This window comes from Cervus elaphus, chromosome 13 (assembly GCF_910594005.1).
Source record: "Cervus elaphus chromosome 13, mCerEla1.1, whole genome shotgun sequence".
Taxonomy (NCBI): domain Eukaryota; kingdom Metazoa; phylum Chordata; class Mammalia; order Artiodactyla; family Cervidae; genus Cervus; species Cervus elaphus.
In genome coordinates this window covers 32,371,359-32,659,716 of record NC_057827.1, presented here as the reverse complement: position 1 = coordinate 32,659,716, position 288,358 = coordinate 32,371,359, and the positions used below count along the sequence as shown (strand labels likewise).

Below are 288,358 nucleotides of genomic sequence, written 5' to 3'. Positions count from 1 at the left end.
GTTTTGAAACAATACAAAAAGGAAAAAGAATATATGATCCTTACACCTTTGTGGAAATAATTTTTTTTTGGAGGAAGTAGAAAGATGCCTTTAATCCTCAAGCTGGCAGAGTAGAGAACACAGTAGGCTCGTGCCTCAGGAACTGTGCCCCTGCCATGGGGAATCAAGGAAATCATATAGTTGGGGCTCAGTCAGAGGCTGGAGATAAAGAGCAAAGGCGTAAGGATCCTGTATTCTTTATTTCTGCATTGTTTCAAAACAATCAATAGGCTGGCTTCAAGTAGCCTGGTAACTTGGGTCTGGCATTCTGTCCCAGTAGTTAGGTCCATTGTCTTTTGTGGACTGCACTACAGCTTTCTTTCCTTAATTCAAAAAGAAGGAAAAACAAACTACAAGGGGTGTTTACAGAGAAAGTGCTGTAAAGTTAAGCATCAGGATGTCACTAGCATAAAATTAAAAGATAATAGATGCAGAGTGCAGCTCATGCAGAAGTAGAGGGTGATAGGTGCGGGATATTCCTGGAGAAGAGCAAGGCAACCCACCCCAGTGTTCTTGCCTGGCAAATCCCATGCATAGAGGAGCCTGGCAGGCCAGTCCATGGGGTTGTAAAGTTGGACATGGCTGAGTGACTAAACAACAACAACCTAAATTCCAATGACATTTTTCACAGAAACAGAACAATCTTAAGATGGGTGAGGAACCACAAAGGACCCAGAATAGCCAAAGCAAACCTGAAAAAGGAGAACAAACTGGAAGCCTCTCACTTCCGGACTTCACATTACATTACAAAGCTACCATCAAGAAGTGTGGACTTGGCACAAAAACAGGCACACAGACCAGAGGCCCAGGATAGAGAACCCAGAAAAGTTCTAAGGGCATGTACTCTTGTTAATTCACAAGAATTAAGGAGTCAAGGACATACACCAGGGAAAGGAAAGTCCCCTCAATAAACGGTGCTGGAAAAGCTGGGCACCACATGCGGAAGAGCAGCACTGTACTTTGTCCACACCACACACACAAAACTGGCTATACAGTGAGTTCTCCACACCAAGTCCTTCCTCACCTGGTCCTCTGAAGACAGACACTCCTCAGCAGTCAACCACACACAGACACCTTTTCCCCACTTTTCCTCACGTTTCGTCACCTTTTTCTTCAGCAGGACCACCTATCAGCAGGTCCTGAGGAGACCAGGCTCCTGTCTGAGTGAACAGGACCCCACAATGTCCCAAAGCTGAAGCCCTGGTGGGTCCTGAGGGGACCCGGCTCCCATTAGCATGGACTTGATCACCCCCACCCTCGAGTTCCAGAAACCAAAGCCAGGGCAGGTTCTCAGGAGATGGGGCTCCCATCAGCATACTGGGAACCAAGTCCTCAGGCAGAACGCTCATCCCCAGAGTAGCTCAAGGAGGCGGGCTCACGTTCCCTGCCAGCCAATGGGAAAGCACAGACCAAGCCGCCCTCACCTTCAGCGGAGGCCCTGCCCTCTGAGGGCAGTTCTGCTGCCTCCATGAAACTGGGGAAAATCAAACTGAAACAGAACCAAACAGCCCATGACTTTTCCAAAATTGTTACAGAACAATAAACTGGAAACCATATGAAATGAAATGACTATAAACACAAACTTTAAAATACAAAACTATCAAAATTACTGAAAAACAAAGAAGAAAATCTTCATGACCTTGGCGTTGGTCTGCAGATCATGAGCTTTGAGGTTTGCCCACAAAACGCAAGTGCATAAAAGAAAAAAATATTGTGGACTTTATAAAATTAAATATTTCTACTCTGAAAGACCTGATTCATAAGGTCAAAAAACAAACCACGAACTGGGAGAAAAATATTTGTAAACTACATACCTAATAAAGCATCTGGACTCAAAACAGATAAAGATCGCTAAAACAACCCCATAAAAAATTGGGTAAGGATCCGAACAGACACCTGCCCATAAAAGATATATTGATAGTAAATATAAGAATTAGATTTTAAAAACATACTATTAAGGAATAACAAGTTAAAATCATGAGATATCACACCTTTTAGGACTGTTAAAGTCCATATATATAACAATATGAACTGCTGGAGGATGAGGAAAAAGAAGTCTCCCTCACTGCTGCTGGTATGTACACACAGCCACTTTATAACACATTTGGGCAGTGTTTTCTAAAGCTAAACAATGGAATCCAACAATCATGCTTTCAGTATTGATTCAATTGCTTTGAAAATTTATCGCAAATTCAAACGAGGATGGAATTATGCACAGCAGCATTATTCATAAAAGCTAAAATCTTGAAAAAAACCAGGATATCCTTCAACAGATGAATGCATATGCAAAGTAGGGTATATCCATGTCAAGGTGAGTAGAATATGCCACCCCAAAATATGCCTCTCTGGCATAAGGATTATTCAGTCTAATGAAAAAAAAAAAAAAAAACAGGAATCTCAGAAAACTAAGAAGAGATTGCCCTTTTGTGAAGGACATTTACGAAAGAGAAATCTCCATATTTAAGGGCTTACCCTCTTTGCACCAGAAATAGAAGGATAATTAAAACTCAAGGAACTTATCAATGGAGAGGTCCTGACTTAAATCTGCAACAATCATATGCTTCTTTACTGTGTTTTGCATGATAACCTGTCATAATGGGCTTCCCCCCTTCCCCAAGGGCTTTCTTTTATTTTTATCTGAAATGGTATTTGAGGTGATGGCTTTGGACATTTCAGGAAGTGACTCAGGTTTCCTAGATAGCTCCCTTATACACATGACATATGCAAGTTATTAAACTTCTGTTTTTCTCCTGGTGGTGTCTCAAACTCTGCCACAGTGCTTTTATAAAGAAATGGGAAAATGAAGCTGGGCTCCTGAAGGCCACTCCTTCTGGTCTAAGCTGCTTCCATCAATGTCGCAGTGAAAAGAAAAAAAGAGGAATGATTTTCTTTTCTTTCCTGAGAATAAAGAAGATAAAGAGAACATTGAGCAGGCCGGATCCCTCCTAGATTTTACTTCACTGTTCCTAATCTGTAGTCTGTAAATAAATTTGCTTTTCTGTCCCCTAACTCTGCATGAGCTACATCCTCCACCTATTATCCTTTAACTCCATGCTACTTACATCCTGGTGCTTACCTTTACAGGAGACCACCCCTTGTAGTTTTCTTTCTTTTTGCATTTCAGAAAGAAGGCAACAGTGCAATAAATCAGAGACTACCTGACCTAATTACCGGGCTATCTGATACCAGCTCTGACTTTTGTGGGTTTCTATTGTTGTTGTTTTATAATTTTATTTATTTATTATCTATTTTTGGCTGTGCTGGGTCTTCATGCTGCGTGGACTTTTCTCAAGTTGAGGAGGGCGGGGGCTTCTCCTCATTGCAGTGTGAGGGCTTCTCATTCAACTATTGAGCCCTTGCTCTAGAGCCTGGAAGCCACGACTGCTGAGTCCATGTGCTGCAAATACAGAAGCCCGCATGCCCTGAAGCATGTGCTCCACAGCAAGAGAAGCCACAACAGTAAGAAATCCTCGAAACAAAATGAAAAGTAGCCCCCACTCACTGCAATTAGAGAAAACCCATGCACAGCAACAAAGACGCAGTGCAACCGTTGTAGCCACGCGTTCTGGGAAACAAACTCACTCAGAAGGACAATGCAGATAATGGAGTGCAGTTTATTAACACCGGCGGGCCCAAGGCAGAGTATCCTCTTAGCCAAGGACCCCAACCAGTTTTTGGGAAAACCTTATAACCCTAAGTGTACTTGTTCAAACCCACCTCCCCAAATTCCTCGAAACTAGTCTAGACAAGGTAAAAGAGAGATTTGATCAAAGTTAACCCATGATTCATGTGTCACAAGACTAGATAAACAGTGGATATTTATCAATAGGCCTGTAGTCATATCCCGATAAACATAATGGAATCTACCACTTTGTTCTGTTACAGAGATAATTAGCATATTCTTTTAGGCAATGGAGAGTCCAAGTACAAGTCCTGAGGCTCTTTTATCCGGGGGTCTGGTTTTCCATTGGTATGCCATTTCTATAGACACCGGGCACAAAGTTCAGAGTCCACTGGGAGGGTGACCATGCGTGTAGCCTAATGTTCACAGCCTGGCCTAACACGGAGTCCAGCTGTCTGCTTCCTCCTTCACAACCAAAAATATAAATAAAATAAACAAATAAAATCAACATTTAAAAAAATTAAAGTAAAGTAGATAAACAACAAGAACTACTCTATAGCACAGGGACCTACACTTAATATTTTGTAATAACTTGAAAGGGGAAAGATTATGAAGAAGAACAGATATCTATACCTATATCAAGACCAGATCAGCTGGAATGTAACCCATGCTGATGGTGACTTGGTTCTGACTCTCAAGACTGCAATCAACTGAAGCTTGGACTCTGCCCTCTGCAGAGGCCCTGCATGGACATGCCTGTAAAGTGAAAATCTTAGTCACTCTCATGTCTGAATCTTTGCGACTCCATGGCCCACCAGGCTCCTTTGTCCATGGGATTCTCCAAGCAAGAATACTGGAGTGGATAGCCATGCCCTCCTCCAAGGGATCTTCCTGACCCAGGGATCAAACCCCGGTCTCCTGCATTGCAGGCAGATTCTTTACCGTCTGAGCCACAATGGAAGCCTTAACATGCCTGTTCCCATAGATTAAAACTTCCCTAATTTTCCCATTTGCTCTGGGAAGCTCCCTGGTATTCTCCATACTTCTGCAAGTAATAAACCTTTCCTTCTCATGAGCTTTGGCTGGGTTGTATCTTCTGGCTCAACACCACCCAGAGGCAAACCCACTTTTCTTGTAACATCTTTCCATCCAGATTTCCAACCAGCACTTGTGGCCCTGTTAGGGGAAGTGCACTGACTAAAACCGCCCATCCTGACCAGGCACCATACTAACTATTTGCATGAGTTGTTTTAGGACAGGAGATCCTGGCAAGGAACACAGAACTAATAGGCCACTACCAACCAGAAGAGTTCAAGAAAGGTCAAAAGGAGACACCACATGTCTGACCACCTCCCAGAATCCTTCTCACTGGCATCCATCTTGGCTGAACAAGGTGTGCACCACCAGGAAGGACTCTAAGTCAGGATGATTGGCTAAAGACAACACAGAAACTAATCCCATCATCATAAAACTGAGACTGCAAGCCACGTGGCAGAGCTGTTCTCTGGGGTTCCATTACCCTATTGCTCTCCATTCAGGTGCCACTTCCCAATAAAACCTCGTTTTGTCAGCACATGTCAGCACAATTAATTTCTGACTGTTAGACAAGAGCCCAGTTTCAAGCCCTAGAAGTGGTCCCCCTACCTGCAACAGCCCCACTTGATAATTTCTAGTCAGTCATCTTGCTTCCAATACATGGAAATCATGTTATTTTTCTGTGAGCAAAGATATGTAAGGGCCAGAAACAGTGTCCCTATTTTATCTTCTGAAGCCAGTAGGTCTCAAGCAAACTCACCTCTGTAGATCCAATTCAATGCCTTGTTCTATAGTAAACACTGGCAGGGCTTTGGGGTTTTATTTATATCTCATTTCTGAAGCCTTTTAATACCTACATTAAACATACAGATTACTAATCAGTGCCACTTCTACTTTGAGGTTAAAAATCCTCCAAATTTTTTGTAATATACTTACCATTCCATTCGTTGTGTTTAAATCTTTGACCAAATGCTGTTTTTCTCCTGTTTCATCAGAATTTAGTTAATTACACAGTTGCCTGAATAAAGCAGTACTCATCACATACAGTTCTTGCCAAAACTGGATTTTATAAGGCAGGGCACAGGTGGGCCAGGAGAAAGTTCAGGAGCACGACTACCATCTGCTGGAGCCAAGATTCTAATTCAGGGCACTGGACGAAAACATCCACCCTGAGGATGCACCACCCACTTGAAGTGCAAGATTAAAACACATTGCCTGATGTTCATCGCAGCACTGTTTATAATAGCCAGGACATGGAAGCAACCTAGATGCCCATCAGCAGACGAATGGATAAGGAAGCTGTGGTACATATACACTATGGAATATTACTCAGCCATTAAAAAGAATTCATTTGAATCAGTTCTAATGAGATGGATGAAACTGGAGCCCATTATACAGAGTGAAGTAAGCCAGAAAGATAAAGACCAATACAGTATACTAACACATATATATGGAATTTTAAAAGATGGTAACGATAACCCTATATGCAAAACAGAAAAAGAGACACAGATGTACAGAACAGAATTTTAGACTCTATGGGAGAAGGCGAGGGTGGGATGTTCAGAGAGAACAGCATTGAAACAAGTATACTATCAAGGGTGAAACAGATCACCAGCCCAGGTTAGATGCAGGAGACGGGTGCTCGGGGCTGGTGCACTGGGAAGACCCAGAGGGATGGGATGGAGAGGGAGGCGGGAGGGGGGATCGGGATGGGGAACACATGTAAATCCATGGCTGATTCATGTCAAGGTATAGCAAAAACCACTACAATACTGTAAAGTAATCAGCCTCCAACGAATAAAAATAAATGGGAAAAAAAATAAAATAAAACGCATTGCCTGAAAACAAGCTATGAAACCTGCCAAGATGCGCCTGCACGCTGAAGGTCTCGGGAGACAAGGGCGAGACCCAGAGCAGCCAATCCCCTACCGGTGGGGCGGGACCTTCTGTGCGCTCCGCACCCTCCCAGCTCCTATTGGCTGGACTGCTTCGGTCACATCGCCGATTGGTGGCTTGTGCCTGACGCGGCTGTACAAGCCAGCAGCTCACCCTTCGCTTTGCCTCAGCCGGGGAGGACTGAACCCTGCCTATCGGCCAGCTCTCGCCAGACCGGGGTGGGCAGCGCCGGAGGAAAGCGGGGAGACTGACAGGAACGCGCCCTGTGAAACCCTCGTAAACACTTAGCCTGACGTCTTCAAATTCCAGGCTGAAGGCCCCAAATCCCATCAGCTTTGAGGAGCCCAGGTCCTAACCTGAAGGGAGCTCGCATTTCATCTGCTTCAGTGACAAGTTCCTTCACCCACAGAAACAAGAACTGCCCTAGTGCTGAGATCCCTAAATACCTGAAGTAACCCCAATTTCCCTCAGCCTGAGGCACCCTTAAAATAGCACCCACAGAGAGACCAAATTTCCCTAACCTCAGAGACCATGAATACCTCAGCCTGGGAACTCTTAATCCCTTCATCCTCAAGACCCCAACTGTCCTGTAGGAGGGAAACCTAAAGCTCCTTAATGAGAAACCCCCGATTTCCTCAGCCTCAGAGATCCCAAGTTCTCTCAACCTGCACATTCTACATCAGCCAAAAGACCCCCCAATCCCCTTTGAGGAACCCCAGTTACCCCAACCCTGTGACCCTGATCTCCAGTCAAGCAATTTGTCCCTTAGACATAGAAGACACATTATGCTCAGATTTTCCCAGAGTCCCCAGGCAAAGAGTCACCAAAACCCTTCTTGGAAAAATATTCCCTCTCCTGCACTGAACAGAGCCCTGATTTCAGCCTGATGCCAGTCCAGCAGTTAGGGGCTTCCAGGTCTCCTCAGGACTCCCTCCGTCACCCACAGACACGTCTCTCCTGGTGCCTTTCCTCAGAGAGGCCAAGTTGTAGGGGAATCAAAGAAACCAAATCCAGCTCACTTTAAGCAGGTCTCTCACAGCCTGTCAGAATTCATCGATCCCACCAAGACCCCCGACTCTGACTTTCCCCACAGCTTCCTTCCCTGAACACTCCATCCAAGGAAGACAGGCCTGGCTCTGGACAGTGGTCTGGGCTATCTCAGCATCTTCTTGCACTGGCACCCAGGGCCATGAACCCCTACAGATCCCCAGAGGAGAGCACTGAGGGAGATGCTGGGAGAACAGAGTGGAAGCCCATGGTGAGAGGTGAGGTGGCAAAGCCAGGCTCTAAGCCAGGTCTATAGGAAGGAGGCAGAGCTGGTCCCTTAAGGACTGCAGACTGCTTGCCCGCACTGCTGAGTGAACTTCTCTGAATATACACAGGATGGGAGTGCCTGGCCCTGTCTGGAACAGGTGGGGTGGAGTGGGGCATTGCCTCTATGCATTGTTCTTCCTTCTTAGAGCAAAAATTTTGCTTCTTTCTGGGTCTCAGAGCCCCTCGACCAGCATTCATGCTTCACTGCAGGCAGGTCATCAAACCCCAGGTAGATGACATTGAGGAGTCTGATGAAAAATGGACACCAAGGCAGCAAGGTGAGGGGCCAGGAGGATTTAGAGGTGTCTTTCTGAAACCAACCTGGGTTTATGTCTTAGCTGTATCTCAGGCATTAGCAAAGAAAACATAATTTTCAGAAAACTAGCAAGATGCCGAACAGTATATTATACAGGAAGAGACTATCCATATGAAGTTTTTAAATATGTAAAATAACTAGCCTCCCCTTCTCTGCCATCTTATGTGCAGTTGACTCTGCTCCTTACCATGTCTTCTCACAAGACTTTCAGGATCAAGTGATACCTGACCAAGAAACAAAAGCACAATCATCCCATCCCCTAATGGATTCTAATGAAAACTGGTAATAAAACCAGATACAACTCTAAGACACTGCAGAAAAACAAAGCTATAGGTCTATAAGGAGCCACACATGAAGTGGCACACATATTTGTGCTGTCAAGGTCACTTGCATCTTACCATATCACTCTGAAAACATCATTAATGCATCCATTTGTTTCACTGAAAAAATGATTTCTCTTTGTGTCAGTGTTTCTGCACTGGTGCTTTGGCTCAGTAATAAATGAGACCTTTTCTTGAAACAAATTTTATATATATAGACATATGTGTATATACTTATTTAGACATTAAAAATGGAAAATATTTAAAAATCTAAATGTGAATAAGAAGTACCAAATTCAGTACCAGAGGAGTAAGGGCTGGCAGGTGGCTTCACTGTGTGTTGGTTAGGTTTTTTTTTTTTTTATCTTATTTTTGAATTCTGAAATAGAAATTAAAAGACCTGAAGTGGTTGTGGCAGAGTATTGACGTAAGTCTGAATGAAGGTGGATGTGTATAGGTTTTCTTGCCAATTGTGAATAATGCTGCAATGACCATAGATGTGCATATATTTTATTTAAGATCTCGTTTTCAATTTTTTATAAATATATACTCAGGTGTTGGATTGCTAGATTATATAGCAGTTCTGTTTCTAATATTCAGAGGAAACTCCATACTGTTTTCTATAAAGGTTGCAACATTTTGCATTTCCAACAATAGTGTGTTAGTGTGTAAATTTCTCCATATCCTTACCAAACTTGCTATTTTTTTTTTCATACTGGCCATCATAAACTGTATGAGGTAATCTCCATTGTACTTTTATTCTGTATTTCCCTATTGATTAGTAATATTGAGCATATTTTCATATGTTTTTTGGCCATTTGCAAATCTTCTTTGGAGAAATGTCTATTTAATTCCTTCTCCCACTGTGTTAGTCAGCTCAGGCTGCCATAACAAAACAGACCACGTGGCTTAAACTGCAGCAATTTGTTTTCTTAAATTCTGGAGCATGAAAGTTTGATCTCAGGGTGCCATCATGGTTAATCAAGTTCTCTTCCTGGCTCATAGGCAGCCTTGATATAGGTATGTGCTTATTAACCCCTTATCAGATATATATTTTACAAATATTTTCTGCCATCCTTTTCACTCTGTTCATCGTCCCCTTTGCTGCACAGAAGTTTTAAGTTAAATGAGGTCCATTTGTCTAATTTTACTGTTATTAATACATGTGCACTTAGTATCATATTTAAGAAATCATTACTGATTAAATTCATGACGTTTCACTCTTGTTTTCTTCTAAGAGTCTTATCAAGTCTTACACTTTTGAGTTGATTTTTCTACATGATGTAAGAGCTTCATTATTTGCATGTGGATATTTTGTTTCCCAGCGCCATTCATTACAGGGATTAAGCTTTCCCCATTGTCTTCACACCCTTGATGAAGATCATTAGATCATGTATCCAAGAGTTTATTTACTTCCAGCTGTCTCTTCCATTCCATTGATAGATAAGTCTGTCTTTATGCCAGTGGGCTTCCCCAGTGGCTCAGCAGGTAAAGAATCCACCTTCAATGCAGGAGACACAGATTCCATCTGTGAGCTAGGAAGATCTTCTGGAGAAGGAAATGGCAACCCACTCCAGTATTCCTGCCTGAAAAATACCATGGACAAAGAAGCCTGGTGGGCTACAGTCCAAAGGGTCACAAAGAGTTGGACATGACTGAACAACTTAGCACACACTTTATGCCACTGCTACACTCTTTTGATTACTGAACCTTTGTAATATGCTCTGAAATCAGCAGCCTCCAGCTTTGCTGTTCTTTCTAAGATTGTTTTGGTTATCTGGGGGTCCTCTGAGATTCCATATTAACTGTAGGATGGATTTATCTATATCTGAAAAAAAAAATCCATTGGGATTTTTATAGGAATTGTATTGAATCTTTAAATTTCTTTGGGTAGTATGAACAGCTTAATAATAACATTAAGTCTCCAAATCCATAAACATGGGATGCCTTTCTATTTAGTTGTGTCAGATTTCTTTCAGCAACACTTTGTAGTTTTCAGTAAGTCATCTCCTTAAGTTTGCCCCTAATTATTTCATCTTTTTGATGCCATTATAAAGAAGATTGTTGAGACCTCCCTGGTGGTCCAGTGGTTAAAACTCCACACTCCCAATGCAGAGCACCTGGGTTCAATCCCTGGTCACGGAATTAGATCCCACATGCCACAACTAAAGACCCCACATGTCACAATGAAGACCTGGCACAAATAAATAAATAAAAATAAATTTAAAAAAAAAATTTAAACTTAGCTCTTGACTATAGCTTTAAAAAAATTAAATAGGACTGTTTGCTTATTTTCCATTTGGAATGGTCAATGAACAATGAATTTTCCATTCAAATATGCATGGAAAGATATTTGAATGTTGACTTTGTACCCTGCAACTTTCTGTGCAAGTGTTTTGTGGAATTTTAAACTTTCCTACACATAAAGTCATGTCCTCTGTGAACAGATGTAATTTTCTTTCTTTCTTTCCAAATTGGAAGCATTTTGTTTCCTTTTCTAATCTAATGCCCTGGCTAGGATTGCTAATATTATGTTGAATATTGTTGAGCATGGGCATCCTTGCCTTTTTTATTGATCTTAGAAGTTTTCAGCTTTTCACTGATGAATGTAGACTCTTCATATATGACTTTTATTATATTGTGGTCACTTCCTTCTATTCCTACTTTGTTGAGTATTTTTGTCATGAAAGGCTAGTAAATTTATTAGATACTTTATGAACATCAGATGAAGCACAGATGAAGTTTTGTCTTTTTTAACTTTAAGAAAATTATGTGATGCGCCTAGTGGAAGCATAGTAGTGAAAGGTTGTTTCTGAATCACACGAAGACCCCGGGGTTCTTGGCCTCCGGAGGAGAAGAATTCAATCTGGGGCCAGAGACAAGGCTGGATCACTCAGAGCTTTTGTGCAATAAAGTTTTATTAAAGTATAAAGGAGATAGAGAAAGCTTCTGACATAGACATCAGAAGGTGGTAGAAAGAGTACCCCCTTGCTAGCCTTAGCACTGGAATTATATACTCTGAAATTAGTTATTACAGTGAATCAAAAGAATGTCTAGAGGTTGTAAAGACCTCACCAGACCTACTCCCATGATTTACATTTTGAGATAACAGAATTAGCCAGAAGGTTTTTTCCAGAGACTGTCCTCAAGCATTATTGTTATATTATTGATACATTATTGTTATATAATCCTAAGGAATGTAGAGGGAAAAAAGTTTGTCCTTTCTTCCTCCTTGAGAATTCCAAACCCCTCTCTCCATGGGGACCCCTAGACTTCTTATCAACCTGCCTAGGAACCAACTGTCTCAGTAGTTGATGGTGCAGAAATCACTTACTATCCTCCTTTGGTAATCCTTGTCCTTGTCACTCTCTGGCTCAGAATTCTGTGTTCTTAATTAGAATGCCCAGAATTTGGAAACATTTACCAACCAAAACACTGATTCTCATCATTTTTTAAGGTAAACCTTCTTGGATGACCTTCAGAGTGAAGCACAGTAAACACCAGAAGGTGAGTATTTCCCAAATCCTGTTGACAAGAAAATCTTCCTCATGGATCCAATCACAGGTAAGAATAGGAGAATACACAGAAATCCTAGAGACTGCTGCCTCCCTGTGCTGTGTCTTTTGCACAATGTCTGATATCATCACCATTTTTATAGTTAGTAAGAATAGCAACAATAATTGGCTGTCCACTGTTACATTATTTTCACAGTATTTCAAACTTTAAGCATTTTACTTGAATAAACTTACTTAAACCTTAAAACAATCCTACAGTACTTATTGGTAGATACTATAACTATCACCATTTATACATCAAGAAACTGTGGTAAAGAAATGTTTTGACTATATGCCTGAGATCACAGTATCACTGGTAGTGCATGCAATCTAATCCAAAGCACCTTCTCTAAACCCCTTACCAGCTGCTTAAAACATCCATAACTCTATAAAGTTTACACTGTCTTATTCATACATCTTTATATCATTCATTTGAGGGATGGTTTCAACCTCAGTTCTTTTGTGCTGTGCTAAAGTGAGGGATATACTAAGATATCCAACTAAGGGAAGCTTACAGATACATTGTGAAATTTATAGAGCAAATGGTCCAAGATGAAGGAGACAGGATCCCCAAACTCAGAGCCTCCTACTTCAGTAAGAAAGAGGAATCAACTCCCAACTCTGACAAGTCTCGGATTTTATGACCGAAAAACAACATATAAGAAAATAACTGAAGGATTTCACACAGGTAGAAGTAGAAACATCACCTGGAACTGATTTCAAATGCTCATTCTTGTAGAAGGACGTAACAACTCCTTCCTCTGAGCTCTGATTAGGCAACTCTTATACATGAAATTGTCAGGGGAGTTAAGTCTCCTCGGTTCCATCTCATCTCAACAAAAATTTGAAGTGACAGACATAAAAGCCCTCGGCGTGTCACAGCTCTCAGACAGACCATGTTATAGCTCTCAGGTCTCGAACAGACCGTGTTATGACTCTTGGACACATCAGCGTTATAGCTCTGTGTTACAGCTCAAGTTTTATTTAGAAAATAACAGGAAAATACATCCTTGAGGCGTGAGGCCATGCCAACCCAAAAACGCGAAGAGGAGAGAGAATGAGCGCGCGAGGGAGAGAGGGACCCCCGGCCCTTTGGCTCCTCTTTTTATATGTTGTTTCCTCCCCCTGGGCCTACCCTATGTAAATTGGGCTAGCCAGGAGTGCTGTTTGTTCTACCCAAGGTCCTCACTCTCGTCCTTGGACCTTCCTTTGTTCTGTTTTTGCAGGCTTTTCCCTTCCTTGTCTTTTAACCACCACCATTCTGGACTCCTTTTTCCTATTCTAACTACCTAACATTACCCCCTCAAGAGATGGGAGGCCCAATTCTTTGGGAATAGGGGCGTCGAGGTCTTTCTGGCTACTTCCTGCTGAACTGGGACGGCGAGGGGTATTGGGCCTCCCCCTCTTGCTAGTCTCAGCCCTCAGAGTCCTTATAGCGGTGTCCATCTAAGGGTGAGTGATATTTTCCATGGTCGGCTGTGGTTTTGTATCTTTGTTGAACTGGCACTGCATGTTGTAGCTTGTTGACCTGGGCAGAGACAGAACAGGTTAGACAATTGATAATACACGGACAATCATAAGCAGCATCAATATGGCATAACAAGGACTAGTAGGGGCATTAGCCAATTCCAAATTCACATTGCCAGGATGGCTCAAGTCCCTCCTTGTTCAGGGATCAGAAGATCTATCTCCTGTCTGTTTTGGAGTACAACCCCTGGCAAGCTGTGTTGGCTCTTTAGAGCTATCCTGAGAAATCTTATCCCCAGAAACTAGATTTTGGGGTGTTCATTAGAATGGCACTCATTTATAGTTCTGAATAGGTGTCTGAGATCTCCCAGGGGCTCACAGGTGTATTGAGTGTCCTCTTCTGTTTTCTTCCACAGCTTGACTCGTGAGTAGTGAATCCAGGAGTCATGTCCTGGTACCCTGGCTGCTGTGGGGGTAGAAAGTATTACTGGGTAGGGGCCCATCCATGTGGCTGGAGTTGAGCCTTTGGGGACCCATTTTTCCAGACTTTAATTAGGACGTGAATCCCTGGAGCATATAGTGGTGAATCCTTAGAATCTTTTGGAGTTCACACCCCACGAGCGTATATCCTGTTGGAATTGCCCAATGGCCATGGTATAAGACTGGAGGGTCTGAGCCTCTGGATCTAGAAAGAGGTCATTGACATAAACAAAAGGTCTCCCATATAGCATCTCATAAGGACTAAGACCAACCTGTTCCTTAATGGTAATACGGGTGTGGAGGAGAGCTATTGGTAAATTGCTTCCATCCCAGGGAGGTCTCCTGGGTTATCTTTTTTATCACTGATTTTAAGAATTGGTTGGCTCTTTCTACTTTTCCTGAAGACTGAGGCCTCCAGGCACAATGGAGATAATAAGTAATGCTCAATGCTTTAGAGACCCCTTGGGTGACCTTAGAAGTAAATGATGTCCCATTGTCACTTTGTAATGACCTGGGCAGATCAAATCATGGAATGATTTCATGGAGCAGTTTTTTTTTTCTTTTTACCACCTCTTCAGCCTTCTCAGTATGGGTAGGAAAGCCTTCAATCCATCCTGTGAATGCATCTATCATAACTAATAGTATTTATACCCTTGAGAAACTGGCATCTGGGTGAAGTCCATCTGCCAGTCCTCTCCTGGGTAGGCCCCATGTTGTCAGATGGGCTGGGCCAGCTGTGGTCTTCAAGCTCCTTGGGGGTTGTTTAATTGACAAGTGAGATAAGAGGAGACCACTTGCCTTATAGTTGTTTGGAAGTCTGTTCCTCTGAAGGACCTTTCTAGTAATCTTTGGAGGGCCTTTTCCCTTAAATGAGTGGTGGCATGTAAGAGTTAACCAACTTCCATTGGAGGTTTCCAGGCAGAAATAGAGTCTCTCCTTTTGGAACCAACCCCATATGACCTTCTTGAAAGCCCTCACTCTTAGCTTTAAGAGTCTCACCTTCAGTATATGAAGGAGTTTCTGGCAATTTAGTCTGTGGCACTAAGGTGGCAACCCATATTAGGTCATTGTTCTGTAATGCTGCTCTCTTCGCTGCCTGATCAACTGCTTGGTTTCCTCGTGCCACTTCTGTGCTCCCTTTTTGGTGTCCTTTAAAGTGGGAGACTGAAACCTCAGTGGGCAGATGGACTGCCTCCAAGAGTCTAAGAATTTGATCACCATATTTGATTGGGAACCCTCGGGTGGGTCAAATGGCCCCTTTCTTTCCAAACAGCAGCATGTGCATGTAGCACCAGAAAGGCATACGTGGAGTCAGTGTAAATGGCTACTCTTTTTCCTTTTCCCAGTTCTAAAGCTCAAGTCAGGGCTATGAGCTCAGTTGATTGGGCTGAAGTACCTGGTGGCAGAGGCTTAGCCTCTATGGTCTCAAAACTGGAGACTTCTGCATATCCGACTCTTCTTTTTCCATCCAAGACAAAGCTGCTTCCATAAGTTAACCAGATTTCCTCAGGATTGGTCAGAGGATCTTCCAACAATCCCTCTTGGGGTTTTGTCCAGTGGTCCAAGGTTTCTAGGCAAAAGTGAACGTGGAGAGAGCCCTCGGGGGTAGGCAGGAGGGTGGCTGGGTTAAGAACCTCACAAGGGGATATAGTGAGACCTGGATTTTCCATTAGCACTACTTGGTATCTGAGGATTCTTTGATCAGACATCCATAATGGCCTCTCCTATTTAGGAGTTGTTTCACTTGGTGGCTGGTAAAAATAGTTTGCCCCCAAAAGAGAGTTTTAAAGCATCTTCTATCAGGATTGCAATAGCTACAAGATTTTGCAGGCAGGGGGGCCAGCCTCGAGCAGTTGGGTCGAGCCTCTTGGATAAGTAAGCTACAGGCTGGAGCTCAGATCCCAACCTTCGAGTTAATACTCCCAAGGATATTCCCTTTCATGGACATAAAGTTGGAATGCTTTTTCTGGGTCTGGCAACCTCAAGGCAGGTGCCTGAGTTAAGGCTTCTTTTAATGTAGCCTCTGCCTTCTTTTGAGGAGTTCCCCACATCAGTGGGATTGAATCATCCTGTCCCTTTAAACTGGGCAATTAGACCATAGTTGGGAATCCAGATTCTACAATACCCAGTTAGCCCCAGGAAAGATTGCAATTGTTTTCGAGTTGTGGGGGAGGGCAACTGGAGGATTCCTTGTACCCGATCAGATGACAGCCTCCTGGACCCCTGTGTAATCTGAACTCCCAGGTAAGCAACTTTTGTCTTGACCATCTGTGCCTTAGCACGGGAGATTTTATATCCTCTGCCAAAAAGTTTAAAACCTGAATTGCATGTTGTTGGGCATTTTTCTCATCTGGAGAGCAGATTAGTAGATCATTTACGTGTTGTAATATTTTCCCATTAGGTCCCAGGTCCAGATCTAGGAGACCCTGGCTAGGGGCCTGTCCAAACAGGTGGGAGCTATCTCTGAACCCCTGAGGTAATACTGTCCAAGTCATCTGTTGGTGTTTTTTCTCCTGGGGTCTCTCAAAGGCAAAAAGATATTGGGCTTCTTTAGCCAGTGGTATGCATTAAAAAAAAAAAAATGCATCTTTGAGATCCAAGACTGTAAACAACTTGGCACTGGGTGGGATTTCTCCCAAGATTACACAGATTGGATACTGTGGGATGGAGGGGGACTATAGCTTAATTTATGATTCGGAGATATTGAACCATTCGCCAGGTTCCACCTTTCTTCTTTACTGAGAGGACTGGGGTGTTACATGGCAGATTGGTGGGTACCAATTACCCACAAGCAAGGAATTTATTTATTAAAGACTGTAGTCCCTCCTGAGCCTCTCTTCTGAGGGAATATTGTTTCTGGTTGGGAAACCGAGTGAGATCTCGGAGGACAATGATAACCGGTTCAGCTTGGTGGGCTCATCCAGGAGTCCCCTCGTCCCACACCTGGGGGTTAATTTTGTCCTCTCATAGTTTTTGGTCCCTCTCTATTGGAGAGGGTGTAATGGGTTCTTCAGTAGTAACCAGAAGCTGTAGGGCTCTAGAGGCTGAAAAGCTTCCCATCACAAGGGTGGTCCCCAGTTTAGTGAGTATCTCTCTTCCCAATAAGGGAGTAGTGCACTCAGGGACCACCAGAAACTGGTGGGAAAATATTTGTCCATCCCAGCAACAACGAAGTGCTCAGGTGACTCTCTTAGTAGTTGTTTTTCCTGTAGCACTCAAAATGGTACAGGTTTTGGAGGAGAAGGCTCTGGAGTAGGAGATCAAGAGAGAGTAGGTAGCCCCTGTGTCAACCAAGAAATTCTCGGACCTACCTGCCACATCCAGTTGCACCCTTGGCTCTAGCCCTGTGATGGTTATCTATGACAGGTGGGCTGGCTGCAGTGGGCCGCTTCAGTCCTGTTGAACATCATGAGGGAAGGCTTGGCACTTGACCTTGAGGCTCTTGGGTCCCAAGGGCAGAGTGCCGCCCAATGTCCCAGTTGATGGCATTTGTAGCAAGCCATTTTAGGAGACTTGTACAGGTTTGGACACTCTTTGGCCCAATGCCCCGCCTGTCTACAGATTAGGCATTTGCCTCATGCCTTGTCCTTTAAGGACTCAGGGTTTGCCACAGGGCTTCCCTGGAGGGCAGCCAGCATCTGGGCATGCCTTGCCTCTTTCCTTCTCTCCCTCTCCTGGGCCTTGGCCTCCTTCTCCTGTTCTCTGTTATAAAAGGTATTGCTGGCTGTCTGGACCATCTCATCTAAAGAGGAAGCAGGGTCCTGCTGCTGTAGCTGTTGTAATTTTATTCTGATATCTGATGGCACACTGGGACAGGAACATGTCCTTTAAAAATCACCTGTCCCTCCTAAGAGTCTAAGTCCAGATTGGTAAACTTTTGGAGGGCCTCTTTTAGTCTTTCCAGAAAGGCAACAGGGTTTCGTTGGGCTCCTGACTTATTGCTGAGACTGGGCACAGTCCCACAAGTAATAGGCTTCCTTCTATTTCCATGGGTGGACTTCCTTAGGGGTGAGTCTTTCTGAAGCTTATCTTACCCAGAACTGTTGCAACCTGACAGCCAGGCGTCCCTGGGTCAGGGTGCAGATCCCCAGGCAGGCTCAGGCATGACAGTCTCCTGGAGATTGAATCCCCAGGCAGGTCAAGGCAGGTTGGCCTCCCAAGAATTGGGTCCCTGGGCAGATCAAGGTGTGACGACCTCCTGGGACCCCTGGACTGGCGGACCCCAAGCAGGTTGAGGCATGACAATCTTTCGAGGACCAGATCCCTAGGCAGGTCGACCTCCTGGGACCCCCGGACTGAAGTTGGGCGTCCCCAAGGTCTCCAGCATGACCAGTGCTGGGTAGAATTAAGGGGTTGTAATTTTAACTCATTTTGTTCAGATGGGAATAGGTATCATGATGTAAAGCAATCCAAGCCTATGCCCTGAGACTGGGAAACAGTGAAACAGTCATAAGCCTTATCCTCTTACTACTCTAATGGATTTAAGTCATTGATTTCTTCCCTTAGTCCTTTAAGTCATTGATTTCTTCCCTTAGTCCTCCATAAGAGCAGGTTAGGGTGTCTCCCCTTGTAAGCATTGTTGTCATAGACCCACTTTACTAAAAGAAGTAATGACAAAGGAGTGGGTTATCTGGCCTTATTAGGGGGCATTAAGGTGTTTTAATAATAGATTAGGTGGAGCAACAAGGGGGCAGGGTTGCCTACAAGGGGGCAGGATCTTGATTGTAGGAGTTAGTAATTGGCTTAAGAACAAATTTGTTAAGAGGCAACATACCAGATGTTCCATAAAAGTGGAGTAGAGATTTGATCCAGTGGTATGTTTATAACTTTAGGAGAAGGGTGGTAAGGGTTTGGGCCCAAACAGCCTGCAAGGCTAACTCCCAAAGTGGCAAACATTATCCCTGGAAACCCAATTGCCTTTGAAGGGATGCCAACTGATGAACTTCTAGCAGGCATTGTGTGTCTGTCTCCCACCCCAGCAGGTTCACTGAGAGATGCTGATGTTGCACATGTTGTAGGAAACATGGAAGATGAAGTGCTGAATATCTAGAAGGATTGGATACTATACAGTATTTCCCTCCCAAGAGTTAGCTATTTTCTAGTTTTCCCTCCAGAAGATTGTAGAGGCACACTGTGGGCCTGGATGGGCCTCAGGAAAAAAGCATGAAACAGGAGGGAAGGGGGCAGGACACAACCTTTGAAAGAATGACATAGCACAAGAGCATAACATAAACTGGTTAAAATCAATTGGGTCCAAGATGACAAGTAAAATTCAAGTAAACCTTAATCCCCAATCTGTAAGCTAAATGACACATCCAGAGTTGGCAGGACAGCTCCAAGGCACTGTCAAAAGACAGAGGAGTGGGTGGTTCCCCAATGGCTGGGATGATCCTCCCACTCATTAGCATATTAATTCACTCAGCTGGCAAAACCTAGCCAGGCCTCATTCGTGTCCAGAGCCCTCTGCAATAGCCCACACCCTGCAGTGTGCTTCTCTCTGGATCCTAACAAATCCACCTCTTACCTATCACTGTGTCTCTCACTGAATTTTTGCAATGAGACATCAGAGCCTGAGCTTCATTAGGTCCTGAAGTCAGGCATCCTGGGTTTTCGCTGGGTTCTGAGTCCCGGGAGAGAGAGCTAAAGGACAAGAGGAAAAAGCAGTGGGGAAAATGTGTCAAGGAATCCCCTTCATAGCCTGCCGGAAAATCTGCTAAATAGCTGACCTGTGCTCCCAGCTTTCATTGGCCTGATCCTTGGCACAAAGAAGATTAAGGACAGAAGAACCCCCACCGGCTTGGGTAATAGCTACTGGGGCTCAGCAGGTAGTGCCTTTGGGACATACCGAAGAGTAGCCTCTCCAGAGTCCCTCAACTGCACCCACTGCCACCCACCTGTTTCCAGGGGGTTGAGACTGTAAAGGAATTAAGATTTTGTTAGGCATGTGTCCCTCCAGCCATAGGAGCGAGGACCTCCTACCTTAACTGGAAGTCTTCTGGAATCTGAGACTGAGTCGCGTGAGCTTTCTGCTGAGTTCGTTTTTCCCTGTCCCAGTTTCCAGCACGATGGGTCTCTTGTCACTTCCCCTGTGCTGGGTTTTCTTCGCATTCTGCTTCTACCTCAGGAGCTTTCACCAAGTTGGGCTCCTGCTGTGCTTGGCCTCCTCCTTGAAGGGGACTGCACTCAGGTTGTTTCAGCCAGATTAAACCCAAGTCACGGCACCATAAATGTCAGGGGAGTGTAAGAGATTACCAAGGAGACTTGGTTCTGTCTCATCTCAACAAAAATTTGAAGCGATGGACGTTAAGGCTTCGGCACGTCACAGCTCTCAGACAGACCATGTTATACGTCTCGGGTCTCGAACAGACCGTGTTATAGTTCTTGGACACATCAGCGTTATAGCTATATGTTACAGCTCAGTTTTATTTAGAAAATAAGAGGAAAATACATCCTCGAAGCGTGAGGGCATACCAACCCAAAGACCGAAGAAAAGAGAAAGAGAGAGAGAGAACGAGCGCTTGGGGGAGAGAGAGACCCCCAGCCCTTTGGCTCCTCTTTTTACATGTTGATTCCTCCCCCTAGGCCTACCCCATGTAAATTGGGCTAGCCAGGAGTATTGGTCCTCACTCCAGTCCTTGGACCTTCGTTTGTTCTGTTTTCACGGGCTTTTCCCTTCCGTGTCTTTTAGTCACCGCCATTCTGGACTCCTTTTTCCTATTCTAACTACCTAACAGAATCATTTGTTTAGCCTGCCCCTGTGTCGTGAGCTTTGAGAGCCTAGCCCATATCTGTTAATTCTTAGAAGCTCAGTCCCAGCTAAAAGCCCCTGAGGGCCCCCTGAATGTTTTCTGAATGAGTGACTCCACATTTAAACATTCATCTAGTAGGAAGAAGGTCAAGGAATGCTGGGAATGCTGAAGATAGTATCTGTGAGCACGACTTCAAATACAGACAGCTGAGGGGGTAAACTGATAGTAGGGATGGACTCTCACATTCATACTGTATTAAATAGCTCACAGTGAAGACGGAATTCATAGGGCCTGGACTCCATCTGAGGCCAAATGCTGGTCGGGGTCCTTGGCTAAGAGGAGACTCTGCCTTGGGCGCCAGTGTAATAAACTGCACTCCATTATCTGCATTGTCCTTCTGAGTGAGTTTGTTTCCCAGAAAGTGTGGCTATAACAACAGAACATTTTGTTGAATGTTATTAAATTTCATGTCCACTATAACATTTAAGAATTAGCATGTATACCAATTTATGGATCAGCAAACTCAGGAAAACCAGCTAGTTGTACAACCTTATTCAAGAAGAATTGATGGGACCAGCTACTTTAATTCCAAACATTGTCTCTAGAACATGGCAATCTGCAAGTTTCAGCTTATTTTCTTTGTCTATATATGTTTCTGCCAGTCGTCTTTTGTCTTCCCAATCTCACTGCTTTGTCACCTCATTTTCCAGATGTGTTTTTTTCCCCTCAGTAATTTTCCACACTTCCTCATTCATCAAAGGGCACTATTTAATAGAAATCCCACCCCCTACCCTGGTTTTCTCTGAGCCCTTACCCTCTTCTTTCCTGACCTTGTTGATTCTCCAGCTATTCTCCCTGCCTTGCTCTTTTATGGAGAAAGTTGAAGGGAAAGAACCTTAAGATATGAGTTCTAGTTTTGATTCACTACCCACTTAGGTCCTTTATTTACACTCCAGTGTTCAGACCCCCTCTCCGCTCCTCCACCGCCTGCAACACTGGATATTTCCAAGAATTGTCAAAGTATTAACTAAAATCATGCTTGGGAAAACACTTCATAAAGTCCTAAAGAACTAAAGAAATGTGTGTTCTTTTTTACCATGTGACTCTCACACAGAAGGGAATGTCCAGGGCACTAGTAAGAAACGAATCTAGACTAGAAGGAATTGCCAGGAGCAGCAAAATTGCTGAAGACAAGTGGCCCCAAGCAGGCCCGGATACCAGTGCCCCCTCCCAGAGAAGCAAGTACCTCTGAACAGCACCCCAGACAAAAAGTGGGTAAGAGGAAATAATTTGGGTACTTCACTTCCTCTAATTCCTCTGGAAAGGCTAATAACTATGGCCCAGGTATGCAGGGTAGACTTTTGGTAGGTGTGGGTTTAAGCTGGACTGATCTGAGACCTGAAGTTAGCACTGTGGCCTTTGGAAAGGAAAATCTTACAAATTTTCTGAGGTTCTGATTGCTCATCTGTAAAGTGAAGATAAGCAATCTTCTTATTGCTTTCAAACACACTGTAAAGTGTTTGAAAGCATCAAACACACTGTAAACTGTTTGAAAGCATTAAATTAAGTATAAAAGTGTTGACACATTGAAGTTGTTTAATAAGTCCAGCTGTGATAATAGGGCTATGTTTTATTAGTGTTTATGCCCAGGCTTCTGCACAATGCCTTATCTGTAATGTGCCCTCAACATATATTTTCTGAGTAGATGTGTCGTGAACTATTTTCTAAATAAGAAGGTTGGGAAATTAAACCTACTAACAGGAAGTACAGGATGCTAACATTAAACTGGGCATCTTTAGTCAGTGTGTAGCGTCAGTCTCTCTGAACCAATAGTTAAAGGGAGAAAAAACAAAGTATAGAGAAGTGACTTTCCTGGTGGTTAAGTGGTTTAAGACTCCGTGCTTCCACTGCAGTATGCTGGGTTCCGTTCCGGGTCAGGGAACTAAGATCCCACATGCCATGCAGTGCGGCCAATAAATAAATAATATAACATTAACGAATAAAAATACATAAATAAAATTTTTTTAAAATAAATGTAAAAAAATTTTTAACAAAGTATATAGATCGACAGGTGGGTGATACCACAGTTTCTGATCAAACAGGATCTAACTCTCCAGACCCCACTAGCCTTGCTCAGCTTCTCTTCTCCAACTCAGAACTCAGAAGAAAGGAGACTGAAGTGAAGATGTACAGCCTACGAGAAAGAGCAAGCCATGTGTACCAAGAGGTCAGCGAGCTCCAGGATGACGACTACCTCTGTGAGTGACCCCATGGGCCCATTCGAAAGGAGACTGAAGTGAAGATGTACAGCCTATGAAAAAGAGCGAGCCATGTGTACCAAGAGGTCAGCGAGCCCCAGGACGACAACTACCTCTGTGAGTGACCCCATGGGCCCATTCACGGAGAAGGGGTTATGAGGCCTTGGCACAATAATATAACCTCACCATTTGGTCCCCTAATCATCCCTTTGCTCTATGATTTGGGGTACAGGATCAAGGCCAAATGCCGTGAGCACCCCGCTTCATTCTGAAGTTCTTTATGGCCAGCAACATCACTGTACCTCCCCTTATCCCCGTTGCTCTCGCCTCCAGATTGTGAGAAGTGTCAGAACTTCATTGACAGCTGTGCTGTTCATGGGCTCCCAACTTTCATAAATGACTCAGCAGTGGAAAAAGTGCATGCCAATCACTCAGCCCTCAGTCTTCCCTCTGGGTTAAGTATCAGACCATCAGGCATCCCCGAGGCTGGGCTTGGAGTGTGGAACGAGGTGTCTGATCTGCCGCTGGGTCTGCACTTTGGCTCTACAAAGGCTAGATCACAGATGATGAAGAGACTGCCAACAGTGGATACTCCTGGCTGGTGAGAACACCCCTCTTCCCCTGTCCTCTGACCCCCAATCACTTGTGCATGTGGCGGGGGACCTCACGTCTACATGTGAGGACGTGGATGAGGATAACATGGTCAGCCCTGTATACTCTGTGCACTGTGCATGAACACGGGACTTCTATCTAAAGACCAGAGAAGAGGTGGAAGCACAGTGGTACAGGCACACAGAAGTGGCTCCTCCCGTGTGGAGTCCTTGCCCTGAGTGCATCAACAGACTCAGACATGGAGGTGATGATTAAGGAGCTTACCACGTGGTCACGACTGGCAATTGAATTCATGCAGGCTGAAGAGCACTGATGATAGCAGAGGGAAATAACTCTTCTATTACCTCCCACCAAAAAAGAAAAAGAGAAGTTTATAACCCTTTTTTTGGCACTCAGATCACCAAAGGGAAAAACTGCTTTGAGTATGTGGACGGAAAGGACATATCTTGGGCCAACTGGATGAGATGAGTGCAGTGAGTCTGCAAGTTATAAAGGTTGCTCCTCTCAAGCCCACACCCCTTTCCTTCTCAACCAGCCTCCTTCAATAGATTTCACATCTTTCCTCTTTTTCTATCATACTATGTTCATTTCAAAAGACAATAGAATGAAAGAAGTAAAAATGTAGTATATGCCCTCAAAATATAAGTCTCTATGCTCAACAAAACTGGGGTACTTGAAAACAACTTGAGGAGTGTAGGTTCACCAGGGACACTTTAACTCACCTAACTGACCCTTACCAACCACTTTCTGTGTTCCAGTTTAGACAGTAGAATTCATTACTGAAGCAGATCACACAACCCGTGTCCTTTTGGAGGACGTACTTCAGATAGAAATTAACCAACTGGTTTTAGGAATATGTAACCTTAATTTTTCTACTTTTGAAGAATTGTAACAGGATAACCTAACATGAGGGACCTTGAGCCCATGAGGGCAGCAACCTCCCCAGGCTAAGCTCCAGTGAGAAGTGGGCCCTGAGGCCTGGGAAGGAGTGGGGGACAGGACCTTTCTCTGAGGGCCTTTCATCAGAGGAGGCAGAAAGTGAATATTACTGTTCTGTGTCTTGAGCTAAGTCAGAGCACTCTCCAAGTTTCCATGGGAAGGGGTCAGCAAGTGAATGGGACCCCTGGATACAAGTGGGGAGACTGGAGAAAGGCCTTGGACGAGAATTCAGGTTGGGGTGAGCGCTAAGGAGTGCATGCTAGCCTAGAAGTACCAAGTTCTGTGGAATGAGAACTTTGAGTTTAGAGGAGCTAGACGTCACCAGTCTTATGGTCAGTCCAGGTGGAGACAAATGTGGAACTGGGCTCTGGAAAATGGCTAATTAGGTAAGGAGAGAAAAGCGTTCCAGCCAGGAAGAGGACTGGAAATAGGATCTGGAAATAGGAATTCACATGGTGTGGTCAAAAGTGTGAACAAAAAGTCCCCAGGAGGGGTGGTGCAGGCTGTGGTGGCCTCAGAGACTGAAGGCTAGGAGCTGGGATTGGGTCTGACAGGTGGAGGGGACTCATCATTTGTGGTTTCCTTCCCTTTCCCGGCCTCAACCCCACTTATGTGAACTGTGCCCGGGACGACAAGGAGCAGAACCTGGTAGCCCTCCTGAATCACAGGCAGATCTTCTACTGAACCTGCCAGGTGGTCAGGCTGGGCTGCAAGCTGCTGGTCTGTTATGGGGACAAGTACAGCTAGGAGCTTGGCATCAAGTGTGGCAGCAGATGGAAGAATGAGCTCACTGCCAGCAGAGGTGAGCGCTACTGCTCTTCAAGCACCCCACCCCATCCTAGGGAGCTTCCCTGGTCTGGCTCTGAAGCACAGTACAATCCAGTGTAAAGTCAGTCAAGTCTCAATTAAAATGCCTCAAAAATTGATTTGTACCATGTGACTTTTAGGAAAAAATTATATTAAAAATTTTTGTTCTAATTTTTAATATTTTATGCAAAAAATATATGACATCACCTTCTGCTGAAAGGCTTAGAGGCCAAAAGCAAATTTTCTAGCACCTACCAGCTCTCTCACCTTTAGCTATTTCTTCCTCATTTCCTCCACATTTCTAAATGACATGTGTACACTGATTTGCAGTCAGTCACTGTTTCAGTTCATTGTCATGTAAGTTTCTACTCTGTACCAGACTGGGCTCCATGCCCTGAAATAGAACCACCTTCTGGGGTAACATGTGCTTAATACCAGACAGGGGCTGGTGCTATGAGGAAAACCAGTCCAGGAAAAGGGCCTTGGATCAGTGTGAACAGAGGGTGGGGTGTGGTGGAGGATGGTGGGGCAGGGTCTCTCCAGAGGTAACACTTGTGGGAAAGGATTCAAGGCAGGGGAGCAGCCAGTGCCATAGCCCCAGGGCTGGGAAGAGAAGCCATGCCAGTGGTTGTAGGCGGAAGCACAGAGGGAGATGAAGGATGGATGGACGGACCATGGGAGCCTCAGGGCCCATGTCCATGTGCAGGCACCTGGAATCTCCCAGGGTGACACGGAACAACCGTGCAGCTTTCAGCTCCAAGTGGCATGTTCTCTGTTCCAAGACGATGCTTCGGTTCATTTTTGGGAAGAGACAGCAGTGGCGAATCCCTTCAGAGGTCATTTCATCGCCAGATGAGAGGGGACAGTGGGCTGGTTAAAGATGCATGCGAGTCAGGGTGTGAAGAATGGCAACCCATTCCAGTACTCTTGCCTGGAAAATCCTAGGCGCGGTGGAGCCTGGTAGGCTGCAGTCCATGGGGTCGCTAAAAGTCGGACACGACTGAGAGTCTTCACTTTCACTTTTCACTTCCATGCATTGGAGAAGGAAATGGCAACCCACTCCAGCGTTCTTGCCTGGAGAATCCCAGGGACGGCGGAGCCTGGTGGGCTGCCGTCTATGGGGTCACAGAGAGTCAGAGACAACTGAAGTGAGTTAGCAGCAGCAGGGTGTGAAGAGTCTGGATAGAGATGTATTTTTAAACAGGACTTCCTAGTGCATTTTAAATGGACTAGACTGAATGAAATAAATGACGTATGAATACTCGTGAGGCTTGAGAAAGAACACATCTTCATTTTATGATTTATGGGAAACAGAGAGAAGTAATTCATGAACCAATGGGGGCAGCAGGAACCAGAGACCTCTAGTCCATAGGACCTTGGCCACTCGGTCTCATCCAGTCTGAATCCCACTTTGGGCAGAGACCCAGACACAAAGGCTGCTCTTTGAATGAGGACCCTCAAATTCAGCTTTACTTGCACATACTAGAGCATCACCCCCTGTGCTGCCTGCCATATTCAGAGAGTTCTAGGCTGGGCACCCCTAACTTAATAGACCTTTTCCCCTCACAGGGAGCCGCTCAGGATGATTCCACCTAAGTCATCAAGAGTCTTATCTCTCAGTAGGATAAAATACCTGTGACCACGGTGACATGAATTTTCAGATACTTATACGCAAGGAAAGGTCCCTGCAGGTCCACCTCTATCAGGAGAGACACTGCCTCTGATGCTACTGGAAGGTCCCTAGTCTGGGCAATATGTAGAAAAGGTCCTTGACACAGGCTTCCTGGATGTCTGTAGAAGATGCAGAGAATAAGAATGGAGTGGGAAAGTGGACTGGAAGGGCACACTTGGTGGTTGACAGATCTTGCAATGTCAGCACTAAGATGGTTAGTGGGGCAGGCCTTACCATGACAAACCAGCTACCTGACCAAAAGTTTCCTCTTTCAGCAGAACCAAAGCCCAAAATCCACCCATCTGCCTCCTGCTCCCTGGCCTTCTCCAGTCAGAAATTCCTCAGCCAACATGTCTAATGCAATCATCTCTCTCAGATCATCCTAAGAACACCTACAAGAGACCGCCTCCAACCAAAGGATACCTGCCCAGGCAATTAAAATCAACAGCAGCAAAATTCTGATCCACACAGCTGAAGTGACAAATCTGAGGATTGCGAAGTCAAGGAAATGAACCTTTACTGAAAAGCATAAGGCTTAGAAAGGTATCAAGGGCCTCTTGCTACTCACCCAAATGACAAATGTGGGATTCCTGAGTATGTGAGAGAATGATGGAAAAGCCAAGCACAGGCCAGAAGGTGAATACAGAGGACACAGGCAAATTATGCATAGGGGCAGGAGTCTTAAAGTTATGAGTTAAGCATGCAGAGTGTGGGCAAGACTCCAAGGAGAGATCAAGTCTCATCACACCAGAACACACAGAGGAGAAGCCCTATGCTTGCAGGGAGTGTGGGCAAGCTTCACTGTGAAGTCAAATCTAAGTAGACAACAAAGGGAACACACAGGGGAGAAGCCCTATGTTTGCAGGGAGTGTGGGCGAAGCTTCATTGTGAAGTCAAATCGAAGTAGACACCAGAATGCACACACAGGGGAGAAGCCCTATGTTTGCAGGGAGTGTGGGCGAAGCTTCATTGTGAAGTCAAATCTAAGTAGACAACAGAGGGCACACACAGGGGTGAAGCCCTATGTTTGCAGGGAGTGTGGGCGAAGGTTCAGTGTGAAGTCAAATCTAAGTAGAAACAAGAGGGTACACACAGGGGAACAACCATATTTTAGCAGGGAGTGTGGGCGAAGCTTCCTTGTGAAGTCAAATCTAAGTAGACAACAGGGGGCACATTCACGGGAGAAGCTGTATGTTTTCAGGGAGTCTGGGCAAAGCTTCAGTGTGAAGTCAAAACTAAGTAGACAACAGAATGCACACACAGGGGAGAAGCCCTATGTTTGCAGGGACTATGGGCGAAGCTTCAGTGTGAAGTCAAATCTAAGTAGACAACAGATGGCACACAGGGGAGAAGCCCTATGATTGCAGGGAATGTGGGAGAAGCTTCAGTGTGAAGTCATATCTAAGTAGACAACAGAGGGCACACACAGGGGAGAAGCCCTATATTTGCGGGAATGTGAGCGAAGCTTCAGTGTGAAGTCAAATCTAAGTAGACACAAGAGGGCACACACAGGGGAGAAGCCCTGTGTTTGCCGGGAGTGATGGCAAAGCTTCAGTGTGAAGTCAAATCAAAGGAGACAACAGAGGGCACACACAGGGGAGAAGCCCTATGTTTGCAGGGAGTGTGGGCGAAGTTTCAGTGTGAAGTGAAATTGAATTTGACACTAGAGGGCACAACAGGGGAGAAGCCCTATGTTGCAGTACTGTGCGCGAAGCTTCACTGTGAACTCAAATCGAATCAGACCCCAGAAGGCACAGAGGGGAGATACCCTATGATTGCAGGAGTGTGTGCGAAGCTTCAGTGTGAAGTCACAACTAAGTAGACAACAGAGGGCACACACAGGGGAGAAGCCCTATGTTTTCAGGGAGTGTGGGCGAAGCGTCAGTGTGAAGTCAAATCTAAGTAGACATCAGAGGGCACAGACAGGGGAGAAGCTCTATGTTTGCAGGCAGTGTCGTAGATGCTTCAGTGTGAAGTCAAATCGAATGAGACACCAGATGGCACACAGGGGAGAAAACCTATCTTTGCAGGCAGTGTGGGTGAAGCTTCAGTGTGAAGTCAAATCTAAGTAGACACCAGAGGGCACACACAGGGGAGAAGGCCTATGTTTGCAGGGAGTGTGGGCGAAGATTCACTGTGAAGTCAAATGGAATTCGACAATAGAAGGCACACAGGGGAGAAGGACTATGTTTGCAGGGAGTGTGGGCGAAGCTTCATTGTGAAGTCAAATCGAAGTAGACACCAGAATGCACACACAGGGGAGAAGCCCTATGTTTGCAGGGAGTGTGGGCGAATTTCAGTGTGAAGTCAAATCTAAGTAGACACCAGAGGGCACACACAGGTGAGAAACCCTATGTTTGCAGGGAGTGTGGGCGAAGCTTCATTGTGAAGTCAAATCTAAGTAGACAACAGAGGGCACACACAGGGGTGAAGCCCTATGTTTGCAGGGAGTGTGGGCGAAGGTTCAGTGTGAAGTCAAATCTAAGTAGAAACAAGAGGGTACACACAGGGGAACAACCGTATTTTAGCAGGGAGTGTGGGCGAAGCTTCCTTGTGAAGTTAAATCTAAGTAGACAACAGGGGGCACATTCACGGGAGAAGCTGTATGTTTTCAGGGAGTCTGGGCGAAGCTTCAGTGTGAAGTCAAAACTAAGTAGACAACAGAGGGCACACACAGGGGAGAAGCCCTATGTTTGCAGGGACTATGGGCGAAGCTTCAGTGTGAAGTCAAATCTAAGTAGACAACAGATGGCACACAGGGGAGAAGCCCTATGACTGCAGGGAATGTGGGAGAAGCTTCAGTGTGAAGTCATATCTAAGTAGACAACAGAGGGCACACACAGGGGAGAAGCCCTATATTTGCGGGAATGTGAGCGAAGCTTCAGTGTGAAGTCGAATCTAAGTAGACACAAGAGGGCACACACAGGGGAGAAGCCCTAATTTTCAGGGACTGTGGGCCAAGCTTCAGTGTGAAGTCAAATCTAGTGGACACCAGAGGGCACACACAGGGGCTGGGGTCTATGTTTGCAGGGAGTGTGGGCGAAGCTTCTGTGTGAAGTCAAAGAGACACAGACACCAGAGGGCACACACAGGGGAGAAGCCCTATGTTTGCAGGGAGTGTGGGCAAAGCTTCCTTGTGAAGTCAAATCTGAGTAGACAACAGGGGGCACATTCACGGGAGAAGCTGTATGTTTTCAGGGAGTCTGGGTGAAGCTTCAGTGTGAAGTCAAAACTAAGTAGACAACAGAGGGCACACACAGGGGAGAAGCCCTATGATTGCAGGGACTGTGGGTAAAGCTTCAGTGTGAAGTCAAATCTAAGTAGACAACAGATGGCACACAGGGGAGAAGCCCTATGATTGCAGGGAATGTGGGCGAAGCTTCAATGTGAAGTCATATCTAAGTAGACAACAGAGGGCACACACAGGGGAGAAGCCCTATATTTGCGGGAATGTGAGCGAAGCTTCAGTGTGAAGTCGAATCTAAGTAGACACAAGAGGGCACACACAGGGGAGAAGCCCTGTGTTTGCCGGGAGTGATGGTGAAGCTTCAGTGTGAAGTCAAATCAAAGGAGACAACAGAGGGCACACACAGGGGAGAAGCCCTATGTTTGCAGGGAGTGTGGGCGAAGCTTCAGTGTGAAGTTAAATTGAATTTGACACTAGAGGGCACAACAGGGGAGAAGCCCTATGTTGCAGTACTGTGCGCGAAGCTTCACTGTGAAGTCAAATCGAATCAGACCCCAGATGGCACACAGGGGAGATACTCTATGATTGCAGGAGTGTGTGCGAAGCTTCAGTGTGAAGTCACAACTAAGGAGACAACAGAGGGCACACACAGGGGAGAAGCCCTATGTTTTCAGGGAGTGTGGGCGAAGCGTCAGTGTGAAGTCAAATCTAAGTAGACATCAGAGGGCACACGCAGGGGAGAAGCCCTATGTTTGCAGGCAGTGTCGTAGATGCATCAGTGTGAAGTCAAATCGAATGAGACACCAGATGGCACACAGGGGGGAAAACCTATCTTTGCAGGCAGTGTGGGTGAAGCTTCAGTGTGAAGTCAAATCTAGGTAGACACCAGAGGGCACACACAGGGTAGAAACCCTAGGCTTGCACGGAATGTGGGCAATGCTTCAGTGTGAAGTCAAAGCTAAGTAGACAATAGTGGGCAAACACAGGGGAGAAGGACTATGTTTGCAGGGAGTGTGGGCGAAGTTTCATTGTGAAGTCATATCTAAGTAAACACCAGAGGGCACACAGAGGGGAGAAGCCCTATGTTTACAGGGAGTGTGGGCGAAGCTTCAGTCTGAAGTCAAATCTAAGTAGACACAAGAGGGCACACACAGGGGAGAACCCCTATGTTTGCAAGGACTGTGGGCGAAGCTTCAGTGAAGTCAAATCTAAGTAGACACCAGAGGGCACACACAGGGGAGAAGGCCTATATTTGCAGGGATGTGGGCGAAGCTTCAGTGTGAAGTCAAATCGAATTCGACACTAGAAGGCACACAGGGGAGAATCACTTTGTTTGCAAGGAGTGTGGGCAAAGCCTCAGTGTGAAGTCAAATCTAAGTAGACAGCAGAGGGCACACACAGGGGAGAATCCCTATGTTTGCAGGGAATGTGGGCAAAGCTTCAGTGTGAAGTCAAATCTAATTCGACACTAAAAGGCACACAGGGGAGAATCACTTTGTTTGCAAGGAGTGTGGGCGAAGCTTCAGTGTGAAGTCAAATCTAAGTAGACACCAGAGGGCACACACAGGGGAGAACGCCTATGTTTGCAGGGAGTGTGGGCGAAGCCTCAGTGTGAAGTCAAATATAGGTAGACAACAGATGGCACACACAGGGGAGAAACCCTAGGCTTGCACGGAATGTGGGCAATGCTTCAGTGTGAAGTCAAAGCTAAGTGGACAACAGAGGGCACACACAGGGGAGAAGCAATAAGGTTGCAGCGAGTGTGGGCGAAGTTTCAGAGTGAAGTCAAATCTAAGTAGATACCAGACAGCACACACAGGGGAGAAGGCGCATGTTTGCAGGGAGTGTGGGCGAAGCTTCAGTCTGAAGTCAAATCTAAGTAGACACAAGAGGGCACACACAGGGGTGAAGCCCTATGTTTGCATGGAGTGTGCGTGAAGCTTCAGTCTGAAGTCAAATCTAAGTAGACACTAGAGGGCACACACAGGGGTGAAGCCCTATGTTTGCAAGGAGTGTGGGTTAAGCTTCAGTGTGAAGTCAGATCTAAGTAGACACAAGAGGGCACACACAGGGGTGAAGCCCTATGTTTGCACGGAGTGTTGGATAAGCTTCAGTGTGAAGTCAAATCTAAGTAGACAACAGACGGCACACACAGGGGAGAAGGCCTATGTTTGCAGGGAGTGTGGGCGAAGCTTCAGTGTGAAGTCAAAGAGACTCCGACACCAGAGGGCACACACAGGGGAGAAGCCCTATGTTTTCAGGGACTGTGGGCCAAGCTTCAGTGTGAAGTCAAATCTAGTGGACACCTGAGGGCACACACAGGGGCTAGGGCCTATGTTTGCAGGGAGTGTGGGCGAAGCTTCAGTGTGAAGTCAAAGAGACACAGACACCAGAGGGCACACACAGGGGAGAAGCCCTATGTTTGCAGGGAGTGTGGGCGAAGCTTCACAGTGAAGTCAAAACGAATCCGACACTAGAAGGCACACAGGGGACAAGGCCTATGTTTGCAGGGATGTGGGCGAAGGTTCAGTCTGAAGTCAAATCTAAGTAAACACCAGAGGGCACACAGACGGGAGAAGCCCTATGTTTACAGGGAGAGTGGGCGAAGCTTCAGTCTGAAGTCAAATCTAAGTAGACACAAGAGGGCACACACAGGGGTGAAGCCCTATGTTTGCAGGGAGTGTGGGTGAAGCTTCAGTGTGAAGTCAAATCTAAGTACACACAAGAGGGCACACACAGGGGTGAAGCCCTATGTTTGCAGGGAGTGTGGGAGAAGCTTCAGTGTGAAGCAAATCTAAGTAGACACAAGAGTTCACACACAGGGGTGAAGCCCTATGTTTGCAGGGAGTGTGGGATAAGCTTCAGTGTGAAGTCAAATCTAAATAGACAACAGAGGGCACACACAGGGGAGAAGCCCTATGTTTGCAAGGACTGTGGGCGAAGCTTCAGTGAAGTCAAATCTAAGTAGACACCAGAGGGCACACACAGGGGAGAAGGCCTATAATTGCAGGGAGTGTGTGCGAAGCTTCACTGTGAAGTCAAAGAGACTCAGACACCAGAGGGCACACACAGGGGAGAAGCCCTATGTTTGCAGGGAGTGTGGGCGAAGCTTCAGTGTGAAGTTAAATCTAAGTAGACAACAGAGGGCACACACAGGGGTGAAGCCCTATGTTTGCAGGGAGTGTGGGCGAAGCTTCAGTGTGCAGGCAAATCGAATTAGATACTAGAGGGCACACACAGGGGAGAAGCCCTATATTTGCAGGGAGTCAGAGAGAAGCTTCTGTGTGAAGTCAAATCTAAGTCGACACCAGAGGGCACACACAGGGGAGAAGCCCAATGTTTGTAGGGTTTCCGTGCGAAGCTTCACTGTGAAGTCAAATCTAAGTAGACACCAGAGGGCACACACAGGGGTGAAGCCCTATGTTTGCACGGAGTGTGGGCACAGCTTCAGTGTGAAGTCAAATCTAAGTAGACACCAGAGGGCACACACAGGGGAGAAGCGCTATGTTTGCAGGGAGTGTGGGCGAAGCTTCAGTGTGAAGTCAAATCGAATTCGACACTAGAAGGCACACAGGGGAGAATCACTATGTCTGCAAGGAGTGTGGGCAAAGCCTCAGTGTGAAGTCAAATCTAAGTAGACAACAGAGGGCACACACAGGGGAGAAGCCCTATGTTTGCAGGGAATGTGGGCGAAGCTTCACTGTGAATCAAATCTAAGTAGACATAGGAGGGCACACACAGGGGAGAAGCCCTATGTTTGCAGGGAATGTGGGCGAAGCTTCACTGTGGAGTCAAATCTACGTAGACACCAGACGGCACACACAGGGGAGAGGCGCATGTTTGCAGGGAGTGTGGGCGAAGCTTCAGTCTGAAGTCAAATCTAAGTAGACTCCAGAGGGCACACACAGGGGAGAAGGCCTATGTTTGCAGGGAGTGTGGGCGAAGCCTCAGTGTGAAGTCAAATCTAGGTAGACAACAGATGGCACACACAGGGTAGAAACCCTAGGCTTGCACGGAATGTGGGCAATGCTTCAGTGTGAAGTCAAAGCTAAGTAGACAACAGAGGGCACACACTGGGGAGAAGCCCTATGTTTGCAGGGACTGTGGGCGAAGCTTCAGTGAAGTCAAATCTAAGTAGACACCAGAGGGCTCACACTGGGGAGAAGTCCTATATTCGCAGGGAGTATGGGCGAAGCTTCACTGTGAAGTCAAAGAGACTCAGACACCAGAGGGCATACACAGGGGAGAAGCCCTATGTTTACAGGGAGTGTGGGCGAAGCTTCAGTGTGAAGTGAAATCTAAGGAGACAACAGAGGGCACACACAGGGGTGAAGCCCTATGTTTGCAGGGAGTGTGGGCGAAGCTTCAGTGTGCGGGCAAATCGAATTAGATACTAGAGGGCACACACAGTGGAGAAGCCCTATATTTGCAGGGAGTCAGAGAGAAGCTTCTGTCTGAAGTTAAATCTAAGTCGACACCAGAGGGCACACATAGGGGAGAAGCCCAATGTTTGTAGGGTTTCTGGGCAAAGCTTCACTGTGAAGTCAAATCTAGTAGACACCACAGGGCACACACAGGGGCGAAGCCCTATGTTTGCAGGCAGTGTGGGCACAGCTTCACTGTGAAGTCAAATCTAAGTAGACACCAGAGGACACACACAGGGGAGAAGCCCTATGTTTGCAGGGAGTGTGGGCGAAGCCTCAGTGTAAATTCAAATCGAATCAGACACCAGAGGGCACACACAGGGGAGAAGCCCTATGTTTGCAGGGAGTGTGTGCAAAGCTTCATTGTGAAGTCAAATCTAAGTAGACACCAGAGGGCACACACAGGGAGGAAGCCCTATGTTTGCAGAGAGTGTGGGCGAAGTTTCAGTGTGAAGTCAAATCTAAGTAGAGACTAGAGGGCACACACTGCGGAGTAGCCGTATGGTTGCAGGGAGTGTGTGCAAAGGTTCATTGTTAAGTGAAATCTAAGTAGACAACAGAGGGCACACACAGGCGTGAAGCCCTATGTTTGCAGGGAGTGTGGGCTAAGCTTCAGTGTGAAGTCAAATCTAAGTAAACACCAGAGGGCACACACAGGGGAGAAGCCCTATGTTTTATAGGGAGTGTGGGCGAAGCTTCAGTCTGAAGTCAAATCTAAGTAGACACAATAGGGCACACACAGGGGTGAAGCCCTATGTTTGCACGGAGTGTGGGCAAAGTTTCATTGTGAAGTCAAATCTAAGTAAACACCAGAGGGCACACACAGGGGAGAGGCCCTATGTTTACAGGGAGTGCGGGCCAGGCTTCACTGTGAAGTCAAATCTAAGTAGACACAAGAGGGCACACACAGGGGAGAAGCCCTGTGTTTGCAGGGAATGTGGGCGAAGCTTTAGTGTGAAGTCAAATCTAAGTAGACACCAGACGGCACACACAGGGGAGAAGGCCTATGTTTGCAGGGAGAGTGGGAGAAGCTTCAGTGTGAAGTCAAACTAAGTAGACAACAGAGGGCACACACAGGGGAGAAGCCCTATGTTTACAGGGAGTGTGGGCGAAGCTTCTGTGTGAAGTGAAATCTAAGTAGAGAACAGATGGCACACACAGGGTAGAAGCCCTAGGCTTGCACGGAATGTCGGCAATGCTTCAGTGTGAAGTCAAAGCTAAGTCGACGACAGAGGGCACACACAGGGGGGAAGCAATAAGTTTGCAGGGAGTCTGGGCGAAGTTTCAGTGTGAAGTCAAATCTAAGTAGACACCTAGGGTACAGACTGGGGAGAAGCCCTATGTTGGCCGGGAGTGTGGGCGAAGGTTCATATTGAAGTCAAATCTAAGTAGACAACAGAGGGCAGACAGAGCGGAAAAGCCCTATTTTGCAGGGAGTCTGGGCGAAGGGTCAGTGTCGAGTCAAATCTACGTAGAAAACTGAGGGCGCACACAGGGGAGAAGCCCTACTTTTCAGGGACTGTGGGCCAAGCTTTAGTGTGAAGTCAAATCTAAATAGACAACAGAGGGCACACACAGGGGTGAAGCCCTAGGTTTGCAGGGAGTGTGGGCGAAGCTTCAGTGTGCAGGTAAATCGAATTAGATACTAGAGGCCACACACAGGGGAGAAGCCCTATATTTGCAGGGAGGGAGAGGGAAGCTTCTGTGTGAAGTCAAATCTAAGTCGACACCAGAGGGCACACACAGGGGGGAAGCCCTATGTTTGCAGGGGTTTTGGGCGAAGCTTCACTGTGAAGTCAAATCTAAGTAGACACCAGAGGGCACACACAGGGGCGAAGCCCTATGTTTGCAGGGAGTGTGGGCATTGCTTCAGTGTGAAGTCAAATCTAAGTAGACAACATAGGGCACACACATGGGAGAAGCCCTACGTTTGAAGGGAGTGTGGGCGAAGGTTCATTGTGAAGTCAAATCTAAATAGACACCAGAGGGCACACACAGGGGAGAAGGCCTATGTTTGCCAGGAGTGTGGGCGAAGCTTCATTGTGAAGTCAAATCGAATTCGACACTAGAAGGCACACAGGGGAGAAGCCCTATGTTTGCAGGGGGTGTGAGCGAACCTTCACTGTGAAGTCAAATCTAAGTAGACAACAGTGGGCACACACAAGGGAGAAGGACTATGTTTGCAGGGAGTGTGGGCGAAGTTTCATTGTGAAGTCAAATCTAAGTAAACACCAGAGGGCACACAAAGGGGAGAAGCCCTATGTTTGCAGGGAGTGTGGGCGAAGCTTCAGTCTGAAGTAAAATCTAAGTAGACAACAGAGGGCACACACAGTGGAGAAGCCCTGTTTGCAGGGAGTGTGGGCGAAGTTTCATTGTGAAGTCAAATCTAAGTAAACACAAGAGGGCACACACAGGGGAGAAGCCCTATGTTTGCTGGGAGTGTGGGCGAAGCCTCAGTGTGAAGTGAAACTAAGTAGACACAAGAGGGCACACACAGGGAAGAAGCCCTATGTTTGCGGGGAATGTGGGCGAAGCTTCAGTCTGAAGTCAAATCTAAGTAGACAACAGAGGGCACACACAGTGGAGAAGCCCTATGTTTGCGGGGAGTGTGGGCGAAGCTTCAGTGTGAAGTCAAATCTAAGTTAACAGAAGAATGCACACACAAGGGAGAAGCCCTATGTTTACAGCAAGTGTGGACGAAGCTTCAGTCTGAAGTCAAATCTAAGTAGACAACAGATGGCACACACGGGGTAGAAGCCCTGTGCTTGCATGGAATGTGGGCAATGATTCAGTATGAAGTCAAATCTAAGTAGACAACAGAGGGCACACACAGGGGAGAAGCAAGAAGTTTGCAGGGAGTGTGGGCGAAGTTTCAGTGTGAAGTCAAATCTAAGTAGGCACCAGAGGGCACACACAGGGGAGAAGCCCTATGTTTGCCGGGAGTGTGGACGAAGGTTCATTTTCAAGACAAATCTAAGTAGACAACAGAGGACAGGCAAAGGGGAGAAGCCCTATGTTTGCAGGGAGTGTGGGCCAAGCTTCAGTGTGAAGTCAAATCTAAGTACACACCAGAAGGCACACACAGGGGTGAAGCCCTATATTTGCAGGAAGTGTGGGCAAAGCTTCAGTGTGAAGTCAAACCTAAGTAGACACTAGAGGGCACACACAGGGGTGAAGCCCTATGTTTGCAGGGAGTGTGGGCGAAGCTTCAGTGTGAAGTCAAATAGACTCAGACACCAGAGCGCACACACAGGGGAGAAGCCCTATGTTTGCAGGGAGTGTGGGCGAAGCTTCAGTGTGAAGTGAAATCTAAGTAGACAACAGAGGGCACACACAGGGGAGAAGGCCTATGTTTGCAGGGAGTGTGGGCGAAGCTTCACTGTGAAGTGAAATCGAATTCGACACTAGAAGGCACACAGAGGAGAAGCCCTATGTTTGCAGGGAGTGTGGGCAAAGCCTCAGTGTGAAGTCAAATCTAAGTAGACAGCAGAGGGCACACACAGGGAAGAAGCCCTATGAGTGCAGCGAGCGTGGGGAAATCTTCAGTGTGAAGTCAAATCTACGTAGACACCAGAGAGCACACACAGGGGAGAAGCCCTATGTTTGGAGGGAGTGTGGAACAAGCCTCAGTGTGAAGTCAAATCGATTCAGACACCGGAGGGCACACAGAGGGGAGAAACCCTATGTTTGCAGGGAGTTTGGGCAAAGCTTCAGCGTGAAGTAAAATCTAAGTAGACACCAGAGGGCACGCACAGGGGAGAACCCCTATGTTTGCAGGGAGTGTGGGCGAAGCTTCAGTGTGAAGTCAAATCTAAGTAGACACAAGAGGACACACACAGGGGTGAAGCCCTATGTTTGCAGGAAGTGTGGGCGAAGCTTCAGTGTGAAGTGAAATGTAAGTAGACAACAGAGGGCACACACAGGCGTGAAGCCCTATGTTTGCAGGGAGTGTGGGCTAAGCTTCAGTGTGAAGTCAAATCTAAGTAGACAACAGAGGGCACACACAGGGGAGAAGCCTTATATGTGCAGGGAATATGGGCAAAGCTTTAGTGTGAACTCAAATCTAAGTAGATAACAGAGGGCACACACAGGGAAGAAGCCCTATGATTGCACGGAGTGTGGGCAAAGCTTCAGTGTGAAGTCAAATCTAAGTAGACACAAGAGGGCACACACAGAGTGAAGCTCTATGGTTGAAGGGAGTGTGGGTGAAGCTTCAGTGTGAAATCAAATCGAATACGACACTAGAGGGCTCACACAGGGGAGAGGCCCTATGTTTGCAGGGATAGTGGGCAAAGCTTCAGTGTGAAGTCAAATCGAATTCGACACTAGAGGGAACACACAGGGGACGAGCCCTATGTTTGCAGGGAGTGTGCGAAGCTTCAGTGTGAAGTCAAATCTAAGTAGACACCAGAGGGCACAAACAGGGGAAGAGCCCTATGTTTGCAGGGAGTGTGGGCGAAGCTTCAGTGTAAAGTCAAATAGACTCAGACACCAGAGGGCACACACAGGGGAAAAACACTATGTTTGCACGGATTCTGGGGAAGCTTCAGTGTGAAGTCAAATCTAAGTAGACAAGAGAGGGCACACACAGGGTAGAAGTCCTATGTTTACAGGGAGTGTGGGCGAGGCTCACTGTGAAGTCAAATCTAAGTAATACCAGAGGGCACGCAAAGGGGAGAAACCCTATGTTTACAGAAGTGTGGGCCAAGCTTCACTGTGAAGTCAAATCTAAATAGACAACAGAGGGGAGACACAGGGGAGAAGCCGTATGTTTGCCGGGAATGGGGGCGAAGCTTCAGTATGAAGTCAAATCTAAGTAGACACCAGAGGGCACACACAGGGGAGAAGGTCTATGTTTGAAGGGAGTGTGGGCAAAGCTTAAGTGTGAACTCAAATCGAATCAGACATCAGATGGCACAGAGGGGAGGAGCCCTACTTGCAGGGAGTGTGGGCGAAGCTTCAGTGTGAAGTCAAATCGAATGCGACACCAGAGGGCACACAGGGGAGAAGCCCTATGTTTGCAGGGATGTGGGCGAAAGTTCAGTGTGAAGTCAAATCGTAGTAGACACCAGAAGGCACACACAGGGGAGAAGCCCTATGTTTGCAGGGAGTGTTGGCGAACCTTCAGTGTGAAGTGAAATCTAAGCAGTACCAGAGGGCACACACAGGGGAGAAGCCCTATGTTTGCAGGGAGTGTGGGCGAAGGTTCAGTGTGAAGTCAAATCTAAGTAGACAACAGAGGGCACACACAGGGTACAACCCTGTGATTGCAGGGTGTGTGGGTGAAGCTTCAGTGTGAAGTCAAATCACATAGACAATAGAGGGCACACACAGGGGAGAAGCCCTATGTTTGCAAGGAGTGTGGGTGAAGCTTAAGTGTGAAGTCAAATCTAAGTAGACACCAGAGGGCACACACAGGGGAGAAACCCTGTTTACAGGGAGTGTGGGCCAAGCTTCACTGTGAAGTCAAATCTAAGTAGACAACGGAGGGCAATAGCAAGGGAGAAGCCGTATGTTTGCCGGGAGTGTGGGCGAAGCTTCAGGTGAAGTCAAATCTAAGTAGATAACAGAGGGCACACAGAGGGGAGAATCCGTATGTTTGCAGGGAGTGTGGGCAAAGTTTCAGTGTGAAGTACATCTAAGGAGACAACAGAGAGCACAGACAGGGAAGAAGCCCTATGATTGCATGGAGTGTGGGCAAAGCTTCAGTGTGAAGTCAAATCGAAGTAGACCCCAGAGGGCACACACAGGGGAGAAGCTCTATGTTTGCAGGGAGTTTGGGCGAAGCTTAAATCAAATCGAACACGACACTAGAGGGCACACACAGGGGAGAAGCCCTATGTTTGCAGGAGTGTGGACGATGCTTCAGTGTGAAGTCAAATCTAAGTAGACACCAGAGGGCACACACAGAGGAAAAGCCCTATGTTTGTACAGAGTGTTGGCGAAGTTTCATTGCGAAGTCAAATGTAAGCAGACAACAGAGGGCACACACAGGGGAGAAGCCCTATGTTTGCAGGTATGTGGGCGAAGCATCAGTGTGCAGTCAAATCGAATCAGACACCAGAGGCCACACACAGGGGAGAGGCCCTATGTTTGCATGGATCTGGGCGAAGCTTCATTGCGAAGCTTCAGTGTGAACTCAAATCGAATCATACACCAGATGGCACACATGGGAGAAGCCCTGTGATTGCACGGAATGTGGGCGAAGCTTAAGTGTGAAGTCAAATCTAAGTAGACAACAGAGGGCACACACAGGGGAGAAGCAATAAGTTTGCCGGGAGTGTGGGCGAAGTTTCAGTGTGAAGTCAAATCTAAGTAGACACCAGAAGGCACACACAGGCGAGAATCCCTATGAGTGCAGGGAGTGTGGGCAAAACTTCAGTGTGAAGTCAAATCTAAGTAGACAACAGATGGCAGACACGGGGTAGAAACCCTGTGCTTGCATGGAATGTGGGCAATGATTCACTGTGAAGTCAAATCTAAGTAGACAACAGAGGGCACACACAGGGGAGAAGCAAGAAGTTTGCAAGGAGTGTGAGCGAAGCTTCAGTGTGAAGTCAAATCTAAGTAGACACCAGAGGGCACACACAGGGGACAAGCCCTATGTTTGCAGGCAGTGTTGGCGAAGCTTCAGTGTGAAGTCAAATCTAAGTAGACACCAGAGGGCACACACAGGGGTGAAGCCCTATATTTGCAGGGAGTGTGGGCCAAGCTTCAGTGTGAAATCATATCTAAGTAGACAAGAGAGCGCACACACAGGGGAGAAGCGCTATGTTTGCAGGGAGTGTGGGCGAAGCTTCAGTGTCAAGTCAAATCTAAGTAGACACCAGAGGGCACACACAGGGGTGAAGCCCTATATTTGCAGGGAGTGTGGGCCAAGCTTCAGTGTGAAATCAAATCTAAGTAGACAACAGAGGGCACACACAGGGGAGAAGCGCTATGTTTGCAGGGAGTGTGGGTGAAGCTTCAGTGTCAAGTCAAATCTAAGTAGACACCAGAGGGCACACACAGGGGTGAAGCCATATGTTTGCCGGGAGTGTGGGCGAAGCTTCAGTGTGAAGTCAAATCTAAGTAGACACCAGAGGGCACACACAGGGGAGAAGCCCTATATTTGCAGGGAGTGTGGGCGAAGCTTCAGTGTGAAGTCAAATCTAAGTAGACACCAGAGGGCACACACAGGGGAGAAGCCCTATGTTTGCTGGGAGTGTGGGCAAAGGTTCATTTTGAAATCAAATCTAAGTAGACAACAGAGGGCAGACACAGGGGAGAATCCCTATGTTTGCCAGGAGTGTGGGCGAAGCTTCAGTGTGAAGTCAAATCTAAGTAGACAACAGAGGGCACACACAGGGGACAAGCCCTATGATTGCAGGGAGTGTGGGCGAAGCTTCAGTGTGAAGTCAAATCTAAGTAGACAAGAGAGGGCACACACAGGGGAGGAGCCCTATGTTTGCAGGGAGTGTGGGCGAAGCTTCAGTGTGAAGTCAAATCTAACTAAACAACAGAGGGCACACACAGGGGAGAAGGCCCATGTTTGTAGGGAGTGTGAGCGAAGCTTCAGTGTGAAGTCAAATCTAAGTAGACAACAGAGGGCAGACACAGGGGTGAAGCCCTATGTTTGCAGGCAGTGTGGGCGAAGCTTCAGTGTGAAGTCAAATCTAAGTAGACACCAGAGGGCACACACAGGGGAGAAGCCCTATATTTGCAGGGAGTGTGGGCCAAGCTTCAGTGTGAAGTCAAATCTAAGTAGACACCAGAGGGCACACACAGGGAGGAAGCCCTATTTTTGCAGGGAGTGTGGGCGAAGCTTCAGTGTGAACTCAAATCGAATCATACACCAGATGGCACACAGGGGAGAAGCCCTATGTTGCAGGGAGTGTCGGCGAAGCTTCAGTGTGAAGTCAAATCTAAGTAGACAACAGAGGGCACACAGAGGGAGAAGGCCTATGTTTGCAGAGAGTGTGGGCGAAGCTTCAGTGTGAAGTCAAATCTAAGTAGACACCAGAAGGCACAAAGATATAGAAGCCCTATGTTGCAGGGAGTGTGGGCGAAGCTTCAGTGTGAAGTCAAATCTAAGTAGACAACAGAGGGCACACAGAGGGAGAAGGCCTATGTTTGCAGAGAGTGTGGGTGAAGCTTCAGTGTGAAGTCAAATCTAAGTAGACACCAGAAGGCACAAAGATATAGAAGCCCTATGTTGCAGGGAGTGTGGGCGAAGCTTCAGTGTGAAGTCAAATCTAAGTAGACAACAGAGGGCACACAGAGGGAGAAGGCCTATGTTTGCAGAGAGTGTGGGCGAAGCTTCAGTGTGAAGTCAAATCTAAGTAGACACCAGAAGGCACAAAGATATAGAAGCCCTATGTTGCAGGGAGTGTGGGCGAAGCTTCAGTGTGAAGTCAAATCTAAGTAGACAACAGAGGGCACACAGCGGAGCAGCCCTATGTTTGCAGGGAGTGTGGGCGAAGCTTCAGTGTGAAGTCAAATCTAAGTAGACAACAGAGGGCACACAGCGGAGCAGCCCTATGTTTGCAGGGAGTGTGGGCGAAGCTTCAGTGTGAAGTCAAATCTAAGCAGACAACAGAGGGCACACACAGGGGAGAAGGCCTATGTTTGCAGAAGTGTGAGGAAGCTTCAGTGTGAAGTCAAATCTAAGTAGACACCAGAGGGCAAACACAGGGGAGAAGCCCTATGTTTGCAGGGAGTGTGGGCGAAGCTTCACTGTGAAGTCAAATCGTATTCGAAACTAGAGGGCACACACAGGGGAGAAGCCCTATGTTTGCAGGGAGTGTGGGCGAAGCCTCAATGTGAAGTCAAATCTAAGTAGACACCAGAGGGCACACACAGGGGAGAAGCCCTATGTTTGCAGGGAGTGTGGGCGAAGCTTCAGTGTGAAGTCAAATCTAAGTAGACAACAGAGGGCACACAGAGGGAGAAGGCCTATGTTTGCAGAGAGTGTGGGCGAAGCTTCAGTGTGAAGTCAAATCTAAGTAGACACCAGAAGGCACAAAGATATAGAAGCCCTATGTTGCAGGGAGTGTGGGCGAAGCTTCAGTGTGAAGTCAAATCTAAGTAGACAACAGAGGGCACACAGAGGGAGAAGGCCTATGTTTGCAGAGAGTGTGGGCGAAGCTTCAGTGTGAAGTCAAATCTAAGTAGACAACAGAGGGCACACACAGGGGAGAAGGCCTATGTTTGCAGAAGTGTGAGGAAGCTTCAGTGTGAAGTCAAATCTAAGTAGACACCAGAGGGCAAACACAGGGGAGAAGCCCTATGTTTGCAGGGAGTGTGGGCGAAGCTTCACTGTGAAGTCAAATCGTATTCGAAACTAGAGGGCACACACAGGGGAGAAGCCCTATGTTTGCAGGGAGTGTGGGCGAAGCCTCAATGTGAAGTCAAATCTAAGTAGACACCAGAGGGCACACACAGGGGAGAAGCCCTATGTTTGCAGGGAGTGTGGGCGAAGCTTCAGTGTGAAGTCAAATCTAAGTAGACAACAGAGGGCACACACAGTGGAGAAGCCTCATGTTTTAGGGATTGTGGGCGAAGCTTCAGTGTGAAATCAAATCTAAGTAGACAGCAGAGGGCACACACCGGGGAGAACCCCCATGTTTGCAGGGAGTGTGGGCTAAGCTTCAGTGTGAAATCAAATCGGATCAGACACCAGAGGGCACACACAGGGGAGAAACCCTATGATTGCAGGGAGTGTGCGTGAAGCTCCAGTGAGACGTCACATCTCATGAGACACCAAAAGACACACATGGGGAAGTCCTATGTTTGCAGGGAGATTGAGTAAGTCATTAACAATAAACCACATCTTATCCACAGAAGGTTTACTGTAGCCATCACATACTTCAACTCTGAGGGTGTCTGAGAGGAGGTCCATGACCCGTTACACTCCACAACACTGTGATGAGAGACTTCCCTGTTGGTCCAGTGGCTAAGACATCACGCTCCCAATGCAAAGACCCATGTTCACTACCTGATTAGGAACTAGATCCCACATGCTGCAATTAAGACCCAGTTCAGCCAAATAAATATATTTTCTTTTAAAGAAATGGTGTGAAAAGCACAGAGTTAATTGATTAAGTAGACCTTCCACTTTCATGACAGGAGAGGAGGTAGATAAACAGCAAAGGATTTCTTAAGTGTTCTGGAGATGTTCACGCCAATTCCCTTCATGGGTTTTTTGTACTCCTGTTTTAATAAATTTTGTCTCCAAACAAATCTGAAGCACAGACTACGTACCTCATTCCCCCCTTATTACTAACAGCAGTGGGGTCCAGTGGGAGCTGAACCACTCGGAAGGTGTAAGTCTGGAGTCAACTCAGTTAGGTCACTGCACAGTCAGTTCCTGGTTCCAGGGAGAGGAATCTAGGGTTTGAGACAGACTCACCACCTGGTCTCCTGGGAAATATGGTCTTTCCTCTTAATAGACCTCCACCCTCCTTTGGCCTCTCTGGTTGCCCCCTGGTTTAATCTGACTCCTGTAGCCTCAAAGGTGAAAGTCATGTTCACATGTGTGTATATGTGTGCATGCACGTGTGCCTGGCTAAGTCTGGGCATCTATTTCTCCCTCACTCTGTCTTTGCTGCTCCCTCAGGTCGTAACAACATCTAGACTCCAGATTCAACTACAGTGGGTCAGTTCTCAGCTCTGCTGTCACCAGCTGTGTGACCCAGGGCAAGGTGCTCAACCTCTCTGTGCCTCTAGTCTCATGTGTGATATAGAATGGGAGCACCAGCGTCTTCAGTTCAGTCGCTCAGTCATGTCCAACTCTTTGCAACCCCATGGACTGCAGCACACCAGGCTCCCCTGTACATCACCAACTCCCGGAGCTTGCTCAAACTCATATCCATTGAGTCAGTGATGCTATCCAATCATCTCACCCTGTTGTCCCCTTCTCCTCCTGCATCAGTCTTTCCCAGCACCAGGGTCTTTTCCAATGAGTCAGTTCTTCACATCAGGTGGCCAAAGTATTGGAGTTTCAGCTTCAGCTTCAGTCCTTCCAATGAATACTCAGGACTGATTTCCTTTAGGATGGACTGGTTTCATCTCCTTGCAGTCCAAGGGACTCTCAAGAGTCCTCTCCAACACCACAGTTCAAAAGCGTCAATTCTTTGGCACTCAGCCTTCTTTACAGTCCCAACTCTCTCATCCATACCTGACTACTGGAAAAACCACAGCTCTGATTAGATGGACCTTTGTTGGCAATGTCTCTGCTTTTTAATATGCTGTCTGGATTGGTCATGGCTTTTCTTCCAAGAAGCAAGTCTTTCAATTTCATGGCTGCGTTACCATCTGCAGTGACTTGGGAGCCCAAGAAAATAGTCTCTCACTGTTTCCATTATTTCCCCATCTATTTGCCATGAAGTGATGGGACCAGATGCCATGATCTTAGTTTTCTGAATGCTGAGTTACAAATCAGCTTTTTCACTCTCTTCTTTCACTTTCATCAAGAGGCTTTTCAATTCCTCTTCACTTTCTGCCATAAGGGTAGTGTCATCTGCATATCTGAGATTATTGATATTTCTCCTGGCAATCTTGATTCCAGCTTGTGCTTCATCCAGCTCGGCACTTCGCATGATGTATTCTGCACATATAGGGCTTCCCTAGTGGCTCAGCTGGTAAAGAATCTGCATGCAATGTGGGAGACCTGGGTTTAATCCCTGGGTTGGGACGATTCCCTGGAGAAGGGAACAGCTACCCACTCCAGTATTCTAGCCTGGAGAATCCTATGGACTATATACATAGTCCATGGGGTCGCAAATAGTTGGGACACAACTGAGCAGCTTTCACTTTCACTCTGCATAGAAGTTAAATAGGCAGGGTCACAATATACAGCCTTGACATACTCATTTCCCAATTTAGAACCAGACCGTTGTTCCATGTCTGGTTCTAACTGTTGCTTCTTGATTTGCATTCAGATTTCTCAGAAGGCAGGTATTCTCTGGTATTCTCATCTCTAAGAATTTCCCACAGTTTGTTGTGGTCCACACCGTCAAAGGTTTTGGCATAGTCAATAAAGCAGAAGTAGATGTTTTTCTGGAACTCTCTCGCTTTTTCGATGATCCAATGGATGTTGGCAATTTGATCTCTGGTTCCTCTGCCTTTTCTAAATCCAGTTTGAACATCTAGAAGTTCTCAGTACATGTACTGTTGAAGCCTCGCTTGGAGAATTTTGAGTATTACTTTGCAAGCATGTGAGATGAGTGCAACTTTGCAGTAGTTTGAACATTCTTTGGTATTGCCTTTCTTTGGGATTGGAATGAAAACTGACCTCTTCCAGTCCTGTGGCCACTGATGAGTTTTCCAAATTTGCTGGCATATTGGGTGCAGCACTTTCACAGCATCATCTTTTAGAACTTGAAATAGCTCAGCTGGAATTCCATCACCTCCACTAGTTTTGTTCCTAGTGATGCTTCCTAAGGCCCATTTGACTTCATATTCCAGGATGTCTGGCTCTGGATTAGTGATCACACCATTGTGATTATCTGGGTCATGAAGATCTTTTTTGCACAGTCCTTCTGTGTATTCTTGCCACCTCTTCTTAATATCTTCTGATTCTGTTAGGTCCATACCATTTCTGCCCTTTGTTGTGCCCATCATTGCATGAAATGTTCCCTTGGTATCTCTAATTTTCTTGAAGAGATCTCTAGTCTTGCCCATTCTACTGTTTTCCTCTATTTCTTTGCACTGATCACTTAGGAAGACTTTCTTATCTCTCCTTGCTATTCTTTGGAACTCTGCATTTAGATGGGTATATCTTTCTTCTTCTCCTTTGCCTTTAGCTTCTCTTCTTTTCTCAGCTATTTGTAAGGCGTTCTCAGACAACCATTTTGCCTTTTTGCATTTCTTTTTCTTGGGAATGGTCTTGATCACTGCCTCCTGTACAGTGTCATGAACCTCCATCTAACAGTTCTTCAGGAACTCTATCAGATCTAATCCCTTGAATCTATTTGTCACTTCCACTGTATAATCGTAAGGGATTGATTTAGGTCATACTTGAATGGTCTAGTGGTTTTCCCTATTTTCTTCAATTCAGGTCTGAATTTTGCAATAAGGAGTTCATGATCTGAGCCACAGTCAGTGTCTTGGTCTGATGCATAAGCACAGGTAGAATCTGGCAAAGGCTGGCTGAGAATGCAGGCCCCGCCTTTGCTGTTCTCTGTTACATCCTGCATGTCCTTCAGTGCCCGCTTCTTCCATATCTTCAGAGCTAGACATGGGAGAGGTCATCAGGCACTCAGCTGCCCTAACAAGGAGGTGTGAAGTCAGGAATGCTAAGGGAGGGTGCCCTCCTTTCCCCCCACTGCCATTCCTGCTGAGCTGGGCAGCCTCTGAGCCCCTCCACACAGGCAGGCAGTGCCAACTGTCACCCACCCTGCCAAGAACGGAGCCTGGAGTTGCCTGTGCAGGAACTGGATGAGCCGAGTGTCTCAGAACCTCCTTGACCACCCCCACCCCACCCTCTACACGGAGTGTCCTTGAAGCCCACACATCGGCTTCTCTAAACACATGAGCCTTGTACCTGAGTTCTCGTACTTCAGTCAACGCTGCTGCCACCTTGAAATTCTTAACTATGGAGTATTTCACCCTTACACTTACCTTTTAAGAGTAAAATCTTATGGCCCATGGGTATGCTATGAGCAGAGCAGATGTGCACAGCACAGGCCCCAAAGCCCCAGCAGTGGAAGTGAGTAGGATGCACGTGGGGAAGAAGTGGACACAAAGCCTCTTGCCTGGGTAATTGAGGGTGCTGACCCAACCAGAAAGCCATGCGTGCTTACACCCAGAACTGAGTTCCAATACAGGGAGCAGGCAACGGTGTTTGTAAAGAGTGGACCACACCCTCCCATCTGTGAACTAACTCTGCCCTGTCCTGATCCTTTCAGGATGCGTTCAGGAGGTTTAAGTCTGCCTAGTCGCCAGAAGACACCAAGGGGAGCATAGGCTGGGGGTGGGGGGGACCCTAGGACCAGGGGCAAGATCTCAGTCCCTTCCTTGTGCCAGGCTTGTGAAGCATCTCTACATGAACCTGTCAATAATAACCTCCCACTATTATTTTCTCATTTCTTTCATGCTTGCTTAAAGGAACACGTTTGTCTGTGGCTTCATTTCACTACAGGAAAGGAAGCAGCATAAACTCTCCATCTTCTGCGGCTTTCAGCAGGAGCCACAGGAAGGAGAGTTAGGGGTGGTGCATGCAGAGGGGCTTCAACTGAAATATGGTGGGAAGGGGGACTTCCCCTTCCCCAGAAACTTGCAGGGGCTTCTCACCTGCACCTCTCACCAGAGCTGGGCCTGGAATTTCCTGGAAGGCTGAGCAGTTCAAGGGTTCTCTCTCTCCTTTCCTCTCGCCACTTCTGGGCCAGCCCACAACATCCCCAAATCCCCCATCACCCACATCCCCACACGGGCCCTCTCTCACAGAAGTGGGATGACCTGCATGGTGGCAGCAATGGTGTGTGACCCCAGAGCTTGGGGGTCTCAATTCACCTCAAGCAAGGGGGCTTGGTGGTTTACACACCCTCCCAGCCCCAGGGGGCAGCCAGCAGCCACGAACCACGATCTGAAGAGGAGCCAGGGGGAGCGGGGTGGGGGCAAGGGGGCAGGGAATGGGGATGTGAGCTGTCTAAGGCCCCATCTTGTCCCCACAACACTGGCCCAGCCTCCACCTGACACCGTGACTGCCCTGCATGGGCGCACAGGACACCAACAGTCAAGGGGCAGGGTGGCCAGCTGCCTCCACTGCACACTCCACTCTTGACTGCAGCAGTCCTGCCTCCACCACATAATCCATTCTGACCACAGCGGTCCCGCAGCTGTACCAGCCCCACCTGCTTGCTGCTCTGCTTCGCTGCCATGGCTCAGGGACCCTAGCTGAGCAGGTGAGGGCGAAGCACCAGAGGGTAAGCCTGTCTTCAGCCACCAAGTCCATCCTGATTGCTGGGCCCATGAGCCCAGCCGATATCTGAAGCCAAACTGCCTTTGGGAGAATGACACCACAAATGCTCACCTCAAAGCTCAGACTCCTGAAAACTTACTAAACAGGCTGTTTTTAGTCCTTTTTTAAAGTAGGAGGTTGGCGGGTGGGGGGTGGGGTGGGCAATTTCCTTGGTGGTGCAGTGGTTAAGAATCCACCTGCCAACGAAGGAGACACAGGTTCAACCCCTAATCTGGGAAGATCCTACATGCCATGGAGCAACTAAGCCTGTGCACAACTACTGAAGCCCATGTGCCCTAGAGCCCATGCTCCGCAACAAGAAGCTACCACAATGAGAAGTTCAAGCACACATAGAGAGCAGCCCCCACTCGCCACAACTAGAGAAAAGCCCACACAGCAACAAAGACTCAGCCAAAAATAAGTAAATAAATCTTAAAAAAAAAAAAATTTAGGAGGTTGCAGTATTCCCTGGTGGTCCAGTGGCTAAGACTCTGATCTCCCAGTACCGGGGAGCCCAGGTTCAATCCCTGGTCAGAGAACTAGATCCTCTATGCTACAACTGAAGATCCTGCATGCCAGAACTAAGACCTGCTGCTGCTGCTGCTGCTAAGTCGCTTCAGTTGTGTCCGACCCTGTGCGATCCCATAGACAGCAGCCCACCAGGCTCCTCCATCCCTGGGATTCTCCAGGCAAGAATACTGGAGTGGGCTGCCATTTCCTTCTCCAGATCTAAGACCTAGTGCAGCCGATTAAATAAATACTGAAAAATAGGAGGCTGTTCTGTCACCAGAAGAAAACTCCTACAACATTTCGATAAACTTAAAGATCTTATTTTGCAACTTCTCATGGTTGATAGCAAAAATTTTCTCATAATATGCAGTTGGTCATAAAAAAAGAAACTTAGAAAATAAAGAAATTAAAAGCCACCCATAAATGTGTAGGAAATGCCAATTACTACAGCATACAGCCACCATACGCACATACATGCTTTTCTTCCACAAGAGCTTTGAGCCTCCACTCACCTTCCCAACAGCCTCTGTTCTGCTCACAAAGACTGCACTTTGGCCTCATGAACGAGAAGTTCCCACTCAACTCAGAAGGAGGTGGAGGAGCGGAGGCTGTGAGGTTGGTGGGAGGGGGGGGGGTTGCTGTCCAGCCTGCAGTGAGGAGAGAAGCACCAAGTGCCCCACTCCAGTCCAGTAACTTCAGGGGAACTCAGGGAAGATGCCTAAGAAAAAGCCTCTCAAACACCTTCCCTGCAGTTTCCGTGGTTACAACCTGTCTCATGTCTTGGGGTCGGGCTATGGGTTAACAAGCCTTCTCTTATTGGACATGAAAAGTGTTTCCACAGAGAATCTGTCACAATCTTGGCCTAGGTTGGTTCTCTTGTTGGACATGAAAAGTGTTTCCACAGAGAATCTGTTGGAATCTTGGCCTAGGTTGGTGCCAATTTAACTTGCAGTATATTCAGGGCTCAGGGCAGTTACTTCTCAAGCTTCCTGTGTTCAGGACTACGGCTCCTCCTCACCTCCACCCCTCCCATGGTCACAGAGACTTCTCTTCCAGAGGAAGATGTTTGGCAACATTAACCACAAAGACACACATACTAAAAAGAAAGGCCATGGCAGGCAGGGCTGGGTGTTTTCAGGGGACCAAAGGGACCCTGGACACTCCAAGCTGGAACCCTGTCCCACCTGCTTCTCCTTGCTGGGTGTGCAGTTTTCTACTTTTGGCTGCCTGCCAGTGAGGGGCTCTCAAGACACCTCAAGCTGGGGTGGACAATGGGCATGCTGGATGCCAGGGAACCCAAGATCCTGCAGTAGGTCAGTGCAGTGTGGACAAGGGCCGGCCTCACTGAATGGTTAGGCCCTGTCTGTTCAGGACACCCTCTCCAGACCCCAGGTGAAGGTGCTGCTGTCCCCAGTGCTCACCTGGGTTTCAGGAGGTAGACCTCCTGCCCAGAGAATGACAAAGGCCAGTTCCCCAAAGTCAGTGCAGGGTGAGCAGAGAGAGTGCTTGGGTGTCACAGGGTCCCTGTGAAGAGTAGTTTACTCCTGACTGGATCCTTCTTGGCTGGTTCTCTTTCTGTGTTATCTTCACATCAAATCTCACAAGAACAAGGCAATCCAGGTGTTCACAGCATTACTGGCCCAGGTGCTGATGACCCTCTTTACAGTGTGTTTATCATGGGCAGGGAGAAATGGTGGCTGGTATGACACTCCCCTGGACGAGAGAAGAGACCTCCCCTACGTTGTGTCCCCTGTGTGACTCCAGGAGGTACTGGCATGAGGGGCACCATTTCCTTTTCTAAATATTTCAGATAACCACTGAGTTCTTTTCAGTTTTTGGTTTCAGATCTTTTTGATATGATCCATTTTCAAAGTCTTTTTTGAATTTTTTACAACATTGCTTCTGTTTATGTTTTGTTTTTTTGACTGCAAGGCATGTGGGATTGTCATGGAGTCCAAGCTCACTCTGCTTGCTGCACAACAGGTCAATAAATCAGAGGCAAGGTGTTGAGGCAAGGAATATGACTTTACTTGGAGAGCTGGCAGACCAAGAAGTGTTAATTTCTTCCTTCTGTAGCCATCCACAGGTGGACAGGTCCTGAACAAAAGCAGAAGGGCAGGGTTCCCTGAGGCAGGCCATTATGTCTGGACAGTATCCTTTTAGTAAACAAATCAACAGGAAGCAAAGGTTAAAGTAAAAGATCCAACACGGAGTCAGGTTTATTCTTCCCTATAATAATTCCCCACTGTCAGTGTCCATTCCACAATCTTATGGATAAAGGGGTGATGAGCATTCTAACTGCTCCATCAGTTGCATCTTTTGGGCAATGTCTATCATCGGTGCCAGTGTTTTGAATGTTGAGATTTGTCTTTTATTGTTCTTTGGAAAGTGTCTACATGTGTAGACATAAAAATATTTACAATCTAAATGTTTAGAGTTATGTTTTATTCAGTGAGAATCTTTTAAGACTTCAGACCCAGGAAGCAGCATCTAAAGTTAATGAATTAAGCACTTTTGTATTTATGGAAAGATGCAAGAGTCATCTCATTGAAATCATTCCTTTTGATACACACCTCACCAACTGGGACCAGCATCCTGCCTTCTCCTTCCTGAGTTTCCTCAGGGTTCACCATGGAGAGTGACTGCAGTCTAGTGGCTGGTAGAGGGCAAGTATTCTCCTCCTTCCTGAGTTTCCTCAGAGCTCACCACGGGGAGTGGCTGCAGTCTGATAGCTGTTAGAGGGAAGGAGGGGGAACCTGAGTCTTGAGGGGGACTGTCTCGGCTGAGGGAACAAGCACATCCCATGGTTCCAGACAATCTTCCAATGTTCAGGTTCGGCATTCAGCTGCAGGATCTGGAGTCGCCAGCTCAATCAGGTCCATGCTCTGCGCTTAATTGCTATGTAGGCCTGACACCTACACTGCAGGAAGCCCTTTAAATGTGTGTCCTGTCCAGCAGACCCTCAGCCACATCCTCCAAGCCTGAACGAGGCCCAGCTTTGTTGAAGCCTTGTTTTGCTGAGAGGGTCTCACTGTGAAAAAGGTCCTTCTCCTGCTCTCCCACATCCCACACCTGAGTGGGGAGAAGGCAGGGGGTGGAGGCACAGAACCTCCAAGCAAGGAGGGCAGAAGTTCACCCATTGGCCCTTGTGTCCATCCTTGGGAGCATGGTATCATGTCACTTCCAGTGGCAAGGGACCCATGTCCCCAGCTCAAATACTTTCTCATGAGGATGTCAGCCATGAGCACTAGCACAGGAAACACTGAGTGACCTGCCTAGGCTGGAAGACTAGTTCCTGGAATATGAGACAAAGTTGGAAAATAACTTCTCACTGGGTTGGCGTTCTCCAGAGCTAGCTTGGGGGCAGCAAGAGTAGGATAAGGGGGCCCCCAGCTGGGGCAGCCACACAGTGCCTCTCAACAGTCTATGGAGACTATGTGGCCAGAGTGACCACAAGCCTGCATTTATCCAGCAGATGGCGTCTGAGAGATCTGTGACAGAGGAAGCCCATCATCAGATAATGGAGGGTTTTAAGGACACATGGCCACAAAACCAGGAAAAATATGAAGAGTCTGAGAAACTGAAGTATGGATATCAAAGAAAATCTTACTCCACTGAAGGTTCCCCTTGACATGAGCAGGGGCAGCTCCAGAACTGCAAAGGCTTTTGTGGTTTTAAGCAGTAGTGACACTGGTCCAAAGCCAGGTGGGGGCAGGGCTAGGAGTGGGGAAGGCAGCATCTCATAGCAAGGGGGCCCTTCTGTGATTGTGGGGCTACCACTATCTGCTATCCAGGGTCACCCACTGACTGGGGTCACCCACTGGTGGCCCCGCCCCATGCATCCCTCCTCCCCACAGCTGCTCCCATCCCATCTCTGCTCAGCGGCCAGCTGTCCTTTCATGCTCCCAACTCCTGCCCCTGAAAACAGGAATAAGACTGGCCACTCCGATTCCATGGCCAAACTCTCCCTCCCAGGGCACCATCCTGTTCACAGACTCAGGCCCCCAAGACACAGCTTCTCAGGAAGCTTCTTTTGGTGCCGTGTCCATATACCCACAGTCTCTGACTGACACCTGGGATTGAAAAGTACCAGGCGTTTCATAGGAAAGGAAGCCAGGAGAGGGTGTTCTCCTTCCCCTCAAGGCCTGCAACCAGCAGCCACTAATGCTGCCTCCTCTGCCCCCACACTGCTCAGTGGGCAGACGAGCTATGTTCTGATCACCTTCATGAGGCCAAGGCTGTCTCAGGCCCTGTCAGTGGACCAAACACAAGCGGCTTGGTTCTAACAACCAGGACACACGCCCCAACCCCTCCGCCCAGCCCCCACCAACCACTTTTCTCCCTCTGGTTCATGTGCTCAGCCTAGCTCTGCTCTGTGGCCACTGTCCAGGCAGGACTCCCCTGACAAGAGTGGGGAGAAGCAAGGACAGAAGGGGCCTGGGAGCAGTGCATGATGGGAAGGTGGGAGTGTGGAACGTTGCCCTCCCCTTCAGCATTAACAGTTTCCCAGTCCCTGAAGTTAATCACATCAAAGGGAAACCTGTTCCCCTATAGTGACAGTCACATCAAAGGATGCCCTAAAGATTTCTGGAAGAGTAAACAAACCATGTGGAAACTATGATAATACTGTGGTGAAGTATTTGAACTGGAACTTGCATCACTTTATGTTGTTTTATCATCTTCACTGTGAGTAAACTAAAAGAGGATACATTTAATCTTAGATTTTATATTAGCTTGCCTTGTCACACTGGCTGAGACTATCAACTCCCCTCCCCTTTGCCCACGCAGGAAACTCTGTGATGCAAGTCAGCGGCGGAAGCAAATGGCAATAATGAAGATGACAACATGGACAACTCGGCCATTGCTGACACCTTCAGCTAAGACCCCTCTATGCCATGTCACATCAGTTAGCACATGGATACCACCAGCATGCCACTGCCGACTGGACCCACAGCTCGGGGGTTAGCTGGGGACCACCCAGTGCTGCAATCAAATCTACATTTGTCCCAGCCGGCGAGGCACAGGACACACCAGCCAATCAGAACATGCACCAGCGATAAAGATGTAAACATAAGATGTGACACAGTAAAACCCCTAGAAGACAACACAGGCAAAACATTCTGTGACATAAATCATTCCACTGTTTTCTCAGGTCAGTCTCCCGAGGCAAGAGAAATAAAGCCAAAAATAAACAAAGGGGACCTAATCAAACTTATAAGCACAGCAGAGGAAATCACAAACGAGATGAAAAAAACAACCTACAGAACGGGAGAAAATATTTCCAAATGATGTGACCAACAAGGACTTAATTTCCAAAACATATAAACTGACCAAACAGCTCTCACAACACAAAAACAACCCAATCAGAAAAAGGGCAGAAGAACTAAGCACACACATCTGCAAACAAGAAATACAGATGGAAATAGACACATGAAGATGTTCACATCACTAATTATTAGAGCAATGCAAATCAAAACTACAACAAGGTTATCACCTCATACCTGTCAGAATGGCCATCACTATAAAGTCTAAAAATAGTAAATGCTGGAGACAGTGTGGAGACAAGTGGATTCCCACTGTTGGTGGGAATTTAAATTGGTGCAGCCACTATGGAGAACAGTATTGAAATTCCTCAGAAAACTAAAAACAGAATTGCCACATGATCCAGCAATCCCACTCCTGGGCATATACTTGGAGAAAACTGTAATTTGAAAAGATACACGTACCCCAGTGTTCACTGCAGCACTATTTATAATAGCCAACACACGGAAACAATCTAAATGTCCATCAAGAGATGAATGAATAAAGAGGGAGTACAGATATACAATGGAATACTACTTATCAATAAAAAAGGAAATCGCAGCAACATGTATATAACCAGATATTATCATACTAAGTAAGTCAGAAAGAGAAAGACAAATACCATATGATATCAATTACATATGGAATCTAAAATATGACACAAGTGAGCCTATCTATGAAACAGAAACGGACTCACAGACATAGAGAATAGACTGGTGGTAGCTGAGACAGAAGAGGTTGGTGGAGGGATGGAGTGGGAGGCTGGGGTTAGCAGGTGTACCTTTTATAAATAGAATGGATAAACAAGGTCCTACTGTATACCACAGAGAACTATATTCAGTATCCTATGATAAACCATGAAATAATATTTTTTAAAAATAATGTATATATGTGTATAACTGTATCACTGAGCTGTGCAGCAGAAATTAACACACTGTAAGCCAATTATACTTCAACTTAAAAAAATGCTGATTAAAAAAGAACAGATACTAGCCAATTACAACAGATACTCATTCCACGAGAACAGACTTCCCAACAGTTAGAACATGGACCAACCAGCCAGAAGAGGAGTCTACTGCAGACGGGGCCCCAGAGCTGCCCCCAGGTGGCGGAGCCCTGGGCACCATAAGCAGGAAGTGTTGCTGGAGGAAATGAGGACTGTACCCAAACAACTCTTCCTCCAGCTACAAAACGAAGTGGCTCTGTTTCCCCTGACCACATAACTGAAAAGACCCCAGGATGCCCTGGCTTGGTACTGGGACCAGGAATATACTAGTCAGATCCCAATATAGGGGAAGTCTATGAGGGCAGTTCCAGAGTGTGGTGGGCCAGGATAAGCAAGGAGGCGTGCAGCAGCTTTTCCCCTTCCTTGAAGATGGGACACAATAGCACCCAGGACTATTGGAGTGGAAGGGGAAGCCCTCAAGTTTGGTGCCTCTGCCCTCTGGCTGATGCCCAGAGTTGACCCCTATGTGCCCATCTGCAGAGCATTTCACACATATCCTGCCAGCTCAGTTGCTGAGCCCCAAGGTGAAGGCTTGTGATCGTGGCTGTTCCCACAGGCACCATCAGCACCAACCCTCTGGCTCTTGGCCTAACTGTGAAGTCCAGCTGAGGCCAGCAGACATCCCATGAGCTATGCTCTACAGTGGCCCCTATGTCACTAGCAAGCAGCAGTGTCAAGATGCAGGCCAGCAGTACTCAGCCTGGCAGACTGCTAAAATCAACAGGAACATGCTGACCCATGAACGCTCCTGGTCCTGGGCCAGGCAGTGACTGGAACGGGCAGACGAGTGCAGAGAGCAGAGTCCACAGCACAGACAAGGTCCAGCTGTCCCCCCAGCAGGGAAGGGGCCCCTTCTCTGGCCAAAGCCCTCAGGATTCCCCAGCTTAAGAAGAGAGAGGCTTCAGGCACGGGTGGTTGGAACAGACTCAGAGCTGCTTTTTAAGTCATAAAGGGCAGGACACACAGGCGAGTGAAGGTCAGATGGAGTTTACCATAAAAACAGGGTGTCTGGGGGAACAGACAGGCTTGGGTGGAGCTAAGCCATATGGGGGCTGGGGGGCTGGGCTTAGAAACCCTGTATGCCTTTCTCCCATGTCTGCCTCCTAATCTACTTAACCCCCACTCGGCAGCCTGACGCCATCTGTCCTGTGCATCTCCACACTCAGACTGTCCATTCATTCAAAGGATATTTGTTTAGCACCTGCCTCTGGCCAGGTTGTGTTCCAGGTATGGGGACAGCCATGAGGAGACAGACAATAACCAGAGCGGAGAACTTCTACCAGGGGCCAAATGCACCCTTCCTGTGGCCACCGCCCCTTGCCTCACCACCCTCAGCCCATCTGCCGGCCCTCCCAGAGCTCCAGCCTGCAGACACGGTTCCGTCTGAGCATCTTCCCTCCTCCAAGGAGGCCACTCTTTGGACTCACTGCCCGTCAGCTCTGGCACCCTGTGCCCTGTGTCCTTCTCAGAGCATACCACCATCTGAAATGGCCTCCCCGTCACCAGCATCAACTCAGTGTACCTGGTAAAGTTACGTTCACGTTGAAGAAGTTCCCAGCTGCCTTCACACCCTTTTTGTTGAGTTCCCACCACAAATTCCTGTCACAGTGGCCTGGAAGGACTCCCTGGATGGGTATGGAGCAGGGGCTCGGTGGTGCCTGAGCAGGTGGACCTCCAGTGGTCAGGGTAGGACAATGACCTTGCAGCTCTGGCTCCGACCCAGACGACAGGCAGACCACAGCTTCCTTCTCCTTGGGACCATGAGGGGACCAATCTCTCATTGCTGCTCAGGGTCACGGCTACCCAGGAAGGGCTGTCAGTTCCGTGGTACCAAGAACCCTGTGTGCTGTTACACATTTTACCTATGTGATCTCAACTCCCTCAGGCAGAACACATTGGGCTATATGCTTGGAACAATCAACAGCAACGGTTTAAAATCACTTCAGGTAACACAGTTCAGTTCAGTCGCTCAGTCCTGTCTGACTCTTTGAGACCCCATGAATTGCAACATGCCAGGCCTCCCTGTCCATCACCAACTCCCGGAGTTTACTCAAACTCACGTCCATTGAGTCGGTGATGCCATCCAGCCATCTCATCCTCTGTCATCCCCTTCTCCTCCTGCCCCCAATCCCTCCCAGCATCAGGGTCTTTTCAAATGAGTCAACTCTTCACATCAGGTGGCCAAAGTATTGGAGTTTCAGCTTCAACATCAGTCCTGCCAATGAACAGCCAGGACTGATCTCCTGTAGGATGGACTGGTTGGATCTCCTTGCAGTCCAAGGGACTCTCAAGAGTCTTCTCCAACACCACAGTTCAAAAGCATCAATTCTTTGGCGCTCAGCTTTCTTCACAATCCAACTCTCACATCCATACATGATCACTGGAAAAACCATAGCCTTGACTAAACAGACCTTTGTTGGCAAAGTAATGTCTCTGCTTTTCAATATGCTATCTAGGTTGGTCATAACTTTCCTTCCAAGGAGTAAGCGTCTTTTAATTTCATGACTGCAATCACCATCTGCAGTGATTTTGGAGCCCAAAAAAATAAAGTCAGCCACTGTTTCCCCATCTATTTCCCATGAAGTGCTGGGACCAGATGCCATGATCTTAGTTTTCTGAATGTTGAGCTTTAAGCCAACTTTTTCACTCTCCTCTTTCACTTTCATAAAAAGGCTTTTTAGTTCCTCTTCACTTTCTGCCATAAGGGTGGTGTCACCTGCATATCTGAAGTTATTGATATTTCTCCCGGCAATCTTGTTTCCAGCTTGTGCTTCTTCCAGCCCAGCGTTTCTCATGATGTACTCTGCATAAAAGGTAAATAAAAAGGGTGACAATATACAGCCTTGTTGTACTCCTTTTCCTATTTGCAATCAGTCTGTTGTTCCATGCCCAGTTCTAACTGTTGCTTCCTGACCCGGATATAGGTTTCCCAAGAGGAAGGTCAAGTGGTCTGATAGTCCCATCTCTTTCAGAATTTTCCAGTTTATTGTGATCCACACAGTCAAAGGCTTTGACATAGTCATAAAGCAGAAATAGATGTTTTTCTGCTTTCGGCGTTGACAATCTGGTGATGTCCATGTGTAGTTTTCTCTTGTGTTGTTGGAAGAGGCTGTTATGCTATGACCAGAGCGTTCTCTTGGCAAAACACTATTAGCCTTTGCCTTGCTTCATTCCATGTTCCAAGGCCAAATTTGCCTGTTACTCCATGCATTTCTTGACTTCCTATTTTTGCATTCCAGTCCTCTATAATGAAAAGGGCATCTTTTGGGGGGTGTTAGTTCTAAAAGGTCTTGTAGGTCTTCATGGAACTGTTCAGCTTCTTCAGCATTACTGGTTGGGGCATAAGCTTGGATTACAGTCATACTGAATGGTTTGCCTTGGAAACGAACAGAGATCTGTTCGTCATTCTGTCATTTTTGAGACTGCATTCAAGTACAGCATTTCAGACTCTTTCGTTGAGCATGATGACTACTCCATTTCTTCTAAGGGATTCCTGCCCACAATGGTAGATATAATGGTCATCTGAGTTAAATTCACTCATTCCAGTCCATTTTAGTTTGCTGACTCCTAGAATGTCGATGTTCACTCTTGCCATCTCCTGTTTGACCACTTTCAATTTGCCTTGATTCATTGACCTAACAGTCCAGGTTCCCATGCAATATTGCTTTTTACAGCATCGGACCTTGCTTCTATCACCAGTCACATCCACAACTGGGTATTGTTTTTGCTTTGGCTCCATCCCTTCATTCCTTTTTGAGTTATTTCTCCACTGAGCTCCAGTAGCATATTGGGCACCTACCAACCTAGGGTGTTCCTCTTTCAGTATCCTATCATTTTGCCTTTTCATACTGTTCATGGGGTTCTCAAGGGAAGAATACTGAAGTGGTTTGCCATTCCCTTCTCCAGTGGACCACAATCTGTCAGACCTCACCACCATGACCCAGCTGTCTTGGGTGGCCCCACACGGCACGGTTTAGTTTCATTGAGTTAGACAAGGTTGTGGTCCATCTGGTCAAATTGGCTAGTTTTCTGTGATTATGGTATCAGTGTGTCTGCCCTCTGATGCCCTCTCCCAACACCTACCATCTTACTTGGGTTTCTCTTACCTTGAACATGGGGTATCTCTTCACAGCTGCTCCAGCAAAGAGTAGCGGCTGCTTCTTATCTTGGACAAGGTCGCCCCTCCTGACCTTGAACGTGGAGTTAACTCCTCTCGGCTCTCATGCGCCCACACAGCCGCCGCTCCTTGGACGTGGGGTTGCCCTTCTCGGCCTCCGCCCCTGACGTCTGACGTGGGGTAACTCGTCTCGGCCGCCGCCCCGACGTCGGACGTGGGGTACTCGTCTCGGCCGCCGCCCCGACGTCGGAAGTGGGGTAGCTCGTCTCGGGCCTCCTGCGCCCATGCAGCCGCCGCTCCTTGAATGTGGGGTTGCTCCTCTCGGCCGCCGCCCCGACGTTGGACGTGGGGTAGCTCGTCTCAGCCGCCGCCCCGACGTCAGACGTGGGGTAGCTCGTCTCGGGCCTCCTGCGCCCACGCAGCCGCCGCTCCTTGAATGTGGGGTTGCTCCTCTCGGCTGCCGCCCCTAACTTCTGACGTAGGGTAGCTTGCCTCGGGCCTCCTGCGCCCACGCAGCTGCCACTCCTTGGACATGGCGGTTGCTCCTCTCGGTCGCCCCCCTGACGTCTGACGTGGGGTAGCTCGTCTCGGCTGCCGCCCCGACATCGGACGTGGGGTAGCTAGTCTCGGGCCTCCTGCGCCCACGCAGCCGCCGCTCCTCGAATGTGGGGTTACTCCTCTTGGCTGCCGCCCCTGACGTCCAACGTGGGGTTGCTCCTCTCGGCCGCCGCCCCTGACGTCTGACGTAGGGTAGCTCGCCTCGGGCCTCCTGCGGCTACGCAGCCGCCACTCCTTGGATGTGGGGCTGCTCCTCTTGGCCGCCGCCCGATGTCTGACGTGGGGTAGCTCGTCTCGGCCACCGCCCCGACGTCGGACGTGGGGTAGCTCGTCGCGGCCGCCACCCCTGACGTCTGACGTGGGGTAGCTCGTCTCGGGCCTCCTACGCCCACGTAGCCGCCGCTCCTTGGATGTGGGGTAGCTCGTCGCGGCCGCCACCCCTGACGTCTGACGTGGGGTAGCTCGTCTCGGGCCTCCTGCGGCCACGCAGCCGCCGCTCCTTGGGATGTGGGGTTGCTCCTCTTGGCCGCCGCCCCTGACGTCCGACGTGGGGTAGCTCGCCTCGGGCCTCCTGCACGCACGCAGCGGCCGCTCCTTGGAGGTGGGGTTGCCCCTCTTGGCCGCCGCCCCTGACGTCCGACGTGGGGTAGCTCGCCTCGGGCCTCCTGCGCGCACGCAGCCGCCGCTCCTTGGATGTGGGGTTGCTCCTCTTGGCCGCCGCCCCTGACGTCCGACGTGGGGTAGCTCGCCTCAGGCCTCCTGCGCGCACGCAGCGGCCGCTCCTTGGATGTGGGGTTGCTCCTCTTGGCCGCCGCCCGTGACGTCCGACGTGGGGTAGCTCGCCTCAGGCCTCCTGCGCGCACGCAGCCGCCGCTCCTTGGAGGTGGGGTTGCTCCTCTTGGCCGCCGCCCCTGACGTCCGACGTGGGGTAGCTCGTCTCGAGCCTCCTGCGCCCGCGCAGCCGCCGCTCCTTGGACGTGGGGGTGGTTCCTCCCGGCCGCCACCCCTGACGTCGGACGTGGGGTATCTCCTTTTCGGTGCTCTTGTGCTGTCGCAGCCTGGTGCTCTTGGTTGCCGCCCCTGACCTTGGGCGTCGAGTAGCTCCCCTCGGATGTGCTTCTGCGCTGTCTGTCGCAGCCGCAGCGCTTCACAATCCAGACACAAAAGGCCTCGTGCACCTGACAGTAGGTTCAGGAACACCACCAGGAAGGGAGTTGCTTATTTCCTCCTTGGCGTCTCAAGTCTTCCTTAGCACGAGTCGTGCCCTTCCGGTGCTGGGGGGGCTACTATGCCTCTAGCATCACATTACACAGTCAGAAGGGAGTGGGAGGAGGAGGACTACGGGCCCACCAGCAGAGCTGCACTTTGTTCCCAGGCGCCTGAAGGTGTTGTGTGACTGACTTGAGTCGGTCAGGCAACTATGGCTTGGGGGGTCACGTGGTGAGCAGGGAGGGCATGGCTGGCCCTGGCCCTCTTAGGCTGGATTCCGCCCCCACCCCCCCCAACCGCCTGCTCTTAATCAGCCGGCTGCCCTCTCAGGTTCCAGGGGAAGCCTGCAGGCTGGGCAGGGGCCCTGGTGAGCCCGCAGAATCAATTCTGACAATGCCCTGCCCTGCTCTGCACTCTCCCAGGACTAGGTTCTCTCTTGGGGGCAGAGGGGGCATCAGTGCTGTAGATGGAGAGAGTGACAGGGAAGCCAGCAAAAAAGGTTTGACTGCTGTTTTTGTTAGCTTACTTCTGATATTTGAGATGGTAAGTGTACAAGGAAAGGTTACAGAGTGAAAACATCAGCCCGTCAACACTGCTAGTCAAGATGTGGTCCTGGCATCACTCTTCTGTGTCCCACATCAGAAAGTGTTCCAGCACACAGCCCCTCCACACCTCAGGTTCGTTCTCTGTGACATGGAAACTCTGAGAGCCGCACCCTGAGCCTGTGATGGTGATGAGGTGAGCAAACTCTTGGAATGGAAGTGGCTGCAGATTCAAACCAGGAAGCTAGAGCTGACTCTTTCTCCTAGTCACAGCTGCTCTTTACCGCTCACCTCACCCACCAACAGCTTCACTCTCTGTCCTGGGCTACTCAGCTGCCGGTGTGTGGAGAAGTTCATTTATTTAATTGTCCATTGTGGGGGAAGTATGTTTGTTTTTGGTCCTGTCCCCGTGTTGTCGTTCAGTCACTCAGTCGTGTCTGACTCTGCAACCCCATGGACTGCAGTATGCCAGGCTTCCCTGTCCTTCACCATCTCCCAGAGCATGCTTAAACTTGCGTCTATTGAGTCGGTGATGCCACATAACCATCTCATCATGTCATCCCCTTCTCCTCCTGCCCTCTGTCTTTCCCAGGATCACGGTCTCACCTAATGAGCCAGCTCTTCACATCATGTGGCCAAAGTACTGGAGCTTCAGCTTCAGGACTGATTCCAATGAATATTCAGGACTGATTTCCTTTAGTATTGACTCGTTTGATCTATTTGCAGTCCAAGGGACTCTCAAGAGTCTTTTCAACACCACAGTTCAAAAGCACCAATTCTTTGGGGCTCAGCCTTCATTATGGTCCAACTTTCACATCTATACATGACTACTGGAAAAACCATAGTTTTGACCATACGGATCTTTGTTGGCAAAGCAATGTCTCTCCTTTTTAATATGTTGTCTAGGTTTATAATAGCTTTTCTTCCAAGAAGCAAGCATCTTTTCATTTCATGGCTGCAGTCACCATCTGCAGTGATTTTGGAGCCCAAGAAAATAAGATTTTATCACATCGGCAGGCAGACCATCTCTGCTCACTGTTTAACATTGTTTCTCCATTTGCCATGAAGTGATGGAACTGGATGCCATGATCTTAAGTTTCTTTGAATGGTGAGTTTCAAGCCAGCTTTTTCACTCTTGTCTTTCACCTTCATTGAAAGTCTCTTTAGTTCCTCTATGATTTCTCTCATAAGGGAGGTGTCATCTGCATATCTGGGGTTATTGACATTTCTCCCTGCAATCCTGATTCCAGCTTATGCTTCATCCAGCCCAGCATTTCACATGATGTACTCTGCATATAAGTTAAATAAGCAGGGTGACAATATACAGCCTTGATGTACTCCTTTTGTAATCTGGAACCAGTCCATTGTTCCATGTCCGTTTCTAACTGTTGCTTCTTGACCTGCATACACTTTTGTCAGGAGGCAGGTAAAATGGTCTGGTATTCCCATCTCTTTTAACAATTTTTCAGTTTGTTGTGATCCACACTCAAAGGCTTTAGCATAGTCAATGAAGCAAAGGTAGATGTGTTTCTGAAATTTTCTTGCTATTTCTATGGTCCAAGGGTTGTTAGCAATTTGATCTCTGGTTCCTCTGCCTTCTCTAAATCCAGCTTGAACATCTGGGAGTTCTCAATTCACCTACTGTTGTTGAAGCCTAGCTTGGAGAATTTTGAGTATACCTTTGCTAGCATGTGAAATGAGTGCACCTATGAGATAGTTTGAACATTCTTTGGCATTAGAATGAAAACTGACCTGTTCCAGTTCTGTGGCCTTTTGCCAAAACAGGTGTGTGTCTCCATGGGATCACCTCCTAAAAACATAAGCCCTGCCAAAGCTCACTGCATTTAAGTCTCAAATACACACTTCTTGGTTACCTCCAAAGCAGTTGTAACCAACTCACAAACTTTGTCAGAGAGGTCTCCTTCCCCACCTCAGAGGGTCCTGATTCTTAAGGCTCAAACTGACCAGGCTCACTATCTAATCATCTGAACATGCAGTTTAGGGAGAAGAAAAAGGACCCCACATGCGGAGCAACACAACCGATCAGGCAATGTTATGCAGACTGTAAGCACAGAATGTCCTTATTTTTGCCTATCTGTTACATAAAATCTGTTCCGTGCACACATCATGTGATATTTTAATACAGTGATGGGATTCACGCCTGTATGCTCAGCCTTGTCTCTGTCATTTCTGCAGAGCCCAGACCCTATGCTGTCAGTATGCAGTGTCCCTGCACCTTGGGGACCGAGGGCCAGAGCAGGTGGGGGGTGGGGGGTGGTAAAGGTGACCACAAGGATGTCCCACCGCACTGCCCTCTCAACCCAGGCAGGGGTCAGTCCTGCCTGGGCACCTCCACATGGCCTGTTGGGGCTTCTACCAAATGCTGACCATCCAGGGAAGGAAAACAAACTGCACTGGTTCCAAGGACTCCGGGGGCCGTTGGGCTCCCTCTGCACTGCCAGCGGTCGTGCCCCAATCTTTCCCTCACCACCCGCATCCCCTCCTGCGCCCCTCCCCGTCCAGTCCTGCCCAGCACGCCACCCCGACTTCCCCAGCCCCACCCCCGCGCCCCACCCCCACACTGCGGGGCCACTCCACTTCGCCTGGGAGGAGACTCCGGCCCGCAGTTCTGCTCACTGATTGCTCAGCTGTCCACCCACCGCCACCAAGAAGCCCCCTGGGACCCCCTGGGTGAGCACTTTCCTCTCTGCCCTGGGATTGGCCATTACCATGGATCACGGGAGGTATCAGGGCAGGGCTTCCCAGGGAGGTTGGGGGTGGGGGGGAGGGGAGGGTAACATGTGGTGTGACCTCTGGTCTCCTCACCAGTCCCCAGGCTGGCCGGACATGAGCTCCGGGGCCCTCCCGCGGCTGCGGACACTCCAGTGACGCCTGGGCTCCCCGGAGGTTGGGCGACAGACCTGACCTCTCCTACGCCTGAGGCTAAGATCCGAGGTGGCCCGCAGATCAGGGGACAGAGCTGGGTTTGGGGAGAACCCTCTGTGGCCACCCAGGCACTGAGGACATGGTGCTGGGGGTTGCTCTGGGTGTAGAGACTCCTTCGGTGCTGGGAAGAGGTGGAGAGATCAGCGCTGTGTAGGCAGTGTGTTACCCAACTCCACTCCCACCTCCAGCCCCCCACCCACCCCCGTGGGGCCTGTTTACTCCAAGGCGCTGCCGCCTACCAGGAGCTGTGGACACAAGAAGGCCCCACAGGCATGAATCCCTGCCCCTCTGGTGGCCCAGAGCAGAGGCAGGGAGCTGGGCAGCATGCCACTGACCACACGTGTGCTGTACACTGCCTCAGGGCGGCCAGCCCAGGGCCTGTGCTTCTTGTCTGTCCAGGCTCCAGGACGGTGGCCAGCAGTGGACCGAGCTGACAAAAAGGTAGTAGGGTGGTCTGGGGCCAGGCTCAAGTCCAGAACACCCCCCACCCCAACCCTGCAAGGGGCCCTGCACCGGGGCCAGCAGGTGGCAGGGCAGGGCTGACCTGGTTGGATGGTCCCCCTGCAGACTCTGGGAGCCTCTGTTTCAGCAGACTGAGTAGTTCTGATTGGGCCACCACCAAGCCGGCAGCTCACAATCTGAGTGCCTACTGCAGTGGGACAGGGGTCTGTCTCTCCCTGCCCTTGTGGCCACTGGAGGCCTGAGGAGGAATCAGAAGGGCTGGTCACCATGACTGGCAGGTGACCTGTGCTGGGCAGTTCTCGAGCACTGGACGTTTGTTAGGTTCTCACTGCATCCGGTGTGCAGACCCCACAAGCACCCCTTTCACACATGAGGAGACGGAGGGTGAGGCAGGAGCCCCCTGCCCCTGCTGGACCCCAAAGGCTCAGGGCCTGAGGCTATGGAGCCCTTCATGAAAAGGGGCTTCCAGGTTACACCTGATCTTGGAGGAACACATGGAGCCTGGGGGAGGGGGTTCACAAAGAGCCACTCCCACCCCGCCAAACTGCACTGGTAAATGCTGCTGATGCTCATCACAGCATGGACACTTGAGAGCATGGTTGCAGTGAGCAGAGGCCCTCAGAGTCTCCAGCACTGCAGCTGCAAACAGCCCGCCATGTGGATGACAGCCTGGGCACAGTTACTGACCCAGAAAGCCACTTGCAATGCAGTAAACAGTAAGTACACATTAGAAGGGCTTCCCAGGTGACACTAGCAGTAAAGAACCCGCCTGCCAGTTCAGGAGACTTAAAGAGACATGGCTTTGATCCCTGGGTTGGGAAGATCCCCTGATGGAGAACAGGGCAACCAACGCCAGTATTCTTGCCTGGAGAATCCCATGCACAGAGGAGCCCGGTGGGCTACAGTTCATTGTGCTGCAGGGTTGCTTACGACTAAAGCAACTCAGCATGCACGCATATATTATAAAACAGTATGGCTAGTACAACCCAGTTTTTTAAGTTTGTAAATAAGCACACTTACGCATAGAGAAAATGTGATAAGTCTTTGTGTCAGTGATTACTGCCCATGATGGGACAGGAAGGTTCTCTCCCTTCTCTTCTCTGGAATTCCCTCAGGACAGTGAGGGAGCATCCTGGGGTCCTGGATGCTGCCCTGCTGCAGAGGCATCCAGGCCCTGCTCACCCAGGTCCGAGTCAGGCCACGCTGGGTCCATGTGCCCTGGGAGACCCAGTCTGGGGAGCCCTCTGCAGTGCCCCCTCCTCTCCCCAGCTGCACAGACCCAGATGGGCTGTTCATCCCATCCTACAGACCTGGGCTCCTGCTGCCAGGCCAGATGAAGGTGGGCACTGACAAGCTGTCCTTCAACACTGAGAGCTACTGGTAGAAAAGGGGCCAGGAGAGCGTCTATCCGTACACGGAGGTGAGGGCCGGACGGGTGGAGGCCTGAGATGCACTGTGACCCACAGGCTGGTCTTGCCCCACCCCCACAACCAAGCACCTGCTCTGAGCTCCTGGCCTTGACCACACCATGCCCATGCCCCCCATCCTGCCATCATGCTGACTCAGCCCTGCAGATGGAGGTTTACCCAAGCACCTGCAGCTCTCTGTCCCCATCACCTGACCTGTTCAGGATGGTCCTAACCCTTGGGAACCACAGGTCCAGGGGACCCTCAGACCAAATGCTTCTGTTGGGGAGGCCCCAGCCCCACCCAAAGTCCCCCAGCTGACCCTGGGGCTTCTGTCCCCCAGACTCCATCCCTGGGTTACTGGGTCCAAGGCAGCACTAGGCCAGGCTGCTTGCTCTCCCACTGCCCCCTCTGCCCGCAGGATGTTTTCACTGTCACAAACGAGACCCAGGCAAACAGGCACACAAACAGGTACAGCTTTTCACAGCACATGACACACCAGGGGATGATTAAAGCAAGCAGGACAAACCCCAGTGATTGGCATCCTCAAGACCAAACCCATCAAAGAAAGACCCCATGGAAGAAGCCACCGTTTTAAGCCAAGTGGATCGAGGTCACTGAGTCTCCACCTTCTGGAACGGCAGGGCCAGGTGAGCAGTTGGTGATGGCCACGCACAGACACCTCCCAACTCAGCTGGAAGATAACCAGGGACTTCCCTACTGTACAGAATAACTTTGGCCTGAGTCTAGGGTCATCATTAGGTGCTACCCAACCACTTCATGTGAGGGACCTCAGTGTCCCTGATTCATGGCTGGGAAGGCTGAAGAGGGGGTGCACTCAGCGTTCCTTTCCCTCGGGCATTTCTCACTCAGGCCCACCATCCCTGCCTTACTGGGGACCACCCTCCCCACTGTGTCTGTCAGTATCTATTCCCTTCCCTCTTCTGAGAAAAGCTAAGGTCTGGGCCACAGCACTGGCATGACCAGTGTAGGCAGGCTCTCTGTCCCCCATCTCTGGGAAGTCACATGTTTTTCAAAGGTTACAATATCACAAGGTGGTGCTAAGGGTTTGAAGAGTGAAGCATGTTATATGCTAAGAATCTCACCTGACTCAGGACAAAAGCTCAGAGGGACCCCTTGTTCTCAGCACTGTCAAGTCAAGGTGCTGGTAGCTGAGAGGGAAGAGCGAGCAAGGGCCAGGCTCCAGGAGAACTCAGGGGCTGGGCCCCAGCTCTCCTCCTTCTCTGGCGTTCAGACTCCCTGACAATCATGTGTAGATGATGGAAGTTCCCCCGAGAGCCACACACACCAATGCATAGCCCTAATTTTGTGTGCGTACGTATCAGGGTGGCCAGAGCATCCAGGGAGGACCCAATGGGCAGGAAAGGCCACGGGATTTGGTTACCATGGATCCCAGCACCCATGATGGCACTGCCTTCACCTGGGCCTTCAAGTTCAGTTCAGTACAGTCGCTCAGTCGTGTCCGACTCTTTGAGACCCCATGAACCGCAGAACGCCAGGCCTCCCTGTCCATCACCAACTCCCGGAGTTTACCGAAACTCATGTCCATTGAGTCGGTGATGCCATCCAACCATCTCATCCTCTGTCGTTCCCCTTCTCCTCCTGCCCTCAATCTTTCCCAGCATCAGGGTCTTTTCAAATGAGTCAACTCTTCACATCAGGTGGCCAAAGTATTGGAGTTTCAGCTTCAACATCAGTCCTTCAATGAACACCCAGGACTGATCTCCTTTAGGATGGACTGGTTGGATCTCCTTGCAGTCCAAGGGACTCTCAAGAGTCTTCTCCAACACCACAGTTCAAAAGCATCAATTTTTCGGCACTCAGCTTTCTTCACAGTCCAACTCTCACATCCATACATGACCACTGGAAAAACCATAGCCTTGACTAGACTTGTTGACAAAGTAATGTCTCTGGTTTTTAATATGCTGTCTAGGTTAGTCATAACTTTCCTTTCAAGAAGTAAGCGTCTTTTAATTTCATGGCTGCAATCACCATCTGCAGTGATTTTGGAGCCCCCAAAAATAAAAGTCAGCCACTGTTTCCCCATCTATTTGACATGAAGTGCTGGGACCAGATGCCATGATTTTAGTTTTCTGAATGTTGAGCTTTAAACCAACTTTTTCACTCTTTCACTTTCATCAAGAGGCTCTTTAGTTCTTCTTCACTTTCTGCCATAAGGGTAGCATCATCTGCGTATCTGAGGTTATTGATATTTCTCCCGGCAATCTTGATTCCAGCTTGTACATCTTCCAGCCCAGCGTTTCTCATGATGTACTCTGCATATAAGTTAAATAAGCAGGGTGACAATATACAGCCTTGACGTACTCCTTTTCCTATTTGCACCCAAGCACCCTCAGCAGGGTGCTGTAGCCTGGTAATTAGTCCAGTGAGGGCTGTGTGTGTGATGCTTTAGGGAGACAAAGTAGTGAGAAAGAAGCCCTTAGGTGTCTTTTCTTAAATTATATATATACATACACACACACGCGCGCGCACACACACACACATATATATGTTTGATAGAAGCATAGTTGACTTATAATATTTCATGTGCACAGCCATTGGACTCAGGTATATGTATACACACAAATTATTTTTGAAATTAATTTCTAGTAGAGGTTATTACAAGATATTGACTATAGTTCCCTGTGATATACAGTAAACCTTTATTGCTTGTTGCCTTTTTTTTTTTAATTAGAAATGTAGCATTCTGTTCCTACTAAGTCAAACAAGTGGAATCAAACATCAAAAAAAAACTTTAGCAGGGCAAAGATTCATAAGTTTTCCAAAATTTATACATTCTACACATTATAAACACACACACACACACACACGTGTGTGTGTATACACATATATGCATAGAGAAGCTTCTCTACTACACATGACGAGGGCCAAGAAAGAACATCCAGAGGAAAGGAGAGATGCAGAAATTGGAGAACATCAACTAACTCACATGGGGGCTCTGAACATCAACTAGAAAAACTGAAACAAACTAGGTATAAGTAGAAGGTCATCACAGAGTTCAGCTGTTTTAAAACATTTCTGCTCAGTAGAAACCTATCAGGATCTCTGACCAAAAAGAGAAAAACCTGGGCATATATATTTTTCAAAAAATTCCAAGATAATTCTGATATGCCTGTGGATTTTCAAAAGCAATTAGAGGTTTTTCTATTCCATGGTAGTTTTGGTGATATAGAGTCCTACTGTTTTCCTGCTGACCAATCCAAGACCTTCAGTGTTTGCTCAGGCACATTCCACTCCAATTAACAGCCCAGGAAGCCAAATTTGCTTTAGGCTCTGGTTGCCCCTGACTCAGAGGTATGCAGGAAAAAGTGCTGCTGCCTTGTGGACATTTCCTGTAACTACAACTTGACCATGGACCCTCACTGGCAACTCAAACTCACAAAACCCGGGGTTATGTGAATGACAGCTACCCTCAGGAAATGCTCTGGGGCTGGTATTGCAGAAACAAATTGCAAACACAACCAACTTTCAGGAAGCCAACTGCCACCGGTCAATTTACCTCACACCCCTTAAGGAAAAACAAAAAAAACCCAAACCTCTACCACAAGACAAGATGCTTAGCATCTCCAATTGCTGCAGAAATGCCCAACAGAACGACAATGGGAAATCAAATCCATCAGTCACAATGTTCATCTTGACAAATCTACAAACAATACACATGGTGAGAACCTACAGGAAGAAAGATTCCCTACACTGTCCATGGGGGGGAAAATTGGCAATGGTCAGTACAATGGACATTCTCTGAAACCCTGAAATAAACTCTCAAGAGGGGCTAATCCTAGGATTTGGAATTCCCACACTTGGGCCTATCTCCTAAGAAAACCACAGATCAAAAGGAAGCTGCACCCCGACCAAGACTGCAGTTCAGTTCTGTTCAGATAAGTCGCTCAGTCGTACCCGACTCTTTGCAATCCCATGGATTACAGCACACCAGGCTTCCCTGTCCATCACCAATTCTCGGAGCTTACTCAGACTCATGTCTGTTGAGTTGGTGATGCCATCATACCTCCTCATCCTCTGTCGTTCCCTTTTCTTCCTGCCTTCAATCTTTCCCAGCCATCAGGGCCTTTTCTAATGAGTCATTTCTTCGCATCAGGGACCAAAGTATTGGAGCTTCAGCATCATTCCTTCCAGTGAATATTGAGGACTGATCTCCTTTAGGATTGACTGGTTTAATCTCCTTGCAGTCCAAAGGACTCTCAAGAGTCTTCTCCAACACCATACATAGTTCAAAAGCATCAAACCTTCAGGACTCAGCTTTCTTTATGGTCCAACTCACATCTGTACATGACTACTAGAAAAACCATAGTTTTGACTATGTGGATCTTTGTTGGCAAAGTAATGTCTCTGCTTTTTAATATGCTGTCTAGGTTTGTTGTAGCTATTCTTTCAAGGAGCAAGCGTTTTTTAATTTCACGGCTGCAGTCACCATCTGCAGTGACTTTGGAGCCCAAGAAAATAAAGTCTCTCAATGTTTCTGTTGTTTCCCCATCTATTTGCCGTGAAGTGATGGGATGCCTTTTCATACTGTTCATGGGGTTCTCAAGGCAAGAATAATGAAATGGTTTGCCATTCCCTTCTCCAATGGACCACATTTTGTCAGAACTCTCCACCATGACCCGTCCGTCTTGGGTGGCCCTACACGGCATGGCTCGTAGTTTCACTGAGTTAGACAAGGCTGTGGTCCATGTGATCAGACTGGTTAGTTTTCTGTGATTGTGGTTTTCAGTCTGTCTGCCCTCTGATGGAGAAGAATAAGAGGCTTATAAAAGCTTCCTGATGGGAGAGACTGACTGAGGGGGAAACTGGGTCTTGTTCTGATAGGCTGGGCCATATTCAGTAAATCTTTAATCCAATTTTCTGTTGAAAGGTGTGAGCTGTGTTCCCTCCCTGTTATTTGACCTGAGGTCAAACTGTGGTGGAGGTTAGGAAGATAATGGCGACCTCCTTCAAAAGGTCTCAGTGCTTCCAACCCTGCAGCAGGACTGTAAAGAAAGCTGAGCATGGAATAATTGATACTTTTGAACTGTGGTGTTGGAGAAGACTCTTGAGAGTCCCTTAGACTGCAAGGAGATCCAACCAGTCCATCCTAAAGGAGATCAGTCCTAAGTGTTCATTGGAAGGACTGATGCTGAAGCTGAAACTCCAATACTTTGGCCACCTGCCTCATCTGAAAAGACCCTGATGATGGGAAAGATTGAAGGCAGGAGGAGAAGGAGACAACAGAGGCTGAAATGGCTGGATGGCATCACCGACTCAATGGACATGAGTTTGGGTAAACTCCGGGAGTGGGTGATGGACAGGGAGGCCTGGTGTGCTGCAGCCCATGGGGTCTCAAAGAGTTGGACACAACTGAGCGACTGAACTGAACTGATAGGATGCCATGATGTTAGTTTTTTTTAATGTTGAGTTTTAAGCCTCCTTTTTCTACTCTCCTCTTTCACCTTCATCAAGAGGCTCTTTAGTTCCTCTTTACTTTCTCCCATAAAGATAGTGTCATCTGCATATTTGAGGTTATTGATATTTATCCCTGCAATCTTGATTCCAGCTCTGCTTCTTCCAGCCTGGCATTTTGCATGACATACTCTGCATATAACTTAAATAAACAGGGTGACAATCACAGCCTTGACGCAGTCCTTTCCCAATTTGGAACCAGTCCATTGTCCATGTCCGGTTCTAACTGTCGCTTCTTGACCTGCATACAGATTTCTCAGGAGGCAGCTAAGGTGGTCTGGTATTCCCACCTCTTGATGAATTTTCCAGTTTGTCGTGATCCACACAGTCAAAGCTTTGGCATAGTCAATAAAACAGAAGTAGATGTTTTTCTGGAATTCTCTTACTTTTTCTATGATCCAATGAATGTTGGCAATTTGATCTCTTGCTCCTCTGCCTTTTCTAAATCCAGCTTCAACATCTGGAAGTTCTCAGCTCACATACTGTTGAAGCCTGGCTTGGAGAATTTTGAGCATTACTTTGCTAGTGTGTGAGATGAGGGCAATTGTGCAACAGTTTGAACATTCTTTGGCATTGCCCTTCTTTGGGATTGGAATGAAAACTGAACTTTTCTAGTCCTGTGGCCACTGCTGAGTTTTCCACATTTGCTGGCATATTGAGTGCAGCCCTTTCACAGCATCATCTTTTAGAACTTGAAATAGCTCAGCTGGAATTCCATCACCTCCACTAGCTTTGTTCCTAGTGATGCTTCCTAAGGCACACATGACTTTGCACTTCAGGATGTCTGGTTCTAGGTGAGTGGTCACACCATTGTAGTTATCTGGGTCATTAAGATCATTTTTGTACAGTTCTTCTGTGTGTTCTTGTCACCTCTTCTTAATATCTTCTGATTCTGTTAGGTCCATACCATTTCTGTCCTTTATTATGCCCATCTTTGCATGAAATGTTCCCTTGGTATCTCTAATTTTCTTGAAGAGATCTCTAGTCTTGCCCATTCTATTGTTTTCCTCTATTTCTTCCCATTGATCGCTTAGGAAGGCTTTCTTATCTGTCCTTGCTATTCTTTGGTACTCTGCATTCAAATGGGTATGTCTTTCCTTTTCTCCTTTGCCGTTTGCTTCTCTTCTCTTCTCAGTTATTTGTAAGGTCTCCTCAGACAACCAGTTTGCCTTTTTGCATTTCTTTTTCTTGGGGATGGTTTTGATCACCACCTCCTATACAAGTCATGAAACTTCACCCATAGTTCTTCAAGTACTCAATCAGATCTAATCCCCTGGATCTATTTGCCACTTCCACTGTATAATTGTAAGGGATTTGATTTAGGTCATACTTGAATGGTTTAGTGGTTTCCCCTACTTTCTTCAATTTAAGTCTGAATCTGGCAATAAGCAGTTCATGATCTGAGCAGCTCCTTGTCTTGTTTTTGCTGACTGTAATAGAGCTTCTCAAATGCAAAGAATATAATCAATCTGATTTCAGTATTGACCATCTGGTGATGTCCATGTGCAGTGTGTAGAGTCATCTCTTGTGTTGTTGAAAGAGGATGTTTGCTATGACCAGAGCATTCTCTTGGCTAAACTCTGTTAGCCTTTTCCTTGCTTCATTCTGTACTCCAAGGCCAAACATGCCTGTTATTCCAGGTATCTCCTGACTTCCTAACTTTTGCATTCCAGTCCCCTATGATGAAAAGGACATCTTTTACTGATGTTAGTTCTAGAAGGTCTTATAGGTCATCACAAAACTGTTCAACTTCAGCTTCTTCAGCATTAGCAGTTGGGGCATAGACTTGGATTACTGTGATACTGAATGGTTTGCTTTGGAACCAAACAGGGATCATTCTGTCATTTTTGAGAGCACACCCAAGTACTGCATTTCAGAATGTTTGGTTCACTGTGAGGGCTACTCCATTTCTTCTAAGGGATTCTTGCCCATAGTAGTAGATATAATGGTCATATGAATTAAATTTGCCCATTCCGGTCCATTTTAGTTCACTGATTCTTAAAATGTTTATGTTCACTCTTGCCATCTCCTGTTTGGTCACTTCCAATTTACCCTCACTCATGGACCTAACATTCCAGGTTCCTATGCAACACTGTTCTTTACAGCATCGAATTTTACTTCCATCACCAGTCACATACACAACTGAGTTGTTTTTGCTTTGGCTCTGTGAAAGGTCACACTGACCACAGGCGGGAAAGTGCCAGCCGGAAAATGTTGACAGAGAAGCCCCCGCCAGAAAGTCCCAGATAAGTCCCAGGGACAGACATCCACCAATCAACAGCCCGTTGCCAGGCAGACTGATGGATGTGAAGGCGCCAAGACTCCGGCCAATCAAAAACTGACATGAGACCGAAAGTCCAATCAGCACCCTAGAGCCCGATTCTAACCATATATGGAAAGGTCCCGCCACTTCCGCATCTGCCAGGGTATACAGGTGTCGCCCCCTTTCCTGCAGGTTGCAGACTCCCGCTTTCCCCCTGCTCAGGCCTGGGAGCTCTGCCTGGGAGCGACTGCCCAATAAAGCCTCTTAATACTCCGGCGCTCTCTTTGTCTTGCCACAGCATTCTTACATTTGGCGCCCAATGTGCGGCTCGAGGTGAGGGCCCCGGCTCACGCCGTGCGGGCCCCCTCGAGCTCCACCGCCTCGGCCATACACGCCCCAGCCACGGACCAACCTCCCGGACGGCAGACGACGGGGTAAGTCCCTCCGGCTTTGGGTCCCGCCACCCTGGGCGACCACTTCCTAGGGCCAGATAACCGGTGTGCACTGATCGGGCCCTCACCCGGCAGCTGTGCCTCCTCCCGGTTCTCAGCTCGTGCCGGAGATGTCCTAATCAGCTGAGTAACCCCCGGTCTCTCTCGAGACCTCCGATCCGGCTGCCTCTGTTCGCCCGGGGACGCCCGGACAATAGAGGCTAGCCCCGCGTGGTCGCCATGGGGTCGACGGCCTCCAAACCCGAGTCCAATTGGTCTACTCCACTAGAATGCCTGCTAGCCAACCTAAAAAATCTGAGGTTAGCGGGCTACATCCGGCCAAAACGGCTCACTTTTTTGTGCTCACAGGCTTGGCCTCAATACCCCCGAGACAATGATTCCCATTGGCCCCCCACAGGGACGCTAGACTTTGACGTCCCCCGTGATCTAGATAATTACTGTCGGAGAACGGGAAAATGGTCCCAGGTCCCCTTCATACAGGCTTTCTGGGCACTGCGCTCCTGCCCTACCCTTTGCACAACCTGCTCCCTGACCCAAATTATGCTCACCATGGCTCCTAAACGGCCCGCCTGCCCAAATCCAGATCCCCCTCCCACAGAATCGCCAGGTCCTGAGTCCTCTGCCTTCTCTATTCCCCTAGAAGACCTGGTCGGCCCCCCGCCCTATGCTCCTCTGACTCCAGCAGCTCCCTCCCCCACTCCCACTCCCCTAGCTGCCCCAACAACACCTCCCCACACTTCCTCAATCGATACACAACCGACTGAAACTATACACCCCCCTCCTACTCCCATTCTCTATCCTCCATTACCTCCCCTAACACCCTCCCCATCACCGGTCAGCTCACACACACGGTCCCACGGACAGCCGTCCCGAGATTCTTTTCCCCGTGCCCTGGCCCCCCTACTCCCTCTGAGACAAGTAGCCGGAGCCGAGGGCTTGGCGCAGGTCCACGTCCCCTTCTCCCTCCAAGACCTGTCTCAAATCGAGGCCAAGCTTGTGTCATTCTCATCCAACCCTACCCATTACATCAAGCAGTTCACCCAACTGACCCGCTCATACGCCTTAACCTGGAAAGATATCTATGTGGTCTTAGGTTCCACCACCACCCCAGAAGAGCAACAAGCCATCTGGACAGCCGCTAAGACCCAGGCGGACCAGAGACACTTCGCTAACCCCTCTCCCGAGTGCCCCCCAGGGGCCCAGGCAGTCCCTGACACAGACCCTAACTGGGACTATCAGGAGACTGGGAGAGGCGAACTCAGGGTCAGATATATGGTAGAGTGCCTCCTAGGTGGCATGGAAGCCACTTCTAATAAAGTGGTCAACTTCCTCAAGCTGGATGAGATCACCCAGGACCCTGACGAAAACCCCACTATGTTCTTAAATAGGCTGACAGAGGCCCTTATCCAATATACCCGACTGGCTCCAGACTCCCCAGCCGGAGCAGTCACTCTGGCCAATTGTTTTATCTCTCAATCCACCCCCGACATCCGAAAAAAAACTGGCCAAGGCTGAGGGCGGCCCTCAGACTCCCATACGAGACCTGGTAAAAATGGCCTTTAAAGTTTACAATGCCCGGGAAGAGACTGCAGAGGCTAGTCGTAAAGCCAGACTGAGACAAAAGGCCGAACTCCAGGCCAGCCTCCTCAACCAACAAACCCAGGCTCTGGTAGCAGCCCTGCGGCCGGCAACGGGCTCAGGTCCACAAAAACCCCCACCGGGGGCCTGCTTCAAATGCGGCAAAGAGGGACCCTGGGCCAAAATGTGTCCTAACCCAAGACCGCCCTCAAGGCCCTGCCCAAAGTGCAGGCAATGCGGACACTGGGCAAGTGACTGTCCCTCGGCCTCTCGGGCCCTGACCCCAGGGGGTAAGGGACCAGAGCGACCCAGGATGACTCTGAGCCCAGACCCCGCCCTACAACTGCTGACCTTTGATGAAGACTGAAGCCGCCCAGACTCAGGAACCCCAATAACCCAAGCCGAGTCCAGGGTAATGCTCCAGGCAGCGGGTAAGTCAATCGACTTCTTGGTTGACACGGGGGCTACCTATTCGGTCCTTCCCTCTTTCGGAGGCACCTTGCATCCTTCCCGGGTCTCGGTAATGGGAACTGACGGCCAGCCGTCGCAGCCTTTAGAGACCAAGCCCTTAAACTGCCAATAAGACAACTGCCTATTCACCCACTCCTTTCTAGTTATTCCCTCCTGTCCAACCCCTCTGCTAGGGAGAGATATTCTAACAAAGCTCAAGGCCATACTTCACCTAGCCCCAGGGCCTTTCCCTTCCACAGGCAGATTCCTACTGCTACTCACTGGGTCCTCTAGCTCCCAAATAGATCCCCAGGTTTGGGACACCAAGATCCCAACAATTGCCCAACACCAACCCCCAGTCCTCATCCACCTAAAAGACCCCACCTGTTTTCCGGCTCGGGCCCAGTTCCCCCTGTCCCAGCCCAACCTTCGAGGGCTTAAGCCAATCATTGACCGCCTCCTGGGACAGGGCCTACTGGTCCCCACCTCGTCCCCATGTAATACCCCCATCCTTCCGGTCCATAAGGCCTCAGGAGCCTACCGACTAGTCCAAGACCTCCAGCTTATCAACGAGGCCATTGTCCCTGCACACCCGCTGGTCCCCAACCCCTATACTTTATTGTCCCAAATACCCACGGGCACCACCCACTTCACAGTAATCGATCTCAAAGATGCATTCTTTTCCTTCCCAATCCACCCCGACTGTCAATTTCTGTTCGCCTTCACCTGGACTGATCCTGACACCAGACAGGCCACTCAACTCACATGGATGGTCCTGCCTCAGGGGTTTCGAGATAGCCCTCATTACTTCGGCCAGGCCCTGGCCCGGGACCTGGCCCTCTGCCCTCTTAGCCCTAGTACCCTGCTCCAATATGTAGATGACCTCTTACTATGTAGCCCTTCCGAAGATCTCTCAAAACAACACACCACAGCTCTCCTTAACTTCCTGGTCTCCAAAGGATACCAGGCCTCACAGTCAAAGGCCCAACTCACCCAGTCCTCAGTTACTTACCTGGGATTACAAATTACCCCCACCACCAAGGCCCTCACAACCGACCGTTGCCAACTCCTCCGGTCTATCCAGCCTCCAACTAACAGAGACCAAATCCTGTCTTTCCTGGGCCTGGCGGGATTCTCCCGCCATTGGGTTCCCAACTATGCCTCACTGGCAAGACCCCTCTATACAGCAGCAAAGGAAACCCCAAAGGGGCCACTCTCTTCACAAAACGAGCTCACCCGAGCCTTTCTCACGTTACAGTCTGCCCTGACATCTGCCGCTCCCCTCTCCCTGCCTAATCCAAACTACCCATATCATCTCTATACTGATGAAAAGGGGGGACTAGCCTTTGGGGCCCTGGTACAGCCGGTGGGCTCTGAGTTGCTGCCTGTCGCCTTCATCTCCAAACAACTAGACCCCACTGCCAGGGGATGGTTCCCCTGCCTACGAGCACTGGCAGCAGCAGCAGCGGTTTACATGGACGCAAAAAAGTTACTTCAAAATCAACCTCTAACCATTTTCTCCCCTCACTGCCTCAGTGACCTCTTGGCTTCCAGATTCCTCTCTGACCTCAGTGACTCCAGACTACAGCAGTTCCACTTAATATTCCTAGACAACCTGCAGGTCACCGTGGGACGTAGTTCCCAGCTGAACCCGCTATCTTCGCTTCCCTCTCTCCCGATTTCCTCAAGGGTCCCTGCTCACCAGTGTACCGAGATCTTGGACTCTCTGACACAGCCACCTCCAAACCTCTTTGCAGAGCCACTGCCGGATCCCGATATAACCATGTTTGTCGACGGGGGTTCCAAAAAGGACCCAAATGGGCGCCAGGCAGCGGCCTATGCTGTAGTCACCCTACAGAAAGTCCTTGAGGCCCAACCCCTCCCACTAGGAACAACTTCCCAAAGGCAGAACTAACTGCATTGACCCAAGCCCTACACCTAGCAAGAAACAAAAGGGCCAATATCTGCACAGACTCTAAGTACACTTTCCTAATCGCCCACTCACACGCGGCAATCTGGAAAGAGAGGAGCTTTCTCATCACTAAGGGCTCCCCAATATGTAATGCCTCCCATATTACCAAACTACTGGAGGCCATCCCCCTGCCAAAAGAAGTAGCCATCTTACATTGCCGGGGACACCAGGCAGCTCGCGATAAAATAGCCCAGGGTAATAATTTGGCTGACCAAGTGGCCCGGCAAACTGCCCTACAGCAAGAGGCAGTCCCTCTACTGGTCCTGGAAACTTCCTTTACCCCTAAATACACCAAGGCAGAAACCAGAGCTCTGCTTGCCCAGGAGGGGACACAAACACATCCTTCCGGATGGATCACCCTCCACGAAAAACTGGTCCTCCCTGAATAACAAGTCATCACCATCATAAAGCAGATCCATGACACCCTCCATATCGGACCGCGAGCTCTCTTAACTTTCCTTAGCCCGCTCTTCTCCCCTCTTCACCTTAGACAGGCCATCCAGACCGTACATAGCTCCTGTCTGACCTGCGCAACGATCTCTCCTCAAGGAGGGCTCCGGCCCCCCCAGGAAACCCACCAGCTGAGAGGACATCTGCCTGGTCAAGATTGGCAGGTGGACTTCACTCACATGCCCAGACACCGGGCTTATCGTTATCTGCTGGTACTCGTGGACACATTCTCAGGATGGGTCGAGGCCTTCCCCACCTCCTGCGAAATGGCCGCAATAGTATCCGAAACGCTGGTCAAACACATCATCCCCTGGTTCGGACTCCCTAGCTCCCTCCAATCCGATAACAGACCTGCTTTTGTTTCGCAGATAACCCAGCAGGTAGCTGCAGCCCTCAACATCACCTGGCGTCTTCACATCCCGTACCAATCCCAGTCATCGGGTAAGGTAGAACGGGCCAACGGGGTCCTCAAAGCCCACCTCGCCAAGCTCGCCTCAGAAGTGTGGCTCTCCTGGGTCGACCTCCTCCCCTTGGCTCTCACCCGCATCCGCACAACACCGCACTCAAAGACAGGTCTGACCCCCTTCGAACTGCTGTACGGCAGGCCCTACCTGCTGACCCATCTGCCCCCAGAAAAACCACCTGCCCTGGCCAATTATCTGCCCCTCTTCACCCGCCTGCGCGCCTTACTCAGGGAACACGCAGATCAGGTCCTGCCACAACCTGGAGAAGGTGACGGCTCCATCAGACAGCTGTCGCCCGGGGACCAGGTGCTACATAGGACCCTGTCTCCTGGGCCCCTCCAACCTCATTGGACGGGTCCTTACACAGTAGTCCTGACCACCCCCACTGCAGCCAAGCTCTCAGGCCTCGAACCCTGGTACCACGTGACCAGGCTCAAATGAGCCTGCCCCCCGCCCCCGGCCTTCTGGAAAGAGATCCAGGCTTAGATTCAGGTCCAAAGGCTTCGCCAGGACACACATACCAGTCCTCTCTAACGGGGCCCACAAAACTAAAAATCTCCCGGACCCCCTTCCCACCAGCGGCCAAAGAATGACAGGTACCCTCCTATTGCTTGTTCTCCTTGGTCAGACCTACCGGGGATTTGATGACCCGGCTAAGGCGAAGCAAATCCTGGCCAGGCAAATGGGAAAGCCTTGTGACTGCGCCGGGGGGACTCTCTCCCAATATCCCAAGGGAAGGGTCAGGCACGTCCAATCAGTCAACTGCGGGGACAAAATGGCTTACAACTTTATAGGGTCGGGATAAGAGTCTTCCTCAAATGGATACTCACACATTGGAAAAGCCAATTCATGGCAATGCGTTAACGCCATCCAGACCCCGGAACCCCTGCCCCCAGGTCAGCTCAAGAACTGCTCTTGCTTAGAATACCAGGAAACTCTCCACTCTCTATGCTACCTTAAAGAACAGGCACGCCAATGCAGGGGCCCAAAAAAATAAGACTTATTGGACTGCAACACAAACAGGACACTTCCCAGGTACATCGGGCCCAGGCCCTTCCTCACCTGCGTGCCCAAATAAGGCAGGTAAAGAGGTCTGCTGGAACCTAAAGGCACCCATACACGTCTCAGATGGAGGAGGGGTCCAGGATATGGCACAAAGGGAACAAGCCCAACAAAGACTCCAAGAAGTAATGGACCATTACTTTCCAAAAGTCCATTACCATCCCCTGGCCTGCCTGATCGGCGGGGCCCTCTACAACTAGACCCAGCAACTACAAACTTAATACAGCTAACATGGAACACCCTAAATCAGTCCAGCCCCGAGTGGGCCCAAGATTGCTGGATATGCCTAGCCATAGGAACCCCTCGCCCGCTAGCCATGCCAGCCAACCTCTCCCAACTGGTCAACACCTCTGTAGACCCAGCAGCATGTAAAGTGACACCACCCTTGCGGGTACAACCAATAGAGGCCTCAACAGGAATACTGCCTAAGAGGACAAATAACAGACAATGAGACAGCTCTAGACGTGGGGGTGGAAGACTTTGCCAGCTGCACCACAATACAGAACATCACCACCTCAATATGCGCCCCTCATCCCCTGGTCTTTGTCTGTGGAGGAAACCTGGCCTATACTTTCCTCCCTACAAACTGGACTGGAACCTGCGTACTCGTAGTCCTGCTCCCAGACATTGACCTGATATCAGGAAAAGAACCAGTCCCCATACCCACTCTAGACCATGTGGCCGGGAGAAAAAAGCGAGCTATCCAAATGGTACCCCTGCTGGTGGGACTGGGCTTATCCACCAGCTTAGTGGCAAGGGCAGCAGGGATCGGCCTCTCACAGCACACATATGCCAAGCTCTCCCAACAGATCATATCAGATGTCCAACATGTGGCTGACACCATGTTAGAACTTAAGGGGCAAATAGATTCTCTAGCAGAAGCTGTCCTCCAAAATAGACGTGGCTAGACCTCCTCACTGCCCGAGAGGGCGGCATATGCCTTTTCTTACAGGAAAGATGATGTTTCTATGCCAACCGCTCCGGAATAGTCCGGACTAAGATTAAAGAACTACAGGATGACCTGGAACAAAGGCGCAGACAGCTCCAGGAAAGCCCCCTCTGGACCGGACTCAATGGTTTACTCCCGTACCTCTTGCCCCTTCTAGGCCCTATACTCCTGCTGGTTATGGGCCTCACCATAGGCCCCTGCCTCCTCCAATTTGTTTTTCGCAGGGTCCAAGAAATAGCGTAGGCCGCGACCGGACGGGCCACGATACTAACAGCTTACACTCAACTCAATCAAGAAGACATAGACCCACCTCACAATCCTGTATAAGCTGACCTTTCGTCCCGACCAGCCCTGACCCCCACGTCGCCCCCGTTCAGCAGGAAGTAGCCAGAAGACAAACGTCGCCCCTTGTCCTATACCAAAAAGGCCGGGATGAAAGGTCACACTGACTGTAGGCGGGAAAGCGCCAGCCGGAGAATGTTGACAGAGAAGCCCCCACCGGAAAGTCCCAGATAAGTCCCAGGGACAGACATCCACCAATCAACAGCCCGTTGCCAGGCAGACTGATGGATGTGAAGGCGCCAAGACTCCGGCCAATCAAAAACTGACACGAGACCGAAAAGTCCAATCAGCACCCTAGAGCCTGATTCTAACCATATATGGAAAGGTCCCGCCACTTCCGCATCCGCCAGGGTATATAGGTGTCGCCCCCCTTCCTGCAGGTTGCAGACTCCTGCTTTCCCCCTGCTCAGGCCTGGGAGCTCTGCCTGGGAGCGACTGCCCAATAAAGCCTCTCAATACTCTGGCGCTCTCTTTGTCTTGCCGCGGCGTTCTTACACTCTGTCTCTATTTTTTCTGGAGTTATTTCTCCACTCCTCTCCAGTAGCATATTGGGCACCTACTGACCTGGGGAGTTCATAACTTTTTGCCTGTTCATAGGGTTCTCAAGGCAAGAATACTGAGGTGGTTTGCCATCTCCTTCTCCAGTGGACCACATTTTGTCAGAACTCTCCACCGTGACCTGTCCATCTTGGGTGGCCCTACACAGCAATGCTCATAGTTGCATTGAGTTAGACAGGGCTGTGGTCCCTGTGATCAGTTTGGTTAGTTTTCTGTGATTGTGGTTTTCATTCTGTCTGCCCTTGATGGATAAGGATACGAGGCTTGTGGAAGTTTCCTGATGGGAGGGAGTGGCTGTGGGGGAATCTGGGTTTTGTTTCAATGGGCAGGTCATGCTCAGTAAATTTTTTATCTAATTTTCTGTTAATGGGCAGGGGTTGTGTTACCTCCTTTTGTTTGGTATCAGGGGAAACTACATAGGGGTAATGGCACTAATGGCAACTTCCTTCAAAAGGACTTACGCTAGCATGCTGTATTCTGTGCCCCTGACCTCGCAGCAAACCACTGTCAACCCAACCCTCCACCAGAGACTCTGGACACTCAGGCAACTCTGGTTCAGTCCCTTGTGGGGTCACTGCTCCTTTGCTCCTTTCTCCTGGGTCCTGGTGCACATAACGTTTTGTTTGTGCCCTATAAGAGTCTGTTTTGCCAATCCTGTGGAAGTTCTGTAATCAAATCCCTCTGGCCTTCAAAGTCCAATTCTCTGGGGGTTCTCAGTCCCTTTACCAGATCCCCAGGTTGGGAAATCAATTGTGAGTCCTAGAACTTTTCTAACAGTGCCAGAACTTCTTTGGTATAGTTGATCTCCAGTTTGTGGGTTGTCTTCTCAGTGGCTCTATGGTGGGGCTAATGGCAACATCCTCCAAGAGGATTTATGCCACATGCCATGCCTCCCAGGTCTGCTGCAGCCAGAGCCCCTGTCCCTGTGGCAAGCCACTGTTGACCTGTGCCTCTGCAGGAGACACTCAAACATTCAAAGGCAGGTCTGGCTCAATCTCTATGGAGTCTCTGGGTCACAGTGTGCACAAAGTTTTGTCTGAGCCCTCCAACTGTAGTACTGACTCCAATAACCAAGACAGACAACCAACAAAATCTCCACTGAGAGATTAAAGCTTAAACAAAATGTACATATATATGATGGACTACTGCTCAGCCATAAAAATATGCCACTGAAGTGAGGAAGTTATGCCGCTGGTAGCCACAGGGATGGCCTTTGAAGAATCATACACAAAGGGAAATCAATCAGGCAGAAGAAGACAGTAGTATGTATATGATGTACCTTCCAGGCAAAAGAGAAACTGACATACAAAGTAACAAATTTACAACCCAAAAAGCATAGGAGAATTCAAAGCCCAACAAAGGGTCCCCAAGGGGGAAGAAAAAGTGAAAGACAAGGAATGAACTGAGAGGTCCCAACTATCTTAGACATGGGTTTCTGTATCTGTAGTAGATAAGTCACAAGGATTATCCTCTTCATCCCTTCCTTCCTTCCACATAAACACAGAAATCTATCTCTAGGAGAGTATCCACAGAACTTATCTCCTACCTTCTTTCACTGTATACACAAAAAAACTGAATCTGAGATGCATAATCCATAAGGACCTAATGCTCAGCAATCGGCTCAACTTCTATGGCAAAAAATCCAGGAAAGAATACAGATTACCCATAGATACATCATACCTGAATCAGACGGTTGCATGCTGACAACAGTCACAGCATTGCACATCAACTATACTGCAACATAAAATGGGCATGACATTAAAGAGAAGGAAAGAAAGTCAGTGCCTACTTGATTCCCCTCCACCTCCCAGATTGGGGCTGCTACCTCATCCCTGGAGCCTAAGCAGGCTTGGGTCCCACTGCTGGACTGGGGTGGGTTCAAGATAGCTTGGCAGGGTGCCCTTCATTGAGCCCTTCTGAAACGTCTACTGTCTGCTTTCTTCTGGCTCAGACCAGACTCCCTAGCAGGATCCAGGCCTCCAGGGATCAATCGCTCCAGAGGTAATATTACGAACCCTGCACGTGCCCTGGTGCTGGGCATTCCAGTTCAAGCCTCCTTCTCAGCAGTGTCACTGCTCATTTTTCTGAATATGGAAAATACCTTGCATGAAGCTGTGAGGCTTTGTGGCAGAAATAAAACTGAAAGTTCTGGGATAAACGTGCTGATTATAGAACACATTTAATCCAGCTTTCTACAAAACACCAGTAAGAACAATACCTTATGTTTGTTTCACACTTTATCAGATTTTCATTTATAGCTTTTCAGTACTGCTTCCTAATAACCAATTTCATAAGGTTTTCAAGAATTCCTCTGGTTCCTTCTTCAATAGCTCTGGTCTGACCTCTGCCCATGGGACCAATGTAGGTCCCTCAGCTCCTCAAAGCCAGATCTCTGTCCTGCTTTTCAGAGTTGTATTGAGTCATTAAGAGCACTCCAGTTGCTCCCACACACCTGCAAGCAGACAGCTGCGTCTGGGGCCCAGCAAGCACCATAGGCTCGACCCCAGAGCCCCTGGGAACCAGAGATGTGGAGTACATGGGGCGGGACAGATAGACAGCAGGGAGAAGGGGTGCTGGGCAGTGTCCATGGCCAGGCCTGGGAGCAACGGTTCCAGCCCTGCCCAGACCTCACCTAAAATCCAAGCTTTCTGACCCTTGGCCCCTCTCGTCAGGCTTCTCTGTTCCTGTGTCCTCAGAGGCCTCTGCCCATATGCTCTTCCCCCAAACCTGGCTTTTTTAGCCTGGGAAATCCCATGGATAGAGGAGCCTGGTGGGCCACAGTCCATGGGTTCACAAAAAGTCTGACAGGACTTAGCCACTAAACAGCAACAACCAGTAGATGAGAAACCAAAGGAATGTTTAAAAAAAAAAAAGATGAAAAATCCTGTCACTGTCTTTAGAAGGTAACTGAGAACCGGCTGTCACCCTTAGACACTTTCAGATGAATACACACAGTTGGAAACTGTACCATGTTCCCACATCCTACCACACACATAATGTGATAGCAAAGACTTGTGAAATAATAACAATAATCATGATAGTCAACCTCTGCTATTCATGACCATGCTCTTAAGACATTTTCAACACGTATTTGTTAAACATTTAATCAGTGCTAGGAGAAGGAAATGGCAACCCACTCCAGCGTTCTTGCCTGGAGAATCCCAGGGACGGGGGTGCCTGGTGTGCTGCCGTCTATTGGGTCGCACAGAGTCGGACATGACTGAAGTGACTTAGCAGCAGTAGGTATTCACTAGGGGCTTCCCTGGTGGCTTAGACAGTAAAGAATCTGCCTGCAATGCAAGGGACCTGGGTTCAATCCCTGGATCATGGAGATCCCCTGGAGAAGGAAATGGCTAATGGCTAACTGGAAGGACTAATGCTGAAGCTGAAGCTCCAATACCTTGGCCACTTGACGTGAAGAACTGACTCATTGGCAAAGACCCCAATGCTGGGAAAGATTAAAGGCAGGAGGAGAAGGGGACAACAGAGGATGAGATGATTGGATGGCATCACCGACTCAATGGACATGAGTTTGAGCAAATTCCAGGAGATGGTGATGGACAGGGAAGCCTGGTGTGACACAGTCCATGGAGTCGGAGAGTCGGACAAGACTGAGCAACTGAACTGAACTCAACTGAATGACTCCAGGACTTTAGAGGATGGAGCATCTTTCACCTGGGGAATTAAACATACCACAAGCTGCGCTGCATGGCCAAAATTAAAACCTTTAACAACAGCAACAACAAATAAGCTCACAGACACAGAGAGCAGATTTAATTAATGTCCTGCTGGAAGTGCATTCACTTCCTTCGACTTGGCGGGTAGCAACAGCATCTAACAGCTTTGCAAACAGTTGAGAAACTCACTGGACAGAGGAGCCTAGCGGGCTACAGTCCATAGGGTCACAAAGAGTCGGACACGACTGAGTGACTTACCACGCACACTTAAAAATACTCGAACAGCATGCAGTCCCCTCTGGAGGAGACGGGTTTCACCACGGCTGGCCTTCCACTCCCAAGAGAGAACGGAGGCGTGGCGCCCTGGGATGCCCCTCCCAGGGAGGTGCCACGCGATGCCACCGAGACTCACTCCTCTGTGCTCGCCTCCTGGCTCAGCCTAGAGAGATACGACTGGAGTGCCTCTGAGCACGCAGGAGCCCGGGGAGGGGGCCCAGGCCAAGGTTAGGCTGGGGCTGCGCAGCCCCATTACCACCCGACAGCTCCAACAGTTGAGGACCCCAGCGTAAGAGGGTGGAGGAAGCGTGCGGAGGTGGGGGCTGGGAAGCGAGACTCCCTCCAGTATAGCGCCTGGAGGCGCTGGACTTAAGCAGCGCCGGCCTTCCGCTCGCTCCCTCTGGACCAGTACTTATTTCTTCTCCCAAACCTGTCGCTGAAGGCTAGATGGGAGCACTCAAAGTGGGATTCGCCCTGCCCCTCCCCGCCCGCCCTCCGCCCTGTGCCAAGCCTTCCATGCTCCTGCGCTCCTTCTATACCTGGACAAGTCCCCCTCCCCAACCTACCCCACCAGGCAGCAACGCCCTCCCCCACGCGTCTCCCCCCACCCCACCCGGCCCACTCGCACCTGGGCTCCTGGGGAGCGGGTGATGCCTGCCCAGAGGCTGGAGGCATCAGAAGACTGGGGGCCCCTCTGTCATCTACAGGACTCACCTAACTGATTGCAAATGGAGAGTGTCAGTGTCTTAGGAACCCCTGTCATTGTGGCAGCATGGAACAACTTTCACTCCCTGACAACTACTTCAGGTTATTGAAATAGAAAAAGGGCAGAACCAGCTGCTCCACTAAAGACTTATAGATTTAGCCTTACTTTTGCCCAGAAGGAAAAATAGTTACTCAGCTTACCTATACTACATCGCTTCTTAAAGTCCTAGTTTTTAAAAATCCGGGTAAAAAAGCAATCTATAGCTTCAGTGCAATCCCTATCAAGCTACCAATGGTATTTTTCAGAGAATTAGAAAAAATAATTTCACAACTTGTAAGGAATTACAAAAAACCTCGTATAGCCAAAGCAATCCTGAGAAAGAAGAATGGAACTGGAAGAATCAACCTGCCTGACTTCCAGCTATACTACAAAGCAACAGTCATCAAGACAGTATGGTACTGGCACAAAGACAGAAACATAGATCAATGGAACAAAATAGAAAGCCCAGAGATAAATCCACACACCTATGGACACCTTATCTTTGACAATGGAGGCAAGAATATACAATGGAGAAAAGAAAATTTCTTTAACAAGTGGTGCTGGGAAAACTGGCCAACCACTTGTAAAAGAATGAAACTAGAACACTTTCTAACACCATACACAAAAATAAACTCAAAATGGATTAAAGATCTAAGTGTAAGAGCAGAAACTATAAAACTCCTAGAGGAAAACATAGGCAAAACACTCTCTGATGTAAACCATAGCAGGATCCTCTATGACCCACCTCCCACAGTAATGGAAATAAAAGAAAAAATAAACAAATGGGACCTAATTAAACTTAAAAGAGCTTTTACACAACGAATGAAACTAGGAGCAAGGTGAAAAGACAGCCTTCAGAATGGGAGAAAATAATAGCAAATGAAGCAACTGACAAAGAATTAACCTCAAAAATATACAAGCAACTCCTGCAGCTCAATTCCAGAAAAATAAGTGACCCAATCAAAAAATGGGCCAAAGAACTAAACAGACATTTCTCCAAAGAAGACATACAGATGGCTAACAAACACATGAAAACATGCTCAACATCACTCATTCTCAGAGAAATGCAAATCAAAACCACAATGAGGTACTATCTCATGCCAGTCAGAATGGCTGCTATCCAAAAGTCTACAAGCAATAAATGCTGGAGAGGGTGTGGAGAAAAGGGACCCCTCTTACACTGTTGGTGGGAATGCAAACTAGTAGAGCCACTATGGAGAAGAGTGTGGAGATTCCTTAAAAAACTGGAAATACAACCGCCATACAACCCAACAACCCCACTGCTGGGCATACACACCGAGGAAACCAGAATTGCAAGAGACAAGTGTACCCCAATGTTCATTGCAGCACTGTTTACAATAGCCAGGACATGGAAGCAACCTAGATGTCCATCAGCAGACAAATGGATAAGAAAGCTGTGGTACATATACACAATGGAATATTACTCAGCTATTAAAAAGAATGCATTTGAATCAGTTCTAATGAGGTGGATGAAACTGGAGCCTATTATACAGAGCCAAGTAAGTCAGAAAGAAAAACACCAATACAGTATATTAATGCATATATATGGAATTTAGAAAGATGGTAATGATGACCCTATATGCAAGACAGCAAAAGAGACACAGATGTAAAGAATGGACTTTTGGATTCTGTGGCAGAAGGTGAGGGTAGGATGATTTGAGAGAATAACATTGAAACATGTATATTATCATATGTAAAACAGATCAGCAGTCCAGGTTCCATGCATGAGACAGGGTGCTCAGGGCTGGTGCACTGGGATGACCCTGAGGGATGGGATGGGGAGGGAGGTGGGAGGGAAGGTCAGGATGGGGAACACATGTACACCCAAGGCTGATTCATGTGAATGTATGGCAAAAACCACCACAATACTGCAAAGTAATTAGCCTCCAATTAAAATTTTTAAATTTCCAGGTAACAAAATACCCTGCATATGCTAAGTGAAAGTAACCAGCTTGACTAGGAAAATACTGCATGATATCTCTTGTACATGGAATCTAAAAAATATGAGGAACTACTGAATATAACAAAAAAGAAACAGACTCACAGATATAGAGAATAAATTAGTAGTTACCAGTAGAAACGACCCAGATAACCACGATGGTTTGATCACTCACCTAGAGTCAGACATCCTGGAGTATGAAGTAAAGTGGGCCTTAGGAAGCATCATTATGAACAAAGCTAGTGGAGGTGATGGAATTCTAGCCGAGCTATTTCAAATCCTAAAAGATGATGCAGTTAAAGTGATGCACTCAATATGCCAGCAAGTTTGGAAAACTCAGCAGTGGCCACAGAACTGGAAAGTTCAGTTTTCATTCCAATCCCAAAGAAGGGCAATGCCAAGGAATGCTCAAGCTACTGCACGATTGCATTCATTTCACGGTACCATAGTGATGCTCAAAATTCTCCAAGCAAGGCTTCAAAAGTATGTGACCCGAGAACTTCCAGATGTAAAAAGAGGATTTAGAAAAGGGAGAGGAATCGGAGATCAAATTGCCAATATCTCATGGATCATAGAAAAAGCAAGGGAATTCCAGACAAACATCTGCTTCATTGACTACACTAAAGCCTTTGACTGTGTGGATAATAACAAACTGTGAAAAATTCCTAAAGAGATAGGAATACCAGAGCACCTTGCCAATCTCCTGAGAAACCTGTATGAAGGTCAAGAAGCAACAGTTAGAACTGGACACAGAACAACAGACTGGTTCAAAACTGGGAAAGGAGTATGTCAAGGCTGTATATTGTGATCCTGCTTATTTAACTTATATGCAGAGTACATCATGTGAAACGCTGGGCTGGATGAAGCACAGGCTGGAATCAAAACTGCTGGGAGAAATATCAATAACCTTAGATATGCAGATGACACCACCATGGCCTTTATGGCAGAAAGTGAAGAACAAGAGCCTCTTGATGAAAGTGAAAGAGGAAAGTCAAAGAGCAGTCTTAAAACTTAATATTCAAAAAACTATGATCACCTTGTCCCATCACTTCGTGGCAAATAGATGGGGAAACAATGGAAACAGAGAGACATTATTTCCTTGGGCTCCAAAATCACTTTGGACAGTGACTGCAGCCATGAAACTGAAAGACTCTTGCTCCTTGGAAGAAAAGCTATGATGAACCTAGACAGCTAATGTATTAAAAAGCAGAAACATCCCTTTGCTGACAAAGGTCCATATAGTTAAAGCTATGGTTTTTCTAGTAGTCACGTATGGATGTGAGAGTTGGACCATAAAGAAGCCTGAGCTTCGAAGAATTGGTGCTTTTGAACTGTGATGTTGGAGAAGTCTCTTGTTAGTCCCTTGGACTGCAAGGAGATCAACCCAATCAATCCTAAAAGAAATCAACCCTGAAAATTCATTGAAAGGACTGATGCTGAAGCTGGAACTCCAATATTTTGGCCACCTGATGCATAGAACTGACTCTGGAAAAGCGGTGATGCTGGGAAAGACAGAGGTCAGGAGGATAAGCGGATGAGAGAGGACAAGATGGTTGGATGACATCACTGACTCAATGGACAGAAGTTTGAGCAAGCTCCAGGAGATGGTGAAGGACAGGGAAGCCTGCAATGCCGCAGTCCATGGGGTTGCAGAGTCTGAGTTGACTTAGCGACTTAACAACAATGCTCAAATCCATCTGGATCTCCGAATTAAACTGGAGTTTCACCTTGTTATCTTGAAGGTCTTCCCTGAAGGTAGCCTAAACCGACACAGTTGTGGTTCCAGGCTCTCCACTTGGCCAGCTGGACAGAAAACCCAAAGTTGCAGAAACCAGTTAACAAACAAGCAGGAGCGAATGACTTACCCTAAGTCCACAAGCGTCCGCCAGGGCTGCATTCGGTAATTTCAGGACGTCAGCCGGAACCATCTCTCCTAAACTCTTAGCTCTGCTTGCTGGCGTCCTCCTCACACAAGTGGCTCTGCCTTTACTGCAGCGAGATAGCAACCAAGAGCCGTAAGCTGACGTCACGTCTGCTTCCACCCGCGCAAGCTGACCTCATCGCGGAACTGCTCCCAACGCATATAGAGCTTCTCTTCCCCGGAAGTCGAGCAGGAAGCCCAGTTCTGAGTTCTGATTGGCCACTCTCTCAGTCTTGAGCCAATCATGGTGGCCAGGGTGGATGGAACATGCTCATTGGCCAGGTGGAGGTCACGTGACCATCCTCTCTAGGAAACTTGCCAACTGTTCGCCCCGAGTCTGGGTGGGGCATTGTGTGATTCCATGAGCGGGGGTCAGAATCCAGTTCCTGTGTTCTCTGTTTCCTCGGATGTACCTGCTGGCATCCTTTTCCCATACCTAGCCCTTCTGTTTACAAAAGAATTCCTGATTCATCTCCTCCCTTCCCAAGCTCCATTTCACCCACTCACACCACAAAGGAGCAAGACCGCCTGTTTGAAGACACGGTGGGGGTCGCCGCCCAGCCCCCAGACTTGCTCTTTGTGTCCTTTTACACGGATTCATTCAGTCAACAAACTTCCACTGAGCCCCTGCTACACGCTGGAATAGGTGTGCAGGACCGTTAGTTCTGAGTACTGGGTGCCACCCAGGGGCCTCCCAAAGGGATCCAGTTTTTGTCTGAGGAAGCCTCTGGAGGTGAGCTTCACGTCCCACTCTGCCACTCACTGTGTCGTCTTGAGGAAGTGTTCCCCATCTCGGGCCTCTCCTTTCTTATCTGCAAAATGAGGCGCTAGAGGAAATGAGGCTCCTGGAACCCCCTCAACTCTGACATACTGTGGTTGGGTCCTAAAACCCGTTTCTCCAGCTGTGAGTCAGCCTGTGAGCTCTATGGACAGTGACAATACTCCAGGAAAGGGCTGGTCTGAGTCCAAGATCACACAGCTGTGTACCTAAATCCCTCTCCCTCTCAGCTGGTAGGGGCACCAGGGCAGAGGAGGATCAGGACTTCCCGTGCCTGTGAGGAGCCTGGCTCTAGGTCCCCATGGGGTTGCCTGTTGCTGCTCCAGAAAAATCTCTTCTGGGGCATTTGTGATTCCCAAGCCCTCCCACTGAAGGTCAACTTTGGGGCTCTGAAAGGAAGTAGAGGGAGGACACAGGAGGGGAGGAGAGGGTGAGTTGGAAGTCCCATGCAGCCTGTCCCCCATCCACCTCCCCTTCCTCCCCCACCCCCCCCACCCCCTTCCTCCCTTTCTCTGTCACAGATTAAATTGGTCATGGCTTCTTGAAATAGAGACTCTTGGTGTGTTGGTGGAGGAACCTTTGTGAAGCAGGCTCAGGGGGGAGAACATTTTCTTCTGGAGGAGTCTAGTTTCTCTTCACTCTGAGCATTTGGGGACTTGAATTAACTACCCTGGTCAGTCTGTCACTTTTTGTCAGTTCACTTCATTAATCCATCTATTTCCTTTTATTTAGCTCATCATTTTTTTTTCCAAATAAGGAAGACATTGGAAAATAGAGAACCTAAGAACAGAAACTGGATTAGCTGTCCTTCCAAAAGACAGGAGCAGCAGCTGGTAAGACATGTGAGTGAGTGAGTGAATGAGTGAAGTCGCTCAGTTGTGTCTGACTCTTTACGACCCCATGGACTGTAGCCTACTAGGCTCCTCTGTCCATGGGATTTTCCAGGCAAGAATACTGGAGTGGGTTGCCATTTCCTTCTTCAGGAGACCTTCCCGACCCAGGATTGAACCCAGGTCTCCCACATTGTACATAGATGCTTTACCATCTGAGCCACCAGGGAAGTCTTCCACCTTTTGGGGCCACATAGTCACTCACCGCTGCTTCTCTTTGTGCAGCACTAGGTCCTCCCCTCTTTAAGTATGTTGGTTTCTCTCCAGTTCCACTGCCAGAACCCTGATTTAAAGTCTATCCTTTGTCCTCAGAAAACTGAAGTGGCCTCCTAGTGTTTCTCCCCACATCCACTCTCCTGTTCTCCTCACTACAGCCAGGGTGACTTATTAAAAATTGAAAATGTACTCAGTGGTTTCCACTGCTCATGAGATAAACGTCAAAACCTTAAGCCTGGAGTGGAGCCAGATTATGATCCATCCACATTCGGTGCCCTTTGCTGTGGTGTCCCTCTTTTGGGGGATTATACAGCCCTGTCCCTTGTCTGTCATTGCAAAGGGGCTGATGAACAGGGAGAGAAATGAGAGCACACACTTAAGAACCAGAGTGTAGCTCACCTCTTCTTTTTCTTTTTCTCTGGCAAAGATGATAAGTATATAGACTGGTCTGTCAGCCCAAGGCGAGAGGGAAAATGACATGGAGCAGAGCCATGTGAGCATATATACATATATCATGTGGTATGTAGTGTGTATTATCTAGCATGTAGTATGTACTATACATTAAGCATGTAGTATGTACTATGCAGCATGTATTATGTAGCAGGTATATACAGCACGGGTTCTTTGGTCTGGGTGAAGGCTAGTTCTCTGACTGCTGCTTTTCTTAACATTTGTAAATTCCCATGGTTTCTATAGAAAGCACTGCATTTTGGTATTTTTCTTTCTTCGGGTCAGTTGTTGTTCAGTCACTAAGTCATGTCCAGCTCTTTGCAAACTCATAGACTGAAGCACACCAGGCCCTGTCCTTCACCATCTCCTGGAGCTTGCTCAAACTCGTCCATTGAGTTGGTGATGCCATCCAATCCTCTCATCCTCTGTTCCCCCCTTTTCCTCCCACCTTCAATCTTTCCCAGCATCAGGCTCTTTTCCAATGAGTGGGGTCTTCACATCCAGTGGCCAAAGTATTGGAGCTTCAGCATCAGTCCTTCCAATGAATATTCAGGGTTTAATTCCTTTAGGATCAACTCATTTGATCTCGTTTGATCCAAGGGACTCTCAAGAGTCGTCTGCAGCACCACAGTTTGAAAGCATCAAATCTTCAGTGTTCAGCCTTCTTTATGGTCCAACTCCCACATCTGTACATGACTACTGGAAAAACCATAGCTTTGACTAGATGAACCTTTGTCAGAAAACTGATGTCTTTGCTTTCTAATATACTGTCTAGTTAATACAGCTTAGCTGTGTTGTGTTAAATCCCAGTTGTTTAGGGTCTCTTGAGGGCAGGCCTCAATTATGAAGAATAAAATGCTGTTGGGTCTACTTCAGGACAGTTTCTTTCTCCCCTGCTAGAAGTGGAGCACACTGTCTCCTTTTTCAGTGCAAGAACCAAGTAGAATTCTGAAGGTAAGACTCAGAAAGCTGGGGGGAACCCTCATCATACTGGGCCTCCCCAAAGATTTTAAGTCTCAGACCAGCTGCACTGAGCTTCCAGCATCTGTTGATTGTGATTCAGGTTTCCTCCTTGGTGTCCATGTGCATTTCTGCTCCAGTGCATCAGAGCCCACCTGTCTGTCTCTGAGACCCCAGGCCTGGAGTTGGCCTTCTAACCTACCTCACTTTTCTGATGGCTCTAACAGAGCCATTATTAAAATTACTGATTTTCAGTTTAGTTTTTCACTTGTTAGAATGGCAGCTTCCAAACTAACTCTTCACATGCCGAACCAGAAACAAAAAGGCTGAATTATCCTTTTTATTCCTTTATTTCCCTGTGAAAGCTTTGCTTTTTTCAATGATTATTAATAAAATAATCTCTCATTTCATTCTTAATTCCCAGTTATTTGTTATACTATGATTTGTCTAACTATTCTTCCTTTGATAGAAATTTCACTATTTCTTCACTATTTATCATAGACACTGCTTCACTATTTATCATAGACACTGCTGCAGTAAGATTCATGTAAAGAATTTATTACACTGATAGCTAACTGCTCAGTTTGTCTTGCTTTCTCTTAGATAGCAAGCAATTTTTAACATTTCTTTTGTGGGGATTATATGCTTTATAGTGAAGTTAATGCTATTCTTGGATAAAAACTCTTATGAAGAAATTGGACTTCAAGGCTGTCTATCTCAGTATTCTGGGGGAAAAAATCATGAAATTTATGAAGTATTATGCTCACTCTGGTCTTCTGAGGTGTCACTAGTGGTAAAGAATCCACCTGCCAAGGCAAGAGACACAGGTTCAATCCCTGGGTGGGGGAGATCCCATGAAATAGGAAGTGGCAACCCTCTCCTGTATTCTTGCCTAGAGAATCCCACGGACAGAGGAGCCTGGTGGGCCAAAGAGTCAGACACGACTGAGTGACTAAACACACATGCAGATGCTCACTCCATCACTTTTTAACAAACTAGTAACATTTTTAAAGAATAAAAAATGCTTTATGCATCATAATACAATTTCTGAACAACTCACCCTGAACTCAGGTTTATGGGGTGGAGCATATGTGACAGTTAAGGGATAGGACAGACTGTAAGCTAAATTTAAATGCCTCTGTTCTTTTTGCTCAGGAAAAGTATCACTTTCTTTTGCCTTTAAAACTTCTGACTCCAGGGGTGTCAGAGGATATCACTGTTGCACTTGCTGCTCTTCCACTGCAAAGCTGCCAGTTACAAAGCTTGTAGAATTGAACATGGTGCAGTAGACATCTGGGTTTTGGGTCAAATATTCAAAGTGATGAACCCAAGAGAGGGATTGACAAAGTTTGATTCTCAGTGGAGAGTATCCTTTGACTTCCCCAGGACTCCGTGATTACTGAAGAAACTCGCTCATGATTCTGGAGATATGGTTCTGCTGAGGACGTCTGGCTTGAACATCAGTAGTTAAGGCTTTCATGTCCATGGGTGGTTTAGAGTTGACCTCCTGATCTCTGCTGTTGGTCACTGACCATGGGAAATTAAGAATTTAAAACAGCACAATGCTGGAAATGCTGATTGTAGAAAGTTTGATGGAAGAATTTATTAAAATATTTATTCATTTGGCCGTGTTGGGTCTTAGTTGCGGCATGCAGAATCTTTCATTGTGGCGTGTGGGCCTCTCTACTTGTGGCAGTCAGATTCTAGAGTATGGGCTCTGTTGCCCCATGACATGAAGGATCTTAATTCCCAGGCCAGGGATGGAACCCATGTTCTCTACGTTGGAAGGCATATTTTTAGCTGATGGACCACAGGGGAAGTCCCTGGAACAATTTTTACTATCCATAAAATTTACAAAACTCTGATCTTTGAAAGAAAAAAAAAAGTACTCTTTTTCCACAGTGTGTGTTTACAGATGAAATTTCTATCCCTCTATTTTAAAAATAGTTTCTATTTACCTGATGGATTTATCTTTTAATCAGGATTCTAGAAGTGTGAAAGAATATCATTCTCCTTCAAAGAAAAGCAGCCATAGAAATTTGATTTTGACTGGGTTTCTTTGATTTGTTTGATATTAAGCTGTATGAGCAATTTATTTTGGAAATTAATCCTTTGTTGGTTGCATCATTTGGAAATATTTTCTCCCACTATGTAGATTGTCTTTTCATTGTATTTATGGTTTCCTTTGCAAAAGCATTTAATTAGGTCCTATTTATTTTTATTTCCATTACTCTAGGAGACAGATCCAAAAAGATATCTCTGCGATTTATGTCAGTGTTTTTTCTGCCTGTTCTCCTCTAGGAGTTTTATAGTACCCAGCCTTACATTTAGGTCTTTAATCCACTTTGAGTTTTTTTGTATATGGTGTTTAAGAACGTTCTAATTTCATTCTTTTACATGAAGCTATTCACTTTTCCCAGCACCACTTATTGAAGAGACTTTTCTCCATTGTACCCTTGTCTCCTTTGTTGTAGATTGACTGTGTGTGTTCTCAGTCATGTCTCTTTGCAGCCCCATGGACCATAAATGGGCTTATTTCTGGACTTTAATGCTGTTCCATCTATCAATACGTCTACTTCTGTCCCAGTACCATAGTGTTTTAAATACTGTAGCTCTGTAGCATGGTCTGAAGTCAGGGAGCCTGATTCCTCCAGCTCCAATCTTTCCATCTATTTGTATGGGTGTCAGTTTCTTTCATCAGCATCTTAGTTTTTGGAATATGGGCCTTTTGTCTCCTCTTAGGTAGGTTTATTCCAAAGCATTTTATTCTATTTGATGCAATGGTAAATGCAAATGTTTCCTTAATTTCTCTGATATTCCATTGGTGGTTTATGTCTCAAAATGCAACAGATTTCTGTGTATTAATTTTGTATCCAGCAACTTTGCCAAATTAATTAACAAGCTTCAGTAGTTTTCTGTGAGTGCCTTTAGGATTTTCTCCATACAGCATCATGTCCTCTATAAAATGGTATTTCTGTGGCGAGTACAGACAGGAGAGGGGAGCGAGGCCAGGCTAGTATGTTGGGGTGGTCCCTGGAATGGAGCAGGGCTCTCACAGGACACTTTTCTTCCTCTCTCCTTTTCTCAGCCCCCTCTTGGTTCCTGGTTGAGTGGGTAGCAGTCAGTTGGCAGGAGCAGGCTGGAATGGCTGTGACATTTCTGCAGTCCAGTGCTTTGGTCAAGTCACAAGATTGTCAACCCTTCCTGGTGGGAGCTTTCAAAGACAAAGCATGGGGCCAGGGGGCGGGGGCGGAGGCAGGCCGGTGGGGGTGTAGGAGGTCCCTCAGGGAAATGTGCCCAAACTGATGATGGACACAGCCCTAGCAAGCACAGTACTGAAATCCTTCCAAGCTGAGTGAAAACTAAACACGCTCTAACCTCACTATCAGGAGCTAAAGGGATACCACTTGGGGTTTTGAACTTCATCCCTTGAAACTCCCTTTGAAAGCAAGTTGCACACAAACTGCTTGGCAGGCCTGAATTCTTCTTTCCATCAGAAGATGCAAGTGTCACTCAGACCCCAGCAGCCTGGCCCCTGCAGGGCAGCCCTCTTGGTGCAGCCAGGAGCTGAGCACACATCTTGGTTCCTGACACGGCAGTCATCCAGGAATACGATTTGCTCACAGAACAGGAGGTCAGACCCCATATCACACTCTACCTGCAAAAAGCAAGGGAAGTGCTTTCTGTAACAAGTCAGCAAACGGACCACAGGGACTGGTCCCTGGAGAAGCTGAAGGTGTAAGGTGGGTGAGGCCAGGGTGGGCAGCAAGGCTGGAGATTCTGAGTGTCCCCTCTGGGGGACAGCTCCTGGGAGCCCATGAGAGGCACAGAGCCTCAGAGCCCACAATAGACGCTGCACTCTGGCAAGACCTCCGAGGCTCACAGTGCACTGAGCTGGGGAAGCCCTGGTCCAGGGTGGTCCCAATCTCTCGAATCCTACCGACTGACAGGCAGATGTCACATTCCCTCTAACTGTCTAAATCAGCAATTTATCATCACATGCTGGTGCAGAGTGTTAAACAAAAACTTCAAAGGACACTGACTCTTGCAAAGCCCTGGGGCCTGGCTGCCTTTAATGACGTTTGTGATCCTTCATGAAGAAAAAAAAGCAGCCGATATTGCAAATTCTAACAACCAGTAGCAGCACAGAGATAATAGTTTTATTATGAATTTAAAAACCTAAACATTTCATGAGGACTGGCAAGCCTGCCCACAGAGCCGCCCTGCTGCATTTCCAGCTCCCCATATCCACACCTCACTGCACACACCCCAATGACGCACAACCTGCAGTACAGAGAGTGTCCTTTATTTGTACTATTGGTAGAAAACTGGGTTTTAGATTTCAAAATCTGTATTACAAAATTACCAGCAGCAGTTTTGAGCATTTCAACAATGCTGATGAACTCTACTTTGCTGACACAAACAAGGCAGGACCTGTCCAAGGTAGACTGTTACACGTCCTGAGGTGCTGAGGCCACCCTGCTCAGGACCCATTTGCAACGGTGTCTTCTTCCATCTCCTCTTCACCATCATCAGTGGGACCTAGAAAACACACAAAGCCAGAAGTCACACCTAGATTAGAGCATGTGTGGGTGTCCACCCACGATGGTGATGTTACCTGCCAGACCCTAGACCAGGTGCAGACGCCTGATAGCGGCCTCAGCCTAGAGGAACTTAGGTCCAGGGACCACCTATCTTTGGCAGGCCCTGGAAGGATGGTCAGCTTCTAGGGAATGGGTCACAAAGCTGCTTCATGAAAGTCAACTCTATGCCTGCTGTTCTAACCCACTCTGGTCAACTCATGTTTTATCAAGATAAAAAGCTTATACTTTACGTTTTGTTCTTGCCACAACGATGGGCAAAGAAACTGGGAGCATTCCAAAGAAAGATGGGAGAGGATACCTACTACCTGCTGCGGATAGTCAGCCAGTGATTCTGTCTAAATTATGTTTCCAGTTAGACCCAAACGTTACATTTCTAGACACAAAACTAAAGAAAGTGAGAATGTCACCGGGAACTGCTGTTCAGATGCCTGGGCCCACTGAAACCTAGAGAACCATGAACAATTCCCACCTTCCTCTCCTCAAGGTGCCCCACATGTGTTCAGACGACACTGAAAAGCCCCACGTGAGTCCCAGGTCCACCTAACATGCTCAAGGGGAGGCACAGTAACTGAGGAATTCTGCCACACTGCAGCCAAAGTGAGCCACGTGACACAGCCTCCTCCCTGCCTGTCACCAGCCCCGTGGAGGTCTTGGCAGCCTGTGCTGTTCTCAGGATCACAGGTTCCTCATTTCGTGGCCTACAGGGCCCTCTGTGGCTGGACTCAGAGCTCTCCCTGCCAGCCTCTTTCACCCGCCCCCCCCGCAGGCCCTGGACCTTGGCTCACAGTCCTCCTTCAGGCCCAGGGTGCAAGGCTCTCTCACCAGAGTGCTCCTTCCCCTGAGAATGCCATTCTGCTCTGTCTAGGTCACAGGTTCTCAAATACTTTAGTTTTAGCACCCAAAGAATTTTTCTTCAAGTAGATTACTTTTTATCAATACTATATTGGAAACTGAAAGCATTAAAAAAAAAAAAAACAGTAATTCCTTAAACCAATAAACCTAGTACCATTAATGTTTGTATTTTTATAAAATACAGTATCAATATTTTCTAAAATAAAAATATATAGTGAGAAAGTTGGTGTAGTTTTCTACTTTTGCCCATCTCTGCAATGTCTGCCCAGTGGTAGACGGGCCCTTGTTCTGCCTTCATCACTCTACTCGCTAAAATATGTTGTTCTGACTAAAGGGTGTGAAGAAAGCCGGGCCCACAAAGACGTGCAGTGAGAAAAGGGAGGAGTATTTTAACAGCCTGTGCAGGCAGCTGTGGCTATTTTTTTGATACTGTGCCAAAACTTGACAAAAGTGGTAGTTTTTCACTTTTGTTCTTTTGGTCTCCCCACTTAGCTTGTAGGATCTTGGTTGCCTGACCAGGGATCAAACCTGGGCAATGAAAGCTGAGTCTTAATCACTGGATCACCAGGAATTCCCCAAAGTGGTATTTTCTTAAAGGTTAGATTGCAAATGTTGGCCCATTTCTTCACATCAAATGATGTGTCCCCAGGGTGATATCCAGGAACACCAACGATCCTCACTGCTTCACAAAGGACCTCACTGGGTGCACGGCAGCTCAGAATGACACCTAGTATCATTGGCCCTGTGAACCCATGTACCTGGGCTGAGGTACCAGCAACTCTACCTGCCATTGCTCTGGCACCATCAGGCACAAATGGTTACACTTAAAAGCAAATAATGCCTCGGTGTTTGTAAGTTTTCCTCATGGAGCCCCATGGGCCCAAGGACCACACAGTGAAAACTGCTGCTCTAATGAATGTCTTACTCACTTCTAGCTTCAGTTCAAACATTATTTCCTCAAGGGAACTTGCCCTGGGTCACTGGTCTAGACAGAGCCCCCAGTTACATTCATGTCAAATTTGTAACATGCACCGTCTATAGCAGTTTTCACTTTACACCCCGGTCAGTGTCCATCATGCTGCCCAACACAGAGCTGGTGTTCACAATCAGAACAGCTCACACCTGGTGCTCAGGGCCTAGGAAGCCCCTTACTTAAGTCCTCCCAACAACCTTCTTAGGTCACCACTACTACTATTTGGTTAAAGATAAGCAAACAGATTTAAGATCAAGTGGGGTTAAGAAATTCATCCAAGGACAAAGCTGGTGAAGCTACGCTCTGAGCCTCAGTCTGTCTGGCTCCAGAGCCCATGCTCCCCACTGCTAAGTGGGCCCACATGGACAGGGGTCAAAGGCATCATGGTCACCTCCACTGTTCACTTTCACTCCATGGCTGTGAACTAACACTTGTCTCAACTTTCACAAAAACCCCAGAGTCCTAGGACATAAGCTTCTTTAATCAAATGATTTCTTTTCAAAGAGCATTTAAAGGCATTTTGTGTAGATTATAATGGTAAGGAGGCACTATTCGAGCATCCTTGGATCGTAGCATCTAAAGCAATTTGCGATCACTAGGAGTGTACCATTAATCTGGAAAGGAAGATAGAAAGTGGTTCCTGACCTGCTCTGCGTTCTCTGCCAGGTATCTGACCAGACTGCAGCAAGCCCTTCAGCCGCTCCACTTCAGCCAACGTTGACGCATTTGCTATAGCGTTCTGGACACCAGGAAACAAGAGAGATGGACAGTTATTTTCATCCAGTTAACAGAAAACACTCACAGAAACTCATGCCATCTTTCTGAACTGGAATATTAAATAGTCTCTCTCGCAGGAAGAATTTTGCTGGCACAGTGAAATCAACAAAACCAAATTATGAAGTTCCCAAATTGGTAAAAAGCTGCAGACCCTCTTACAGGAGAACAAATAAGCAGTGCATGTGCCCTAAAATTCTGGTTAATTGGAATTATGCCACTGGATGATTTAGGAGGCAGTATTACCAAATTAGGATTTTTCATCAAGCAGGATCTTTCAGGCAGCAAGTCCTTCAAAGTAAAAATCAAGACAGCAAGCAAAAGTAACTAACTGTTCAGATAAATGCATCCTGAGAAAATGAGAAGACCAGAGTTGCCTCCACTTTGACTGGCTCATATAATTAATTCAAGTCAAAATCTGGTTAAATAATATCTTTAAGCTAGTTTTTCCTTACACAGAAATATAGCTGGATTCTAACAACTGGGAGAAACCTGTGTTTCTAACTCATTATTTGAGTCACTACATGATTGAACAGCTCACTCCAGTCTGAGAATCCTGATTCGTGCTCACCTTGATGGCTTCCACGTCCCCTGGGGACGGCCCACCTTTCTTTTTGTCAGTCGGCAAACCAGCACCTGGATTGAAACTTGGGCGGGGAGGGAAGAACAAAACGTCAAATCCACACTGACAGAAATTGCTTCTCTTTTACTTTCAAAAGCTTTGAAAGTAATTCAACCAGTGTAGTATCTTATCTTTGTTAACAAACTGATACAAGAAACTCTCTCCTTCAGAAACACCACCCAGTTCATCTTGCCACAGAGGAAGAGGGTGCAGTACTATCATGGCAGACTGAATACTGGAGCATCCGCTCTCATCTGGTAGAAATCTCACGTGATATAGGGGCCACGGTGGGCCACGGATCATCACTGTGCAAATTTTAGGACTGTATTAGTCATAGGTGTTTCATTTCATTTCGCAAGAGGCAAAATGCCAGACAGATAATGTTTCTGAAGGTGAAGTGGAGTGAAGTTGGATATCCGGATCTTACGTTTTGCTTCTCCTGGCAATATCCTTTGCAAGTTGTGCACCCCGTTTGCCCTTGAACATTTTCTCTGCTTCCTGACGCTCCTACAGCGACACCACACACAGAGTTAATGGAAATAGGAATACCACGTGCATTTAGATGCATTCCTCAGAAAACATGGAAGAAAACTCTCATGGAATACTCTGGGCTGGTAAAATACCACAGAGCCCATTTCAAAATAAGAGATACAGCAGTCCCCTGCTGTGAAGGTTCCTAGAGAGAGCAGAGCCCCCTCTCCGAGTTTCCAGGAGGGGCTCTCTGGGAAATAAGGTAAAAAAAATCCCTAACAAAGGGAAAATCATCCTGACAATTACAGCTAGTGCTAAGTGAACAACATGAAGCTCCCCAAGAGCATGTATCTAGGCAGGCTGTCTACTGTGACAAAGCCCATGGTGGCTCTGAAGCCAGGCCACCTCTGGAATGACCAGCCCCACACACACACCTTAACTCTAAGTCCCACCATAAACACTGCTATGGAAAATAAATCAACTTAACACTCCCTGTCCCCGCTCCCCGCATTCCTATTACAAACTAATAATAAAAGTCAGTAACAAAAGTATAAAGGAAAAGCACCAACCAATAACAACTTACAACGGAGAAACACTTACTTTTAGTTTCACTTTCTGGAAATCCAGTACTCTGACTTGTGGAACTTTATAAATCACATAGAGTCTGTAATGCTTCTTATTGGTTACAGGGTTCCTTAGGATACTACAAGAAAAGGAACAGTTTGATGCCAGTCTTGTTCCTAGCATAGCATTCAAGAGGTCTATTTTAATAAAGTCTAATGTCCAGGAAGTAAGGAAAAGTTCACTATTCTTCACATTTCAATGTCATAAGAACTTAATGCTAGGGAAATTTTAATAGAGCCCAAAGAAAACATTTTCAATATTTGTTTTTTTAAACATACTTTTTACTATAACTTTACCATCAAGGCCAGCAATGGTGTTATTTTAAAAGACTTTATTGTCACTACCACAAATAGTTTCCATACCTCAGATAAGTCAGTGACTTGAGAGATGCCAGAGGGTCCAGATCACCCTGTGAAATAACAGCCACAGGTAAGAACACAAACACCACAGCCCACCATGATCCCACGACATGCTGACACCTCTGCAGTAAGGACACACCTTGTCTTTCATACATTAATTTCTTTCCTGCCCCAGCACCCAGCACAGCCCTAGCACATAACAGACGCTTGGTATATTTCTACTGAATAACTGCTTCATAAATTTGAACTTAATATCCCAGACACAAGAACTTCTGTCTCAACAGCAGAAGAGATGAAAAGAAAAAATATATATCATTTCCTGTAGCAACTTCAAAAGAGCTACCGAGTAATGATAGAAAAAAAAAGGCAATGTGAAAAGTGATGTATCTCCAGGGAAAGTTATTTATACAGGGAACCTGGCGTGAGGTGGTTCTTCCTGCCGCTGCCTGGGAGCAATGTGGGCATGTCATCTTTGTCACCTTTATTCTAGGTTCCCCTAACTCTCTTCAAATACATTTTCCAAAGACAAGGACTATAGTTGTAAGTGGGGGGAGAAAAAAAATATATATATATATAGGAAGAACACAAGTTAGTTTTTCAATCTTCCCAAACTGTCCTATAAAATACAGTGCAACAAGGATAGGAAAACCAAAAAGATATGGTCAACAGCTACAGCCAAACCAGATGAAAATGTATTCTGGCAAGAACCTGAACTTGGGACCAGTAAGGACCAACTATTGTGAGAGCTATAAGACTTGCACAGTGACGACACCACACAGGAAGAAGCGGGTGGCAACAGGCACCCAGCCTAAGAACAGCAGCCAAAGACGGGCATGTTCCAAGCACAAGCACAACAGGTGTGTGACGAGGCCTGGAGGGCCTCCTGAAACAGCCCCAACCGAATGAGAAACTACCAGAGCAGATCTAAACTGAGTGGGGCAGCGCCAAAAGGGACGATGAGGAAAAGCACAAGTAACACGGGAGGGGAACAGAGCCACAAGCTCAGAGAGCTGCCACTCTTCATGACGACACTGGAGGGAGCGCTGATGCTCGCAACTACAGTACCATCACTAAAGGAGATCTACAGAACAATCTGAAAAGAACAGCTAGCGCAGCACCACTAGAGGAGATCTACAGAACAATGTGAAATGGAGCAAAGACAGACAAATGTTACAGGACCTCACTTTTATGTGAAATCTCAAAAAACGGAACTCATAGCAACAGAGAGTCGAATGGTGGTTACCAGAGGCTGGGAGGTGGAGGAAAAGGGGGGTGAAGCTGCTGATTAAAGAGGATAAACTTTCAGTTATAAATAAATGCTGGAGATTTAATGTAAAACGTGGTGACTACCATTAAAAATAACATAAGGTGTACCCAGAATGATAAAAAAAAATAGAACTCAAGTGTTCTCACTGCACACACACATAGATGGTTACATGAAGGGGTGGGTGTCAGAGTACAGATATCAAATTTCATATTATACACCTTAAATATTTATAATCTTCATTTGTCCATCATATCTCAATAAAGCTGCAAAAAACGAAAGAATGGTAACTTCATGCACACAGACCCACACAAAGACTGTGCACGACACAGTGATGTCTCGATGCAGGGGTGGTGAGACGCATATGGTGCTGTTTTGTTCAGGAGGTAAAGGTTAAGGTTAACTTTACACTTGGATGCTAATTCCCAATATGCTAAGAAAATAAAGAGTCTGTTTAACAATCAGTTAATTTCTAAACTATCAGAAGAAGTAGAATACCAAAAAGAGAGAGAGCAATAAAGGAGAGGAAAAAAATTTGCAGATGGATGGGGCAAGTGAAAAAATTCTAGATAAGAGAGAAGATAAACTCAAATATACTGGTATTACATTAAACATAAACAGACTATTCCATTTAAAAGACAGGCTTTAGACTGGATTTTAAAAAAGGATCCTATCAAATTCTGTTCTCAGACACATTTAAAATATAAGTGCAGAGGAAAAAAATCAAATTTTGGATGGAAAACAATGATCACGCAAATACTAACTGAAAGTTTGTTTTGTTATACTGCAGTGGATAAAACAGACGCCAAGGTAAAATTATTGTTATTTTATAATAAAATATAAATGATAAAAGGTTCATTTCATCAGTAAGATACATAAAAATCTGGATATATCAAATGAAGTAACCTGAAAATATATACAAGTAAAACCAACAGAACTCCAGGGAAATCCACTATCACACAATTTTAATATGCCTCTTTCAGTACTGAGAGGACAGCCTTCATCTTTGCAGACAGCTTTAAGCACAACTATAGCACACAGAATCTACTGCCCCAATATTCCACACATTCCGCATGGACGCACATTTGGGGTTAAATACCCCATGGAGTTTAGAAAGGACACGCCCTCAGATTGGGGGCTTTCTGACTTTTGGAGCCAAGCACTCCTTTGGAAATCTGAAGGACACTCAGGGACCTCGTCCCTCGGGAAAGGAACAGTCAGGGAGCAAGGAACGGAGGGGTCAAGGGCACAGCAACCTAAAATCAAGTCACGCCATAAGAATGTCAACATCCAGTATTTCAGTGAAAAATTTAGGTTACAAAAACAATATATAGCCTAAGCTCAACACTGTTAAAAATTATACATACAGAGTAGAAATTTAAAAAGCAGAAGCAGATCAAAATAGTCATATCTAAATAGAGAAAATGAAACTTGCCCCTTATCTTAAAAGAACACCAGTCTCAAATGATTGTTGATCTAAATGTGGAGTAAAACAATAATTTCTTGAATAAAACTCCCCAACAAAATTTAATGTATGTCACATATGTAATTTTCTAGTACTGACATTAAAACAGAAGAAACTAGTTTTAATAATATATTGTTTTACTTATTTTCCAAAATATTACAATTTTAATGTCAATATAAAAAATTATTGATAGTGTATAATATTTTTCTTTTGCACTAAGTCTCTGGAATCTGTAGTGTTTTTTATACTTCTAGTATATCTTAATTTAAAGTAATCACTTGTGGCTGGTGGCTAGCATACTGGACACAGAAATTCTAGCAAAAAGATGGGTAAGTCTCTTTAGAAGCTGAACAGAACTCAAAGCACCAACGACAACAGACCCGTGACACAGATTATGCTGGAATTAGGAACTGCTCCATCAAGCCCCCAGCAGAGTCCAAAGGTGAGTGAGCGAGAGTGGAAGATATGTGCAACACACAACCAAAAAAAGCCCATATCCTAATAATGAAGAAAAAGAAAAAAGGTGATGAGATAATCTTCTGGACTCTCCAAGTTTTCTATTAAAGGCAGGCAGTGCCTTTAATTCCCCCCTGTAAATACACTTTCCCCATTGACTTACCAGTTCCACAAGACTGTTATTGGTGAGAATGAGTTCTGTCAGACAGGGCAGAGCCTGATCAAGCCCCTCACCTATACGGCTAAAAGGAAAAGACAAAATCTTAATAAAAGTGAAAATGCAGTAAGCTAAAACCTTGACCTAAGCACTTGCCCAGAGGACTTCTAAATGGGAAGAACCTCAGAGATCCTCCTTCCAACACTATCTGACAGAAGGAAAACACAGAGGAGGCGTGTCTGAGGTCACACAAGCAGGATGATTTGAGAACCCACGCCTCCTGAATGCTGCTGCGGCCTCTTCCCGCCACCATACTAGCCCCAAGACAAGGAGAAAGTATTGTGGACACAAACAACCTCACTCATCTCAGGACCTGTGAGCAGGAAGCACAGAAATACACATGCTTCTATGGTCACAGCTCAGAAGCACAGGATACACAATAACCAAACCACAGTCAACAGTTTAGGAGAAATGTGCCTATTTAAAAAAAGCAGCTTACCACCCAGAACTTCTTAAAGACCCTATCAACACACCTTCAATAACTTTTTCCAACAAAATTTACAGAGATGATGTGTGTGCGCGCGCGTGTGCTCAGTCATGTCTGACTCTTTGGGACCTTAAGGACTATAGCCTGCCAGCCTCCTCTGTCCATGTGATTTCCCAGCAAGAATACTGGAGTGGGTTGCCATTTCCTCCTCCAGGGGATCATCCCAACTCAGGGGTTGAACCCGTGTCTCCTGCACTGCAGGCAGATTCTTCACCACTGAGCCATCTGGAAAGCCCGCAGAGATGATGAAAGTGGGTAAAAAAATAAAATCTTAATTCTATAAACAATATTCTACATATCAGCTGCAGTTAAAGAAAAACAAATACCAGAGGATTTGAGATAAAATGAGATATTCAGTTAAAACTATAATTGCTGAATTTTATGTATCTCCTTAATATGACCCCTCTGATAATTATAATTATTTTAGAAATGAGCTAAAATGTGTACAAAGCACCAGATTTTTAATTTAAATTAAATTAGAAACTTACTATGAATATATAAATATATCAGGTTTCTGAATAGATGCAAGTAAGACTTGACCAATGACAAATTAAACTCTGAATCTATGGGGAAAATGCTCACTTACCATTTAAGAAACAGGCAGGTAAAAGAATAGAAATCTAGTTTAACTGGCATATACACTGCAGTTTCTTCAGGGAACTCTGCAGCATCTGCTCTAGGGGGGAAAGCTACTTTCCACTAGCACATGCTTACCATATTCTATTGTTGTTCACTAATAATGTTTTCAGTCTTCTCAACAAAGGAAAACCATCCAGTTTCCTGATTTCATTGTCAGAAAAATCAATGGCATCAAATTGGTCTAAGGTGGCACCGAGATTTTCAATGACAGGAATTTTATACCCTGTAAAAAGGAGAAAAACCCAGACAAGTATTAATATAAATAAAAGGCGCCTTAAAACATTAGTAGCATTTAATGGTAACTTGACTCATAGCTTAACGTTCCTTCCCAAAGTGTTTATGTGGCACCTATGCAACCACCAGACCCTGCCACGGTACTGGCACACAACACAAGGAAGAACAGTCTCAAATCCCAGCTGCCGGAAGCTTACGGTCCAGCAGCGGCTGTGAGCAAGGTGATGGTGATGAGGGCCATAAGGATAACAATACTTATCAGTAGGAACCAGCGGCTAACCATTTCAAGACTACTTACTAGTGCCTTACACTGCTCTAAAGCAAGGCCTCCGAGCTAGAGAAGCGACCTAACAGGGCTTCACACCGTGAGCGGCTGTCAGCGTCCAAGCACTGTCCAGACGGGGTGGACAACAGTAATCGACCTCGCCTGCACCCCACAGGCCAGATTCCTAGAACTCACTGGGATATCTTCTTAGTATTAAGACACTTCCCCCTTACTTCACCTCCCCCAGCTCAAACCCAGAGCTGAAAGTCAGTGGTTGATATACAACGGTAAGTCACCCTGCGGACAGCTCACTCAAACACCTCGATGCGTCCAAGATGGGAATAAAGACTGTGCCAGCTACTCGAAGAAGAAGTTAATGGAGCCAAGGAGCTGTAAGGGCTACAACAAAGGAAGCGCTGCACTCAAACGAGAATCCTCAACGCTGGGCACACTTCGGACTCGGAGAGAAGGCAGACAATGAAGGCTGCCTGTTTACTCCCGAGTTCAACCTTTCTCTGAGAAACTCGATTTCAACAAAAACCAAAGTCCTGAGCTTTCAGCGGACAAGAAAGCCAGCAGAAGGCAGAGCCCGCAGCCGGCGTCTCCCCCCGGGAGCGGATCTCAGGCCAAGACCGATGGCCGTACCCGCAGAGAAGCCGCCCCTTAAGGACTCGCACGGTTCGGGGGCTTCCGCACCGCTTCCGCCGGTAGGCGGCAGCGCCGGCTTCGCGCCCACAGTCCGCTCCCAGAAACGCTCGATAGAGGGTAAGAGACAGCAGAAGCCAACGCGAGGAAACGCCGGGGAAACGATAGCTTCCGGCCCGTACAGCGCTCCCTCACTCCGCACCCCGTCCACTCCCTCACGACGTCATGTTAGCTCCGCACCAGGGCCGCAAGCACCCGTGCGTTTATCCCCTACCGCGCAGCGGTTCAGACCGCCCGGCGGCCCGGCAGACGCCCGCTGTGCGACCGGAGCATCGAGATGGCCCCAGTGTGCAAGGAGGACCCGGGCTGAGCGCGCCCCGGAAGGGCCCAGGGAGGGCCTTCAGCCGCCTACAGCGGGATCCAGTCCGGCACAGGGCGCAGGACGCAGGCTGACGGCCACGCTCCGGCGGTCCTAGCGCACGCGGCTGGGCTGGGCCAGGCCACCAGTCGGGCGGGGAGGCCGGACCGCCTGCCCCCACCCGACTCACCCCGCAGGTCCAGCTCTCGGTCCCGCACCGCGTTGGTGTACTGCGCCGCCTGCTCGATCAGCTCCGCCGTCAGCTTCACCATCCTGCAGCCTCCCGCCCGCCGCTCCTCCCGCTAGTCCCACCGCACCGACGTCCCGGCGTGCCCCGCGCGCGCCGCCAGGCAGCACCAATCGCCGTCCGCGTGCGCGCGCACCGGGGCATCCAGGCTGTATCAATCGAGGAGCCACGCCCTCGGGCTCGGGCTCCGCCTCCCGGGCTCGGGCTCCGAAGTCTCGCGCGCTTTGCTGCAGCTCTGGTTGTGTCTCCGTTCCTCTCGCGCATCCGGAGAATTGTGTCCGCAAGCTAACAAAGTATGAAAACCCCCGAGGGTAACTTCCTCGCGCATCAGTGCACCGTGAGGTGAAAGGGAGGCTGTGACTGTCCTCGTGGGATCCAGTGATGGGTCCCGGATTTTGGCCCCTTGTACAGACCGGGGCTGGGTCACCTCTCACGGTCCAGTTTGCGGTTAGGCTTGTGCTCGCTGGCCAGTTTGGAGAAGGAAATGGCAACCAGTCCAGTATTCCTGCCTGGAGAATCCCACGGACAGAGGAACCTGGCAGTCTACAGTCCATAGGGTCGCAGAGTCGGACACTACTGAGTGACTAAATCACCACCTCCGCCGGAGTGTTAAGATGTTCTTGCTGAAGCCTGACACGCAGGAAAGTGCGCAGATCAGAGGTCTGCAGCAGCGAGAGCACACCTGAAGAAACACTATTCGGAAACCACCTCCCACGCCCGCCTTCCCAACCCGCCCCCAAAGGCAGCCGCGAATCCCACACCACAGATTCGTTTTGCTTGCTTTTCATAGAGACTGGTGCTGTCCGCTTCTGGGCCTGATTTCTTCGGCTCTGTGTCCTGCCAGCAATCCATCCAGGTTGCAGGCAGCAGTGCTTTGTTTACTTGCTACTGTATGGAATTCCATTGTACCTCTCATACCATAACATATCCATATTGCTTCTCACCTTACCCTCTGGTTGCTCCGGTTGCTCCAGTTCTGGCTGTGCTCCGTAACGCTGCTGTGAATCTTCCTGTGTATGGATTTGATGCAGCTGCGCCTGTATTCCCCAGGAGAGGAGCTAACGGGACACGGGGTGTGGCATCATCAATAAATGATGCCTGGCCATTACTGCCAAGAAGCTGAAATCATTTCCACACTCTCGTGGTGTGTAATGGTTTCCATCACTTCCAATATCAGCTTCATTGGCACTGTCAGTCTTTATAATTTTAGCAGTTCTGGTGGACCTGTGGTGATATTGCACTAATGCTTTGATTTCAGTTCAGTTCAATCGCTCAGTCGTGTCCGACTCTCTGCAGAGAGAGTTGTGTCCATGGACTGCAGCACCTCAGGCCTCCCTGTACATCACCAACTCCTGGAGTTTACTCAAACTCATAAACATTGAGTCGGTGATGCATCCAACCATCTCATCCTCTGTCGTCCCCTTCCCCTCCTGCCTTCAATCTTTCCCAGCATCAGGGTCTTTTCCAATGAGTCAGTTCTTCACATCAGGTGGCTAAAGTATTGGAGTTTCAGCTTCAACATCAGTCCTTCCAGTGAATTTTCAGGACTGATTTCCTTTAGGATGGACTAGTTGGATCTCCTTGCTGTCCAAGGGACTCTCAAGAGTCTTCTCCAATACCACAGTTCAAAAGCATCAATTCTTTGGCACTCAGCTTTCTTTATAGTCCACCTCTCACATCCATACATGACTACTGGAAAAACCATAGCTTTGACTAGTTGGACCTTTGTTGCCAAAGTAATGTCTCTGCTTTTTAATATGCTGTCTAGGTTGGTCATAACTTTCCTTCCAAGGAGCAGGCGTCTTTTAATTTCTTGGCTGCAGTCACCATCTGCAGTGATTTTGGAGCCCCCAAAAGTAAAATCTGTCACTGTTTCCACTGTTTCCCCATCTATTTGCCATGAAGTGATGGGACCGGATGCTATGATCTTAGTTTTCTGAATGTTGAGCTTTAAGCCAACTTTTTCACTCTCCTCTTTCACTTTCATCAAGAGGCTCTTTAGTTCTTCACTTTCTGCCATAAGGGTGGTGTCATCTGCATATCTGAGGTTATTGATTTCTCCCAGCAATCTTGATTCCAGCTTGTGCTTCATCCAGTCCAGCATTTCTCATGATGTACTCTGCATATAAGTTAAATAAGCAGGGTGACAATATACAGCCTTGACGTACTCCTTTCCCAATTTGGAATCAGTCTGTTGTTTCATGTCCAGTTCTAACTGTTGCTTCTTGACCTGCATACAGATATCTCAGGAGGCAGGTCAGGTGGTCTGGTATTCCCATCTCTTTAAGAATTTTCCGCAGTTTGTTGTGATCCACACAGTCAAAGGCTTTGGCATGGTCAATAAAACAGAAGTAGATATTTTTCTGGAACTCTCTTGCTTTTTCGATAATACAACCGATGTTGGCAACTTGATCTCTGGTTCCTCTGCCTTTTCTAAAACCAGCTGAACATTTGGAAGTTCACGGTTCACGTATTGCTGAAGCCTAGCTTGGAGAATTTTGAGCGTTACTTTGCTAGCGTGTGAGATGAGTGCAATTGTGCGGTAGTCTGAATATTCTTTGGAATTGCCTTTCTTGGGGATTGGAATGAAAACTGACCTCTTCCAGTCCTGTGGCCACTGCTGAGTTTTCCAAATTTGCTGGCATATTGAATGCAACACTTTCACGGCATCATCTTTTAGGATTTGAAATAACTTAACTGGAATTCCATTACCTCTACTAGCTTTGTTCATAATGATGCTTCCTAAGGCCCATTTGACTTCACATTCCAGGATGTCTGGCTCTAGGTGAGTGATCACACCATCGTGATTATCTGGGTCATGAAGATCTTTTTTGTATAGTTTTTCTGTGTATTCTTGCCACCTCTTCTTAATATCTTCTGCTTCTGTTAGGTCCATACCACTTCTGTCCTTTATCGTGCCCATCTTTGCATGAAATGAAATGAAACGAGCTTCCAAAAGGTCCAATTCAAGAAGAGACATCAGCAGAAGGAGTTCTTACCTCAGGAAGCCCTATCCATTGACAGCGTCTTTTGTCCTCCTTTGGGCAGGGGGTGGGGGCAGTTTTATTATGGTCATGTAGGTCTGGGACAGGAAAACATTTTCTGCTTCAGAGCCCAGGGAGGGGGGAATCCTCTTCACGTGATTAAAGGTAACGTCACCCATAATGAAATAAACCAAAGTCCTGTATCATCTACTAGGATGCGATAAGAAGAACACAGCATTGCTTCTTACAGATTCATGTCAAAGATACTTGACCTGAATGGAAATGTGAGGAAACTTCAGACAAGCACACACTTCAGGACTTAGGCTGAGGGCTGGGCATCTTGAAAATGTTCAAGGTCACAAAATTCAAAGAACTGAGGAACTGAAGGAGATGAGAGCCATGAGGAGTATGTGCAGAGTATGATGTAAACTGGACCCTTGTGCTAAGGGCATTATCAGGACAGCTAGTAAGAGGTGAATCCAGTCAGAGGATGGACAGTAGAAATGTATTAATGTCAACTTCCTGATTCCTGTGGTTATGTAGGAGAAGATACTTGTTTATAGGAAATGATCTAAAGTATTTAGGGGGTGACAGGGTAGTATGTCAGTAATTTGTTTTCAAATTGGTCAACTGTAATTTTGCTTTGTGGTTTTTTCAAAATAAAAAAGAACCAAACAATGCAAACTTCACTTCGTTCCAGAGAGAACCACTAGGTGGAGTCCTTAGGTCAGAGAGTTGATTTGACAAGCCCTATTGTTCAGTTGCTAAGTCCTATCTGACTCTTTGTGACCCCATGAACAGCAGCACACTTCCCTGTCCTTCACTATCTCCCGAAGTTTGCTCAAACTCATGTCCATTGAGTCTGTGATGCTATCTAACCATCTTATCCTCTGCTGCCCACTTCTCCTTTTGCCTTCAGTCTTTCCCAGCATCAGGGTCTTTTCCAATGAGTTGGCTCTTTGCCTCTGGTGGCCAGTATATAGGAGCTTCAGCTTTAGCATCAGTCCCTCCAATGAATATTCATTCAGGGTTGATTTCCTTTAGGATTGATTGGTTTGATCTCCTTGCTGTCCAAGGGACTCTCAAGAGTCTTATCCAGCAGCACAGTTCAAAAGCATCATTTCTTTGGCACTCAGCCTTCTTTATGGTCCACCTCTCACATCCATACATGACTACTAGAAAAACCATAGCTTTGATTATACTGACCTTTGTTGGCAAAGTGGAGTCTTTTTTAATACACTGTCTAGGTTTGTCATAACTTTTCTTCCAAGGAGCAAGCGTCTTTTAATTTCATGGCTGCAGTCACCATCTGCAGTGATTTTGGAGCCCAAGAAAATAAAGTCTCTCACTGTTTCCATTGTTTCCCCATCTATTTGCCATGAAGTGATGGGACCAGATACGATCATTTATTGAATGTTGAGTTTTAAGCCTGCTTTTACACCCTTCTCTTTCATTTTCCTCAAGAGGCTCTTTAGTTCCTCTTTACTTTCTGCCATGAGGGTGGTGTCATCTGCATATTTGAGGTTGTTGATGTTTCTCCTGGCAATTTTGATTCCAGCTTGTGCTTCATCCAGGCTGGCATTTTGCATGATGTAGTCTGTATATTAGTTAAATAAGCAGGGTGACAATATACAGTCTTGATGTACTCCTTTCCCAGTTTGGAACCAGTCTATTGTTCCATGTCTGGTTCTAACTGTTGCTTCTTGACCCTCATACAGGTTTCTCAGGAGACAGGTAAGGTGGTCTGGTATTCCCATCTCTTTAAGAATTTTCCACAGTTTGTTGTGATCCACACAGTCAAAGGCTTTGGCACACTCAATGAAGCAGAAGTAAATGTTTTTCTGGAACTCCCTTCCTTCCTCTATGATCCAACAGACGTTGGCAATTTGATTTCTGGTTCCTCTGTCTTTCTAAATCCAGCTTGAACATCTGGAAGTTCTCAGTTCACATACTGCTGAAGCCTACCTTGAAGGATTTTGAGCATAACCTTGCTAGCATGTGAAATGAGTGCAATTGTGCGGTATTCTGAATATTCTTTGGAACTGCCTTTCTTTAGGATTGGAATGAAAACTGACCTTTTCCAGTCCTGTGGCTGCTGCTGAATTTCCCAAATTTTCTGGCACATTGTGTGTAGTATTTTAATAGCATCATCTTTTAGGATTTTAAATAGCTCAGATGGAATTGCTCAGCTAAAGAAGCCTTTCTCCTATTGAACTAAAAACAAAAGGGTTTATTTCTTACTTTAAAAAAGTAAAGTGGCATGGGTTTCCCTTGCTTCAGCACATGAATGGAGACATAAATCTAACTATAGCTGGTTTGATTCATTTTAGGGCTATGTCTAGGAAGGGCTTCCCAGGTAGCTCAGTGGTAAAGAATCGGCCTGCCAATGCAGGAGACACAGGAGAAGCAGGTTTGATCCCTGGGTCGGGAAGATCCCTTGGAGTAGGAAATGGTAACCTGCTCCAGTATTCTTGCCTGGGAAATCCCATGGACAGAGGATCCTGGTGGGTTAGTCTATGGGGTTGCAAAGAGTTGGACATGACTGAGTGAGCACACATGCAGGAGGTTGAGAATAGATTTTCTTGATCTCGTTTCTCTTGGCTAGGGTTTTTCCAACCTTAGCACTGTTGACCTTTGGGGACCAGATAATTCTTTGTTGTGAGGACTGTCTTGTGCATTGCACAATGTTTAGCGGCATCCCTGGGGTCGAGTGGCTAAGACTTTGCTTTCCAATGCAGGGGGTGCAGGCTGAGTCCCTGGCTGGGGAGCTAGGATCCTACATGGTTCATAGCCAAAACACCAAAACATAAACCAGAAGCAGCATCCTTGGCCTCTGCCCGTTAGATGTCAATACATCCCTCTAGTCGTGACTCCAGTTGTTTCCAGAGATTGCCAGGTGTCCTGAGGTAGACAGAAATCACCCCCGGGGTAGAACCACTGTGCTTGCAAAAAGACATTCTCTGCTCTGGGCACTCTGGTTGCAGTCTGCTGGACAGAAAGTTCAGGAGATCTCTGACCACACTCAGTGCCCCTGGTACATCATGGGGGTAGCTTTTGGTGGTGGGAGCCGCTGTGCCACGTGGCAGTGTTGGTGTTGTTCTGTGCACAGACAAGCCTCTGAGATGGGTCAGGACCGGCCTGAGGCAACCAGCAGGAAGCACAAAGCCTGGGCTCAAGAAGGAAAGCAGTAAAAAAAGGCCTGGACAGGATGTAAACTCCTCCTTTCCCAGGACAGTCGGCCCAGCTACCTCTCCGCCTGCTGGGCTGAACCTCACGATGCATGAGAAAGGCTTGGCTTTGTAATGTATATTCCCCGTGCGTGCTATGTGTGTGCCAAGTCACTTCAGTCATGTCTGACACTGCAACCCTATGGACTAGTGCTCACCAGGCTTCTCTGTCCCTGGGATTCTCCAGACAAGAATACGGAAGTGGGTTGCCATATCCTCCTCCAGGGGATCTTCCTGACCCAGGGATCAAACCATGTCTCTTGCATCTTCTGCATTGGTAGGCAGGTTCTTTACCATTAGCGCCACCTAGGATGCTACTTTCCATAGCCCCTGCATGTTCCTATTAAAATATCTTTCCTACTGGAGGAATCAACCTGCCTGACTTCAGGCTATACTACAAAGCAACAGTCATCAAGACAGTATGGTACTGGCACAAAGACAGAAACATAGATCAATGGAACAAAATAGAAAGCCCAGAGATAAATCCACACACCTATGGACACCTTATCTTTGACAATGGAGGCAAGAATATACAATGGAGAAAAGAAAATTTCTTTAACAAGTGGTGCTGGGAAAACTGGCCAACCACTTGTAAAAGAATGAAACTAGAACACTTTCTAACACCATACACAAAAATAAACTCAAAATGGATTAAAGATCTAAGTGTAAGAGCAGAAACTATAAAACTCCTAGAGGAAAACATAGGCAAAACACTCTCTGATGTAAACCATAGCAGGATCCTCTATGACCCACCTCCCACAGTAATGGAAATAAAAGAAAAAATAAACAAATGGGACCTAATTAAACTTAAAAGAGCTTTTACACAACGAATGAAACTAGGAGCAAGGTGAAAAGACAGCCTTCAGAATGGGAGAAAATAATAGCAAATGAAGCAACTGACAAAGAATTAATCTCAAAAATATACAAGCAACTCCTGAAGCTCAATTCCAGAAAAATAAATGACCCAATCAAAAAATGGGCCAAAGAACTAAACAGACATTTCTCCAAAGAAGACATACAGATGGCTAACAAACACATGAAAACATGCTCAACATCACTCATTCTCAGAGAAATGCAAATCAAAACCACAATGAGGTACTATCTCATGCCAGTCAGAATGGCTGCTATCCAAAAGTCTACAAGCAATAAATGCTGGAGAGGGTGTGGAGAAAAGGGACCCCTCTTACACTGTTGGTGGGAATGCAAACTAGTAGAGCCACTATGGAGAAGAGTGTGGAGATTCCTTAAAAAACTGGAAATAGAACTGCCATATGACCCAGCAATCCCACTGCTGGGCATACACACCGAGGAAACCAGAATTGCAAGAGACACGTGTACCCCAATGTTCATCGCAGCACTGTTTACAATAGCCAGGAAATGGAAGCAACCTAGATGTCCATCAGCAGATGAATGGATAAGAAAGTTGTGGTACATATACACAATGGAATATTACTCAGCTATTAAAAAGAATGCATTTGAATCAGTTCTAACGAGGTGGATGAAACTGGAGCCTATTATACAGACCCAAGTAAGTCAGAAAGAAAAGCACCAATACAGTATATTAATGCATATATATGGAATTTAGAAAGATGGTAACGATGACCTTATATGCAAGACAGCAAAAGAGACGCAGATGTAAAGAACAGACTTTTGGACTCTGTGGGAGAAGGCGAGGGTGGGATGATTTGAGATAATAGCATTGAAACATGTATATTATCATATGTGAAACAGATCAGCAGTCCAGGTTCCATGCATGAGACAGGGTGCACAGGGATGGTGCACTGGGATGACCCTGAGGGATGGGAAGGGGAGGGAGGTGGGAGGGAAGGTCAGGATGGGGAACACATGTACACCCAAGGCTGATTCATGTGAATGTATGGCAAAAACCACCACAATACTGTAAAGTAATTAGCCTCCAATTAAAATAAATTTAAAAAATAAAAATAAAATATCCTTCCTTTCACTTCACTTTTCCAACTCCTCCCCTGTCCATCCTGCGATCTAAACCTTCCCTCACCTACTCCCAGGGCCCCGGGTCCTAACTTGCAGGGTTAGGGCCCCCTCCAGATGATCAATGATCCAAATGTAATGAGTGGCAGTTTCCCAACTTCAAGAGTACCCTATATTGGCCACACCAATAGTATGTTGCCCTCTTTGTTCTTAAGGCTCCGTCCAGCCCCCATTTGTTATCAGTGCATCTCCTATAGGAAGTGCAGTTCTTCCCAGCCCTGTGAAGAGATATGAGGTATGCTGTCAGCTGTGGCCTGGGAGGATGGGACCTGCATCTGGGGACCACCATGGAGCCTTAACTAATTGGGGGACAAAGTCAGAAAAATGTCACCCACAAGGAATGAAGACAGTTTAAAGTGAAGGCACCATGGCTCCATCCGGCCAGCTGCTAAAGTGACCATCTCCCTACAAGAGCCAGCCTCCCTCCGGGGTACATGATGGGACAGCCTGGCCCAAGTCAGCCTGAGCCAGGTCCCGTCAGCTCTACAAGCTGCAGTCTATGACAGGATGGGTTCAGAGGATTTGCCCCATGAGTCTATTGCAGGAAGCAAAATCCTTAGACATGTCCTGTCCCAGCAGGGCCCCGACAACCCTCATGTCGGGCCATCTGCGCACAGGCATTCTATGTGGTCAGTTTTCAAGCCCTTTTAACAAGGGGCTGCTGGGTCCTTAGGATTTGGGGAGCAGCTTCTCAACTCCGCACCACAAGTGCTGACCACATGACAGGCTGGCCTAGCCATGGCCAGGAGGGTAGGTGTGCTCCAAGGTTGCCTGGTGGGCTTCTTGTAGGTGGTGTCCTTTGAGACTAACAGGACTTGTTTCTGGTTCAGTTGCAACTGAACGTGTTAAACCATATGCTCTCCGTGGACAAACAGCTCTTGGGACTGTAACAGCACTTCGCCCTGGAGGTCCTCAGCAAACTTCTGATTGTAATTCAATCACAGATATCCTTCTGAGTCCTGGCTACTGTCTCCCAAGCAGACACCTCACTTCGTCCGTCCCTCTGCCTCACACAGACAACTCAGGTCAATTCTGGCTTGTGGTGGCTGCTGGCAGGTTGCATGGCCACTCCCCCTGCCACCCCGTCGCTGCTTTCCCATTTTCTCAGAGCTGCTGCCACCCCCACCCACACAGTCACCACTGGAAAGCCCGTCTGTATGGGCAGAGCTGGGAGCACCCAGCAAACCCAGATGAGGGGCAGGTGACCCAGGCCCGCAGCAGACTCAGAGCCCCAAGGGGCAGGCCTGGCACCAGTTTTCTCAGGAGCTGTGGGTGGTCCTGCCTGTCATTTGTCCCATCACGTGCAGCAAGAGGAGGTGCTGTGGTCCCCCAAAGAGGGTCCAGAGTACATAGGCTCCCGAGGGCCAGCAGCAGCTCTCCTGAAATCCCAAGACAACCCTGGAATCCCAGAACAACGCCCCTCACCCACTTGTTTCTTCCTGAGTCAGTTCCAGGTGGTGGATTTCCTTTACCTGCAGCCGAAGGACTCCTGGTAAGGACAACCCCTACCTCACAGAGAGGTCAGGGTGAAACCCCCACAGTGCGGAGTCCACAAACCTGGGGCTTCTGGCCACCATGCGGAAGACAGCTGCAACCTAACTAAATGACACTCATAGATCCAGGTGAAGACACTTGCCGTCTGGGCTCCCCAGGGACAGAAAGGAGGACTCCCTACATCCAGTCCCTCCCTCCCCTGGCCCGAAGTGGGTCTGTTTGCCTGACGACACCATGGAGCTGGGGCTATGTGATTCTCCCACGACTTTGCTGTAGCATCATTTGTTAAGGCTCCAAGACCTTGCAATAAAACCACATGTAAAGCCATCTTATACGCTGACCAGTGCCCACATTTAAACATTGTGCCTTGAAAAGAAACACAGGCTCCTCTGCCATGGAATGTTAACTCTTTTATTAATTTAGGGTTAACACCATGTCTGCCTTGTGAATTTCTTTTTCGGAGTTGTGGATTCAATCAACAACAGCTGGGTTCCCCCAGCTGATCGGTGGCTTGTCAAAGGTGTTACAGTCACAGAGGGGAGCAGGACGAAAATGGAAAACGAGCTTGAGAAAATTTAAGGCAAATGTTAATTCCCATATTAAAGGGACTTCATCAAGCAGATCTGTGCATATCAATGAAAATATATGAAATATTTGTCAAAATAATTAACATCGGTAAAAATTAGAACATGTAGCTTATAAAATGCCCACACAGGTTTGGCAGAAGTAAATCCAACCATGTCGATAGGCTCACAGCAAATACAGACACAGGCGAGCCCACCTTAAGACAAGTGTCCTGAAAAGCAGGGCCCACGGGCTTTCAGAGCAGCTCCACGGAAGGGAAGTGACTGACAACCAGCGATTCACGGACAGGCTTGCATCTTGGTAGTAAGAACTGCTTGCTTGTTGGGGCTACCTTCCATTAGGTAGAGGTGACCGTTCAGGCCATGAGACTCGCAGAGGCGTGGATGGGACGCGGTGACCCGGGGCCCTCGGCCCAGTCAGAGGAGAGGGCTGCAGATGAAGGAGAGTCTCTCCATCTTGCCCCTCGTGACTTTCTAAGCCATGGCTGTGGTTTCAGAAGTCACTGACCATGTAGAAACAGACGCTCCATCCCCAGTGGTCACAGGTTTTACACTCCCAGATCTGTTCTCTTGAGTCTGACCAAACCGCCTCCCAAATGGTGGCCGGCAGAGAAGCAGGCGCGCCCCAGGCCCTTCCTCATGGGGCACAGCCAAGGCTCTGCGGGCAGCACGGAAGCATGGGGAGGAGGGTGCTGCTCAGGGCCACGTGGCCGGCCTCTCTGCTTTGGTCTTGGAGATTCAGTGAATGCATGGTCCCAGAAGCTGTGGATCCCCGGAGTTCATGCTGCTCCTGCTGTGACTTGGCCAGAACGCAGACAGCGACGGGGTGTGAGCGGGTGTTGCCGCTCCCGGGACACCTCCTCCAGGCACCCCCTGCCCCCACCTGGCCTGGTGGGGGAAGGACCTTGCTCCTGGGGAGACGAAGCTGTCAGATGGGGGTGCCATCCCTGAAACAGGCTCTGGCCGACAGCCTGGAGAAAGGTGGATGGACAGACGGATGACGGGAGGGGCCCTGCCCTGTGCGGGGGCCGGGCGCCCCTACCCGGCCAGGAGGCACGTGCGGCAGCAGAACTGGATGAAGAGCTTCCGTTCACAGAGCCGGTTGGACTTAACCATCTCGCAGAACGTCTCATCAGCTGGGTTCCCCCAAAGGAGAAAGGAGGGATAGGTCAGACGTGGGGGCCAGACATGGCTGCTCCCAGCTCCCCATTCCGGAAGGCAGCAGTCTGCTGTTACCCCCACGGTGACAGGTGGCCAGCCCGGTGAGGGTGGGGCTGGAGCTGAGCCTGGAGACGAGGGCGGATGGGGGAGGATTCAGGTTGGGGTGAGGGTGGGGGTGGACAGGATCTGGGGACACCAGGCTATGCGGGGAGCTCTCCATGGTCACTGTTCCTCTTTCTGGATGTGGGAGGAAGAGGGGTCAGACCTGGTGGGGACAGGGTGGGGGCTGCTGTGTGATGCCAGGGATGCCCCAGTAGGGGAGCAAGGATGACGAGAGAAAGGGGTTCATCAGGGCACCGGTAATGGCTGAGGGAGGGGAAGAGCCAAGCCACTGAGGCCAGCCCTTCCCCTGGCAGCTGGCCTCTGGGGACCTGCACTCAGGCAGGGACAGTCTCACTTTCGGGGGCTGGGACCTCACCCAAGGAGGTGGCTTCTTGAAGTAAGTGCTTCCTGGCCTAGAAGGAACACGATTCTCCAAGCCAAGGAAACCACAGAGCTCCAAGGCAAGGAGGCCAGCTCGTGGTCTGCAGGGCATGCCTGGGCTCTCTCTGGGGGCTTCACACTCTGCCAGGTCCAGGCCACTGCCAGCTCCATGCTTACCTCATGGTGCTGGCAGCTCCCCCTCCGACACGCCAGCAGGCTCTTGGCGCCCAGAGACAGCTTCAGGCTGCTCATCCCTATGCTTCCTGAGCCACGGCGGCTCCTCATCACGGTGCGTCTGCCCACAGCCTCTCCCCTGGTCTCCAGCCCAGAGTTCTGTGTCAACCCTTCCTCTTGCCTGGAACCCCCAACCTGGTCTCTGAGTTCCCGCTTTCACAACCTATCCTCGCCTCCCAGTCGACCAAAGGCCCAGGGCTGTCCCACAGCACACACACAGATCCTTCCTGTGGAACACGCGGGCCTCTCCTAAAGCATGCCACCACACCCAAGCCACCTGGGGCTACTGGCGTGAGAGTGGGGACAATGTCTGAATCTTTCCTAAGAGTCACTCGTTGGACTGACCTGCAGTAGCAGGGTGGCAGCTGGGATCCTCTCCGGTCAGTGTGAGGGGCCTGGAGGGAAGAGGCACCCCAGGGACAGCCTGTGGTCCCTGCCCCTCTCTCCCTTTCTCTTTGGCCTGGCAGCCGAAGGGCTTGGGTCCAACCCACGCCCACTCACCATTGCTGCACGTGTGGTTGGTGATACACGAGGTCCCCAGCTGTGTGAAGCCCACTTTACACCGGCTGCAGTTCCTGCTGGAGCCTTCACAGCTCAGGCAGCTCTCGTCACACCTGTGGGGACACGGGTTCCCGATGAGGAGGGGCCCCACCACTCCAGCCCTTCCCAGGGCCCTCTGGCCTGCCTGCCTGCCCTCCCACACTGCCCCTGGCAGTAACCCTGCCCCCACGGTGGTCTCTCCTCCTGTCTGACCTCTGTCACCCATGTGACAAACAGGACCCAGGAGACGCTGGGGCGCTGCCCATCAGGCTCAGCCTCCTCTGCGATGAGGTCGGCCTCACCTCTGGCAACAGGGCTGGGTGGGGGGCAGTGCCCTCTCAGTCCTGTCCCGGAGATGGGACCCAGGACTACTACCATCGGAGCACCGACCTTGGGGGTCAGCACACTCTGGCCTCGGGCCACACCAGCAGCTTTGCTGGGACTTGCCTTGTCCATCTGTGTCCAGCTGTGGCTGGGCTGCAGCACTGGGGACAAGCAGCTGCTCCGGAGACTGGATGGCTGGCCCAACCTACAGGGCTCACCGTCAGGCCCCTCAGGAGAGCCAGCCAACGCCGACCTGCTCTGGGCTACGCATGGACCTCGCCTGCTCGCTGCCTCTCCGATCTAGTTCCACTCCAGGCACCAGGTCTCCCCAGACCCACCTTGCTGCAGGCCCAGCAGGCCCAGCAGGCCCGGGAGTGGGCTCAGATAGGCAGGTAGGGCGGCAGGCAGGAGGCGGCTCAGCCAGGCCTGGGCCTGCCCACAGGGGCCACTTCCAGTCAGTCCATCCCCAAAGACCCCTGCAACTATGTCCTCCAGCTCTGCAGGGCGGCACCCACAGCAGCCCCACCGCCCTCCCCTCACTGCTGGGGCCACTGCCCACCTGCATCTTCAGGCTGCTCTGGTGACACTCAGACGGCAGAGGCCTGCCCGAGTCCTGCCCCAACAGTGAACCCGGAGAGGCTGGGCTGGGGTGGCAGTGTGGTGGGAGGGCCGGGAAGGCGAGGCTGGCACCCCCTCAGGCAAGTACCCCTCGCCCCCTGAGTTGCTCTGTCTTGAAAGAGGTTCTTACCCCTCTTCCAGGTCTTCTTCCTAAGTGTCGGGATGTCCAGACCTCTTCTGAAGTACTCAGTGTGGACTGTGCTCACTCTCAGCCCTGTGCCTCGGCTTCATGGGTCTCCTCAGTGCTAAGGCTCCAGCCCAGCTGGCTGGGCCCTGCCCCCTGAGCCTGCCCATCCATCCTCCCCGGGAATGAGCCTGGCTGGCACCAGACTGAGGGCCTTGGGGAGCCAGGCTCCCTGGGAGCTGCTACCCAAGTGGGTAGAGACCCTGAAGAGCCAGGGGACCAAGGCAGTCCATCCTCCCAGGGGAGCCACACAGAGGGGTCTTCAGAGCCAGGGGGTCAGGAGGAGGAGATTCTCTGCAATACCAGCATCCACCACCTCGGTGCCCCATGCAGGCCTCTTCCTGGGATGCACCTCCGAGACCTGCTGTGTCGGCCCCAGCGCTGGGCCCCACTCCGGGTTGAAAGCCTCATCTCCCATGGGGGAGAGCACCCAGGGAGCTCCGGCCTCTGCAGCCCAGGAGGAGCTTTCCTGGGGCTGGGAGACCTCACAGTGTGGGAGCACCCTGCACCCCCAGGGGACCAGGGTGTTTGACAAATGAGACTGTTATCACTACAGAATGTGTAGTCCCTGGGCTGCTGCCCTAGAAAGAGCTGGTAAGTTAAAATCAAGGTTGACTTCAGATGCTGGTGTCAAGGGGCCTGCACGGACTTGGCCAGGCTGGGTGAAGGCAGCTGGGCAGAAGGGCTGAAACCCCAGCCCTCCTGTGTGGGTCCTACAAATGCAAGGACCGGGTGGTGTCTCACTGGTAAGGACTGGGTGGTCTCTCATTGGCTTACCACAGAGTGGTTGGTGTTCCTGTTTTATGTTTGGTTGCTTGGTTTTTGTTTTAAGAGGATAGGTTACAATCTGTAACAGTTCTCAAACATATCCTGGAGGCCTCGAAGATCCCCTGTGGGTCCTTAGCTGTGAGCTGGAAGATGGGGTATGGTCTCTCCACACTGCTCTGATGTGGGCCCCGGGCTCCCTTGTTTCGAGTCTATTTCAGGCTCAACGTCAAGGTCTCCAAGGTCACTTGCAGACTCCTCATGGTCACTCTCACCCTGGAAGAGGTGGGCTGCTCTGTCCTGCTCCTGGGCTTAGGTCACGAAGCCCGGCGTGAGGCAGCACGCAGCAGGACAGAGGAGGAGGACACCAAGCAAATGGCCTCTCGTCACTGCCCACAACCTATGATGATCAGAGTCCCCAGACAAGGACGAGGCGCTGTGCAGATACAAAGAAGGAGAGGAAAAGGAGACTGGGAAGGCTTATGGCATCGCAGCAGTGGCTGGAAACGGCTTTAGAATGAAGAGGCTGTCAGGACCTTCTCTTTTTCTCTAAGTTATCTAATTTAGAATCTAAGCAAACCCAACAGGTGGTTTCCTTAATGACACAGAGTGAATACACTGTGGTCTATAGTGGTAGGTCTCAACAGATACTCAGAAAGTGAACCCCACCCCAGTCCCTGAGACAGGAGCCTCCAGACCTGGTCCCTCCTCCACGGGCACCATGCCCAGCCATCTGGGGCTGGGCTGGGAGGACTGCTTGGAGGGGGCACCAGACCTGGCCCCTTGTCTGCGGGCACTGGCTATCTGGGGCTGGGCCGGGAGGACTGCCTGGAGGAGCACCTACCTGCGGCACACCTTGTGGGGCAGCCCTGGCATGTCCTCTGCATAGAAGCCCTCACCACAGGCCGGCACGCATCTCCAGTCTTGGAAGTGGAAGCCCGGGGCACAGTGAATGCACTCCTCTCTGCTGGGCCCTGAGGGGCACGGGGAGAGAGCAGAGGTCAGGGACCACCCACTGTCCACTCTGTGTCGCAGATCTGCAGCCTTGCCTGAGATCCAGGTCCTGTTCAGATGCCCCAAAAGGCTGCCCCCACAGCAAGACCACCCCCCCAACTGGTGCCCACCACATGTCTGCACTGGCCCCCTCACCCACTCCTGGGAAGTGGGCCTTACACGCCAAGCTCAGCACACTCCCCAGCCCCAGCCATGTCCATCAACCTGATTCTCAGGGCCTTCTTTCCCAACAGGCCTGGCCTGGTTTGGGCTAGGGAAGCTGGGTGTAGCCTTGAACTCAAAATGGGGCCTGACCACACAAACTTACATGCTGGATTTCAGAGATGTAGTAAAAAAAAAAAAGTAAAATAGCTCACTGATCTTTAAATATCAGTTACATGGAGAAATGGTAATATTTACATACATGGGATTAAACATGATGTTCTACTGATTTCCACTTGCTTCTCAGGATAACTCACACCTGCATCCACAGCCCACATGGTGTTTTGAGGGGACCGAATGTGGTGTGAGACAACGTGGAGAACGGAAAGAGGTGGTGTGGGGGCCTGGGGCTGACAGAGATGTGGTATAAAGGATGAGGACAATGTCAACAGAAAAAAGGGCACTCGGACTCATGGAGTGGGGTGTGGGGACAGAAGAGGCAAAGGCTCTGAACAAAGGATCAAGAGTCATGAAGGAAAACCTGCAGCTCAGTCAACAGGGCTCGTCAGTGTGGGGCAGGCGTGGCCCAGACTGAAGAGATTGTGCCGTCCGTCTGTCTACCTGCCTCCTCAGCATTCACACCATCAGCAAGTGAGTGCCAGGCATCCACTCTGTGCCAAATCTCCCTGAAAACACCTCACAGGGTGTCAGAGGAGGCCAGGAGGCCACAGGCTGACGGTGCAGAGGGTCAAGCGTGGGGAACAGTCATCTCAGATGACTCCTCGACTGGACCTCCCCCAACTTTGACTGGGGTCTGGCCTCGGCTGGAGGCCTGGCAGCCTAGGCTGAGGTGTCCAGTCATCTTCAAGGAGTGACTTGTGGACCTTGTGGACTTGAGGGCCTTGCGCCTGTGTCAAGGGAGAACCCCTGTAGATGGCTCCATGCTCCAATGGTTGGTCTTGTGTCTCAGAACCACAGCTGCCGGCCTGGAGGGAGTTCTGAGCATCTGGGGGGATGGGGGTGAGGCGGAAGTTGGAGCCCGTGCATGACTGGCCTTCGTGAAGGACAGGTGCCCACCGCCCGGGTCTGCATGGCGCTCGCTCTGTCCCCCTGCAGCTGGGGTGTGGTGGGAGAGCCTCCTTGCAAGAGTACCTGGTCCACGTCCTTCTGGACTAACGGCTGCTCCTGTGCCCCCCTCCTTCCGCCCCTGCTTATCTCCAGGAGGCGTATGGTTAGTGGCTCCCCACTGAACCCCACCCCCATCCTACCACCTGGGCCACTCCCCAGCATCTGCGGTGGTCTACTCCTACTTTAATGCTCAATTTACTAAACACAAAGCGGGTGAGATATGCTCAGCAGTGGCTGGAAGCCAAGAAAGCCCTGGATGGGTAGAGGCCCCACCAAGGTGAGCGCCTCAGCACAGTGAAGATGGTACCTTCTCCATTCTGGATCTTTTACCATGAGAACAAGAGCCAGAGACAGAGCCGGGTCTCCTGCACCCACCAAGGTAGACGGGCACCCCAGAGATCCCAGCCTCCGGACTCAGGCTCTGGGATGCGGACTGACCATCCCGGAGTCCCTGCCGCCTGGGGTGGGGACAGATGCCCCCAAGCTCCTGTGTATTTGAACCTCCCCACATGGTGCCCAGGGCCCTCACAGGCGGGGCAGCAGGGGCCCCTGGTCGAGAGCAGAAGGGAAGGCCAGGTGGCGTGGGCCTCCAGGGGCTCCGGGCAGGGACCCTGACCAGCAGTGAGGGGCCTTCTGAGACTCAGAGCTGGAGGCAGGGTCCCTCTACCCACATCAGCCAGGGTGGGTGCACACATCCCAGAGCATAGAGGGCACCCGGGCAGGCAGGCGTGGGCACAGGGCAGCCCTGGGACAGCCGGGCCCCTGAAGTGACAGGTGGCTGGGTTGGGTGAGAGAACCCACAAGCAACTATAAAGTCATCCACCAGCAGGCAGTGTGGGGGTGCCAAGAAAGGAAACTGCGTTGAATGAGCAAAAGTGCTATAAAGACACACGCCTGGCTGGGTGTTGTGGACTCAACAGACTATGACATTTGAATAAGTGACGTCGGTGATGTTCCTTTATCAATCTGGGCTAAACAACGAGTCAGAGACATAGAACCAATGTTGACAGGCATCAAGGCAAACGAGAAGAGGGCTGCCCAACAAGCCCTGGCCTTCTGGCGGCAGAGGAGGTGGGGGGCTGTCCCGGAGTGGCCCCAGGGAGGCATGGCTCGCTCCAGAGGCCTTGAGGTTATGGCATTGGCTATGGCATGTCTACCCTGGGAGGCTACCCTGTCCTGCCGGGATCCACATTACATCCTTAGTGGAAAGCTCATCCTTACACCCTTTCTGCAGCAAAAGCTCTCCAAGCTGTGGGTTTCCTAGAACAAGGACCCCAGCGCTGGGTTGAGAAGGAGGGTCAGAAGAGAAGATTCAACCAGAAATGTATGTGGGCCACAAACTCCGATGTGCGGCATCATGTGCCGCACACAGCTCTGTAGCACGAGCTGACAAGACAATCACTCTCAGGTTCTACACAGAATCTGTGCCTGGACGGTGGCTCTGACATCATCCCTGTGGGGACTACAGTACACACACATCCCTTACGGAAGCCTTTCCTCTGTGAGTGAGTGTTTAAGGTAAGACAGGCCCAGGAACTAAGGCTATGTCTTAAGAATCCTTCTCCTTCCTTCACACTCAGAACTTACTCTGTCTCTCCCTGATGACTTGAATCTTTAGGACTTGAACCTCAGGCACTTGCCCTGGCAAGAGCTCGAGAGCAGTGAGCAGCCTGGCCTGGCCTGGCCTGAAAGCAACCCCTGCCTGGCTGCGCTCCTAACGTTGGGATGTGGGCCCTTGTGGTTTTTCTTTTTTTAATTTTTAAAAATTGCGGTCAAATGTACACAATGTAAAATTTACCATATTGACCACTTAACATATAGTTCAGTGGCATTAGGGCTTCCCCGGTGGCTCAGACAGTAAAGAGTCTACCTGCCAATGCAGGAGATGCAGGAGGCATGGGTTTGATCCCTGGGTTGGGAAGATTCCCCGGAGAAGGGAATGACAATTCACTCTAGTATTCCTGCCTGGAGAACTCCATGGACGGAGGAGCCTGGCAGGCTACAGTCCATAGGGTCGCAAAGAGTCGGACACAACTGAGTGAGTAGCAACACAATATTATAGTACACCTGTGTCTTTCATATGTTGCCTTGGGCATGCTCAGAAAAACTAGGGTAGAGTACACCATAAAAAATATCTGGTCTGGCCCTATGGTCAGTGGAATTAAGGAGATTCACACCGTTGTGCAGCCATTACCACCACCATCCATGCCCCAAACGTTTTCATCTTCCCAAACTGAACCTCTGTGCCTGTTGGTCACGTTCCCTCATCCCAGACTCAATGCTGCAACATCCACCCACAGAGCCCTAAGTGCCAGGGCTTTCTGGGTTTCAGGTCCTCTGCCCACCTGCCAGCCTGGGGAGCAGGCATGAACTCACCCACGCAGGTCCGGCAGGTGTGATGGCACTCCCCACATCGGATGAGCTCAGAGTCGAAGTAGGTGCCTGGCTCACAGTCTGGAATGCAGCTGCCCCGGGCAAGGCTGGTGAACAGGGAAAAAGTCAGGTTTTCACATCCTCTCCAAAACTCTGACTGCATTAGGATTTGCCCTCAACGTCTTTCCTGAGAGGAGATGAGAGGTGCTAGAACACAGGTGTTGGTGTCACTTCAGGTTCTGAGCTCAGGAAAGTGGCTGGGAGGGATGCTCAGGCCTTCTGGTGGCCTTGTCCCCGTGCAGGGGGTAGCATCCTGTGCACTCTCTGACACCAGCCACTATGGAATCTGAGGCCCGAGGGGGTGGGGAGGGTCACCCCGCTGACTCGGTCTCCCAGGACACAGCATCTGTAATGTGGGAGAGGGGCTGGCAGCAACAATCACCTTGAAACTCGATGGGTTCCAGGCTTGCCCTTGCCTGAAATCTTCCGTGTTTCACAATGAACTTGAAATAAAACCTGCTCCTGGGACCTGGCAGGCCTGCAAGCTGTGACTCCCAGGCTCAGATGAGAATGGGGGTGACCTGAGACTCTGGGGTCCTGTTCCCTTCCCTCCCTGGCTCCCTGGAACACCTCTTCACTCCAATACCCTGACAGGGAAGTTATGAGAGGAAGCTCAGGGCTCAGGGAAGCTCAGCTGTGCTGCCGGGAAGATTGTTCCTCCCCCCGTTAGTAACTGTGATAAAGATTAAATGATGAAAGCTGTTGGAATAAAATGCTCATTAAGCTTCCTTCCTTCACTCCTTGCTGCACAAGAACTCAACCCTGCGGGTGGGTTCCCCTCACAGCGGCATTTGGGTGGTGGAAGGTGGGCGGGGGGAGGTGGGCTGCGGGACCAGTAACCTTGTCCCCTGGCCTGTTGAGACATGCTGAGAGTCACAGAGCAGCTGGGTCAGCACCTGCGTTTTGACAAGACCTCTTGCTCCACCCTGTCCCCTCACTGCAGGGTGAGGCGGGAGGCGCTACCCTCAAGGACCATCTCTTGTCTCTTTCTTCAAGTGCAGACCCTGGTCTGAGACTGGGCTGGGGGAAGGCCTGCAGCACAATTCCTAACAGAACAACTTCTAAGCTTCTAGACGGTGACTTCAAGGAACAAGTGGTATGTAATTTGGTGGCATGAAATGGGCTAAACCAAAATATTCCCGTAAAAACCTTTAATCCAGTAAGATGTTTTAGAGGAAACAGTAAGATGTTTATAGGAGAGCTCCCTGGAAGGAGACACGAAGGCTGGGAGACAGAGAAGCCCGGGCTACGGGGTGGAGGGAGGAACTCCATGTTCAGACCAGGAGGGAGACAGGTGGGTGGGGTTCGGGGCCTGAGAAAGGAGCTGGACTCCCACCCTCCAGCATCCAGCCCCACTTTCCATCAGCGGATCAACTTTGACTGATTCCCCAAATGCTGCCTCAGACTAGAGACCTTCCTCATATCCTCCGACTTTCTATCCTAAACAAGCTCTAAGTGCAGATCTGATTTTGACTTGGAATCTTTATCCTGAAAGGCTTTGGGCCTCTGAAATTTTAGCTTTTAGGAAAAAATGTAAATCGACAACAGACACTAAAACCAGCGTACACTACGGCCATGCCCGACAGAAGGGTCTTACCTGAATCCTTCTTTACAGACAGTACACTTCTCTGGCTCATCAATGCACTTTTTACAGCTTGGGTGGCATTTAAGGCAGTTTTTCTGACCTGGAGAAAAGTGAGAGGAGGAAAAGAGAAGGGTGAGAAGAGTGGATGTAGGTCAAGCTCGGGCCAACAGGACTGAAGAGTTTCAACAGGGGCTGACTGATGGAACAGCAGTCACGGGCAACGTGTTGACAGAACCGCCAGAGCCACATGGGAACCACATGCCCAGGGGTCAGGTCGCAGACCTTGCACCCCTTTTCTGGAGTAAACTCAAGTCAGGTTACCTTAAGGCCTGGAGGGGGCCCTTCGCTCTTTCCTCGGGGACTGGAGGCAGCCGAACAATTTCCCGAGGGGCCAGTCTTCCTGAGTGAGACGAGTGGGGCCACAGGAGCCCCTGAGCCCCCCAACCCCACACAGGGTCTTCATAGGGGTCAGACACAAAGCTCAACACAGGCCACACCTCGAAGGGGAAGCCCCGGGTCCTGACGATCATCCAGGTCACTCATCCTGGCACCTTGGCCGCTACACCTCAGGGCGTCCTCCCCAGGGCCCGCAGGCAGCATCATATATGCTGCAGGGGCTCAGAGAGCACGTCTGGGGGGATGAGGCATGGGGTGGGGTGGGGAGTGGGGATGGAGGCGTATACCACCCGACCGCTGGACAGGATTCTGCAAAGCCTGTGAAGCCTGTCGTGCCTGACTGCGGCTCCTCTGAAGAGGGTGGTTGTTCCACAGCTGTAAACATCCTTAAAGACTGCCTGGCTCCTCCCCACAGCGGTGACAGTGGGGCATGACGGGGCCTCCTAAAGGCCCGGGCCAGACACGAGCTCCGGGAAGGCCTGCCATCTGCACCACAGCCAACACGCCATCTGAGAACTGTCTCCATCGATTTAACCCAGACCCTCTCTGCGCTCTCCTCCAGGGTGTGGGGGGTGGATGGTGAGCCGCTGGCCCTGGGGCTGTCCACCCTGCTTCCCGGGACAGGCAGGGCAGTAGGACGGTGGTGTTGCTCTGAGCTCACGCCCTCCTGGGTCATTGCAGCTGGGCCCAGGAGGGCCAGCTCAGCTTCCTCCCCTCAGCAGGGTGAAGGCAAGGTCACTTAGCTCATGGGAGCCGGGTCACTGTGAGGCACATGGCCCAACGCCCCCGCCCCCCATCTTCCTGAGCCTAGTCACACCCAACAGCAGGTTCTCCTCATTCACGGAGGCCCAAAACCTCCCCACCTGCAACCATAACTTCAGCCCAGTGGCTAAACCGCCGAAGCTGCGAGCCGCTGATGGGGTGGGGGTGGGGGTGGGGGCTGGGGGAGTCTGTGCTCCCCACCCCCCCAGCCCCCACACTCACACCTGCTGCTCCAGGACAAGTGGTGGGGTCCTTGGAGGCCTTCCCATCCGGGTGTCTGAAATCAGTGAGCCTGAAGGCCCCCAGCTCAAGTCACCTCTTGTCCACCCTCTACAGTGGGCACTGACCCACACATGCGTGACAGCCCCGGCTCCGGGGACTCCATCTCTCTGTCACACTGAGCCATCCTGGCCAGGTTCCCTGTGAACTGCTGTCCACTACCAGGGTCTGAGGGCTGTGACTTCCCCTTTCCTCCCCACTCCCTCCTGTGAAGGGTCCTTGCACACAGGAAGCAGAGGGCCAGGGCAGTTCTCCCAGGAGAGGGGAGAGGACCTGAGGGGACAGTTCTCCCAGGAGAGGGGGCCTGGCCCCGAGGGGACAGTTCTCTCAGGAGAGGGGAGCCAGCCCTGAGGGGACAGTTCTCCCAGGAGAAGGGAGTCCAGGGGACAGTTCTCTCAGGCAAGGGGACCTGGCCCCGAGGGGACAGTTCTCTCAGGAGTGGGGAGCCAGCCCTGAGGGGACAGTTCTCCCAGAAGAGGAGAGCCAGCCCTGAGGAGACAGTTCTCTCAGGAGAGGGGAGCCAGCCCTGAGGGGACAGTTCTCCCAGGAGAGGAGAGCCAGCCCTGAAGGGACAGTTCTCCCAGGAGAGGGGACCTGGCCCTGAGGGGACAGTTCTCTCAGGAGAGAGGAGCCAGCCCCAAGTAGATAGTTCTCCCAGGAGGGGACCCCAGCCCCAAGTGGGCAGTTCTCACAGGAGAGGGGACCCCAGGGGACAGTTTTCTCAGGACAGGGAACCCCAGCCCCGAAGGGACAGGTTTCCCAGGAGGGGACCCCAGCCCCAAGTGGACAGTTCTCTCAGGAGAGGGGACCCTGCCCCGAAGGGACTGACTCCTATCCCAGGCCCAGGAACAGACATGCACTTACTTTCGTCAGCATAAAATCCGGCGGGACAGAGGGTCACACAGGAGTTCACCTCCTGATGGTGGTAAAAGCCGCGGCGGCAAGTCAGGCACTGCGTGGAGCCCCGGCCAGAGCAAGTCTCGCACCCCTTGTGGCACCGGCGGCAGCGGCGGGCTGCGGTGTCCCCGAAGTAGCCCAGGGGGCACGCACTCACGCACTTCCTGCGGGGGCAGAAACAGAGAAGACCGTACCGCTGGGCCCAGTCCCCACCTGCACAGGGGCACAGGGAGGGGTTGGGCCAGGGCGGGCAGGGGGACCCCTCAGCTGCCCCTGGAGGTTCCTGATGCAGGAGAGTGGGGAGGGCTTGCATGGGAAGCCCAGAGCCCTTCTCTCTCAAGGCTTCCCCAAGGGGTGGGGACACTTGAAGGGCATGTGGCTTCCTTGGGCAGGACTCCCAGTGCCAGCAGAAGCCCACTGAGGCAGCAAGTGGGTCTCCAGGTCACCATGAGGGCCGAGCAGCTCCCCTGCCAGAGCCCTGGCCGCTGAGTGCACCCCAGGGGAGCTGCACCCCTGCCTGGGCACACAGGGGTGGGGACTCCTCATTCCTGGCAGACTGTGCTGATGTTTACAGCAGTACTGGCCCCAGAGATGATGTTTGTCTGCAGTTTCCAAGCGACTGCCATGCTCAGTACAACCCACTTTTGTTTAACACAATGGAGAGAAAAAGCTAATGAATATAGCACAATGCCACCCACAGCCTCTGAGTTCTGTCTCAGTCACGAGCTATTCACATGATGAGAACAGAAGGCTGCGAAGCAGAAACTTTTCAAGCAGTGACCCTGTAGGTGACCTCCCTTCAGGGTGTGTGGCTGTGACCCTCAAAGTGACTTTCCCCCAAGGTGTATGGCTGTGACCCTATATGTGACCTTTCCCTTCGGGTGGTGTCACTAATCCCTATGTAGGAGCCGGGACACAAAGCTGCAGCCCAGCCCTTTACCTGCTGGTCTTGACACTCCCCAGGCTGAAGTGGACGCAGTTCAGGCACTGGTCTGCACCGGGGCCATCACAGCCTTTGTCCCCACACTCCGGATGGCACACACCTTAAAGAAACAATCATTTCCTTTCACCCACAGAGATGCTGTCTCAGTCATGTCGAGTCCCCAAAAAACCCGTGTCTGGGTCCCACAGGCCCCTGCTGGGCCAACACACCCATCCTGTAGGGACCCGCCTTGGCTGAGAACAGAGGGTTTGATGACCGGAGATGCGGGCTGCCTGAGGACAAGCAGGAGAGCGGCAGGAAGGGACTCGGGACTATGACATTCTAGCATCCTTCCTGCAGCAAGGTCACAATGCTGGGCTGGCCACCACCCCCATCTCCAACATGAAGGACAGCGCAGGGCCACATGGGCACCAGTCACCACCCCCATCTCCACCATGAAGGGCAGTGCAGTCACATGGGGACCAGTCACCATCCCCATCTCTACCATGAAGGACAGTGCAGTCACAAGGGGACTGACCATCAACCCCATCTCCATCATGAAGGGCAGTGCAGAGTCATGTGGGACAGCTGTGACCAGGCAGCTACTTTCTGATGAGGAATGAAGGAGAGAAGCGGGGTGCACCATGCTGCCACCCCCACGCAATGATGAAGCTGGGCAGGTCTCCATGGCCCCAGTGGGTCTGGGCTGAGCCCTGCTTGGCTCCCCCATCTTGCCCTCAGAGGAGGCCTCCCCGACTTGTCTCCATCCCCAAATTCTCACTCTGGGAGCTTGTGTGTTGCTGGAACTGGGGGAACCCTGCAGGGCCCGTCCCGGTCTCCCCTCCACCTGTGCTTCGGGGAAGAGACCAGCTCTTCAGTTCTGGCTCTCAGGCTGGGGGGCCCCTCCACAGGTGTCCTCCTCACCTGTCCACTGGGCTGAGCTATGGTGGAACCCCCTCCCGTCCCCTCCCCACCTCCCCCAGTGCCTCCACTGGGAAGTGGCTCCAGAAAGCCTCCCCATGTGGGGAGGGGCCCGGTGGGGCATTTGAAGGCTTTTGAGTCCCTGGAAGAGAAAACAACCACCTTCTACAAGGTTTCAGTTGTTGGAGAGGGTGGGGAGTGAGTTCAGAGGCAAAGAGGAGGTGACTAGCCGGTCACCAGCATTTCACGGCCAGAAGGGAAAGACACAAGGGCTCACTCTGCGGCCACAATGGGTCTTTGCTGAGGGCACAAATTCCCCTTCATTCCTCTCTAAAGGGCCTCCAGACCTTCCTAGTGTTAGACTCGCTGTATTTGGCGTTCCTCCCCCAAGGTTTACCATTGTCAGCATTTCCAAAGTTTTCACTGTGGGTCCCACCGGGAACCCCTTTCAAAGCTGCACTCATCCCTGGGGATGAGCTAGATGGCTCCTCAGGGTCTGGGGGCATGAGGCTCCCCTATCCCTCCCTCAGCTACAGGAAGCTGTGGGATTTGGGCATCAATTCGCATTTGAGCTGACTCTTGTCTGCTCATCCTTTTGTGGTATCCAGCCCTCCCCACAGCAGTCTGACAACCTGTGGCCTGGGGTCACCTCTCCCCAAGGCAGGTGAGTCTCCTGTGAGAAGTTGAGAATAACTTTCTTAATCCTAAGGAGAAGTGTAGGGATGGGAGGAGATAGCCCACACTCCCCACTCTTTCCCAGCCTGGGAGATGGAGCTCCATAGGGCAGGAGCTGGTCGAGTAACCAAGTTGGATGCCAACTTTCTGGCACCTGAAAGGCGTTACGATGGCTCAGAGCAGGTGCTCAGTAAATACCTGCTGAATGGCTGAGGGTGAGAGAAGGGATGAAAGAGAAAGGCACTAGGATACTGGGGCAGCCCCGTGCCCTCCTGTCCACACACAGAATGTCCTCAGATGTCCCAGGATGGGGAAGACTTGGGGGAGGCCTGGTGCACTCCCCTCTCCCTGGGGCCTCTCTGCAGGTGACAGATTAGTCAGGGACCCAGTGGGGAGCCCCATGCTAGGTGGGGGTTGCAGAACCCTGATAGGGTGTCCAGGGATGGCAAGTCCAGCCCTGCACTGGGGTGGGGCATGGATAGCCTTGTTCCAGGGAGCGTGGTGAGACCCTCCCAAGCAGGGTCCTCTGGTCCGCATCTGTGAGCCCCCTCCCTGGTGCAGCTCTCTTCCTGGATCGCCCTGAATAGCCCAACAGGAGGGTCATCCCTGCCAGGAATCATTCCTGAACTCTGTCTGCCGGCTGGGCTGCCTGGTCCCACCCCCACTGCTCCTCAGAAGCACCTGGGTTCCCTTGGGCTCAGCTGTACCCATCTTCTGGGTGGGTGTGCTTATACCCCTTTCCCTCTTGCCTCCAGGACCCTGAACGTTCCTCAGAGACCCCTGGCTTTCTGTCTCACCTCCCGGGGCTTCAGCCACAGGGCAGCACAACACTCTCCCCGCAGCTTTGCAGCCAGCAAGATGGCACCCCGTCCCCCCCCCCCCCCCCCCCCCCGGAGAAAATGGAGCATTTCCTGCACCATCAGTAAACAAGGAGGTCACAGTCATCAGTGACTCCAGCCCTCCAGGGCACCCAGGAAGGAGAACACCTGGGCCATCTGGCAGCCACGGGGCTGCAGCCACTCCCTATGGGGAGCCCTGAGGAACTCAGAATGTGACTGCACAGGACACAGACCCCAGACAGCTGAAGTGCACACGGAAGGAGTGATTTCAGCGAGCCAGATTCCTGTGTCGTTCCATACACAAGAGGCAGATGCAAGAGTCTGGGCTCACCTGGTGGTTCACACAGTAAAGAATCTGCCTGCAACCCAGGAGACCTGGGTTCAATCCCCGGGTCGGGAAGATCCCCTGGAGAAGAGAATGGCAACCTTCTCCAGTATTCTTGCCTAGAGAATCCCAGGGACAGAGGAGCCTGGTGGGGCTACAGTGCATATGGTTGCAAAGAGTCGGACACGACTGAGCAACTAATGCTTTCACATTCATTTTCATTCATACACAGAAAAGTGCTAACTTCCTTGACTTGGGATATCTGGTTTTCTTTAATTCACAAAAATATTTTTGATGTTAAGACTACCTGCCCTTAGTTGCAAACTTCTATATAACCTGGCTCCTACTCCTCTCACCTCCTCAGAGCAGTTATCTCAGGGTCACTTGCGATGCTGCCTCCCAGGCTTAAGTCCTAAAAGTTTCCCTCAAAACATAACTCTCAGCTTCTTGGTTGAGATTATTTTTTAAGTCGACACCCCTCTGAAGGTGCTGGACTGACACTGGCTTATTTAAAAACTCTTTCTTGACTCCTCTGTGGAGTGGATCCAGGATGAAAAACATATGTGAGCAAACATTAGAAAGCAGCTAGGGGTTCTTGATGGCTCTGTCCTTACGGGCTTAGGCCTGAAGGACCAGGTGGATTCAGTGAGTCTCACAGTCCTTGCCATTCTTACCACCCAGAAGCCTAGCCTCCATGTCACTGCAAGGCTTGAGGTGAGTGCCAGGGGAGCTGTCTGCAGCGACCCTTACTGCCCGTGGGTGGCTGGACCCCCTCTCTTTCCCCCTACTTACCTCCTCCCCTTTATTTACTTCTTGGCTCCAGGAGGGCTGGCCCTGCACCTGTCCGCCCCCCATCACAGCACTGCCTGGTGCCCCTGCTGCCAGAGCCAGGAATGAACAGGGCCCAGTGCCCCCATGCACCATCAGTGTGACCAGCTTGGCATCCGAGAAGGCTCTCCAGTTCTCAGCCACCTCTCAAGCTCACCCCTCAGTTGTGGACTCCACAAAGTCCACAGTCACAGTTGCACCTCACAGTCTTCCCCACTTGGTCCCTCTCCTTCTCCCTTAGCTTCTGTACCGGGGCTTGTCTGTGACAGAGGGGATCCCCAGGCACCAAGGAGATGGACCCCCTCCCCCAAGTCCTCTCCCCTCCTTCCATGCCCTTCCTCCCGCCCTGGCCCCTTTCCTGTTCTTCTGCTGTTACTGGTGTGCCCACCCTACTTGCCCAAGACCCCAGGGAACCTCCCTGAGGGTCAGAACACACCTCAGCCCCACAGAGACCCCTCTAATCCCTGTGGTTGGGCTCCTGAGTGGCCTAGGCTGCATAAGAGTTAGAGTGACATTCCAAGACAGTGTGAAGTTAGAGCCTAGCAGATTATAGGGGGGAGGGAATCAGTCCTTTATTAATAATTACTGAATCTTGCCACTGTTTATAAATCACAGGGGGAAACAGCAGATTAGTCCATACATAATTCAGTGCTCCATTTTAAAGGCACGGTAGGAGAAATTTAAAATTGAATCACCCATAATTTATGCTTGATCTGTATTGGTGGAATTCTCTATTTTGTTATTTTTTTTCTAGAAGCTATTAGATAACTCAAAGCATCAATATTCTTAGATCTCACCTATCATTTATCAAGCAGCTGAAATATTTAGCCAAGGAAAATGTGCCTAACCAGAAATGTTCCACATTTCACAATCACTAGGGTGGTTCTGAGGGAAAGGAAAGCTTTCGGCCAGGTATGCCCACAAGACCACGCCCGGCCTGGTGCTGGGAACGTCCATGGCTGCTCCTTGGCATGGAGCATTGCAGGCCGAGCCAGGTCTGCCCGTGGGGGTGCTGCAGGAAGACCACTGGCAAGGAGGCACCTCTGCTGCTTGTGAGTGTTCCCCTGACATCAGCCCTTGACCCTGTCCCGCGTCCTCCTCCAGTCCCCCCACCCCACCCCCTGGTCCTCTGCGGTCTCCACGCCAGCCACTCCTGGCCACGCCCACACGTCCCGGCTTCCGTCAGTGCCCTGGGCCTTCCCACATCCCAGCCACGAGGACAGAGGGCAGACAGATCAGGGAGAGGTTCTGGAGGCTGAGTCGGGAGCCGGGGGCCCCCCGAAGGAAAGGGGGTGCCCCAGAGGAGTGCCACTAGCCAGGGGCAGGTCCACGTTCTGGTGGGGCACAGGGAACCTGTATTCCCATCCTAGGAAGGCTGTAGAGTACTTACTGATTTGCAGCATACTTACTGGTCTGTAAAAGACTAGGAGAGCCAGGGGAGGAAGGAGCTGCGAGTGCAAACGACCACCATTACTAGGACTCCCGAGCAGGAGGAGGCCGGCAGCCCTAACCCGCCTGCCGCGGGAGCGGACAAGCAGGCGTGTCCTCTGGCTGCAGGCTCAGTACCTGTGTAGTCCTCTTCATCCTCCGGAACCTCGGCCTGGGATGGTGACACGGCGGTCCTTGGGGGCTCCAGCTCTGATGCGGAGAGGTCCAGCATCCGAGAGCGGGACTGGTGGGCGCTGAAGGTGGTGTAGGGGTGCTCAGCGGTGCCGTACAAGATGAGGGTCCACTCCCTCAGCTTCCCTGGAAGGCGCCAGATCCAGACTCACCCAGAGTCCAGACAGCCCTCGGGAGGCCCAAGACGTGCTCCGGCAAGGGGCCTCCGTCCCCCAGAAGTGCCTGGCGCTGCCGGCTTAGGTCCCCAGCCCTCCTCCAACAGCAGGGCTCCCAGCCCAGCGCCATTCCCCCCTCATCATCCCCTGCTCAGCCACCTCTCCCCCCAAATGACTCCCACCCCTACAACGGGTAGCTCCCTCCCTGTCTGGGAAAATCCAAGGGAAGGATCTGGGCCAGGCGGGCCCTCAGCCTCATCCCATGTGTTCTGACGTGCTAGCTGGGGTCTCAACCCTGGGTCACAGGATGGCGGGTCTTGGAAAAAGAAAGATGACTGGTACCCTTGCTGGTCTGCATGTGTAGGGAGGGGGACAGGAAGCAGCAGTGACCACCCTGCCGCCTCTATGAGGGAACGAGGCCTGGATAGCTGGATATGCTCAGGTGTGAGGAGAAGGGGAACCTGGCCTGCACCATGCAGGTGGGATACAGCCCACAAGGGCGGGGGTAGACACAGCTGTAGGCCACCTCCCTCTCTCAACACATGTGGCCAGCGTTCGGGGCCGTGGGACTATGTCAGGAGAGTCACTGATGTCATCATCGTGCAGGTGAGGGGCCGAGGGCCAGTGTTACCTGCAGGAGGACAAGCCTCAGCTCGAGCTAATGGGCTCTGGTCACCCCAGCTGCACAGGGTTTATTGAGAAGAGGACTGACTCCACAGGAATTGGTTCTGTCACGCAGCGGGGGAAAGATCAGCACTGGTTTCTTTTATCCAGCATCCTGGCCAGATAAGGTCCCAGCCCCTGAGAGCTGCAGCCACCAAAGCCCCCAAGTCAGGCTCAGGCCCTCCCGGCCTGACCAGGATTAAAGCAGGTAAGGGATCCATCCTGGGCTGACTGTCCTCTGGGACATGTCTCCAGAGGGTGTGGCTCTTTCTGTGGCCAAGTCCCCAACACAGCAAGTGACACTGCCAGGGAAATGCTTCATGTGGGCCCAGGTGCAGCAAACACAGCTGGGCTAGGAAGCACCATCCATTCTCAAGCCCCGGGGATCAAATAACAGCTACACCTCACAACCAAAAAGCTCTGGGCTTGTGAGGTGCTGAGTGAAGAACACTGCATAGTGACTGCATAGGCGGGCATAGTGACCATAGGCAGCAATAAGGGCTCTGTGAGCTGTAATCAGAGCTGAGATTTATTTCAACTTTGTATCATGTCTCTAGAAACCCCACCAAAGGCCTTGTCACTAAAGTTAGATGCTTATTTTAGGCAGAGGTTTGGTGGGACAAACAAGAGAAGGGAGGCTGCTCCAAGCTTGGGATCAGCACAGCCTGTGTGTGAGCAGGGAGAGCAGAACCGATACCAAAAAACCACAGGAATGGCTCCTAAGAGTTCTCGTCATGAGGAGAAACCAGCTTCTTTCCTTCCTTGTGTGTCTGTAGGACATGATGGGTGTTAGGGAGACTGACTGCAGCAATCACTTCTCACTATGTGTAAGTCACTGTGCTGTAACCTTATGCTTCTCAGGGCCACATGTCAATTATATCTTGATAAAGCTGATGAGAAAAATAATTCCAAGAAACCAGCAGGAGGATCTGTCTTGCAGGGAGGCCTGGAAGGGAGGCCAAGAGGGTAGGCTGGGAGGAGAGGCTAGGGTTCAGGAATGGAAGAGAGACTTCATTTTTATTGTTTTCTCTTGTGGATGGTTTGATTTTAAAAAAATGGCATATATTACCTTTCACATATACAAATATTAAATAATTAAGTTTAGTTTAAAAATCTATAAACAGGGACTTCCCTGGTGGTCTAGTGGCTAGGACTCCACACTCTCTGCTCCCCCTGAAGGGGGCCCAGGTTTGATCCCTGGTCAGGGAACTAGATCCTATATGCCACAACTAAAGATCCCATGTGCTGCAACTAAGACCAGGTGCAGCCAAATAAATAATTTTTTTTTTTAAACGAGATCAAACCAGTTAATCCTAAAGGAAATCAACTCTGAATATTCATTGGAAGGACTGGTGCTGAAGCTGAAGCTCCAATACTCTGGCCACCTGACATGAAGAGCCAACTCATTGGAAAAGACCTTGATGCTGGGAAAGATTGAAGGCAGGAGGAGAAGGGGATGACAGAGGATGAGATGGTTGGATGGCATCACTGACTCAATGGACAGGAGTTTGAGCAAGCTCCAGGAGATGATGAAGGACAAGGAAGCCGTCCAGTCCTGCAGTCCACGGGGTCAAAAAGAGTCGAACATGACTTAGTCACTGAACAACAACAAATGAACAAACTGGTTATATAGTCGGGGAAGCAAACATGAAAAAGCTGAGGCTCAGGGTTTTTGATTTACATTTCTGAAACAAACGTGAAGACTTAAAATCTACAAGTACAGACGGAGCAGAGTGGAAGTCCCCCCAACCTGCCTGTCCCAGCCACCATCTCTGTCCACCGCTACTTGGCTACCTGTTTCTTGAGCATCCTTCTGGAGGTGTTTTATTCTTTTTTTTTTTTTTTTAGGTGTTTTATTCTTTTTTTTTTTTTTTTTTTAGGTGTTTTATTCTTATCCAAGCAAACATGAACACATATTCTGCCCCGTCCCTTTTATCAACACACCTGGCAGCACATTCTGCAGTTGGGATTTTCCATTAAAACACATCCTGCTGATCTTTCCATCACTGCCTCAGAGAGATGTGGTGTCATTTACTAACAAAGCCCTTGATAGGCATCAAAGTTATTTTCGAATGTCTGCAGTCACAGGCAGCCTATATCCTGGGTCACATGAGGAAGCGCCAGGTGAGGCTGGCAGAGCAAGGACCCGGCTCTGAATCCTGACTTGGCCACCTGCTAGCTGTGAGGCCTCAGGCAAAGTACTCACTCTCCCTGTTCTTCAGTGTCCTCATCTGTGAGGTGGGATCACATTAACAACACCTACTTCACCGATCGGCCTGGGGAGTGAAATGACTTTAACAATGGTAGAGATTCAGAAAAGTGACTCACTTGGAAATGCAGCTCTGGACTCTCAGCTGCAGGGTGATCTCTGCCCCCCCGCTGACTCCACACCCATCCACAACCCCCAGGATGTAGCCCATAGCCCATGCCAGCTCCCAGCACTCTCACCGTGCCCAAAGTCCACCCTCGCTGTGAGGAGAGGAGACGCAGAGGGAAGAACCAAGGAGGAACCAGAAAACCCACCATCCAGGGTTAGAGCAGAGACCTAGCCCACACTCCATAGGACTCCATCCAGGTTTAGAGCAGAGACCCAGCCCACACTCCACAGGACTCCACCCAGGGCAACAGAGACCCAGTCCATACTCCAGAGGACTCCATCCAGGGTTAGACCAGAGACCGAGCCAGCCGACACTCAACAGGACCTTCATCCAGGGCAGTAGGACCTTTTAACAAGAGCGTACTGCTTACTGGTCAAATCTGCACAAGGTACCCTTACAAAAACCCAACCAGGACCATTTACTCCTTCGTTTCCAGAAAAGGGTTCTTAAAAGATGCCCTGATCCCAATGCCTTGGCTGTCTCTCCATCAGATTCCTGAGCCCTTAGAAGAAGGAAGGGCACATTTGCCTGCTCAAATGCTCGGGCAGCACTGCTGGGAAAGGAGAAGATAACCCAAGCTGATGCCCGAGGCTGCTGACAAATGGCCTTGTCTTCATTCACTGTCTTCAGTGCATTTCCTCTCAATGAACTGAGTTCCTAATGAACAAACAGGGTTATTCCTATTCAAAGAGAGAACAGAATTAAGGCAAGACGAAGGCAGAGTTTGCCAATAGGAAAGTACCACCAATGATATCGCTTTTCTCTTCCAGCATTTTGAATTAAGCGCTAATCCAAACAAGCTAGATGTGGGGGAAAGATTTTGTTAGATTAAGGGCTCTGAACTAATCCTTTTGAATTCCTGGCTTTTCTTCAGCCATAAGCAAAGTTATGAACAACAAAGAATTTATTAGATCTCCACCACCCCCACACTCTTATGGCAAAAAGTGAAGAGGAACTAAAGAACCTCTTGATGAAGCTAAAAGAGGAGAGTGAAAAAGCTGGCTTAAAACTCAACATTCAGAAAACTAAGATCATGGCATCCGGTCATATCACTTCATGGCAAATAGAAGGGAAAACGAAACAGTGACAGACTTTATTTTCTTGGGCTCCAAAATCACTGCAGATGGTAACTGCAGCCATGAAATTAAAAGACGTTTGCTCCTTGGGAGAAAAGCTATGACAAACCTAGATAGCATTTTAAAATGCAGACATTACTTTGCTGACAAAGGTCCGTCTAATCAAAGCTATGGTTTTTCCAGTAGTCATGTATGGATGTGAGAGTTGGACCATAAAGAAGGCTGAGTGCCAAAGAATTGATGCTTTTGAACTGTGCTGCTGGATAAGACTCTTGAGAGTCCTTTGAACTGCAAGGAGATCAAATCAGTCAATCCTAAAGGAAATTAGTCCTGAATATTCATTGGAAGGACTGATGCTGAAGCTTAAGATCTAATACTTTGGCCACCTGATGCAAAGAACTGACTCATTGGAAAAGACCCTGATGCTGGGAAAGATTGAAAGCAGGAGGAGAAGGGGACGACAGAGAAGAGATGGTTGGATGGCATCACTGACTCGATGGACATGAGTTTGAGCAAGCTCTAGGAGTTGGTGATGGACAGGAAAGCCTGGCGGGCTGCAGCCCACAGGGCCACAAAGAATTGGAGTGACTCAGTGACTACTGAGTGACTGAACTGACTGAACTGAACTCAAGGAGGGGCTCTTCAGATCTACAGGCAATGGGTCAAAAGCACAGGTGATAACCCAGGCTTACAGCTGGTGTACCAAGTACAGTGGGGTGGGGAAGAGAGGGGGAAGTCTTGTGGAACTGAACCCTCAGTCTGTGGGGTGACGGCTGTCCTGTGGAGTTACATTGTAGCACACCCAGGTGGAGCTGCAGAGGACTGCCTGTCCTGGGGAAAACCCGAAGTGAAGAGTTCTGTGGGAACAACAGAGGAAACACAGGGAGAGAAACACAGGAGGGAGGAAGAAGTGAGTTTTCCCCTACTCCATGTTTCTATTTTACAACACCAACTGCAGTTTTCTTGAAATTTTCTGGTCCTGCTCTTGTTTGTTTTTGCTGCCTGAGTTGCTTCTTCCCCCCCAGGGTTTGTTTTCTGTAAAGTCTGTGTCTGTTTTGATGTTGCATAAACTTCTCACATGTGTGGGGGTCCTTTTTCTATTTATCGGTTAGGCACTAAGAATGATTAGAGGTTCTGCAGGCTGGAATGTGAAAACGCACTTTTTATTTATTGATTTTGTATTCAGCAAACTTGCTAGCCAGAACAAAACGAGAAAGGAAATGTTATCATAGCATGCCAGCTAGCTCAGATGTAAACAATGCTTGTTTTCATAGCAAATGCAAGCACTTCGCATCAGAAACAGTGGAGACAGGAAGAAAATGTACTATTTTTAAAGTGCTGAAATAATAAAAAAGAAATAGGACTGACCCAGGATCCAGTGAAAATAACTGTTCAGAAATAGGTGGGGCCATGGCACCCTCGCCTTGATTCTTATCAGCAGAGTCAAAATCAACGTGTCAATAAACAAACCAAAAGATGGGTTGAAATAAAGATATTTTGAGATAAATCCAAGCATGGAAGAGTCAGGGCCAGCAGGCTAAGAAATGGAGACGCAGCTCTTCAGGCAGAAGAAAGATGGTCACATGTAAAATCTGGTTCCACAGGGAGAGCATGGGGAAGAGTAGCTCTTTTTTTTATTTCTTCACTCGGGGCTAGGCCTCCCTCTGTCACCTCTACTTTACCCGCACTACCTGTTTGAATCGGCAGTATTTTTATAATCATCCAGTTCCAAAGATCTCCTATTTTAAATTATGGTATTTTCCTTTGACACGAGTCATTTAGTAGTGTTGCCCAACTATCAAATGTATGGGCTTTTTCTAGTAACCTCTTAAGTTTTGATTTCTTACGTGTACTCTCAGAGGACAGGGTTTATATACTACCAGTCCTTGGAAATAGCCTGAAGCTTGCCAAATGGCCCATGATGTGCCCAATTCTCATAAATAATCCACCTTGTGCTGGAAAGGCGACTGTGTTCTTCGGTCATTGTGTGTAGGTCCACTGGCTGGACCTAATTTTCAACTCTGATGTTCAGAATTCTCTTCCTATTGACTTTTGCTGTTTTGTCTATCAAATGTACTTGAGGTACACTAAACCTCTCACCTTGTGTGTCAGTCTGTCCTTTTCTCATTGAAGTTTTAACAAATTTTTGCTTTATATATTTTGAGGCCACATCAGGACTGAACCAAATCTTTTATAAACATCAGTGATCCTCTTCCAGCTTCAGGAATCTTTCCACCTTAACATTTGTTTCTCCAATGTTAACGGAACTATATCGGCTTTCTTTGGCTAGCATTTTCTTGGACTACCTTTTACCATCCACAGTATTCTTTACTTTGCAGTTTTCTTATAGTTTAGATATAGTTCTTACATATGCCTCTCTTGGTCAGTCGCAGCATGAAGCAGATAGCATAATTAAACTCAGATAATCCAATGGCTTCCCAGGTGGTTCAGTGCTAAAGAATCTGCCTGTCAATGTAGGAGACGCAAGAGACGTGGGTTTGATCCCTGGGTAGGGAAAATCCCCTGCAGAAGGACATGGTTACCCATTCCAGTATTCTTGACTGGAGAATCCCATGGACAGAGCAGCCTGGCAGGCTACAGTCCATGCGGTCCCAGAGTCGGGCATAACTGAAGCAACTTAACAACAATGAGCAGAGGCAAGGGATGATGGGGTTCCCCAAGGCTAGAAACAGAAGGGGTGTTAAGCCCACAGGTGTACTATAGCCTACAGGCAAGGGGAGGGGAGGGTGTGATCCCAAGGGATGCTGGAGGGATAAATAACTCACATAGAAGTACTACTTTCCTCCTTCTATTCTCCTGCTGAAGTTCTCTTGGATGAACTCCACCACAAGCCATGGGCAGAGAGTCTTTGCACAAGCCAGCCTCAAGGCAGAGTGGGGCAGACACAGTAGCAAACACACTCAAAAATCTAATCTGACAATCTTTGTCTTCTAAATGAAGCAGTTTGTCTATTTACCTTTATTGGAACTATCAGCACAGCTGGACTTCACAGCTTGTTTTGTGTATTCTAGTTGTTTTGCTAGTTGTTCTGTTCTTGGTCTTTCTGGTGCCAGACACAGAAGCCCACAACATCTCTTAACATTATAATTTTGTCTTTGTTTGGGGGTAATTCATTAGCAATTTATGAAAGATATTTACCTTATACTAAAAAAAAGAATCAAATAACAAAACCTCAAATCATACTATGAAGAAAATCAAATCACAAAGTAGGAATAAAAAGAGAATGAGCAAAACTCTAGAGAAGAAATTTAAGATTATTTTAAGGTTATATATAAGTCTTAAGACTACTTAAGTCAAATAACAGACCACAAAAATTTTTGTAGGAGTTATGACCCAGAAAGGGTTATTACATCTGTATTTTACGTGAAGCACCTACTAGCTTGATAACAACAATACTGACTATTCTCTGGACAAAAAAACAAAGGGTAATTAAACACACACACAACAATACTGACTATTCTCTGGACAAAAAAAAGAAAGGGTAATTAAACACACAAAAAGAAAGGGTAATTAAATTACCCTTTAATTTTAATTAAAATTAAAGGGTAATTATTCCACAAACATATGGAAAAGCATTCAACTTCCTAATTATCACAGTGCAAATTAAAAGGAAGATATCATTTATCTCCTTGAGAGTTGGCAATGACAGTGCCTACTTATGCCTGATAAACTTGTAGGTTGGTTCAACCATTTTGAAAAGCACATTGGTAATATGTATCAGGAGTATATATATTTATGGTTTCCACTGCTTATCTGTCCTATGACCTTTAATTCTGATGAATGATTCCAAGAAAATGCCTTTAAATTTAGGAAAACACTTTCTGCACTAAATTGTCTATCTATAACAGCAAAACCCCCAAAAACAATCTATGTGTTCTACAATAGTGGGATTCTTAAATAAATGACTTCCGTAGTGGCTCAGATGATAAAGCGTCTGCCTGCAATGTGGGAGACCCAGGTTCGATCCCTGGGTTGGGAAGATCCTCTGGAAAAGGAAATGGCAACCCACTCCAGTACTCCTGCCTGGAAAATCCCATAGACGGAGGAGCCTGGTAGGCTACAGTCTGTGGGGTCGCAAAGAGTCAGACAAGACTGAGTCACTAAACTTTCTAAATAAGTGATGGTATTTCTACTCGGCAAGGTATTATAAAAGTATAAAAGATGCTGCTTACAGAGGGTATATAGTGACATGAAAAAATGCTTGATGTGCAAGTAACAAAAAGAAATACAAAGTTATACATGAAGCATGGTTAGAAAACACTGTAAAATGTCAAGTCCGAAAAACACCAAGTAGAAATATGAACATATTGAACAAGACGTGTTTCTGAAAAAGGGATAAAGTCAAGTGTTTCAAACATTAAATGCACTTACATATTCTGAGGGTGGGGGGTTGGGAGGAGGGGATCTGGCTGCCAGAATGCTGACCAGGGTGGCTGCACCTCTGTGGCTGATGCGACAGTGGAGAACCTGGGGATGGGGTTTTTAGGAGAGCTCTTCCCCTTTCCATATGTTTCACTGTTCATTTTCATCAATGTCTAGTGTATTATTTGTAAAAGCGAAGTATTCAAGAAAAATCTCATCTGTTTGTTCCATCCAAGACCAGGAGACACAGAATGATGAATGAAGCCATGACTTGAGAACGTGCACAAGCTTGCACAACCTGGACAAGCAGGGTATCGCCCTCCCTCTCCCTCCTGAACTAGAAGACTCGGGGGAACAACCCTAAAACGGGCCCTTGAAAGAGCAGAAGTGAGGCTGAGACCCACCAAGTACTCTCAAAGCAAATGGGGTTAAAACGGGGCTTCTGGACAACTGTGTATACGGCCTCCCGACGTGCTCAGTTCTTTCCAGGCAGCAGGAGCAATCTCCCAGAAAAGGAGTTTTAGTGACAAATCTGGAAGCCAGCACAGAAGGCATTGCTTGAAACCTGACTTTCTTTCTAGCTGCCAGTATGAGATAAATCAAGCCATCAAACACAGATTGCAAAAGCCCCATTCTTCTTCTGGAAGTGAAGATTAGCTCAAAGCAGATGTCAATTCAACAGCAGTCAATAAAACCAACGAGTGAGAACAGCTATGCTCTCAGTAAGAAAGAAACATATGAAAGTTACTGAACTGAAATCAAGAAACCGTGGAACTTTTTATGATGAATAAAGGGAAAGAACAGTCACAGGGGAGAGACTAATTTCTTCCTCTTGTAACTGATTATTATACGGGTTACAAGTATAACCTCAGATACGCAGATGACACCACCCTTATGGAAGAAAGTGAAGAGGAACTAAAGAGCCACTTGATGAAAGTGAAAGAGGGGAGTGAAAAAGTCAGCTTAAAACTCAACATTAAAAAACTGAAGATCATGGCATCCGGTCCCATCACTACATGGCAAATAGATGGGAACAATGGAAACAGTGACCGACTTTATTTTCTTGGGCTCCAAAATCACTGCAGATGGTGACTGCAGCCATGAAATTAGACACTTGCTCCTTGGAAGAAATGCTATGACCAACCTAGATAGCATATTAAAAAGCAGAAATATTACTTTGCTGACAATTGTTCATCTAGTCAAAGCTATGTTTTTTTCCAGTAGTCATGTACAGATGTGCGAATTGGACCATAAAGAAAGCTGAACGCTGAAGAATTGATGCTTCTGAACTGTAGTGCTGGAGAAGACTCTTGAGAGTCCCTCAGACTGCAAAGAGATCAAACCAGTCAATCCTAAAGGAAATTAATCCTGAATATTCATTGGAAGGACTGATGTTGAAGCTCAAGCTCTAATACTTTGGCCACCTGATGCAAAGAACTGACTCACTGGAAAAGACCCTGATGCTGGGAAAGATTGAAGGCGAGAGAAGAAGGGGACTACAGAGGATGAGATGGTTGGATGGCATCACTGACTTCATGGACATGAGTTTGAGCAAGCTCCGGGAGTTGGTCAATGACAGGGAAGCCTGGCATGCTGCAGTCCATGGGGCCGCAAAGAGTCGGATACGACTGTAACTGAGCGACTGAGATGAACTGATGAGTTACGCATAGCTGAAAACAGATGATTCAAATTATATGGGCTCTTGATTTAAACAAGGTTCACAGCCACGGGCACCTTCATTCACTCCCCCATCCAACAATTGCATGTTAGCTGCATTCCAGGTGCTGAGCGCCCGGAAGAGGAAAGATGGAGTCCTGGCGCTTTCTCAGTGCACCAGCGTCACACTGGACCAGTCCTGACTGGATGCCCATGATGACCACCCTCCCAGCACTTCACAGGGACCACTGGAACACACACCCAATCTGTCACCGACCTCATGCTTGAGGCCATGTTCTCTAGAAAGCCAGAGTCCGTGACAAAGCCTATGGGCTGAGGTTTTACTGGGAGGGGCAGTTGTGGGGACAGGGGAGGCTGGGAAGGCAGGGGGCAACAGATACTGAGCTGGCTGCGTGTTCCCAGCAAAGTTGCAGATTCTAGCCTGAGAAGCTCCTTCCCATGAGCCTTGTGGGGCTGGGAAGGGTGTGCGTCCTGCTCCTTGGGTAAACCTCCAGTGCACTCCAGGTGTACTACCTGCCCCTCCAGCTAGCCTAGGTGCTGGCGTGAATTAAGACCTCACCTCCGTATCAGTAAACAAAGGATGCTGCCACCACAGAGTCAGCTGGACCAGAGCACTGTAGGAACTCAGGATGGAGAGAACAGGTTGCCCATGGCACCCTCAACTGCAGCAGCACCCCCACCCTCCCACACAACCATGCATCCTGGAGGACTGCAGGATGAAGAAGAGCAGGGTGCTGGCCCCGGATGTTGGGGTGCCTGTGTCAGAGGAATGCCTTCAGGTAGCCCAGAGCCCTGTCTCTTCCCACACATAGAAACATGATAAGTTCCTTAACTTGAGATGGCTGGTTTTCTTTAATTAATACTAATTTTTTGATATTTGGACTACCTGGACTTTGTTGCAAAAGCTCCAAAACATCCTGGCTCCCTGCTTGCCTCTTTGGAGCTGTCACTCAGAGCTGTCTGAGAGGCAGTTTCCCGGGCTTTAGTCCTCTGTATGTCCACTGAATAAACCTAACTCTCAACTCACCAGGTGTGCATTTTTTCAGTTGCCACTGGAAAGCCAGGATTTACATTTACACGTGACCTGGAGGTGGAGAGAAAGTGGCAGCTTTCCCCATGTCCTCTTGAGTCTGACTGGCCCCCTCTCCATGAGGGCCAGCTCAACTTCAACCTGTACGACAAGGCAGCTGTGCCCCAGACATGCCTTCAGCTTCCAGGAGACCCAGGAAGCTGACATGGGGCAGGACCTCCCCAGCAGGCCAGAGGCAAGGTCCCCAGGCAGTGGGGCTGAGCAAACCTGGGAGGATGCAGAGGGTGCGGTGAGAGATGGATGGAGTAAAGCATAAAGTCCAAAAAGAATGACTTCCTTGGGCTTTCTTTGGTTCTTTCCTTTCTATCCAAAGAAACACCACAGGGGTGTCCCTGGTGGCCCCATAGCTAAGACTCCATGCTCCCAATGGAGGGTGTGCTGTTTAGATCCCTGGTCAGAGAACTGGATCCCACATGCCACAACTAAAGATTCTACATGACACACATAAGACATGGTGCAGCCAAACAAAGATTCTTTTTAAATCTTAAGGGGAAAAAAAAAAAAAGACTTGCAATTTCCTTAAAAATGAGAGAGCACCACAGCTTGGTAAGGCAGACAGAACAGCAGGCCAAAGAATCACTGAGCGTGACAAAGAAAAGAAACACATGACAGGTGCAGGGATGCCCACTGCGGACATCTCCGCTCACCATCTGCACCATCGTGACCTGGAACCTCCCCGGCCTGCAACACAGGGGCCATGATCCCTCCGACACCACAGGGCAGGGGACTGGGAGCTTCCAGGATCAGGTTACACCCGCAAACACCCTGCTCCACGCTCACCGCACACAGAGTCCTTGGGCCTGAAAGCAGCAGGGTTCTGGGGTCTGTAGGCCCCGGCTCCCTCTCACCCCTGCCTCCTCACAGACTCTGCCTCCTCTCCATTAGGTCGGTGTGAGCATGGAGCAGGTTCCAGCTGCATAACTTACCCAGCCCTGCAGCTTTACTCTGCATGACTTGGCAAACACACCAAACACGGCCGGGCCTCTTTGATCTCACCCTGGCTCTGACTTTCAGGTTTAGGGAAAGGAGAAACTCAAAGCTGGGATTCCATGGGAGTGAGCTGGTGGAGCTGGTGTGCTGGGTGGGCTCCAGAGAAAGCCAAGAAATGTAGGTCCTTTGCTCAAGGCTCGGCCCCAGGATGCCCCAAGCTCACACAGCCACTCAGAGCTGGGACGGCAAGCTGTGCGTTATGTCCTCCCAGCAGTTTCAGAGTCAAGCTGTGAGCAAATTTTTGCTTCTTTTGTATGGAAAAATACGTTGCTTAAGAAGAAGAATGGATATGGAATGGATCTGCTGAGCTGCAGGCTTGAAAGAACGGACTGGATGGTAACCTAGAGAGCAGGCCCTTGGCACTACCCCCACCCCAACCCAGATTCCGGTGTTTCCAAGTCCCCCAGCTCTCCACTCTCACAGCCAGGTTAACCCTCCCCACAGGCGCCAGGCAGGTCTCCACCTGTGTCCTCTGGGCATAAGCCTCCCCAGGGGCATGTGGGCCAGTTCCCAAAGGCTGCGGTCAGAACCTGCACTTGTGGGACGAGCTGAAAAGCGGCCAAGCATCCAGGGGAACCCACTGCGTGCCACGTCGTGCTGGAAACGCTCACACCCATCAGGTGCCCAAACACACACAACAGAGTTCCTGTCACTCACAGGGTCCCCCAGGCTGTACTCTGTGGAGCTGGAACTGGGACCCAGGCCTCTTGACATCTGTGTTCAGGCTCTTTGCACCAAATCACACCGTGGCCCCAAGTGCAGAACGCCAGGCACACTTGGGAACTTCCACTCACTCGCTCGTTACCCTGATACAGTAAACCCTATGTGTGAACCTTCAAGTTGTAGGCTTTCAAATATGTGAACGTGTGTTCACAAGTCCACTTATGAGAGGTAGTTCGCATTGTCTGGTGTACACTATCACATCAGCGTGCCCTCTACACGTGGCTGTGCTCGTGTGTACTTTACTGTACAGTCCTGCATAGAGGATAGTAGTGCTGTGTCTTTATTTCAAGCTCAGGATGTCTAGAAGTAAGTGTAAAAGCAGCGGTGATGCAGCTAGTACTAGTGTACTTTTCAGGGTACTGTGCCGTAAGATTAAAACTGTTTTCTCTCTTTTTCATGTTTGTTTTTTATGTGGTACTTGTGTGAAAAGTATTATACACCTACCACAGTGTGGTACTATATAGCTAAGTATATTAGTTTGGCACCTGGGCTGACTTTGTTGGACTCAGGAACAAATTGGACTTAGAATGGGGCTCTCAGAGTGGCACTCGTTCATATGGAGGAGACTTACTGTATTTAACTGTCCATCTCTGTTTTAATTTATGTTTTCTTTTATTACTGCAAAGATTAAGTAAGTGTCAGTTGCTCAGTCATGTTCAACTCTTTGCAACCCCATGGACTATAGCCCGCCAGGCTCCTCTGTCCATGAGATTATCCAGGCAAGAAGACTGGAGTGGGTTGCCATGCCCTTCTCCAGGGGATCTTCCTGACTCAGGGATCAAACCCAGGTCTCCTACACTGCAGGTAGATTCTTTACCACTGAGCCACCAGGGAAACAGCTTTTGTTTACTGGTTGTCACTTTTCTTATGAATTGCTTTTTTAAGCTCTCTGCCTATTTTTCTAATGGGAAGCTTTGCGTCTTTCTTAGCAATCTGTGAGATTTCCAGACTTCTTAGTGATTATTTATATATTAATATTAAGGTTATATTAATATATAAAACACTAATATTATATATTAATATTGTCTGTCTGCAGTCATCTAACCATGGGAGTTGAGATGTTAGAGATGAAGAAGGTGTCTTCCTGCCTGTGTATCGGAATTTTTTAATACCAAATACTGTTTAATTATCTTCCTTGGAAAAATTAATTTTTAGCATATTGAGAACTCAAATGATGACTGTTTACTGATGAGCAAGATTAATTAAAAATAAATATAGTTTGATTTATTAAATAAGCAATTAAACCAATGGTGATTAGACTTTTACTCCTCCAAGTGGAGAAGTAAAGAAATGAACTAATGAAATAAGAACTCCTGATTGTGAAGTCTGACCCTTGGGGCAGAGTCAAAGCTCTGCTCAGAGGGGCTGGCTACTGGAATAACAAGGAGTTGGGGTGCGGGTGGGTAGGCAGAGCAGTTTGTATGGTCTGAGTCCTGGTTGTAATTGAATGCACCCCCCCCTTAAAGTATGCTTATTCTCACAGCAAGTTCTTGACATAAAGAGGTAAATCTGCCATTACATGCAGATGATATGGAACTATCTATAGAAAACCCTGAAGGCTCAGTTTAGTAAACCCAATAACTATCAGAACTGATAAACAGGTTCAGTGAGGTAGCAGAATGCAGTGTTAGCATACAGAAATAGGTTGCATTTCTTTACACTAACAATGAAATATTGAAAGGAAATGTAAAAATAAAACAACCCCTTTCAAAATCACATTGAAAAATAAAATAAAATACTTGGGACTAAACCTGATCAAGAAGGTGAAGGAATTACACGCTGAGAACTATAAACATTAATAAAGGAAATGGAAGATGATTCAAAGAAATGGAAAGATATCCCATGCTCTTGGATTGGAAGAATTAACAACGTTAAAATGGCCATGCTACCCAAAGCAATCTACAAGTTTAATGCGATTCCTATCAAATTACCCATGGTACTTTTCACAGAGCTAGAACAAATAATCCTAAAATTTATATGGAACTGGAGAAGACCCAGAACTACCAAAGCATCCTGAGAAAAAAGAACAAGGCAGGCGGTATATCCCACCTCCTGTTTCTGTAAAGTTGTTAGGACAAGTATGGTCTTCATTTGTGAATTTCCTGCGCCTGTTTTTGCACTCCAATGGCAGAACTGAGTTGCTGGCACAGAGACCAGAAAGCCCCTCGCAGAAACAGTGTGCAGTCCTTGGGCTACAGACAAGTGAAAAAGGCCATCTGTGAATGACTCGAGTTTGTCCAAAATATTTTGTAAATATTTTTCTAATTTTAATATTATGGTATTTTTTGCCAAACAGAAGTTTCTACTTGTATGTGTCTAAATCCACCAAGATAATGATTTCCTTTCCAAATGGTGCACCAACAGTCAATAGCTTTTATCCAACACTTTGTTTTTGCGCCACCAGTTAGAAACACTGCACTCAGTGTGTATACATGGCCTGGCTGTGGTCCCCTTGCCTCATCTGTCTATTTTGGCACCAATGCCACAGTTTTTTAAAAATTTTATTTTTAATTGGAGGATAACTGCTTTACAATACTGTGTTGGCCTCTGCCATACAGCAACATGAATCAGTCATAAGTGTCCCCATGTCCCCTCCCTTCTGAAGTGCCCTCCCACCTCCCACCCCTCTAGGTCATCACAGAGCACCGAGCTGAGCTCCCTATGCTACATACAGCAGCTTCCCACTGGCTATCTGTTTTACATACGGTAGTGTATATGCTTCAATCCTACTCTCTCAGTTTGTCCCTCCCACTCCTTCCTCTCTTGTGTCCACAAGTCTGCTCTCTGTCTGCATCTCTATTGCTGGCCTGCAAACAGGTTCATCAGTACCTTTTAGATTCCACACATACGCATTAATATATGATATTTGTTTATCTTCACTCTGTTTAACAGGCTCAAGGTTCATCTACCTCATTAGAACTGACTCAAAGGCATTCCTTTTTATGGCTGAGTAATATTTCACTGTGTATATGTACCACAGCTAATTTATCCATCCATCTGTTGATAGACATGTAGATTACTTCCATGTCCTAGCTATTGTAAATAATGCTGCAATGAACACTGGAGTATACATGTCTTTTTTGATTATGATTTTCTTAGGGTGTATGCCCAGTAGTGGGATTGCTCCATCATATGGTAGTTTTATTCCTAGTTTCTTAAGAAATTTTCATACTGTTCTTCATAGTGGTTGTATCAATTCACATTCCCACCAACTGTACAGGAGGGTTCTCTTCTTTCTACCTCCTCTCCAGCATTTATTGTCGATTTTTTGATGACAGCCATCCTGACTGGTGTGAGGTGATACCTCAGTGTAGTTTTGATTTGTCTTTATCTAATAACGAGTGCCACAGCTTTTTAATTGTTATAGTTTGAAAATATGTTTAAACATCTGCATTTAATTCTTTCAGAATATTTTTCCCTAGTCTACTCTTTCAGAAAACTTCATGATCATTCAGTCAAGCAACTCTCCATCCCTTAGTTTCAAGGTGATATTTGCTGGGAGTGTGTTAAAATTATAGGTTTGTTAAGAATGGATTAATTAATGATACTGAAGCCAGGCAGAGAGTATATAGAAAAACTCTTTAAGATTGATAACCATCTATTCTAAATGCCTATTGTGTTTCAAGAGCTCTGGTGAGTTAAAAAAAATATAGGGCCACGTCCACACCTGTGGGTCACAGTGAGGTCTCAGAAGTCAAGTGCCTCCTGGAGCCTCAGGCCAGGGAGAAGGGAGGAGCCCTGACCCTGGTGCACAGTGAAGCTCCAGGTTCCAGGCACCTGTTAGCCTTTGTTATTTCATTTGATTTTTATCTCCTAATTGCAACACTTAAAAGCAAAAAACCCAACCACAAACATCCTAAAGCCAGATAGGTGAAGACTGGCCAGAGGGATAATGAAGGAAACCTCTGGGTCAGGACTGATAAGGATGTGCTGAACAGGGATCAACTGAAATGCCAAGGGCAGAGGCAACCCAGCTGTGAGCGGGGTTTGTACTCCATTGAACTCCTAACCTGGCCTGCGGAGGGAGTGAGGAACTAAGAAGGTAAACAATCTCCTCCTCAGGTGAAAGAAAAAAAGTTTTAAAACATGACACAAACCAGGCTGAGAATGACAGGAGGCGAGCACTGTTGGAGGGAGGGAGTCATTTGAGGACTCAGTTACTCAACCAGCCCGGGTCTGGTTCCACTCATGGAGTGCTGTCATCCAGCGCACCCCTGAAGTGAATTGGTTGTTTTCTTTCTTAAGCAATTAAGATGAAGAGAATGGAGGGGACTGAAATGCACAGTACTGATCCGCAGTCTGGTGCCCCACGCACTGGTTCTAGGGATCATGGCAGAGGAAGGACTGGCCACATTTTCTGAGGGTGGTGGCTCTGTGTTGCTGCTGTATTCCTGGCCCTGAGGCCAATGGAGACCTGGTGCCCAGGGGCCACCCTGACCTGATGACCAGTGAGGGAATGGCATGCCCAGCCCTGACCACATTCTCGAGGTGGCTCATAGGCCCGAGTTTCTCCTGGGCTTTGGGGTCAGCATCGGGGGAACCCCTGGTCGTCCTAGGTCACTGTCTGGGGCCCCACCATGCTGACCTGCATGGTTCAGGACCTGGCCCTCACTCTTCCCCTCCTGGCCCCTCTATGTGCAGAGAGCCAACGGAACCAACGCTGGCTCCACCCGGACAGCTGAGACTGGGGGCCTGTTCCTGCCCTGCACAGGGAGCAGGGCGTGAGGCTTGTCGACACTCACTGGACACCCTGTTCCCACAAAGGCCACCTCAAGAGTGGTGTCTCTACAGGTGGAGCTCACACACATGAACCCGCCCCAGGGGCCACTGCAGGGTTGGGCAGATGGTCTAGACACTGAAGGGGGTGTCCCTGTTCCCCAAGTCCAGCAGGTCAGACAAGTCCAGAGCTAGAAAGCAGGTGTTTACACTGCTCTGGGGAAGGACAGTCTTTCCAAAAAATGGTGCTGGGACAACAGGACCTCCATACACAAAAGAAGGAACTTGGACTCTCACCTCACACTATACACAAAAAGTGATTAAAACCAGACCCAAGTTCTAAACCAAGGAGCTAAAACTATAAAACTCCTGGAAGAAAACAGTTTTCAAGCTTCGTTACCTCAGGTTAGGCAATGGTTTCAACATGATGTTAAAACTGAAGCAAAACTAGAAAAAATAAATTGAATTTCCTCAAATCAAAAAATGGCTGCATCAAAGGGCACTATTAATAAAGTAAACAACCCACATACTGGGGGAAAAGGTTTGCAAATTGCATTGTTTGGTAAGGGTCTAGTGTCCAAAATATCCTCTAACTTGATGACAGAAGACAAACAAGTCAGTTTAAAGGTGGACAAATGACTTGAACAGACATTTCCCCAAAGAAGGGATAAAGTGGCCAATAAGCACATGAAAACATGCACTACATCACTAATCATTAGGGAAATGCAAATCAAAACCACAGTGAGACACCACTTTTCATCCACTAGGATGGTTATAACAAAAGAGAGTGCTGGTAGGGAACTTAAAATCCTCCTATCTTGATGACATGAACTGTCTGACCACTGTCAAATTTCCCAGCAATTCCTCAAAAAGTTAAATACAGATTTACCATATGGCCCAGGAATCCCACTCCTAGGTACAGGGCCCAGAGAACTAAAAACACATGTCCACACAAAAACTTGTACATGGATATTCATAATATTAGTAGGTATGAAGAGAGAAAAAAACCCCAGTTGTCCATCAAGTGATGAATGAATAAGCAAAATGCGGTCCATCAATACAATGGGAGAGTAGTTAGTCGTAATAAGGAATGAAGTGTTGACACTGGCTATAATACTGATGAACCCTGAAACATGATGCTACACAGAAGAAGCCAGTGAGAAAAGGTCACAAACACTGTGATTCCCTTTATATGAAATGTCCAAAAGTGGCAAGTCCAGAAATAGAACATAGGTTAGGAGCTGCTAGGGTTGCGAGGGGTGGGGAGTGGGGTGACTGTTGAACATGTAGGGACTCCCCACTGGGATGATGACCAAGTTCTGGAATTAGATGGTGTGATGGCTGCACAATACCGTGAATGTACCGAAAGCCATTAAACTGTACACTTAAAAAACGATTAAAGCAGTGAAATTTATATGATGTAAACTTTACCTCAAAGAAAAAGCAAAGAGTGGTTGAGGTACTGTGGTTGAGTCAAGTCTAGGGTTAACCACAGGGCTGAAACACAGGAGGTGCTGGGACCATCCCAGGAGCCACTGACCTTGCTTCTCCCGGTTGCGGACCTGGGACGGCATGTCTTGGATTTCCAGTGTCCATTCCCCCTCGGCCTTCTCTCCCCAGCAGTGCACAGTCATGAACTCCCAGTTTGTAAAGCCTTCGTTGGAATGATCCAGCAATCTGCAATCAGAGTGGTGGGGTCAGTCCAGAGGGGCCCAGAAGGGATGGTGGGTGGACCCTGGCTGTGCAGCACCACGCTGCAAGGTGCCTGCACCCTCAACCTTGGCGGGTCCCCAAGCGCTCACTGAGGAAGGCAGCCAAGTGGCACTGGTGGCGCCCAGCATGAGATGGGGCTCCACCAGTGGTGGGCTCCTCCCCCACCCTAGCTCTCACACGACTCCAGGCCCAAGGATCTGCTGCAAGGCCCCCTCCAGTGACTGGCAGGGCTGAAATGCCCTCTCCTGTCCTGGGTTCTCTCTATCACCAACAAGCACCCCCATGCTCCACCCCAGGAGGGTTCCACAGAGCTGTGACCCCAGTTCCTGGACACTGGAAACTGATGGCAGTGGGGCCACACCATTCCTTCCTGCAAAGCCGCAAGGGTGTTATGGAGAAGGCCCTTCCAAATGCCAACTTGTGGAGTGAAGGAAACGCTCACTTTGTCTGAGAGCAGCATTGTTCTCCAGAAGATAGGAATGAGGAACGTGAACCACTGCCCAGCCCCGTGGAGAACATACCCTTACTTGGGCCCCAGGGCTTAGGAGGTCCCCTCAGGTACACATGAAGAGAGGAGATACCTCTGAGCACTGTCCCCACCTCCAGATCCTCACAGGTGCACATGAGGAGAGGAGACACCCTGAGCACTGTTCTCACTCCCGAGTTCCCACAGGTGCATGAGGGGAGAGGAGACACCCTTGAGCACTGGCCTCACCCCTCTAGGTCCCCACAGGTGCACGACCCCGTCGGGCCTTCCTGCTGGACCTCTGGCCTGGGTCCACTTTCTCAAGCTTGCTTCTCAAGCAGGCAGAAACAGGGAGCAGCTCACGGGCGCCCTCTATCTCCAGCCCTCAGACCCTGAGAAGAAAGGTTTCCAGGCTCCTCACCTCACTCTTCCTTCACAACCTGTCTATCTCTACCTCTACTGTGTAGGGGCCCTTTACTGTTCATCAGAAACTCAGATGTTTCATGTAATGTCAGACTCAATTCCCAGTTAGGGATTCTCTAAACCTCCACCTTGCAGAAATGTTTACAAAGGGAGCAAGCTCTACACAAACAGTGTGGGGAGGGGAAAACTGATACTTTCTTCTAAGAAACCACCAAGGTCAAGGCTGATCTTCACATATGACACCCGATGAATGTAGAATAAAGACAAGCTCTTTCTGGGACTGAGGGACTGAAGACATCTGCTTACTCGAAGCAAAAAGAAACCTAGAAACCTGGAAAAGCCGCTGAATTAAGCAAGATCAAAAATAGAGTAGAAGGTGATCGATCCCACACTTGATCTTAGCTGAGAGGTCAAAAACTGACTGGATCCTGAAACAGAGACCCCTGCTGTAATCCCACAGCCTGCCCTGGAAAGACCCAACTCCCAAGACTCAGATGATGGCCTGGGCTCAGCATGACCCAAGGCATGGGCAGCTAGGAACCAGGTGAGCCCAGGTTCATAGCCCTCTCATCCCAGGGCTCCCACCCTGGGCCTGAGCAAGGAGTGGGAGTCAGGAGGGGAGGAGCACAGAGTCTGAGCCAGCACTTCCATTGGGTCATCACATCTAGTCCTCGTAACTCTGCCAGCTGAGATGCAGGAACCTAAGGACGCCTCCAGAGCCAAGGAGCAGTGGCAGCCCCCTGGGCCTGCTGGCCCATGGAGGAGCAGGCTGCAAGCTCCGGTCTCTGGGTCCCACAGTCCATGCCCGAGAGGTGACCTCAAGAGGGCCGGGCAATGGCCGGGAGATGAGCAGCCCCGCCCGGCCTCAGCTGGTGCAGGGACAGGCCCTGGGCGCCCTAGTGAGTGGCTGCCCATGGAATGCAAGCCTGCTACTGTACAGCTTCCAATTTCTCAAGAAGACTAGACTTGTGGATTTTTAAAGGAAACCTCTAAAAGTTCTAACAACAACTCTGGTTGCAAAATAGCACAAAGCTGCAGCTTGCCAGCTGGCATCCTCAAATGCTTGTGCCCACACTGGTCCCCAAGTGCACAAGGTGGCCCGGGCCCCCTCCAGAGGGGAGACACCACTGTCACCCTTGTGCTACGAGGGGGAGCCCAGCAGGGGCAAGCATCTCTCCACCAAACAGCCAAAGCCTCTATCACTGCCCGCAGCCAAAAGTGGAAAAGGTTCTGGATGGGTCTGAAGGCTAGACTGCAGGAGGCTATTTCTCAGGTTTGGGGGGCTGTGTGTGTGTGTCTCCAGAGCCCCCAACATGCTGGCACCTTGCAGAGCCCTGTGACACTGAGCTGCACTCAGCCCCTACCTACCCCTCGCCCAGCCACCCCCTCTGGACCCCATCCCCTAGCCCCCCATCCCCTGCCCACCTGGACTCACCTCTTTGCCAGGAGCTGAGACCTGGTCCCAGAGGGGGATGTCAGGTGGATCTGCAGGTCCCCACGGCGCGGGTGGGAGATGGAGACGCGGGCCACCACGTGCTCCAGGAAGCCCACATGTTGGTCTGTGTGGTCGGCACAGGCAGTGGTCAGGGCGCTGGTCCACAGCGTCTGCACCACTGGGATGCTCCTGCCAGGGGTGCGGGGAGGGCTTAGTGTGGGGCTCCAAACCCCTAAGTTGTGCACCAGGGGATAGGACAGGCCTCCCGGCCAAAGCCCCTTGTGTCCCCCTCTTAGACACGCCTGTCAGAGTCACATCACCTGCCCTAAAAGGGTTGATCATTCTGGGATTAGCTCACAGAGACTTAAAGAGTGTCTTCCTGTGCAGACTCAGCCTGCACACCCAGAATTCCACACCCTCAGTGTGGGGGCTAGTCTCCTGAGCACCCTGGGGTATGAGAGGCTTTAAAACCCCACCGCTCTGTCTCGAAGACTGGCCTTGAAGATACAGGTCATGATGCTGAATGCTAACAACAGCAAACACTTCCTGAGCTGACTACACGCCAGGCACTGGCCCCTGGTCTGAATACTGACAAGGACTGACCCATTTAACCCAGAGAGGTCACAGACCTGTAGAGGGGCAGAGCTGGGACACATGGACACCTGTGAGGCTCTGAGTCCCCTGCGTCTACCTGAGCCACCCTGTCCTACACAGATGTCTGCATGGACCCACAGTCACGTTCAAGAAGCCAGGAAGTAGGAGAGGGACAAGGGACCTGGGGTCACTGGTGGAGGCCATGGTGACTGGCCCAGAGGACTCTTCATGGAGGCTGGACGGGAAGTCTGCTCTGGACATTCCTGCTGGAAGGCTGGCCCTCCCTCCTCCACCCCATAAAGGAAGTTTGTTCTCTGAACAAACCCAGGGGAGTTTACCATCTGGGGTGGATTCTGGGCATAGGCACCATACCCCGATCCCTCAGGGCTCAGCTCCTCCAGGGTTTTCTCACCCACTCCCCAGACGGAGCAGACAAGCCTTCCCCTGACACTGCTGCAGAGCCGGGCCAGGCCACCGGCCGATGCTTCACCTGCACAGCTCACCCTGACGGCCTGTGAGCTTAAGAAAGGCCACCCTCTGCCCAGCAGCGCAGGAGCAACTCTGCGACGCTGGGCCAACACTCAGTTTACCGTGGGGAGCGCTGTTTCCACTATGCCTGACTTCCCTCTGGGGAGGGGGCTTCCCCCAGAGGGAGCTCCCGTGTGGGCTCAGTGTCTCCGGAATTAAATCGCTTGGCTCAATAGGGCCTGAGTCATAAAAACAATCAAAACATTTATAAACAGTGATGCAATTTCCCCAGAGGCTCTCTAAATATTTGAAAACATGACTTGTATACATCGTAAACTGACTGAGAGATGCTTACTTCTCCCAGTGCTTCTCCCATGTTTTACTGTCAGTGTTTAGTGGTCAACAGCCTTGCCCAGCCCCACGGACATTCACTCATCTCCAGGTAAACTATTCCCACCTCCTGCATTGAGGAGGCAATGTGGGTGCTGGGGAAGGGGGTGGTGGACACTCCCCTGTGAAGACTCACAAAGAAACCCTATATTTTCCTCAGCTGAAAAGCAAGACGGGGGTGAAACAAACACAAAGTCAGAACCAAGCTCCCACCCCCAACCATCTGCCAGCTAGAATGGGGAGCAATCACCCTGCTCTAGAAATGCATCCCACCCAGGAAACCCCACTACCAGTGGTGAGGGGCCTGACCTCAGGATACAGGAACAGGAGTGAAGACCCCCACACCCCCCACAGCTGCCTCCCCAGCCTGGCCTTGCAGCTGATGCCTCAAGAGGAAAGTGCATTTTAGGGAATGTGGTGTCCTCACTGAGGTTGGCAGAGCCTCTCAGGGGCTCCAGATGCCAGCCCTCTCTGAGGGCACACAGACTGGCCAGGATGAGCACAGAAGCTGCGGGGTTTCAGTTAAATCATGCACAGAAACACAAATGCAGGTAAGCTGCACATTAATCACAAAAGCTGATCTAGAGAGATCATAAAACTCCCAAGATAACTGAGAACATTCTTCTGCTACTAAACTCTGAAACTGTCATCTGTGCACAGTCATCTCTCCAGGACCCCAGGGAACCTGAGGACTTAAGAGGTCCCTTCAGACCCAGTGATATTCAAGCTGTGGGGGCTGCCCTCCTGGAAAAGGGCTCTGGGGACAGAGATGTGTCCCTTCCTGCTGAACTGTGCCAGACTCAATGCTGGACCCTCCAGGTGTTCCTTCATCCTACGCCCCTCAACAGCTCCCCGCTCAGGGAAGGTGGGGAAGGGCGACGAGCCCGAAGGCTCATAATCACTTCCTAGATCTTGCATTCAGCTTTTTCTGGTACATGACACCATCTAATTGCTCGTATATCTGTCGAGACAAGTTCCCAATTTACTAAATTCAAGGCACTCACCTAGTCACGGTGCTTATAATCTTAGGGCGTCCAAGTGATGTTCAGAACCAGAGGCAGAACTGTTTTCGAGTAAACCAAGTGTTGGGGAAAAGCAGGAGAAGCCGGGCAGCAGCAAGGGTGACTTCTGCCCCCTCCACTGTGCTCAAGCTGGGAGGCCATGGCAGTCAGCACAGGGACCTCCCTCCACTGCTGTGCTTTACAAATTGTCTGTGGTAACCCCGCAGCAGCCAAGTTTGTCGGCAACACTTTTCCAAAAGCATTTGGTCACTTCATGTATTTCTGTCACATTTTGGCAATTGTCATAATATTTCAAACTCTTCAATGAACTTTGAAGTTTTCACACATTTAATAAAGTTCTGGTGATGTCTGATGTACTGTTGTAAAAAGATTACGACTCACTGAAGGCTCAGATGATGGTGAGTCTTTTTCTTTTTTAGCAGTAAAAGTCTTTTTTTTTTTTTTCTCTTTAGCAGTAAAGTACTTCTTACTAAGGTAGGTACATTGTCCTCTTAGACACAGTGCTTTTGTACACAACAGACTACAGTATATTGGAAATGTAACTTCTGTATGCATCAGGAAACCAAAAAGTTCACGTGACTTGTTTTATTGCAGTGACCTGGAACTGAACCCATAACATCTCCCAGGTCTGCCTCACTTTGCACTCCCACCTGGAAGACCCCTCTAGCTTAGTTTCAAGCCCAGACCTGCATCCTGGCCCAGAGTGTTTCAGAACCCCTGGGAACCTCACCTGTATCTCTCCAGTGTCTATGGTGATTTCTTAGAACACAACTATGGTGACTTCCTAGAACAATGAGGACAACTGTATCATCCAAGTTCCAATACTCATCTCAGAAGCAGGGAGCACTGGACTTCCCTGGCATTCCATTGGTTAAGACTCCGTGCTTCTACTGCAGGGAGCACAGGTTCAACACTGATCTGGGAAGATCCCACAAGCTGTGGAGCAATTAACCCCATGCACCACAACTAAGGAGCCTGTGCTCTGGAGCCCATGTTCTGCAACGAGAGAAGCCACTGCAATGAGAAGCCCGTGAACCACAACTGCATAAAAGCCTGCACAGCAATGAGGACTCAGTGCAGCCAAATTAAAAAAAAATAATAATAATTTCCAAACCTCACACCCGTGTTGGGGGTTTTGAATGAGTGAATCCATCCACACAGTGCTTAGAACAAAGGCTGGCACACAGTAAGCGCCTGATAATCATCACCCATCGACCCACTACATATTTATAAGCAGAGCTGTTATAAAAAGACCATCACATGTGGTCTGGTTTAACGAGATGCCAGAAGAGTAAACAGCATGTGGTTAATGCTCAGTTAATTCTTGAACATCTAGAAATAGATGTTCTGCTTTGGAGATAACCCTGAGTCAAAGCTTTTAGTTTTGAAGTATCTTTGCATGGTGGGTGAGTTCTTTAATAAAAGACAAGCCACACTAACCTACACACTATCTGGATGGTAAACTTTCAAACCTGCTGAAACCAAAGACGAGCAGATCAATTCCTCTTGCTTTAGAAGAGCCTGGCTGTCCTTCAGGATGGAGTTGGGAGGCACAGATGTCATCAACTGTCCAGCTGTAGCTGGGTCTTTAAAGATGTAGGGACATGCTAGCTAGAAAATCCTATGGGTCAGATAAGATTCTTAAAATTCTAAAAAGGGACTCTTTTTCATTCATGGGAATTATACTAAGGTTGATTTTCACTTTTAGAAAGGTTATAAAAGTGTCATTTCACCCTTTTCTGTCTGACACCCCTAGACTTTAAAATAATTTTGCACAGGCAGATGACACTGGTCATGACCCTATTTACTTTCCATTAATTGACAGAAACTTCTAAGGAGGTTTAAAACGTTTGTACCCAAGACCAGTCAAGAATGCCATCCTCGTGTACCTGCACATTACAACAGAGGCTGGGCCTCCACTTGTGTTTCCACGGTGTCACCTGTATGGCCTATACAAGTCATTCTCAAACATGAATGTGCCCAGTGAGGTCAAGGGACTTGCCCTCCTGCTGGGCCAAGACTCCATACTCGCTGACAGCCGCCCAGCCATGCTTGGCCCTTATGCCTGTTCTGTGGGTGCCGGGGGCTGCTCCGGGGTGGGGGTGGGTGAAGGCTATAATCAGGTGGCCCAGGGAGATCTGGAGATCAGTGTTTGGGAACAGGAGTGGGGAAAGGGCTGGCCCTTGAAGGGTGAGGGGAGGGCCAGCCCCTGGGGAGCAGGGGAGGCCTGGCCCCTCTCCTTCCTCACCAGCCCACTCCCAAGGGCACCTCTCTCCTGGCCTCTCCTGGTGGCTCCACGGCCTACTCCATGAACTTCAGGGATGATGACAGACACAGGCTGCCGCCCCCCCCCCCCACTGCCAGACCCTGGATGCATAGCGTCCAGACAAGGGGGTCAGCATGGCCTTTCTGCAGAGAATAACTGACAGCTCCCCCGACAGTCCCTGATGGCAGCCTGCCCCCTGCCCCCATCACCACCTCTCTGCTGCGCTGCTGGCCCTCTGCCCCTCTGGCCCGAGCCTGACTCAGGTCCGGGGTGGTGCTGGACAGAGCCCGCCAGCAGAGGGACACCAGCGGGGCCTAAGCAGTCCTCCAGGGCACAGGGGGCATGACACCCATGTCTGAGCATAGGCTGGATCTGCAGAAAGGGCAGTCCCAGGACTCCTCTGCTCACTGTCAGGGGAACCGTCTCCCTGGACAGGACATACCCCAGGGAGGACTGAGGGGTGGACAAGGGTGGAGAGGTGTTGGTACTCTATTCCTGCCCTGCACGTGACCAGGGACACCCAAGCCTCTGGACCACAACCCTACATGACCTCACTGACATCACTGCAGACTTGCCAGGATGCCTGCACTTAATCCCAGTGAACACGGTTCTCTGAAGTTCACACTGGGGTGGACTTGTCTTTCCACTCAGGAGGGAGGGCAGGGAAACGAGTCCCATGTGGGTACAAAGGTCTGCACAAGATGCCCAAGGAGGCCCCCTCTTCCCCCTCGCTGTCTCTCTCTCCCTGTCTCTCTCTCCCTCCCTGTCTCCCTCTCCTTTTCTCTCTGTCTCTCTCTTCTCTCTCCTCTCTCTCTCTCTGCTCTCCACGGGAAGCACTAAAGCTGGGTCTAGGACACTCACAGCATTCCTGGATTCCACCATGAGAAGGAGAAACCAGAAAGAGGCTGAGAGAATGAACAGCCATCCTAGGGGACCCCTGGACCAAGAAGCATCTGTGGAGAGGGAGCAAGGAGAGGCAGGGGAGGAGAAGCAGGTGTGTGGGAAGACTTCCTTTTCATCTTTAAGCCAAACCATCTGAGCAGCTTAGTCAAAGCTACACAAGAACCTGATGAAGGGAACCAGCCATGAGCACTGGGGGTGTCGAGCGCCCTAGCTCAAGTGACCCAGGCAAGGAGGCTGTGACCACAGGCCAAAGCAGGCATGTGATTCCATGCGGAGCACCCGGCTGGTGGCCCGTGTGTTCGTGTGCTGGCCCTCATGTCCCTGGGGACAACCAAACCTGCAGTTGAGTCTGTGGTGTGGGACAGCTGGTTGGCTGACTAGTCCTGCAAGGCTAAGGCTGCTGAATGCAAAGATGATTTTCCCTTTGAGACAGACGTGTGATTCTCCTGTCTGCTGGAGTATGTGGCCTTTCTCTCCTCAAAGGACAGAAACAATGTCACACTGTGTGTGACGGCTGCGCCCCTCCACCCGTGCTGTCTAGACTCCATGGACTAGCACTTAAAAAACAAAATAAAATAAAAATAAAAACAACCCTGCGCCACCAAGGCACCACTCGCCCATCTTAAAACTATTTCTGGCAGGAGAAGAATGCTTCATTCAGGAGCCGCCCGACGGGGAGGCCAGCGGGAGGGAAGGGCTGCAGCCCGGACGCGGCCCCAGGCAGGCGTCACGTAACCTGGAGCCTGAGGACCTGTGAGCCAGGTATCTCCCAACCAACCATGCAGAAGAACGCAACAGGCCTCCTCAGGCTCAGGGAACCTTCTACTTTCTTCTGAATCGGACAGTCTAAGGCTCCCCAGAGAAAGCAATGCCTTCCAGGGTCAAGAGTGAGACCTATCTGCTGGCCGACCAGCTGGTCAGGCCTGGAGGGATGAGCTGGCAGTCAGTCTTTACCATCAGCATCAGGAGGGAAATGTAATTTTTTCAAAGCTCCCACTGTGGTATTCATCCAACAAATACTTTCTGAATTCCTACTGCACACAAGGCATCAACAAAAAGTACTTCTCCGAAAATTTTATCGCCAAAGGGCATATTATAAGAAGTGGATGCCTTCAAAGAAAAGGCGACATCAGAGAGTGATCTGTATTTGTTGACAAAGCAAGAACCACTTTCAATCACCTCATCTTTTTTTTAAAAAACACACAATTTCCAAAGGTTGTAAATACTAGAAAGGAATGCATCTCATTCTTCCATTCTTCATCAGATTTTAAGATCTAGAGACACACACTCTAAAAAAGGGTAAAAGGGACAGTGGCAACAGTAGAATTCAGGAGAAACATTTGAGCCTAATGGAACAGGGTTCTTGCCATTTTGATTACTTGACAGCTGAAAATTTTAAAACAAAAATTTTAATGAACAAATGCAACCGAGAATAACTTACACAAAGGGCAGTGCTTAACCTTGGCAGGAAGGTGAAGCCAGGACCCTGCGAAACATGGCTCGAGGCAGCTTAAACCCCAGCACTTAAAGCTTCCAGTCATCAGAGCCCAAACAAAGCGACACACTGTGGTGTTCCCTAGTCACCGGACCCTGCCTGCAACAGAGGAGCAGCGGGGCTGCCATCCCGGGCCCTGGGGCAGGTGCCCCTGCTGCCCGTCACCCTGGATGGCAGGGCAGCGCCCTCCTCTGGGAGCTCTGCTAAATACATGCTAAGAATCTCCAGTCCTCGTTTAGGGGCTCAGGCTGAGGGAGCAACAGATAAGAGGGAACAACATTGACAGCAAAAGGCCTCGAAACGGTCCTGGAGTGAGAAGCGATTCCTCTACCTGTCTCATAATCCACAGGAAAAAAGGCAGACACATATGCAGACACACCACAAGTGTGTGCACATACATGCACACACATGTATGCACCCAAGCATACACACGAGTACACACACACACACACACACACACATACACACACACACACACACTGGCGCGCACACATGTGTCCCCATCGACAAGCACAGGAATGCACATGTGAACATCTACCCCCATCCCCCCAACCCCCAAACATCCGCCAGCAGGGCCCAGTGAATGTGCAGGAGCTGAGCTCACCTGGGCCTCTTGTCAGTGACGGCAACACAGGTGTGCTGCGGGGGCACCGCCATCCATTTCTTGGCCTCCACGACCAGGGCGTCTGCATCCACCAGGCCAAATCCATAGAGGTGGCTAACTGAAAAGACAGGGCCTTCAGACCCAGCCCCCCCATGCCCAGGGATGGCTGCCTGTTTCCCCCCATAGCTGCGGGGCCATAGCCAGCTCCAGAGTGCCCCGGCTGCAGCCCCCGCCCCCTCAAGGACGCACCAGGGTCCCGGCAGCCTTACTCTCTGGACAGAACTCTTTCAGACCAGAAGTGAGGGCCAGAAAATGTGTCCCGTTTGGGGGCAAAGTGAAAGAAATGCTGGGATGGTCTAGAACTTTCTTTCTGTGAGATAAGAACCAGTTTCTTTAGATTAAAGGGAATTCTTGGCATCTGTGCTCCCAAGAGAGTCCCTTGGACTGCAAGGAGATCAAACTAGCCAATCCTAAGGGAAATCAGTCCTGAATATTCATTGGAAGGACTGATGCTGAAGCTGAAACTCCAATACTGTGGCCACCTGATGGGAAGAACTGACTCATTGGAAAAGACCCTGATCCTGGGAAAGATTGAGGGCAGGATGGGAAGGGGATGACAGAGGATGAGATGGTTGGATGGAATCACCAACTTGATGGGTATGAGTTTGAGCAAGCTCCGGGAGTTGGTGATGGAAAGGGAAGCCTGGAGAGCTGCAGTCCATGGGTCGCGAAGAGTCAGACACAACTGAGTGACTGAACTCCCTGAGTCTTGAACCAGATGACAAAAACAAGACCCAAGGTACTGTGGCTCATGCAAACACACGTGCAGTAGACACAATCAAACAAGGCTCCGCTCTTCTCTTTTGCCATTTGCTTTCCCTGTGGAATTTCCAGGGCGTCCAGGGAAAGCAGCATCACCCAGCACACAGGCTGGCCCGAGTCAGTGTTTAATCTGGCTATGCAGGGGAGTTTCAGAGTTAGGAGGCAAGGTTAAAAGCTAGATACAACCCCTTTTCCTACTAATTAGGCCAAAACTGAAATGTAGGTCAGGTCCTATTACAACACACCACTACCACCAACATCCCTGTAAGACAAGGATGCATCAGGTCTAGTCAACCTCCTCATTAAAGGAACGTCTCTTGGAACTTGGGGTGACAACACTTGACCTATATTTTACAGAGAGGAATGTCAGGCTTGGTGTCAAAATAGTTGGATCTGACTCTAAGAAAAAGGAAAATGTTCTCCTTAATATACCATGGCTGAATGTAAATCGTTTTCAAGTGTCTCTGGTAAGAAGACAGACAGACAAACCCAGGAGCACACTCCTATCACCACCTGCTCAAGAGGCCTCACATACCTGACTGCAAGCCTGACCATGGGCTGAGCTCACAGTACTGGGTCAGTCCCAATCTGTGATGGCAGACAGCCCTTTTAAAACATTAAGGACTTGCTGACAGAAGTTCTACAGTTATAAAGTAACTCACATAACCATCTCAGTGTCTTCACTGTACAGATGTGGAAACTTAGGGACAGCTACTCAGGGCTAAGAGTGCAAATTGCCCTCAGGTGTCACATAAGCAAATTTCATTTATTGTGATTGGCATCAAGCCCATGACTGACGGGGGCTTCCCTGGTGACTCAGGTGGTAAAGAATCTGCCTGTAATACAAGAGACCTGGGTTTGATCCCTGGATTGGGAAGACCCCCTGGAGAAGGGAATGACAATCCACTCCAGTATTCTTGCCTGGAGAATTCCAAGAACAGAGGAGTCCAGTGGAGTACAATCCATGGGGTCACAAATAGTGGGACATGACTGAGCTACTAACACACACACATGACTGACTAGATGTAATACAGTTTTCTTTTAGAATATATTCCTTTGTGTAAAAAAAAAAAGGCAAAAATTTAAAGAGAACCATGAAGTTAGTAATGGTACCGAGGCCCCTGATGTGGCAAAGGTTGTGAGGTTTAGGGAGCCCAATACACAAGTGACCATAGGTACTCTCCTTAAACTACTAAGTTCGTGCTCCTCATTCTTGTGACACACAATTACTGTCATCTGGGTTTTTTTTTTTTGTGTGTGTGTGTGTGTGAGAAATCCATGTTCCCCCATACAAGCTCTGGGAGGTCACCCACAGGCCCTGCCCAGCCCCCGAGTCTTGGCCGCACCTTTATGACCAGCACCGTTCACCTTCCAGTCGTTTGCTTTGAGGTGGGCCGGCCTGGACGTCTTCACCAGCAAGTGCTGGACGTCCCTCCAGGTCAGCTGGCTGCTGCAATGACACAAGGACAGACAGCTGTACTCACATCGGTCAGCAATGCTGACCACCAGGTCCGTCAGAGGCGGGGCGTTAGGGGCTGGCCTCACTCCTGTACTTGAGGAAACCCCAAGACACCACCACTTGGCAAGGGTAGATGTCACACCCTCTTGGTCAAGAATCATTTTTGATCCTCAATGCCTGAGATGAGATGGTGCAGCAGGTGACCTGACACCCACAGGGGCAAGTCCAGCCTTGGGCCACAATCCCCCTGAATCCATGAGATGATGGTACTGTGTGTTAGCACGTGGTGGGAAAACCTGGACTGGTCTGCATCCCATGAGGGAGTGCTCTGTGTACTGGGGCAGTTCAGCCATCACCTGTCCATACCCCACTCCCAGGACTACTGGCCACACGTTAGAATTTGAGATTCTAGTTACTCTACCTTTATGATATATTCATTCTGGTGTGGAATACAAGCACTTCCTTAAAGAACACTGGCCTACTACCAAAAATGCACAGATAAGATATCCTTGCCTGCCTTTTCAACACTTCTCAACACAAGCTCTCAAGACCCCTCTGTCCACAGTGCTAGGACTGTGTCACAGACAAGAGCAGACACAGCCTTCGACATCTCCTCCTCAACAGCACCTGCCTCACAAACATCTTTCCAACTGCCTGCTCTTCGCGTGTGTGTGTTTGCAAACATGCATAACTCGAAATGTACCATCTTAATGGTTCTTAGACATACAGTTCAGTGCCATTAAATACATCCCCTGTGCTGTGCAGTCATCACCACCGTTTACCTCCAGAGCTTGATCATCTTAAGCCACCGAACCTCTGCAACCGTTAAGCACCAACTCCCCTCCTTTCTCCCATCCCCGGCCCCCACTCCCACCACCTTCCATCTCTGTGAATCCAGGTGCCTCACATGAGTGGAGTCATGTGGGATTTGACCCTCTGTGACTGACTTAGTTCATGCAGTGTGATGCCCTCTCTGCTGCAGGGGTCAGGTCTCCCTTCTCAAGCTGAACTACATTCCATGGCTGCACAGACCACACTAACCTATTGATGGATGCCTGAGGCACTTCCTCCTTTTTCTATTGAGTAACGCTGCTACGAACATGGCCGTAAAAACATTTCTTTGAGCCCCTGCTTTTAATCCCTGTGGGTGCACACCCACAAGTGTAATTGTTGGATCACATGATAATTCTTTAATTTTTTTGAGGAGCCATTACAGTTTTTCTAACAGCAGCTGCACTGTTTTACTTTCCCAACAAACGCCCCCTCTTTACCTGCTTTCCTCCGAGACACTCATCTGTAGCTTGGGGTGTCCTCACCTGGCGGGGTGTCCTCCTCTCCGGGGGCTCTCACTCCCTGGTCCTAGCCCTGGCCTCCCCTGACTTCACCACATTCTCTCTACTGTGCTTGTCCCTGGCCAGATATTGGCCTCCTGGCTGCCTCATCGTAACTGCTTCCATCGGTCCAGTTTCCAGAATTTCCTTGGCACAAGCTGACCTGCTCATCCATGGCCCCACCTGAGGACCACAGCCAGTCTCACTGTCAGAGGAGAACCTGTGGCCCCAGATGGCCAGGGCCACGTCCTCTGGCAAAGAGGTGGGTACAGACCACAACTCTGACAGAGAGGCCGGTTGCAGGACATGACCCCTGCTGGAGAGTTTAGGGACAGGCCACGCCCCCAGAAGGAGAGGTCAGGCACAGACCATGCCCTCTGGTGGAGAGGGGACACAGGTCATGCCCTTTTGCAGAGAGGGGGGCACAGGCTGCACCCTCTGGTGGAGAGGCCAGGCAGGGACCATGCCCTCTGGTGGAGAGGGGGGACAGACCACACCCTCTGGTGGAGAGGGGGCAGACCGCACCCTCTGGTGGAGAGGGGGCAGACCACGCCCTCTGGCGGTGATGTTGGGCACAGACTGCTCCCCGTGACGGAAAGGCCGGGCACAGGCTCTGTAGTCCAGATGGCAGATGCCGCCTCAGCCCCATCCTTGCTTGTTTGGGCTGGTCCCTGCTCATGACCATGGGGCCCACAAGGATGCAGAATGCCTCCCCTCACCTGGAAGCTTAGCATAAGGCACCAGGAAGCCTGGGCTTCAGTGGTGATGACAGAGGGTCCAGAAAGGGAGGCTGTGAGAAACTATTTTCCTAGGGGGAAACCCACCTCTTTTCTGATGATAGTAATAAAATCACACTCACAGTTGTATGGAAACATATCTAAGAAATGGTGTTGGACATGGTTTCTCATGAAGAAGGGACTGATGTGGCATTCCAAGACGGCCCTGAACTCCCTGCTGACCCTTGGGGCAGTTCTCACACACTAGGTTCTTCCTTCATCCTGTCACTTGCTGCCTGCTGGCCTCCTGCCGGAGAGTTTCTCTCCTCTCCTGGGCGACCTGGCTTTGCCAGGAAGACACTGCACACATGAGCAGCAGTCCTGGCCCTGGAGCCTCCAAAGCCCCTCAGCTGAGGCTGGCAGTGTGCCCATTATAACTCCTTCCTCCCTTGACCAACCCTTGCACTTACACGCTCTAAGTGGACACTGTGTCTAATGATGCCTGCCATCTGTAAAATTCTGAGGATGGGCTACAATGATGAGGAGATAGCGATCAGGGAGTTCATGAGTCCATAGGCCAGGTTTAATGGAACGAGTAGCACAAAACAGGGCTTGTTTTCTATGCATCCTCAACTAACAAAATTCCTTGCACATTTCCAAAAAGGGAGGAGAGAAAATATAAAACAATGAATCACTAAGTATGTGAATGCAACTTTCCACACAAATAACTACTTAGTATTTTTAAAATGAGCCCCAGGACACAGAAGTTGACATTTTGGCCTGAAAATCAAACCTACCTATTTCTTTGTTAAATGGGTAGCATTTGAGCTTTATGCTCTTTCTCCTGATGCAAATCAACAAGCAAAACACACATAATTAGATGGACTCAGCAACCCAAACACAACTTCTTACAAGCTCATCTGCAGCAAATGACTCCTTCAAAGGCACAGGTTGTTGTTGGGGGCCATTGTTGATATTTAAACTAAAACCTGTTTTGATCCCATGACCGTATGCCAAGTGGACCTATCCAACACATGGCAATTTTGGGGTTTTTATGTGGCTTGAAGCAGATAAATCATCACCACTCATGAACCCCCTTGACAGAGGGCAGCTGTATTGACCTAAAGTGTGATCTGGAGTGTGGTGCAGGCTTGAGGTTTGTACCCACCCGCTTCCTGTGCCCCTATGAAGGCAGGAGGCTGTGAGCTTGAAAAAGGGAGAGACAGGAAGGAGCCTCTTGACTCGTAAGGACGGCCTGAAAAAGGAAGACATCCTGACATCTGCTGTGACATGGGCAAACCTGGGAGACACTGTGCTGAGTGATAGGCAAACACTGTGACTCCATTCATATGAAGGCCTAGAAGAGTCAGACTCCAAGACAGAGAACACAGCTGTGGTTGCCAGCTGTGTCCCTTCCCCAAAGTCACATGTGGAAGCCAGAATCCCAGGACCTCAGATGTAACTGCCCATGGAGATGGGATCATAAAGAGGTTGTTAAGGTGAAATGGGGTCCATACGGTGGGCCCTGATCCAGTGTAACTGGCATCCTTATCAAAGGATCTAAACACATACATGACAAGGAAGACTGGTGTGCTACAGTCCGTGGGGTCACAAAGGGTCAGACATGACTAAGTGACTGAACAAACACACACGCACAAAGAAGGCTGCGTGAGCACATAGAGGGAAGGTGACACACCAAGGAGAGAGGCCTCAGAGGAAACCAGCCCTGCAACACTCAGCCTTAGACCTCTGGCCCTGGGACTGTGAGACGGAACATCTCCTGTCTAAGCTCTGTCTGTGTGTTTTGTTGCGGCAGAGCTGTCTCCTGGGGACAGGAGCTGGCTGGACAGAGAGGGACATCCTGCAGGGGGTGGTAGAGATGGTCATACAACAGTGAATATACTTCATCAACTACACACTTAAAATGGCTTAAATGGTAAATTTTAAATTATGTGTATTTTGATACATTAAACACCTTTTTTAAAAAAAGAAGAAAAAAGAAAGGTAAAGAAGGGAAGGCAAGTGAGAACTTACTTTGCTTCCAAGGCCAAGGCGATGATGCCGGCAACCATAGGGGCCGAGACCGAGGTTCCGGTGTGGCCGTCTGTGCAGCGCTGACGCAGGTCCGTAGTCACCTGGCGGGGGGGGGGTGCAGCAAGCAGCTGGGTCAGAGGCTGCGCAGGACACTGCCCTGGGCAGGCTGACTTTGACCCAAGGATGGAAGAGGTGCTATGCAGACACATCTCAGGGACAGAGGTTTCCACGGGTCTGGCACCTCCAGCAACAGGCTGATAGTGTGGTGGGGAGATGGGGTCCCAGCCACACACCCACACCTCTGCAGATGCACCCCGAGACACCATGGAGAGATGGAATGAAACAGAGGGGCCTCCACAGCAAGACTCCTTGCCAGGGTCCCCATCAATGACTCCCAAGTTGCCCCAACTTCAGAGCAGCGTGAAAGACATGCAGGTGCCAGGTGGCCTGGAGAGCATCTCTGCTGTGAGCCAGAGACCGGGGATGGGTCAGAGGTCACAGACCAGCCCTACCAGGATGTCCTCCTCGTGGCTGGCAGTGTTCCAAAGCCCCCGCCCTGTCTGCTGCAAGAGCTACACGCGGAGCACCGTCGGGCAGGGCGCAGACTCTGAGTCTCACCATGGCACGGCCTGACTGCACCCCCCTGAACTGAGGTGGCGACCTCACGTAGGCACAGGCAGGAGACATCTACTGTGCTAGGAGGGGTGCTGGCCCTGCAGTGACCCCCATGCTCATGCAAATGGAGTGAAGGTTGCCACCCAGCTAACTGTTAAGTCAGGGGTTTATCCTGGATGATCCAGCAGGCCCAATGTAATCACATGCCCTTATATCTGTCAGAGAGATGTGGCTCAAGAAGGACTTGATCTATGCAGCTGGCTTTAGAGAGGACGCAGGGGATGCAAGCCAGGAAGGTGGGTGGCCCACAGCAGCCAGGAACTGGCCTCGGCAGCCAGCCCATGAGGAGATGGGACCTCAGTCCTAAAACCACAAGCAACTGATGTCTGCCAACATGTGGGACACGTACTGGACAGGCCCTCCCGTTGAGCCTATGGAAAACATGCAGCCCAGCTGACACCTGGCCTCAGCCTTGTGAGGCCTAGAAAATGGGCCCATGGAGGCTGCTGCACTTGTGCCCCCAGAGCTGTGAGATGGCCCAGCTGTGCTGTTTCCAGCTGGGAATCTTGGGATCATTTGCTATGGTGCCAACAGGAGACTAACATACCTGCAACTGCCAGGCTCCAGCCACCCATCTGCAAATCCCTGAGAAAGAATTTCCCCTGTGGGAAAAGTCCGGAGCCTCTTACAAACAGAGTGTCTTTCCTTTGTCAGCCCTCAGCAAGGCCGACCATCACACCAAGAGAGGGAGCCTGTGCGGGTCACACACATAGGAAGACTCACCGGGTACTGGTAGGGACCAGCCTACTTCCCTTCCTCGACCCTGGGGAGGGCAGGGAGCCGCGAGGAGGCTGCACCCTCTGTGACCCCAGGATCCTCCTGCCAATGGGATACTGACACGCCCTTCCCAGGGCTGCTGGGGAAGCAACACTGGTGCCTGGCACATGCTTGTGCTCAGTCCAAAGTGGCCGGAGGGAAGTGGGGGTGTCTGGGCAGGAGACCAAGCTCCTGAGAGCAGGGTAGGCCTGGGGCTGGCTCTGCAGCCTCAGAGAAAAGGGTGTGAGCAGAGGAGCCTCCCCTGGCTAGCAGAAGGGGATAGTGGAGCCAGGGTGGGCCGCCCCCTCCTGAGACCCTCTGTGCTGCTGGGGCGTGGCCGTGTTAACGAGAGTGTGAAGGAGGGAGAGGTGCCGCCTCAGCACCAGGCAGTCGTTGCCGTCGGCACTCGGTGCACGAGAGTGACAGGGGCCCAAGCTACACTTGCTGTCGGATGCCTGCCCGAACACAGACACGAGCTGCCGAGCATCCAGCACAGGGCGCGCCCCCTGGCAGAGTCTCTAAGGGACTCAGAGCAAACATCTTGCCTTGGCTGAGTTGAAACAAAATCACCTGGCACCTGTGCTACCAGGGAAGGGCCCTGGACAGCTGCTGCCCACTGTTTTCTCCTCTGCCCTCCGCCCAGCGACACCCAGTTACCGAACGTCAGGGCTCAGAGAATTCTTTATGAAGAGACACAGAAATTAAGGCATTCTGTAGCTAAGGTGTGTGCTTGTGCATGTACACACACACACACGCACATAAACACACACATGCACCGGCTGTGTGACTCATTAAGCACACAGAACTGCAAGCCCTGCTCCCAGGGACGGGGCCCCCTCACACGCACCATCCCCCTACTCCAGCCCAGGCTTCTGACAGGTCCTAAGTCCACGCTCAAACCAGCTAGATATTTAAAGCAACAGGACACCATTCAGCATCTCAGCACCATCCCAGGGATGCGTGTTCCAGCAGAAAGGAAAGTAACAACTTAATGAGTACTTTTGTGAGTTGGCTGAGGCCAATGCCAGGCTGGCAACAGGAGGACCGTTGATCCTCCCAGTGCTGCAGAGGACAGTGGGCAATGGGAAGCCTCAGGCTCCTTCAGGAAAGTGTAAAAACGTGCCTGCAAATAACATCTACAGATGTGGCCAGGCAGCAGGAGAAATGAAAAGACGCCAGGGAGTTTTCAGGTTAAACCACGCCTGGCCAGCTCCAAGGTCTCATTTTTTAGACATCTAAAAACCATCCTAAGGACTGTGCACTTGAATTCTGCATTGACTTCAACTTGAAACCCTCCCCTCCTACCTTTTTTAAAGTATGAAAGCACCTGGGGAAGGAACAAGCATGAACTTCACCCATACACTAAAGTAAAAGCTATTTTTAAAAGATAAACCACACTGATTTATGTTCATTGAAGCCACTGCAGCAGACAGAAAACCACTCTCAACCTAAAGGGTGTGGAAAAGTCCTTTTGTGAGGAAGGGAACACCCAAGACACTCGGATTTCTAAAACGTTTCAGTGTAGAGCCAAGACTTTCTCTCCTTCTGTTTTACATGTTGAAACTGAACGGGCCAGTTGGACCCCAAGCAATGTGGCCGCAGAATTTAGAAAGTTAAAAAAAGACACTGTGGTGAGAATGCACCCCATTCTTAAGGGTATTTTTAGACCCCCAAAGCCAGAGAGGGTTTTAATTGATATTCTGTGCCAAAATTAGAAAGGCAGGGTCTGAGGGAGGCTGCCAAGGGTCTGGGGTTTACCTCGAGGCACAACCAGTTCCCTGACGGCCAGGCTGGCTGCAGCTGGGTCCAAACTGCCCTAACGGCCTCCTGGGACTGTGACCAGGAACCCTGCCCTCTCTCGGGTCCCAGGAGGACTCATGGGACCAGGACCAGGAGCCCTTCTCCCTGGGAACCCCCTCTGGACTCATGGGACCATGACCAGGAGACCCCACCCCCCAGGGCCCTGTGAGGACTCATGGGACCAAGAGCAGGAGTCCCCACTCCTTGGGGCCCCTGAGGACTCATGAGACCAGGGGCAGGCGCATCCCCCTCCCACCCCCAAGACCCTTCTCCAGACTCACGATTCTGCGCTCGTAGAAGGCCCCGCTGCTGTAGGTGGTGGCCAGGGTGGACGCACACTCCTCCAGGTACCAGGGCCTGTGGCCGTTCTCGGTCGTGCTGCTCACGGAGATGGTGTAGACGCTATTGGTGTAGCCATCGCAGGAGCAGTGGTCCCCCTCACGGCCGCCATTCCCCGACGCCCAGACAAAAATGGAGCCCAGGCCTTGCCGGCCCTGGATGGGAGGGTGGGGACAGGTGTCAGCCCTCACTGGACGCCCCCACTGGCTGGTCTCAGTGTCGGGGAATGGCAGCCGTGAGGGGGACCACTGCCCCTGCGATGGCTCCAGCACACCTCCCCCAGGAGGAAGCTCAGAAGGATGCACTTGGACCAGATGGGGGCCCCAAATGTGTGGTTTCTGGGCTTCTTCTTGATGTTAACAGAGTCCTTGGTGAAACTCTGGACCCAGCAGAATGACGGGACAGTACTGAGGAGCCCTCCCTGCTCTTCAGGGGAAGATGCAGGCCCTCCCGTGACCTGTCCTGTCCCGGGGCCATGCCAGTGCCTTCCTCTGTAGCGGCCCATGGTCATAAACACCACACTGCACCCCATGTACGCTGATGTGGGAGCTGAAGGCTGAATCTAACTTTTCTGAATTGTGAGAGCTAGTCCTGGGAGGGAGAGGATGGAGGTTCTGCAAAACCAGCTGCAGTTGCTCACTTCCTGGGGAGAAAGCTCCTTGAAAAGCAGGTGGCCCAGGACCTAGGGGACAAGGGCCAGCTGCCAGAATGCCCATGGCCATCCTAGGAGAGTGCCCTGGGGCCTCCACAGGGCCAACATTGACGCGCTCAGACTGCCAGCTTGGCCAAGCTCCATCCTCACCCACAGGCCCAACCCCGCTCCTTCAGCCACAGACACCCGCTGAACAAGCACACCAGTGCCAGATGGAGCTGACCTGTTGGTACAAAGGCAGGACCTGCTAGTGGGTGCAACTGGTCCCAGAGGGCAGAGCCAACACCTGTCTCCAGATGGGTGGGCACCCCAGTCTCCGCACACCCCCCACCTCCCTATCCAAACATGCAGGAGGAAACCCAGGCTTTCCCCAATGACTGGACAATTTAAAGGAAGCTTTCAAAGGGATCCTGCAACCCTGGTAGCCGACTGAAGCTCAGCTTCTGATGGGATGTGGACATGTGACCCCAGCACCCAAGGCCACCTGGGTTGAGGCACCCACCTGCCCCGGAGGCGCCAGGACACCCCACATGTGGCCCAAGTGGACCCCAGGGCCCGCCCTCTTGTGCCGGTTTGTCTTTACTCCAACATCCCCGCCAGCTCCAATCTGGGGCTTGAGAGACAGCCCAGCCCCCAGCTCAAAGCTGCCTCATCCACTCTTGTTCCCACATCTCCGGGGAGACCTGTCCCAGTGGCAAGGAGCCCAACAGAGAGGCTGCCCATGGTCAGCACAAAGGGCAGTCTCTAGAAGGACTGAGGACACGGGTTTGTCTGTGCAAGTAACACACACGAAGCTCATGCAAAGCAGCAAGAATCCGAATGAAATTCAGTCAGAGCCTGTCTCTGATTCTCTGATGAGAATCACCTCTGGACACCTTCACCTTCAGTCCTCACCACACTGCAGTTTACTGATCAAAGGCCATTGCTACTCAAGGCAGGGGGAGCTACATCCTGCTCCCGCTTTGCAGAGCGCTGCCCACACCGCTCACACGGCCCACACTCGTAAGCACCCGCACTGCTCACACCGCCCACACTCATGAGCGCCCACACTGCCCACACTCACAACCACCCGTACCCGTGAGCGCCCACACCGCTCACATGGCCTGCACTTGTGAGCACCCATGCCGTTCACACCGCTCACACTTGTGAGCGCCCATTCCGCTCACACAGCTCACGCTCGTGAGCGTCCACACCGCTGACACTCATGAGCACCCACACCGCTCACATCGCTCACACTCGTGAGCGCCCACACTACTCACATGGCCCACACTGCTCACACTACTTACACAGCTCACATGTGAGAGGACAATGCCTGGGTCTCACTACGTTGCAGGCATGGGCTTGGCTAGTCCAGGTAAGCCCAAGTCCGTGTTTCTAATGAGCTCCCCAGTGATGCCGGCAAACAACAGGGGCCTAAATGCCAAAGACTTGCATCTCCTCACTCTGCACTTTGCAGGAACCCCTGACCCCTGAGTTCTCATGGGTGTCAGGGTGTCCAGAGCCTCTCTCCCTTCTGAGAACAGTCTCCTGGAAAGAGTATGGGAACGGGGCAGAGGAAACTCCCAGGGCTGAGGTGTAAGGAACGTCCAAGCTGTCTCTGAGGACTGTGTGTTCACGTTCCACATCTTCTGTTCACCTGGAAGCCACAGGATGGAGGCTCTAGGGCAGTGGGCCCCAACATTTTTGGCACTAGGGACCAGTTTTATGGAAGATGATTTTTCCACAGACCGGGGTGGGGGTGGTTTTGGTATGGTTCAAGCACATTACACTTATTGTGCACTATATATTTCTATTATCATTACATCAGCTCCACCTCAGATCATCAGGCATCAGATCCTGGAGACGGGGACCCTGCTCTAGGGTGAGGATGTGTCAACCCCAGTTGTGAACTCACACTCCTGTTCAGGAAGACACCACCTCCACTCCTCAGAATGTGTTTCGACATCTTGCCAGGGAAGCGGATGGCTCATCTGTGGATGTGGAGTGCTAGTGAATGCCTGGCGCTGGACCCAGCCAGTGGCTTCAGCCACAGTGTGGTAGACTCTCCCCTTCTGGGTGACCAGCCACATGAGGACCAATATCCAACACCTCTTTATACTAAAGTACAGCATCTGATGGTGCCTACCAGAACCCATACCATCTACCAAGGATGCAGTCAGGTTTTACAAGTGGGGCTGCAAGTGACAAATGGGTTATCAAGGAGGAAAACAGATGGAAGAATGTGGTTTGGTTTGAGACCATCAAATTTCTAGAAGGATTATCAGTGACAGCTTCTGACAGTTGCAATTTAAGCCTCCCTATGTGACATATTTTATTTAGAAAGACTAAAAAAAAAAAACCCATGAAATGACCTCAGTATCTCAGGAAACTGACACGAGTGGTGGGAACCACGTGGTCCCACTGCAGCTTCTGCACTCCCGATGGCTGAATGAGGCTGGCATGGCTCAGAACTCAGGACGCGGAGCCCTCATAGCTCCCAACACTCCACCCTCTACAGCTCACCTGTATACCCAAGAGAGGTCAGGCCAAGACAACCATCCCATCTCCTGGAAACAGCCCGTCCTCAGCTCTCAGAATCTTTAGAAATCATCTCATAGAAATGACCGACACTCAGGATTCACACCTCTCCAAGAGCATCTTCAGGGATGACCCTGGTGGTCCAGTGGTTCCGACTCTGTGCTCCCAATGCAGGGAGCCCAGGTTCGATCCCTGGTTGGGGAACTACATCCTACATGCTACAGCTAAGAGCTCACATCTGCAACTAAACCGCCCATGTGCCACAACTTAGCCCCGGTGTGATCAAATAAGTGAATAAAGAAAATATCTTTAAAAAGCAGCATCTTCCATTCAATAAAAGTGGTCTCTAACTTACACCTAATTTTAGGAGGTTCCCCTTGGTGTCAAGAGTGAGATCCACATGACCCAGCACATGAGGGATGCTGGAAATTGGGGCAATAAGATCTGTGCATCTGGCAGCGGCTAACGGGCTTGCGCCTGACCTCCCAGCACCTGGTGAGCTCGGCCACTCGCCGAGCTGACTGAAGAGCCTGCACATCTCCTCAGAGTCATGAGGACAGAGGAAGACGTCTGTGTCCCGAGTGTGAGCTGTGGACGTGCTGATGTCTACCCGTCCCTCTCTTCTTTTGTCTCACGAGCGTCAGGGTAAGCACAGAGCTGTGAGGGACGTGAGAACGGAGCCCCACTCTGGTCACTCACTTCTCAGACATTCAAGCCCTGAGCGGCCCGGGAGGAGAGAGGGCGGAATAAGAAGCCTCACACTTGTGTACAGTATCTCGTGGCCGGGAGCCACCAGACCATGGGGTCTGAGGCTGGGGGTGTTCCAGGAGACAAACACCCCAGCCCCATAGAAGGGAATTAATAGATAGAAAGTGACCAAACCCAGCACATCCAGAAAAGTGACCAGACTGTATTATTCAGACAAAGGAAATCATCAGCAAGGGCCCGTGGAGGGGGGCGGGGTGGGGTGCAGAGGGCGGTAAGCCTTGCCTTCAGGACAACCACTGGTACCATCTGACTTGTTAACTATGTACTGACCACACTTTAATCATGGTGCACAGTTTATAATAAAATAATAACTTTAAAAATATGGTAAAAGTATATAAATAATAAAATGGGCTTGACCTGGCCCCACCGTCCTGTCTCCCACAGGAGAAGTCAGAGGCATAAACCCTGCCTCGGGAGGCCTGGACTTCCAGCTTTAACCTCGCTGGCATTGCCTGGCCACTCAGGGCCACCAGGACACTGACTACAGGCCGGTGTCTGCTCCAGGAAGCTGTCCTCGCCCAGAAATCCACTGTGCCCCCTCCTTGTGAGACCTAGGTTGTCTCTAGGACCCTCTCTTCCCCAGCTTTCCTAACTCACAAGGACCCGGAACTGATGACCACGGGGTGACTGGGGTGTCCTCCTCTGCCCCCCTTGGCCAATAGGTTGAGGGCCCATGTTCATCTGTTTGCTCTGACAGCCCCTGGTGGGCTCCACCCCAGACATCCTAAATGTCTGTGTGGCACACTGGCTGGGAGGGAGCACCATGGAGACCTGATGCCTTGGGGGTGCGGGGTGAGCACACAGCCTGTGATGCATGCAGAGAGCTCCAGGATGGGGGTCCTGTGGGCAGGTGGGCTGAGTCCCAGACACCCTTCCACCTGCAGAGCCCCACTAACAGGCCAGGCGGTCAGTCTAGGACCCCCACCACCCAGCTGCACACCCCAAACCGGGGGCTGTCAGGCTGCGAGGCAGAGTCCTGGGGCTGGCAGGTGAGCTGCAGGCACCTTGGGAGCAGCGACTCTGTAATGAGATGACGTCCCTCTGCTCTGGTTTGGTGGGTGGCTGCTGCCCTGAGCCCACACTTGACTTCTCCCTCGCTTTGGCCCTGGTCCCACCTCATCCTGTCGGGGCTCTCCCTGAGTCACTCCGACTGTGTATGTGTGATCCTCAAATTTATTTATGTATTTATTTAATTTTGGGGGGGCATGTAGGGACTTGCTTCCCTGATCAGGGACGGAACCCCTGCCCCCGCACTGCAAGTGTGAAGTCTTAACAACTGGACCTCCAGTGACATCCCTAAAATTTATTCACTGCTACCTACATGACAAGATTTCTCCTTACTTCTGTGTTGGTTACTTAATAAGACAGACTGCAATCCAGCATGAAGCTGATCCTGTACTCATCTCTTAAAGGGTGAGAAGCAGAGCCCTTCAATGTGCAGAGAAGATCATCTTGGGTTTGTAGAATTGCTTTTAATATTGTTTTTGGCTTCTTTATTCTTTCTGGTTTTTAATTGTTGAGAGCCCTCACTCTGCCCCTCACCGTGCCCTCCCACCGTGGCTCTGGGTCACCACACCTTTCTGATGCCGTGCTCGAAGGCCTGTCTGGCCAGCCGGCCAGGCCCGTCCACCGTCTTGCCATCATCGTCCGGCCCCCAGCTGGCGCTGTAGATGTCGATGTAATTGGGTCTGGTGCCCAGAGACTTGGCCTCCACCACATCAGTCACATCTCCATCCAGCATTCGGATGCCTGAAAGCACAGGCGGATGTGAGAGCCGTGTGGATGCTGGCCCCTCGTGGGCGGGGTTCCCATGTACAACATCGGGCCCCATATTCAGCTGGGACCCCAGCCACTAGCAACTCCCACCCTGACAGCCTGGAAACCCTGCTCAAACACAATATCAGAGAAATTCACAGCAGAACGAGAGGGACTCAGACCTGAGCACCATCACAGGTTCAACAATGGCGCCCACAACCACATGGGCCCTGGCCGAGGCCTGAGGGAAGGCTGAGGTCACCAGACGGCTGGCTCCTTGTGGCTGGACAGCCTCAAGAGTAAGCAGACACCAACGCCAACTGCTTCACCTGCTGGCTCCGCCTGCTCCCTACTCCTTCTTCTCCACCCTCCATGGACCGCAGGCTTGTGTCCCCAGGCTCAGGGTTGACCCCCTAACCCCATGCCAGCACATCTGGAGGCAGGCCTTTCAGGAGGTTCGGATGTGGTCATGAGGGGCCAGGGCAGGACAAGCAGACTCAGGAGAACAGATGGCGAGAGTGTGCCTCCCATATCCTCTGCCGCGTGAGGACACGGATGGTGGTCATCTGCCAGCTGCCACGCTACGGGGCCCTCACGAGAAAGCAGTAGGCTGGCACCTTGAACTTGGGCTTCAGCCCCCCAGAGCTGTGAGACACAAGGGCCTGTGGTCTGGGCCACCTGGTCTGCGGGATTTTGTCATGGCTGCCTGAGCGGTTTGGACCCTTGGGTGCCTGGTAGCAAGATGAGGGGTTGCCACCATCGTTTAAGCCTGGATGTGATGGCACAGGACGAGGTGGGGTAGACACCTTGTCACCAGCTCCAGAGAGGAGGCCTGGGGAGGCGGCCCCTCACCCACGGGAGGTGGGGGAACATGCAGCAGGCCACCGGGGAGACCCTGCCTGACCACCTGTTGCAACCAGTTAGTAACCACGGGGCTATCTCATCTCCCTAAGCTTCTGATGTCTGTAATGTGCAGTGATGAAAGCTATCACATCTGCTAAGGCGCCAAAACATCAAAAAAGATGGTTCATATAACGTGCCTGGCACGCGGTAAGTGGCCACTGTGTCAGCAGCTAGTCTGACCCTATCTGTAAAAACTGGGGCAGTAGAACCTACCTCCAGGGGTTGTTAACAATAACTACTTTTTACCTTTATTTTTAAAACATTTACTATTTGACACATGAAGGATTGCCTAGTACACACTTTACAAGCCTACTAAATAAAGCCTGGTACACACATTAGTTACAAAGCCTGCTAAATAAAGTAACAGACACACGTAAACCTCCATCTTGGGAAAATATGAACTTGAACACCTGAGGCCTTGACCCAGGCCTGCCCCTCACACAGGAAAGTACTCAGAAATGTGCATTAGTTTATCCATTGCCTTAACAATGGGTGCTTTAATATGAGTGGAAGCAGGCTTAAATAACACAGTGTGCACTGGGAATTCATCCTTTGTCAGTTACTTATGTTATAAATACCTTCTCCCAGTTGGTGCCTTGACTTCTCACTTTGTTTACGGTGTCTTTTGATAAATAGAGGTTCTCTATTTGAATAGAGTAAGAGCCAAATATTCTTTGGGCTTGTCAGCATCTGTGGAGGATGAACCACCCCCCCACCACCCCGTGCTGTACTTTCTCCTTTCTGATTTCTGGGGGATGAGAGCAGTCGGCATGGCCCCCAAAACCATGCCTCCTGTCTCTCCGGTCTGTGTGTCCAGGGCCCCTGTCTCTATGGCTGTGTCACAGATGGGAACTTGGGACTCTTGGAGCCATGAAAGCTGAGGAGGGGCCACAGCCAGTACAGGATGCTGGCTGCTTCATGGGGCAAAGATGCAGCCTTGGGGCAAGATGAAGAGCAGAGTGCTTCAGGGGGAAGAGAGCAGGGGCTAGACAGTCCCAGGGTGGAATCACATCCCAGCTGCGTCTGGCCTTGGGCCAGGGTCTCACACTCTCTGAGCCCATGGTTTCCACGAAACCTGCTGGGGCAGTCGGGAGGATAATATAACATTGGGGCCCTGATACCCTCTGCTTTCTGAGAAAAAGCAGACATTTATCTTTAGCAATGGATTCTCCAGGGCAAGAGACCCCACTGGCCACACACACAGCTAAAAGCAAACCAGTTCTGCCATCCAGGTGGTGACAGTAGCCTGCCGCCCTCAGGCCTCTCCAGGCCAGGGATGGGTGGTGGAATGCCAATGTCTGAACAGGAACAAGATGCCAGGAGACATCCCCCAAGTACGTAAAAACAGAAGACCAGAATGCTTCCCGACACCTCTCACATGGCTCCTCCTCCATCCTGGAGGGAGACTGACTGATGTGTGAGGAAGAAAGCACGACATACTGAGGTTTTAATTAAGCATCTGTTTTCCCAACACTGACAAGCTGCCAACAAGGAAAAGGTAAATATTTCCAGTAGAGACCTGCTGTTCCAGTATTAGTATTAAATGCGAATGGCTCTCGAAATGCCCAACTGAAGAAAACAGTCATCATTTCTTTAATGAAAAAATAAAGACCCATTTCCCATAAACTGTCAAGTACAAAAATAATGTAGACAAACCATCTGGATTTGGTTTGTCCTGGTTGTTGGTGTGCTTACAACTGGGCAGCAGGCTGGGTCCAGGGTTCCCGGGAACGGGAAAAGCGGGGCTGGCCCGTCCACTCTGAGGTCCCATCTAGGGAACGAGGTGGGAGAAGTGTGACGAGGAGGAGCGGGAGGGGGCTTTGCGGGGCCTGCTGGGCAGCTCAGCCCCTGGCAGAGTCACAGCCAGTAAGATCGCACAGCTGGGCTTGCAGCAGTCACCTTTCCACAGACTGACCTGCACCCACAGCAGCCTCACTGTCCTGGAGAACCCGACGAAAGCACTGATTTACAGGTCTCCTGAGGAAGTTAAAAATACAACCACAGTTTTCTCATAGTGACCCATCCTTCCTCCCTTCCCCTGCTCCTAATTTACAGACGGGAATGACAACCCGCTCCAGTACTCTTGCCTGGAGAATCCCATGGACAGAGGAGCCTGGTGGGCTACAGTCCGTGGTGTCACACAGAGTCGGACTCCAATGAAGCAACTGAGCACACAGCACGTGCAAACCACAGGCTTGTGTGCGGCAGGCAAACCCACCCAGGGCCACTGCATCGCCCCTGCAAGTGCCCTGCATCTGTCCACTATCACAGGCCAGTGGGAGGGGGGGCGGTGCTGGGCTTGCAGACAGGGTCTTAAAGGAGTAATTAAGCTGAAGTGAGGTCACATAGGTGTACCCCCATCCGACAGGCCTGATGTCCTTCTAAGAGGAAATTCCGACAGAGACAACACAGACCAAGGGATGACCATGGGGAGACAGAGAGGAGCAGCTATCTGCTGGTCTAGAGAGAGGCCTTGGAAGAAACCAGGCCTGCCAACACCTTCACCCTGGACTTTCAGCTTCTAGAACTGAGAGAAAATGTTTCTGTTGGTGAGCCAAGGAAAAGACAACCAGAACACCCCCTGCCCTCCTCCCTCTCCCCGACAGGAAGTCAGGCATCAGGTCGTTTGGAGGAGGGAAGGGGAGCGGGATGTGGGCCCACTCCTGTCCATTGAGAGATAATGTGTTTTGCCTTCAGCAAATGAATGGCAATGCAAGAGCAATGAACAGCGGCAAGTAAAATTAGATTGTGGCTTCCTGAGTGTGACAAATGGGCCTCCCCAACAAATTTTGCTCATTAATCCTGAGTTTATTTTAGCAGTTTCCACAGAGAATTGATTTAGTCTTTCTCTCTTTTTCCACTAAACCTACAGTATATTCTGTCCTACCAACAGCCATTCTGGGATGAGGGAGGTTGCAACAGTTGTTTAGAAATGCTGCAAACCTAAAAGGCTTCTGCTCTCATTATGGCCCAAGACAAATAAGCTCTCAGATCTGTAAACATGCCTGCACTGAACAGCCTCCTTCTAAGACCTGGGGCGTGTCTGCGGGACTGGGAGGCACGTGTGAACTTGCCACAGGGTCACAGGAAGTGTCCAAACACCGCGGCTGACCACCACACCAGGTCTCCCTGGGCTCCTGCTCAGTCTGATATCCCTCATGGTGGAAACGAGGCAGGAGCCGGCGGTGTCCAGTGAACTCTTGGGGTCCTGAACCGTCTTGGGCCCCTGAGAGGAGGCCTCTTCCAGTAGGTCTCGCATGAACCCTGTCTCTTATTTCTGTATTCTGATGCTTCAGGCCTTGCTGACCCTGCAGGGACTGAAGCCCCACGCTCCCAGGCTGGCCAGTTCCTGGAGATGGTACAGGAGACCCCCAGGATGTCTTCCTTGGGCAAACCAGCCAATCCAGAGCCCACCCCACAAGGATGTCTTTCATTGGGGGAGGGGGTGTCTTACCTTCAGGTTACTCTCCATCTGCCCCAATCACCCCAGGGCCAGGAACCAGACCACCAGGGGCAGCCCCTAAGCCCCGAGACCTGAAATGATTCAAACTAGCCCATCTTAAGCCTGCTCCCCCCTCCTCACTTCTTTTGTGCAGAAACCACAATAAGGGCTACAGATCACTGCTTCCCTTGCTTCTTCTGCCTCCACAGAGACCCTGGAGCCTGCCATGTGTCCCCCACAGCAGCATGACCTATTCTCTTGGGAACTGTGAGTGATAGACTCGGCTCAGGGACCACTGTCTCCTGACCTGTGGGCCTGTCATACCTGAATAATAATGAAAACTCTATTTCAAAACAGGTCACGCTTTCATAATCAGGTTCTGCTGATTTGTCAGAGAACAGTAAAAAGTGCAAGAACCTCAGCAGTGCACTGGAGATTTGAAATCCTGATTGAGTTTCGTGGTTTCTGCACCAGGGAGCAGGGTCCAGAGAGCAAAGCAGTTCAGTGAGGGCTGGTAGGGTGGGACAGGGGACAGTAGGCAGGGCAGGAAGGGATGCAAGGAGCCCTGAAGGATATATGTCCTGTGACAGGATGCCCTGAGTGGGCCTCTGATGGAGACCAGGAGGCAGTGACAAGAGGACAGTCACACCACCCAGCAAGAAGGCCACTGGCTTGTCACACAGGCTCGGACATACTCTGCGTTCTCTCCCTGCCTATCTTTCTCACAAGCCCCCAGGAGCGGAATTGCTTCTACTCAGTGTCCATGAGGACAACCTCAGAACCGCACATGCAGCCTAGAACTGGCTCACCTGTCCTGTGGGGAGGATGGTGGCCACACCTGCCCATCTCCTCCTTCCTAAGGCTCCTGTCAGCCTCGGGGTACCATACGCAGCAGGTGGGGGCCTTTGATGAGAATGCAAGGGCTGTGGCTGCCCACAGTCACTAAATCCCCCCAAACCTCCCAATGCATTTTAAATTTTCCTGCAGTTAAAAACACACTTGGAGCCTTTGAAGATTAATCTGCAGCTTAAATTGTACTCTTAAAATACTTGTAAGCCTAAACAGCTTAATGGAAACGCTAATGAGACTGAGTTCTGTGAGTCTGAATTAACATAATGAACTAATTTATGGGCAAGGATTAATTTAGCTGTTATGTACTTAACATTCTCCTGTTTATGAAAGGAAAAGCATGATTCAGTTCCCCCATCAAAACAGGGAACAAAAACACCAGCAGGAATGTGGCTGCTGCTGCTGCACTTTTCCTTCCCAGAAACAGTCAACAGGCTGAAAAGGCGCCCGACCTTTGTCCTTCACAAGGCTTGAGCAGGACACCTTTCAGTTCCAGGGCACCGCCTGCCCCCAAGCAGCCTGGGGATCTGTCCCTCGGGCTGGGGGGCTTTGCTGAGCTGGAGCTGGACACAGGGGCAGGCTGTGCTCCAGGTGACCCCATCCTACCTCAGGGAAATGTGTGAGTACTGCTAAGCATCAGCTCAGGGGAACAACTCGCCAAAAGCCAGACGCTCCCTAAAGTTAAAAGGGCAAGGGCTTCATCACATGCCCTACAGGTGACCTCACCCAGCAAGTTCTCCTTAGGCCAGGGTGGGATGAGCATCCTACAGGACGCTGGGAGGGGCCCTGAGGCCAGAGGACTTGATGCAGAGGCCTGGCTCACCCCTCAAGTCTGAGAGGGGCTCTCAAGGAACCAGCAGGGAGGGCTCTGTCCAGAGCTCACCTGGCAAGTGAGACACTGATGATGATGAGCTGAAGGCTGGTGGGCGCAAGTCTGAGCCCACCCACCACCACTGCCACCCAGAAGCAGACGGGGAAAGAGGGGTGGGGAATGCTACGCACAGGGCTAAAATTAAAAAAGGTTAAGAGAGTGAGAGAATAAAGACAGTGAGGAGAGAGGGCGGGGGATGGCTCGCCATCCTCTCTCTGTGGCTTCCCGGGTTGTCTCAGTTATCACAGGAAGGATGGAGAGGGCGGCTTAGAACATATGACGCCGGAAGAGAGAAGTAAGGCCCAGTTACCTTTGGAAGAAATGTGAATGCAGCCAAGGAGAAGGATTCACATGCCCACTGTGGACCATGGACCCTTTCTATCTGCTCTGCGCCTCCTCATGGGCGTGGTGGCAACAGTCCTCACCCGGTCACCACTGCAGCACCGGGAGCCACAGCTGCAAAGGGGCGACCTCGGCTTAATGTCAGGGGCCTGAGCTCACATGTTGGCTCTGCCAGCAGCAGTGGTGTGGACCCAGACGTAGCAGGCAAGCCTCCTTTCTGACTGTCAGTCTCCCCTGGCGTGAAGTGACGGTACTAACACCCAGCTCCAAGCGTCATTCTGAGGACCAGATGCACAGACGACTGTGTGTGTTGGTATAGCATCTGGTAACTAATGGCAACCAGTGACAGCACTGAGCGCCATCACAATAAAAATACTGATTGGCCGGATAACAAAGGGAAATCGAGCCCCTGGTCCACCCCTACTCAGGGCCCTAGAAATAACAGGAGCAAGAAAAGAAATGAATAAAACAGTAACAGCCCTGGAAAACAAGGGGCAGGAGGAGGAGGCGGGGTGCGAGGCTACAGCAGGAGGTGGAGTTGGGGGGGTGGTGGTTAGGGGATGGGGTGGAGCGGGGTGGGCAAGGGGGAGGGGTGGTTAGGGTTAGGGTCCTGCCACACCAGAGGGTTAGGGTTGGGGTTAGGGTTAGGGTTAGATGAGGGTTAGGGTTAGGTTTGGGGTTAGGGTTAGGTGGGTGGGACAGCCACCTCCTCTCTGGGCTGCCAGTGGGCAGCAGCAGGCTTCATTGATAGTCTGACACGAAGGATGAGGGCACCAAGGTTGGACAAACAGAACAAAGCGGGCAATGGGATGTCCAGTACCACCTTGCCAGACTCCAACATCTTCTCTCAATAGTCTACTGAACAGCCAGACAGAAAGTTGGCAAGGATGTGGAAGATCACCACCAACAGCAACCAATATGGTCTCATAGACACTTCTAGAACATTCTACTCAACAAGAGAATACATGTCCTTGTCAAATGCATGCAGAAGACTACCAAGATAGATTCACCCCGACATCAATGAATCTAGGAGAACTGAACTCCTATCCAAGTGTGTTCCACAACCACGAGGGACTCTAACTTGGACTCTTACTAGTAACCAATGGCAGAAAGAGAACAGTTCATCTCCAAACAGTTGGAAACAAGACAATATGCTCTTAAATAATCTATGAGCCCAAAAGGAAGTATCAAGGGAAAAACAAAACATTGAACTGAATGAAAAGGAAAATACAACATATCAAAATCTGTGAGACATGGCTAAACTTACTACTATGAGAGATTTATGGAACCACTGTTTACATCAGAGAAGAGGAAAACATCTCAAATCAATAACGGAAGCATCCACTTCAAGATCCGAGAAAAAGACTTCACTAAGCCCAAAGCAAGAGGAAGGAAGGAGATAATAAAGATGGGAGCAGAAAACAATGAAGTAGAAAACAGAAAAACACTAGAGAAAATAAGCATAACAAAGAGCTGGTTTTCTAAAAAGATTACTAAAACTTGGTAAACTTCAAGCAATAATGACTTAAAAAATAGAGGGGCTGGGGAGACACAAATTACCAACATTAGGAATTAAACAAAATATAACCACAGACTCTACTGCACCAAAAGTGCAATGAGAATACTACAAACAACTCTACACAAATAAATGTGACAAGTTAGATGAAATGGACCACCTCCTCACAACATACAAACTACCACAATTCTTGCCTGGGAAATCCCATGGACAGAGGAGCCTGGAGGGCTACAGTCCATGGGATCACAAAGACTCAGACACAATATAGCATATGTGCACTGCACTCAGTATGAAACAGACAATTTGAACAGCTCTGTAACTTTTCAAGAAATTTAGTTTGTAATTAAAAAACAATCTCCCTACAAAAGAGATTTTTTAGGTCAGAAGAGTCTACTAGTAGTTAAAGAATTAACACCAATTCTACACAATCACTTCCGGAACATAAAAGGGAGGGAACAATTCTCAGTTCACTTACTGAAGCTAGGACTGCCCTGATACTAAGATCAAACACAGTGGAGAGAGAGAGAGAGAGAGAGAAATTACAAACCAAGACTCCTCATGAACATAAAAACCCTTTACAAAATATTAGCAAGTGGGTTTCAGTAATATATCAAAAAGGAAAAGAAAACACCATGGCCAGGTGGGGCTTACTCTACAGCCAATACTGGATCAATATTCAGAAACCAATATAACCCACCATACTAACAAGCTAAAGAAAAATCACATAAAACATGCCACTTGATGAGGAAAAGGTGGTGACAAAATTTTACATCCATGCATTCTTTAAAAAACTCAAAAAACTGTGAATAGAAGGGAGCATAATAAACTTCCTAAAAAACGTTTACAAAAAAGTTATTGTTAATGTAAAGGTCCAGACCTTGTTCCTAAGGTCAAGAGCAAGGCAAGGATGTCTGCTCTTGGCCGGAAGTCGTAACCATGATGATAAAGCAAGAAAAGGAAATAAAAGGTACATGGATTAAAAAGAAGAAATAAAATTGCCCCAATTTGCAGATAACAGTATCAAGTATAAAATCTAAAAGAATCTACACCTAGAATTAATAATGAAGTTTAGAAAGGTTGCAGGATACAAGATTAACATGCAGAAAACATTTGTATTTCTGTATGTTAACAATGAACACATGAATGTCAAAGAAAAACAATGACTTTTATCATCATTTAAATAAAATGAAATAGCTATAAACCTAACCAAACATGTATAGAACTTGCATGGTGAAAGCTTCATGGTGCTGATGAAAGAAATCAAAGATACAAATAAAGGAAGAGACATATTGTGTTCATAAACATAGTAAAAAGGTCAATTCTCCCAATTAATGTACAGGTTTAACACAATTCCTACCAAAACCCCAGCAAGATTTTTTTTTTGCTCGATACTGACAAAATAATGATAAAACTTGTACAGAAAGGCAAAAGAATTAGAAAAACTAAAGTGGGAACAATCAGTCTACCTCATTTCATAACTTTCTGTAGCTATGACAGTTAAGACTTTGCTGCACAGGCAGAGTGACACAGACACATATATAAATGGAACAGACTGAAAGCTCAAATATAAACTCATTCAAATAACTCAAATGACTCTTGACAAAAGTGCAAAAGCAACTCAATGGAGGAAAGGCACTGCAACACACAGTGCCACAGCAACTAAATGTCTGCAGGCAAACAAAACAAAGAATAAGAAACCTTGACACAGGTCTGACACGTCATACAAAACTAACTCAGGGTGGATCTCTCAAAATGGAACTAAAAAACTTTTATAAAACTATAAAGCGTTTAGAAAGAAAAAACAGATAATATCCTTAGAATGTAAGATAAGGCAGAGCTCTAAGATTGATACCAAAAAAAAAAATGACCCATAAAAGTTAAAGTTGATCAACTGGATTTCATCAAAATTTTGAAATTTTACACTGGAAAAGACATAGTTGAGAAGGATGAAATGACAAGTTACAAAATGGGAGAAAACATTCACAAACAACATCATCATCATAGCACAAATAACTAGAACATATAAAGATCTCTCAACACTTAATAGTTAAAAATTAGAAAATGAGAAAAAAGACATGAAGAGACATACCACCAGAGAGGACACACAGATGGTAAATAAGGACATGAAAGGATGCCCCACATCACTAGCCTTAGAGAAATGCAAATTAACGAGATATCACTACACACCTATCAGAATGGCTAATGTAGAATCAGTGACAATACCAAATACTGGCAAGCAGCAGAGAAACTGAATCACTCACACAGTGTCAATGGGAATGTCAAATGGCACAGCTTCTCAGAAAAACACTGACAGATTCTTAAAAAAAAAGTGAACATGTAACTTTCCATAGAACCCGGCAAACTGCACTCCTGGACGTCTATCCCAAAGAAATGAAGGTACTGCTCACACAAGAATGGAAGAATGCTCACACATTCATACAAGAATGTTTCCAGGAGCTTTACTAGTAATACCCCCAAAACTAGAAACAACACAGATATTCTTCAGTGGGCGAGTGGTGACACAAACTGTGTTACATCCATACCATGGAATACTATTTCTCAATGAAAAGGATCAAACTGCAGATGTATTCAACAACCTGGAAGAATTTTGGAAGAACCATAATGATGCAAAACACTAATCCCAACAGTTACATAGTATATGGTTCCTTTTTTTCAAGTTTTATCAACCTTTATTACAAATCAGTTAGATAATAATAACAAAACTAAGGTCAGAAATTAGAAGATAAAAATTATTCTGATCAGATAAAAATAAATTTTTTAACATTGATATTAAATAAGTTATTAACAAGTTGGAGAGAAAATGTTTGAACATGGAGAAGCTAATATTTCTATGACTTAAAAATCAATGTGGTCCCATACTCTACTCAGACATTGATTATAACCTCTAGTTAAACATAAGAAAGCTGGGAAGGAAGACTCTTGAACTTCATTTCTTCACATGTTTAAAAATGAAAGGAAAAGAAAATTTTATTTAAATCAATTCTTTTGTACTCAAAAGTTTTGAATATTTGCTTAAATTTTCATCTCTCAACTTTAATTCCTTCTCGGGAAATACAATGAGGGCAAAGTTTACATTTAACCCTCTTAACATCTGTAACACATATTAATGGAACATCTTCAGGTATACATTGTAACTGGGATATTTATATTTATCAGTACCATGATTCAACCCCACCACAGAGTACTTGACAATCTCTGCTGGCCAATGTGATCGGGTACTGACTCTGGGGTAGGAAGTAGAGTGACTTCTTAACACGGGGTACAACACGACTGAGCAACTAGGCACATGCACACGCACACACACACAGAGACTGGTCCCTAGAGTTAATTCACTTTTGCACGAGGAAGACATTCCCAAAATATTCCTAGTCCCAAATTATGGCTCCATTTATACATCATTTTTTAAATGAGGCAACAATGGTTGCCAGAGGTTAAGGAAGGAGCTGAGCAGCAGTGGTTGTGTCAGTACAGGGGCTACATGAAGGATCTCTCTGTGACCCTGTTCTCTGTCTTGACTGTCTCAGTGCTAGTATCCTGATTGTGATGCTGTTGCTGTAGTTACACAAAGATCACCATGATGGAGAACTGGGTAAAGGATACACTGGATCTTTATGTATTGTTTCTTACAACTGCATGTGAATCTATAATTATTTCAAATGGACACTTGATTGAAAACATCCCAGAAGATAAATTATTTTCAAAGTGTCAAAACTGCAAAGATAGAGTATCAGAGAACTAAACAACTGAGCTTAGGGATTCTCCCAAGACCCAAGACAAAAGGCCAAAGGGATTAAAAGTTTGAAAGTTAAGAGGCAGAGTTCTAGTCACTGTCTTATTAATAAGAGTTCTGGGAGGATGGAGTGAGGAAAAGTAAGCAAGAGAGTCAAATATATAACAGAAGGATCCCCTGAAGCCAAGCACAGAAGTCTTTAGATTTCAATCTCAAATCTAAACAGTGATGACCAAAGAAACTGGCCCTCCCTTAGCAGTTGAGTTCACATGATTTCTGGAGTGTAAGATGATTAATAACTCAGGAGGGCCAGACAGGAAAAGGAAAACAAACTCATATCAACACACAGGTTGAATCCCAAAATGAGGAAAAGAAAAAACAATCCTGAAAGATTCTGGAAGAAGAAGGAAGTTATCTGAAAAGGAACAAAAATTAACATTGGCACCAGACCCCTCATACCAAAAAAACCAAGGGACATGGGTTTTAAAATTCCCAGTGAAAATTATTTTGAACTTAAAATCTAAATTCAGCCAAAACTGTTGAAGAAAATAGAAACTTCAAGAACTCAGAAAGTTTACTACCTAGATAGCTACCCATATATACAGCAAAGCACTCAAAAATATCTTTTGAAAGAATGAATGACCTTAGTAGAGAAGAAAGTCTTGTAAAATAAAACAATTAACATAAAACAAAGACATAGGACCAAAGAAAAAAGGTAACCAAAAAACTGGCCCATCTTTGCAGTGAAGCCCTCATAACTGTTGCCACGTAATGTAGAAATGTAGTAACAACACAGACTGAAAATCCTGGATGATGCCAATGTGGGAGGCAATCCCAATGTGGGGGGCACCGCAAGAGAGAGGAATAAGGCAGAGGGGAGCAGGATTACAGTTGGGTTCTTGCTTAGCTTGGGAGAAGTGGGCAGGTACAGATCAAAGTGCAACATTGCAGAAAGATAAATTCAGATAGGTGTGTTTCAAGGTGTTAGAAAAACAGAACTGGAATGCAAAAATTTCAAGCCATTACAATGAAAAAAAAAAAAATAAAGAAGAGGCAATAATCTAATCTATCCAGCAAAAGGGAGTAAGTAAAAGAAACAATGACAAACAGTAAAAAATATATAAGTAAATAATTTAATACATTAGTAAATAATTAATAAAAGAAAAATCAAAACACAATAACAAATATATCTGGAATCAGAACGTGACTACATCAAATTCCCTTTAAAAGAGACTCTTAGGTGGTACCAAAAAAATTTTTAAAAAAAGTAGATACACGCTGCTTTGTTGTTTAGTTGCTCAGTCATGTCCAACTCTGAGATCTTGTGGACTGTATCCTGCCAGGGTCCTCTGTCCATGGGATTTCTCAGGCAAGAATATTGGAGCAGGTTGCCATTTCCTCCTCTAGGAGATCTTCCTAATCCAGGGATCGAACCTGCATCTCCTGCATTAGCAGGTGATTTTTTTTTTTTAACCACTGAGCCACCAGGGAAGCCCACATGCTGCTTACAAAAGGTTAAAAGTAAAGAAATGAAAAATACATGAGGAAAGCGATGATAAAATAATTTACCAGGCTTGGCAATATTAATATCCCCTAAAGAACAATTAAAGGCAAAAAGAGAATAAGACAAAGTGGGAATTTTTATACTAATTAAAGAAAGAGCCATTACAAAAAAGAGATGATAACTTTTATGCATCTTGTAATGGAACTAATGTAACTATGAAATGTATTATACTGATTAAAGAGCCATTACAACAAAGAGAGATGATAACTTTTATGCATCTTGTAACATAACTATGAAATGTATACATCAAAATTGAGAGAAATCGACACATCCACAACTGATATAGAGACTAACATCCCTTCTCAGAAAGAGACCAGGCAGACAAAATACAAGATGTCCACACACCTGAAGGAGCTCAATGCAGCCAGGTGACAAATGTGGCCTCTCCAGGCACCAGGAAGGCAGAATAGATGGCTGACATGGACAGGCCTACCAGACCAGGCATTGAGCGGGGTGCGGAAACCGACCTCTCAGGGCGGCCACTGTGCAGCCCCAGCTAAGCATTGCCATGAAGGAACGAGGGCCAGCGGAGCCAGAGCTTCTCATTTTTTTCAAGAGAAGCGGCAAATTCCTATTTTCTACATAAAATCTCTTGATCCATAAATGTTTCCTCTAGTTAAAAAAAAAGCACTGGTGTGGGCCACACAAAACACATCTGCAAGCCAAGGCGGCCTAGGGGCACGGGTGCACCTCTGGTCCAATTTGTAGAGACTTGTTCGCATAAGCCTGGAGGAAAAGTACTCCTCAAGTACTCGTCACATACCCACTGGAATGCTCATAAGAAACCAAGCATGTCCTAGACCACACAGAGAACTTTACAGATTCAGAAAGGCAGAAATTATACAGAGAACAGTCCCTGATTCCAATAAAGTTAAAAATTAGCAACAAAAGGAGCACCCAAAAAATTCTATATGAAGTTGGAAAAAACATTTAAATCCCTTATAAATAATTTTTGAGCTACAGGGGAAAAAAAATCAAAGATGAAATTAAAGATTGTTCAGAAATGAATAATAAGAGCACTGTGTAATTAAGCCAGAGATAGGTAATGAGAGGAAAACAAGTAAAATGTTTATTACTTATTAAAGCACATCAAAGCCTGAAAATAAAGAACAAAACATTCTATTCAAGGAGGTAGGAAAAAATAATAAAAATTTAAAAGCTGGAAGAATTAATAAACAAACAAAAGTAGAAATTCATGAGTTGAAAATAAAAGAACTCAATAAAAAAAAAATCAGTCTCAGCTGTGGGAGGGACATGAGGCTGCATCAAGGAGCTTGGGAAGGTGAAGCTGGCCTCAATCCAGGTCCCGGGTGAAACCTGAAACCAGCCAATCCCGGGAGGGCGAGGGAGAGCCAAGGAAGAGCAGTCGGCCCTGGATCACCAGGAGTTGCATGCTGTGCTGCCTCCACCGACTCTCCAGAGGGGCAAGGCAAGGGAGCCGAGTTGTTTAGAAGGAGGCATGGGACCAGTTAGACACCGGGAAGCCAGGGAAGGGGGGGAACGTGGGGTGCTGACTCAGGAAGGGACACTGGTAGGGGGAGGCATGGGGACCAGGTAGACATCAGGAAGCGGGGGACGACAGGGGGTGCTGACTCAGGCAAGGACCCTGGCAGGAGGAGAGAACGGAGTGCTTCCAGACACTGGCACAGGAATATCCTGAGCTCACCTCCTCTCGTGGATACTTAATAATCTAAGCTACATATTAATATGAAAAAAATGCCCTCTGGAGAGAGACCCAAGAGCTAGCTGCAGCTACTCAACAAAGGCTAAAAGGGCCACCTCAAAGCAGGTAGGAGAGGTGGAGACATGGTCTCGTCAACACCATCTCCCCATCCCAACTCCAGGCCTGGAGACCCACAGTCTGGAGGGAGCTCACAAACACATAACTTCTCTCTGAGAAGCCAGAGGTTTGCTGCCCCATGTCAGGCCCCACCTCGGGGATCTGCACTAGAGAGACAAGCCTCCCAAATGTCTGGCTTTGAAAACCAGTGGGCTTCATGCCCAGGAGACCCCCAGGACTGGAGACAATGGAGGGTCAGCTCTTAAAGGCTCCCATGCAAACTCATTCACCCTAGGACCCAGGTGCATGTAAAGAGCCTTGGTCATATGTGAAAAGATTCAACTGCAAATTTTAAACAATCTGCCAAAGGAGCAAAAGTCTGTTGGGTGTCTCTCAGGGATGGAAGCTGGCAGGTGCCATTTCTGCCCTCTGACTATAACCTGTTAGCACCTGTCCTCCCGCCCCCCTGTGCTGCTGCTATGGCCCAAAAGAGAAGGCGGGTAAGTGTCAGTCCTCCTGCACTGCTGCCATAGCTGTACCAGAGGCAGCAGACAAGCACCCCTCACCCCACGGTCCCCCAAAGCTAGTGGGTGCATGCAGCCCCCACATGGGATGCCCTTGAGAGTAGGCTCTGCTGGACAGAGAGGATTGTGTTTCTGGGGCCAACATCTCCAGAACAATCAAACAGATAGTTCAAAAGACAACCAAGAATGAGGACAAGTTTAAATGATAAAATTCATCACCTACACGGGGCTACCCTGTCAAGACTGGGAGAGATAGCTCTTTCTCCTAACACATAGACACAAACACAGAGAATCAAGAAAAATGAGCAAACAGAAGAATTAGTTCCAAATGAAAGGACAAGATAAAAAGTCCAGAAAAACCTGTAATGAAACAAAGATAAGTAATTTACCAAATTAAAATTTCAAAATTATGGTCATAAAAGTGCTCACCAAACTTGGGAGAAGAATGGATGAACACAGTGAGACTTTCAACAAAGACAGCGAATATATAAGAAAGCACCAAACAGAAGTCATGAAGCCAAAGAACACAATAACTTAACTGAAAAATACCCTTGAGGGATTCAATAGCAGACTAGATGAAGCAGAGAAAGGATCTGTGAGTGTGAAGACAGGGCAGTGGAACTCACCCAGAGAAGCAAAAGAAAAAATAATATTTTTACAAAGGAAAGATAGCTTAAGGGACCTATGGGACAACATCAAGCAGAATAACATTCAAATGAAAGGATACGTAGAAGGAGAAAAGAGAAAAAAGGGGGAAGAAAATTTATCTGAAGAAATGAAGTTTGAAAACTTCTTTACCCTGAGGAGGAGGCAGACAGCCCCTCAGGAATCCCAGAGAACTCTAAATTAGATGAACCCAAAGAGACCCACCCCAAGACACATTATAATTAAAACGTCAAAAGTTAAAGATAGAATCTTAAAAACACCAAGAGAAAAACAATTTGTTGTATACAAGGAAACCCCCATGAGACTATCAGCAGAACCTTTGCAGGCCAAAGGGAGTGACATGATATATTCAAAGTGCTAGAAAAAAGTTTCCAACCAAGAATACTCTATTGAGCAAGTTTATCATTCAAAAGTGAAGGAGAGATAAAAGAATTCTCTAAACAAGCAAAAGCTAAAGACGTAAAAAGTGACATCAAACACATACATTGTGGCAGTGTGGAGGGGGGAGCGGAGTGAAAATGCATAGTTTTAGGATGCACCCGAACTTAACTTGCTATCAACATAAAACAGACTATTATATAGATAGGCTGTTATGAGTCCCCCGGTAATCACAAAGAAAAAACCTACAGTAGGTATACAAAAGATAATGAGAAAGGAATCTAAGCCTAACAATACAGAAAATCATCAAAACAGGGAATAGAGCAAGATAAGAAGAAAGAAGCAGAACTCCAAAACAGTCAGGAAACAGTGAACAAAATGGCAGTAAGTACATACCTATCAATAATTACTTTAAATACACTAAATTTTCCAATCAAAAGACATAGTAGTTGAATGAATACACAACAACAACCAAGAATCAACTATATGCCGCCTATAAGAGACTCACCTTAGATGTAAGGTCAGACACTGACTGAAAGTGAAGAGACAGAAAAGCATTCTTCATATAAAGGGAAATAAAAATAAACCTGGGGTAGCTCTACTGATATCAGAGAAAACAGACTTTAAAATAAAGTCTGTAATAAAAGATAAAGATGAGGATCAAGCAATGACAAAGGGGGCAAACAGACAATAAGATACAACATTTGTAAGTGTGAATGTATCCAACATAGGAGCACCTACTTATATAAAGCAAATATCAACAGACCTAAAGTGAGAAATTGACAGCAATACAATACTAGTAGGGGACTTTAATACCACACCTACATCAACGGATAGAGCATCCAGATAGAAAATTAATAAGGTAATATCAGACTTAAATGATGTTTAAATGAGGGACCTAATAGATAAATATAGGACAGTTCATCTAAAAACAGCAGAAAATACATGCTTATCAAGTGCACATGGAGCATTCTCCAGGATATATGTTAGGCCACAAAATAAATCTAAATAAAGTTAAAATTGAAGTCATATCAAGTAATGGTATGAAACTAGAAATCAATCACAAGAAGGAAACTGAAAAAATCACAAATATGTAGACATTAAACATGCTACTGAACAACCAATGGATCAATGAAGAAATCAAAGGAGAAATTTTTAAATACCTTGAAACAAATGTAAATGGAAATACAACATAACAAAATCTATGGGATGCAGCATAGGTCGTTCTAAGAGAGAAACCTATAGCAATACAGGCTACCTCAAGAAACAAGAAAACGTTCAAATAACAATCTAACTTTATATTTGACGAAACTTCAAAAGTAAGAAATGAAGCCCAAAGTTAGTAAAAGGGGAGAAATAACAAAGATCAGAGTGGAAATAAATGAAATAGAAACTAAAAAAATAACAGAAAAGATCTATAAAACTGATTATTTAAAAACATAAACAAAACTGACTGAAATTTACCTGGACTCACTGAGGGAAAAAAAGAAAAGCCTTAAATGAAATCATAAATGAAAAAGGCAGCATCACAACTGATATCAAAGAAACAGAAAATAACATGAGACCACTATTAATAATCATACATAAACAAATTGGCCAATCGAGCAGAAATGGATAACTTCCAGAAACATAAAATTTTCTAAGACTGAATCATGAAGAACTAGAAAACCCTAGACCAATCTAGGTTAGACCAATCACTATTAGGTTAGACCAATCACTGTTAGGAATATTGAATCTGTAATCAAAAAACTCCCAAGAAACAAAAGCCCAGGACCAGATGACTTCACTGTTTAATTCTACCAAACAGTTGAAGAAGATTTGATACCTACTCTTCTCAAAACTCTTCCAAAAAAATTGAAGAGGAAGGAATGTTCCTAATCTCATGTTATGAGACCAGCACTACCCTAATACCAAATCTAGATGAGAACATCAAAAAAAGAAAATTATACTGTTCAATATTCCTGACAAACCTAGATGTAAAACTCCTCAGTAAAATATTAGCAAACCAAATTCAATAATACATTAAAAGGACCATGCATCTTGATTGAATGGGATTTATTCTAGATATTCAAGGATGGCTCAACATCTGCAAATCAGTCAACATAATATAAAACATGATGGATAAAAATCATATGATGATCTTGACATATACAGAAAAAGCATTTGACAAAATTCCACATTCATTTACAATAAAAACTCTCAACAAAGTGGATTCAGAGGGTCTATGCCTCAACATAAAAAAGGCCACATATGACAGGCCCACAGCCACCCACACTCAACAGTGACAAGCTGAAAGCTTTTCCTTAAGATCAGTTAGAGGACAAGGATGGCCACTCTTGCAACTTTTATTCAACATAGTACTAGAAGTCCCAGTCACAGCAGCTGGGCAGGAAATAGAAATAAAAGGCATATAAATTTGAAAGGAAGAAGTAAAACTATCACTAGTTCTGGATGATGTGATTTTATATATAGAAAACCATAAAGAGTTCATAAAAAACTGTGAGAATGAATAAATTCAGTAAAGTTTCAGAACACAAAATTAATATACAAATATCTGTTGCATTATATACACTAACAAGGAACTATCAGAAGAGAAATTAAGAATACCATTTACAATTGCATCAAGAAGAATAAAACATCTAGGAATAAATTTAACTAAGGAGGTGAAAGACCTGTACACTGAAAACTTATAATACATAATGAAAGAAACTGAAGATGAAATAAAGAGAAAGATAATTCATGTTCATGGACTAGAATAACTAATATTATAAAAATATACATACTACCCAAAGCAATCTATAGCAATCTGCAATTTCATTGCAATCCCTATCAAAATTCCAAAGGCATTTTTTCACAGAACTAGGACAAATAATCCTAAAATTTGTATGAAAATGTAAAAGCCAAAGCTATCATGAAAAGGAAGAATAAAGCTGGAGGTATCATGTGCCCTGACTTGAAACTATATTACAAAGCTCTAGCAATCAAAATAGTATGGAATTGCTAAAAAAAAAAAAATTAATTTATCAACAGAGTGGAATAGCAAGCCCAGAAATAAATTCAAGCATATATGGTCAATTAATTCACAAAAAAGGAGGCAAGAATATACAACAGAGACAGGACAATCTCTTCAATAAATGGTATTGGGAAAACTGGACAGCCACATGCTGAAGAACAAAACTGGGCAAATATCTCACACCATACACAAAAATTAACTCAAAGTGGATTAAAAACATGAATGTAAAGACCTAAACCTACAAAACTCCTAGAACAAAACATAGCTGGCAAGCTCCTTGCCATCACCCCTGGTAGTATTTTTTTTGAATCTGACTCCAAAGGCAACAGCAACAAAAGTAAAAATAAACAAACGGAACCACATCCAACTAAAACACTTCTGTGCAGTGAATGAAACCATCAACAAAATAAAAGGGCAACTTCCTGAATTGGAGAAAACATTTAAAATCATCTATCTGATTAAAAAATGAGAAGAGGATATAAACTGACATTTTTCCAAAAAAACATACAGATGGCCAACCGGCACATGAAAAGATGTTTAACATCACTAAACTGCTGCTGCTGCTGCTAAGTCGCTTCAGTCGTGTCTGACTCTGTGCGACCCCATAGACGGCAGCCCACCAGGCTCTGCCGTCCCTGGGATTCTCCAGGCAAGAACACTGGAGTGGGTTGCCATTTCCTTCTCCAGTGCATGAAAGTGAAAAGTGAAAGTGAAGTCACTCAGTTGTGTCCAACTCTTCGTGACCCCATGGACTGCAGCCTACCAGGCTCCTCCGTCCATGGGATTTTCCAGGCAGGAGTACTGGAGTGGGCTGCCATTGCCTTCTCCGTCACTAAACAGCAGGGAAATGCACACTAAGGTCACAGAAAGCTATCAACTCACATCTGTCAGAATGGCTATTATGCAAAGGACAAGAAACAACAAGTGCTAGTGAGGATGTGGAGCAAACGGATTCCTCGTGCGCTGTTGGTAGGACTGTAAATTGGTGCAGCCACTATGGGAAACAGCATGGCAGTTTCTCAAACAATTGGAAAAAGAACTACCATATGATCCCCTGAGGAGGGCATGGCAACCCACTCCAGAATTCTCACCTGGAGAATTCCACAGACAAAGGAGCCTGGCGGGCTACAGTCCCTGGGGTTGCAAACAGTAGGACACAACTGAAGTGACTTAGCACACACAAACCATATGGTCCAGCTATCCCACTTCTGGATAACTTATCCAAAAATGAAAACCCTAATTCAAAAAGATACATTAACTGCGATGTTCACTGCGGTGTAACCCACAATAGCCAAGACATGGAAATAACGTATGAGTCCACTGATGAATAAATGGATAAATAAGATGTGAGGTATATATATATACATGACATATATGATTACCCATTAAAAAGAAAGAAATCTTGCCATTTGCAACAGTATGGATGGACCTTGAAGGTACTGTGCTAAGTGAAACGAGCCAGGTAGAGAAAAGACAAACCCTGTATGCTGAATCTAAAAAAAAACCTCACAGATACTACAATCTCCCAGGATCTGTGGGGAATACATTTCAAGACTTGAAGTGAACCTGATACCATGGATAATATGAAATCTTTATCCTACACTTTTTCTTTTATATACATACTTTTACCTATGACAATATTAACAATTTTAACAAGTAACAACAATAAGAATAAAAGAGAACAATTATAACAATGCACAGTATAAAACTTATGTTAAGGTGGTCTGTCTCTCTTGCTCGTTCTCTCTCTCAAAATATCTTATTATACAAACTGAATGTCTTTTCCACCTTAAATAAGCACTCATCATACACTGTGGTCATAAACTCTGCAGTATGAGATGCAACAGCAAAAGTACACATTTTTCCCTCGTGACAATTTCATGGATAGAAGATTCGTTCTTACTATAGATTTCAGTAACCTCAGCATACAAGTTTTTTTGTTCCCTTACTAAGCAAAGAACTTTCACCTTTTCACTTACTGGAACCAATTTATGGACTCTCTTTGGTGTATCCAAGTTGCCAGCATTACTATTCTCGGGCTTGGGCCACTATTAAGTAACACAAGCACTGTGTTACTACCACAGTCCATTTGATAACTGAGATGACCACTAAGTGCCTAACACAGGGACATACTACACAAAGAAATGATTCATGTCCCAGGCAAGGCAGAACGGGTTGGCTCAAGATTTCATCACACTACTGAGATGAGTGTAATTTAAAACTTAGGAATTGTTTATTTCTGGAATTTTCCACTTAGTATTTCAGGCCATAGCTGACTGTGGGTAACTGAAACCACAGAAAGCGAAACCATGGACAATGGGGCCACTACTGCTCAGAAAAGAGACTGGTGGTTCCCAGAGGGAAGGGCGTCTGATGGTGGGTAAATGGGTGAAGGGGACCAAGAGGTACAAATTTCTGGGTATAAAGTAAATAAGTTATGGGGATATAACACACAGCAAGGTGAATACAGTCAATAATACTGTACTGCAAATATGAAACTGCTAAAAAAAAGTGAATCTTAAAAGTTCTCATGACAAGAAAAATCATTTCCTAACCATGTGGGGTGACAGATGGTAACTAGACTTATGATCATTTTGCACTTATACAAATATCGAACCATTAAGTTGTACATCTGAAACTAGTATAATGTTATATGTCAGCTGAATTTCAATTTAAAAAATCTAGTTCTTTAAAAAACCTGTTTTGTAGGAAATAACAAATTTTTACCAGTCTGACCAAAGGAAAGGGCAAGATGCCACAAATAAGATTAGAAACAATTATAACTATAAATATGGAGAATATGTTTGTTAATTATGAAAATACAACATAAAATTTAACTCATATATTTGAAAATCTGGAGATTGATGATTTTCTAGGGAAGTTTAACTATCAAATTCCCTCGAGGACAAATAGAAAGCCTGAACAGACCCAGCCCTTTAAAGAGTCACCATAAATGCTCAGACTGATTAACAAGGTCCACCAACGTTTCAGAGAACAGGCAATATCCACAGTATATGAAATATTTCAGAGTACAGTAAAAGGCAGAAAGTTTCCTAACTCGTTCAATGAAATCAGCATGACTCTTATACCCAGACTGGTGAGGGACATCATAAAAAACAGCTCAATCTATCTTATAAATAAAGATGCAAAATCCATGCATAAAATATTAACAATTGAATGCAGCACAGAACCTAGGTCTCGCACGCTGCTAGATTCTTCACTGTCTGGGCCACCAGGGAAGCCCAAAAACTAATGGTCATAATCAAATAAAACGCATTACAAGAATGAAAGGATGAAATTTCCAATATTAAGAAATGTATTACTGCAATTACTACATTAAACAGATTAAACAGTAAAGTTGAAAAACAATAAAATCACCTTACTAAATGCTTTCTTAAAAAACATGTAATAAAATTCAACATCCATCCTGATCAATACTCTTAGAAGCTAGAAATATGAAAATTTACTTAATTTAATCAAGAGGAACATGAGGAAAGCTATAGAAGGTGCCTACAAATGGTGTTAACACTAGGAACATTCCTGTATGTGTCAGAAACAAACAACAAAACCTATAAACAATTATTATTCATTGGAAGTTCTGATATGTTGAAATAAGACATGGGAAAGAAATGACAGTTATTAAGGAGATAAAGTGTTAACTATTACAGAGAGAAAAACCATTATTTATAGACAGCTTTTATTTACACCTGTCTAGGGAGAAGGCAATGGCACCCCACTCCAGTACTCTTGCCTGGAAAATTCCATGGACGGAGGAGCCTGGTAGGCGGCAGTCCACGGGGTCACTAAGAGTTGGACACGACTGAGCAACTTCACTTTCACTTTTCACCTTCATGCATTGGAGAAGGAAATGGCAACCCACTCCAGTGTTCTTGCCTGGAGAATCCCAGGGATGGCAGAGCCTAGTGGGCTGCTGTCTACGGGGTCGCACAGAGTCGGACATGACTGAAGCGACTTAGCAGCAGCAGCAGCAGAAAAGCCAAGAGAATAAAAAATAATAGCACCAATATAGTTCATTAAGGTGGCAAGATTTAACAAACTGACACACAAAAATCAATAACTTTTCTATATCCATTTCAATAATAACCAATTAGCAATGCAATTTTTAAAAAAATCAACCTAGATATGAACCTAACAAGAAATGCATAGAATCAAAATGAGGACAATGATAAAACTATTTTAAATGATGTCAAAGACCTGAATAAACAAAAACATACCATGTTTCTGGGTGGGAAGACTCATTATTGTAAAGATGCCAATTCTCCCCCAATAAATCTATAATTTCCATGTAATCCCAATCAAATTCCCAACAGGATTTTTTATGAAACTTGATAAGTAGATTCTCAAGTTCATCTGAAAGAGAAAATGTGCAAGAATAGCCAAGAAATTTTAAAAAAAAAACTTTAAGAAAAAAATTATCCTATCAGTTATCAAAAAATCCTCTTAAACTATACTTTAAAAGGAAATATTATTTAGGGATTAAAAACAAATAGAATAATGAAACATGATGAAGGATCCAATATACATCGGGAATTTAGTATATGATAAGGGTGGCATGCAGAGATCACTAAACATTAATACTGGAGAAAAGCAAAGTCAGAGTTCTCCACAACATTCACAGAAATAAATTGTACATGGATTAAAAAGCTTAACAGAAAAGACAAAACCATGAAGGTTTCAAGATGAACTATTCTGAAGCGAAATTTCTAGACAAAATATAAAACAAATTTATTACCTTGGGTTTTCTAAGCAAAATCCAAAACCCAAGCATTGAAAGGGAAGATTACAAATACAACATCATAAAAATTTTAAACAGATTTTAACTGAAACACTACATACAAAAAATGGTAAAAGTCATCAACGGATAGCTCCACAACTTTAAAAAAATTAAAATGTGTCTAAAATGAAAGTTTGGGACTTTCAGTTAAACAAGCAGGAGTGATCCACTCTCCTCTCTGAAAACAAAAAAGATGACACCTGCCTCCATGATTCCCAAGGGTATGTAATTCCTCACAAAGTACTGATGCACTTGGGGGGCATAAGACTGGTGCATGCGTGGCTGGGGGAGTCTATTTCTTTGCTACTGCACTGCTCTTATAGCCAAGATGAAAAGCCATCTAAATGTCCATTATTTCAGAAAACAGTGATGTCTGACCAGGAATCAGACAGACACATCAACTTTCCAAGAACAGGCAGTTTCTGTGGCCTGATTTGTCATAGGAGAAAAAGTGATCATCAGCACTGCCGCATTCCTGCTGAGTCAGCATGTGATGAATTGATGCTACTTCCCTGGAGAGCGGAGGGGCCTCTAAGAGGCACTGGACTGGCAGGAGAGGATGACCCGGTCCACAGTGCCTCCAGCCCAGCTCATGCCCCACTTCTCTTCCTTTCTGTTTTAGCATCTTACTAGCCTAGGAAGAAAGACCTTGATCTTCTCCAGCCAGTCACTGATTAAAACCAGAAAGTGACTAGCCTGACACCTCCGCAACAATGCTGTAAAACACAAGGGAAAAGGGGGCATGACAAGGGAAGAAAATGATGAGAAGTATAAGCAAGCATTGTTCCATCGTATCCAAAATTTAAATAAAACATTATTTCTCCATGAATCAAGGGGTCAAAGAGACACAAGAATTCAATGAAGAGAAAATAAGACAAAAGGAGACCAAATTGTGTTACCCTGAGGAAAGAAACAGATGGAGACAGCTCAACATCTTCAGAAATGAAAGCCACACTAGTAAAAGTGTGGGGAAAAGAAGGCACTGGTTAAACAGAGACGTAGAAGAAGAGTTGGATAAAAACTAAGAAAAAAAAATAGAAAAGAATTAAATTAAATATGAACAGAAAGAGATACAGAAACTAGGAAATAGAGATCTGATACATATATAAGTGGTTCACAAGAAGCATAAGACTGAACATATGTAGCTAAAAATATTCAAAAATCATAACAGAAGAAAATTTGCCTAATATTGAAAACACTCAGATCTTTTCCAGGATGTTGCATCCCTGGAACAGCTGCTGCAGAAGCCTCAGCCAGAGGTAGCCCCTCAGGGGCTGGACTTCCAGGGTAAAGGAGACTCACCCACCCTCAGTACTCACTGGAGGGACTGTGCTGAGGCTGGGACTCTAATACTTTGGCTACCTCATGCGAAGAGCTGACTCATTGGAAAAGACCCTGATGCTGGAAAGATTGAGGGCAGAAGGAGAAGGGGATGACAGAGGATGAGATGGTTGGATGGCATCATCAACTCAATGGACATGAGTTTGAGCAAACTCCAGGAAATAGTGAAAGACAGAAGCCTGGTGTGCTGCAGTCCATGGGGTCACAAGGAGTTCGACATGACTTAGCAACTGAAGAGCAACAACAATCCAAGTCCCAAAGTCAAGTCACCTACAAGGAGAAGGATTTAGGCTGACTTCAAACTTTCCCAAGCAACAGTGGACCCAGAAGACAAGCAGGTGATGTTTATCAAGTTCCATAAGGCTGTATACATTGAAGGTATAACTCAGGTGCAAAGGCCACCTTCAGAACTTCCTAAAGATGAAAGATAATAGCACCTGTTAGCCTTTCTTGGAAAAGTTGTGTATGTGCTAAGTTGCTTCAGTCATGTCCAACCCTTTGTGACCCTATGGACTGTAGCCCAGCAGGCTCCTCTGTCCGTGGGATTCTCCAGGCAAGACTATGGGAGGGGCTGCTATGCCCTCCTCCAGCCTGAAAAAGCTAATCGGTGGCAAAGTCCAGTGAGTTAAGAGATGAATCAAATTAAATTACTCAGGAGTGAAAAGCCTGTACTGAAAATGATGGTGGGGACCGAAGACTAAAAAACTGTGAGAATCATAATGACAGATGACCAATATTGAACCTTGACAATGTAAAAACAATATTTAAAAAAAGAACTAAAATTGAGGTGTGGGGTGAAGTGAGAACAAGCTGAAGTGAATGCTAATTACTCAGTATGGGAAATATATGTAACAACAAAAAATTAACCCTGGCATCTTTAAAGGCTGTCACAATCTTGGGACTTCTTTTTTTTTTTTTTTTTTTTTAAAGAGAGATATTTGAGAAAATGTCATTTCTTCACATAAGGAAATATTTATATGAAGTTAAGCAATTTCTTCCCCTTAAGCTGATTTCTTTTTCTTCTATTCAATGCACATAAATCAAATAAAGCAAGCATAAAGTTAAACACTAAACAAATACAATTAAACATAAAATTAAATCTAAGTTCAGAAATACTGTTTCACTTGGTTTCTCTCGTATTAAGTTTACATAAAATTAAACAGTATATTTTACTAAATACAAGTACAGATATTCCTTGACTTACGATAGGGTTACATTCTCATAAAATGTTCTCAACTTAGGACAGGTTTAAGTAAAAAATGCATTTAATATACCTACCCAACAAACATCATAGCTTACCCAGCCTTCCTTGAACATTTTCAAAACACTAACATTAGCCTATAGTCAGGCAAATCACCTATGGCAAAGCTTATTTTATAATAAAGCATTGAATATCTCCTGTAATTTACTGAATACTGTACCGAAAGTGAAGACACAATGGTTGTACATGTACAGCTGTTTACCCTTGCGACTCTGTGACTGACAAGAAGTCAAGGCTCCCACTGCCCAGCACCGTGAGAGAATTCCGTATGGAATATTGCTAGCTCCAAAAAAGAGCAAAATCCAAAACTCAAACTAGGGTTTCTACTTTGATGTATCACTTTCACATCATGGTTAAGTTGAAAAATCTTAAGTCAAACCATCATGTCTCAGGAACCATCTGCATGGTACAATCAAAAGTTAAAAAAAAACAATATTATCATCCATCCATCCATTCATCCATCTATCCACACTTAGTAAATATGGTTTAAAGGTTTAGCGTCAGCCGCTAAGTTGTATCTGACTCTTTGTGATGCCATGCACTCTAACCCGCCATGCTTCTCTGCTCATGGGATTCTCCAGGCAAGAATACTGGAGTGGGTTGCCATTTCCTTCTCAGGGGATCTTCCTGACCCAGGGATCAAACCCAGGTCTCCTGCATTGCATTTTTGTAAAAGAGTAGAGGCTAAAAGCTGGCTGGCCCTCATCTGTGAAATGAGGACAAAAGCAGCATCAATGACAGAGTGCTCTGTAGAGATTATGTAAGACACTACACACAGACACCTCATCAGTGCCTATGATGTAGATAGAACTCAGTAAGTACTGGTTATTTCTGTTTTCACAAGGTTCCAGATGATATTTTACCTTCCTTGTCCTCCTCTGCACTTTGATAAAGGATTACATACATTGTGGAGTTATTTTGACTTGTTAGCAAGCAAGCATACTATTTTAAAGACATAATTTGGACAGTGCCACTTTTTATTCCATTTATTTTCCTGTGATAAAACATGTAAGAAACACTCAATTCTACAAAGAAAGTTGGTAGAAAAAAATTACTCCATTTGTATAAATATATAGTAAATTTTTAGGAGCCCATCTGTGGTGATTTTAAACCATATCCACAATTCTTTGACACTTTTTCATTCAACAGATGCAGCCTAATGTCTCTCCTCTTGAGTATATGTTGGGTTCATTTCTAAAGAACAGAGTGTGCCTGAACTGATCATGTATGACTTCTAAGACCATGTCATAAAAAGCACTGCTGCTTCCTGCTGGTTCTCTGAATCACCTGCAGTGAGAGAAGCTAGGTACCATGCCGCAGGCACTCTGGTAACCCCACAGAGAGTACACAAGAGGAGGAAGCTAGGCCTCCTGCCAACAGTCAGGAGGGGATGGAGGACTCTAGCCAACAGCCAAATAAGTGACCTGTCCTGGAAGTAGATACTCCAGCCACCAGCGAGCCCTCAGATGACAATCACAGCCAACCTCATGAATGACCCTCAGCTGGAATCACTTAGTTAATCCACTGTCTTGTGTTAGATCACAAATGTTTGCTGGAGTAACTACCATGTAGCAATGTGCTGCATTGTGCTTAGTCACTCAGTCATGTCTGACTCTTTGTGACCCCATGGAGCCTGCCAGGCTCCTCTGTTCATGGGGATTCTCCAGGCAATAATATTGGAGTGGGTTGCCATGCCCTCCTCCAGGAGATCTTCCCAACCCAGGGATTAAACCCAGGTATCCTGCATTGCAGGTGGATTCTTTACCATCTGAGCCACCAGGGAATACACCATCTATTTGGTAAAGAAATAGAAACCACAAGTGTTAGTTCCAATAAAGGCAGAGTAGCTTCTATCACACTAACTCTTTTAAAATTAATAATTATAAACTCTGGACTAAAGACTTAAGAAAACAATAACTTTTTAAGGGCATTGGAAAGCAACCAGAAGAAGGCAGAAGCAGGTGATTCACTTCTTAAAAGAGCAACCATACCAGGTATGATGCAGATTTATAACACTTTTCCTCTGAGGGAACTACTCATGTCTCTGAATACAGAGAAGCTAGAACTCAATCAGGAAAATGCAATCTTATTCTACTAGGGAGCTGTGGGATTGAGTCTGGAACTATTAGAGAAGCTGGAAATTGAGAGAAATCCTAGAAAGCAGAGAGCTAGAGAAGAAGACATACATAAACTTCCCTCAGATATTCAACTAAGCCCTGCATGGAGCACACCTGGGCAAGTCTCTAAGAAGCCCAGGTAGAGAGGAATAGGGGGAGGTTGAATGAGTGAGCAGATACTCCAGCTGCTGCCACTGCAGGGGCACTGCAGTCAACTTGAAGCTTGAACCTTGCTAACTTAGAAATACTGGTTAAACGCTTCAGTGTTTCCACTGAAATACTAAAAGAGTCACACTATCCTTAGCGACTGAACAATAATAACATCTAAGAGTAAAGACTGTTCTTGAGCTAAAGGATTTCCTCTAAGGAGAAGGGCAAATCAGAACAGATGAGTCATTACAAAATAAAAAATTGAACTGACAGCAAGAACAACACTCAATTGTATTCAGGGATAATAGAATCAAGAGTCCCTACAATATAGTGGAACAATGTCCAGGGTACAATAAAAAATTACTAGACATGTGCAAAGAAACAGGAGTATGTTGCACATTGTAAAAAGAAAAATCAATGATTAGAAACATACCCACATTCCCAATTTATCCCTCACTCCCCTTTGGTAACCAGAAGCTTGTCTGTGGCTATGTCTGTGAGTCTGTTTCTGTTTTGCAGGTAAGTTCACTTGTATCACTGTTTTATAAACTCCACATAAAGTGATATCATATATTTGTTTTCATCTGACTTAAATTTTGGAATAACAGATACATATTATATATGGAAGAGAAATAACAAGGACATACTATACAACACTATCTTCAACATTTTGTAATAATCTATAATGGAAAAAATCTGAAGATACATGTATATATATTACACATATGAACCACTTTGATGTACACCTGAAACACTGTAAATCAACTACACTTCAATTTTAAAAAGAGAAACATAACCATATATGACCAAGCTATTGGAATCAGTACAAAAGACTGTAAAAAAAAAAAAAACTCATAAATATGTTAAAGAATCCAAAATAAAATATAGGGATAATGGATGAAGAGAAAGAGAATGTCAGAAAAGATTTGGAAATAGTGAAAAAAATAGCCACATGGACATCAAAGAACAGAAAAGCACAATATTTGAGTAGGAAAGAAAAAGGAAAAAAATCATTGGGTGGAAATAACAATGGATTGGACACAACAAAAGGCAGGATTGGTGAACTTGAAGAAAACAGTGCAAAAGAAATGATCAAATCTGAAGCACACATGAAAAAAAAGATTAAAAAAATGAATACAGCTTTAACCTGTGAGATATATCAAGCAATATAACAGCTATAACTGGTGCCCAAAGAGGAGAGAAAACAGGACTGCAAAAAATATTTAAAGAAACATTGACAGAAAATTTCCCAAACTTCATTTAGAAAAAGAAAGAATAAACAAACAACCCACTAAGAAGCACAGCAAGCCCCAAGGGGGATAACTATGAAAGAAATTACACCAAGGGCCATCAGAGTCATCATAAACAAAGCATAGATGGGAAAAAAAATACTAAATAAATAAAGGCAAATAATGAAATATTTACTAAATATTTCCTCTGAATAAATAAAAGTAGCCAGAGAAACAACTCACATTACATAGAGAGGAACAACAGTAAGGATGACAACCAACTCATCATCAGAAACAGTGAATGCCAGTGACAATGGAACAGCATCTTTAAAGGGCTGAGAGAGAACCATGTCACCCCGGGATTCTATGTTCACCAAATATTCTTTCAAAGAAGATGAAATTCAGATAAAAGCTGAGGTGATTTCTCACCAGCATACCTACACTTCAAGAAATACTAAAGCAGTAAAAGAAATTCTCTGGCTGGAGAAAAATTGAAACCAGACAGAAGGAATATGAAGCTAGAAAATAAGGAATGGTAAACATGTAGGTAAGTATATTTCTTTTCACAAGCCAACTGTTTACAGCAAGAATAAACATTGGGTTTATAAAATATGAAAACATGAAAACAACAGCATAAAAGATGACACTAAGTGTGAACTCAAGTAATGTTTTAGATTCATATACTATACATGAAGTTGTATAATATTAACTCCACGTAGATTGGAGTGAGTTAGGCTATACACTTTAATCTCTTGAACAACTTTAGAAATAGAAAAGATATAAAAAGGTAGAGCTCATGGACACACCAGGATGTCTCAGAGAAGTTCCCCACTTTGTGTCAGCACATGGAGAGGGAAGCTGTGTTAGGGTGCCTGAAGGCTCCCTGTCCAGGGTGGGCTTGGAGGGAGGGTTGGGAAGAGGGTGGAGAGGCTGATGCTATGTGCAGCAGCTCTGGAGACATGGCTGTCATAGGTTCCCTGGGTCAATGCCAATACCCCAACCCCTTCTCCATGGCAACCCCACTCCTGATCACACAGAGTTTACACCCATTGTCCCAGGACACAGAGGCAGTGGGTGGTGGGAATTCAACTGGTATCCAGATCAGTCAGGTAGACTTTTCATGGGTCTTCACTCACCAAAGGCTCCAGGGAGACCTTACACATCTCAACATAAAAGAACTGTCCATGATGGAGTGAGGTCAGGTGACAGTCCTCTGATCTGTTCTCTGCAGGACATGCTCTTGGTGGTTAATGATGTCACAGACTGACAAGTCCCAGCCACTTCCAAGGTTTCCAGGGAGAGGGCAGGTGGAGAGTCCTCATTAAGTGAAAGCTGGGGAGCCTTTTCTCAAAACTCAAGAAGCTCCCCAAGGACTGAGTGACCCACAGAACCTCTGGCCCAACCTCCCCACCTTTCACTGCTCATCATAGAGCTGAAAGAGCTACGGCCCCTTCATAAAGGAAAAGCAGCAGAGAAGGCCATGCCATGGGAAAGAGGCACCCAGCACAGCCACTGGCGTGCATATGAGCACTTCCAAACTGAGGGCCAGAGCCACAGGTGAGGACACAGTGCCCCGAGGCAAAGTGGACGGTCAGGGACTGTTCAGGCCCGGCACACACCTGCTCAGTGCCAGTTCAGCCACATGCACCTACGAGACACTGCAGAGGACATGCTGAATGACCCTCTGCCATTCTGAAATGACCAACTGCCAGGCTTGGGCGGGGGAGGTGAGAGGAAGCTGCGTGACTCTCTGCTCTTAAAGCCCCATGCTAACAAGAGAAGCCTGACTCTCCAATGAGGAAAATAGTACCAGGTCAGGTAGTGTTCCCTACAGAGCCCTGGAAGGCTGACCCCCTGGAGAATAAGGTGGGAGCATCCAGCTTCGAGAGCCTCCATGGAAGCACAGTTGGGTGTGGGCAACTGTAAGTCATGGGTGGACGACCCAAAAGGGAGGCAGGGAGGCTTTTGGGGTGATGTGAATGCTACAAGTCCATGATTAACAGGGGAGACCAGGCATGTCTGCGGGTCACTGTGACAAATGTCCTCTGGCTAAAGCTGAGGGGCAGGTACAGTGGGCCAGGAGGCTACAGCAGGAGTTGGGGCCAAGGTTAGGCTTCCTCTCAGGTGAAAACCATAAATCCTGCTGGGAGAGTGATTGGCAAGCCTGGGAAGGCCAGCAGCAGGACCCAGCGGTCTCTTGGAGCAGTCAGCTTGACAGCAGTGACTCAGGGGCCAGACACCAGCACCCATGGAGGCTTTACAGGCCCCAGGCAGTGTGAGGTGAGGCCCAGGATCCGACTGGGTCCAACACCATGGGGAATGCAGCTTCCCAGACCTGCAGGGGACTGCATCCTGCACTCAGGCCAGCCTGAGCCCCTCGACAGTGCACTTGGGCCTCACCTCCAATCTTGGCATTGTATGCAACCCCTACAATGCAGTAGGAGTTGTTGGCGGAGGCGGCGACTTCTCCTGCACAGCGAGTGCCATGTCTGCGGGAAGGAGAGAAGGCAATCAGGACCCTAAGCTGGGGACGCTGAGGTCCTCCCTCAATCCTCCCCATAACTGCTGGGCCATCCGTGCGCCCCCGTGTCAGGACCCTCCTGCAAGAAAAGCCATTGTCCCTAAGCGGGGGGGACACTAAGGCCATCCCCCATCCCTCCCCATCATTGCTGGGCCATCCATGTGCCCCACAGGCTGCCCTGCAGATGTGATGCACCTGTATCAGGCTTGGGCTCTGTTGGGCACCCATGGCCTCCGTATCCCACCCCCCAGGCTCTGCGTCCCCTTGACTGACAGCACAGTGCGGATGCCGGCCTGGCTGCAGAGATGAAATAAGAACAAACAAAGGCTTAGGTTCTGTTCCCTGAGCCCTCTCCCTGCCCCGAGCTCACCCTGGGCAGACCCCTCCCCCCACACACCTTTCCACGGCCATTCCAGCAGAGGGCAAGGAGGAGGGCTGGACACGGAACACTCAACAGCAGTAGGTGGAATAGGAAGAGGTGACCCGAGGTCAGCACTCTCCTCAGTAATGACCTCACTCTGCCACCCATAGCAGGCACATCTCTGAGAAGGTCCGTCAGAGATGAGAATCACTGATTCAGAATCAAAACCACCTTTAAAGCCAGTTCTGGGTCCAACTGTCAGCCCCCGGGGCAGCCCTCCCTCCGTCCAAACTCTGGACCATGTGTGCCTGCAGCTGGGGCTGTCCCTGAGTCATGGGCCCAGGGTCCCACTCAGGACTCACCACGCCGCATCTGGCTGGTCCCTCCCTGCCCGCTGCGCCCTGCAGCCCCAGCGTGGTGGCCATGGAGTAGAAAGGGAACCTGGGACACGAGGCCAGGCCTCCACAGGCGCCAGGAGCACTGCGGCCAGCCCACTGACTGCCTCCACTGGCTGAGCCTTACTGCAGGGCTCCCTTGGGGCACCGGGACTCCAACCTCAGCATCAAATGGACTGAAACAGGGAACGCTAAGGAGGACACACCTTGCAGGCCTCGTGTCAGCAGAGGAAAGGAAGAAAGGGCTTCCACCGTCCTCTAAACACTTCTGGAAGAAGGGGACGAGCCAGTGCACAGGGCCGGCTGATGGAGGAAGGTCTGGCCAGACACCGGACAGGAGCGCCCAGGCAAGTTTGGGAAACTGGACATCACCCCCAGGGCTGCTACCAATGGTGCCAAGTCCCCCAGTCTCTCCAGACCACCCGCACTCCCTCTTTCACAAGTCTCAATGACCGAACAGTAATGGTGTGTCCCTCACCCGTCATCTCACCCCTGCCCCCAGCCCTCGGAGGAGGAAACATCAGGACACAAGACTTCTCTGACACTGAGACTCAGCAAGGTCACCCCACTTGCACAGAGCCACACAGCCAGCCCCAGCATCACATGGGCCTCCGCCACTGCCTCTGTGAGGTCAAAGACAGGGTCAAGAAGGCTTGGGTGCTGACCGAGTGATCCGAGAGAATACATTGTGATCTGGACACAGCTGGCTGTGCAGACCACGAGATATTCCAACAATGTTGCAAACAGGAACAATGCTGGCCCAACATCCACTGCAGCTGACCAGCAGAGTGACAGCCCACAGGAAGGGGCCAGACCCACTGAGCCTGTGAGCCTGGAAGGCGGTGTGGGGCTGGCTCCTGGTGGTCAGCCCCAGACCCCACCAGGAGGCAGAGAGCTGCCCCCAGCCTGTCTCCGGCCCAGTGTCCCCATGTGGGCTGGCTCCACCATGTGCGGGGACAGCAACAGAGAAAGAAGCAAGTAGGGGTCAGGCAGGTGACACAGGACGTACTTATTCTCGTTGCTGGCATCGTACCGTGGAGACGGATCGTAATCGTTGCCATTGACGTCATAGCTCGCGTAGGAATCCTAAAAAATGAAACCTTGGTGACCAAAGAGAAGTGGCCCAGTGTATCACAACTCTGTTTATAACTGGTTTTACGCCTCGACTGGAATCAGAAACAAGTCGGGCACTCTCTTACTGCAACAACAGTTATACATATATATAATTATGTGGTGAATACACATAAAATTTACCACCCTAACCATTTTTACAGCTCAGTGGTGCTAAGTACATCCACAAGTTGTATGGCTGCCAGCACCATCCATCCACGGGATTCATCTTGAGAAAATCTGCACCTCTTAAACACTAACTCCTGATCCTCCCTCCCCAGCCCCTGGCAGCCACCGTCTGCTTTCCATCTCTATGAATACAACTACTCCAGGGACCTCACCTACATAAGATTATGTAACAGAGTGGGATTAGCAGGCAGCCATTACTCTGCTCCCTGTTACTAGGCAACAGGGTTCCTCAACCATTACTCTGGTGCCTCAATGGGCCCCACCCCACAAGCAGCCAACTGTCAATGAGCAACCATTATTTGTGCTGCTCAGGTATTGGTCAGTGCTGCAGTGGGCCCTGACCACTAGGACCTGACACTGAGGAACCACTGTGGCAGTGATTGAGTCAAGGGTCAGTGGTGTGGTGGTCATCAGGTGGAGAGTGAGGTAAGAGGCAGATTCAGGCCTTCTCCTGGAGGCCCTGCAGCTTACCCTTCGGTGAGCTGGGGGCCCAGGAAGCAGACTGGAGACTATGGCCCTCAGGGCTCCAGAGCCCTTGCCAAGACCACCCACTAACTTTGCCCCAGGCCTTGAAGCAGCCGTGCACCTCTCCCCCATCCCTGTCTCTGCGACCTAACTAGCAGTGGCCAACTGTTTGGGTCACAGTCTGTGAGACCTGGTCTCCCCATTTGGGCAGCCTGAGGAGCCTGAGGGCCAGTGGGTTGGATGCCTGGCTCCCTCATGGCCCTGAGGGAGTTGCCAACTGAGACCTGTCTCCTTCTAGCCAGGACTGGGACCTTTGAAGGGTGAAAGCTGTGCCTTGGGACCTTGCTTTCTTGTCAGGACAGAGAATAACATTCATCTGGTAGAGATTTATAGGAACATCATTACCTGACCACCTGATCTCAGGAACAAAGGATCTGACACAGAGAAGTCTGCAACAACTAACCTCGCCTTCCCCTCACCTTTTGTTTTCACAGGGCCTCGCTGAAAGCTTTCAGTAACTTTGGGGTTCTTAGGGCACGAGCTATCCATCTGCTTGTATGAACCTATGATAAACTTTTCTCTGTGCCAAAGTCTAATGTTTAGTATTGATGGGCCTCACTGTGTGTTGGGCACACAGACTTGCAATTTCAGTAACAATCAGTTGTGTGTCGTTTTGTGACCCAGATACTGTCTTCACGGTTCATCCATGTGGTAGCTATGCCTCATAATTCCCTTCATCTTATATTTTTAATACATATGTTTTTGCTTTATATACTTATAGTATCTGTATAATCTCCTATCTTCCTTTAAGACATGTTGTAAAAGCTCTGATTGTTGACTTCAAAACTGTCATCCTTTGCAAACTAGTATATACAGGGTAGATAAATAACAAGGTCCTACTATACAGCACAGGGAACTATATTCAATATCCTGTAATAAACTGTAACAGAAAAGATGTTTTACACATATATAGCTGAGTCACTTTGCCAGACGGCAAAGATTAATACATTATAAATCAACTTTACTTTAATAAATGTTTTAAGAAGATAAAATTTAAAAACTGACATTGTTAAGGGTGCATAACCATCTACCCAACCAACATGAGAGGACTGACATAACCGAGGCACCCAAGTGCCTTAGAATCTCGAAGGCAGTTCTCAAAAGTTACCACATGCCAGGTTCTCTTCTCTGCACAACTGGAGGATTGACAGGCAGAGGGTCCCTACACACAACCATCACACACACACACACACACACACACACACACCCCACACACACACCGACCTGAAGGTAAACAGACACACAGACACGTGTGCAGAGGGGACACCCCACACACACACCCATGCACACACATCTGAGCCTCTCAGGGCCCCAGCAGTGCCTGGGAACCCTCTCACACACCCCTGGCTCAGGGCCGCTGGGCTCACCAGCACCACCAGCTCGGTTTCCGTACTGTGACGTAATGCGGAGGGGGTCGGTGGGCGGGGCTTAAGTAGGTTATGCTGTAGTCCTCCCAGGTAATGACTAGCGCAGGTGAGGGTCTCAGGGAGCCAGGCCAAGACTCCACTTACGTAGTTTGGGGCCAGGTCGGGGTGATTTCTCTCTATGCCGTCATCCAGGATGGTGACCACCACGTTCTTTCCCGTGTAGCCCCGCTTCCACGCCGCCTGGACGTTCATTTCTGACCGGCAGCGGCTGTTCTTGTCACCACAGTGCTGCAGGCACAGGAGACAAAAAGGCCCCAGCACGGACACGCCTGACACAGACCCGCCAGCCCAGCAGAGGCGCTGTGGTGCTCGCGGGAGGACAGGGCAGGACCTTCCTTCCTCCTCCTGGTCCTAGCAAGAGTCCTCGAGGAGGGCTGCATCGCTCTCCCGCCCTGACCTGGCCAGTGTACGCGGAAGGCCCTCCGGCCCCAGCCAGGCCATGTCCCCAGGGCTCTTCCTGGTGTCCCCGCCCTTCAGGGGCTCTGTCCATGGCTCACGGTGCCGCCCATCCTCCCCTGCTCCGGGGTCCCATCCCCCTGACCCTCACATAATGAAAGAAATTCACAAGACAGCATGTGCTTGACAGCACTGAAATAGGGGTTCTACACGCAAACAAATGAAGTGCGTCTGTCTGGAGCTGACCGGTCTCAGAAAGGGACAGGGGCCATGGGACAGGGACAGAGGCCCATGGCCTACTTACCATGTACCACATGTTGGACCAGATGGGATCGTTGAAATAAAGTGCCTGCGGGTCATTTCGCACCTGTCTCTTCACCCGGCGTTTAACTTCCTGTTGCTGGAGCCATTTCACCTAGCAGGGGAGAAATGCAGTTACTCTCTGTTTCAGCAGCCATCTCCTGATTCCATGTGGCCGCTTCGCAGGTGTTCCAGGTGTCCTTCTCCATGAACATCTAGGTCTATCAGATGTCTCAGATGGTTCATTTCAAGAAGACGTTTTCACTTCAGAGCAACCACCTTTGAAAGATGAGAACCAGTCTACATGGAAGGGAAGAGGACCACTCTTATGGAACTTAAAATCATCCTACTAAAAGAGACCTTGTGAAATTGCCAGTACTCTGGTGACCCTTGTCCCTAATTAAAAGGAAATACATGCTCAGGAATGGAGAGTGCAGAGGCATAAAAGGTGTCAGATGGTTTATTGGGAGGACACGGTTAACTATGATGATCCCTATAATGGAACCACAGCAACTACTGCAGACCTGGTACCAGACATGCAGAGAAAACCTAGGGAGGCACACAGCAAAATATTGATAGCAATTCCTGTATGCTGTTCATTTAAGATTTTAAAATTATTTTCAGGGTTTTATAAACTTTTTTCAATCGCCATGACTTGCCATCACAACCAAGGGAAAAAAGCTTGAGATGCAGGATAAATGTTATTTAAGAGCAGGAATCTTGGAGCCTAGCTGCCTGGATTCAAATCTGGGCCCAAACTCACCAGCGGAGTGACTTCAAGCAGGGAGCCTCCCTGGCCTCAATTTGCTCTTATCATCTGTGCAATGGGCATCACTGTGGCATTACGAGGGAGGATGGCATATAAAGCGTGCAATCAGTGACCGGCACACGGATGTATTGTCATCATGTGTGTGTGTGTGTGTGTATGTGTGTGTTTCAAAGTGGAAGAGTTTTTTTTTTTCACTTTTAAAAGATAAGGGGGCTGGAACTCCCATTCCCTGAACCTAAACGTTTTCTTGGTCCAGCTGCTATGGATCCCCCAATCCCATTCTCCTGCCAATGGGACTCAGCTCTGCACAGGGGCTACAGTGGGCAGGATGGGGACACCCAGCCCTACTCTCAGAAGCTGGTGCTCCAGTCAAGGACTCCCACCAGGCAGCCCAGAGTGAGGCAGACAGGTGGCCAATGGCAGGGAAGGAAGGGGAGGAAGACAAGGATGGAGCCTTGGGCATGCAGAGCTGGGTGACCTGGAGGTCAGGCCAAGGCTGGTGACCCCAGGGGGATGAAGGCACAAAGGTCAAGGGCCAAGCAGCTCCCCTCAGACCTTGGCTTTGACCTACCCACAGGCTCCTGAGCGAGGAAAGTGGAACAGCCCCACAGCTAAGGGGAACCCTGATCTCCAAGGACAACATGCTCAGAAGGAAATGTCACCAAGGAAGGTTCAGCGATAAAGAACCTGCCTGCCAATGCGGGAGATGCAAGAGACATGGGCATGACAAATAAAACTGCACAGTGAAGTATTCTGCTCATAACACCCTCTGATGGCATTGTGAGACTTCCCAAAGTATTACTGCCTGGACCAGGAAGCTTTAACTCGGTACAAAATGCCTAAGACCCTATGCCCTAATTGGCTGGGCTGCGTGCTGTAAGTATAGCGGTCATACCCCATGGACAGTTCAAGCTCCTGGGATGGGATGCTCCGGGCCCATTGGCTCGGCCAACTTGCTACCCACCAAGCTGAACTTCCCATCACAGAGGAGGTGGACCTTCCTCTCCCAAGGCCAACTGGGTGGCTCCCGCAAATCAGGCAGGTGACGGAGGGCACAGTGCCACCAATCACAGAACAATCCCCTTGTGGGATAAGACAGTAAGGGCTCCTGGTCTCAGTGGTTGATGCACTCTGGGTAAGAACCCAGTTGACACACAGTTTTGGGGGCAGGTGGTGACGACTGGGGGCTGTCCCTGTGGCGTGGTCTGGGGCAGCTCTTTCCCCCGGGACAGGTCACTGCAGGACACTGACAGCTCCCAGGCACTGTTAGGCCAATGGACCTGGATATAATAAATCACTCGCTAGGCCTGCACAGATGAACTCCTAGATGCCAGGCACAGAGGCTAACTCAGCCCGTGGTCACCTGGTCAGGGCCAATCCCCATCTCCCTTCCCCAGGCCCCAGCCATAGCCCTACTTCTCACCTGGCTCCAGGAAAGGGCAGAGGGTTCCTGTGTTCCATCCTCCTGCCATTTTCCAGACTGGCCCTTGTGTTTCTGGAGAGCATGGCCCCATGGCCCCTTACTCAGTGGCCTGCTCAATAACGCTGCACTGTCTCCAGTGTGTCCACTGCTGGTTCTGGTCGTGAGCATGAGTGTAAACACCGCTGATTCCCACCCAGGACCAGCCCCTCCTCCACACACACACACATACACACACCTCCACTCAGACACAGAGCTCTGCTCCAGGGGCCCCTCAGGTTGGAACCCAGAGTCAGCAGACCTCTCCAGGAGGGTCTGGGGTGCCGGTGACCCCCAATCAACTGCCTGAAACTGTGGCCTTCCCAAGGGGCACCTCATCGTGAACAGTGAGGCTGTTCATGACAAAGGAACACAGTTCAGGACCCTAAGGACATGTCATCTGTGGAACCAATACTTGCGCAGAGCTCGGAAACAAGTGAGCCAGAGCAGACCAGCCACAGGTGCTGAGACTGAAACCTTGATGAAAAAACTCCCTACATCTGAAGGTCCAGGACCAGATGGCTTCACAGATGAGTTCTAGCAAACACTTAAGAGATAACATACATCCTTCTAAAGTGAAAGTGAAAGCCCCTCAGTCATGTCAGACTCTTTGTGACCCCATGGACTATACAGTTCATGGAATTCTCCAGGCCAGAATACTGGAGTGGGTAGCCTTTTTTTTCTCCAGGAGATCTTCCCAACCCAGGGATCGAACCCAGGTCTCCTGCATTTCAGGTGGATTCTTTACTAGCTGAGCCACAAGGGAAGCCCAAGAATACTGGAATGGGTAGCCTATCCCTTTTCCAGTGGATCTTCCTGATCCAGGAATCGAATCAGGGTCTCCTGCATTGCAGGTGGATTCTTTACCAACTATAAGGGAAGCCTTCTGAAACTTTTCCCAAACCACTGAAGAGGAAGGAACACAGGCAGTGAGCTGGTGATGGTGGCGAGTCAGGCTGGGTGGGGCCTGACCGTGAGCTCTTCCTGCCCCAAGAGGCCAGAGCACAGGGAATGTTGTCCTGTTCTGCTGGCAGCCTGCCCATTTTACATGGCAGCTTCACTCCTGGTCAGCTCACTAGAGCCCTCAGAACTTCTAGGTGCTCAGACCTTCTTTTGGTGAAGATGGCAGGAGAGAGACTGCAGTGCACACTGGCTACCTGTCAGGGCCATGGGAGTATACTCAGGGAAGCCTGCAGATCTGCAGCCTGGGTCACATTAAGGTACACATGTGGCAGTGTGTGCAGGGTGAGAGCTGAGCTGTTGGGTGGGGCCCCAGCCTTCTTAGGAAGAGAAGTGATCACTCTGAAAAGCCTTAAGGTCCCTGGAGGGAAGGAAGGGACAAGAAAGTCCCTGTCGGCTCTCCATCACTCCCATTAGGTTTCACAGGGAGTTGATTGAGGCCTCCCAAAGGTGCTTTCACTCACCTAGAATGGGAGAACGTGGCCTGACTCAGGAAGAGGGTCTCTGCAACTGTAATCAGCTAAGGCTCTGAAGACGAGGTCATGCTGGATTATTTGGTTGTGCCCTGAATCCCACAACAAGCATCCTGACAAGGGACAGGCAGGGGGAGATTAAGACCAAGGAAGGTAAGGCCTTGGGAAGAAAATAGCTCCAGGAGCACCTGAGCTGCCAGGAGCTGCAGGTGGCAAGGCAGGACCCCCCAGAGGGACCATACCTGCCAACACCATAGATCTGGAGACTCTGGACTCCAGACGGTGAGACAATATGCTTCTGGGGTCTGAAGCCCCTAGTTGGTGGTGACTTGTTATGGCCCCCCTGGGATCACAACCTTGATCAGGGCTGAGGTGTTGCATGTCTTGAGAATTCATGAGGCTGTCCTACCTAACGTCGGACCTGGAGCCCCCAGAGGAGGGGCTGAGGGCTGTAACAGGGGCGCTGGGGTGGGAACTTAACGAAAACAGAGGGGCCATCCCAGGGTGCCCACCGCTACCAGCTCTGGCTGGAGCCCCCACCCTAGCCACCCTCCCCTGCACATCACTGGGCCCTGGACACCTGCCCCTGCTGTCCTCTCAAACTAAAGCTGCCACAAAAGTGGGTCCTGCCCGCCCACCCAGGGCCCTCTCACTGCCTGATTCTCCTAACGCAGGGCACTAAAACCCACTGTCTCCCCTCAACCCCCCAAGTCAGGACAAAGCAGGGGTCCTCTCCAACACAAGAGTCTCCTAAAGGTGTCAGGACCCCATCACCCACAGCTCACTATGGCTGTCATCCCCCGGCATCTGGAGGTCACATGACTCTGGGAGCGTCCCTGCTCCATGACCAACGCCTGATGCAGTCTGACCCCTGCCCAGGCCCCCTCTGGCCTGGCCTCCCGCCCGCAGGCCTGGTCTCATGGTGGGTGCCCCTTCACTGTGTTCCTCTCTACCCTCCCCACACAGGAACCCTGCCCTGATACCTGGGCCGGCCGGGGTGGGCTGCCAGGCTCCTGTGCCCTGAGCGTGTCTGTGCAGTGATGCCGCTGACATGGAGGACATGGACACGGACTCTTCAGGAGCCACGACCCTGCTCCCCAGGAGGGAAGGATGTGTCTCGGTCATGCAAGTCTCTCCAGCTCTCAGCCTGTAACAGGGTCCCTGTCCTCTGTCTTCCTTAAACGGCAAATGACCCCTGATGCTGAAAAGGGAAGCATGTCTCCTGGGGCTGGGGCTCCCCTGATCTGGCTTGTCCAGCACTGCCCACAGCTCTGGCTGGATATGTCCAGGTCGGTATGACCACCCTCTGCTCCCCACTGGCCTATGTGAAGCCAGGCCACTGCATTTCGCTCACCACTGTACTTGTGTGTGCCAGGCGATGTGAGGCATAGAGTAGGAGTTCACTAAATGCTCTCTGAATGAAGGAAGGACATTAAATGAATATGCTTTAGATTTCAAATATAGCCATAGACAGACTTTCGAAACCACTGTGGAGCAGAGCACACAACTGGGTCTCCATGACCACCAGGGGAGCTGTGTGGACTCTATGTGGAAGATTGGTGCTTTGGGGTGACAGCAGGTTTGCCGCATTCGAGCCCAGCTCAGCACAGGTCATCTCTTCTGGGCAAGCCTCTATGACCCCATGTAAAGCGTTTTCATTCCTTCAGTCATATTTTGAAAGTGAAACATTACTCTTCTTCTTTAATCCATTTTCTGCATGTTTCCCATTAAACATTTTCATCATGAGATTTTACCATCTTCTCAAGATGAAGTGAAGAGAAGTGCATTCTTCAGGAGGCAACACCTCCTCCAGCTCTCTTCTTGAGAAGTCAAGTTAAAATTTGGCATCTGCTAAATGTCACTCTGCACTTGAGAGGAGGTAAACTTAAAAGATGCTGAGAAAGAGGTCATGTAAATGAGCAGGACCCCAGAACAGCCTTGAAAATTGTGAGTTATCAGGCCGTACAATGCTTGAATGTCGTGTGGGCAGGAGGCCCACGCCCTCTTCCCTGGGGCTGCTGGGCCAGAAGGTGGCCAGCAGGTCGTTCCAGGTGCGACAAGTGACAAGGGGCTGTTCTGAAGCTTTGTCCCATGAAAAAATGCCACCAGAGCAAGAATAGCCCTTGTACTCCACCCAAAGCTACCGCACACCTGTGTTCTGCTTAATGACCTCCACCACCCACAGGCCCTGCCCAAAAAGCCCTGGGCCACCACCAGGAGCTGGTGGGGCCCAGAAGGGGGCCTAGGGGCTCTGCTCAGAGACAGAATGAAGGCCAACAGCCCTTCTCTGAGACCCTCATGATTACCCTCCCAGACCTCCACTGGCTCAAGGGGAGGAGCAGGAACTGAATCAAGCTGCCTGCCTCCTCACAGCCCCCAAGCTCAGCCTGTGACATGGAGTTCTATTCAGGTCCCGTGTTCGTACACAGCTGAGTCTAGGCAAGAGAGACAGTTCCAATCCACCTTCCCCTCTCTCCCTACCTCGGGGTCCTCAAAGTGAGGGACGCATCCTTCTGTCACCAGAAAAGGATGGATAGCCCCTCTCCTGTGTGTTGTGACAGAGCCAGCCATGCCTGCAGACCAGGGCAAGTCTCTGGAAGACATGAGAGGCTAGACCCCAAGTGTCTGGGGTCCAGATCCGAAGGCCTCTTCCAGGAGTGAGGCGAGCGGCAGGCACACTGGGAAAGTAAACCTATGACCCTGTCGTCTACGCCTCAGCCTCCAGCCTGTGGAGCGGGGGTTGTATCAGCCCATCTGGGGCCCCTGCCTGCGAAGGCCTGGATGCTCACATTCCAAGTCCCATCAACACTGACTGCTCCCCACACCTGTTGCAGCACATGCTGGGCCAGCTTTCTACCAGCCGAGAAGCAGTGAGATGCGAACTCATGGTGTGAGGACCCACAAAAAGGAAACCATGCTCCCTGACCAGAGCACATCACCTTACAGTGTGTGACGTGGTCCTTCTCTGAAGACAGGCCATGGATTGCATGTGTAGGAAGTGAGCAGTTGCCAAGTGGGGGCTTCCTGCCCAGCATCCAGGGTCCCTGAAGGGTGGAGGGGCAGGCTCAAGTCCCAGGAGCCCCAGAAGCTGTGTGTTAGAGCCATGTGGATGTGAGCTTAGGGTTTCTTTCCTCCTCTGAGAGAAAGGGTGTCTACAGCCTTCATCAGCCTTTCCAAAAGGCCCGTGATTTCGGCCTACTTAAGAAGCACAGAACTGAGGCCAACTTGCAGCGGTGGAGAGTGATTGACACCACACCCCCCGCCAACTGACCTCCTGGGGCAGAGGGCACCAGCCTCCTTAGAGCGAGTCTCAGGGAGACACCTGAGCCCCCTGAGGTACTACCCAGGGTAGGGAGGAGATGCCAGGCTGCTATAGGAACCCAAGAGCCTGGGCAGTAGAAGAGGCAGAAGAGAAGGAAGACAAACCAGAAAACTCAAAGCTGATCTAACACAGCCTAGACGCAACTCCACCCCCTCAACCCCCCCATGGGACAAAGGCCACTGGGGACCCAGGCACATTTCTACTCCTTTAGCTGGCCAGCACACAGGCCACCTCTCAAATCCTCTCTGCCAAAGTTGAATGACAGGGGCCAAGAGGTGACCGCTCATCGCTGGTATGAGTCAGCACCACCCCCCAGCAAATGCAGGAGACAAGACCGGACTCAGGAGGTCAGGGTCCTTGATTCATCTGAGTTCTCACTTCCCTGAAAGGAAAGGGGAAGCTCCCCCCACCTGCCCTGTGCCCCTGAGGATCACAAAATGGACAGGGGGCTGGAGCGCTGACTCCAGGATCACCAGCCAGAGAGGGATGCCTGGTCAGCCCACATCAGTGCTTCTGCCGTCTGGTCAATTAAAGCCCTCTTTAGGGCTTTTGTCACAATTTAAACTTCTGAAGTTGGGCATTCGGCAGTCGAATGACGGGGACGCAATCAGGATCACTGGGCAGCGGGGACACTGCCGGACCCAAGCGTCCTGGAGAGTGTTTCTCCCTCAGAGCTATAGGCCCAGGGACCCAGAGACACCTTTCTCGAACATCCCTGGATGACAGATGGGCAGGAAGGAGCTGGATTCCTCACTCCCCATGCTGGGCCGGTGTGGGCACCGGACATCACATCCAGGGCTGACCACAGGCCAGCTTCAGCTGGCATAAGCTCGTCGAGAAATTTCCACCCTCATCTCAGGGTCAGTATCACGACCTCTGTGAAGCATGAAGAAGGTTTCCCTTTTTCCCTCATTTCCACCACAACAAGGGAACAAAAATTAGATAAATAAAAATAGGATAATATGTGAAGTTAGACTTGTTAAAAAAAAAAGTCATTACATAAAAAGAAGTCCATGAGAAAACAGTAACAAATACAACTTGCTATGTGAACCTACCCTGTGAAAACTGACATCTGCTTCAGTAAACACTGAGGGTCCATCTGCTATTCACTGGGTGGCCTGCCGGACTTGGGAGTGAAAGCAAGTGAGGGTGGCCTGGCCCTGAGAATGTGACTAGCCCTCCCCAACTCCCAACCACCCAGGCACAAGGTGGGCTACTTGCATCTGAACCCAGCCCCTCCCTCCCCGCACCTCTCTGCAGTTCCTGGGCCTGGAATGCCAGGTCTCCTGGGAATGACCTGCAGTTCCCACCAGCCCTGTGCTAGTCCTGGTCACTACCAGATTCCCAGCAAACGAAGCCCTCCTCACTCCCACCAAACTCCCCCGAGCTTGGGCCCTCGGTCCTGGCAGTTTCTGGGGCGGCTGGAAACAGATTTACAGGAACAAGAGCAGGACTGAGGGCCGAGGGTCTGTCTGCTGCTCTGGATGGGCTCCCGGTGCTGGGAACCCCAGGGAGAAGGATGCCCGTGGGTCCCCAAGCCCGGTAAGATGGCACGTGCCCTGCAGCAGTGGGCAGCTCCAAACGTGGCTGGATGAGCTCTGGCCCTGTGGCTTTTGTGCTGGGACAATATCTAGACAGCCTGGACCCCTCCGCTCCAGGAGTCCCAGGGACCTCACAGACCCAGAGTGCAGACCTCCCACCACTTAGAGCAGCGCACTGAGTCAGCTGCCGATAGGAGGGTGCCTGGGCTGAGACTGGAGAGACACCAGGGGAGGCAGCGTGTGCACAGGCTGCTGGGGGAAGTACAGATGTCATCCGACGAGGATCACAAAGCCCAGCCTGGCCGCGGGGAGGCCAGACCAGGGGGCCTGGGGAGGACGTCCCAGGGCGGCAGTACCACAACAAGGGCTGGGCAAGGATGCCCACAGCTGGCCAGTGAAAGGGGCCATGTAGCATCCAGGTGACAGAGGACAGGGCTAGGGCAGGGGGGCAGGTGGGGACGCAGGACAAGGCCAGGACAGGGCTGCCCAGGCAGAGGAACAAGAGCTGGGGAGACGCAGCTTCTCTCTGAGACAGAGCTGCAGTTGGGACATTACTCGGCTTTGGGATACAGTGACTGCAGGACTCTTGGAGTTGTGTAAGTGGGACTGTGGGACTTTTTGAGGCATATAAGTGGAAGTGTGAGCTTGCTGGTGAAATCATAAAGCAGCATCTTTTAAAGCCTATTTGAAAATTCTGTTTGCCAGTTCATAGAAGCCAATCCACTAGACCCAGTAGGGTTGTGCTGAAATGTGCAGACAGCTGAAGGCCTCCCCGCCCCACACGGGTGGACCCAGTGGGCTATGTGTAGCAGTCCACCCCACCCCTCAGCACAACCCATCCCCTCCACCCCCAGCCCATCCCACAGTTCATCAACCCCCAGATCAATGCAGTCACTTCCTGTCCACGTGCTAGTATTTGCCAGGAACTTTCTGTTTGTTTGCACGCCTAGTGGCTCTAGCACACAAAACTCAGATAAAAGTCCCTCTGTGGTTAATGGAAAGATCAGCTTCAGTGTTGCATCACTGCTGGAGGAGAACCTGAATCTGATGAAGCTCTGGGGCAAAGTCCTGTCCCACAAACAGCATGCCTGCCCTGGTCCTGGAAATCACTTCCCAGCTCCCAGGCACTAAACAGTTGGAGCAGAGAGTCAACCCAAAGCCTCCCACTGCTCCATGAGGAGCCACCAAGGACCCCTGACAACATCTTTATCCTTCCATTTCCGTCATTGATCTGGCTAAGCACACAGTGGGAGGGCTGAGCCAGAGTCACCACTCTAAAATGTAAGGCTTGGAAGACGCAACATCCAACTATCAGACAGCTTGGAACATAGTCAGAACAAGTAATTTTTAAAACATTTGGGAGCCCTTACAGCTATTGGCTGGTGCTTCTGTAACATCCACCCTGCTCCAGACTCTTGGCGAAAGAACAAGTTAAAAACAAATGCTTTCAGTTGGCTTAAATGACAGCCCTTTGGAGAAACCCAGCGACTGATACCGCACCCGGATAGCAGGCTGGCTGTTCTCCCAAGAAGAGAGCAGGCTGGCCCACCAAGCTCTTTGAGCAAAATGGCCCTTTTCAAAGGCGGTTTAAAACATCAAGTAAAGGTGATTAGGGACAACAACTGCATGACCCTGGTACAGGGTCAGAGCAGAAATGCCTAAAGTATGTGCATGCCTGTGACTGAAGTCTTCAATCTTCCCTCCTGCTGGTGTTCTGTTCCGTTCTGTTTAACAAATGTACACTCTATCAGCTTTTAGGCGAAGTAGGGGTGGGCTTGAAATTCCATCACTTATCAAAGCAATTGTATACAATAGGGACTGGAGCTAATTAAAATGAAATACCATCTGCCTTTGATTGAACTTTATCCTAAGCCCTATAACATTCATCTCCAGTTTGGTCATTCAAACACGATGGCAACTGCATTCCAATGACTCTGGATAGTATTAAATCATCTTTTCCCTTTTTTATTATTAATTACACAACTCTCTGATCACGAAGGTGTCACAAAACACTTCGTTAATGTGGGAAAGCGTCCTAGTGCACTGCAGGAAAAGATAACACTAAGCATCTCTGTAAAATAGCTAATTTTACCTGATATTTCATTACAATGACTTGGTAGAGTAAATATTAGTCAGACTGACAGCTAACTGATTTGGTTTGCATTAAAACTAGACTGATTTAAACCGTTTCAGTTGCGATTCTGAATTTGTCATTGGTTCTGCAGTCTATATGCTCTCCCTGGGGCTAAATGTTTAATGAGAACTGTGGGAAACAATCGCAATCACGTGGGCCTTGCGGGCACTGGAATGCACGGCTGTTTACCTTTTCTCTCCTCTATTGGCAGGGTGCTCCCACAGCAGCTCTGCCAGGAGCTGATTAAGAAGCTCTGCATAAAAGGGACTTTTAATTTGAAAAAAGTTAACTGGCACTGCCTGCGGGAGCTCCTTCCCTCTTCTTGGAGGCCACAGCTGATGACCGGGAGCCCCCGCCCACAGACCCAGAGTGAACGCAGTGCCTGGAACCCACCCACACGGCACAAGCCCATCACCACTGATGCCAAGGAGGAGCCAGCTGGGGCCCGCCTCAAGTCCTGCCCAGCTGTCTCCTGCAGCCTCACAGCCAGGCCCCCATGTCCGGCCCGGCTGGGGCCACGGGCCAGAGGCCCACCTGGTGGGCATCTCCGTGCTCCTGGACACAGGGTCACACTCAGCAGGTGCACAGTTAGTAATTCTGAAAGGAAGGGTGGAGCAGTTGAGTTGAATACCTTCAAAAGGCTTACAATTTAGACACTAGAAAAGAGTGAATCCCCCTACCCACCCACCCCCACCCCAAAACACAGGTTACATCTCCTATTTCACCTCCGCCATAGTTTTAACAATTGAGAAGCCACTTCAGTTCAGTTCAGTCATTCAGTCATGTCCGACTCTTTGTGACCCCATGAATCGAAGCACGCCAGACCTCCCTGTCCATCACCAACTCCCGGAGTTTACTCAAACTCATGCCCATAGAGTCGGTGATGCCATCCAGCCATTTCATCCTCTGTTGTCCCCTTCTCTTCCTGCCCCCAATCCCTCCCAGCATCAGGGTCTTTTCCAATGAGTCAACTCTTTGCATGAGGTGGTCAAAGTGCTGGAGTTTCAGCTTCAGCATCAGTCCTTCCAATGAACACCCAGGACTGATCTCCTTTAGGATGGACTGGTTGGATCTCCTTGTGGTCCAAGGGACTCTCAAGAGTCTTCTCCAACACCACAGCTCAAAAGCATCAATTTTTCAGCGCTCAGCTTTCTTCACAGTCCAACTCTCACATCAATACATGACCACTGGAAAAACCATAGCCTTGACCAGATGGACCTTTGTTGGCAATGTAATGTCTCTGCTTTTTAATATGCTATCTAGGTTGGTCATAACTTTCCTTCCAAGGAGTAAGCGTCTTTTAATGTCATGACTGCAATCACCATCCGTAGTGATTTTGGAGCCCAAAAAAATAAAGTCTGACACTGTTTCCACTGTCTCCCCATCTATTTCCCATGAGGTGATGGGACCAGATGCCGTGATCTTAGTTTTCTGAATGTTGAGTTTTAAGCCAACTTTTTCACTCTCCTCTTTCACTTTCATCAAGAGGCTTTTTAGTTCCTCTTCACTTTCTGCCTTAAGGGTGGTGGCATCTGCATATCTGAGGTTACTGATATTTCTCCCGGCAATCTTGATTCCAGCTTGTGCTTCTTCCAGCCCAGAGTTTCTCATGATGTACTCTGCATATAAGTTAAATAAGCAGGGTGACAATATACAGCTTTGACGTACTCCTTTTCCCATTTGGAACCAGTCTGTTGTTCCATGTCCAGTTCTAACTGTTGCTTCCTGACCTGCACACAGGTTTCTCAAGAGGCAGGTCAGGTGGTCTGGTATTCCCATCTCTTTCAGAATTTTCCACAGTTTATTGTGATCCACACAGTCGAAGGCTTTGGCATAGTCAATAAAGCAGAAATAGATGTTTTTCTGGAACTCTCTTGCTTTTCTGATGATCCAGCGGATGTTGGCAATTTGATCTCTGGTTCCTCTGCCTTTTCTAAAACCAGCTTGAACATCTGGAAGTTCACGGTTCATGTATTGCTGAAGCCTGGCTTGGAAAATTTTGAGTATTACTTTACTAGCGTGTGAGATGAGTGCAAGTGTGCGGTAGAAGTCACTTAGTTCTCCAAAATTCCTAGGAAATGAGACATGAAGGGGCCTGGGGCCCTTTAGTGCAGTGCTTGTACCTGCACAAAACTCTCCTCCAGCAACAAGATACAGAGGAAGTGTATGGGACTAAAAATAACTGCAAACATGCACAGTTGGGGGAAATTCCGGACAAGATACAAAAAGACTAAAACCCAGCTGCCACTTCTCAAGAGCCTGGAACAGAAGCAGCGGACTGCACATGCCCCTTGCACTCAACACAACCAAAGGGGCTCAACACCACCAAAGGGGTGGGTGGACCACCTAAACCACCCCTCCAGCCTGACCCTGAACACACCCTGACCCTCACCCCATATAAGGAACCAGCTCCCCCCACTCCACCCACCTCAGAAAGCAAGCAAGCAAGGGAGCCTGTTGTTTGTTCCTGATCTCTCTGCTGCAGCAGGGACCCCAAAAAAGTCTCGCTTGAATCTCTTGTCTGGCCTCTGATCGATTGCTATTGCTGGGGGGGAGGCCAAGCATCCTGTTGGGTAGGAGAATGGGGATCAAGAAACCTCCCTTCCAGGGACAGCCCTGCAAGAATCTGCCTTGCAATACCAGAGACAAGGTTTCCATCCCATATTGGGGAACTAAGATTCCACATGCTCCAGAGCCTGAGTGCCATAACTGGAGAGCACAGACGCTGCAACTACTGAGCCCACTCACCACAACTAGAGAGTGTGTGCTGCAACTAACACCAGATGCAGCCAAATAAACACATTAATTAATTAAAATAAATAAAAGACATGTAGCCAAATAAATAAATAAATAAAAGACAAAGAATCCCACCATCCCATCCTGTTCACATGCACATCTCTGGGGTGGGGGTTGGTCATCCCCCATGCAAACAGCATGCCCTGCGCTGTGACTCTCCCTGTGGAAACAGTAACTCCAAACAAGCATGCCATCCTCATAAGACAGACCTCTGCGTGCTTAAGAAAAACTGTGGAGGGCACAGCAGCAACTCCCTTCTGAGCTTAGGTGAGGAGCCCCTGCGAACCTCAGCACCGCCCCCACCACCAGCTGCAAGGACCCCCGTGTGTCTTTGTGATGGCCACGTGCTCTGCACTCAGCCCTATGGTGACAAGGGCATGGGGTCTGCTCACTCTTCTCCAATGGCCCGTCCTGTGAGACTTAGCCACTACCACCTGGCTTTGCTTCTGAGAGGAAAAAAAAATGTACCAGCCCCTGTGAAAAGTGTCCTTCCAGCTCCATGATGTGAACACTCACAGGTCTCACCACAGCCCCACACAGTCAGGTGGGAGGAGGCACATAAGGTGCCCTTCATAAACACAAACTTCCTTTTAGCTGTGAGGGAAGAATGGGATTAGCACAGTGTTTGATTCTATCTCCTTCTGTTTGTCCACCCACTCACCATCCATCCAACCATCCTCATACCCACCCATAAAGTGAACTCAGAACCATACACTGTGTGTCCACCTTATCAGAGCCCAGCTCATGGATGGGCTGGCTCATGCACTGGGATGACTTCCCCATGCTCTTGAAACCAGAAATCACAAAGTTGTAACCGAAGAAGCATTCCCAGGACAAACCATCTCTCCCGTCAGCACAAGAGGAGCCACGACGGTGGCGGGGTGGTGGTGGCGGGTGAGGCTGGGGGTGATGCTTGGGACACCACCACGGCCAGTTTCTCTGCAGAAACTTTACTATCCACGTTCTCTGGGGATCACTGCAGGAACACCCCATGCCTGCTTGGGAGTCTAAATGAACATTCTGCACACTGCTTTTAGGAAAGGGTGATTTCCATGTTCTAAAACTATAATTTACCAGTGGCCTCATTTGTTTATTGAGGCCATAACTGCTTGTCATTGGCACTTCACCATCCCTCGTAGCTCTCAATGCCCTGTGACATATCATGTGTCTTTCTGCGGACCGTCAGCCCCACTGTCCACTCCAATGACCCTGTTATGGACATAGCGGGACACACAGCAGGTATTCCAAAATCACCTGGTGAATGAATGAGGCCACCAAAGGCTCACTTGGCCATCTTACATCTTTAATCTTACCAAGTATCTGCTGACCCAAGAGTCAAATATTAATCTCAAATCTATGTAGAATCTATGACTAACCACTGATAAATAAGAATTATACTAAAAATGTTATTAGCTTCTTTTCAAATTACATCTGTTTTCATCTCAGAGATCACAGGGACTTTTAAGGAAAAAGCTACATTCACTGCCTAAGTTTTCAAGTTCATGGTAACCATTAAGATATGTGTTATGACAACCACAAAAACACCTGCCTGTCCAAACTCTAATTTCATTATTAAAACGACGATTTGAATTGCATAGCCTTTATGGGTAAGATGCACACATTTATCTCCGCTAATTACTGTGTATTTTGTTGACTTTTAAAGATTTAAAATGATAGCCCTATAGTCATTTGATTGCTGCTTCAAACTGAAGTCAAGAATTTAAATACTCAAGTCTCACAAAGGACCCAAATATTTCGAGTTTTTAAATGCTCTGATATGTAGCTGCACATCTGTTTTGTTTTGTTCAGAGAGGAAAACTTAGGGTCATGGAGAATCTCATTAAAATCCAGACTTGGGCATTTTCAGAACCAGAGACACAAACAACCCACACAAAACACTGTAGGCCCTAAGACAGCACCCTGCCCAGGGAGCAGAGCTGTACCTGGGGGTCCATCCTGAGGAAGGTGTGAGGGCCTCTGCTGCTCAAGGTCGATCTCTTAAAGGTTTTGCTGTGATAAAAGTGGTAGTAATCTTCCAGGTTTCCAATCTGCAAAACAAGAAGCAGGATACCACCAATCAGTATAGCCTTACCAAACCCTGCCTCTCAGAACACCTCCCCCTCCTCTGAGAGACCCATCCTGCCCCCAGAACGAGAATACCCTCCGTGACGCTCCCCAACTCACAACTCTGCCACAGATTCAAGGTCTGTGAATGTCAACTCGGAGACCCCTTTCTGGGTAAACACTAGGTGGTATTTCCGATGAAGTACATGCTCCCCAGATCTTGCAGTGAGTTCGTATCATTTAAAGTTTGTATTACCATGGCCAAGTTATTTTAGACAAGAATTCATGTTCATTTTGGGTTAAGCATCCTTGAAGCAGCTCAGTTCGGTGTCAAGTCAGGTCTAAGTCTGTACCAAACACTCATTTATAAACAAACTCCATGCTCTCTGCCCCACCCCCCCCCCCCCCCCGCCCCGGGTACACTGAGACATCTAAGAATGAACATCCGCTCCCAAGTGCAGCAAAGAGCCAAGGCAAACACGCAGCCCCATCTGCTTGGGGACTGTGGAAAGGTCAGCTGAGAACACCCGAGTCCCAGGGTGTCCAGACTCTCGGCCAGCAGCGGTCTATCAGGGTGGATTTCAGCTTGAGGGCTGGAGGGGACATGGCAGGCTGCTCCTGCACCTTTTCCCGCCATCCCAGCCCCAACCTGTCTCGTGTCTCACAACCCTGGAGCATTAGGACACTGTACTCAGGAGACCTGCCTCTCCTCCTAAATTCCACTGGCTGCTGGAAACAGCTGGCTGGTCACGACCCCTGAGCAGAGCCTTGTCACTGAAGATGGAGCAAATGCTACACAGACTCTCAGGCTGCCCTCCTCAGGCTGAACCACCCTAGTTTCTCTTCCAGCTCCTGATGAGAGGGTGGATTTAAGACAGACTGTCTTCTGCAGCAGTCAGATGTCATGGTGACGAGCCTGGTTTCAGCCAGACAGGGCTCATCCAAACCTTGCCCATTTTCTTCACTGCCCACGATCCTGTGATCCTGAGCAAGATTCCCCTCCTGCAAATCTCAGTTCTTTACATGTACAGTGGGGATAAAACTACATACCTCAAGAACTTGTTTAAGCAGGACTAACGTCCACCCAATTCACCATGACCTTCCGCTGCCCCTCTTCCTACTCACAGACACTGCATCTGTCCAGTGCAAAGGACAGGACCAGGCAGAGACCTAAAGGGACATGGAGATGCTGAGCAGGCATTTCCACGTCTTTCCACAAGAAGATTGAGCAGGTGTCTACAGAGAGAGCCTTGCTTGACTGTACCCTTCACCCTCATATCCAGAAAACCCAGCAGTCCGGCTGCATCCTGCTTTTCAGTTTCCAGAGACACCACTTGTCCTTGAAATGAAGAACCTCCTTGTTTGCTCAAGCTTGCTCCAGGGTGTTTCAGTTGTTTTTAAGCACAGAACAGTGAACACCATGACAGCTGTGAAGGTTAGCCAGTTATAGTCTATATGGTGTCTGCCTAGTTTAGTGCCTTGAACACAGTTGCTGTTCAGGAAATCCTGGCTGTATTAGGAGCTGGAATTCTCACCCTGGCTCCTCTCCAAGGCTCCTTCAATCCCTCCCTGGGCCTGGGATGCACCTTGACTCAGCCTTACCTGCTGGGGAATCTGGGCTTCAGACCCTCTCTAAGTCTTAGTCTCCTTGTGAGAACAGGAACCACTACCTTTGAGGTTTGTTCCAAGACATTCCCTCTCCCCTCTTCCCTCACTATACACACATGCATACATGCATACATACACACACACACACCACACACACACACACACCACACACACACACACAACACACCACTTATACACACACACACATACACACACCACACACACATACATCGCACACACCACACACACACTACACACACACTGCACACACATACCATACATACACCACACATGAACTTTCCTGGAGGCTCAGTGGTGAAGCATCCACCTGCCAACGCAGGAGATCTGGGTTCAAACCCTGGGTCAGGAAGATCCCCTAGAGAAGGAAATGGTAAGCCACTCCAGTATTCTTGCCTGGAAAATCCCATGGACAGAGGAGCCCAGTGGGCTACAGTCTGTAGGGTCACAAAGAGTTGGGCACCACTGAGTGACTAAACAACAACAACAATACACGCACCCATACACATACACAGAGTCAGGCACAGCTCTTCATATATAAAGAGCCAGCAAAGTACCTGGCAGGCAGTAAGTGCTCTATACATGGTCTTCTGCAATTATGGTTCTTGGTTCATTTTCTTTTTTTTTAGTTGGTTCATTTTCTAATTCAAGCATTTTTCAACCATCATGAACCTCATTATTTCTGCCCTGTTTTGCAAAGAAGCACTCTTATTTCTCCTCCTACAGTTAACTGCTCATTTTTTCACCAAAGTTAATTGTTATGTCTGTCAAAGGGCTCCTCCTAGAGCAAGCTAAGCTATTATTTAACAATAATGCAACTTTAACTTACAGCAATGTTTAAGCCACATATTAACTTATAAGCAGCCACCATCCCTGGGAGATGTATCACAACTTTGGGTCTTTTAACTCCAGGTGTTCAAATCAATTTCCACTCGGGACATGGAGAAACTAAGAGCTGAATCCAATGTGCTGGCAAGGGGAGGGATTAATTTCAGAGCTGCCAACTCTAAGCACTGGGCTTGTCAGGTAGAAAGGTGGTAAAGAATCCGCCTGTCAATGCAGGACACACAAGAGACGCAGGTTCGATCCCTGGTTTGGGAAGATCCCCTGGAGGAGGAAATGGCAACCCACTCCAGTATTCTCGCCTGGAAAATTCCATCGACAGAGGAGTCTGGTGAGCTATAGTCCATGGGGTTGCAAAGTCCACGGGGTCACAAAGAGACAGACACAAATGAGCACGCATGCATAGACCCAAGTAGGCCCGTGTCAGGGTAGCCCTGGACGCCACTCAGGGCAGCACCTGGCCCTAGAGCAGCCCAGCCTCACTGCAAAGGCCAGTACCCAGGTGGTGCAGGCCAGTGATGCTTCTCCCATCCAGCTCCACCCTGAGCAGGGCTCAGACGGTCACTCCCGTTGAGCAATTTCAGGGAAGAACAGATGGCTCCCATGGTGCTAACCAGACAAACTGCCCCGGGGGCAGCAACAGGCAATGCCACATCTGTTTTGGGAACTCATCTGCAGCTCAGTATGGATGATAAAGGTCTGGGTAAGGTGCAGGGGAGAAGGGGACACCAGTCGAGGACACCCTCCCATCCTAACAACGCCAGGTGCAGAAGGTGGAATCTGATTCAGGAAACAGGGGAATGAGTCAGGTTCCTGGCTACTGGGGACTCTGACAGTTGCCACCCATATCCTCCCAGGGTTCTGTGTGCATCTGTATACCCTCTGGGCCCTCCTGGAGCAGGGTGCAGGCATGGAGAGCAGAACTCGTCCTTCCTTGAAATGAAAGATTTGTGAACAGGCAAACAAAGGGCAGACAGGGCATGGGACAGCCTGACCCTGGAAAGACTGTGAGGGCAGGAAGAGGGAGGAGGGGGAAGGCAGGGCCAGATGCTGAAGAGGGAGTCCTGACACTGGGAGAGGCCCTGGCACCACCCTCGCCTGGATGGACGTGACATCCTGAAGCCTGAGGACACGCCATGTGGTCAACCATCTCTTGACCCACTCAAGAGCGGCAGTGAGCCAAGGACAGACCACAGGCAAATGATCTATCTCCTGCTTATTGTGTTAGCTTTTTAAATTGTGGTAAAACAGACAGAGGGCTTTCCAGGTGGCACTACTGGTAAAGAACCCACCTGCCAATGCGGGAGACGTAAGAAACACAGGTTTGATCCCTGGGTCGGGAAGATCCCCTGGAAGAGGAAATGGCAAACCACTCCAGTATTCTTGCCTGGAGAATCTCATGGACAGAGGAGCCTGGTGGGCTACAGTCCATGGGGTCGCAAAGAGTCGGACACAACTGAAGTGACTTAGCACACAGAACAGACATAACGTTTACCACTGTCACAGTGTTTAAGTATCTATAGTTCAGGACACCAGGCACATTCACACTGTCATGCAATCATCACCATCATCATCTTGGGAACCTTCTCATCTTCCCAAACTGAAACCCTGCCCTCATTACATGTGAACTCCCACCCTCTGGGCCCTCCTGGAGCAGTGTGCGGGCATGGGGAGCAGAAACCGTCCTTCCTCGTGATGAAAGATTTGCGAACAGGCAAACAGAGGGCAGACGGGGCACGGAACATCTGCTCTGTCTCTGTGAACCTGACAACTCTGGCTGTCTCAGGGGAACCACTGGCCCTTCTGTGACGGGTTTACTGCCCTAACATGATGTCCAGGTTCACCCCTGTTTTGCCACAGGTGTCAGAACTCCCTCCGTCTTTCAGGCTGAACCACACTCTATGGTGGGCATACGCTATCATCGCTTGTCTATTAGCCCACTGATGGGCACTTGGCCTGCTTCCACCTCCTGACTGCTGTGAATGGTGCTGCTCTGAGTGTAGTGTGTGGTGTCTGTTGGTGACCCTGCTTTCCATCCTAGGACGTACACACAGCTCCTGTTTCTGTAAGTAAAGCTTCCCTGGGGACCCTGCCCACACATGGGCCCCCACACCATGATGCCGAGCCCAGTGGCTGCCACAGGTACCCTTTGCCCCCTCACCTAGAACAGACCATGTGTGGACCTTACAGAGAAGGCCTGCCAACCTGAAACTCTAGCATTTACTGCAGGGTGTGTCTGGGGTGGGGGTCCACCAGCCTGAGGCCAGACCACCAGTCCCCATACCAAGGGGTTCTGCTTAGGAGGTCAACGCCTTCAGCATCTTATCTAGTCACGGACCTGCCTCCTCTCCAGGCACCATCCTTGTTCAGTGACCTGGTCACTCCCATCTGACTCATGCGCCCCAGCATCAGGACTGGTTAGGAGTATGAGGCTTCCAAGATGGGAAGAAAGAAAGGATCAAGAGCTAGCAGAGCGGGAAGCTCTGCTTCCCTTCATGTCCCTGCCTGAAGTGGGACATGGCCCAGCGTGGATGATGCGGCATTTACCACGCGGCTGTTTCCTGCCCCTTGACTCGCACCCCGCCCCCTCACTCAGTGACCTTCCCCACCCGGATTACGCCCTCCCCCTCAGGGCACTGTCCCTCAAGCTTGCCAGGGCCTTCATGAAATAGGAGGACGGGAGGGCAAGACACTGGGGATGTGGCCACTGGCTGGGGTAAACACAGGGACAGTTGACTGCCCCTGGCCTCACAGGTGGGAGTCAGGGAAGAGCCACAGAGATGGCCCCACTTCACAGATGGAAAAATTGAAGCCGAGGAGGCTAAGCCCAGCATTACGTTCAGACTCTCCCCACTGTGCCCGACAAACCGGCGACAGTCTCACACCGAATGACACCCAGGCACACGGGTTAGGGCTGAGGATCACTGCAGCCTCAGGGTCAGACCGACAAGAGCTGGAGTCAGAAGAGCAGACAGAGAAGTGGCGGGGGCGGGGGGCACAAAAGACACCTTAAATGCAGTGCGATCCCATGGGTAAGAAGAGGCCCTTGTATTCACTTGATTTCTGCACTGACATTAATGTGGGCACTTGTCCCAGCTCCACAGCCCCGCTGTCCCGGACACTGTGCTCTGGCAGCCACACCTGCACATGCTCTGCACACCACCTCCCTGGCCAGTGGCTGAGCCACCTGCTCAACTGACCCAGGGGGCAGCGGCTGCTGCAGAACCCTGCTGCCCAAGTGCCCAGGCAGTCTTCTCTTCTTCCTCTCTTCCCATTCTCTCCAGCTGCCAACCAGCCCTTGCTGGCACTGAGCCCCCAGAACCTCAATCCACTCTGCCTCAGTGAATCTAATCTCCAGTCTGTGAGGTGTTTTTTTGTTAATTTTTTTTTCTTTTGGTGGGGTTGGGTGGGTGTGGTCACAACATAAAATTTTTGTAAATGCTTTTCTCTTTCTCTTCTGTGTTATTTCCATGATGGGTTAATCAGAGCTGTTCTCTTAGCCTACTGCACCCGCCAGAAAATGAACAATCCGCTGAGTGTGTGAGGCCCACGTCTCTTCACTCAACACTGGTATGTAATTATACATATTAGTTGATAAAATTGGTAACATCATTAAAACCCTGGCTAAGTATTCTAAGCCAGAACACTGGAAGAAATGGGATCAAGGAACCCACAGTGAAGAGTTGGATGTGGTTTCCAACCGGGACCCTCCATGAGGCACTTTGGAAACTAGTTCTACACGTACTCAGTGCAAAATACAGACAGTAAACAGGCACAAAAAGAGCAGGGAACAGCAAGTCCTGTCTTCTCCTTCTCTGTGCAGCTCCCGGGGCCCCTGATTTTTGCTGGGGCTCTTGGTTCAGAACAGGGAAACCCCCTGTCCCAGGCCTCCAGCTGAGACAACACAACCTGAGCTTCACAGCAGCCTTACAAGGCAGGTGCCATCTTCACTTTCATGGTGTAGATGGGGAGATGCAGGTTCTGAGTGGTTCAGAACCGCCCCCTCACTGCAGGCAGCACAGTCAGGAGATGAATCCGAGTTCACGTTCCTAACCATCACCCTTCTGCCTCTGGACATATCTGCAGTGCTGTTGTCATGGTGACCCCACTCACCCCATCTGGTCCCTGACAACACATTGTTCACAGCAGCCCAGGGCCTCGTGGGGCTCACTCTCCTTCCTACCATGCAGGAATCTGGAGAGAGACCATTGTGGCCCATGCATACCTCTGATGGGTGTGTTTGCGGATGGCCAGGCATGGAAATGGGTGCCTGTGTATTCATGTACGTACATATGCAGATGTATGACTGTATGTGTGCACAGATGTGAGAATGTGTATATATACACGCATGTTGTACATTCAGATTTGTGTGCACTTACATTTGGTGACTGCAGTCATGAAATCAGAAGACGCTTGCTCCTTGCAAGGAAAGCTTTGACAAACCAGGACAGCATACTAAAAAGCAAAGACATCACATCACTTTGCTAACAAAGGTCCATATAGTCAAAGCTATGCTTTTTCCAGTAGTTATGTATGGATGTGAGAGTTGAACCACAAAGAAGGCTGAGCGCCAAAAAACTGATGCTTTCCAACTGTGGTACTGGAGAAGATTCCTGAGTGTCCTTTGGAGTGTAGGGAGAGCAAACCAGTCAATCCTATAGGCAATCAACCTTGAATATTCACTGGAAGGACTGATGCTGAAGCTCCAATACTTTGGCCACCCGATGCAAGGGCCAACTCAGTGGAAAAGACCCTGATGTTGTGAAAGATTGAAGGCAGGAGAACAGGACAATAGAGGATGAGATGGTTAGATAGCATCACCAACTCAATGAACATGAATTTGAGCAAACTCTGGGAGATGGTGAATGACAGGGAAGCCTGGCATGCAAATAGGAACAAACTAGCTGTGGCTGGGCCTGCCCCCACACGGAGGTCCTGGTCGTCGAGGTCTGGACCACCTCCAGGAGGCACTGAGCTACAGCCAAGGGTCGTGCCCCACCCCAAGGACAGCTCTTCCTAGGAGAAGGCCCCTCCACTTCTTGCCTGGCCCTTCCTCACTGGCCCCACCAAACTCCCCGCCCCTACTCAGCATGCTGAGCTGGGAAGGCTGCGCCGACCCCCACAATCAGAGCATCACCCTGAACTCAGCACCATCTTGCTGTCCTCACCCTCACCAGACCCCTCCTCCTGAGGAGTCCCTGCTCTGGGTGAAGGTACTACCATCCTCCCAGGCATCTGTCACCAAGCCCTCCGAGAGTGACAGCCTGAAGGGTTCTCAAGTCTGGAGGCTCCCTGTCGCCCCCACCATGGGGCAAGGCCCTACTGCCTCCTGGCCTCCATTATGGTCTCCACCATACCGCCATCCCCACCTCCTGGAGGAGCAGAAGCCTATGGACCCCTCATAGGGCACACGCACGTCTCCACGACCAAGCCAGGTCAGCTCTCCCTCTGGCACAGGCCTGGCCTCGCCAGCATCACCCCTGTTCTCTAGTGATGCTGCTGTGTAGGAGGGACCCTTGGTTGCTTTCACACCCCCAAGCCTGCTCACGCCAGCCATCTCACACCAAGTCTACCTCCTGCTCTGATTTTAACTATCATCTCAGCTGTCATGGCCTCCAGGAAGCCCTTCTGGACCTCCCAGGGCCAAGTGTGCCTACATGTGCCCACTACAGCCCATCTTCAGTCCCTCCCTCCAAGATAAGTTCCTCAAAGGCAGGAACTGTCATCTGTATAACCCACAGGCACTGGCAGCATCTGGTACACAGCAGGAGGTCAGGAAATGTTTGGTGAAATGAACAGACCTTGAGTCATACTGGAAGGACACACATCTTCCTGTCCACACACACAGAGCTGTCCAGTGTGGTGGTGACCAAGACCTCAGGCCTCCCAGCCATCTGGCCTTTGGGCTCTCTAGCCCCCTTCCCAGGACAGTCCTGAGGCTGTGGATGCAGGCAGACCACCCACCAGCTGAGTGGCTGGGTGAGGCCCAGGCTGGCTCCTCTAATGTCCATTCTAAGGGTTGCGGGGCTGGGAGGCAGGTGGTGGCACTCCATGGAGAGGAAGCATCCAGGGGACCACAGGTTGGGGCAGGGGCCGGGGGGGGGGGGTGTGCAGCAACAGCTTGCAAAGCCCAGCGAAGAAGGGGCAGGGGCCAAGTGTAATGGGGAGAGATGCCTGGGCTGGGGTGTTTACAGGAAGAGCCCCTCCGGTCCTGCTTTTCCCATCAGTGTGAGCATGGCTAGCTTCATGTCACCTCCCTGTTTATGCAAGGCAGGTGTGAGGTGGGCGGGATCCGGGGTGCTGCCAGGAGGCACACCCTGCCTTCCCGGAGGAAAAGGAGATGACTTGGTGGTTTCTGCAGAGCTTCGAGAACAGAGGAGGAGGGCCCCGAGTCATTCATCAAGTCTGCTGTGCAGCAAAGTCATTGATGAGCGTGCTGGGTCCACCCCAGATGACATTCCATGGCTCCAAAGGTCCACCACCCACTTAGGCCTCCCACGGCCATCGTGACCTCAGACACTCAGATGCAGGTGCAGGGCTGCTGGACCGTGAGGCAGGGAGGCTGGTCAAGCACACACTCTGCTCTGTCCCTGGCCGCCCCGCCTCCTCCTGGGCCAGCACAGTGGAATCTGCCTCAGGGAACAGCTGATAAGTGGTCGTGCCATGTCAAACCTCAAGGATGCAGAAACCAATGGGCTGCAGATGAGGCTTCTGACTTTGCAAGAAAGTATTCAGTTTATCACTCCCGGAGCTGCCCCTGGCTGGAAACAGATGTTCTGAGCCCGGCTGCTCACAGCTGTAGTGGGCTGGCCGCCGGGCCGCCGGGTCCGCATCTCCCAGGGGCCCCAGCTCTGAGAGAGGCGTCTGTGTTTGAAAAGTCTCGGGCGTCAGAGTTCAGTTATATAATGTTACTGATCCCAGTTGGTCTGCTCAAGAAAAACATAACTAATTAGAGCCTATAAAAACCTACACACCAAATTAATCTGGACTTGTGCTGGTGACTTCCGCCTAAAGAAAGTCATAAACAGAGATGGCCACTGAACCTATATTTAGCCAGCACTGGGTTACCTGGTATTTATAATGAAGGAAGTCCAGAGAGAGAGAATGGACAAGTTGTTGTTACTTTTAAAAGCGTTTTTAAAAAATCCTGCTTCCCATTTTGGTCACAGAGACACACAGCGACACTCTGTTACTGCAGTAATTACAATTCTGACCCAAGTTAAGGTTATTGCACAATTTTCTAGTCTGCTCAAATTGCTTTCCTCAACACGCATCCACCCAAAGCATGTCATTAAGCTGCTCGACTTCCTACAAATTCCTGAAAAACCATTAATTTTTACTTAACAGACTTCATTTTCTTTTCCCTGAAGTCACCAAGCTGAATGGTCTCGCTTCAGATGAGAATGGTTAATGCACAGATCAAGCTACACCTTTTACATCCACAGAGAGACATCTGAAAAACTACACGGCCTTTCTGAAGATTTTCATCTTAAACCCTTTACTGCTTAAAGGGGTCTTTATGACTTCCAGAATTAGTCATTTATCCCATTTCTAAGCTCGACCACCCCCCAACCTCCATGAATCTGACTTGATGTGAGGGTGAGGTTGGGTTCACCCCATGTCCCTGCTGCCTGCTAACTGCTCTGCAGTGCGTGGTCTCCATGGGGGAGAGGGATCCCCAACTGGGAGGCAGTGGGCAGGTCAAGAACAGGGACCTAGAACTCTTACAGGAAGCCAGCATCCCGATCCTACCTCAGCTCCTGCAAGTTTCCAGCACCTCACTGGCAACTACTGGTGAATGTGGGCCCCGTCATGCGGCCCACCTGCAACCACTTGCCGCTGCAGGTAGCCCACGGTCCTTGTGACAGGGGACTGGGCTCTCCTCATGCTAGCACAGGCCTTTTTCTTGCTGAGCACGGAAGACATATGGGGACAGCCTCACTCCAGAGGGTCCCATCTCCAGGTAAGAGAGCCCGGGACAGACACACGCAGACTGCCCTCAGCAGAGAGCACCTTGGCGTGTGAGTGGAGATGATACCAGCGACCTTCAGTGCAATGGCCACACAGCACTCAGGGTGGTGTGGGTTGGAGAGTGGTCCATGCTGGGATGCCCTGAGCAAAGAAACCAGGGAAGGCCCATCTGGTCCAACTGGCCTCCTCCCAGGCTCCCCAGAAAGAAGGGCCAGCACCAAGCTGCAGCCTAGGGTTACCTGATGGAGGCGGGTGAGAAGGCTACAAGATTTTATAAAGAAGATTTCTGTCCTTATGAGAGAAATGTTTAAGACTCAAAGTTTAATATCTGAAACTCTCACTTGAGAGGAATTATCCTAAGGGAAATTAAAAAGTGTTTTGAAGAAATTAATCTTTAAAATATTCACTTTAAAAATACATCGCTTCAATACCCCAAAGAAGAGAAAGCAGGGATTTCAACAGACATGTAAGTAGCGAAGAGAAGGGGGCACCTCCAGTGCCTGTGGATGGATGGAGCGATAACAAGGTACAGTCCATGCCCACAGGGACTATCACTCAGTCTCAAAAAGGAAGGTGGCTCTGACATCTGCGACAGCATGGGTGAACCTAGAGGACTTGACGCTCAATGAGACAAGACGCACACAGGACAATCCTGTGTGACCCCACGGAGGCAGAGGACGAGTCACAATCACAGAGACAGCGACAGTGGGAGTCAGGGGCCAGGGGAGGGACAGAGTTTCATTTCTGGAAGATGAGAATGTTCTGGAAACGATGGGGGTGACGGTTGTACCACAATGTGAACGTACTTGATATCACTGAACAGTTCACTTAAAAATGGTTAAGACGGTAAATTTTATTATGTGTATTTTACTGCAATTACAGAAAAAATGTCTCCTCTACATTCTTGTCCCACCTTTCCTAAAATTGACTTGTCTCTGGGGTCACTCTGGGTGCTGGGCACCCCTAGCCCCAGTGACAGCAGCACTGGAGGCTGGAGGAGGGGAGGTGCAGCCCCCCTGGGATAGGACAGAGCCCAGCAATACTGCCCAGCCGTGATTACCAACTACTCTTGGCTCCAGGCCGCTCATCTCAGTCCTGAATCCCTCTCTATTACGTGGTTTCCCCTAAAAGGAAAAGAGACACCAGGGAGGAGACAGCCATGCCCAAGAAGACAGCCCATGTTCATCTAATCCAATATCCCTTAACTCCTGATGCCTGTCCTTGGGGGTCTGCTGACCAGGCAGCCCAGGCCCATCCTGGAAGCTGGCCTCTTGGCAGGTGGGGGTATGGGGGCTGACCCCACTCAGACATGAGGCTTGTATTTTACAGAACTAAGAAACCTTCAGTACAAGCACATGAGTGCATGCTCAGTCACTTTAGTCGTGCCCGACTCTGCAACCTCATGTAGTGTAGTCTGCCAGGCTCCTCTGTCCATGGGATTCTCCAGGCAAGAATACTGGAGGGGGATGCCATGCTGTCCTCCAGGGGATCTTCCCAACCCAGGGATCAAACCTGTGTCTCCTGCACTGCAGGTGGGTTCTTTACCTCTGAATCACCGGGGAAACCTTCAGCAAAAGCACATGAGTGCCCAAACTCGACAGCGTGCACTACAAGCACACAGGAAGAGAGCCATGCACTGTCGTTTGGCTTCAGGACTCAACCCCACACCTGTGACTCACAGAGAAGAGTCCCCTGGGGGGTGCAGCTGCCCCAGCTCCACCAACACCCACCTGGACTGCCCTTTCCCAGCCACACAGCAAGTCCTGGTTTATAAACTACAGCAGGGCCTTGTGCAGCTCTCCCCTCGGGCCTTTTGCTGTGGTGCTGTGACTGTTCATGCAGCTGCGGCATCTCGGGTCGGAGGCCACTGGGGCCACCCATCTGTGCCCTGGTCGGACTCCACTCTCTGAGGAGGCGCTGGGCCAGCGTCTCTTGGGCCCTTTCATGCTAACATGATGGTTTATGGGGTGTGCAGCCATAAAAAATCCCAACAGAACTTTCATATTCAAAGTAAAACTTCAAAAGCACTCATTTATAGGCAAGAAGTCAGTGTGTAAAAGGAAAGAGAGAGGAAACAGATCACCCTGTTCTGTCTGCCCTCACCTCCGCCCACGATTCACAAAGTCGACACACACGACCGTCTGCCAGTGACTTGTGAACAAGGCCGAGGATGCCCTGCCACCATGGCATCCCGTGTTCACTATGCCCGGGACACCCACACAGCTGCCGGGCACCTGTCCGCTCACACCTCTTCTCTCTCCACAAGGCTCCAGGCAGGTCTCAAGCTGGGTCACGGTGTCTGGGACCTGCCTCTTGGAGGAGATCCACAGAAGTGAGCAGCTGAGGACAGGCGAGGGAGGCCCAGTGGAGGCCCTTCTGCAAGGCCGACACTCAGATCACGGACTCCGAGCAACAGGTGGCCCGATGCCTCTACAGAGGAAGGGGGCCTGTGCTTTGAGAGGCTGGCATCCTGCTAGTGGGGAGAACTTCTTCACCAGGATTCCAAGGAAAAACGGGGCAAGATGGGGCCAGGGCAGGGAGGTGACGGCAAAGGGACTCTGGTCATTGCCTAGCATGGAACTCGGGGCAGGGGAGATTCCACGCAGTGACTGCAGCCTTGAAGTCAGGTGCCTGGAGCTAAGCGCCAGGTCCTCCATTTCATTGAAGATACTCCAGGCAAGTTCCTTAATTTCTCTTTGCTGTCATTTCCCTTACTAGGCAGCGGGGATGACAGCACCCCTTCCTAACCCCCCACCCCACCCCACGGTTGCTGGGAGAATAAATGAAGCAGGACACAATAAGATGTCTGCCCAGGGCCTGACACAGAGCAGGCTGTTGTTCAAGGAGCTTTTTCTCTATTATTTCTGTAAGAAGTAATATGCATCTCACTTTGGAGGGAAAATGGATTACAACAAAGTCAATCACAAAGCCAGATAACAAATCCCATTTGCTCTTTAATTTCAATTAAAAACACACACATATTTCTTTATCAGTAGTCCCTGTGGAGAAAACATTCCCACCTCGACAGAGCCAACAAAGCCAGAGTGAACAGTGCCCCACCCCCTGGCCAGGCCTGCACCGGGCCGTGGGGACTGGCAGGGCCGGGAACACACTGCCCACCCCATCTGGCCATCCTCAGGGTGTTTCAGGTCCCTGAGAGAGACTTCCTTCTTGTTCCTTTTTTATCCACGTGTAGAGAATGAGGTTGCAATATACAATTGATTCTAGGTTGAGTCACTTTTTTCAGCTCTGTGAGGTGAATTCATGCCTCTGTCATCACTCATGTTACCAAGTCTGTAAGACAAACTCTGTCTGAGTGAGGTGCACTCATTAGTTCTGTGAGATTCTGTCTGATTTACAGTCCCTCATTGGAGCCAAGAACTGGCACCTCCACACTCTCAGTGGCAGACAGGTGGCACATCCCCTGAGTGGGAACAGGGTGCCCAGAGACTGAACCCTTGTGCCCCCAGGCCCAGCAGCTTCTCTTCTGGAGCCAGATCAGCAGCGAGGACCTGCCCCTCCCAGAGGATGATGGGCAAATCCTCTCGGAGGATGATGCCCAGCCCCACTGGGGAAGAGAGCCAAGTTGAGGCACAGAGTGCATCTGTCCTGAGACCTGACAGGATCTAACATGACCCTTCGGGTCACACTCCCTCTTTGCCTCTCTGTGGGGAAGGGACCAGCTCTCCTATTTTTCAAGAGAAGCTGACGGAGGGCCTTGGGGTCAACACATACACACTAATATATAAAACAGATAAATAACAAGGACCTGCATTGTTGCACAGGGAACTATATCAATATCTTGTAATAAGCTACAAAGGAAAAGAATCTGAATATATATATATTATATATGCTATAAGTAATATATATAATATAAATATCAAAAGTGAATCACCTTGCTATATAGCTGAAACTAATACAATATTGTAAATTAACTATTGCTGTTGTCTTTTAGTCATTCAGTCATGTCCGACTCATTGCGATCCTATGGACTGTACCTCGTATACTTCAACTAAAAAATTAAAAATTATAAAAAAGTAGGTAGCACTGAATTTATTGTTCCTATCAATAAGCTGAAGTATAATGTTCAACTTTAAAATGCAACTCTTACAATACTTTATAACTTTTTAATTTTAAAAATTATTTAATAATTTTTAAATTTTATAATAAACTTTGTAATAATAAAACTCATTTAAAAAGAGATGCTAGAAACAAATTTCTATCTGAAATATCCCAAAATTTAATTTTTTTACATTTTTATTTCATATTGGTGTATAGTTGATTTATATGCTGTATTAATTAGTTTGAGGTGTACTGCAAAGCGATTCAGATATAACCATACACACACACACACATGTATCTATTCTTTTTCAAATTCTTTTCCCATTTAGGTTATTACAGAATACTGAGCAGTGTTCCTCCCAATGTTTAAATGTTAGTAACTAGTTAGTAAATATTCCAATTTTCTGAAACCATTCTAGATAAAATAAAATATAGCCGGGGGGCTGCATGCGCCCCTGGGCCCCTCTGGAGACCACCCCCCACCTCCGGGGCCTGCCCTGCTCCGTTCTCGCAGCGCCGCTCCTCTCAGGGCATCTCCCCACAAGCAACAGGCCCAGCAGCCTAGAGTGAGCCCCCGTAGGCTCTACTGTGTTTCTCCCCAGTGACAAGGACAGAGTCTCACGCAGCCCCTACTAAGTCCTCTCACTGAACCCTTGGGAATCCCTATCATTGTTTTTAAATGAGGGAATTTCCTGGTGGTTCATTAGTTTTAACAGACACAGATTTTCAGTTTTGCCACAGGAGGATTTCTGTCAGTATACCCAATGCCACTGAAATGTCCACTGAAAAATGGTGAAAATGGTGCATTGTATGTTGCATGTATTTTTACCATAAGTGATCACTTTTTTAAAAAGCCTCAAACAAACAAACAAAACACTCCTCCATCCATGTGGTGTATCTGTATACCATGTCTTAATCTCATCTTAGCTGAAAGCTCCCACTTGCCTGGGAGCCCCCAGTCAGCAGTGTGTCCTGGTTTCTCAGTCCTGGTGTCCAGCCTATGTGTTCACGGCTCTCCCTCTCACCTCAGAAACATCAGGGTTGACAGTCAGCAGTATGATCATGGGCAGCCTCCCAGGACAGGACACTTCCGGGAGCTTTCCCCCCACCCAGGTCCACCGACCCGCCACCCCTGTGCTCCCAGGATGGCCAACGTCAAGGGGTTCCCCCTCCTCTTTCCTTACCACTGTGCCACTGACAGAGGACTTTGATGACCTGATAAACAACCCTCTTGACACCCTGGCCTCAGAACTCCCCTCATCTCTCCCAGACACTCCACAATTCCAACCACAGTGGGCATGCCCCTGCCAGGCCCCCACACCCAAATCCCTCCTCACCACAGCTCTCCCCACCCATCCACCACAACCTGGATGCTCTTGGTCAATGGCCCACCTGCCCCACCTGGTCCTCTGGGGCTGCTGTTCTAATCACTGCCCTCAGGCGACCTCTGGAGACTCCTGCCTTTCCAGCCCCCTGACCAGGTGGTCAGGCTGTCACCTCAGGAGACCCTGAGCACTACCAGGCATCCCAGTAACCAGAGCACACGCCCCAGAGCCAGACTCCACCAGCTCAGCCCTCGGCTGCCTCCCTTCTGTGGGCTCCTCTGACCCCTCAGACAACTCTCCCCTGCCTCTCTTCTGTGAAGGGCCTTGCCCAAACTCTCTGGTGCTGGCCTCCCTGCCCTCCCTCAGAGGCTACACCACTCTGTGGCCTTGTCCCACCGCTATCCATGCTGCTCCCTCATCCAGGCCCTCCTCCTCCATCAGATAGGATCCTCCCCATCCTTTAGGACCAGCCCAAACCTGTTCCTCCTGGACATGCCCCAGACTGCAGAAGCCATGAGGCACAGCAAAATCCCCAGAGAACAGGACAAAAAGGCAACGGAGACAGAGGGTCCAAAGGACCCAGAACTCCACCCCAACAACAGAGGACAACACTCTTTCCAGACACACAGGACCTTATCAAAACCTGATCCAGGACCAGGGCTAGAAGCAGGTTCCCCACAGCATCAGAAAACTGATTTCCAAGACAACACAGTGTCTTATGGCAGTGGAATTAAGAGCAACATCAGTAAGGTGAAGAGGGAGTCAAAAAATCCACACACTATGAAATTAACAAAACATGTTCATATGACTCATGGGTCAAAGAAAACATCATAATGGGGATTTAAAAATGCATAGAACGGCATGAGTGAAAATACTACATACAACAACTTTATAAGCATCAGTGAATAAGGCAGTGGAAGGGAAATGTATTACCTTAGGTGCTCATATTAGAAGTAGACACACTGAAAATTCATGAGATTAAGAGTCTAACTAAAACCACTGTTTAACTAAATAAATAAACCACGGGAGAAAATAATAAAGTTAGGAGCAGAATTCTGCAAAAAGAGAAAGTAAATTTATAATAAAGAGAATAAACAAGGCCAAAATCTAGGAAGAAGGGCAAACTCACAGCAATATCAATAGAGAAAAACTGAGAGATTCTGCACAAAGAAGTGATGTTGTAAATGAAAGAAGACATATAACTACAAATAAAGCAGAGAATTTAAAAATAATAAAGAAGCACTATGAATGATGTTAAGCTAACAAATTTGAAAATGTAAATAATATAAGCAAGTCCCTGGATGTCAGACTTTCCATTAAAGAAACAGAAACAGTAGTTAAAAAAATGTTTTCTATTACACAAACAGGCCTACACAGTTTTATGAGTAAGTTCTACCAAAATCAAGGTGTGAATCATCTCAGTCTACCATGAACTTTTCCAGAGAATAGAAAAAGAGTAAAATTTTGTAAGGCCAGAAAATCTTTTATATTAAAACCAAACAAGGATAGTACAAGAAAGGAATATATCATGGGTTCATTTTTTTTTTTTTTATGAATACAGAAGCAAACTTTTAACTAGAATATTAGAAAGCCAAACTGAGTAAAGCATAAACAAGATAATCCACTGTGACCATGTTTAGATTATCTGAGAAATGCAAGGGTATTTTAACATTAGAAAATCAATAAACGTAATCATTACATGAACAAGATTAAAGGAGATGCAGGAGAACTTTTGCTAAAATTCAACACCCAGATGAGAAGCAGCTCTTAGCAAGTTAGAAAGAGAAAGGAAATTTCTTAACCTGGTAAAAAGCTATCTACAAAAACAAATAGCAAATATCCATCTTAACAGGGAAATATTGAAAGCATTCCCAATTACTAGAAAGAATAAGGGAGTTTACAGCAAGGCGGTTGGATATAAGAAAGAACAATATTTTTAAAAAGTCAACTGGGTGATTGTTTTTAGCAACAACTGATAGAAAACTTAAGGTACCATACATTTAACAAAAAATGTGCAATTCCTATATATAGAAAATTTAAGGTATCCATACACTGAACAATGGTGTGATCACTTACCTAGAGCCAGATATCTTGGAGTGCAAAGTCAAGTAGGCCTTAGGAAGCAACACTACAAACAAAGCAATTGGAGGTGATGGAATTCCAGTTGAGTTATTTCAAATCCTAAAAGACGATGCTGTTAAACTGCTGCACTCAATATGCCAGTAAATTTAGAAAACTCAGCAGTGACTACAGGACTGGAAAAGCTCAGTTTTCATTCCAATCCCAAAGAAGGGCAATGCCAAGAATGTTCAAACTATTGCATAACTGCACTCACCTCACATGCTAGCAAAGTAATGCTCAAATTCTCCAAGCCAGGCTTCAACAGTATGTGAATCAAGAACTTCCAGATGTTCAAGCTGGATTTAGAAAAGGCAGAGGAAGCAGAGATCAAATTGCCAACATCAGTTGGATCACAGAAAAAAGCAAGAGAATTCCAGAAAAAATATCTACTTCTGCTTCATTGAGTATGCTAAAGCTTTTGACTCTGTGGATCACAACAAACTGTGGAAAATTCTTCAAGAGCTAGGAATACCAGACCATCTTGCCTGCCTCCTTGACCTGCAGGTCAAGAAGCAACAGTTAGAATCGGACATGGAACAACGGACTGGTTCCAAATTGGAAAGGAGTACGTCAAGGCTGTATATTGTCACTCTGCTTATTTAACGTATATGCAGAGTACATGATGTGAAATACTGGGCTGGAGGAAGCACAAGCTGGAATCAAGATTGCCGGGAGAAATACCAATAACCTCAGATATGCAGATGACACCACCCTTATGGCAGAAAGTGAAGAGGAACAAAGAGCCTTTTGATGAGGGTGAAAGAGTGTGAAAAAGCTGGCTTAAAACTCAACATTCACAAAACTAAGATAATGGCATCCAGTCCCATCACTTGATGGCAAATAGATGAGAAACAATGGAAACAGTAACAGACTTTATTTTCTTGGGCTCCAAAATCATTGTGGACAGTGACTGCAGCCATGAAATTAAAGACACTTGCTCCTTGGAAGAAAAGCAATGACAAACCTAGACAGTGTATTAAAAAGCAGAGACATTACTTTGCCAACAAAGGTCCATATAGTTAAAGCTATGGTTTTTTTCAGTAGTCAGATATGGATGTGAGAGTTGGACCATAAAGAAGGCTGAGCGCCGAAGAATTGATGCTTTTGAACTGTGGTGTTGGAGAAGACTCTTGAGAGTCCCTTGGACTGCAAGATCCAACCAGTCAATCCAAAAGGAAATCAACCCTGAATATTCATTGAAAGGACTGATGCCGAAGCCGAAGCTCCAATACTTTGCCATCTGATGTGAAGAGTCAACTCATTAGAAAAGACCCTGATGCTGGGAAAGACTGAAGACAAGAGGAGAAGGGGACGACAGAGGATGAGATGGTTGGATGGCATCACTGACTCTATGCACATGAGTTTGAGCAAGCTCCAGGAGATGGTGAAGAACAGGAAATCCTAGTGTACTGCAGTCCATGGGGTTGCAAAGAGTCGGACACAACTGAGGAACTGAACAATACACTGAACAAAAGAATGTAAGTCCTATATATAGAAAGTTACAAAACTTTGCTAATAGACATTAAAGGAAACTTAAATAAACAGATATACCATGTTCACAGACAGGAAGACCCCATATCAAAAAGACATAATAACCACATCCAACAGATTTATATATTATATAAAAGTTCTGGCAAATTTCAAACAGGATTTATTTGTTTCGTGAAACTTGTCAAATTGATTCAAAGTCAATATGTTAGACCAACAGCCCAAGAATAGCCTAGATATTCCTGGAAAAAGAAAAGACATCAAGCTTTATTATAAGGCTTCAGCAAGAAAGGTGATGAGGCACTGGGTCAGGGACAGACAAATAACCCAGGAACAGAAAAGAGACAAATCCATGCAAATACTGAACTTGATTTATCAGAAACATCAATTAAAATGAGGGACTTAGAAACTGACAGTGCTTGGAAATTTATATGGGATAGGGTGGAGGGAGTTAAATCCCTTCTTCACATCAAAAGCAAGTTCAAGCCAGAGTAAGTATTTAAGTGTGAGACATCAAACCAAAGCTTTTAGAGCTTACAGGAATGGGCCAGATATCTTCTGTTTAACTCCCTACATCTCCTTTCCAACCTCTTCCACCTGGCTTTCTGCTCCAGGAACAAGGACTGTGTCAGTGAGCTCTGCGCCCTCTGGCTGAGGGTGCGGTTTGGTCCTGGAAAACCCTGGGAAGGGAGCAGAGGGGGGATGGGGGAGAGTAAACATGGCTGAGCTACTCCCCTGGCTCTCCCTGTAGGGTCTCCTAAGCTTGCTGTGTCTCCCTGGAAGTTGTGGCTCTTCTCAAGGCACTTGATCAAGGCCATCTCTCCTCCTAGGCTCCATCACTTCCCACTCTTATCCCTTTGGGGCCGTGGGATAAAAGCAATTCTGTTGTTAACAGTCCCTGGTGGTTTCTCTGAACTCTGCCCACACCTAGGGAAAGGTGAGTCTATCAATTTACCCTCCTCCCAGTACCCTAATTTCTCCTGCTGAGATCCTGACTCATAAAGCAATCCTTACTGCAAGTGATCCTCAAATAGTCCCTCAAAGGGGGATCCTGGGATTGGGCTATGTATACATTCCTGGAGTATTGAGACAACCACCTTGCTGGGACTGGGTGTGTGCACGTGTAGGACTCAGGGTAATCCACGGCACTGGGTTACATGCAAATCCAGAGCATCCGTGATTACACATACTGATACATGAGATGAAGTGCAGGAGGTGCATGGGGCCTGGGGGGAACAGGTGCCTGGCAACCTGACAACTGTGACTGCACAGCCTATAAAGTCAGGTGGGTTCTGCTTATGGCCTTAGAGAGCACATGGTGGGGAAGGGAGGAAAGAGGGGAATTAAAAGCTACAAATCAGTAATTAAGAACACACATGGGGAACCAGCAGGCCACTGTGGCACCCCAGAGTGCAACTTTAAGGTTCCAGAGTCAAAAAGAAAAAAAAAAATCACAATGCACAACACTCTGAAATAACGACTGGGAAGGGCGGTGGGAAGAAGTGGGCCCGTCAGACGCACTGGTCACAACTAGACCTGACTTCACTCATCTACTGAAGCAGCCCTCCCACCAGTGTGAGCAAAAGGTGTGTCCCTGTGCAGAAAGCCTCACAGGGGGGCCTCTCCTCCTCTGGACCCAGCCCACACCCCTGCCCCCACATCCATCAATGAGATGGGCCCCGGAGGTCATGGAGCTGCCCTGGGGGAGTCATTGTGCACCAGCAGAGCCTGCACACAGACAGCAGGCTGAGGGAACGTAAACTGCCCAGACAGGGCCAGACAAACTGACACAACGCTTTCCCCACACCGGGACCTGTAACATGTAACTCAGACACGCAGGGCGTGTTTACAGTCGCCGAGACTAGCCAGTCAGCATCAAGAGAGAGCCAAAGCTGATGGCTGATGGCTGGGGAGGTCAGGGTGCTGGAACTAAGGACACCCACGGGGCAGTGGCTCTCCAGACTCACAGACACTGGGTCCCCAGGGAATGGGGGAGGGGCTCACACATCCAACAGCCAGGCCCGCCTCAGAGGTTTTCATCTCCATCTGCAAAAGGGTCGTCCCTGCTGCTGTTGGTGTCAGTGGGTAAAAGTGAAGGGCTCAGTCTCCTGGAAACTGCTCACCAAGGGTTAAGAGCGTGCTTGGGGGCAGGGCAGCATCCCTTACAGGCTCCAGGTAGCTGTCCTCTCTGTCTGGCAGGTGACAGGGCTACTTCATCCCACCACCTCTCAGTGGGAACCAAGGATTCTGAAGTCAAGGCAGGTGACAGACACAGCTGACGGAGGCCAGGAGGGGGTGAGGTGATGACAGAGGTGGCGTGAACCCAGGAAAAGAGGGGCAGCCCCTTGACATGTGGAAGCTGAAGCCCATTGAGCCACTGTGCACCATGCAGTAGAGTCCCCGGGATCTCAGTGCCCAGACCCAGAGCTCCTCGGTGACCACAGGAACTGCCTTTGGGGTGGACTGGACAAGAGCAGCTGGCATGAGTGAGGGCCTTCTGCCATGCTCTCAGACCCTTCTCGGGTCAGGGTACACTGGGGACACCCAGACCTCCCTGTGGACATCAGACTCAAGCTCTGCATCCACACTGGTCCCATATCTCTGAAATACCACCCTGGCCCACAGGATCTGCCTTGAACTGACAGAACCTTCCATGTGTTCGGTTATGTCCTGTCCAAGGACCGGGTCCACCTGAAAGTGTGTCCAGTGCCCCCGAGGGACCTCTCTGGGGTGATGCGATGGCAACATTCTGTTCTATTCTGTTCATGGACTGGGTCTGCCTGACAGTGAGTCCAGTGCCCCCAAGGGACCTCCTGGTTCACTTCCCAGCTCCAGAACACAGCCCAGCACACGTGCCAGGGAACGATGACACACCCTGACCTGCTCTGGGGTGCTGGGATGGGGCTATTCTAAAGGAAAGGCCACAGTGCCATCTGTTGCCCTCTGTGACACTGGCGGATAGCGTGGGAGAGACTGCTGACCTCAGGTACGGAGGGGCTTCTTCAACAAGAGCACAGGAAGCACTCCTCCTGACGACTGGCATCACCAGGGCAGGAGGGAGAAACTGGGAAGACTCCATCACAAGGCGCCTGCACTACCTTTCAAGTGGCACAGGGCTATTTGAAGGTGGACATAAACTAGTTTACAGTATATATAGTGAACTCTAAGGAAATCTCTAAAAAAAATACTTTAAAGAAGTATAATTGATGTGTTATGTGAGGAAATAAGACAGAATTATTAAGATGCTCCATTATAATTAGAGGAGGTATAAAAAGCAGGAAGAAGAACAAATGATATTAAGTCAATGATATCAGCAATGATTTTAAATGTGAATGGTCTAAATATACCAATTAAAAGACAGAGAATGAAAGAATGGACCAAAAAAAACACCTTTGTGCTGCAAAGGGCACCACTAAGAAAATGTAAAGACAATCCACAGAATGGGAGGAAGTAATTGCAAATAACATACCTGGTAAGGGACTTGTGTCTAAAATATGCAATAATAAAAGACAAAACAATTATAAATGGACAAACGATCTCAGCAGATATTTCTCTGAAGAAGACATGCAAGAGGCCAAAAGCCCATGGAAAGATGCTCAACAGTATCAGCCATCAGGAAAATGCAAACCACAACCACAACAGCACTAGGATGGGTACAATACAAAAGACAGATGATAGCAAGTGTTGTTGATGAGACTGTGGAGAAGCTGGAAAACTCATACACTGCTGGAGAGATTGTAAAGTGACAGAGCTACTTTAGAAAGCAATCCAGTGGCTTCTCAATAGGTCAAAGAGAGCTACCTCATGACCCAGCAATTCCACTCTTCCGTATAACCCTAAAGGAGTAAAAGCATAGCTCCACACAAAACTTACATACAAACGTCCACAGCAGCATTACTCACAAGAGCCAAAAGAGCAGAACAAAAATAACCTCAATGTCCATCAACTGACAGACAAAGAAAATATCCAGATACTGGCATATGCAAACAGAGGAATATTTGGAATATTATTTGGAAACAAAAAGAATAAAGTACTGGAACATACTCAAATGAATGAATCTTAAAAGCATGCTATGGCAGGGGTCTCCAACTCCCAGGCCATGGACTAGTACCCGTCTGTGGCCTGTTAGGAAGCAGGCTGCACAGGAGGAGGTGAGCAGCGAGCAAGCGAGTGAAGCATCGTCTATATTTACAGCCACTCCCCATCACTCGCATGACCACCTAAGCTCCGCCTCCCGTCAGATCAGTGGTGGCAGTAGATTCTTACAGGAGTATGAAGCCTGCTATGAACTGCACATGTGAAGCATCTAGGTTGCTTGCTCCTTATGAGAATCTTAACACCTGATGATCTGAGATGGAGCTGAGGCAGTGATGCTAGTGTTGGGGAGCAGTTACAAATACAGATTATCATTAGCAGAGAGGTCTGATGAGTCTACCTGTGTTGACAAGATAATGCTTGTTTCTGTGTGAGATTTTTTCAGGAGGATGTGCAGGTGGATGGGTTATGTGCACTTTTGTTGCCAATCAACATCACAGTTGCAGAACTATTTAAGCCTGTAAATGTTCACATATCAGGAACACTGAATTGGTCATTTTGTGTCTGTATATGCTCAGATGGAGTGGCTGCCATGACTGAATGTCTTCTGAGTTTCACTACTCATGTCAAAGAGGTTGCTTCTGAATGTGAGTCTCCACACTGTGGAGAGATTTCTTTTAGAAAAGCGGCTCCCACTGGCAGCACATTTCAGTGACACAGAATGGATCACAAAACTTGCTTACTTCTGTGACATATTCAACCTGCTCAACTAACTCAATCTATCACTTCAGGCAAGAATGACAACTGTGCTCAAGCCGGCAGACGAAGCGACTGCATCAAAGCCAAACTGGAATTATGGGGGCGATGAGTGAACATTGGGACTTTTGACCTTTCCAACAGTAGCAGAGATTTTGAAAGAGACTAAGAGTTTGAGCCTTATTTTCCAATCATGAAAGACCCCAGACTGAGAATGAATGGATCTGCCACCCACCTGTGAAGAAGCCAGATGAACTGACTTTATCTGTGCTAGAAGATCAACTGCTTGAGATCACAAATGACGGTGGCCTAAAGAGTATGTTTGAGACAACTTCAAATCTCCATACATTCTGGATTAAAGTCAAGGCAGAATATCCTGAGATTGCACAAAAGTATTGAAAAGCCTGCTTCCATTTCCAGTATCCCATCTTTGTGAAGCAGGATTTTCTGCAGTGACAGCAACCAACACGAGATTCCAGAGAAGACATAAGCAACACATTTGGGGTGTCATTGTCTCCTGTCACTCCCAGATGGGACCATCCAGGTGCAGGAGAACAAGCTCAGGGCTCCCACTGATTCTGCACTATGGTGAGTGGTACAATTATTTAATTATATATCATAATGTAGTAATAATAGAAACAAAGTGTACAATAAATGTAATGTGCTGGAATCATCCAAAACCATCCTCCCCTTACTCAGTCACTGGAAAACTTGTCGTCCATGAAATCTGTCCCCACTGCCAAAAAGTTTGGGGACCATTGTGTTAAGGGAAAGAAGTCAGTCACAAAAAAGACCACACGCTCTATCATTCCATCATGTGAAATGTCCAGAGTAAGCAACTCTGTAGAGACAGAAAGTAGATTAGTTGATGCTTAGGACTGGGGCAGCCAGGGCATGATGGGGCGTGGCAGCCAGTGGGTGTGGGGTTTCTTTCTGTGGTGATGAAATGCTCTAGACCTGATTGTAGTGATGGTAGCACAACTCTATGAATACACTAACAAAAAAAATATGAACTGTACATTTTAAACAGGTAAGTCATATGGCTCACAAATTATATCTTCATAAAACTGCTATAAAAAAGAGAAAAGACTGATGCATACAATTATGTAACAGTTAATTTTCCTATTTAATCAAAGACACTTACACAAGATTTTTTTAAAAATTCACAAACTTGGAAATGCTATTTCCTACACTTGTAACTGGCAAAGCATTGGTATGCAGTATACACAAATCCAGTCATCCCAATTCTAGGCACATGCTCCAGAGAAACTCTGACATACGCGAACCAGAGGGCATGCACAGGGCTGTTCTAGCAACCATGTTCTTAGTAGAAATCACATTCATTTATTGCTGGGAGAAGGACACGCGCATGATGATTTGTGGGCTGAAGAATATTGCAGAGAAGTGAAATGAACCACAGCTATGCTGGGGCTATGGCTACAATGTAGCTGAGCCTTAGAAACTTGATGTTACATGAAAAGAAAAGAAAAAAGAAAGTCCCAGAACACCACACACGGTATGTCATTTTTTGTTGCTGTTGTTTAGTCGCTCAGTCCTATCCTGTGACCCCATGGACTGCAGCACGCCTGGCTTTCCTGTTCTTCACCATCTCACAGAGTTTGCTCAAATTCATGTCCATTGTGTGTCGCTGATGCCATCCAACCATCATCTCATCCTCTGTCTCCCCTTTCTCCTCCTGCCTTCAATCTTTCCCAGCATCAGCATCTTTTCCAATGAGTCAGCTCTTCGCATCAGGTGGCCTAAAGTACTGGAGCTTCAGCTTTTACAGAGTTCAAAAGCAAAATGAAGCAAGGTACAGTCTAAGCATACCTACACCTGTGACACATGTACTGTTTGGACAGTGGTTACCCTGTGGGGCTGGAGAGGTGTGGGCAGGGTGGGGTTAAATTAATTAAACAAGGAGGCCATTAGGCTGAGGTGGCTCTACTGCCTTAGCAGCCCACGTAAGCAAATCAAACCCAAGCCTGTAAATGCCTCAAGGTTAAGAAATCAAAACCTAAGGGCAGCCAATCAGGATCAGCTAACTAAGCTTTCCCTAATAAGGCAGCCGCTGAAGCAACAGCCAATCAGATCACTTCCTCACTTTGTTTCTGCTTCTCCTTTATAAAAGTCTCGCTCCTGTGTTCACACGGCACTAATATCCACTTCCCCTTTGGTGCTGCCTGATTCAAATCAATTTTTGCTCAATTAAATTCCTAAAATTTGTAATATGCCTTGGTTTACCTTTTAACAGTGGTAAGATGAAAAAGGAATACGTAAGTAATGTTGGTAATCGTCTACTTTCTGGGCTGGGTGGTGGTGTCAACAGTTCTATCTTTATGCTTTTTAATAATGAACATATATGTTGTGGGAAACATTTTATATGCATTGAATAACATGTTCCAAAGGTAACATAGGAGAAGTGAGTGTGTGGTCAGCTCTGGTTCTGCCATATCTAATCTGTATATGTTACTTAACCTCTCCGGGCTGTTTCCTCATCTGTCACATGGGAGCAGGAGAGGCATCCACTGTGAGGAGGAGGCTGTAAGGAATCATGGAGGTCAAGCACTTAGAGCAGTTTCTGGCCCAGTAAGAGTTAACCATTCTTGTAATTGTCACCATCACCCTTATAATCACCATCATCATCCTCTTCCTCATAATCCTCCTCCTCATTACTCTTACTGTCACTATCACTATCCTCCCCATCACCATTCTCATCATTCTTACCATCATCAACATCCTCATCCTATCATTATCCTCACCATCACCCTCCATACCCTCCTCCTCCTCCTCTTCATCAACATCAGCCTAACCATCATCCTCATCCTTCTCCCCATCCTGTCATCTTCATCATCCTATTTTCCTTCAGAAGGTAGAAGTGATCCCCAGTGCCCAGTCCTCCAGTATCACTTCCACACCTCTCAGACAACCTAGCACATCCATTGGTGCAGATGTCTCGATGGCTGGAGACCAAGTCCTGAGACCAGCTTGCCTCCATGGTCCCCTCTGAGTTCCCACAGCAGCTAGGTCAGAGCCCTCTTTGTTTCAGGCACCATCCTCTGGTTTAGCATCTCAATGATCCCTAGCTCCTGTTCTGTGAGGCTCTGAAATTGCTGGCACACTGTCCTATTCCCTGGCAGAATGAAAACCCTCCAGCATCAGCCAGGGAGCGTTCAGATCACTGCTTAAACTGTAGCAATCTGGTCCTTTGGTAGCTCAGCCCTCACAGCCCAAGGTGGACCGTGATCCCAGGATGCCGTAAACACCCAGTGTTCCATGGTTCCTCCAGAATCAATATGGAACCCACCCAGGCAAGATATAGGTGAGGGGCCACAGCAGGTACTGGTAAATGGGGCTGGGTCCTGGGCTGGGGGGTCACAGTGTCCACAAGAGAGGCCTGTGCAGAGCATCTGTTTGTCCAGCGAGCTCATGAACGGCTGCACTGATAGTGTCTGCCCTCTCAGTCACACAGGAAGAAGTCCACGCTGTGATGTTCACAACAGCCAGATGACAATGCTGTTTGGAAAGTGATGATCACACCCACACTTTACAGATCAGTGTGTGACCTGACACCCGGAGACATCAACTGCTGACCACCTGCAGACAAAGTGTTGGGATTAGAACCCCACTCTTCCAATCCTGCGGTCTGTTTTGGCCACTGGTTCTGACGGCAAGAGCGACCAGATCAAAATAGCCCAATAAAGTGGAAAACAGGTGCAGTGGGGTGATCTGGCTGTTGTGGGAGGAGTAGTAGAAGAGAAAACCACCTACCTCGTGTCTCCTGTCCTAGAGCCCCCAATCTGACTCTTGCTCTCTGAATCAGGAGAGTCCGTGTTCTGTGCAGGCCCTGCTGAGTGATGCCCAGACTGAGAATGACTTGAGAAAAGGATAAAATTCAGCACTTCCAGGCACACCATTCTCCATGGGGGTGAAAGTGGACCTGTTGGTTATAGTCAACAGGCAAATGGGCATCACAGAGCCAGGCCAAGTCATAGAGCCACTCCACGCCCCAACTGCTGTGTGCAGGCAACAAACTATTCCTTCATGAGTTTGTTCACTGGCTCCCAGGTGCCCAAACTGGCTAACTGACAATAAGTTTTACTGAATCTAAACTCTTCTTTCATCCTCCAAAGAGAATCATTAACCAATTCGTTCCAAGCAGGAGTGTCCTCTTTAGCATCGTGATGGTGGACAAGAGTCTGGCAGGGGGATGACTGAGGAGGGCGAATCCCACATGGGCTGGCTTGAGTGGCCACCAACCAGGTGTCTCCCTGGGAACTGGTGGGCAGGCTTTGTGGCCCGGATGTCCAGGCTACCCCATGGCTCATCAGCTCTTTCTTGGTCTGGCTTTTTTCTACCTTCCCCATCCTAAACTTTTCACATCAGCTCATCTTTTCCCCTCAAAAAAGACAAAAGGTAAAAGGAGCAGTATGTCTGAAATCTTCTCCATGACACCTTTGGCGAGCTTTGAAGCCCTACTTTAAAAATAGTGTTCTCCTAGTCTGACTCCAGGGCCTGACACTGAAAGGACATGCCACTTCCCTCTCTTTTGGTATTAACAGACACCACGGTGGTGACGATAAGATTATCAGCATTAACACGCATCCATGTTCACTTCAGGCCTGGCACTTTCCAAGCATCTGATTGTCGGGGGTACCAGTAATTCTGCTTTCCAGCAGAAAATGCAGAGAAAGCCTAAGTTACTGGCAGTAAAGAGAACCACCTCCTTCACATCTTCATTTGTCAGATTTTTATCTTAGAAGGTGGTTCTGTTGCTTTCCATTTTGAGCGTGTATTTTTTAACTCCTTATTCATTCATAAATTCATTCATTTAAAAGCATTTGTTTGATTCTGGCTTTTCTATTAATAATACGAGGGTTCATTATTTTGTTTTATGACACACAAACATCAATGTGCTATGTCAGGAATAAAAAATCCCTTGTTTTACATGCAGGAGGTCGGGCACTATCCTAGCCACTGGGACAAAGCAGGAAAATTACGGCTGCTACATATTTAATCACAGTTAATACACTTTATTTTGCTAACCCCTCTTAAAGCACATTAAGTATTTAATTAGTTTTATTTCTCTTTACAACGATGGCATTTTATTTATTTGCCGCTTAATGTAATTAGTGTAATCTTTGTTTTCCCCTTGAGTCGACTAACACTTTCCCCCTTTCATTATGAAACGTTTTCTGTTTCCTTCCAAGTTCTCTCCTCATTTTAACTCACTCTCCCCATACAGTGTGCCCTAGGACGATTTTATTTCAGAAAACCGTTACCTCTTTCTGTAGACACTGAGAATGTCTTCTCATTTTACTATTGTTCCCTATTTTCGCTTAACGTCCTTTCATGGCTATTATGTGTTATGTGTTCCAAGTTTTATAACCCTCCGGCCTTCATTTTAATAGAATTAGGAGAACCTATAAATAAGATCAGCTTCTTAGAATAATGCTTTCATTCTTCTCTGCTCTCCCTACCCCCGCTTCTCACACATGCCCTAAATTACTTACCAGCAGACTGGGAGCTTCCTCCCTAGGCAGAGGCTCTGCGAGAAGCCTGACGTTGGTGGTCTCTGGCGCATCTGGTCTGGGGCAGCTCCTTGGTAAGCAGGGGCAGGGCCCCAGCGTAGGGCAGCCCCCCACCAGAACACCACTAGTCCTGTTCAATCCAACACTGCCTGGATCCGCAAAAGGCTTCAACCAATGGCACCAATGGTTATTCCATTCTCGCAGCTACTACTGCTGATGACAACAAACTTTCCCATTCAGAATGATTTCAATGGCTATTTGTATTAACACCAAATGTTCATTGTTACCTGCAGGTCACACTACATCTTTGAGATCAAAGTATCATTTTGCCTTCTTTTCCAGAAAACTTTTTAGTAATTGCTGATTGTTTTCAAATTGCAGGTGATTAAAAAAAATAATAACTTCTATGATTAAAAAAAAAAGAGGGGCTGAAAAGTCTGTACGATAATTCAAATCCTGGAACTATAGAAGCACCACAGAACAGGCCTGAGAAGATAAGCAGCAGGCCAGCAACCCAGACCTGCACCACGGTGCCAGGCTGTCTGTGGAAGGCTTATCTCCCCTCTGCAGGAAGGCCCTCAGACGGCAGGCCTCCACTCAGCGCTGTGCCCTGGGTGCTTCTCCCCTGGCCGAATCTCTCTGTCCCTGGGCCCAGAGAGCCACAGTAATCCTGCCAGATGTGAGCATGACCCTAGAGCTCACCTTACCAAAGTGTCTGTCCCCCAAGCACAGATTCCATGGGATTTCTCTGATGACCTCTTTGCCCCACTAAACCACTAAGCTTCTCTTCCTTATCTCTGAACACAAACTGACAAGCCTGTCAGGACAGCAGGGGATTTCTCCTGAATCTGCCCTATGCCCACCACACCCCTAAGAGTCTTTTCCTCCCCAACATTTACTGTGGAAATTTACAAACATACAGAAAGCTGAAAGAACTGGAAACACCCGCATACCCACCACCTTGACTGCCCCATTGACATAATCACTGAAGTGACTCATGTTTCTGTGTACCCAGGCCTCTGTCTATCCGTCAGTCCCTTACTTCTAGTGCATCCAAAGTAAACCACAGTAACAGTACATTTCCCCTAAACATCTCAACATCCACACCATCAGGAGAGTTTAGCATTTGCTCACAGATTTTCTCCTCTGAAGTAAAATTTACATATGGTGAGATAAATAAATTTGTCGAGTTTTGATCAATGTTTGCACCTGTATGACCCCAAATCCCCTTCATGACAGAGAACATTGCCATCAGCACAGAATGCCTCCCCACACCCCTTTCCAGGCAGTCCACACATTACTTGCTATCCCACTCTCACAGGTGGATTTTGCCTGTTATAGAAATGAACTCTGCTTATTTAAGTTATATGCAGAATACATCATGTGAAATGTTGGGCTAGAAGAAGCTCAAGGTGCAATCAAGATTGCTAGGAAAAATACCAACAACCTCAGATATACAGATGACACCACCCTTATGGCAGAAAGTGAAGAGGAACTAAAGAGCCTCTTGATGAAAGTGAAAGAGGAGAGTGAAAAACCTGGCTTAAAACTAAACATTCAAAGAACTAAGATCATAGAATCCAGTCCCATCACTTCATGGCAAATAGATGGGAAAACAATGGAAACAGTGACAGACTTGATTTTCAAATCACTGCGGACGATGACTGCAGCCATGAAACGAAAACACGATTGCTCTTTGGAAGAAAAACTATGACAAACCTAGACAGTGTATTACAAAGCAGAGACATCACTTGCCAACAAAGGTCCATATAGTCAAAGCTATGTTTTTTCAAGTAGTCATATATGGATGTGAGAGTTGGACTACAAAGAAGGCTGAGCGCTGAAAAATTGATGCTTTTGAATTGCAGTGCTGGAGAAGACTCTTGAGAGTCCCTTGGACTGCAAGGAGATCAAACCAGTCAAACCTAAAGGAAATCAACCCTGAATATTCACTGGAAGGAGTGATGTTGAAGCTGAAGCTCCAATACTTTGGCCATCTGATGCAGAGCCAACTCAGTGGAAAAGACCCTGATGCTGGGAAACACTGAGAGCAGGAGAAAGGGATGACAGGATGAGATGATTGGATGGCATCACTGACTCAATGGACATGAGTTTGAGCAAACTCTGGGAGATGGTGAAGGACAGGGAAGCCTGGCATGCTGCAGTCCATGGGCTCACAAACAGTTGGACACAACTGAGTGGCTGAACAACAACAAGAAATGAAATCATATGAGTCTTTGGTGTAAGGCTTCTTTTACACTCTGCAGAGTCTGTGAGGCTCACCCTGCTGTTACATACCAACTGTCTTCTTCTCTTTACAGCTGAGGACAGATGCCCACTATAGGAAAGTGACACACTGTTTATCCATTCTACTGGTGGACCTTAGACACTCAAAGAATTGGGATAAACAATCTGAACAACCCAGGGAACTCCATAATCTTGGGGAGAACACAGAAGTGCTCCCCCGCCCCTGATTTCTGAGAAACCAGTGGCGGGGGGTGGGGGGCAGGGTCAGGCAGCTGGTGACTCGCTCTGATGGACAGCCACACATACTAGCCTGGTTCCCTCAGCAAATGTCCACGACCTGGGAAACCATGGCACCAGCTCCCGCTAGCCACAGGAATGCTGATCGCAGCAGCCAACATATCATCTTCTGTTATGAAGACTTCTGCTACGATACAGAAATCAAACTGAACTCAATGCTCACAAACCTCCCCCAGGAGGCCTGGGAAGAAAGGTGCATCATTCAGAAGGGACTGGGCAGTTCTGGTGAGATGGTTATTCCCTGGGGGCTGCATGCACTGTCTATAACAATCTTTGAGCATCTCTTCCAAGCCCAGGGTGCATGCAGGAATGCAGCCCTGCCTGGAGACTTGGAGCCTAACTCACACATCCCAACCACACGGTTCAAGTAAAACACAGACACGGACAGGAGGGAAGCAGTGGCAAGCACACAAACAATTACCTCGGCTTTGCCAGAAGAAAAGGACTCTCAACACATGGGGGCAACCCTAGGAGGAGGCTGAGCGGCTGCCTGGCCCCAGGACAAGCCCAGGCTGGCACAGCCGTCAGCTCAGACCATGCTCAAAGACTATTAGTGATGAACTTCAGGAAAGGAACCAATTGCTGGAAAGTAAAACCAACTTTTAGGCTTCTCAGGTGGAGTCAGCAGTAAAGAATCCACCTGCCAATGCAGGAGACAGAAATAACACGGATTTAATCCCTGCACCAGGAAGGTCCCCTGAAGAAGGAAATAGCAACCCAGTCCAGTATTCCTGGCTGGAGAATCCCATGAACAGAGGAGCCTGGCAGGCTACAGGCCATGGAGTCACAAAGAGTCGGACACGACTGAAATGACAGCTGGTTTTAAAACCAGTTGGCTTGAAGAGAGGTGTTTCTATGGTTCTATGGAGAAATTGAAATTCTGACATAAGAAGAAAACACCAACACATGCAAGGCCCTTTGAGAGTAAAAGTAAAGGTGGGAAGTGGAAAGATGCTCCCGGTTAGGTTTTGGAAATGCACTTTCTTGGCTGGAACAAGAGTGACACAGCTTGTCATCATGCAGGGTGGTCAGTCCTGGGCCTGGAAATGAGCCTCAGAGATGAACTTCCAGAGGCAGCGAACCCATTCTACCCCTGGGGTTTCCTTTGGCTTTCAGGTCTATTTGGTGTGAGAAGGAACAGTTTGGTTTTCTGATCTTCCTGGTGTGACAATGTATCAGAGGAAGGCAGAAAACCACATTTGTTGAAAAAGCTAACTAAAAACAAAACAAACAAACAAAAAAGCCTAGAAAGTAGCAGAGAGGTCATGTTGTATAAGGACATGAAACTCCAGGAACAGAAAGCGTTTGTTCCCATAAATGGGCTTCTGCCTCTTGTGCTTAAATGCAGGGTGTGAGACTCTGGGATGGGAAAGTCATGGCACAGAAATTCGTTTAACCCATGGAAACAAGTCCTACTGCTGGCCTGTGGCTGACAGCATCACATTCCTGCAAAAGAGAAACTATGAGACGTGCATAAGACTGTGAACAAACTCAGGCATGAATGGCTACCTTGAGGGCAGGACAGAAGTAAGGTTTCTTTCCTTTTTATAGAAATTAGGCTTAACCAAGAAGAACCCAAGTAGGGATTCTTGCATAAACTTGCTTATGTTGAGGAAAACAACCAAAGATCAAACCACGTGTTAGACCAAGTGCCAAGTGGCCAGAAACGGACTTACTTTCCCATTTTGAACACTGTCCTCAGTCGGACATACCTAAAGAAACTCTTACTGGGGCAAGGAGGCACAGATCCAGGTACATGGGATCTGACAGGGCTTCAGGCATGTGAGAGGACACATGGACAGTTATCAGTGGTGCTGAGGTGGTGTCCCAGGGGCAATGGCAGCCAGATGTACCTTCCCACCCAGTCCCTGCACAGTGTCAGGCTGCACACTAGCACCCGACAAATGCCTGCTGTACCTCTGGTGACTCCACACCCAGGATGTCCCTCATTCCCCAAGTTATGCTCCCCTTCCCGCCCAGCTCCCCTGGTTATCCCCCTCTCCTCACCCAGCCCTGCACCCCTCCTGACAACACACCTCTCGAGGGCTCAGCCAGGGGGAGGCACCAGGAGGGTGCTGCGTCCTTGCTGCCTTGGTGCCCACGAGGCTCTGTTGACCCTGCTCCCCCTCCCTGCATCCCCTCATCCCAGCACAGGCAGCGGCTCCCACGCTGCTGGCCCATAGCCCTACTGGTTCTCCTCACCCCGCACACATGGCTGGAAGCAGCCCTGCCGTGACCATGCCTCTGTCCAAGCCAGCCAGCTGCGTTCTCCCCGACTGGATGTAGAACGATGCTCCCCCTCAGGCCAGCCTGCTCCCTGCTTCTCCCCGCTTTGCTTTTGACAACCATGGACCTTCACGGTCTGGGTCCAAAGCCACTAGTCACAAAGCCACCCCGATCCTCCCAGAGGAAATCAGCCCCACTCTCCTGTCATCCTAAAGCAGGCGGCTCCCACCTGCATGTTCCGTGCACTATTCCTCTGGCAATGGTTACTTGGTTCTCTTCTGCTATTGACAGGGACCCTGCCTTGTTCACTCACTCATATAAGTGACAAGCCCAAAGCCCTGCGCACAATGGCAACTGTGCATTTTACCTCCAAAAACAAGCAGCCAACACACCCTCTGAACAACATTCAGAGAAGTGACAGACAGGAGAATCTATTTACAGACAGAAGATGCATAACCACAAGAGAGTGACGGCACCTACAGATCATCAGGAGAAAAGAAAAATGAACCACTGGAAAAATGGGCAAAGAATATAAACAAATCCTTCAGAGAGGAATTAAAGTGATTAAGTTTATGAAGAAGCATTTAGTTTTAACAGTAATCGGGGGGGGGGGGGGGAGCATATTAAAACAACCATGAGAGCTGATTTTTACCTGTAAGAGTAGTACTGACAATCTCCCCAGAGGACCACTGAGGACCTGGCCTCCCACCTACTTTCTGGGGATGGGCAGCGTCACCCGGCCCCATGTGCCTGGACCAGCCCTTACTCCCTCCTCCCAGCCCTGCCCTGCCTCACCCCCACTCCATGGACTCAGCTTTGCCTAAGCAGCTCCACAGCCTCTGGAGCCAGACCACCTCAGCTCAGATCTTGGCTCTGGCATGGGTAAGTGCTGCAATCACGGACAAGTTACTTAACCTTCCTGTGCCTCAGCTTCCTCTCTGTAAACAGGGGATAATGACAGTACCTACTTGCAGGGTGCTTAAGAAGATTAAATGAGTCAGTTCAGGGAAAGCACATAATAAGGGTCAAGAGATATCTGTGATTATTACAGTAAGTCCCCAACATATAGACGAGTTCCACTCCAAGAGGGCCATCGTTAAGTCCAATTTTTTCCTGAGTCCAACAAAGGAAGCCCAGGTGCCCAACTAACACACTTGGTTATATAGTAATGCACTGTAATAGGTTTATAATACTTTTCACACAAATATCAAATAAAAACAAACACAAAAAATAGAGAAAACAATTTTAATCATACAGAACCTTGAAAAGTACAGTAGTACCAGCAGGATCACCACTGCTTCCACGCTTGCTTCTGGATATCCTGGGCTTGAAATAAAGACAATGCACTGCTGTCCTCTGTACAGGACTGTTCACTAAAGTGCACATGAGCACAGCCACATGCAGAGAGGATGCGTGCACGTGACAGCATACATCAGACACGTGAACTAACTCACGTAAGTGGACGTGCGAACGCACATTCACATCTCTGAACGTTCACCACTTGAAGGTTTGCACGTAGGGGACTTACATATTCACTATTCCTATTTGTTTTTGCTATTATGTAGCCTACAGAAATTCTCATACAGAGAAGAGGAACAAGAATGATCACTGCAATGTTTTTTATGATACAGAAAAAAAAAAACCTGGAGAAAAATCAAATAACATGAATTAATAAGGCAATGCTGTAACCAAATATGTGGCTTCAATACAGCAGCTTAAAACTACTTCAAAAGAGTGAGGCAGATCTCTACATACTTCAGTAGAGAGCTTTCCAAGATGTACTGTTGGGTACATCTGGCATGGTCCATTCACCCCCCTCGAAAACAGGACACACGGACACTAACGTGTGGATGGGGTGGTCTTGGGGGAGGGGTCAGTTGAGAATGGGATGAGGAGAGGCAGGGGATCTGGGGTCCTTCTCTTCACGAATCTTCACTGTTTGAATTCTCTGTGAAGGGAGGATATTTACACAGCACACCAATAGCTTTATCAAATAAGGAAAAAGTGCTTCATAGAATTCTTGTGAGCTGGACTGACACATGTCATCAACTACGGGACCCTGTGCAAGGTGGGGGATGCAGGATGGGGGGTAGGGTGTAACCAGTGTGGGAACCATGGGGGTGAGGCTTGGCAGCAGCGGGGGGGAGGGGAAGGCGGGGAACCTGTGCATCACCCCACCCAGTGCTGGCATTCTCCATCAGCAGCAATATGACCTCACAAAGAATCCACTGACCTAAATGTCAGGGAAGATTAGGTAAGGTACCACCAGGGCACTGAGTAGTCATTAAAAATTTCACCACAGAACAGTTACAGACCCAGGAGGTACAGCTGCAGCAACTATACAACACCATCTGCCTAAAACTGTCTCTACACGTGTGTGTGCACCCATATACCCAGATATACAAATGAACATGCATGCACACGCACACACACCCACACAGTTTAAAAAAACTAAACAATAAGAGGGCACAGCCCAAAATGTTAACAGTGTTCGTCTGGGGCAGGGGTAGAATTATAAATGATCTTTTCTCAGTGTTTTTTGTTCTTTTCCATATTTTTCAACTTTTCTACATACTGTATTCTTTGGTATTACACAAAGAAAATCAAGTAACCACAGTTTCATGTCCGGGAACCCAGACCCTGGGTGCTACCCTGGGTCACGAAGGCCCTTCTCTGCAGTTCTGGTTTCTGGCTGGGTGTCTACTGGACAGTTCTCTACTCTCATCCAAGGTAGAAAATACGGGGGCCCCAATGGGCCACGGGAGGTGTCCAAGAGAAGCTCCTGCCCTGAGAGTCTCAGACTCTAGAGGTCAGGAGTGCTATGGTCACCTTCATTCCTGCACATGCATCTGTGCCTAGCCACTTCAGTCCTGTCCGACTCTCTGTGACCCCATGGGCTGTAGCCCACCAGGCTCCTCTGTCCATGGGATTCTCCAGGCAAGAATCCTGAAGTGGGTTGTCATGTCCTCCTCCTGGGGATCTTCCCGACCCAGGGATTGAACCCACATCTCTTGGTCTAACCTGCACTGGCAGATTCTTTACTGCTAGCGCCACCTAAGCCTTTGAAGGGCAGCCCTAGCCCAGAGACCTGGTAAGGAGGGAGGGTGTGAAGGTGCAGCTCAGCCCTGCCCCTTGCTGGGAGGGTGCCAGCATCTTCTGGACATGGGGCACTGCTTTATCTCAATCTTTCCTCTGCCCGGACTGCACCCTCTGCCTCACCAGTTAGGAAACCCCGACTGCAGCCCCACGGCCACCTGCTCTCCGCAGCCTTTCCCAAAGTGGACGCTGGAATGAAAGCTGCCTCCATGGAAAGCCTTGCTCTGATGGGCCTGAGCCTCAATGAGTTACTCAGCTGCTCCGTGCCTCAGCTTGCTCATCTGTGTAACAGGGTTAATAATGCTCAGGGGTGGTGATCAGAGCAGTGCCTGGTGAACAGGAAGGGCAGCTCAGAGCCAACTGGTGGCAGTTGTGACAGAGGTCCTGGAACTCAGTGGCTAAGTGACCCAGTCCCCCGGTGCTTCTGGAAGTAGTGTGGGAGTGGACAGCGGGCCTGGGGCCTGACCACAAGAGGCTGCGGGGTGGCGGGGAGACAGGCTCCCTCTCAGGCTGGGGCCCTGGAACTTGAAGACCAGAGTTCTGCCCCACCAGGCAGCAGGCAGGGCAGGAAACAGCACTTCAGTGAGTCCTGAAGGGGGGCAGGCTCTCCAGGTGAGCTCCACGGGAATGGGCACCCCAGGTTAAAGCGGCAGCCCCAAAACAACAGATGCAGAGAAAGAAAAGGCATGCGGCGCACTTCCGGCTCAGCGAACGTCTGGACCAGCTGGGGTGTCCAGCGACTGTGAGGGCTCCGGGTGGGGATGGAGAAGCAGGGGGCAGCGGGGGACAGCTCACTCCCAAGGGCCACACAGTTAGGCTCTGCTACAGAAGAGCCTCTGTGATTTCAAGGCAGGGAACAAACAGCCTGGGGTGGGGAATGGCCCAGGGAAGCAGAAACCCAGGCGCAGAGAGGAGGCTGCTGGCACGACCAGGAGGCAGAGAGAAGAAGTCACAGACAGGCACCAGGGAGGAAGGCAGGGGAACCCAGCGATGCCCTGGTTTCCGACTTGGAGGATTATGACAGGTGAGTGGAAGAACAGCCTCTTCTCCTCCAGACCAGGGGACCTTAGGCCCTTATCTGACGAGAGGGCCCCCCCACCCTGCCCCTTGCTCCTCTCCTGCCCCAACTGTCCACCTCAGGGCATCTGACAAGGATCACAGGGTGGGCCGGGGCCTTTCACAGGCAATGATGGTTCTGGTGGCATGAACATAGGAAGTCATCTCTGAGAACCATAGCACAAACAAAATGGGAAGCACCCGACCACGACACTGGATGTGATTTATTCACCCCCGTGGCAGACAGGCCCTTTCTCCCATTGAGCAGACCAACAAGGAGGACAGCGCCAGTAGCAGGAAGTCACGAGGCTCCAGGGAGGTCAGGAAGCTGAAGCCCACAGCCCCTTTCTGGCCAGGTTGTGCCCCACAGTGGCCAGGGCTGTCCGGCCCTGCGGAGTGTGGCTGGTTTGGGCCCAAGCAGCCAAAGCAGAGACAATGAGCCTGTTTCTTCTTCTCCACGGTGCCACCGTCTTGACACTGAGGGCATTGATGGGCCGGTTACCATGGGAACTCAAGCTGCAGATCCCCGTCCCATCCCATGAGCACAAGGCTCCCTCCCGAGAGCTGAAGGCTGTTCATCCCATTCTGTGCGGTGCTGGACAGGGCCTCATGCCTGCCGCCAGGTCTCCAACACTCCACGAGCAGAGACACTGGACCTCACAGAGACCAGGACTCGGCAGGATAACGGGACCCTATAGGGTGGGGCAGGGCCGGGGTATGTAGCCGACCAGACTGGGGGTGGGGGGCAGCTACAGCATCACAGGGCAGCTCCTCCTCCCACACCACGGAGCTGGGAAGGGCCTGCCGAGGTTCCCAGAAGCAGGGATCCAGATAAGCGGTGCAGGGGAGACGGTTCTGTCCAGATGCTGAGAGGAGGCTGATTGTGCTCAGTCACAATGCCTGCACCCTGCCCCCCATGAGAGGCTCTCCCAGGGGCACCTTCCCCTTGACTCTGAGGGCCCAGCACCCAGGGGAGCACTTAACAAACACAGTATGAATCAATGTCTGCATGTCTGCCAGGCACAGGTTGCTCTGGGCCAACAGCTCTGCACCAGAGAGACAGCTCCATCAGACCTCATCTTGGGGAGCAGCCAGACGATGGGTGTGAATTGAGGTGCCCGCGAAGCACAGAGCCCAGTGGAGGCACAGACAGGCCAGCAGACAGCATGACGGAGGCCTGGGAGCCCAGGGGCATGGCTGCAGAGCAGCAGCCAGCCAGGAAGGACAAGGCGCTGACCAGGAGGGCCGTAGAACGAGAGCCTTTCTCGCCTGAGAGAACAGCACCAAGGATGCCACGAGGAAGCAAGTGCAGAGTGAGGGGTCTGGCCAGAGCAGAAGGCGGTGGAAGGGGCAGGAGGGTCTACATGGCCTGGACGGGGAGAAGTGTGGGGAACATGAGGCCAAAGAGAGAAGCATGGTTACAGACAGCACAGGAGGCTCGGGAGCACGAAGGTGGCAGCACCCTCCAGGCCTCCAGCTCTGGGTGAACCGGGACCCACAGGGAGGGGGAGGAGGGCCCAGCCAGGGGAGAGCCTCAGACTGTGAGGGACTGTGTGCGGCCCCTGGGGAAGGATGGGTTTTTCCCTCCACCGTGGAGACTCAGGAGTAAGCCTCAATGTGGAGGAGAAGGAGCCCGCAAAGACCACGCAGCACGGAGCACACCGGCGCCGGCACTGTATGCGCACGTGAGGCTGGTGGGTCCACACGGGCCCGTGTGTCAGCGGCAGCACCCAGCTGAAAGGCTCCTTGCCCAATGGCTTACCCAAGTCTGAGACGCAGGGTGATGGCCCCCTGCCAGGCAGGTGACCAGGCAGGCGAGTCAGAAGGGAGGGCTTTGGGCGCCGGCCTGCCGGTTTGTAATGTGTAGCAAGTCACGCTTAACTGGACTGAGGTCTCCTCACGGCGAATAGGCCCAGCGGCACCCGCAGGTCGGTACCAGGCTCCATGGTAACAGCAGACCCAGGGAACCACCAGCCAAGCCCAAGCACACACCAGGGTCTCCAGTCAGTGCCAAGACCACACTGCAGTCCCAGCTGGAAAGGACATGGACACTCGTGATCGTGAAGGCCTCCATGGGCAGGGTGCTGGCTGGAGAGAGGGGCGCCAGCGCCAGAGGTGCCAGAGAAGACCAGAGGAACTGCTTTCTAGAGGCCAGATCTGTGCAGGGGCCCAGAGATCCCAAGGAGCCTGGAGTGTTCCCCAAAGTGTAGACAGTCCTGTGCAGTCCAAGACCAGGCAGGGGCCCAGAGGGCCCTCAGGCTCTTCTGCCCCACCAGGACCGACACCCTTAGCCTCTGCCAAGAGAAGTTTAAACCAACTTTCCCAACAGGCCATAGAGCTGGCTAGCCCCCTGTGCGGGTTCTCAGTCCTCGGACCCTGGCCTTGGGGGCTCTCCCAAAGCCATGCATTGCAACTCAAGCTTTGCTCACCTCCCCGCACTGCAGCCCCAGTGACTCATGATACTGCCCATCAAATAAAGCCCTGTCCACTTCAATCCATTACCATCTGAATGAAAAGGGCAGACAAGAACATGTAACACTGCATGACCTTCGCAGTCCCAGTTCTATCTATCCCCGTCGCCATCACCACCCCATCCCCACCGCCTCAGCTCACACCAGACACTTGCTCTTGCCGTTCACAGGCCATCCAGGAGTATGGCTCCCGGTTGAGAGCATAAAAGCAAGATAGCCTCCAGGCAAAAACCAGTACCTAGTGACTGCTGTTCTGGGCTCCCCTTGTCCCTCCCAAGTCCCCAACATTCACTGGAACAAGTTCCAACCATCACTTCTAACACCTGGCTAAAGCTTCAGCTTGCTCCTGGTTGTAAGAACAGGCTGTGTGCAGCATGACAATTTTCCTCTGTTGACAAGTGAATGACAAAGGCCCACCTGAAATTCTGGGCCAGGTACGCTCAGCTCAGTAGCTATTTTAAGTAAAACTATTTAAGGAAAGTTCAAAACTATTTAAGGCTCTTAGATCTTTCAGGGCCCTGGCAGCCAGCCTGCTGTTTTATGCTCAGACTCAGAACCAACAAATTAGCTCAATACTCCAGGCAAAGCAGAAACGCAAGGGCAAGAACGGCGCCTCAGTGCCACCCTTAAGATAAACATCACTTCTGAGAGCTGCCGACGCCGTGCTGCTGTGATCCAGTGTGCGCCGACGGCTTGCTGCCATACTTCTCATGTGAATGAACAACCTGTCTTTTCTCTGAGTGAGCAACATCAGAGGTGATGATGTAGGCTGGGCTGAGGCCACCTCTGCCGAGAGCTGACCTGACAGAGAAAGACGACTGGCAGAGGGGAAGGCAGAGGGGCTCATGGGCTCCAGGTACAGCTCCATCCCAAGAACCCTGTGACTGCAGCCAGGACTTCTGTTTCTCCAGGTCATCGCTTCCTACACAAGTGGACCAACCCAGCCTGGACTTCAGTCTAGGCAGGGCCTTCTCACCTGAGCCCACGGGGGACCAGCCTGGGACTTTAGGCAGGGCCTTCTCACCTGGGCCCAAGGGTGGCCCAAGAACAGTCATACATGGGTATGATGTGCATTTTTCTCCCCCTCCTTTAACACTGCATGTGTATATCTGTGTGTATGCATGTATGTAGGTGTATATGGATACATGTGTGTGCATATGAATATGCATGTGTGTATCCATGTACATATGCATGTCTGTATGCAAGTGGGTATATTACAATATATAATGTGTTCTGACACACACAAAAGTGCAAAATGCTTAAACATAATTTTTATATAACTTACATATATTATACATATACATATATGCCTGGCCTTCCCAGGTGGCTCAGTGGTAAAGAATCTGTCTGCCACTGCAGGAGAGGCAGGTCCGATCCCTGGGTCAGGAAGACCCCCTGGAGAAGGGAATGGCAACCCAAATCCAGCATTCTTGCCTGGAGAATCCCATGGACTGAGGAGCCTGACAGGCTACAGTCCAAGGGGTCCTAAGAGTCGGACATGACTTAGCAACTAAACAACAACAAATACCTATATGCCTCTATAGTGGATTAGGAATTAGAACATTGCAGATTAAGTTTGAAATTCTACTAACTAGAATTTGATGTGGATCCTTCCAGCCCATGCTTCTATACTTTCACTACCTGTGTAAGCATTCATAAGTTCTACAGAATGGCTTAGTGTTTTTTAAAAATTTACATAAATACACTGTGCATCTGCAACCTGCCGTTTTCACTCAACATTATTTCTGGGATGTATCTGTGTAGATACACAGCTAGTTCTCTCTTTTCTAAGTACTGTTGAGTACCCTGTGGTGTGACAACTTTTCTCCTCCATTCTTCTCCTGGTGGTATTTAGGTGGTGTCTCCCTTCATTTAGAGATGCCCCTGTGGACACTTCTGTACAAGTCTCCTGGGGCAGCAGTGAGGATCTCCCAGGCTGAAGCCAGGATGTGGACATGCTGACACAACCCACCTCCTGTCGCTCTCCAAGCATCTGTACCCACTTTCAATTCCTGGCTCCTCCGCAGCCCAGGCAGCCCTTGATGCTGACACCATCTCGGTCTGCCAACCCCACAGGCGTGAAGTGGGATGACCACCTGAAGGCCCATCAGTTCCTAGGGAGGCTGAGCACTTTTTCTCACCTGGGTTTCCCTTTCATTCAATTCCCTATTCATATATACCTCCCCATTTTTTCTACCTGGCACTTATCCTTTTTCTTATTTATTTATGTGTGTTAGTTGCTCAGTCATGTCCAACTCTTTGCAACCCCATGGACTGTAGCCCACCAGGCTCCTCTATTCATGGGATTCTCCAGGCAAGAATACTGGAGTGGGTTGCCATTTCCCTCACCATTATTCATTTACAGTCTTTTAAATAATCTACACATGAATCTATTATATGTTATAAAATACTATTATATGTTATAAATACTTCCTACTCTCTTGTTTGTTTTTTAAATGCTATGACACCTTTATTATACAGAACCTTTAATGGATCAATCTCTTCCCTTCTCTATTTGATCTTTCTGTGTCTTGTTTAAGAAATTCTTTCCTTTCTCAACTCTCCTACACTGTTGGTTAGAATAAAAATAGGTGTAGCCATTATGGAGCACAGTATGAATAGTCTTCAAAAAACTAAAAATAGAGCTACCATATGACCCTGAAATTCCACTCCTGGGCATATATCCGGACAAAACTATAATTCAAAATATACATGCAGCCCTATGTTCATGGCAGCACTAATCACAATAGCCAAGTCGTAGAAGCAACCTAAATGTCCATCAACAACCAGACAGATAAAGAAAATGTGGCACATATATACAAAGGAGAAGGAAATGGCACCCCACTCCAAATTTCTTACCTGAGAAATCCCATGAACAGCAGAGCTTGACACACTACCGTCCACAGGGTTGCAAAGAGTTGGATATGACTTAGCAATGAAATAGCATACAATGGAATATTACTCAGCCACAAAAAAAGAATGAAGGTGCGATCTAAAATATGACACAAATCAACTTACCTACGAAATAAAAACAGACTCACAGACACAGAGAACAGACTTGGGGTTACCAAGGAGAGGCATGGTGGGGGAAGGATGGACTGGTGTTTGGGGTTAGCAGATGCCAATCATTATCTATAGGATGGATAAACAACAAGGTCCTACTAATTACCACAAGGAACTATATTCAATATCCTGCAAATGAAGAATATAAAAAACAATATTTATGTATGTACAATTGAATCACTTTGAAATTGACACAATATGTAATTCAACTATACTTCAGTAAAATAAGTTACAAACAAATCCTCTCCTTTGCCGATGTGATGAAGGTCTTCCCCAACAATACGCACTCAGGCTCTCATCCTATCTGGAGTTCCCATACAGAGTGGGAGGTGAAGGTCTGCGGCCCTTCCCCGTGGAGACCTGGCTCTCTCAGCATGTGTCCTGTACTGCCCAGCCCTCCCATCCACAAGAACCTCTTTGGCTCACACACAAGCGCCCACATATACCTGGGCTAGAGTCAATGTCACCAATGGACACGACCATCACCAGGCCATGGCAGAGCTGCCATGTATTTGTGTGATTTCATATTCCATATAAAAACCTACTCGCACTAAAACTAGCTTATACTGAATTTACACATTAGTTGAGGGGACCTGTGACAGTCACCTCTCCCATCATGAATGTAACCTATCTCTCCATTCTTGCCTTCTTTTTCCCAACACTTTTTTACAATGTTTTATAATCCTCTCCACAGGAGTCTGATACTTCTCTAGGATTGATTCCTAAGTATCTAACAGCTCTTATGCTGTCCTCGAAGCTATGGCCATCATCAGGGGCCTCTCGTCAATCAAGTCCCCACTTCTCTCTCTCCTTAGTTCTAATAGTTGGCCTCTGGGTTCTCTTGGATTATCCGTGTGGTTAATTTTGTCATCTGTCAAGAGTGACATTTGGCTCTTCCCAATCTTTATTCCTTTTTTGTAAACTGCATTGCATTATCTGGGATTCCCAGTATAATATAATGAGTTGAGGGGCAAAAAGAAACTTATTTGTCCTGTTTCCAATGATGTATATTTTTAAATGGAGAGGATCCAGAGCCTCTATCAGACTCTGAAAGGGATCCATGATTCAAGACAGGTGAATAACCACTGGTATCATTTGACCTGCACCACACAAGATAAATGGGATCAGGTCCATGGTTGTATGTAGGTCAAGTCAGGGCTTGAGCAGAGCAAAGACCAGGATGAAGAGTCAGGGCAGGAGCCGGGCACAACACCAGCTGCCCACTAAGGGTCTAGGGAAGGTCACTCACAGGAAAACTGGGAGCCGGGAACATGGAAGGAGACAAAGCATAGCACAATCATCAGAGGTGACACACTCTGTCGTGTGGACACAAACCACTCCCAGCCCTCGCTTCACCATGGCTCACTCACTCATAATTCAAAGCTAATAATATATACATCTTATTTATGAGTCACAAATTCTCCTGGCTGAAGAAGGCAAATAAGGTTTTTAAAGAGTTCTTATTGAGTAGGTAGAGGCCGGACTGCTCCAGGCCTTTTCCACATTAGTAGTGCACTTGGGGGAGGTGGGGAGGAAAGCTGCACTGGGAATAAAGGGTAACAGGCCCTCCTTGAGAAATCACGCACACACGTGTACACACACACACACACTCACCTCCAAGACAGCTCTTATCCCCTGGGTGTGTGACCACCTCCTGCATCAGTCCCAGCAGCATCCCATCCCCAGGCTGAGTGCCAGGCTGTGTGCAGCCCACCTTGGCTGCCCTGGACACTCCCCAGGAGATCCAGGGGGAAGGGTGCACACCCCAACGAAACCTCTCCCACAGGCAAAGCAAAGACAGCAGGCTTCACCGCACAAGACCTTCAGTAGTGGGATGCAAGTTGTTTGAGGATGAGGCGTGGTCATGGGGCTGGCGGCTCTGATGCCTGAGGACAGGAGTGGTAAGGGGCCTCACCAGGCCTTTACTGCAATGTTCGGGAGCTCTCCGCTCAACTTCAGTTCCCCTCTGTTCACTTAATTATAAGAGCCAGGAACCCAGGCACTTTGTAATTTACTGTGCCATTAAAGAGTCACTTTTAGCTGAAGACAAACTGCTGGGCCACCTGGGCGGAGCAGCCAAGTGTGGCAGGAGCCGGGCCTGAGCCAACAGGGGAAGCAGGCGCCAGAGGGGCACCAAGGAGTACTTTCTTCATCTGGACTGCGAACCTGGGAGATTTAGGAACCTCAGATTTAGGAACTGAAGACAGTGCTGCCCAAAGGCAAATCTTAAATCACAGGATGTTTGCAGAGACCTGACTGTTCAAGATACAACAAAAAGACACACCAAGGATGTGATGGGTTATTTCAGACACTCTCTGACCCACGGTGTGAAGTATAGTTCAGACAGCAGTATCTACGTTTCCAGAAGGCTGCACAACTCACCTTAGCAGCGTTCGCACCGGACTTAGGATGCAAAGAAATGTCACTCACATCAGAGCCGCACCAGATGTGGCCCGCTTCTGTCACGGTTAATGATGAAACTAAATTTAACGCTGGCTGGCGGCAGGGTCTGAGCTTTGAGCGGGCGCATCCCTGTCACTCCACTTGATCCTCTGAGTGTGTAGTTTGCTGGAGGTTTGCTCAACGCACAGAGAGGTGCCCCCGGTGGGCCCCCGCCCGCCACAGATCAGGATCAACTCGCTGGGCTGGGCTGGCGCAGGAAAAGGAAGCCTGCCTCTGAGCTCCTATGGAGCTACCCCACCCGCGGTCCTGCCCCGGGCTTGTCCCCTCTTGCTCGCTGACAGTACTCCTGCGGGCCAGGTGCGGGAGTGGTCAGGCCCCGGCAGGTGCTCTGCGGCCCAAAACACTGGACCGTCCCATCCCAACCACCGCGCACCCAAGTACACAAGGTCAACGTCCCGACACGTGGGCCGGTGGAAAAGAAGGAACAGACCAGCCTAAGGTCACACGACCGGTCCGCAGAGAACTGCCATCAGACCAGCCAACCAGAGGCCCAGAGACGAAGCCAACTCCCCCCACCCCTGCCAGGGGCCTGGAGGGGATTAAAGCCTGGACCCTCGTCTCTGGCTGCGGGGTCCAGGCCGCCAGGAAAGCCCCCTCGACTCTGGCCGCCCTCCCTCCAAGAGACACGGACGCCAAGGGAGCGCACGACCTCAGCCCCCACCTGCGCGCGTACAGGGTCCGGAGCCCCGCGGCGCCCATCTAGTTGGAGGGCCGGCGCCGAAGGGCCGGGTCGGCGGCGGGTGGACCTGAGGGAACACGGGAGGACGGCGCCCTCCACGGGCTCCCCACTCGCGCGGCTGGGCAGGTGTCCGCGTCGGGGTACTGCCCCGTTGGCCGCCGAGGACCCCGTGCCGCGCTCCGGGCGACTCCTCACAGAGCGCCCCCTCGCGCCGCGCCCGCCGGCGGCAGCCAAAGTTTTGGGCGCGCGGGGCCGTCCGCACTCACCTGGCCCAAGTTGAGGTAGCCGTGCGCCGCGGCCACGCGGTCCGCCACGGCCGGGCCGCCCAGCACTTGCACCGCCCAGTGGTTGGTGTAGACGGGGCGCGGCGGCGGCGCGGAGCAAGCGGCGGGCAGCGCGAGCAGCAGCAGCCAGCGCCAAGGGCGCGGCACGAGCGGCCGGAGCCCGGGCCCGCCGGCGGCCCTCGGGTCGTGGCCCGCGTCCTCGGCGGCGGCGGGTGCGCGGGGCGGCGGCCGGGGCCCGGGCGCGGGCGGCGCGCGCGGAGGCATGGCAGTGGCAGGCTCGCGCGGCGCCGGAGCGGCGAGTGCGCCGGGGGGTGGGGTGCCGCCTTTTAAAGCCGCTCCGCGCCGGGGAAGCGCCGCCGCCACCGCTGCGGGCGGGAGCGAGGGGAGGAGGAGGCGGCCGCCGCGCGTTCCCGCCCGCGCGGCCCGGCAGCGCCCTGGCCCGCGCTCGGTGACCGGCACCCGGCCCTCGCGCGCCCCGGGCAAAGAGCTCCCCCCTCACCCCGTAACTTCCCGCAGACTAAGGGGGCGCTCGGGACACGCGTTCTCCCAGAGGCCGGAAGGCCCAGGGCGTCTCAGGTGAGTCCCACTCCCAGCCTGGCTGCCGGCATCTTCTTCCCGTCGGGGTGCCTTGGGGGCCTCAGTCATTCGCCTAATAGTGTTTGACCTCCTGCGCGCAAAGCCTTACTCGTCCCCGCGTGAGAGCGCGGCTCGCATGAGTCTTGGGAGAAGAAACCACAAAGAAAGACGGGTCGGCCCCGCTGAGAACCAGGCCTGACAGTGGGACATAGCAAGAGGGCCACAGACTTTTGGCTTCGGGAGGAACCTCGGGGACAGCCTTCCTGGGGGAGGACGGCGCTGTGGGTCCCCAACTGTCCATTTCCCAGCAGCGCGACCGTGGGCAAGCTGCCACCCCTTCTCAGCACAGGGCTCCATCCGTGAGTGCAGTGAAAACAGTCATCTCCCCGGTGGCGCTGTTCAGAGGATGACAGGAGCGCTGGCCATGCACCAGCTTTTGCTGAGTGTTTGTATGAGCTCTGGCCTGCCTCGCAGTAGGAGATCACTAGTTGTACAGACTTAAATGCCACCCCACCCCCATCGCCGGACCCTGGGACCAGTCAGGGGGACAGTCAGTGGGGTCTTCCTGGCTCTGCTGCCTCCAGCAGCGTAAAGTCCAGTAGAGACACATATGGTGAACCTGGAGACTACAGGAGTAGTCACACATGGGACAGGTGACTGGCCAGGGTCTCTTCTGCCACTCCTCCCATGGGCTGTTGGTCCCAACTGGCCACGGATGGGAAGCAAGGCTTCACCCTGATTAACACGGGCAGCAAAGCAGAAACTAGGCCAGGAAGGCCTTTAAGTGGGAAGGGGACCAGTGACCTGACTGTCTGCCTCTGGATGGCCGTAGAGAGCTCAGGGTGTGCGTCTGTGGCTTGGCAGATAGAAGGCAGGTGATGAGGGGCAGGAGCCGGCGGGGACAGAGCAGGACCCAAGGATGATGGCCTCCCTGGGGCCTCTTCAGCCTCCCTCTCAGGAGCCCTTTAGTTTCATAACCCACATGATTCACCCTTTCTGCAGGCATGAGTCACCCCAGTGGAGGTGGGAGCATGGGAGGCCCGACAGGGACCAGCCGAACTCCTGCTCACGCGATTTCCTGCCAGGGGCCCCTTTTGGAACCTGGAATTGATTCCCCACACCTTTTC

General features: G+C 48.7%; 2 protein-coding genes and 1 long non-coding RNA gene across 5 annotated transcripts; 1 reads left to right on the top strand and 2 right to left on the bottom strand.

Moving 5' to 3' along the window:
* Positions 1–92,941: 92,941 nt before the first annotated feature.
* On the top strand, positions 92,942–97,395 carry LOC122706928. The gene is made up of 3 exons (XR_006344507.1): positions 92,942–93,037; positions 93,815–93,915; positions 96,985–97,395. It is a non-coding gene; the product is annotated as an uncharacterized LOC122706928 (long non-coding RNA).
* Positions 97,396–99,888: 2,493 nt separating this feature from the next.
* On the bottom strand, positions 99,889–111,254 carry SNRPA1 (small nuclear ribonucleoprotein polypeptide A'). Its single transcript, XM_043922163.1, has 9 exons — positions 111,098–111,254; positions 109,481–109,628; positions 108,226–108,304; positions 104,881–104,927; positions 104,495–104,597; positions 103,851–103,930; positions 103,373–103,448; positions 102,673–102,766; positions 99,889–100,140 (listed from the first exon to the last, which is right to left on the bottom strand). The coding sequence occupies exons 1-9, from the start codon at positions 111,177–111,179 to the stop codon at positions 100,082–100,084; spliced, it is 768 nt and encodes a 255-aa protein (XP_043778098.1). The 5' UTR covers positions 111,180–111,254; the 3' UTR covers positions 99,889–100,081.
* Positions 111,255–121,259: 10,005 nt separating this feature from the next.
* On the bottom strand, positions 121,260–287,121 carry PCSK6 (proprotein convertase subtilisin/kexin type 6). 3 transcript variants are annotated; one of them, XM_043921578.1, is made up of 22 exons: positions 286,638–287,078; positions 238,895–238,999; positions 223,502–223,612; positions 222,886–223,029; positions 220,560–220,636; positions 218,674–218,762; positions 185,603–185,775; positions 180,032–180,244; positions 176,520–176,620; positions 172,326–172,429; positions 170,158–170,275; positions 162,416–162,604; positions 159,919–160,055; positions 140,474–140,653; positions 140,317–140,355; positions 135,338–135,440; positions 134,365–134,561; positions 132,076–132,163; positions 130,422–130,525; positions 126,607–126,736; positions 123,833–123,945; positions 121,260–122,589 (listed from the first exon to the last, which is right to left on the bottom strand). In XM_043921578.1, the coding sequence occupies exons 1-22, from the start codon at positions 286,917–286,919 to the stop codon at positions 122,492–122,494; spliced, it is 2,895 nt and encodes a 964-aa protein (XP_043777513.1). In that variant the 5' UTR covers positions 286,920–287,078; the 3' UTR covers positions 121,260–122,491. The 3 variants fall into 3 exon arrangements, with proteins under 3 accessions (XP_043777513.1, XP_043777515.1, XP_043777514.1); XM_043921580.1 differs by lacking the exon at positions 180,032–180,244 and having other exon boundaries at positions 286,638–287,121; XM_043921579.1 differs by lacking the exon at positions 140,317–140,355 and having other exon boundaries at positions 286,638–286,959.
* Between the last annotated feature and the right edge of the window lie 1,237 nt (positions 287,122–288,358).

Bases quoted from the DNA above. Each gene is read 5' to 3' on its own strand.
- SNRPA1 (XM_043922163.1), bottom strand. From the start codon at position 111,179: ATGGTGAAGCTGACGGCGGAGCTGATCGAGCAGGCGGCGCAGTACACC. The intron at 104,598-104,880 runs GTATGGAAACTA...CTTTTCTTGTAG, and splicing joins AAGTCACTGACTTATCTGAG to TATCCTAAGGAACCCTGTAA. The intron at 102,767-103,372 runs GTGAGCACGAAT...CCTGGTGTCCAG, and splicing joins GGGACGTGGAAGCCATCAAG to AACGCTATAGCAAATGCGTC.
- PCSK6 (XM_043921578.1), bottom strand. From the start codon at position 286,919: ATGCCTCCGCGCGCGCCGCCCGCGCCCGGGCCCCGGCCGCCGCCCCGC. The intron at 218,763-220,559 runs GTACGTCCTGTG...TCCTTCCCGCAG, and splicing joins GATGCCAGCAACGAGAATAA to ACATGGCACTCGCTGTGCAG. The intron at 135,441-140,316 runs GTAAGTATGCTG...TGTTTCTTTAAG, and splicing joins TCCTAGTCTTTTACAGACCA to GTGTGTGCCATCCGGAGTGT.